The sequence below is a fragment of the Bemisia tabaci genome, chromosome 1, assembly GCF_918797505.1.
Source record: "Bemisia tabaci chromosome 1, PGI_BMITA_v3".
In the NCBI taxonomy this organism is placed as follows: domain Eukaryota; kingdom Metazoa; phylum Arthropoda; class Insecta; order Hemiptera; family Aleyrodidae; genus Bemisia; species Bemisia tabaci.
The window spans coordinates 52221564-52499510 of NC_092793.1; the positions used below are offsets into that span (position 1 = coordinate 52221564).

The 277947-nt window shown below is 40.0% G+C and overlaps 6 protein-coding genes across 9 annotated transcripts; 2 read left to right on the forward strand and 4 right to left on the reverse strand.

The window, feature by feature from the left end:
- Positions 1-600: 600 nt before the first annotated feature.
- Positions 601-89846, reverse strand: LOC109039710 (uncharacterized). Its single transcript, XM_019055326.2, has 5 exons — positions 89603-89846; positions 10942-12213; positions 4270-4355; positions 2531-2655; positions 601-2178 (listed from the first exon to the last, which is right to left on the reverse strand). The coding sequence occupies exons 2-5, from the start codon at positions 11679-11681 to the stop codon at positions 2020-2022; spliced, it is 1110 nt and encodes a 369-aa protein (XP_018910871.1). The 5' UTR covers positions 11682-12213; positions 89603-89846; the 3' UTR covers positions 601-2019.
- A 142-nt stretch (positions 89847-89988) lies between these two features.
- LOC109039718 (mitochondrial outer membrane protein SLC25A46) lies at positions 89989-99513 on the forward strand. Its single transcript, XM_019055338.2, has 7 exons — positions 89989-90403; positions 91166-91266; positions 91971-92149; positions 92597-92653; positions 93601-93883; positions 95040-95161; positions 95623-99513. The coding sequence occupies exons 1-7, from the start codon at positions 90223-90225 to the stop codon at positions 96002-96004; spliced, it is 1305 nt and encodes a 434-aa protein (XP_018910883.2). The 5' UTR covers positions 89989-90222; the 3' UTR covers positions 96005-99513.
- Positions 98650-149531, reverse strand: ATP8B (ATPase phospholipid transporting 8B). 2 transcript variants are annotated; one of them, XM_019055335.2, is made up of 26 exons: positions 149142-149531; positions 139367-139468; positions 120704-120762; positions 119301-119513; positions 117504-117709; positions 116901-117047; positions 116282-116456; positions 115459-115670; positions 114725-114887; positions 114060-114122; positions 113050-113154; positions 112012-112201; positions 111278-111387; positions 110207-110395; positions 109376-109547; positions 108759-108863; positions 108021-108183; positions 107237-107367; positions 106475-106603; positions 106113-106336; positions 105406-105631; positions 104285-104388; positions 103642-103773; positions 103053-103201; positions 102576-102751; positions 98650-101607 (listed from the first exon to the last, which is right to left on the reverse strand). In XM_019055335.2, exons 2-25 carry the CDS (start codon positions 139395-139397, stop codon positions 102580-102582), a joined length of 3570 nt encoding a protein of 1189 aa, XP_018910880.2. In that variant the 5' UTR covers positions 139398-139468; positions 149142-149531; the 3' UTR covers positions 98650-101607; positions 102576-102579. The 2 variants fall into 2 exon arrangements, with proteins under 2 accessions (XP_018910880.2, XP_018910882.2); XM_019055337.2 differs by lacking the exon at positions 113050-113154.
- Positions 149532-149673: 142 nt separating this feature from the next.
- Psf2 (DNA replication complex GINS protein PSF2-like protein) lies at positions 149674-165090 on the forward strand. 2 transcript variants are annotated; one of them, XM_019055333.2, is made up of 5 exons: positions 149674-149805; positions 161104-161361; positions 161818-161926; positions 163146-163307; positions 164387-165090. In XM_019055333.2, the coding sequence occupies exons 2-5, from the start codon at positions 161114-161116 to the stop codon at positions 164453-164455; spliced, it is 588 nt and encodes a 195-aa protein (XP_018910878.1). In that variant the 5' UTR covers positions 149674-149805; positions 161104-161113; the 3' UTR covers positions 164456-165090. The 2 variants fall into 2 exon arrangements, with proteins under 2 accessions (XP_018910878.1, XP_018910877.1); XM_019055332.2 differs by lacking the exon at positions 149674-149805 and adding an exon at positions 159309-159553.
- Positions 152982-159054, reverse strand: LOC109039713 (uncharacterized). The gene is made up of 5 exons (XM_019055329.2): positions 158897-159054; positions 158106-158201; positions 157481-157642; positions 156710-156778; positions 152982-154741 (listed from the first exon to the last, which is right to left on the reverse strand). Exons 2-5 carry the CDS (start codon positions 158136-158138, stop codon positions 153077-153079), a joined length of 1929 nt encoding a protein of 642 aa, XP_018910874.2. The 5' UTR covers positions 158139-158201; positions 158897-159054; the 3' UTR covers positions 152982-153076.
- Positions 165091-165162: 72 nt separating the features above from the next.
- On the reverse strand, positions 165163-202938 carry Traf4 (TNF receptor associated factor 4). Of its 2 annotated transcripts, none has more exons than XM_019055330.2 (6): positions 202426-202938; positions 171806-171904; positions 169429-169908; positions 168320-168464; positions 167661-167926; positions 165163-166778 (listed from the first exon to the last, which is right to left on the reverse strand). In XM_019055330.2, exons 1-6 carry the CDS (start codon positions 202579-202581, stop codon positions 166581-166583), a joined length of 1344 nt encoding a protein of 447 aa, XP_018910875.1. In that variant the 5' UTR covers positions 202582-202938; the 3' UTR covers positions 165163-166580. The 2 variants fall into 2 exon arrangements, with proteins under 2 accessions (XP_018910875.1, XP_018910876.1); XM_019055331.2 differs by lacking the exon at positions 202426-202938 and adding an exon at positions 175100-176573.
- Positions 202939-277947: the final 75009 nt, after the last annotated feature.

Below are 277947 nucleotides of genomic sequence, written 5' to 3' on the forward strand. Positions count from 1 at the left end.
CAATTGCACTGAAAAAAAAACTCATATGAACAGAGTTTAATAGGAACGCACCGAGTCAAATTTGAGAAATATTAATAAGGAGAGGTTTTGAATCCGAAGTTGGGGAAAATATATGTTGAACATGAAAACAGTCCTTAAAATTTGTCTTCAACATTAAGTCTCATGTCGGAATAAAATTTCAGACCTATTTTACCTCGGATGAAACTTAATGCAACTGGTGCATTACTGTTAAACTTTGTCTTTGTCCAACTGATAGAATAATGCTAGGTTATTCATCCTATTCTGAGGGGAAATAAAGGCCAGAGAAACCAAAAATTAGAATTTGAGTCACAATGCACGCCAATGAGTATCAGTGTTTATTATACACTGTGTTATATTTTTGTAAAAACAAATTGATGGGTTCTGTTTTACTCCCTAAAAATGTAAGGTGCTAGATAACTCATAACATCCTAATTTTTTTTCTAGTTTTGGTATTAAACTGCAGAATCAAAGAAAAAATTGATGTACCTAGAAAGTTTTTCCCTCAAATAAAAATAGTCTAGATTTAGGAGGAGGGAAGGGAATCTTTAACTCCCACAAATAATCCAAAATTCAATAAGGTTCGGTAGTTTAAAACATCTTATATTGAAAATATTTTGTAAAAGTAATCGAAATTTTATAACAAACAGTATGTATATCTATATTTACAAATGTATAATTTTTACAAGTAAATTACACTTACTTACAACACCTAAAAGGCACTAGAGGCGAGAACAAGGATTCCTAGGGTAAATTTTTAAGTTAAGTATGAGGTTTGTAGATATGTCAGTGACAGACAATTTTTTTGGGTTGCTTCAGAAAATTTGAACTTGAAAAATATATGAAAATATCTCATGCCTGTATTATCACTCAATTTACAGTGATCAAGATAAAACAACAGGATGTACTTATCAGTCTTCAAAAGGTTTTTAACTTTAAAATAAAATAAATAGTGATTTCTTTTCCGCTACAAATGATGTGGATAATAGTTCTTGAATAATTCCAGAAAACTAACTTTAAATTTCTTTTCAATAGATTTCGAGCAACCTATAAAAGTGAACATAAAAGTTTATCTTCTCTTTTTTGAGTAAAAATCAAATAACTCATAAAAAAGATTGAAAATACTTGAGGACTGTACATCTAAGTTCTTCAGAAGAAAAAGTATCCTAACTCTGTGAAAAGTGCAACATTTCACTTTATAGAAGGCACTTAAAATTTAAAATGTACAATAATGAAAAAAGTAAGTATTTCTGGAGATCTTGTTGTACTTAAATTCTTAAGGAAATTTTTAGTTATGCCTTTCCAACTTGGAGATGCAGTTGAACAAAAGCCTTTTGAAATTGTTTACCTACTCATACCTAAAACATCTCATAGTTTTCAGGGGATTCAACTGCAATAGTCAATTGCTCTCAGGGTCGAAATATAGCGTGCAATTCATTGTACCAGTTAGATTAAACACTTCAGCAAATGTTGTTTATAATTGATAAAAACAAACAAAAAATAAAATACAGATGATAAGCCAGAGCTATTAACTGTGCAAATGTTTATGAATTTCATGGCTATGCCTGCCTTTGTTTTTTGAGAATAAAAATAGTACTTTCTAAATTTTTTTGTTTTTTTTTTAAAAAAAATTGTTTTTTAAAATTTTAAAATTTAATTGTTGCAATTAATTGAACACTAGTTTGACACCAACAGCTAACTGACGGTAGATCCACCATACGGAAAGAAAAATCAGGTACCTACAATAGCTTTTTATCTGAAAGAGGCTAGGTGGCACTTTAAGTGCCTGAGAACCTACCCACTCTAGAGACTATCAAATAAGTCCCAGTGAGATATATTCTAAATAAGGTTGTTTTCTGACACTCTCTTCTACCTTCTTGAATGATAAAAATTCAAGGGCCAAACTCGGCATATATACAGACAGGAATGTTCCTTTCTTTCTCCTAAAAGAAATCTTAGTTATTCTAGCACTAGAGAGCTAGGTTCCTGGGAGCAACAGACTTAGACTAGAGTGGAGAGTTCATGGGGTGTAGTGGTGACAGAACTCAGATCCAAAGTCGCATTGGGTAAAGGTCGCAACTTGGCTGATGATATCACACTAATTCCTCGCTGACTGGCTATTTTTTCTGCAGTCAACTCCTTTACAGCATTCGTCTTTTCCTGCACAAGAGAAAAGAAAAAGGTCAGTTATCAGTGATTTTGCTGAAACCCGAAGTCCATCAGCCTAACATGCAATGTTTTTTTTTATCTTCACTTTTTTGCTCCCCATAGTTGTGCTCTCTTCAATTCAAAGTTACAAACTGAGGTAGGTACACTGGGAAAAATTAGACATCAACGTAGCGTGATAAAAGAAAAAATTGTATTTTTTAGATTCCCTTCGGTGCGATACTTTAATTTTTTTATCGTGAATAATTGAGAGTATTTGTCGATCAAATTCGCCTACTTTAATGTCGTTGGTAGAGTCTCGACATTATAATATTTCTGAATGGACAGTTGACTCTGCTGACCTCACCTTCTGCCATATAAAGACGTTGTGTACCATGGCGCAGCCGCAAAAGACGATGCCCAGCCCAATGAGAGCACTCGTGATGATGGCCGGGGTCGAATGAAACTGAATGAGCGTGTACAAGATGATCCCTGCAGCAAAAAACAAAAAAGACATCTTAGAGAAGGAAGTGGAAAGGAGTTAAGAAATGAAACAATACACAGAAATTAGCATCCAAACTATTGACACTTCATAACAACGCGTTTCAATCAGCGAGAGAAGTACCTTCGCAAATTAAAACGTACGGGAAACAACGAGAGCTACTCAGGTGTTGAAATGGCAGACTTTCGATTTTGAAGGCGCTACACGATGTTATCGATAAAGATAATATGAGAAATAAAATTATTGTTAGCTTAAACTATACATTGAATCAATGCGGTCTCATTTTCATTAAGAAATGATTACGTAGACAGACGTGCCAAAAAGTTGAGATCCCAGAAACTATAGTTTCCTTCAGAACGTGAATGAATAAATATTTAAAAAACACTGGAAAAAAAACTCCGGCCGTGGGAGCCGCAATTACGGGCTATATAGACATACCGTCCGTTCCGGGCTCAAAGGCCGAAAATTCCGGCTGCTGGAGCCGTAGCTTCGGCCTCTGAACCCGGAGCAATCGAAGCTACGCCTCCAGCAGCCGGAATTTTCGGCCTTTGAGTCCGTAACGGACGGTATGTCTATATAGCCCGTAATTGCGGCTTCCTCGGCCGGAGTTTTTTAATCAGTGAAATATACTTGAAAATATGATGCTCCTAAGAGATGTAGTTCCTTCATATCGATTTTTTTATTTATTAATTCTTTATATTTCATCTTGCACCGAAATAGGAATATTTTAGCAAATAAAATATCAGTTTACTCTGCTAACGTGGAGACTATCAGTGATAATTGAAAGTGGGTGAAAAACGCACTCGGAGTTGGGACGATGCAGGTGGAGTGAATTGGCGCGAGCGAGAACAAGCGTGCGCTCGCGCTAGCGTAGCGTCACGCAGTTCGTGACTCACTTGCGCGCGCTCGTCCGATGATGTCACTGTCACACCGTGCTCGTCTCCTGTCCTGTCTCGTCATCAAATCCGTCATTGAGTTTTCAAGTCAAGTTGGAATAGGATCGCTGGAAAATTTGCGCAACAGGCATCCTCAAAGAAAAGCTTAGTCATAATTTGAACTAAATGACCCGAAAACGAAGGAACGTATACACGATGCACAGTGGATCGAGTCAATTAGAGACGTCAGACATGAAATATTTGACTAAAACCGCGAATTTTGATGTTTACTTCGTCACATTTGAAATTTTAAAGAGTGCCTCTGAAGGAAAATTTTACGAGGAAACCAATGGAACCACTTTTAGAACCTCAAAATTGTGTATAAACGGAGTTATCAGCTTTGAAAGTTTCCAAATTATGTCCAGCCTCTCCTATTGACTCGATCCACTGTGCGACGTCGGAAAGTTATTAAATTGATGCAAGAGTACTAAGATGAGGATCCTGTTAATTCTCTCTCGCGTAAGACAGAATCTTATTTGTGAATCGTTAAAAGGAGGGAATGAAATGAGGCATTGCACTATACTGTGGACTAGTTTGAGGATTTTCAAAAATGAATTTCTCACATGTGATGAAAGTAAGTTAGAACATAGGAAAGTTACTGGGTTTCTCTCTTCTACACTCGATCTAAATGTAATTCAAGCTGAGCAGGGAGACTTAAAATTTACTGACCTGTCAGAAAAACCGGAATCGAAATGAAGAAACCTCCGATTGCGCACACCCTCGTTATCGAAGACTTCTGCAGAAAAATGTTACTCCTGAAAAAGAAGAAAAACTGCGTATTAATCTATATGCGAGCGATAAAAACAAAACTAAAATCTAGAGCAATACATCAATATGAGGGCAAGCGATCGATATCCTATTAAATACCTTAATTCGGTCGAAAAGTGCACAAACCAGCCTTCACAGTCAAGTAACCAAATGTTGAGAAAATCGTTTCAATTTTAACGATGTGGGATTTCCTTCCGACCTCCTACTTTGAACATCTCAGTTCACTCAGAAGGTATTGCAAGGATTTTCTATCGATGGTCAACGATTCCAAAAAAAGTCAAACTTCTTTAACGGTAAAAAAGTTATGACCACTTAACGACTGATTATATAAGATCAAGGATTTGGCCTCTTCGACGCAGGCATAAAACAACTGAGAGGCTTGGAGGTAAAGGCGCAGAAGTGCAGTTTTTGAAGAAATTGAGCTATTAATGATTTCAAGTAAAACTATAGTCTTCATGCATATTCTTTTAAAATTCGCTCCCAAATTCCAATTTTTAAGCATCAAAAAGTCAGTTTGAACTTTCATTCCACCATAAGGATCCATATAATTTCGAAACTTCAAACACGCATCTCTCGAAATCGCAGAAACTGTACTTATGGCGCCTTGTCCTCCAAGCCACTCAATTCTTCAAAACTTTTCCGCTGTAATCCTTCTGATAAATCTTGGAAATGTTTTTCGGACATCCTTAATTTTATTAGTTGGAAAAACTTTATAGGTAAAACCTTGCACGTCCATTTTGGTTTTGAAAGCGTTGCCATGGATCACATTAATTTGTTCACGCTTGTTACATACTTTCCACCCACTCAACATTTTTGAAAACCCCGACCGACACACGTGACATTCAATTTCAACGCGCACAAGCTATATGTATTGCCGTGCTAAGGAAAAACGCCATGTGAACATTTGAGAGTTGCCAAATGTCCTCCGATTAAATGATTATTTTTGAGGAAAGTCATGAATATGTTTCCTTGAAATTTGCAGGAACTTCAGGTAAAATTGCGAAGATAATTATCTGAAAAATTAGAAGAAAAATATGCATAAATTTACTGGGAAGTTCGAGTTTTATGAAAAGAAATTTGGCAACGCCTGGAGGTTCATACGGCGTTTTTCCTCAGCACGGCAATATACATCGGCCGTCAAACGTGGAAAATAACGGTTTCCTTTGAAGCGTCGAAATGAAAAACCGTAGTTACGACCCTCTGGCGTTCAATAGGACATTTAAATTATCGATCAGCTAATCTGCCAACAACGGATGCGAACACATCTCCTGTCCCTGCGCCAAGCGCCGCATGCTGTATATATAAAACTCAAGCCCACCAGTGGCGAGGCGTGAATGATCGATTATCGATTTCTCCATTGGAAGCCACGGTAAAGAATCGATTTATAAGGTGTTCGTTGCCAACACCTTTTTCATCGATCCAATTCCATAGACTTAGATGGCATATTAATCGATATATTCCAAAGTGCGCCACGCCATTGAAGCCCACTCGTTACCGGCTTGATATGAGCTTGACTCGACTCCCTGCCCTTTGCATGCCTATGGTCTAAGGCGGGGTTGCCTAAGTGTCCAGGCTAGGAGAAAACCGCCCCGCATCTAGCAGTTGAAACAGTTTTAACTCAATGGGCTCGGTCGCACAATCTGGCAGCCTTGGCTGGAAACAATGGGAGTTCCATACCGGAGCGACGATCCCGCGGGAGAGAGCTTTTGACCGACTGGAGAAATGGTGTATAAGTATTGAGCCGGAATTATGCCTTTCTTGGGAAGAAATAATGTAAATTAGATAATGCACGCTCCAAAACCCGAGAGAAAATTCTACCGAGCAGATGAATTAGGAGAGGAAATGCATAGTATCCTGAGAGCCAAAAAGTGTTGCTAAGTTGGTGCATGATATGTTTCCCTTTGAAAATGACTCGTCTACATGCCAAAGTTTATAGGCGGAGGGGCGTAGGGGGCGTAAAAAAGGAGAAATTAAAATGGGAGAAAGAAAGAAGGGAGGAAGGAGGGAGGGGAGAAGGAAGGAACGGAGGAAAGAAGGAAGGCTGCTAATATTTGGTAATTATTCATGACGTAAAGGACTCAAACTGTACATTAGATGCTTTGAATTTTCGAAAATTTTCTGGGAGAGCCCCTGGACCCCCCCCCCCCCCTTCTGCCCCCTGCTTTCGAATTGTCCGGATCCGCATATGGAGAAGTTTTCTGTAAATTTTTGTCCGATTTTAGATCTATAGAATCGCTGTTTTTAACCACTTTATTCCCGCTGAGTGAAAAAACTGGAGTAAAATCTTCAGAGTACCTGTGTTGGTGCTTGAGTTATTTTCAATTTTCACTTTTCCTATATAGGATGTTACAGGGAGAGGAAAGGCTGAACACTTTGCCACGAAAAGTTTAAAAGTAATTAAAACATTGAGAAGTTAAACGCTTTTTTACGGAGACTTGAACGCATGGGATGTCAGTGCGCCGTGAGGCGAAATGACTGAAGTTTGAATTTTTCATAAACTCCTCCCGACTCTTTTATCTGTGCTATTCTTCAAACAAGAAAATTGTAATATTAATTTCCTTTCAATCAACCATTGTAAGTGTAGGAAGCAGTGCTTCCCTGCCAATATGGACGCCACACTGGATCCAGCTGGACTCTTAAAAAATTGACAAGAAAAATACTCTTGATTCAAACGGATTTTTGCTTGAATTTTTGAGTTGAATTTTGCTTGAGTTTTAAGCTTTTGAAAGTTCCAAATTTTGTCCGATCTCTCCTATTGACTCGGTCCACTGTGCGATGGACTAGCATTTAAAATTGACACAAAATTGAGGAATGTGTGCTACGGGCTGGACATAGGGGGGGGGGGATGACTTGCAGGCGCCGTTGGTGTGCCGAATGTCCTGACGAACTCAAAAAAATGTTGGATGCACTCTCAAGTTGACATACCACCGGTCGAGGTCAGGCAACACCACAGGGCACAGGGCCTTTTTACGCAGAACAAATTAAATCCACCTTCTGAGACAATCGGTGGAATTCGATCATCACCTCGGAGTACAGTTTAAAAACTGAAGGTTGTGGGGAGGTGGTGTAGAGGAGCGGGGGCGGCTAGGAATGCATTGCGGTGCGGGATAAGGGCACAAATTTGATGAAAGGGAAAGGATGGAAAAGGTGAGACAGGAGGGAATAGCACAGGTAGGTGCAATGAAAACAAAACCTGGATCACGGCTTGCGTCGAGGCGTTGCCAATAATACACAGAGATCCAGATAAAGAGCTAGGGGCAGAGTTAAGAAATTTCGTGAAAGATTATAAGAAGAAATTTCATCAGGAAATTTCATGGAGAATCTTAAATTTCATGAAATTTAAGAAATTTCATGGGGAAAAAAGAAATTTGAATTTCTTGTGAAATTTCACGAAATTTCATTCGATGAAATTTTTTTTAACAACTCTGGCTAGGGGCGAAAGCACTGCAACTTTTCTGTGGGCCTTACGTGGAGAAGCGACAAACTAATCAAAAAATTCACTGTCCATACAATGCATTCTGCGCTCGCTGCATCAGGGACCACTATTGCCGTGCTAAGGAAAAACGCCGTAAAAATATTCAGATGTTGCCAAATTTACTTTCAGAAAAGACGATTTTTAAAGAAAGTTGGGAATAATTTTTTTTTTTTAATCGAGACACTTCAGATCAAATACGAGTAAAATTCTCTGGAAATTTTCCCGAAAAATTGTGATTTATCAAAGGAACTTTGGCAATGGCAACGTCTAAAGGCTCTTACGGCGTTTTTCCTTAGCACGACAGACTAGAGCTAGATGAGGGTGTCTACTAAAACAGGCTGACCAAAAATCAGTACTCTTACAGTTCTTTTTCAGTACATTCCCAAAAAATTCAGTACCTCCTCAACAGAAAAATTCAGTACTTTGTCAGTACCTCCTATTGACAAAATTCAAAAAATTTCAAAGATTTGAATTTTGCTCAAATTGAGACGAAAATGACGAAAAAATTAGAAAGATTCCGGACCTCCTGCGGAATTTCCGCACTATTTCAGTACTTCCGGACCGCCATTAAAAAATCAGTACTATTTCCGGAGTTTTAGACACCCTGTAGATGATTCATTTTTTAATTAGTCGCTAGGTTTGCAAATCGGAGTAGGTATTCTCCGCGGCGTATTTCTTGAAATCTGCACATTTTTTGTCTTTTCTTTTCTTTTTTTCAATTCATTTATTTTATTTCATTTTAGGAGAAAATTGTTATTATCACATGTAAAGATCTGATTAAGACGTTAGCAGGCTAAAAATTATTCGAGACCCGCTTGAATTGTCCTTTTTATGATTCTCTGGTAAAGGACCTCCGCGTGAACCTCCTTTAATCGGGATTTGAAGCATACGGGACCTCATACGGAAAAGCGCTGTTTAAGGTGCGACTTTGAATACGGCCCTGCTACGTACGTAAGACTCGAGTTGGGTCATTGATACGGTATCGACAATCAAACATCGCAACGGAGCGGAGCAATGAACCTGCACTTATTGTTGGTGCCAAGCATCAGTTTTAACGCGTAATTAAACCTCATCAAAACGATCGGCGACCATTTCCCAATGCCACAGCCCAATCTTCGGCGAGGAGGGTTTTGTTCGTGACAAACGCGCATGAAAAAAAGAAAGAAAAGTAATAACTTCACAGCGAACGAGGCGATCCACGGCGACAAGCGTAACAATTAGAGAGTGGCAAAGACAGGACTCGCAAAAAGCGAGCAGGGACAATAGACGAACGAGCAAATATCGACTCCATTCCCAGACGGGAGGGGCCGGCAAGTAATATAAACATTATAAATGAATTTAAACCATAATGTTTACGCGCTGATCACAGGGCTCGGGCAAATCAGTTCCGCTTGGATAGATGGGAGTCTATCGAGCGTTTCGTCACAGAGAGATAAGTGGGAGGTAATGAGCGACATTCGGTTTGAAGACTGAAGAAGTGAAGACTTCATAACAAAGCTTGCGATGTATATTCTTTTGTTTTTGAGTATGACAGTCGTTTGAAGTTTATTTTCCTTTTTTTTTCTTCCTTTTGACGTTTCTATTCAAATGAGCTATATGAATGGGCCCTCATGGATTAAACTAGCATTAACTGATATCATTTTTACAGAATATTTTGTAGGAATATTAAAAACATCGCACGAGAGTTCATGAATGTAAATGAAATTTTCCATCAAAGGAATTAAATGTGACGTAAAATTTGCAGGCTAAGGTCTGCGCAATGGAGATGTTGAATGTGAGAGGAATTTTCGATTTGACTGTTGATTCTTATGCAAAAGTTCGCGAGAAACACGACGGTGCCACTAGTTTTCTCTGGAATCAACTTCCAAGCTCAAAAAAAGCTCTCAGTTGAAGCCAAAATGGAGAGGATATCCTACGCTATCCTGAGAGTCCACCTCTACATCAAGACAAACTCTCCATGCAAAGATATAAGGAGCAAATACATTAGCAGGGTTGCCGTGTTTTCAGTTTTGGAGTTCCCAAATAAAGTGGCAGCCCTATCAATGTATTTGCTCCCTATCTTTGCATGGAGAGTTTGTCTTGATGTAGAGGTGGACTCTCAGGATAGCGTGGGATATCCCCTCCATTTAGGCCTCAACTTAAGAGTTTTTTATGAGCTTGGGAGTTGATTTCAGAGAAAACCAGTGGCACCATCGTGTTTCTCGCGAGCTTTTACGTAGGAATTAATTGTCAAATCGCAAATTCCTCACACATGCAACATCTCCATTCTATGTTCATCTTCTTACGGTATTGCACGAGGAGGCGAACAATCAAAACAACACGCAAGGCCGCAAATTATCCTGTTTAAAATTTGGGGGAGCCGTAATTTTCTCGTCATTTTGAGAAGCGATAGAACTTGCAAAGTGAGGGGTTCTACGTCAAGTGCGGTGACAACATAAATCGTCAAGGTTATTCTAGTTCCGCTAAGGTGACACAAATAAATCGCGAGACATATTTTACACGACCTACGTCCAGACACCAAGTACGAGGGACTAACTTTTACATAAAGTGATCGATTTTTTTCTCAAAACTCAAACCTTACGACCAAAACCTACTTCTTTTCAATGGATAATTATTCGACATCATACTTAGATTTTTTCTACTAATTTGTTTCATTGAGTAAAACATTTTGTGAAGTTTTAATAATAAGGAGGATAGCCTGTTCTCTCTTCGAAAAAAAAGAAAAGAAAAACCGAACATTTGGACACGCAGCTATTGAGATAAATGTTTTCCTAGTTCCATAATCGATATATTGAAAAGATCGACACATACGAGGAGTTGAATTCTCGCGATAGGCGGGATTCACACGCGGCCTAGATAATCCGGGCGGATGAACAGGCTTCAACAGCATACCTGAACATTCTCAGTTATAGTATTTGAAGGCCCTGCAGAATCTGATCTTGTCGGTGCGTATGATCAATGAAACCTGACAACCGGTGGATCGTCATCTAAACACGCATCACGTAGTTCCTCGCGTCCCTGAGAAATTGGTGCGAGGCGGATCAATTACACGCCCAACAAGCCATTAAGCCTAGCAATAAAAACAGAACGTGGCTTACCTTTCACCGTTGGGCCAAGTGCGAACCAATTTGACGGCGAAGAGAAACTGGACAGAACAGACTAGAAGACAGCACAGGTTGAGCGATAAGGAGAGCGCGCACAGGGCCAGCGTCACCTCGTAGACGGTGATATACTCGTCGGGCGAGATGACCGTCAGCTGCTCGTTCCTCATCAGGTCCCTCACGTCGGCCGGGGTGACCGGCGAGATCTTGAGCAGGAATATCAGCGCCAGCATGGCCACCATGAGCGACGTCAGACACAGGAGCCCGAGCGACGTGAGCTGCTCCTTCACGCCGTCGCCCTGCTTGAGGCTCTGGGCGCGCTCGGGGAGGCGCCGGGCCGGGGTGGCCGGCGCCCCGGGCGAGACCGGCGAGACGGGGACGTGCGTTCGGGAGATGTTCAAGCCCCCGTTGGCCATTTTCGGGCCGTGGTGGGAATGAACGCTCGGGGCGTGAGTCATGCCCAGGGGGCTCACCGAGGAGGAATTACCCCCGAGGGAGTGCTTGGAGGTGGAGAGCGTGGAGATATTGAGCCCGTGCGAGTGGTTGAGGCGCGGATGACTCTGGTTCATGTAGCGGTGGCCGTGGCCGATGTGGTGGCCGATCCCGCCGTTGAGGGTCGCCGACGGCGAGAGGGTGCCCCCGTTGCCGAGGACGCCGGAGCCGCCCCGCTCGGGCCCCCCGGCTCCCCGCTCCATCGTCACGTTGCCGCCGTTGGGCGAAAGCATATGTTTCAACATCCTCGATCACGCCGCGCTGCAATGGCATCTAGACCACGCTGCATCACTCCCGCAACTTGTTCCACACCGCGCGCCGTGACACTAGCACATTGCCGACCGCGAAGCTGAAAGGCTTTCAGCCCACTATGCACACCGTTGAAACCGCGTTCATTCCGAGCGACACTTGAGCGAAATCACAGAGGTTCAAACGTGAGGAGGGGCACTTCGGTATCGCTCCATAGCAAGACGAGGGACGCGAGAGTCACAGCGTGCCGGGGCTGAGGTTGTTGCAGCAGAGGAGCAGCATTTCGGCGGTGGCACTCTTCTGGCGACAAAACGCACGACGCCTCGCCTCGGGTCCGGGTGCAGTTCACTGGGCCTGGTAATTGCTCATGCGCCTTGCGGGGGCCCCGGCCGCCGACGGCATTCCGCTTTCCGCGGACTAAACGCGGGCCCCGAATCGGGCCCGACGCTCGGCGATAATTGACTCCAATCGCGCTCCCGCTCGGCCAGCCTCGTGCATGTCAGAGATGACGCGCCCAGCTCCGGCTCCCTGAAACAGACAAACAGCCACGGTGAGGATGACGATGACGGCTAACAAGAATGGAAAGGCGAAAAAGACAAACGCAAACAAACACACACGCTCATCCCTTGGGTTCTGTGACGCCCAACAATGGGTACTTAAGGGGCGCCGATCCGCCGGAGGCGTAACTCGGGCCCATTTCTAGTGGGTGGAATCTTCCTGGTTGGTAATTAAAGCCACCCATGCCGAGCTTCGCACAAAAATCTTCCTTTTCATTCTACAGAGAAGGGCATACTCAGAAACAACGAGTGGGTCGTCTCCATTATGCGAACTTTTGGAAGATCGTTCGGATTTATGAAGATCGACCTTTTTTCCTGAAGAAAATGCTTAGCTTTAACTGAACGTTGACGATAAAAAATTGACACTCGAGCATTCGAGATTCGTGCGAATGTGGAGCTCTAGTAAAGCGTGATTCCTCCCCGGATCCACTTTTTCGGGCGCACAGTGTGACCGCTCTCGTCGAGCTTCCGGAGTCAGTAGTTATGCGTCCTTTCGAGCGATTCTGATAGATGATACAATGATACATGGATGCCCGGTGGTTTTTAACGAGGAATCTGACATATTAATTTTCATGATATTACAAATTATTTTTCTAGAGATAAGGGGACAGCATGGCGGGGGGGGGGGGGGGGTTTAGCATTGGCGGATCCAGCAAATTGGCAACATTGTTGTTTCCCTATTTAAACCTATGAAAATATATCGATTCTTGGAGGGGCCAGGTGCTCCGACAAGAATCGATTATTCAACATAGGTTTAAATGGAGGAGATTCGATGTTGCCAAATTGCTGGATCCGCCTCTGGGGGTTAGTGGCAATCATAGGGCCCGGACCTTAAAACTGATATCAGAGCCTGAAATGAGGTGTGGCGGGCCTGGTTATTTGATGGAAGAATATGATCACAAAGTGCAGGCAGAAACCGAATGCCTACATGCGAGTTCAAGGGGGAGGAGGGGGAGTGTTGGTAAGGTTTGAAGAGAGGTCGTTGCTCTTCAGTCGCAGACTGAAGCGCCACGGAGTGCGACAAAATGCCGCGCTTGCGGACTCCCTCAAAAGGCGGTGACAGGTTCATGCCCACGCAAAAGCTCTCAAGAGCTTTTTGTCCTCGCTTCGCGTGGCAGTAAAGAGCTTCTACTCTACGAAAACAATGAAATTCTGTCCTCAGTAGCCGCCGTGAATTTTTGAGCGCGTCATACAATAAAGAGTTCATAGGGAAGTTCACCAGTGGTGTGAAGTACTCCATTTTATCACCCACGATGGGAGCTTTGCAAGCTTGATTAATTCTACTTGCAGAATAGACGCGAATTAACAATTTCAAATTAAATGTGTCGCCTCTCATCGCCCTCACCTTCTTTATCGAGAAAATCGACTGTAACAACAATTTCTGAGCATTTGAATAGAAAAATCAATCTTTCTGTTTAGAATACATCTGTTGTGTGGTGCTTATAAAAGAGCAGAGCCGGATTAAGGGGGTGACCACATGGGCCGTGGCCTATGGCGGCAAATCTAAGGGGCGGCAAAAATTTGCAATTTTTGAAAAAGTAGGTATAAAAAAAAAAATCGGATTTATAAAAATAAAATTACAAACGAGAAAAGGCGACAAAATCTCTCATTTCCTGAGAGTATAGTAATTTCTAATTTTGTCGTCTCTTAGAGATACAAGAGACAGCACCCTCAATAAGTCGAGTTACGAGAGAAACCGAACACGCAATTTGGTCTAGAACGGCGCGACTGAGAGAGAAATGATAACGAGGACTTGAGATGAAAAGGAGAAGCCCTCGGCGCGGCGATCGGCATGTATGTAACACACATTAGCGCCTACAAGACTGCACGAATACTTCACGCATTGCATCAAACACAGTGTGGTCATTGCGGTCAGCAAACTGATAGCGCCTACAAGAATGCATGAATACTTCACGCATTGCGTCAAGCACAGTGCGGTCGGCGTCAAACGCATAGCGCCTACAAGACGGCGCAGTTCCGCAGCGGCGGAAGTTAAAATCATTGAACCACATTTATGTTTGTTCTTTCATAATTTTTTCGTTCATTTCTTATGAATGGAAGGCCTTGTCCACACAGAGATAGGTTTACGGAACTTAACTTTCGCGCAAGTTTCGTGAACTTTGGCTAGTGGTGTTGACAGGGCTTTCCCAAAAAATGTGTTCAACGCGAGTAATTGCGTCTTATGCACCCCTCCCCCGCTGGCACGTTCATTTGATGGTTTTTATCGAGTTTCAAGACGAATGAGAAGGGGGCGGCAAAATATAGGCGGCCCATGGCCATGGGTGGCAAATAGGTGAATCCGGCCCTGTAAAAGAGTACCTCAATCTTTGGAAAATGGACGGATGAGTCTTACTACTTAATAAATTAATGAACAAGAACGTGGAAAATCGCCATAGAAATTCTAAAAATTAGAATGTTAAACTCCGAATCAGACCCAGTATTCTGCCGTGCTAAGGAAGAGCGCCGTATTAACATTCAAGGGCTGCCAAAGTTCCTTCGATAAAATGTTCATTTTATAGTAAAATTATGAATATTTTTCCTTCAAATTTTCAGAAGTTTTGGGTCAAATTACACACAAAATTATCTAAGAAATTCGTAGACAAATATTCAAAAATTTTCCTGAAAATTAGCGATTTGCCAGGGGAAATTTGGCAACGCCTGAAGGCTCATAATGCGTGTTTCCTGAGCATGGCAGTATTACTTTGACCTTCCACACGAAAGACACTCGCGAGTGACCGGTCGAGAAATATACGAGGTCCGAGGATTCTGTATGGACTTGCAGTGAGTGACTCATGAGGGCAGTGGTCAGGAACGAAACACTGCGTTCTTCCGCCTTTTTTTTTCAACCATTCCTGCAGCTCTTCTCCTTCCAATTCCAATAGAAAGCAAGCGGTGATTTTAAAGGGGATAATCGTCCATCGACCACGGCCGTTGGTAGGTTGGAAGATGAGCTATGAGCAGGAAGCTACGTGAGGTACTTCCCCCGACCATGTTGCCACGCTTAGTGGAAACGTCTTCTCTACCGGTATTAGATTAAAACAATTACAACATACTGAATAGAAGGATGAACATGGGATCGTAGTGCCAGGGACAAGTCAAGGAGACTCCCCTTAAAAACGTAAAAGTAGAGTTAGTGCATAATTAAGTACCTCGTCGACAATCAGAACAAGACAGATGATCTGAAGTATTTTCAGTGGCGTGGCGTGAATTGCGATACATCGATTGTTATGCCATTTAAACCTATGGTAAAGAATCAATTATTAAGATATTCGCTGCGAACACCCTGTTTATCGATCCTTTTCCACAGGTTTAAATGACATAATAATCGATGTATCGCAATTCACGCCACGCCACTGAGTATTTTATATGATTGATACTACCCTAGTGGTAAAATAACAACTGAATTTGGGGAGAAGCTGCGAAAGGGGGTGCGAATCAAAAGAAAACCCCGGAACGTTTCGAAAATTCGAAATAGTGGGAATACCCTAGTAAGAGAGCTTCTTCAAAAGTATTGAACAATAAATGAAATATGTGTGAAGTTTGATTTGTTAAAAGGTTTGTTAAAAGGAAATAATATCTACACGATATTTAATTAAAGTTGCGAATTCAATTGATAGGTACTTGATTTTTTTCCAAGCTTCATATTGTGCATTTTGAACTTCTGTACAAACAAAGATTTATAGAGAAAGTAATATCTATACTGTTTTTCGGATTAAAAATTCTGATTTTTACATTCTTTTAAATTATATTAATTGATTTATTCCTTTATGATCTGTAAAACATGCACATATTTTACACACACGTTTTGACATATTATACACACTTGCGACTCTCGGTTACATTCGATTACCTATGTGACAGGGTGTCCCAAATTTGATCTATTGGACTTCAGGTATGGCGCAGGTAAAAATGAGACTTTTTTCTGAAATATGGGTCTTAAAGTTGAACCCCAAGAAGCTACAGTCTCCCAAAGTTTCAAAAATAGATAGCACTTTTGCCTCCAAATTTTGCCTGGGGGCACAATTTTGGAGCAATGGTCATTAGAGTCTAGTAGCTAGTAGAGTCCCTTTATACTGAGAGTCGAGACAACACCCCCTCATCGAGTCACAAACGGGAATAAAGATCACAGAAATAGAACGTTTTTTGTCATCTTTGATCGGCCCATTCTCAAATTCCTTTCTCTGTTCCTTCTCTCATTCCGTTTGTTCCTTGCCGAACCCGTAATTCCCCGGTCCATTCCAGATTATAATCTTTGCAATCGGTGAAAATGTAATCTTTATTCCCGTTCGTGACACTGTGAAGGCCTAAAATACGGGAACCAATCAGAAATGGATTCACATTGTCTTGACTCTCAGTATAAAGGGACTCTAGTAGCTAGGAGTCATTTTAATGCTGAATCCAAAATTGAAGTGATAAATTATAACGTTCTAGTTTCTGAGGGGCTTATCTCTCATTTTCCACGGATGAGTTTTAATGGCACATTACTGGGAGGTTTGGCATCGGTTATCTGGATCGGGAGTTTTCCTTTAGCGGAGCCGGGGCTTGGAACGTGAGCCGTACAAAAGCAGTTGAAATTCTTTTTACGTTCGCTCCGTCCTGACGAACCGTTGCGTTAATCCCGTCCAGGAATTCAATCCACAGCTTCACCGGCAGCTTCCACTGGCCCCCGTTGCCGCCGTACAAACCACTCCGACGCATCAAAATATTTGGGGGGGGGGGGGGGGTGCGTTATGTTGTAGGACGAGGAAGGAAACAAACAAACTCACCGACTTTCCAAAAATTCAAAACTTCACGCAAGTGCGTTACAAAAGGGGTTAAAATGCGCATGAAATGGATGGTAAGGAGTGATATCGTCACCTTCCGGCCAATTGGATTACATTTTGCAATAAGGAACCACTATCTCTGGCACTCCCATAAAAGCACATATCTGCATAAGGAAAGTTATGTCATGTATGTTGTTTCTAAAATGGGCCAGAAATAGTGGTTCCTTATTGCAAAATGTAATCCAATGAAGTATCACAAGCGCCATGCGACGTTTCAAAATTCCCGCCGCCATTTTATTTTTTTCCACAGGAATTGTTGATTGAATCTGTTTGAAAATTTCGCTGAAATTTATCGACGGCGCGGAGAAAATTCACCGGAAAAAAAGTCGCTTGGATCTAGAGTCCAGACTCTTAATAACATTGACAAGAAAAATACTCTTGATTCAACCCGATTTTGCCTTGAATCGAAGAGCCAAGCCTCTTGATTCAGGCGGATTTCCTCTTGATTCGAGCAAAAAGTCCGATTGAATCAAGAGTATTTTTGCTTGTCAATGTTTTTAGGAATCTGAACTCTAAATCCAAGCGACTTTTTTTTCCAGTGTTCGGTGAAATTTTTGGACAGCCTCGTTGAAAAATTTCTTTGTAAAAAAATAAAATAGCGACGGAAATTTTTTAATGCCGCATGGCACTTGTGGTACTTCGGCTGGAAGGGGACGGAATTCGTCCGAAATTTGACTGAAGCTCACTGCAAACACTTGAAAATAGCTCCAGGGTTCATCTCTGAACTTCCTCTATAAACAAGATTGTTTTCACACGAAATTATGAGGCGAAAACCAGAAAATGAGAGCCCGACTGAGTCATACCTCGTTTCCTGCCTCGGTGTACTGCCGAGTGGTTTTTTGACCCCCTCTCTACCCAGGACTCCCAGGACTGTGAAATTGGAGAGATGTGATCGGCACGATTAGATTGAAATCGGATGGATTGGTTACGGGCCCGAGGGATCAAATATCAGCGACGGCGCACGTGCTAGACAAGGCTTCGCCGTAGAATCGAGTACCCTTTGACTCAACACTTGCTGATTTGATCCCGAGTACATGTGCCACAATTCGGGCAGCCGTTATAGAAGGTGGCTACTAACCTGTTCGTCAAATCGTTCGTTGACTGGAGAGTAAAAAATAATAACGAAACCGGAAATAAGGAGTAGGGTGGTTAAAGCCGTTACGAAGGGAGCGAATGCAAGGTGGCGATGAGGGGTGCGGGGGCGTAATTGTGAGAGATCGTAGTTTGTATCCGTAAAGCCAGTGGCTCGTCGTTACTTCCGCTCTCTTCGACTTAGCCAGATCCGTCGGGCAAATTCCCGGCTTTCAGAAACCACTGTTCTCGATCTTACATTCTCGTATAACTTTAACTAGAACTAGGGAAAGAAAAGAAGAGACGAAAGTCACATCAGTCTGGATGCATCAATCATCAGTTGGCCCATTGGTTAGCATGTAAATATCTGTTGAATGGTGCAATTTTCGGATGTGACATTTGTCTCTTCTTTTTTTGCCCCAGTTCTTCCTACATACATGAAAGTTGCTCCTGCAACAGACTCCGGCGTTTTGGGACACCCAAACGCCACATCTGCCTCACGGAGAAAATAAAACTGCTGATTTGACAATTTTTTCGTTAAAAAAGTGTCCGACATGTTTCAATGTAGATTTTGCGATAAAAAAAATGCGAATATAACAACCCCCGTGATAAAATTAGCTTCCCACTATTATAAAATGTACATTTGAAACAAGTCGGGCATATTTTTAAACAATTTAATTGTTAAGTAAATCAGCAATCCATTTTCCCCCGTGTATGTTCCCGAAGGTTACATCGGACAACTCACAACGCAACATCCCTCCGTCGACGCCCTGTCGTCATCCCTCCATGGAACGTCCCCGTCACCTTTTCTCAGGTGGTGCCCGCAGTGCAAAACTTGTTCGGGCAACCTATCCACCGACATAACTGTAACTACATAATTTTCCAATTTTGAAGAGTGCATAACGAATTTCTCCGTTTTTCAAGTCGGATCAGATAGTTTTTGTAACATTTTTGATTACGGTATGAAATTTTTCCATGGTAGTTAACTAACAACACGCGTTTAACTTGAATTTAATTTTTTTCTCATTTTTGGGAAATTTTACCTCTAAAAACCCCCTCAAAATTTTGAATTTCCGAAAAACCCTGATGTGTTGGATTTTTTTTATATTTTCCCAAATTCAGCAAAATACACAGGAAACAATGAAGAAGCTTCCCACTATATGACACAACCAAACATTTGCAGGACTGTGCAATAAATTCTACGAGAGGAAAAATTTAAGAAAAATGAAAAATCCAGGAACAATCAGGCGTAAATTAAAGTCACGGCCGTTGTCGATAAAAATAACTTTCGGCGGCGGAAAGTGGTGAATCTGGCACGAAGAAGTGGTGCAAAGCGGTGGTTTGCAGACCGGTCTGGAGGAGTCCGTGAGTAGATTCAAGATCGAGGGGACCGAGGAGCCCCGGGGACAGGACATACTGCGCGGCGTGGCCGTTGCACTTTCCCGTAACTGTTACGTGGCCGCTACTTGGCTCATGGCCTCTTCCTGACTTCCAATTCCGGCGTCCTTTGTCCGTTCCCTATCGCTATCTGCACCGATTCCATCCATCTTCATTTTCAATTGCTAAGTTTCTGTCTCGCCCACCGCAGCGCGCGGCGCGGCTTTCTCCCACTTTCCTCGCGGACTATCGCGCTCTATTCGCCGCACTGCGGATCCACCTATCCTCGATTTTCCACTTCTCTACTCGCCTACTTCCCGTTTTCGCCAAACGATTCATGATCGGTCGGCGATTGATCGCCAATCAAATTTCGAAGTAAATCACTAGTAATCAATGTAAACGAAATTGGTTTGTCACCAGCACACTGAAAAAAACTCCGGCCGTGGAAGCCGCACCTACGGGCTGTAAAGACTTACCGTCAGCGTTCCGGGCTCAGAGGCTGTAAGTTCCGGGCGTAGGACCCGGAGCAATCGAAGCCATACGGCTACAGCACCCGGAACTTTCGGCTTCTGAGCCCGGAACGGACGGTATGTCCATATAGCCCGTAACTTTTTTTTTAGTGCAGCAGCATCCTCATGAGCAATAAGTGCGGCCGAGCTGGGGCCGGAGCCATTCTGAATGACGAACGCTAAAAATCCGACTGATCATTTTGAAAGAAATTTTCAAAAATCAAACCCTTTTAAAAGCTGCATCGGGGCGACCGAAACGTAGGATAAGCCATCATTTCGACCGAAATGAGATTGAATGATTGTTACCAAAGGCGCATGGGATGACTGATCCAGTGCTCCAGGCTAGAAAGGTATAGGTAAAATGAACGATAGGCACACTTGGTTTCAGCAAAATAAAAATAAATATTTGAGACAGGGCCAGATTAAGGGGGTGGCCACATGGGTCGCGGCCCATGGCTGCAAATCTGGGGGGCGGCAAATTCTGCAATTTTTTTAAATGTAGGTATAAAAAAAATCGGATTTAGAAAAAAAAATACAAACGAGAAAAGGTACAAAATCTCTCATTTCCTTTCCTGAGAGTATGGTAATTTCTAATTTTGTCGTCTTTCAGTGATTTAAGAGACAACACCTTTAATTACCCGAGTTAAGAGAGAAACCAAACACACAATTTGACCTGGAACGGTGCAACTTAGGGAAAAATGATGACGAGTACTTGAGATGAAAAGGAAAAGCCCTCGGCGCGGCAATTGGCATGTAACACATATTAGCACCTACAAGACTGCACGAATACTTCACGCATTGCATCAAACACAGTGCGGTTATTGTGGTCAGCGTGAAACGGCTAGCGCCTACAAGAATGCATGAATACTTCACGCATTGCGCCAAACACAGTGCGGTCAGCGTGAAACGCATAGCGCCTACAAGACTGCGTGAATACTTCACGCATTGCGCCAAACACGGTGCGGTCGGCGCGGCGGCGGAAGTTAAAATTATTAAACCAAATTTTGTGTTTGTTCTTTCATAAGTTTTTCGTTCATTTCTTATGAATGGAAGGCCTTGTCCATTAGAGATAGGTTTACGAAACTTGACTTTCGCGTTAAGTTCGGTGACCTTTTGCTAGTAGTGTTGACAGGGCTTTCCTAAAAAATATGGTCAACACGAGTGAACACGTCTTATGCACCCCTCCTCCGCTGGCACGTTCACTTGATGGTTTTTATTGATGTTCCAAAACAAATGAGAAGGGGGCGGCAAAATACAGGCGACCCATGGGCGGCAAGTAGGAAAATCCGGCCCTGATTTGAGAACATTACTAAATCTTTCAAAATCCTCTCTTAAAAAGTTAAAGAAATTCATAGAAGTCGCCTAGCTAAAATAGAGGAACTTGTAGAAGGATTAGTAAGCCTGTAAATTATGAGAGACAAAGATCCTTTGATGGAGGCTGAAAGATTACCCAAATTCCCGATTCAAATAATTTGGTATTTCCTCATTTAGATGTTATTTGCGCAAGTCCTTCGACGTGGAGTCTCGAGTAAGACCATAGCACATCTCGGAGCTCCATTTTTGGGTGGTACTCGGCTTTGACCGATAAAGAGATCACTATGCAAACAACCTGTCTCTTCTCACGCTTATGTCCCCAGCGAGCGCAACTGAAGAGATTCATTAACGAAGAGACAAGTCCCAGATTCCTTCCGCTTTGACACCCCCTCTCCTCTCTCCGAGAAGCTAACAGGATTTTTTTGTCACGCAGGTCTGATTAAATTACGGCCAGGCGTTCCGATTCGTAACAAGCATTTTTGAGCGCTTTGCCCGCTAAATGACCTCAAAATTCATTAGTATTCTTTCGGATTCTGAGAAAAATCCTTCAATTTAATTTCCTCCCCAGACCGTAGGTGGGATAACGAACTTCGACATCTGTTCGGAAAATGTGCATTAGCAACTTTAGATGTAAGCCAAGTTGTGCGGATATTGAAAAAAGATGCTATCTCGCGAACAAAATAAAGTGCGGGTAAATAGATCGATCAACACAGAAACGAAGCTCTAAGCACTCACGATGGACCACTGGATAGGGTGAAAGTTAAAGCACCGCAAAGCAAAATAAACATATGTAGAGTACGTGCAGCATATTGAGAGCATCCGAAATCGACACATGAGACATGCGTTCAAGGTGGGATGGGTATTTGAGCACGCCGTCATCAGTGTTCATCACGATTTGAATAGCTAGTCGTGGCGCTGTCACCGTCACAATATGTATAGGACTTTTGGACTCACCTGAAACAAAAAAAATGACACAGATTAGTAAAAATTGAAACTACATCGTACAATCACGGAAAAAGCTTAATTATTTGTTAAATAACAGAGCCGGATTTCCAATCGCATCATATGCAAAATTAGCTCGACAGATATACGTGTAAGAGAGAAGAGGATACGTAATCTTTCAGCAGCTTTTCACCTCTCCTTTAAGAAATGCCCAGACATATCACATTCCAGATCCACGTGGGCAAATTCATACGAAAGATCAGTCATTGAATTGCACACGTTTTCAAACTGACGAGTGGATCTGCAGAAACAGATTCTACTCGACCTTAATCCCTGAAAATTTGAAAGCCGGAGCTATGGAGCATGAATGTTCTAAAAGTCCCCCTGATGCCCGTTGACAATCAAATAATTTCTTTGTAAAAACTCGTGTCTATAGCTAGCTTTGGCTTCCTGAGCAACAAAAAAAAACAGGAAGAAAAGCCAAATAAACTGCAAGAAAAATTTAAAAAAATAAAAAATTAAAAAAAAAATAAAAATAATTGAAAAAACTATATTGTGCGCGATGAAATTATGCTCTACGGGTGTAATCAGATTTTTTCGCACATTTTGGCAACTTTGCATCAAGTAGGCTTCAGCCCTGCCGGATCTATCCTTGGAGCCTTCTGTTTCTGTGCCTACGCGCTGCCAGATCTGTTTCTGAACGTCACGGGTCATCTAGCGTGGAACGCAAGCGCGAGGTAGGCTTCAGCACTACCTTGGCTTACGACTGCGAAATCAGGTACCGCGCGGTAGTGTTGAAGGGCAGAAACTAGTCCTCAACCCTAACTCATTTTTTTCCGTGAATTTTTGAATAATCCTCCTATTTTTCTAACCCACATTTCCTCCATCACAAATTTACGCAATCTTTTTGGACACCTAACGATCGGGCATACCTACTGCTCTGCTAAGGAAAAACGCCGTATGAGCCTTCAGACGTGGCCAAGTTCCCTCCGATTAAAACCGATTTTACTGGATAAAATGTGGATATTATTTTACAAAATTGTCAGAAAATTGTGTACGCAATTTAATCTAAAATATCTGAAAATTTCAAGGAAAAATATGCATGAATGTTATCAAAAATACATGTTTTATCAAAGGAAATTTGACAACTCTCGAATTTTCGTACGGCGTCCTTCCTTAGCACGGCAGGAGCCGGAGATCTGAAAGAAGAGAGTGATTTTGCACGGGCAAAGTTCCTATATTGATATAAATTAGATCCACGCCTTCTTGACGCAAAACGCCTTTGCGGATCCGCGCTGCTCATCTTGCAGCGGCCACGGAATGTTGCGGAGCTACCGGTTACACACTTTGAGCCCGAGCAGAGCCGCTGAGCGGCATTTGATCGTATGACCGTTTACCTGCGCCATTAAGATGTACGCGGAATTATTTTCATTTAACAAGCCGCGTGCACCAATCAGGACGCTGCGACGCACACTCCTAACGCCACGCTTCTGGAATTGCGTGGGCAAGAGGCTCCAATATGGTTCAGTATGCTGCCTTACTGAAAAAGGGCGTTGTGCGACCAATCGGACGTTGCCAACAATGGTATGGCGTACTTTGCGATATATCTATTAATCTGCCATTTAAACCCATCGAAGAGGAGTGCACGAAGGATCGAGTGTTCGCAACGAACACCTTAATAGTCGATTCTCCACCACAGCTTCAAATGGGGAGATATCGATAATCGATCATTCACGCCTTGCCACTGGTTGCCAAATACTCCCCTGTAAGATTTTTATCTTAGACAAATGAGGAGAGTGCTTCTTCTTGAAATTTTTAGGGACGCTAGAGCAAATCGTGAGTACAATTCACAAAAAAGTACTTTTTCATGTATAAAAGCGCAACATAAACCAATCCTAGCAGCTGAGGTGTCGATGCCATCCTCTCACGAGAAGCTACCGCCAAGAGCGTTATTATTTGGAAATTAGCGGTGCCATGCTATGGGAAGTATCTGATAACGCTTGATTGGCCCTCAAAAAGAGGACCAATCACCCCCAATATGGTAATCTCCCCATTACTATTAATTATCTGGACGTATTTATTTATACTAAATGGAACTATGTACAAGTGAAAAGATGGGATGTGCTCGTTAGTCGAGGGCCATAAGAATGACTGGGAATTTAAAAGCGCCAGTGACGTCAGCGGTGACGACACGACCGACGAGTTCGACGTCGGGGCGCTTTAACTCATAAGCCCTTTCCACAAGGCTCTTGTCACATGCCCACGGCTCACGAGTTAGCACTCAGTTCCTTTTGATTTAATTGAAAATCCCGCTTTTTCATTTCCTCAAAAGGAAATATATCCACTGACAATGTTCGCAACTCACAGGCGCCAACGCGCCAAATGCGCCTAAGAAATCGGCCATGGCGCCTAAAAAATGAAGACTGTGCGCCAACGTGGCCCCTAAAAATTACTCCCCCCTTCCCCCAAAAAAATGAATCCTAATTTTTCTGTAGGGTGATTTTTCGACATTTCCTCCAAATTACAGCTACTAATTCTGTAATTAAAACATCTTACGTCTAACTTTTCACGAAATGCGAGGCAAAAAGTGAATTTGGCCCCTAAAAAATCTTCAATGGCCCCTAAAAATCAAGCTTGATGCGCCACACGGCTCCTGAAACTAGAAGGTGAGTTTCGAACACTGTCCACTGGCCACATTCTTTCTTATCCAGCTCACCACGAGCACACCCCATCTTCCCATTTGCACATAGTTCCTTTTAGCATAAATACGTCCAAATGGGCAATTTTCAGCACCATCGCACGCGTCGAGGAAAACGCGACCTTGACGCGGGTCTCAGAAAGTGTAAAAAGATTCGTAGAAACGCACTTTAATCAAATGCACTGGGAGCCGGCTTGCTCGGAGCGCTGAAGAGACGCGTTGCATTCTGCGAGCTCTGCTGCTTGGCGAGAAGGTGGAGGGAGCGGAGTGGAACCGTTTATTATTGTTTATCTTGCACTTGGAGCTTTGACGTTGGCTCAGGTTGGAAGGCAAGAGGCAGGCGAACGCACTTTGTGGTAATGACCTTAGCACGGATCTTGCGTGCTACGCGCACTTGCACATGGAGTGAGCCTAGACCTAGGTGGAGCCGGGGCTGCCAGAGTAGGCTCGTCTCCGAGTGCCTCCAGCCGTAAAGGAACTCTTCCATTATCTAGCCAAATGACGTATTTGTGGGCGATTCCACAGTGACTTACGGGCTTTGTCTTCGTTCACTGTATGTTTCAGTATGTAATTTTACGGGGTGGCGAGCACCTCCTTAAAAGAATGGAAGACGGGAACGGAAGAAGAATGGTATCTTGTGAGGGAATGTTAATGAAGTGATCACGATGACAGGAAAGGGAAAGATATTGCATCAAACGCAAAAATGGATAAAATCGTAATTTTATGAATCCTTCAGACAACCATATGCGCCTTGCTTTGATAAGGTGGGCAATAGCACGTCAAAATAGTGGTATCAAGATAGCATATTCTGAATGGAAAGCTTCATTGAAAAAAAAAAGGGTTGGATGATTTCGACTCGGCTAACCCAATAAATTAATATTGTGCGTCAACTTATAAGTATTGTTCAACTGACTCATAGAAGTTGTACTCAAACTCACCAGAGCAGCTCCTATCTACTCAGAGCACACAGCAAGCCAGAGTGCAGTTCCGATGAGTATATAGTACAAATAAGTTGGTGCACGACACTAATATGGGTTAGCTGTGTAGGTATCATTCAACCCTTTTATTTCGATGTTATGAGAAACGCTCCCGATGTGTTTATGGTAAAGTTTCTATTCCAAACCTTTATTTCCTTCGGACTTCTAGGATTAATCAAACTATGGTGCCTAAACCAAACCATCTCCTCAGCACATGATTATTTCGTTTTTTGGTGAATAATGCTGAGAATGTGCAAGAAGAACTAATTTGCTTACTAAGCATGCAGTGCAGTTATCCTGCCTGTGATTAAACTTTCGACTTGTTTTCATCTCTTTGCTTGTTAAATGCAGAATAATGCCGGTATAAATGCATAATAAAGTTGTTAGGATCATTTTCCCGGAGAATGGCTGATATCGCTACAGAATTTCACACGGTAAAGTTGGGTACAGTGCGGTGCTGATCAGTTTGAGAAGCGCACTGCCAGGTTGCCCTGATATTATGCACTCCTATTTTCGCACAAGACGACAGCGGGAGCACGGTGTGGCACGGTGGGATTGTATAAATTGAAAAGGGACTTCGACGCTGCTCGATTATGTTGGTGGAAAATCCTTCGAAGCAAATTTGTAGCACACATAGTAACTTCGTAGCACACCATCTACCTGTAAGTATCTCGGTTTCAAGAACAACAACGCGGGACTTTGTCTTGGGAACTATGAAGCTACCACCTTGGATACGTCAAACGGGATTAAGAAACAGGACCAGACAAGGTACGAATAAAAACACTTCGTTACACATTTTCTCTTCAGAACTCTACGTAGAAAATTATTCACACGATGTAAAGATCAGGAATCAACTTTTAAAAATATTTCAAAATTAATCAAATGGAAAAGGCTCAAAAGGCGTAATTTTTTTGAATTTTTACTTTCTCGCTACCCTAGGGTAGAGGAAGTATTGTATTTCTTATTTGATCAGTGTTATGGATGCACATCATCATATTTCGTTTGTGGGTGGATTGACTAACATCCCGTTGCGTAAATAGCTTGCTCTTTCAAATTTTAAGGTTGTTTTACTTGTGTTGCCATACCGCCTCCTCTCCAGAAAATTGGTACATTTTATTATGATGAAACTCCGTGCTAGCAATTTAGAAGTGTTCTATAGCTTGTGTGGCATTAGTCACTGGAATTTTAAAGCGAAAACATGATTGTGACAGGGTTCCGGACATAGACGATTCCAGCTCATTTTAGGAACAACACGTACGTCTAACTATATTCTCTATGTAGATAGGTGCTTTCATGGATGAGCGAGAAATAAATAATATTTCCTCTCTTCAAAAAGGAGCCTACTTTGTACATTGGCTAGCGGCCCAATTCACATATTGTGGGAATTCGGATAGGAAGCGATCGACCTCATCAGTATTGGAATGTGATTGAAATGTGAAGACTTCAAAAATATTACAATACAATGGCTGTGTATTTCGAAATGCGTTATGTATTTGATTCAGAATTCACATTTTAACCTGTCTAATGGTTGCGGCACACGATCACAGTGCGAAGGGAACAAATTGTTTGGTTTATGCATGCATGGCCTTCCGCGGGAAGCGACGATTAAGTACCTCGTGATGCATTTAGTATAATGAGCCTAAAAAGTTCCTCAAACGCACCCTGTTCATGTTACAGCGATGCATCGCGCAGGTTATCGCTATGGACGTTTGGCTCTGACTGATACGTTTGTCTTAGTTTCATATAAAAATTAATGACCTTATATTTTTCATAAGTACCTACTTAAAGGAATCACGTATTATCCTTTTGATCGCTTTCCGTTTCACGAAGCACCGAGTTTTCCCCATTAATCCAAAACCAAGGTAATCACCGGGGGTGCAGAAAACTCCCGATCACGCACCCGGTCGGGCGCGTAAAAATGTGGAAACGCACCCTAAATGTGGAAGGAGGGAATATTTTGAAGGGTCACCAGTTGAAAGTTGACGAAAAACAGAAAAAAAGGTCATCTTTTCTATGAGCTGGTGGGAAATTTGGCGGAAAACCGAAGAAAAAAAGAAGGAAAACCCGCGGGCGAGCGCGTGAAAATGTGGAAGCAAGGAAGATTCTGCACCCTTGGTAATCACGTGACGAAAATGTGATGAGGGGCCGTTCAAATAATACGGGACGCACTTTTTCCGATTTGTTGACTCCCCCTCCCCTCGTAACGCATCCGTAACGCAGCCCTGCACCCCCATTATGAATTGGATAACGCTGGTTTGCCGCCCCGCCCCCAATTTTAATAAAATCAAGAAAACGCCGAGAAAACAGCTTGAAAAAAAGATGAAATTTACAATTTTCTGCACTTTTTTTCAATTTTTTTTCCGGACAATTTCGGCTTTATTACGTAACGCTGGACTTGACCCCCCCCCCCTCTTGTAACGCACCGTATGACACTGGCTCAACCCCCCCCCCCCTCCCCTTTTATGGCGTTACGTATACCCAAACTAAAATTCGTGGAAAACCATCCGAGTCCGAGCAAAAGCTCGTCCCTTCGGTCTAATCCTGCATACGTCATTTTGTAATTGTGAATGGACACAGATAAATATTCAAATATTTTATTCTGTGCTGAAAAAGCACGCGTTTATATCGGTGGCGTTTTCGATATTTCTCCATTTGAAGTCATGGTAAAGAATCGATTATTAAAGTGTTCGTTGCGAGCACCCTGTTTATCGATCCTTTTCCAAAGGTTCAAATGACAGGTCAATCGATATATCGCAAAGCACGCCACGCCACTGGTTTATATCTATGCTTGGACGAGGCAACCGAAGTCCGACAGGCGGGCAACGCAAGACTATTAAATTAAATCGGCATTAATTTGATCGAGTAACAAGGCAAGGATTTGGTGTGGAGACCAAAAAATCTGACTGGGATTATTGGATCAGCGCTCACTGCGAGGGCGCTTATTTCGTAGATCTCCCGACGCGAAGCGCGACGCACGGGCGTGCATGCCCAACTATATCTTGAGATGAGCCCTCGTGTTGCCTATATCTATGATTTTCAGGGCTCACGTAAAAATGGAGATATGTCGCTTCGTCAAAGCAGCAACGATTCAAGAGACAAGATTAAAGACCGACTTCAATATAAGCATGAACAGCTTTCGGGCTTCGACTTTTAAATGGATTTGTCTCGTTGACCAAAGCACCACACCGCGCTGAACTTCCAAAGCGTGAGGTCGGAACTTCGACGGATGCCATGGTTGCTACATGGTCCCTATCAATCATCAATTGATTCGATGAAATGATTTTCCTCCCTTTTCTTTTACTCGATAATGTATTTTATTCTTAATATCCAGACTCGTTGACGTTTATAATTAGTACGTATTTTTGGAACATTGCGATCGAAGATAGCAGGAAAGGAAATTTTCGCGGACAAAGCATTTTCACACAAGTCAAATTGGTGGTGAATTCGCTCGACGTCTTACATTATTCATTACTCCGTGTTAAGTGCGCGTTTTTGATAATAGATTTGAAGTACTTCAAGTTAGGTTCGAACATTTTGTGAGTTACCTTATGCTGGTGCTTTGAGAGTACAGGCGTAACCGCCAATAATAAAGTTTTCAGGAAACAGAACTGTACTTTGTTGGCATGGAGAGATACAGAATCGTAAAAGTAAAAAAAAAATGATTTTCGTTTTCTGAAAACTTGATTCTTTGTGGTTACAACCTCCCTAATTTCGACGATTTTCTGACCAGTAAATGGTTCCCTTCATGATGTTTAACTGTCATTCAGGATATTTTCAAGTATTTATCATGAGGTTAGAAAAAAATGAGAGAGGAAGCCTAAGTTTGGGCTCTCCTTTCATCGGTGTGCTTGCAGCGGTATTCGTTACAAGTAGGTAAAGAAAAAGAGGAAATCGTGGGAGACGGCATACAATAAATATACATTTTGCTTAACATTCGCATTTCAGTTGCTATTCTTTCGATGACCGAGCGAGAACTGAACCTCGTACAAATATTTTTTAGTAGAGGAGTAATTATTTTAAAAATAAGGTTTGTTAATTAATATGTCGACGAGTGATTTGTTGCGGTAGTGTATTCAACGGATCAAAAGAAGAATAGTTGCCTTTTCAAAGCCCGATCAAAAGTCTGATGAATACATTCAAACTTTAATGCGCAGAGTCTGTCGACCTCAAATCTGTCGATCATTTGACATTAATAAACTGAATTCAGCGTACAAAATGACATCAATGCTGACCGTGTGTCTCTAGGCTTCGAGAGACGAATCGAATATTGACGGACGGTAATCCATGGCGGTTAATTGAGGCCGAATTCGAATTTGTTTGGAGAACGAATCCGAATTCTGATTATGAAGGTTAATTTGGCTATAAATTGCCTCGAACTGGATTACAATTCAGCAAAAAGCGTCGTAAAGCAGAACACATAATGACCGGGGAGGTTTGACACCGACGCGTGGAGGGGGACCCGGCAGTTTTATATCGGGTGACGGCTTTTGTGAGTATTCGGTCATCACTCTGATTCACTCACGTTTGGTTGGGTTACTTTCTATGACGCGGAAGACGTGAGCAACGCATCAAAAGCGAGCTAATACACCAACGCAACGTTCAAGGCCGCAGTATTTTTGTAGCTCTAAATGGTCAAGTTTGAAGGACTTGAATACCTTGGAAATAGATTTTATTTAAAATTAACTCGTTTTCGTTGATTTTCTGAGTATCCCCGCCAAAAAGCGGTCAAGTTTAAAGGACTCGAAATCGAAACCTGAAATCCGATTTTACTTAAAACTGACTCTTTTTGTGTTGGTTGTCTAAGTGTCCTCACCAAAGAGCGGTCAATTTTGAAGGACTCAAATACCTTGAAATTCGATTTCATTTAAAATTGACCTTTTTTCGTCGATTTTCTGAGTATCCCCGCCAAAGAGCCTTCCAAAAACATACCAAAAGCTTGGCAGCAACTCACAAAGAGAAATCATCGTAACTTTAATTATAATTTTTTTTTTCGGGGTTTGATTTCCTTTCAGAACAGGGTAAACCCAACACTAATCTATAGCTTACATTATTCAGTTTACAGGATTTTTAGAAGGGTTCTAATTCTTGGTGTATATAACTCAGAATCTTTAATTCTGCTTTTTTTTAGAAAAAGCTAAAGCGATCAATATAAAAATTGTGAATGGAGAATGGATTAACAGGGTGAGTTGAGCGATTTCACGTTAAAAATTTTAGAGGCACAGGCTGTACCTAGAAGCGAAGTCACCACAACAAAGGGAAGACAAGTCATTCGTGCTGAAGCGGTAGCCCATAAAATGGATGCATTCCACTTCTAATTCAGAACACGACAAACCAGAGGGAATCATCAATGTTGGCGGAGATAACTCAATTACAGTCAGTTAATTGACTCATAAAGCGAACTGTTGGCCGTCGGTGACGGATGGAAGTTCGTAAAAACCCGTTTTATTTGCACATCGTCTAATTAAATTAATCCAATAATGTGCAAAGTTGGACGGCTGCTACCTGGCTGAGAGGAAGCGGGGCTACGAACGAAGCAAGAACATTAGGTACGCTACGACTATCTTGCAGCCTCATCTGTTAAGCAAAATATCACTGGAAGCTGCAGGTCGTTAAAAATACCACTATAAATGTCAAGAATGCCCGTGAATTTGCGAAAAAGTTATAGTGGATCATTAGCGGAGAGGCTTAAAGTGACGGAACAGGGCCCTTAAACGACTGCAGAAAAAAAAGAGAGAAAAAAAATGAAAAAAAAACCCACTACTGACACAGCGAGCTCCTCGATTTCGTTGCAGTCCACCAACGTATACCAAGGTGCGCCACTCCTTGGAAGTTGCTGCGGGTTCATCACCTGAGGCTGGATCCGAAACTATGGGCCTAGAACAAGTTGGATGTGTACGGCGAATATTTCGCTCGTTTTCTTCGTAAGACACGAAGGATCCAGCATTAGAATGTGTAAAATCCCGCACTAGAGATAATTTAATTGAATTAGTTCCCAAACAAAATCAAGCATTTCGGAGGGTGAAAAAAAACTCCAAGAAGTTTTGAGGAGTTCTTGAAGCTGCCTGAACCACGTGCCCAAAAAATAAAGCGTTGACGAAGACGCGGCCTCTCGGAGAAGGGATATGGATGAGTAATTCGAAATACTGGTTACATTTGATACCTATGCCCTCATAATGTACAGATATGTTGAGTGTTTACGGTTGAGATATGACAGGAAAAAATGACGCCATTCAAAAATTCCAAGTGTCCACGAGGGGTAATTTGCATCTCAGTACGTACTCTTCATCACTGGAACTGGTGTTTAAAAATCCATACGCCGAGACATCACCGACAAAGAATAGGTAGCTATTTACCACCCACAGCGGTAAATCGATCAAACAAAGAAGACGACGACTAAGTATAACGCGGGATGGAAAATGACGGGAGGGGGGAGGGTACTTTTCATTCATAGTCTCGACGGTGGCGCGTAAAAAACACCTATTTTGAGGCCGGTGCGATGGATGGAGTCTCCCATAAAATGTGAACATAGAGCGGCACGGGGCGCGGTAGCCACTAGGCCAATAGCGGTTTGCATAATGATAAGGTGATGGGAGTCTCTTCTCCCGGGATATCGAACATCTCAGCTCAATGGGAGGCTGTGTTGTCACAGTGACGACAACAACACCCTTTGTTACTAATAGTCCCTCAGAGGCTACTTCAGACCGATGCCACAGGAGGTGCACAGATTTAAGTCGATCGGTATAGCACTGAAAGGGTTTAGATCATTTTTGTTCGGATCCAAATACCTGGATATGCTTTCGATCCTTGTTCTTCTAAAGACGTTTTATGATGACATCACATCTACGTCAATCTATGAAAGCTCAAGGGGAAATTACGGAAGGAGACAAAAAATCCTCACGACTTAAGATTTCAGGGCGGAATGTCCCACCAGGACGCTGGGACTTGTTTCGGTACGCGCTCGCTCATATGTGAACTCTTCACCATCAGAACAACCCCCCCCCCCCCCCCCCCGCCCAACCCTTTTAATGGGCCTCCCACGGACGTCCCTGTCACGTGCCCTCTCGAAGAGCCGATCCGCCCCTGACTCACTGGAAAAAAAAATACATTGGATCTAGAGTTCAGACTCTTGAAAATATTGACAAGAAAAAAGACTCTTGATTCATGCAGATTTAAGCTTAAATCAAAAAGAAATCCGCTCAAATTAAGAGGCTTCGTTCTTGATTTAAGCTTAAATCTGATTGAATCAAAAGTATTTTTTCTTGTCGATGTTGTTTTCAAGAGTCTGGACTCTAGATCCAATGTGTTTTTTTTTTTCCAGTGCTAGGTTAGATGAGTAGCCATGGACCAATAGAATAAATAAGGACTCCCAACTCCCTATACTACCCTGTGTTTAAAAACCGTTAACGCGCGCTCGCAGCGAACCTGGCAGAGGGTGCGGTGAACTAACGCCGCAGCGGTCCACGATCGTACCTCTATAGTATGTTATTCCATGCAATGTTCTTTGTTTATCTATGATTTATTTATTTGTGTAGATACTTTAATACATTTTACTTTCGCAAACTAATGAAATTGTATAGATACATACCTTCGGCAGAGGTCAATGCGAAAGACTTTGATTTGAAGTATCTTATCAAAACACGAGCAAAGATGATTCAGTCAACTTCTGACGCAGAATCAAAGAGACTTGCTAATAATCAAATTAAAGGTAATGCTTGAAGTCAAGTATCTTTGATTTTGTGACACTCAGTTGATTTTTATCAGTACAACACTATTTCTCACTAAAAAGATTTCACTTAACAGAGCGGCGCCTTCGGCTAAAAGTACAATCCTGATTCCTGCTGCACACTACATACACACTTCCTTTGGCTTTCTCAACAGCAGTTGCTGCTGAGTAAAACGGTTAGAAATAACACTTCACATTAATACCAGTTTATGTACACGAAGACTGACGAAGATTGAAATGAAAATGGGAAACTTTTCACACTAAACTCTTCAAAACTGCAGGGCGACCACGAGGATACGAGGATCTAGAAACTTCTATGAGCACTACTGAGTGATAAGCCTAAATAGGTGGTGCATGGAAATATAAACAGGAAGACCCAATCATCGGTTTAGTTCACTACACCCTCTGCCAGGGAGCGCTGATGTCAGCGCTAACCGGAGTTGGGGGTCCTTATTTATTCTCTTGGTCCATGGAGTAGCTTTCAACGCTACAAGGATTCTCGGAAATATCAACACTGATTTTCCCCTTTGTGACGTACTTGGCAATATAATCGGGATGAAAACATCTTGTTTGACAAAATGCTGAGTTTGACATCCATTGCTGATGTTCGATGTTCTAGAAATATTTCTGCTCATGAGGTTAGGTACTGTTGATATTCCGAAAGTAACTTCGCCCTGACTCGTTGAGGAAACGCGATGACTTTAAAAAAAAACCCCCGCTTTACTGTTCATAGAGGTCTCTTCCAAATATTATGACCAAAATGTCCTTCTACTATTGACGGCTAAGCAACGAGTTGAGGAATCCGTTCGGCGGAGGTGGCTCAGTTTGACAACCGCTTTGGTGAAAAGACTCCTTAATTCGTTATTCATCAGCCCTCATCTGGCCTATAAAGCTCAGAGTTGTTGACTTACAATCTAATTTTAGTTACGAAAGTTTTCTGGAGGATACGTCCAACCATTCATCAACACTAAATTTAGTCGTTGACAAGTTCGAGGACCATCGATACATTTTCTACCCGTGCCTTAAACATAGAGTACATAGAGTCGTAATGTAATTGGGAGAGCTGGCGCCACTTTTAAGCATTTTCCATGTCCCGAATTCCGAGACTCCTGTGTGACGCCGGGTCACTTTTTCGATACATAATCGATTGTTTGCGATACACGGGTACCCGGTCATCCGATGACAACAACAACAACAACAACAACGGAGATAGGAATTACCATGTATTCCACACCGCCATTTTGGATCGAAAATGTATCGAAAAAGCGACCCGAACTCGGCGCACACCGGGCTCGGAATTCGTCGAGCAGAACATGGCGCCAGCTCTCCCATTTACATTACGACTCTATGTACTCTATGGCCTTAAAACACCTCATTAGGCGGTTTGAAAACAACCGATCACGAATCGATTGGTTGTTGTGTACATGGATAGTTGGTGGTGTGCGTTGGTGTGGCAACCGCGTATGGAGCCTCCTGGAGGAATACAGAGTGCAGAATACACCCCTTTAGCCTACTTACACGGCGGCGCACGGTGGATCGAATCAATTAGAGAAATCGGACATGGAATTTAGACTAAATCTGCAAATTTTGATGTTTATTTCGTCACGTTTGAAATTTCAAGGGATTTTTCTAGTTGAAAATTTTACGAGGAAACCAATGAACCCACGTTTAGAACCTCAAATGTTTGTGCGAACAGTGTTATGAGCGTTTAAAGTTTCCAAAATCCGACCTCTCCTATTGGCTCGATCCACTGTGCGGCGCGGTGTTCCCGCCACTTGCTCTAACGGCGGCTGTCTTCTCACCTAATTATACATTTCGGATCGTAAGCTTCTTCTTCAGCCACCGGGAGCCGCGCGGCATGGGACGTGGGACTGACACCGGCAAAAAACCGTTTAACCGTTGCGTTCACCGGCTTTATTCATTAAGGACTCCCTCCCCTCTCCTCCCCCTTTCATAACTCCATGATATCCTTCCTGTCAACAACCGAACGGAAGCTCCTCCAGGCCGGAGCATTGATTGTTGAGGTACTAAGTCTTCGTGGGCGATTCTAACATGAGATCGGTTCAATCCCTTCGTGTAAGGTGATTCGATGGCCGCAACGTTTTGTGTCAGAACGACATGGGATATATCGGATCGATAGATCGGATTCGACAGGAGTTCGGTGTATCGTTTGGTTCAAAACAATAGAACATAACCTCAAATAAAATTTTATGATTTAAATAGGGAAACCTAAAAATGAGAAAATTCCTGGCAATTTTACTTTCCATTAATATTGAACACGCATAAGAATGAAGAAACTATCTCTAGAAACTCGTTCCTTCAGATCACTTAATTGACTCTATAATTCCATGTTGAACCAATCGATATGGATGTAACTTCGCACCTGTTTGATGTATCAAATACGATCCATTAGTTCTATGTTTTTAGCTACTTGTCATTTTTATAGAATTTTGAGATCGCATTTCTGTTCTCACGAAACAGAAGAATTCGCTTACCAATTTGACAAAAAAAATTTAGCGTGATAAAAGAAGCTTTTTTTTTTAAAGAGGAGAAATATAGCATTCCGTACTGATATCGAAACTGCACTCGAATGCGATATTTTTCCTGTGATAAAAATGCTGCCTTTATTACTATGGATTTTTTTTTGTCGGTAAGTGAATTCTTTAGTCTCGTGACAACAGAAATGCTATCTCAAAATTCGATAGAAACGACAAGTAGCTGAAAACATGGAACTGATCGATGCGATCTGGCATGTTGTTCATACAAGAAAAAGGTGGCCGTCGAATTACCTTAATGAATTCTGTTCTACCGTGTAATTTGAGTAAAATGTATATCACGTGAGATAATGAAATAATAAACCAATATCGTTCTGTACTGAAATAAATTAATTGGTTAGTTGTATATGTCTCGCATAGCATATGTTTCTAAAATCGATCTCGTGAAAAATACGTGAATAAATAATAACTGGTATCGGCCCGAACACAAAGTTTTCAAATTCAATTTAACGAAAATACTTAGTGGCGTGCTTGCACGGATCTTTTACCGCATCCCCTCCCCCAAATTAAACCCCATAATTCTGTACAACACTCGCGCGTAACTGACCGGTTAAGATAAGTGATAGAGAATTATGATTATTTATACTTTTTTGTGTTGTCTTTAAAGGCCTGTTCTGAGCGCAAAAATGCGTGGCGTAAGGAGGTTCAGAGCAATATTTCAAACTAACGGAACATCGAAGAGTGGTGAGATTTCCCTGGGGCATTCATTAAACAAAGCTTAATTTGGAAGAAAAACTCATGCATACCATTTTAATTAATTTACAGAGCGTTAGAAGCGGTGCTTAACTTGATGTGATAAATTCTCAGGACTGCTACATAGGCAAGAGGCTGAATACACCATTAGGCAAGGAGAAAGTGTGACCAATTTTCTCATGGAAAGAGCTACTTATCGAAATTGATCCGAATACAGGCTTGATTTTCATTACACCGTGCCTTCACTTCAAGCGCCCGAGTAGGAACAAACAGTTCGCCATCGATCAAGTTTCGGCGTCTTCGGTTGATGTAAAATTAATAGCGACCGGCAGGAAATTGTGACAGTCGTAGGAGAAGCATTAATAATTTCGGAGAGCCAAGGCGTCCACTTAATAAAATGACAAGCGGCTTCCATTGGAGGCAAAAAATATGCTTTGATGGAATCGACGGATTATATTTTTACGGCCTCTGGGAGTGGAAGATGTTTTGGTGGGTCGTCAAAAATAACAGAGACAAACAAGAACTAGATTCTCCACTTATGCCCGCCTCAACGGGACTTCGTCAATTTTGAGATATAGGCAGTTGACTCTCGAAAAGGTATTATGGGATTTTTTTTTTTTTTTTGGTGGATATTTTAAGACTAGTGAAAAATTGAGGATCTAGGGTTAAGCCGACATTATGATGTTATCGAGACTCATTCGCTGCACTTCGATTAATAGATTCTTAGGTCAAATTATGATACTTCCTCTCCTTATATACTTCAATTTACAATGCTGGGAGACTTTGCGTCTCATGGAAGTCAAATGGGCAGTTTTCGATCCAAGAGATTGTTCAGACTGAACATGGCATTCATAAACGACTTTTAATCAATACAGGGTGTCTCAAAGTTATCGGACAATACTGTAGGCTGTCGGGTGCGATTACTCGCGGTCGGTACATATTTTTTCTGTCTCCTCTCGGTATTTCCCCTTCAAAATTTTTGAAAAATCATTTATTCCATCTCCACTTGTGCCTCGCCTCCCTAGATTTTTTTCCGGACAATGCTTGCAAACTTTTTTTAGCAGATAAAATTAATACATTTGCATCCATAATAGATACATCTTTATTATTATTATTTTGTTGTATTTTAAACTGCAGATGGAGATGAAAGAGGATGTGTGTTGTGTAATTTACAGGTTATGTTAATATATGTATTATGTGTGTGTTGTTGTGTTGTGTTGGAGGCTTCTTACGTAAAGAGTTCTTTCAAGAAAATGTTATTTTCATCAAGTACGCAGAGACGCTCCAAGAACGTACATCTATTCTACCGTTAAAAGTTAAGCTGAGGCACATTCACTTAAACATAGATCGACCGACCTCAAAATTCGGGGAGCTAATCCGGAATTCCAAAAACGTTTCAACGCACACCGATTGGTGGTCCTGAGCGCATGCGTCTTATACCACAGAGCCTCCACAGTTGCCGAACGTGGGCTAAAAAGCCGTCAAAAACATCAAGATTAATCGGTGCGAGGCACTTGTTGGCAACCGCACCCTTACGTGACCGTCCCGAAAACTGTGGAATCTTTGGCGGCGAGATAAATACGTGTTGATGTGACGATGGGAGAGGCGAGACAAGCAATCCGGGAGAGAGGATGTTGGCTGCCTGCGATTGGACAGATAGAGGGGGGAGAGGGTTCAGATTTTCACGAAACTCATGCTGCCGGACGCTAAATGGACGCTGGTCTGTGTAATTTGTAAAGTTTGACAGCATAATAGAGGAGGCTCCAAAGTTTGCATGTCAGTGACCGAGTGGGAAACGCAAGCATGGGAGCGGAACGGAAGGCCGCCGATGCCAGCGCCATCTCGACGCCGAACAATAAAAATCCATCGTACAGAGTGGTGTAAGGAACAGATTATTCTAAAGGCCAGGAAAAAATCCGAGGTCCTCCGACGAGGTATTTGCCAACTTTGAGCGCAAATTTCCCTGCTATCTCCAGGTCTCGACTACATTTTTTTAGCACAGCTCATAAAAGTTATTCCAATTGTACCTCTGCGTAGAGGTCCAGAGACGAAGGTCATTTATTAAAAACCCTCACTTAAAAATTCACCCCTAGGCGATGAGTATCGACAGACATCATCGAATACAAAAACACAAAAGATACATTCCATGTGCTTAGAGTGATCTAAAAGACCGCTGGTTTCTTGTTCCTGAACAGAATGATCGTTGATCGCCCTACAATTTTGGGGCTTCCAAAAGCAGGTTACTTTGAGCTAGGAGCACTCATAAATTTTCAAAAAGCACTAAGTCTATACATCCATTTGTTCATATGTTACAGGGGTGATATAGCTGGTGCTGGTGCGAGACTTATGGATCATCCTGTGTATCATTTTTAAGGAAACCTCAAAGCTGACGAAATCGAGTTTCTTGACACGGTCCCCCCACACGTTTCTGACCCCAGTGGTGAGGTGGCAAATGCCACCCGGGCCTTGAAGCCTGCTTCTTGGATCCAAATGAAAATAAGGATGGATACTCGTATGTGAAAAAATAGAGGAGAGGAGAGTGACAAACAAGAGCACTGGAATCTCAGTGAATCTCATTCTGAGTAAAAATTATTACTTCCGTGGAGGACCCAGGCCCAACTGAGGGACAATAAGGGGCCCAGCCCTATTTTCCGGGGGGAGGGGGGGAGAGAAAACCTGCATGCTAATCAGGAGTGTGTTCCGTGTGTGATATTAATGATGGGGAGGATTTTGGGCCCCAAGCTCCTCCATGGGGCCTAGTGGCCATACTCTCCGTATGACGGTACACTAGCTATCATTGCCAAGATGGCAACTGTCTCTGGTTAAACCAGGGCCGGATTCACCTACTTGCCGCCCATGGACCGCTAGTATTTTGCCGCCCCCTTCTCATTCGTTTTGAAACATCAATGAAAACCATCAAATGAACGTGCCAGCGGGGGAGGGGTGCATAAGACGCGTTTACTGGTGTTGAACACATTTTTTGGGACAGCCCTGTCAACACTACTAGCAAAAGTTCACGGAACTTTGCACGAAAGTTAAGTTTCGTAAACCTATCTCTGTGTGGACAAGGCCTTCCATTCATAAGAAATAAACGAAAAAATTATGAAAGAACAAACATAAATGTGGATTAATGATTTTAACTTCCGCCGCCGCGCCGCGCAGACCGCACCGTGTTGGGCGCAATGCGTGAAGTATTCACGCAGTCTTGTAGGCGCTATGCGTCTCCCGCTGATCGCACTGTGTTTGCCGCAATACGTGAGGTATTCATGCATTCTTGTAGGCGCTATCCGTTTCACGGTGTCCGCAATGACCGCACCGTGTTTGATGCAATGCGTGAAGTATTCGTGCAGTCTTGTAGGCGCTAATATGTGTTGCATGCCGATCGCCGCGCCGAAGGCCTACTCCTATTCATCTCAAGTCCTCGTCATCATTTCTCCCTAGGTAAGTAGCGCCGTTCCAGGCCAAATTGCGTGTTTGGTTTCTCTCTTAACTCGACTAATTAAAGGTGCTGCCTCTTGTATCACTGAAAGACGACAAAAGTAGAAATTACTATACTCTCAGAAAATTAGAGATTTTTTCGCCTTTTCTCGTTTGTAATTTTTTTTCTAAATCCGAATTTTTTTTATACCTACATTTAAAAAAAATGCCGCCCCCTATAGATTTGCCGCCATGGGCCGCGGTCCATGTGGCCACCCCCTTAATCCGGCCCTGGGTTAAACGTCATAGAGCACATAGAGTCGTAATGTAAATGAGAGAGCTGGCGCCACGTTCTGGTCGACGAGTTCCGAGCCCGGTGTGCGCCGAGCTCCGGTCACTTTTTCGCAACATGCTCGATCCAAAATAGCGGTGTAAAATACGTAATAATTCCTATCTTCTTTATGGCCGGGTCCCCGTGTATCGAAAACAATCGATTATGTATCGCAGAAGTGACCCGGCGTCACACAAAAGTCTCGGAATTCGGGACCTGGAAAATGCTTAAAAGTGGCGCCAGCTCTCCCACTTACATTACGACTCTATGTACTCTATAGACTCTATTAGTGCCACGTCACAGTCGGTATCGATTGTATCGAACTGGATCCAAACAATCAAACATAACCTTACTATTCAATATGAAACTAAAGAATTTCAGAGATAATTCGCCCAGTTTGAGAAAAGAGTTGTGTTAGAGACAGCTCTTTTAATCGCAGAACGTTCCCGCATTGTTAAGTTGACGGGATAAAGCAGTTTCAGAAAGGTGAAAATACCCACGAGGGCCACCATGATTTAGGCCACTCCTATGCCACTCCAGTTTCTCGGCTTTTGACAGTGAAATTCTGGGAGGGAGGTGTCAAGATGAGGTTATGTTTGATTGTTTGGATCCAGTTCGATACAATCGATACCGACTGTGACGTGGCACTAATAGCGTCTATGTTAAACGCGAATATTGGAACGGATGTTGATGCTGAACGTAACAAGAATAACGGGGATCGGGATTGTACGTTAGGAAGTTCCGAGTCGTGGCCGGAGTGCACCGGAACTACGGCCCCCGCCCCCGCATCGCACGATCCCATTCACCGTCGGGGGCGTCGGGCACTCTGCGCGGTGTCCAAACCAGCGTTCGCGGATGCTCCTGCTCCACCGGTGGACTTTCTAACGAGTCACTCAGTCGCTCTTTTGTGCCCGCGTGCATTGTGCATCCGACCCGTTCGCAACAATAACTCAAGCAGCTCATCTACCTCTCGACGATGCCTCCATGAGTTCCGACCAAGAATCAGATCCAATCCAACGGAAACGGATCCAGATACATCTCATCAGGTCATGGTGGAAGGAAAACATGAAAACTGCCATAAGGTCTCGATACACGATCAAATTCAGGGCCGGATTTACCTACTTGCCGCCCATGGTCCGCCTGTATTTTGCCGCCTCCTTCTCATTCGTATTGAATCATCAATAAAAACCATCAAGTGTACAAGCCAGCGGGGGAGGGGTGCATAAGACGCGTTTACTCGTGTTGGACACATGTTTTGGGAATGCCCTGTCGACACTGCTAGCAAAAGTTAAGTTTCGTAAACCTATCCCTGTGTAGACAAGGCCTTTCATTCATAAGAAATGAACAAAAAAAATTATGAAAGAACAAACATGAATGTGGTTTAATGATTTTAACTTCCGCCGCCGCCGCGCCGCGCAGACCGTACCGTGTTTGGCGCAATGCGTGAAGGATTCACACAGTCTTGTAGGCGCTATCCGTTTCACGCTATGACCGCAATGACCGCACTGTGTTTGGCGCAATGCGTAAAGTATTCGTGCAGTCTTGAAGGCGCTAATATGTGTTACATGCCGATCGCCGCGCCGAGGGCTTCTCCTTATCATCTCAAGTCCTCGTCATCATTGCTCTCAGCGCCGCGCCGTTTCAGGCCAAATTGCGTGTTTGGTTTCACTCTTAACTCGACTACTTAAAGGTGCTGTCTCTTGTATCACTAAAAGACGAAAAAATTAAAAATTACTATACCCTCAGGAAATGAGAGATTTTGTTTGTAATTTGTTCCTAAATCCGATTTTTTTATACCTACATTTAAAAAAATTGCAAAATTTGCCGCCATGGGCCGCGGCCCATGTGGCCACCCCCTTAATCCGGCCCTGATCAAATTCCGAACCATTTCTGATCAAAGTGGACCAGTTGACTGATTGTCACCATTCAACAGGTCTCTTTGATCAAAATTGGACGGCCGTCAAATTTTGATCTGAATGGAGTGCAACTATTCATCATTTCTTGCCACATGAAACGTTTTCAGCCAGGTTTTCATTTGAAAATCAGGCGAGGTAACGATTTTAAGACTGATGACTCCCGGCACTTTGATGGTGATTGGTTCGAGAATTTGATCGTGTATCGAGGCCTTAATGAGATAAATTTCTGCAATTAGTGGATTAAGGCAAGAATCGGTGGCTATTCGGACCTCCTCCGTGCTAGAGACTGAATGCTCCTTCATTCTGACGTTTGTGAACAACAGGCTAAAGAGAGGTCAAAATGAACTACGCGGATGGAAAATACTTATGAATAATTATGAGATTTGAGATTTTGAGTGCATACAAGTTCCTCCTTTGCGAGGTGAGGTTCCTTGTTCGCCTCTGTGAACTCCAGTTCAAAACACTAGACCCCACGTAACAAGGAAAAGTTTATAGGACAAAGACGATGAAACTCAAACTAAACTGCACTTTACTTACGAGGTCGGGTGCTTCCGAAGCTAGTCGAGGAAAATTGAAAAAATCGGGGCATCAAAGCAGACAAGACGACGTCTTACCTGGAACAAAAAATATCGGAGAAAAAAAATTAGTTTTGACGATAGTTTCAGAGCAGAAGTGTTAGATAGGAGCTGCTCGTTAAAAGATACAGTCGGATTATTTTCGATAAGGGTGCATGCAACATACATATTTTTTCAGTGAGTTAATGCCAGCATTGATTGATAACGATTGGATGAGATTACTAATCTGTGCTTATTGCATCCTATTAACATGTGAAAATTAAGGCGAGACTGGAAATTTAGCGATAGGTCCTGATGACATTTTTCGTTATACAGCTGCCGTTACCTATAGGTGCCAGCAAAAAAATAATAACAAACTTTAATCCCTCATTCGTTTGGACCCTATAATATAGATCTTGCTTCAAAATTTCAATTTTTTCAAGACTGAAAAGATTAGGGGAAAAATTCCACTCAATTCAATCACTGGTTGCAACCACGAGAGAACAATAGTTATTTAGTTCAGACTTTTGCTGACTTTTTAGGACTAAGATTTTTCTAAAACCGCTGCTGGGGCCAGTTCCATCCTGAACTATTGAAGTCGCAGGAACAGATCATGCCTGGTTGTAGAATTTCTATCGAAGTTTTGTGTGTTTATTTTAATACCCCACCCCCGTCCCTCTTTATTCCAACCTTTACGATTCGATGCTTAGTTTGTCTGTAACTTCAATATATCAGGTTATCATCCGAGAATTTGGATCAGTACCTTCAGAAGATGGCAAGGTGAGAAAAATCCTGACTGCTACAACAATGCTCGACAGGCTATGCATGGTCGGCTGAATTGCTGACGGCGACGGCGCGGAGCGGCGGCTAAAACCGGCCCATGCGCGATGATTTGCCAAAAAGACTCACGCTGAACTTGACCAGTGTGAGGGTCTAATTACTTTACATAACTCAGCGGTAACGTTAAGCGCCAAATATTACAACGAATTCCGCCTCATTGCGAGAATGCTGAATTTACCTGTTGACCATGCGTGGACGGAGAGTGGCCTTGAAACTTAGCTCCACTTGAGAACATGCAATATGCTGGGACGTTTCAGTCCAGCCCTGTACCTTTACTGTGGCGGTCCAGAATGAGTTGGAGGAGGGGGGTGGGGGAGCATTTGCTTATGTCGATTGGCGGTTCTGTGGGGGATACCCTCCCGCCGAGTAAGGGGTGGGGAGGTCTCTCCCTAAAATGTTTTAAAGAAAATAGCCCCTCCCAGATTAAAAAGCAGTTTTAGCAGTCGATGAAAATCCTTGCGCTAAATTCTTCGGCACATTTTCTTTTCAAAATTTCACACGAAAAAACATCAAAAGTACACCGAAAAATATAAAAATCTCCTGAAGCGAGATAAAGTGTCAAAATTTAAAAAAAAAGAAAAAAAAGAAGAAGTTGCGAGCAAAGCAACGCAAAGAACAATTAATTGAAAGGATAATCAGTTTAAGAGATGATTCTTTAACTCTTCACGGAGTTTATTTCTTTCTACGTGAAAATCTGAAGAGAACATACTTTATTAACTTTAACAGAATCTATTTTACCCGGAAAAGTTACAGATTTGGATGGTATTTGTTTTGGACGTCCCAGGAGGGAAACTTCCGTTCAACATCCTCCCTCACTGATAAGTCCACGATGGGACCACTCGATTTTTTGCACACTTTTCTTCATTTACCGTAAGCGTTCCGAAAATTTCTAAATACCATTTCCTCAAATAGTTGCTCCAAATGTTAACCTTTGCCCGCGAGGAGATCCAATTGATTCTAATGATTCATCCATCTAAGTACGAGTAAATATTTCAATGTTGAAAATTCATCAGTCACCGGAAAAAATACTGCATGATGCTTCTAAAATCAGGAGATAACCTGACTGCTGAATTAGGATCTGAATTAAGCTTTCATTAAAATAAAATTGTGCTGCGCTGCGCCGCGACGCAGCACTCTAATGAAGCGGCGCGCCAGTAGTGCCATCGACAAACTCGTCCACAGAAATGTGTCACTAAACAGAGGCATTATCATATTTTTTCACGCTCTACTAATTCCTCAATCGTTCTAGCTAATTGCTCTGACGCGACGGGGTCGGACAAACTCCGGAGAGAACGAATATTGTGGGGGGGGGGGGGGCGGAGACGACTCCTAAAACAGAAAATGAAAGTGAAGACCGAGGAAGGAATTTTCCTATTTCTACTCGTAGTTGGTGACTTGGCGGCGGCGGCTCTCTGTGGCGCCCGGAACACTGTGGCGATTTCCTGATACTGGGACAGCCGCTGTCCGACACAGAGGTCCGACAGCGGGAGCGTTAAATTGCGGTCCTCCAATAATAACTCTCACTGGAAAAAAAAAACCACACATTTGATCTAGAGTCCAGACTCTTGAAAACGTTGACGGGAAAATGGACTCTTGACTCAATCAGATTTAAGCTTAAATCAAAAGGAAATCCGCTCAAATTAAGAGGCTTGGTTCTTGATTTGAGCTTAAATCTGATTGAATCAAGAGTCCTTTTTCTTGTCGATATTTTTAAGGACTCTAGATCCAATGTGTTTTTTTTTTTTCAGTGCTGCGTTTCTTGGCCGAAGGAACGTAACTCCATTCCAAGGTAGCAAAATCGACTCAGGGAGTTCACTTTTACCTGTACCTGTGCAATTTTTGTCTGAAATTTGTCGGATGTTTTTGCATGAAGTCTGAGGAAAAATCGGTGGAATTTTCCGTTAAAAATGTCCAATTTGGTGAAAAAGCAATTCGCGAGTAAAAATTACGAAACATTGAAATGAGGTTACGTTATTTTGTGTGGGACACGACAAACTGTTCAGCGAATTAGTTTTGCGGCCTCTAGCGTCGTGTTTCGATGGTTGAATCTATTGACATATTTGAAAAATATTCAGATCATTCCAAATGCCAGGTTTATAGGTTCGGAAAAAAGGCCAAATATTGTCGCTTCCAGAACGAATGAACGTAACTCCATTCCAATGTTGCAAAATTGACTCAAACGATTCAATTTTTTACAAGAATGTACCAGTGAAGTTTGTGTCCAAAATTTTCCTGATTTTTGCGAGAGGTCAGATGAAAAATACGTGAAATTTTCAGTTGGAAATGCCCTTGATTCTCTTTGTAAAAATGCAATTTGCGAGGGGGCCTTTGGCAATATTGAAATGTGGTTACGTTCTTTTGTGGAGAGAACCACGACGATGTCTGTGGTAACCTACTGCACTGGAAAAAATAACACATTGGATCGACAGTCCAGACTCTTGAAAACATTGACAAGAAAAAGGACTCTTGATTCAATCAGATTTAAGCTTAAATCAAAAGGAAATCCGCTCCAATTAAGAGGCTTGGTTCCTGATTTAAGCTTTTAAATCTGATTGAATCAAGAGTATTTTTTCTTGTCGATGTTTTTAAGAGTCTGGACTCTAGATCCAATGTGTTTTTTTTTTTTTTTTTTTTTTTTTTTTTCCCAGTAAGGGCTGATGAAACCAAGCGAAGTTACGTATTCGTGTAGCTCTTCGCGACCGACGCGACTCATCCGATAATAAAAGGTCTAGTAGGCGCGGCTGCGGAGGCCAGGTCGCGGCGGAACGTAGGAGGTGGCGGGCCTAAACAAACTAAAACAAAAACCAAAAACAAACAGTTTAAAGCGGTGAATCGGTGACGCAACGGGACGGTCACGGTGAGCGGTCGGCCGCGGATCGGAACCGGGAAATAATCGGATCCGACACGGATCTAACAAAGAGATGCGCCGTGGCAACTAATCGCTACTGATTTGGAGCCGCCCGCCCGTTCGCTCAACGGAGCCTACTGGCCGATGCGCTGGATGCTGCGCACCAGAAGCCACACGCGGTTCTTCCTCGGCGGTATCCGGCACGGGAAGAAGTATCGAAGTTCGATCCATCGATTTTAGACTATGCTGGGCATGTTCATGACCAGGGTTGCCTGAAGAGAGAAGGACATATGGGATTAAAGAGAAAATTCATTTCGATAAATTCAGAGTTGCCACAAAATTTAGAAAATGACGTGCCCTGACATTTCACTGATTTCCAGACACATTTGAGTGAAATTCCTAGCAGCCTGGTTGTTGAAATTGTGTTTGTCGGGTAGACATAGATGACATAGACTAAAAGGCTGAGCGTGATTGGTGATCGGCTATGTCTTATAGCTGCATCATTGTGTCTCTGTCAGGTGGAATGGACGACATACGACTGGTTGAAACTTAAGAGGTGCCTTTAGCTCGTCGTTCGTGAGTTCCACCCGACATATAGGCACGACAAAGCTGCGATAAGACATAGCCGACCAATCACGCTCCGCCTTTTAACCTATGTCATCTGCTATGTCTACCCGACAAACACAAAATTTCAACAATCAGGTTGCAGACAGTTAAAGATATGTGAAATGGTGAAAAAGACATAATTTGAAATAGTGTTCACGCAAAATTTGTTGTTCCAGATGTCAAATCCGTCGTAGAAAGGAAATAACAGCGAATTAAAAATTTTTCCCTGACACTTTCATCATTTTCCCTGACACGTATTCAAGGTTTTCCCTGACTTCTTAAAATTCCCTGACGTTTCCCGGTATTCCCTGACTGTGGCAACCGTGTGAGTTTAAATTTGTGCGCGTGTACGTGTTAGACGGGAATAAATTAGAATTTGACAACCTTTGGCTGTATACTGATCTAATGGCTACGTCATTCGATACATCGCAATGCGTCAACAAGGTCCCATTATTTCTGGCTCATATGCGCCAGCAATACTCTATGTTTCACCACCTGGCAATACTGGTAATCGTGCGAAGAGCGGATGCGCGGCGTATGCTGCCCTACTAAGGAAGAACGCCGTATGAACCTTCAGGCGTTGCCAAATCGCCTTTGACAAAACACGAATTTCCTGGTAAAGTCATGAACATTTTTCTTCCAATTTTTCGGATGATTCTGCTCACAATTCTACCGAAAATTTCTGAAAATTTCAAGAGAGAATATGCATATCTTCCCTAAAAAATGAATATTTTATCGAAGGAAATTAGGCAACTCTGGGATGTTCGCGCGGCTTTCTTCCTTAGCACGGCAGTTTGATGATATGCTTGAAAATCGCCATTTATTGGCGGAAAATTGAGAAATCTGGAGGGTTCCGCTCCGACCGGATAAGAATTGGCGCACGTCTTTGAGATGCCCGCTTTCATCGCGGGTCGAGATCTGTAAGCGCTGATCACTTTACGCAAGCTTGAGTGTTAATTTTAGGATTTCAAGGGATTTTTAATTTTCGGTGGTAGGTTCCTCAGCTGGGAAAAAGGAGATACCTACTTTTCATGTAAGGACTACTTGCTTCGGGTCCAAGTTGATTGAAAATATACGATATTAGACATACGTGTAGATTACACGATATCACACAAATGCAGTGGCGATTCTTGAAAGTTGGCAACACTGTTTTACCTCCATTTAAATGTATATTAATCGATTGTTGGTGAGGCAACTTGCCTCATCTAAAATCGATATTTTTCATAAATTTAAATGGAGGAAAACAAATGTTGCCAGCTAACCAGCTTACAAAATCGCCACTGCACAAATGGTGCGGAGACTTTAACGCACATTAAGAAAAGTAGGCTGGAATGCATATGCTCTTGTTTTTTCACCGTTCATTCATCTTTCTAAATTGCAATACAAATTGTAAAAATGGGTATAGTAATTTCAAAACTCAGTGAATACAGATCACGACGATGAACTAATTGTATCATCGAGCAGTTTCTTCAATAGATTTGAAGCATTTGTGTGATTGCAATGTTATGGATTAATCGGATCTATTTCCGTTGCCGCCAAGAAAACTTTTCCTTAAATGTCTTGAATTCATCTTTTTCTCATCATTTATAGTAATCTTGTGAATGAAAATTATACTCGAGTAAGTGCCTCAGTGAGATTCTGAAAGCTGTAGTCGATGAAACTTCGACTCGAACTTATAGTATGTACACGAGGAGGCATTGTGAATGAAAGAGAAATGCGACAAACTTGGTCAATGCAACTTGGCAGCCACTTGTATTGTATCTTGCATGTAAGTAAGCGATTTAGGGGTTTGAGCGGCGATGATCAATACTCTGCTATTACGAATCATTTTCTTTGAATCAATATGTATCGATCCGGACTCCCTCGTGCTCACAGTCTGAGTCCACACTGTAACACAATACAATGTCGGGGCGCGCTGCGATTGCGACATCGGCTACACCTCTGCTCGTTTTATCAGACAGCCGTCTCGATTCGTAAAGTATCGAATGATAATTCGCAAAAAAAGGAATGCAGCAAAGAGCTAGAGAGAGAATGGTCTGGTCGCATTCATGCTTGAAACGGTGTTGCCGAAGCACCGGCGCAAAACCCCGCTGCGTCCCACGGCGCGGCCCGCGTTGGTCAAGTGGTTCTGCTCAAAAGTTGGCAACTCCTTCCCAAGTTGAAGATGAGCCGCTGGGCCGGCGAAACAGGCCGTCCTTGATGGGCTCAAAGCTACGCACAAGGTGCCCCTCAAGCTAGCCCATCCCACCTTTGTCGTTTGTTGGGAGGTCTATATTTTCTTTTCTATGAACGGAAGGAACTGCAGCACCGACCCCCAATGAATGAAACGCTCCAAGTTGGCATGTTTTTGAGTCTTTCATTTACCGAGCTTTCCGCGGTCCCTAAGCGACTCACGAAAAAGCAACTGAATCCTTGATTCATTTATTAGAACACAGTATGTATCAAAACACACACAACGTACACTACACACAATGCAGCAATACGTATTGGCCACGGAGCGTTCATAGTTTGAATAACGCTCTATAGGGGGAGAGGGGGATGAGCTTGCATTACGCTGCGTTAGAAGGGGGTAGAAGGGGCAGGACCAGCGTTACGTAGCCCGCTCTGTTAGATAAAAAACAACAAATCCAAAATGAATGTCACCATCATTTCTTCGACGTTATTTGTTTTTCAAACTATTTCAAACTTTGTCCGGCTATAAATCCAATGGAACGTATTTCTAAACAGAACTCTGTGCAGGTGAGGAAGATGGGGTGTGCTCGTTAGTGTTCGGGCCATAAGAATGAATGGGAAATATAAAGCGCCAGTGACGAAGCCGGCGTGGGCGTGGTGGGCATTAACTCATGAGCCCTGGCCAAAACGCTCTAGACACATGCCCATGGCTCATGGATACCACATTCAGTTGGCTCACGACACCGTTTGCTGAATTGGAAAAGCGGGATTTTACATTCTGTCAAACGGAACTTTGTGCAAAGTGTATGAGCCATGGGCATGTGTCTAGAGCGTTGTATACAGGGGTCATGAGTTTATGCCCACCGCGCCGAGCCACGGCGGCAGCTTCGTCACTGGGGATTTACGTTCCCCATTCATTCTTATAGCCCGAATACTAACGAGCACACCCCATCTTTCCCACCTGCACATAGTTCCGTTTGACAGAAATACGTACGTCCAATAGTTCCCCACAATGTTTGGGATCTTAAGGGTAAGAGTCCGTCAAGCGCTACGTAATTATTAGGGGAGTGTCCGAGGTTGCGCTACAGAGTGTTACAGAGGGGAGCGGAGGTCAAAAATGCCAGAGAAAAGTGTTACGTAAAATATGAACGCTCCCTAATATAAAATCTGGGACCTCCATGGGGCAAAGAGCAAAAATTAGGCTGCATCGTCTAAAAATTTCGAGGGAGGAGGACAGGGAAAAGGTGGGTGTGAAAACTATTCACTCGGTATTTTCAAACCAATGGTGCTGACATAAGGTGCTCAAACAAACATATTGTTGATGGAGCACCATCGGAGGTCGGTAGAAATCTTCGGTGACTTTAACGCAAGGTAAGGAAAACTAGCGAACTAAAGGGGTCAAATCTTACGGATGATATCACATCAGCCTCACGCGCATGGATTTCATGAAATTTAGATCCTACTCGTCTTCTAAGCGCATGCTACCAAACTCGTGAGCGATCAAAGGAAACGTCGAATGTTTTATCGTGAATGCTGAAGAAAAGCAATTTAAGGCTTTCAAATGAAATTCAAATTGAATCCTACTTCTGCTCAGTTCGCCTCCTGCCCTGCCATATACCAAAGCATAAGTACAAATGGATTGCATTTTACAAAAAGGAACCACTAGCGTTGCAATGTTGCTAAGATTGTGCAACTTCTTTTGTCTTGGAGGAAAACCCCGATTATCCATTAATAGTTTCTATTTTACTCGCTAAAAACTGTAAATTTAAGACAAAAATTACCATCTAAATTTCATAGTTTTTCACGAATTCCGCAATTGTATTGCAAAAGATGAAGTTGCACAATCTTAGCATCATTGCAATGCTAGTGGTTCCTTTTTGCAAAATGCAATCCAAATATACTATCCTCTTTCGGGTAAGGGATCTTGAGGGAGGCGGGGGTGGTCCGTTAAGCGTTACGTAATTATCTAGGGGGATCTGGGGTTGCGTTACGAAACGTTAAAAGGGGGGAAGGGGGCTCAAAAATGCCGAAAAGTGCTTAACGTACGTAATGAGGGCTTCCTCGGCGCGGAGTCTGTACTTAAAATTTGAAAATTAGCGAAGCAAGTTGCGAAACAGGCGGTGTCGGTGGAGCACGCGGACGCGGAGCGAGCACCTTGCTTAACGGCCGTTGGAGGTTCGACTCGTCAGCGCCAGCGCCTTTATTCCTCCAAGCCAAAGCCCTTGGCTCCCCCCCCCCCCCCCCCCAACCTCCACGGAGTTCCACTGAGAGCCCAGATTCCCGCTTTTATTTCCCCCTGTTGCCGCCAACGTCCATTCCGCAGATTCTTAACCGTCGCTAAAAGTGAGGGCCGTATTCAAAGTCGTTTCTTAATCGGCTCCTTTCCAGGGAGAGGTCCCATACGGTTTCGATTCTGACTCGTGGAGCTTTGAGGAAGCCTTCGGAATAGCATCATGCGAAGGACGATTACTTAAAGCGAACCATCACTGGTAAAAAAAAACCTCTTGGTTCAAGAGTGCAGTTTCTTGTCGCCGGATTTAAGAGTCTTGAACTCTTGTTTCAAGCAGATTTTGCATTGATTCAATTCACGTTTGAATTGAATCAATGCAAAATCCGCTTGAAACAAGAGTTCGAGACTCTTAAATCCGGCGACAAGGAACTGCACTCTTAAGTCAATGCACCGCGGCATTGGTCCAAGAGGTTTTTTTTACCAGTGATGAGTGAGGTCCAGTGGTATAACTTTGTAATTGAAGTCTTACAAGAGATTGCAATTATTTGCTGATAGGAAAACTCCAGAATAAAAGGGAAAAGATTATACGATTTCGACGAAACTACAGGAATGTAGAGGCTGACATTAAAATTTGCAAAATGTGCAATATATTTTTTCCTGCATTTTCACTGGCGGGAATTCACGATAATTGCTTGTGGTACAGTTTATGGAGGGGGAGGGGGGGCTGTGTTATACCCCACGGGTGGTGTCAAAATGAGTTCGCTCATACTGCAATCTTCAAAGTCAGAATCCCGCTCTGATAAAAGTGAGTCAGTCTGACGTCAGGCTATGTTTCCTAAACTACCCTGAGTCTCACTGATTCAGGCTGACATCAGTCTGACATTAGCCTGAATCAGTCTGACTCAGGGTAGTTTATGAAACATAGCCTGACGTCAGGCTGATTCACTTTTACTAGGGCGTCTTCCTAGCTAATACGAAAGAGGAAGCGAATGATATCGATACCTACTGATGACGGGAATGATACCCTGAGCAGAGATGATGATCACTAGTTTAATGATGAAGATAAATTTTAAAATCTGGTGGATACATAGTTAAAGAAAACATCAGAGGACAGCGGGGGCCACTTTAAAATTTGAGGTTACGTCCCGCTCGACCGGAGAGGAAATTATTTCATTCCTGTCACGGCTCAAGTTTTCGTAAGCGGTTACGCAAGTGTAATCTTAGAAATGAAAAAGAATTATCGAGGGAACAATTGCACGATCCGAGACATGAATGAAACCCGGCCCCATTCACCACTGGTATATAACATCGTTGCCGCGCTAAGATGAATAGCTTCTTTTGAAAAGTGCCTACCTCTGAAAGGAAAAATCCCCCCAAAAACGGCAAAAACTTTAGTAAGTTGAGAATTTTGACAAAAGCTATTCAGTTCCCAAGGACAGCCTGTGAATGGTACAATAAGAACGTATTCCAACCTTGCAATTGGTCGCTTCTCGGGACGAACCAATTGTTGTCTGTCAATGAAAAAGGACAATTTGCTTTTTTTTCTTTGAAAATTCACGAATTAACCTTCGAAAATTTCGCAACGGACATGATTTCCCGGGCAAAATTTTGGTTCTTGATCAAACGGTGATCTCAATCAAGTTCTAATCTCCAGCATGTACTCTTCTCGCAGTAATGGAACTCTAAGTGCCATGGGATCAACAATTTAAGTACTTCACTTTACAGATTTCGCAAGAAATGGATTTTGCTGGAATATCGACGCTATGTTATACTGACCTTCGTTACAGGGTTAACAATCCTGAAGATGCACACTGAAAAAAAATTCTCGGCGTTTTTACCAAGGTCCGTTGGTTCCTTTACCATCTCACTTTTTTACCAATTATTGGTAATTTTACCACGACAGACTGGTAAGCTTACCTATAGACCGGTATTTTTACTGTTTTTTTCAGGTAAGAATACCACTCTTATTGATAATCAATTCCCGGTAACTTCGCCATTTTATCTCGGTAATTTTACCACAGTCGATAAAAAATATTGGTGTTTTTACCAGGGATCAGTAAAATTACCGAGGAAGTCAATAATTTTACCGAGATTTCTCGGTAAAATTACCAATTCCATAAATGGTAATTTTGCCAAGAAAAAACTGGGATCAAATAGAACCCTGAATTCTTGGTAATTTTACCCTTTTCTTGGTAAATACTCCGAGATTTTTTTTTCAGTGCAAATACCTCCTTTTTTTCTCTGTGCGGTTTTTGAACGGAGGCGTGACAACGCTGACAACGAGCTGCATCGATGCTGCACCGCGGCGAGCGGTCGATGAATGATGAATGAATGATTACATTCCGCTTAACCCGAGACCGAGACCCGGGAACGTTGCGCCGAGGTAACCGCAGGTTAAGCGCGATTTGATTTGAGGCAGACCCCCGATCCCACCCCAACTTGGACGAGAGCTTTGAGAATGCCTGTTTCCTGAAAAATAAGTTGTACACGCCCGATGATGACGGACACACGGGAACCGGATGGCACATACCACCGGGAGAGGCGCTGACACGGAAACGAACCGCCCGCTTGAAGGAAAAATAATTATATGCACCGGTGCAGGAAAACAAATTGTTGCTTATGGGCGACTGTTAGAACATCAATATCATAACGTCGATTGTAACAGGCATGTATTTAACGACGAACCGATTTGGAGAGTTTGCCAGAAAAAATCTCTGATAACGATACGAGGATTGTCTTAAAAATTTAAATATCATTTCACTATATTATATGACTCCGTAAAATTAAAATCGACGAAGAAGCGCCTTGAATTTAAACTTCACGCTTTTTGCGGAGCTACATTTCGGACAGACTTTAGGAGAAGGAGCTGTAAACTGAATTGAAACGGGGCATTTTCTAATAAATTAAGGCGGCTATTAAGGAAAAGAAGTATTCATAAAAACAGGCAACTACGATTTGTTTACAGGAGACGCGCAGGCGTGTGTACGCTACACTCGCTAACATCCAATATATACAAAGAGGGAGGCAAGAGAGCACGCTGAAAATCGTTAAAATTAACAGAAAACAGCGCTGTACAACATAAACATTCCGGCGCCGATTTACTGGCAGACAAAGCCCTTGAACTGGGTATGAAGTTCTCTTTCTCCCAGCGGCTTGATTTTTCCAGCCGGCAACCTTGACCAAGAATTTTAGTTTCAGGGTTGCCGCGGTATTCATTAATAACAGTCTAATGGGCACTGATTTGAACGTGGAGAAAATTACATCGTCGTCAATTTTTTTTCTTTTATCTTTTAAAACCACCCGGCGATAAGGACATTTTATTATTCAAAGAGCAAAAACCGAGCTACTTCATCTTTCCTCAGTTTTCAGGAATTCTCCCGTTCTATTCTAGGTCGGGATTCCGAAAAAAAACCTCAAAGATTTCATGACTTGGCAGCGTGCGCTCTGGCGCTAAAGATGAAAAGAGCAGAGGCATTTGAAAGAGAAACAAACAGGTACGAATGAATGCATCATATTCAACTGCGCAGTCACGGTTCCGGCAAGTCGTCTGAGGGAAACAATCGTCTTCTCCCAAGCGAAATTGCCGAGTCATTATCATAATTTGGATTTTCCGACGGTCGACAATGTAAAAATGGTTCATTTCACGTGCAATTCGGCGACCGTGATCCAGAGGCGGTCGAAATTACAAGCCCAGGCGCCGCGGGACGGCGACCTGAAGGCTGCCATTTACCTTACAAAGGCTGTCTTCTCAACACTAGTGAACTGCTTTTTAGGTTCCGACGTGGGAATCGTTTCATTAGACACGAAAAAGTGAAGAACTGAGAGGATTTTTCGAATGTCTGTAAGGTGTACCGGCATCTACCGATGGTTAAAGTCAGTCACTCCTTTTAACATGTGCTTTCTCCTCGTTATGCTATCTATCGCCCTTTCCGATTGATGCTTGAAACAATCTTTGAATGATTTTCTGAAGCTGATAAACTTCAGCAGGGAAGTTAAAGCTAAGGCACTTGATAGACAAATAAGGAATAGGTGTGGGTCTGGTTGGATAATCTTCTTTGTAAATTGATCAACGCTATAAAATGGGCCAGTAGCAAAGGTTAGAGCAAAAAAAGGAGGTTTTTTTGGTAGGAAATGGCTCAAAAATCACGAAGAGTGCCTCGGGAAAGTCTGAAATTCACTCCCAACTTCACAATCTGTTTAAAAATGTGCGTTTTAATCTTCCCGCTTCAGAACCGATGCTACAGCACAGGTGAACATTTCGTAAGAGGAGTCGTTCCGTACAATTAACCCTTGCGCACTAGGATGCTACACAATATTCAACATGGCTGACGCTTCCGCATGCAAATGGTGAAGAGCCTAATGGTGGTGTATTATGAGATGAGCCTTGCGACAAATAAGAGCATGTGCTGAACGTGACTCATACAGGTATACACTTACTGTTCTCTTCCGTAACACGACAGAAGAAAGATGATTTCCTCGGCGTAATTTTTGTCTCATCACTTTTCTTAAGAGGGGTCGATTTAAGATTTTTTTCTCTGCAGGAGCAGGAGCAGTTAAGTTGCTGCGGTGTCTTTTACAGTTGCCGTTTGGAAAATGGAAATGTTTTGCAGCTATTTTTCTCACGTCTCGATGGTTCCTCTGTTCATTCTCAGCAAGGAAGCACGATTTTGGAAGAGGCGGGGAATAAAATTGTTATTTTCCTGTCATAAAAGAGCAATTTATTTGCACGAAATAACTCGACAAGAATCTTCACACGACTCGTTTGTTCGGACGCGGTCATTAGCGGCAATTCATTTGTAGCTTTTATTGGCGCAATACGCCGACACGCAGTCTGCAGCAATGGGGAAAGCCACCGGACATTACAACTGGAAGCACTTGCACACAGCTTTCGGGGATTTCTGGAAAGAGATGGAAGGGGGGGGGGGGGCAGCGCCAAAGACAGAAGAAAATCCGGAAAACAACGAACATGAAACTTCACGGTACAAGGTGAGTTCGAATCCGCGAATCGTCAACTAGGTAAATGTAGTTGTATGAAAAATTATTCAAAGCAATGAACGCCTTCATTGCACGAGTAGGTTCTACATAAGACTCATGTTGAAGGGTTGAGGGATTGGGCCGCGTAGCGGCCAGGGAGCACAGCCCCGCCAGTACGTGATATATTTCCCAGCACGAAGCGGTAAGTGCACCAATTTTCACTATGTCCCCTCCTCCTGTTTTACTTTCTCTCCTCGAAGCTCCTGAATGAGCGGTCAGCCGTGCCACAACTGACTGATTGAGGGCGCTGATCTATCAACGAACTTATTGTGTTTTGTTGATGATGCTCGGCGACTTCTTTGAGAATTCGTCGCTCCTCTGACGTGGGCCGTACCGCAATTTCCACGTGAGCCCTATCTTCTTACAAACCCATGCTTTCTGGGACTCATAGGATAATGAGATACGCCTTTACGTCAGAGGAGCGTCGAATTGAGGCGTCGACGTCGAAGCCGGACCCAGATTCGATGCAATTCAGTTTCAATGAAGTCCGAGAGTGCTGGCTCTTAAATCGAAGACTTGAACAATTTTCTCCAGTGTCATGGTATGGACGGCATTTCGGTATCGACTCTATTTTGACTATAATGTCCCCGCCAAAAGTAAAAATTGATTTCCCACTCATGAACTGAATAACTGTTCACAAAAAAATAACCAAAAATGGTAAAAAAAAAACCCCTCAGATACAAGATACAAATACGCTTTCCTTACAACGCGATTATTTGGCACCTGACCATTTCGTTGATTAGCTCCTTGATTAGAGCTACTTTCCGAGGTTTGGCCGAGAGAAAAAATTCTCGTCAAATTAACAAGGATCCTTGTTAAATAATGTCGCGACAGGAAGTTCTCGTTGATACGAAAGGAAGTCTCCTTGTTTTAAACATATTTTTATAATTTTCAGAGCGATTCCATATGGAATTCCTGTTCTGGCACATTTAACAGGAAGAGGAAGTTTTTCTGCCAGTGTTCTGCGACGAGTGACTGGATCCTCGAAATGAACTCTCCTCCAAAGAACAGTGGCGGCTCTTGTAGTTGGCAACGCTATTTTTCCTCAATTTAACTGTATGTAAAACAATCGATTCTTGCTGAGGCGACTTGCCTCACCTAAAATCGATATTTTTAATGCATTTAAATGGAGGAAAACAAGTGTTGCCAACTTTCAAGAATCGTCACGGCCAAAGACTGGTGTAAAGGAATCCATTTCGAAGAATTTGTTAATGGCTCTGTTTTTTCCTCGTACACGTGAAAAGACTGGATGGCAGGTTTCGTGGAATCACGTCACGCTCATCTTGAACAAGCTTTTCAACAGGAAAATCTGACCTGCGTAGAAGCATCAAGTGATTAAAATTGACCATTATTACCACTTTTGGTGGCAGAACCTCCTAAACCTGGAGCTCGTCCTCCTGGAGTATACGGTTACATCAAGCAGGTTCGTCAAGTCTGGAAGAGAGCAATGGCGAGGCGTGAATGGTCGATTATCGATATTTCCCCATTTGAAACTATTGTGAAGAATCGATTAGTAAGGTGTTCGTTGCAACTACCCTGTTAATCGATCATTTTCCATAGGTTTAAACGGCAGATCAATCGATAAATCGCAAAGTACGCCACGCCACCGGCGCACACTGGACCGAGTCAATAGAGGAGGTCTGCCAAAATCTGGAAACTTTGAAAGTTTATATTTTCGAAAATATGAAACAAAAAGGTTTAAGAGTGGTTTCATTGGTCTTTTCGAGAAATTTCTTATCAGGAACACTCCTTGAAATGGAATTTATGACGAAATAAACATCAAAATTTGAAATTAAAGCCAAAAATTGTACGTCCGGACTCTTTCTATCAGCTTATTCCACTTTGCGACGCCAATGGACTCCGCGGATCAGTCCGACCGGTTGCGTAGCTGTCGTGGTCAGGGGCAGCCCTCATCAGGACGGGGGGCGGGGGATGGTCCTGTTCAAGGCTGCATGCCGCGCAGGGCCGTTTGGCGCGAACCAGCACCGGTCATCGCCTCGCAGTTGCCACGCCGGCCGCGCCGCTCGGACGATCGGGCCATCAAAATCGGACGAGAGACAGATGAATATATTAAGAGGCGGCAGAGGACTGCTCAATTGATCAGTTTACTTCTGCAGGCAAGCTGAGAAGATGGACAGAAAATCTCGTCGGAAAGGGGTTTCTTAGTCTTACGTTCCATGCCAGTTTGATGGCAGCAGGAGTGTATAGAGGATGAAAACAAAACAAGTCGCATTTGTTTAACACATTCCATTAATGGCATCGAATGAGACTTTGAGTTCGTCACTGAACCCCTTGCACTGGGTAGAAAAATAAAATCTCGAAGTGAATATCTCCACTTTACAAAAAAAGAAAAAAAATCCCGTTGGTTTTTCAGCACTTCACACAGAAAAAGGGCACGGGGTTGTTGGATGATATGGACATTTTCAATTAATATTGGTAGTGCCCTGATAAATTAGGTTACTGACCCGAATGTTGCGGTACTACCACAATGAATTGGAAATGCCCATATCATCCAAAATTGTGGTGGTACCACCATTTTAGGGGATAACCTGTAACAAATTTTTTCCGTGCAGCTGCAGTAAATGGTTGTGCGAAACGTGCCAAGATCATTTCGATCAATGCATCCTCCGTTTCAGGAAAGAATTAATATATTTTTATGGTTCAGGTCATTTATTTTCCAGCGCTGCATCAAATCATTGGGGAGGGGGGGGGGGGAGCTAGAGGGCGTTGAAGTCTCCTCCACCCCAAATATTTTAGTCTCCCTCGACCTTGAGACAATGACGAACTTCAAAGCCTCTGGATCAATTTTGCCAACAGCTTCAGGCGTAATCTAAATGAACACAACTTCTGAAAATGTTTGTATTCGTATAATATACATAGAGGGAAATTACACCGCTGGGTACCATGCGATCTTATTTCAAGAGACACGCACTGACAAAAAATTCTCGGCGTTCTTACCAAGGTCCGTTGGTACCTTTACCATCTCACTTTTTTACCAATTATTGGTAATTTTACCAAGACAGACTGGTAAGCTTACCTAAAAACCGATATTTTTACTGTTTTTTTCAGGTAAGAATACCACTTTTATGGTTAATCAATTCCCGGTAGCTTTGCCATTTTACCTCGGTAATTCTACCACAGTCGATAAAAAATATTGGCGTTTTTACCAAGGTCCAGTAAAATTACCGAGAAAGTTCAATAATTTTACCGAGATTTCTCGGTAAAACTACCAATTCCATAAATGGTAATTTTACCGATAAAAAACTGGGATCAAATAGAACCCTGAATTCTTAGTAATTTTACCCTTTTCTTAGTAAATACACCGAGATTTTTTTTTCAGTGCGGAGTTTCCGGTTGGATCGGCAAGCCTGGACACCGTTGACCACCGTGGCATCGGCACGGCACTCGCCACGTAATGGCGATGCCGAGTCCGCAACCCGCGAACCCGCGCCAAACCAGTTTATCTACTTTCCATCAAAAATACGTCAGCCCTTCCCCGGCGCCCTCCGTCCACTGTTCTAGGTTAATAAACTTGCCGTATTCTTATTCCATTGCGAAATGTATCCAGCTCCGGATTCAGGGTGCTTCAGGTGGCTCCCATCCGATGTCCCGACCAGAAGATCCTTGCCTAATCCACAAGAAAATAACTTCGTCGACCCTGCCTTGGAACTACGTCCGCGCGCGCGGGAAAAGACGCTTCCCATTGTCGATAGCCGAGAAATTAATATAAATACGTGTCAGGTGTGAATTGTACGGTTAGGGACCGCTCATAAATTACGTAACGCTCAAAGAGGGAGGGGGGCAAAGAGAACGTTACGCTATTGTGTTTTCACGTGTTGAAGGATAGGGACGTACGTCACAAAAGCGTTACAAAGGGAGGGGGGGGGGTCAAAAATTCCGAATGAGTGCGTTACGGCACCTCATGGACCTTATGGACGGGACCTTATGGGCGAGCTCAATCTCGGAACTAAAGAGAGTCAGGCTCATTGTCACAAGGAAACTGTTTCCTCGAGTGTCAGGGCCGGATTAAGGGGGTGGCCACATAGGCCGCGGCCCATGTCGGCAAATCTAAGGGGCGGCAAAAATTTGCAATTTTTTAAAGTGTAGGTATAAAAAGAATCGGATTTATAAAAACAAAATTACAAACGAGAAAAGGTGACAAAATCTCTCATTTCCTGAGAGTAAAGTAATTTCTAATTTTATCGTCTCTTAATGATACAAGAGACAGCACCCTCAATAAGTCGAGTTACGAGAGAAACCAAACACGCAATTTGGCTTGGAACGGCGCGACTTGGAGAGAAATGAAAACGAGGACTTGAGATGAAAAGGAGAAGTCCTCGGCGCGGCGATCGGCATGTAACACATATTAACGCCTACAAGACTGCACGAATACTTCACGCATTGCATCAAACAGTGCGGTCATTGCGGTCAGCGTGAAACGGATAGCGCCTACAAGAATGCATGAATACTTCACGCATTGCGCCAAACACAGTGCGGTCAGCGTGAAACGCATAGCGCCTACAAGACTGCGTGAATACTTCACGCGTTGCGTCCAACAAGACTGTCGGAATACTTCACGCATTGCGCCAAACACGGTACGGTCTGCGCGGCGCGGCGGCGGAAGTTAAAATCATTGATCCACATTTATGTTTGTTCTTTCATAAATTTTTCGTTCATTTCTTATGAATGGAAGGCCTCGTCCACACAGAGATAGGTTTACGGAACTTAACTTTCGCGCAAAGTTCCGTGAACTTTCGCTAGTAGTGTTGACAGGGCTTTCCCAAAAAATGTGTTCAACACGAGTAAATGCGTCTTATGCGCCCCTCTCCCGCTGACACGTTCATTTGATGGTTTTTATCGAGTTTCAAAACCAATGAAAAGGGGGCGGCAAAATACAGGCGGCCCATGGGCGGCAAGTAGGTGAATCCGGCCATGTTGAGTGTTTCTGTTTGGGTCTAGGTTCTAGGAATATACTTGTGGTGAAGGGGGAGCGATTACGAGGCACTTAACCAGGATTTTATAACCGGGGGGGGGGGGGGGGGGCTAGGCCAAAACAGGCTAGAACAAAAGGGGTCCGCGGGTCCTCTTTCGTAAAATTGCTGAAAAACACCCTTTTTCGGTTTGCAGGGGCTGGGTATGTTTGCTTACTTCCGGTTCCCTCGGCCAACAAAAAAGAAGATTTTGAAGAAGAGGAGGAGGAGGAAGAAGAAGAAGAAGAAGAAGAATAAGAAGAAGAAGAAGAAGCAGGAAAAAGTAGAGAGGAAGGAAAAAGAAGAGAGGGAGGAAGAAGGAGGAGAGGATAAAAGTGGAGGGAGAAAAAAGAGAGGACGAAGAAGGGAATGATAAGGAAAAAAGAGGAGGAAGTAAGGTAAAAAGAGGAAAAATAAACACGGGAATCAACAAGAAATGCGAGAAATTTTGGCGCCCCCACGATTGGCGCCCCACGCGATCGTGTATGTATGTGTAGTTTCTGGGCCCTGGCGACGAGCCTGGTTTCACCGGAGCGCGACGCCTACACCGTCTTTATAACGCGCTGTTGTCGACGCGGATCCGATGTCATCGATGACGCGTGCGCCCGTGCATGCCGACGACTGATTGTGAGCAGCAACGTCCAACCACACTTACATAATTTGAAACCGAGCCGGCTCCACATCAAACCTAACTTTTCCACGGATTAAACGCCGAATGACACGGGATACCTCCTGCACAATCCAAGCTTTGATCTCTCCTCCGATACTCATGCTACCACGCTGTAACGTCATTTCACCAAAAACTGAAAGACTGGGGGACTGAGAGACTGGGGGGACTGAAAGACTGTACTAGGGGGGGGGGGGGGGGGCAAGTGACCCGTCATGACCCCTAATATGATACCGAAATACAGTGCTTCCATTTCCTGGAACTAGTACAGAATTTTTTCCAGAACTTTTGAAATTCCTGAAATGCTCCGGATCTTTTGCATTTCCGGGACTTTCTCGGAACTTCTGAAAAAATCTAATTGCAAGAAGAATCCCACAGCTTTTGAGGTGTGATAGAATTTTTTTCACATCCAACTTTTGACGAATTGAGTTCTGATCGACCTTTAATGGATACTTTCCCGAAAAATAAGCTTTGAGTGTGATTATCATTTATTTCTCAGCCGATAATAAGTATTCATCTAGGTCGGGTTTGTTTACATCGGGCCAATTTTGGAGCTCCATGAAAGCCTAAGACTGATTAACCAATCAGAGAGCGGCACACAGATGGCAATACTCTCCCGTATTCAGGTGCTCTGACTATAAACACGGGCATTTTCAACTGGATTGCATTTTGCAAAAAGGAACCACTAGCAATGTTGCTAAGATTGTGCAACTTCTTTTGTCTTGGGGGAAAAACCCGATTATCCATTAATAGTTTCTATTTTACTCGCTAAAAAATGTAAATTTAAGACAAAAATTACCATTTAAATTTCATAGTTTTTCACGATTTCCGCAATTTTATCGCAAAAGATGAAGTTGCGCAATCTTAGCATCATTGCAAAGCTAGTGGTTCCTTCTTGCAAAATGCAATCCAACTATGTACGGAGAATAGGAGTGCGGGGTCTGAAATTTTTTGCCGGCTTCGAACGGTAGATATGGAAATTAGGTTAATACGGAGCCTGTTCCTTTCGGTGGTGTTTGATGCTTGTAGAGAGGTAGGGCGAGTGAAGCGACGCGACGAAGCGGAAAAGTAACCGCGGAATGCGGTGGCGGCGGTGGGATCGCGGGGAGTTGGAAACAGGAAACGCAGGTTGCGAGCAAATGCCGCGGCCGCGGCGAAGAGGGAACGAGCTTACTACAAGTGAGTCAATGGCAGGTGACCGCGGCCGCCGCGGCTCTGCCGAAGCTGATGCCGCGCCGGTGCAGGAGACGATCATCGCAGATCGGAGACCGGAGAGCCCTCGGGCCCGGGGCAAAGTCCTGCTCTGCAGCTGACGCCTTCCTCCTCTGGTCGCGTGGACCTCCTCTCTGTTGCCGAACCCACCCCTAACGCCAAATATCAGAAACACCACTGTCCACCAGGTCTCCCGCAAATCAAAACTAAATTCTCCGGGGGAAATAACCGTAGTCTTCCGGAAAAATCCGCGATTTGAAAGTCTTCCGGAAAAATTCTTGATTTGCAAATCTTCCGGTAGAATATCCGGGGAAGGAGAAATCTCCCGATTCCAGATAATGGAGATGTTGCATGTGTGAGGAATTTGCGATTTGACTGTTGTTTCTCATGTAAAAGTTCGTGAGAAACACGATGATGCCACTGGTTTTCTCTGAAATCATCTCCCAAGCTCAAAAAAAGCTCTCAAATTGAGGCCAAAATGGAGGGGATATCCCGCCCTATACCCTGAGAGTCCACCTCTACATCAAAACAAACTCTCCATGCAAAGATAGGGAGCAAATACATTAGCAGGGTTGCTGTGTTTTCAGTTTTTGAGTCCCCAAATGAAGTGGCAGCAGGCAGCCCTGTCAATGTATTTGCTCCCTATCTTTGCATGGAGTGTTTGTTCTGATGTAGAGGTGGACTCTCAGGGTAGGGCGGGATATCCCCTCCATTTTGGCCTCACTTTGAGTGCTTTTTTTTGAGTTTGGGAGATGATTTCAGAGAAAACCAGTGGCACCATCGTGTTTCTCGCGAACTTTTAAGTAAGAAACAACAGTCAAATCGCAAATCCCTCACACATGCAACATCTTCATTATCCGGAAAACAAGAGGCCTGCTGCAGCTGTCCACACCCGAGAGGCACATCTTTACAAAATGAATAGTTGAGAAAACTCAGTGGACCACTGGCCAGAGTACGACATTGAGGACCTTGATATCTGTTTTCTTGCTGATACTTTGCGCACAGCGACGGATGCACTAAAACTTTCCGAATGAACTCATAAGGGAGGAACGATTCGGTAGAGATTAGACGAGTTGACAACGATGAGCTGCAAATTACCGAAGTCAACGGTTTCGTGTGCAACGGCTTTTTTCAGAGGCGGACCCAAAGAGGAAGAAAGTGGGGGAGATTAAAGGATTACCGGCATTCAACCTGCTGTTTTGGTCAAAGGCCCGTTACGAATATCGTAGCATGCAGTCGAAATCGCGCTGGAATAGGTCAGGATACATTTCAGTGGCATTAAGGCCCGCTGAGGGCAAAAAAGGAATTTTGCCACTAAAAACGCTAGAAATGAGGGGTCAGAATCAAAATTCCACCTGACGGCAAGCAATACCTGCGATTCAAACTATTTTTTTTTAATTCCTTTTTATTCTTTTCTTTTATTATACAATGCAACTGACAGCTCCATATCTTAAAAATCAAAAACACGAATTGTTTACCCCGCCTTCCATCTCGCGGATATTGAAATCTAGTTGAGACAACTACTGTCTCCAGCCCAGCAGCGACCACCACCGGTCCTGATTAGCGTAACTAATCGAAACCGCCCGCGGGAAACCGAGGTTTGGGCGCCAATGCTGCCGTGCTAAGGAGGAACGCCGTATGAACCTTCAGGCGTTGCCAAATTTCCTTTGATAAATCACGAATTCTCTGGAAAATTTGTCAATATTTTTCTTCCAATTTTTCACATCATTTCGTTCACAATATCACCCGAAGTCTCTACAAATTTCGAGGAGAAATATTCATAAAATTCCTCAAATATAAACATTTTATCGAGGGTTTGGCGACTCTCGAATGTTCATACGGCGTTTTTCCTTGACAAGGCAGAATGGGTTCGGACCCTGACTCCTCGACTCGTCACTGAATATTCGTCATCACTAACGAGATTCGAACCTTGAAAGTATGGATATGATTCACAGCAGTGGCGTAGCGTGCTTTGCGATATATCCATTGATCTGCCATTTAAACCTATGGAAAAGGATCGATTAACAGGGTGTTCGCAGCGAACACCTTAATAATCGATTCTTTACTACGGATTCAAATGGGGAAATATCGATAGTCGATCATTCACGCCACGCCACACAGTCAGACGCGTTGACCACTGGACCATTCAAATCCTTCCACCGAGATGGGAGAGGAGATATTTAAAAAAGTATGAAGATTTAACAATCAACCCTCGAGTTGGTAAAATCCCCTACTAAAGAGCGCTTCTCATCTCGTCTCTAAAGTGAGTAGCCAGTCACGTTCTTTTTCACTTCAGAACTTCGTCCCAGCGTGCGCTGAGCACTACTACAGAAGCGCCTCCGAACTGTTCAAAAGGCACCCAGTGAATTGGTCAATTAGTGCCTCGTTTGATAGTTGCTGATTTCTGAGAAACTACTCGAATTTCTCTAAATAAACCTATATAAAATGTTAATTTAAGCACCCGAAGTGGCATCATTATCGATCGCGTGATTGCTATTTCCTTGAGCATTATCAACGATCGACAATTACTGGGAACTGGACTGCTGGCGCGGAATTACTCGCTTTTTTCCCCTTTTCCTTTTTCGACTGCACCGAGCGCGGCCGCCGCGGCACGCGCGATCACGATTGTTTTCGGGAGAAGCTCCCGACCGCAACGGTTACGAAACATCGCCGACATCTGGTGGAACGTGATGGCATCATCGACTGCAAACCAAATGAAAACGGAGGTTTCTTAGGACTCTGAAGTCCATCCGAAATGCTATCAAAGACAAATCCAAATCTTGTAGTAGACCTTGTAAGCTCTGGCTCCATCCTGATTTTTCTCCGTAGAGGAGTTAAAAGATTTGACTCCAGCCAGAAAATGCTTCTGGAATTGTTCCTGCGGGACATTTTAATTCTCTCTTAGGAGATGAAGCTCAAAAGGTAAAGGTGTTTTTGAAAGAAATGCCCCACTCTCAGATGAGGTGCGTACTTATCACATTAATTTACCGTCGACTAGGATTTTTCTGGGGGAAAAAGAGCTACCGAACTTGGATTTAGTCCATTTTATTGTCCCTTCTATTAAATCATTACAACGGCACGATGCTACACCCGCAAGCAGTGGCGCGGCTAGGAATTCTTTAAAGGGAAGGGGGTCCATTAAAAAACGTGATGGTAAATTTACTTTATTTTGTGTACGTCCCTGATAATATTTTATTTCTGCTCTCCAAAAGTAAAAAAAGGGCACAATTGACGAGGCTAAGGGGGGGGGGGGAGGTCCAAACGACGGACAACCCCCCCCCCCCCACCCCTCTACACCACTGCCCGTGAGTTGGCACGGAAGCGACGCGACGGTTAATCATGAATGTTGAGTTAGACACATGGATCGCCACGAACAACCCCGGCGTTGAAGTCTCCTGATTTTAACAGACATGAGAACAGCAGTGGCGAGGCGGAAACGATCGATTATCGATATCTCTGTATTTGAAGCTGTAGTAAAGAATCGATTTATAAGGTGTCCGTTGCGCACACCCTGTTTATTGATCCTTTCCCGTATAGGTTTAAATGGCAGATCAATCGATATATCGCAAAGCACGCCACGCCACTACTGATGAGCAGGGGTACAGTTTACCGGTTTACCTAGAGGAAAAAACTGTTCCGGAGCAAATATTTTCGAGGGTATTGAAAGCATTCCTACTTTTTGGCGAATACATTATATTTCGCTCCGTGCAATCCGACCCTTATATTAGAATTCAAGTCTGGAGGTCCACGTCACGCTAGCGAAATATTCCCTTCTCAATTAATCTACTTAGAAAAAAATGGCATACCCACTATCGACATGTGGTCATCATTACACCACTAACGGAGAATCCATGATGTATTAAACAGCCAGGAGTCTTACCTGAAACAAAAAGAAAATAATATAATGATGAGTGACGGTAAAGGTTGAAAACAATTTCAGACGATACAAAGAAGGAATACTAAAATGAAATTTCGATTTCTGGACTTAGCATCGTGTCTCGATGATTGTGTAACAAAATATAATCTTTTTACTGAACCACTTTTTTGTTTTCTTGGTTTTAATAGTAAGTTAGAACAAGTGAAGCCATCTGTAAACATTAATACCTACGATCCCTTTCCTTCACTTCCGATAAATTCTGCTTAGGTACAATAATAAGTGTAACAAGAGGTCCCATCTTGGTAAAGCAGTCTCCCTGCAACTTTCCGAACATGTCTAGCAGGTTTTATTTTTTCCAAGATAGTACAAATTTCTTCTTGATTATATTCTCCAATTTTACGATTACTCGTACATAAGAGGACATCTAGTAATTCTCGTGTTGAAAATAAATTGGCGATCTTAGAATGCATACGTCGATGAGTATATCTATCATCGTGGTTGACGTTCGACTTATTTACTGCCTTTGGTGCTATCAAATGCTGATGGAAAACGATGAAAAAGTCTTCGATTCGTTCCATGCTAAAGCTTTTGCGGATTGTCAGCTTGAACACAGAAGTGAAATCCTCAAAACTATAATCCCTTGTTAACAAAAATAAATGCGGGTGGAAATTATGAAAGATGTTTGGTGTGTTGAGGTTAGCTAATGCCGTACAATTAGTTAATGGTAGCCTGGGTCAGATCTCCGAGATGACCGAAGAATTCGAGGCTGAAGGAGTCACTTGAAAAATCGAGCGCGGAGCATCTATCTCTCGAAGATCATGTTGAGTAGAGCTAGAGGGCCCCGCCCAACAGCTCAGGAGCCCCCAAATTTGGTCGAGCATAAATCATACTTTAAAGCCCTCTCAGCAGCGGCGTAAACACGATGACACGTGCGCAACCGCATCGGCTCCCTTGATTTACCTGCCGGAGGGATCTGATACCGTCATCACCAGTGGCGTGGCGTGCTTTGCGATACATCGATTGTTATGCCATTTAAACCTATGGAAAAGGATCGATGAACAGGGTGTTCGCAGCGAATACCTATATAATCGATTCTATGCCATAGGTTTAAATGTCACAACAATCGATTAATCGCAAAGCACGCCACGCCACTGGTCATCACCCGCGGACTCCGCGGCGCGGAGGCGGTAGGCCACAACTCTTTAAGGTTTGGATTTCAATGTTTGTAGTTTGCATATTCTTGAGTTCGAAAAGTGGCGGAAAGGAGTGCCGCACATTATTCTCCAGGGATTGATTGAGCAACAGCTTAATCAATTATTTATTATTAATCAACAATTATTTTTTTACGGGGTAAACCATTTATAATGGTCTTTCACCTCTATAGTGCTCTTGGTCTCCAACCAAGACTTCATGTAGTTTTTCGAGAACTTCCCTGAATTTTCTTCTCGCAGTGATGTCAAGAAAATTCTTCTCGCAGTGGTGACAAGAATATTCTGCGTGGATATTTTGAAACGCATCAGACGAGATACGCGTTTTTGCAGCTTTACCATCGATATGCTTAATTATTCATCGAAATAATTCGTAGTTTTCTATACGAGGAAATGCGCAAAACTAAATTTCAACGCTGCAATTTCCGTTAGCAAATTTTATTTTTTACTAGGAAATCGTTTGACATTTCAGATTGAAAATGTCCGTGATTTTTCTTATGATTACACGTAAAAATCAGAGAAAATGTTGAAAAAAAAAGGCGCGATCAAATTCTTCTAACAAATTGAGCTAAGTCAATTTTGCAATCCTCGGACGGAGGTATCACGGAGGTACTTCGTTTAGGAGAGGGGCCGTTCATAAAATATACGTAACGCTGAACTCACAGACCCCCAGTCGCCCCTCGTAAGGCTTTTGTGACATAGGTCCTTGTCCTTGACCACGTGAAAACAAAATGCCGTAACGCTCTCCTCACCCGCACTCTCCCCCCTCCCTTCCTAGAGCGTTACGTGCGTTACGTATTCTAGGAACGGTTCGAAACGACGGATTCTGTTGAGCGCATGCACTATAGGCAACTGGACTATTAAGAGAAAGTGTCCTCCGAAACGCCCGTTAGTCTGGCCTTTCGGCGATTTTTATTGTCGGCTTAACTTTTCCAAGGCCCGATCAATGAATGTTTACGGGGGTATTAAGAGCGGGTTTAGGCCTAGGTGAGGCTCAAGCTTATTCGGATCTTTATGACTCTGGAGACGGAACTGGAAGGCTTCGGACAGACTACTCGCCCCCTTGGGATTTCACTAAATTCATGCTCCACTCGTTTTTAAATGTCGCGTCGTCCGCCTTGAACTCGAATTTAGGGGCTGGGCCCCTCTCGCTTTAGTGGACAGACCTTGTCAACTGATAACCAGGAGGCTCGGGCTTGAATATCACTCGGAGATACGTAATAACGTCTCTCTGCTAACGTAAAAGCGTAACTGCATGTTGAAAAGAGCCATGTCGTCCGTATAACTTGATGCTTTTCGGGGCTTACATGGAAATTAAGATACGTTAAAGGATAGAGGATAATGAATGGGTGCATAGTGCACAGCGACGCGCGACGTCCCACAAAATATGCTCCATCTTCTTCGGCTTTAAAATGCCCAACGCCCCGCCGCACAGTGGATCGAGGCGATGGGGGAGGTCGGACGAAATTTGGAAATTTTAAAAGCCGGCAACTCCGTTCATATATAATACTCTAAGGTTTTAAAAGTGGTTCCAATGGTTTCCTCGCAAATTTCTGTTTCAGAAGCACCCCTTAGAATTTAAAATTTGACGAAATAAACATCAAAATTTGCGTCAAAAATTTCAGGTCCGACTTCTTCCAAGGACTCGTTCCACTGTACGCCGTTCCGATGTTTCATGGTTTGCGTTTGCCCGGTCCGAGTGCAGCTTTACCGAGTGTTCTAACTAGAGTTAAATGGCTTGACTGATGAGGAATGTTTCCATGGCTCAAACTTTGTTTCCTCGATGAAGTTTAATCCGAGAGAAAATCCAGTCGGAGCTGTACGACCTCCCATATTTTCGGGAGAGGATGGTACTTCGGTGACAGTATAATGGTTTAAAACTCGTAAAAAATAGCTATCCTGGATAAAGGTACCTAAGGACTCAGTTTTTTAAGGGTCTCGAAAGTATACAAATCTCATATGTTAAAGGGGGATTAAAAGCAGGGGCTCGTGGATTTTTCAGGGTGAAAATACTTGGGTTTCTTCCTCTAAGACCCGTTGAAATGTGCCTTTAACTTCAGATTTCGATATTTTTGGGGTCATAGAAGAATTCAGCACATGGAATATAGCCACTTCTCACGAGCTCTGGTAAATGCCATCAAAATTTAGAAAAACCGATAAGCTCTCAAAAAAATTGAGAGGGCCACAGCTCCAACTAGAGGCACTCGAGGGGAGAGGTGATTTTTTGGGGAGGAAAAATTTCTCTGACCGCACGAAGGAGATGTTTTCATCCATTAATTTCAAAATAATTACTTTGATATTTTTTTGGTTTTAATCAGGAGACATTCGATTCTTCAAAAGTGAGTGTAAAGGCTTATTTTTAAGTATTGGACCACAAAAACTTTCGGCAGATTTCATCAATGACATGGTAAATTGATATAATTATGTTCGAGTTAAATTTAAGTCTTTTATAACCCGAATTATAAAAGATGAAATTCTAAGGAAATTTGGAGACGCCGGAATAAAGTTTTAAGGTCGTTTTTTCCGCGTAGTAAGGCTCAATTAGTTGAAGCAGAAATCGTTATCTTTATCTCCCGACTAAAACGAGACATTTCAATTGGGCGGACAGATCGGTTCGACATAAAACCACAAGCTCGCCACTGAAAGCACAAAATTCCAGTCCAAGAGTTATGGAGTCGATAAACGGAGACTTACGTTGAAAATGATTGGGTTAAGTAAATGGATGAAAACAAATTACGGCATTCAATATGGGTGCAGTTCAACTTAATTCCCAGGTGATTAATAAATTCTCATTCGAAAAGCAGTCATTTAAAGAGAATACTCATATTTATAGGATGAGAAAGTTAGACAGCGGGAGATTGAGATCAGGAATCTATGATAAAAGTCGCATTCATTTTCAACATTGCGATCTTTCATAAATCCTACACAGAATTCGAGTAGGAAAGCATTTTAATGGGGCCTATACTTTTCATCACCGATTAGCTTCAATTATACAAAGATCGTTTCCATTACCTTAAATTTCTGATTCCTACACCCAAAAACTCTATCAAATTAATATTAAAAAGGAGAATTTCAGGTGAATTCACCTTAGGCTAAAACACACGCTTGGACCGAATTTCTGAGACACATTTTTTCTACGCAATTCGGTAAAATTTTCAACATTACTTTCATTTGTTATTTAATTGGTAATTTTAAGATTACACATGACACAGATTACAAATAAGCTCGTATGAGTGACATACTTTACTCCTTCCATCTTTTTTTCTTTTTGTTCCTCTTTTTACGCCCCGATTTGGTTGGTTTTCAATAAGACGGAATCTAATTGTGAACTGTTAACTAATAAACGGTGGCAACCGAATTCTCCAAGAAGTTTCACGCATCAACGCAGCAGCAGCCCGTGAATTTCGAGATCGCACCGACTGGTAGCGTCCCTCGTGCGTGAAAACTGACATTGGCGTGAGCGACTGCATCGTTACTATACGATACTGAGAGGCGCATTATCAATTTAGTAACGCCGTAATTACACATGACCGCTACCTCGCGATATCGATGCGCAAGTTCGGATAAATCTCTTTATTTCTTTAGGATTTCTTGCGGCTGCGGTACGTACATCCTTGAAAGTTACTCAAGACAGTCAAGTGTGTGAGGCAAGATAGTGATACCTCAATGCCCACGTGAAAAGAATTTTGGATGCAGAAACAGGAAACGTGTAAAAACCGCGTGCTAAGAGATTATTATGGGTGCGAAAAAGATCTTGATTTGTCACCTTGATCTTCATTATTTTTTTTAGTGAGGAACGTCTTGAATTTTATTAAAGAAATCTATTTGTTTGGTCGCATGACTATTGACTATACTGCCGTGCTAAGGAAGAACGCCGTATGAACATTCGCGAGTTGCCAAATTTCCTTCGATTAAATGTTTATTTTTTAAGAAAATTAAGAATATTTTTCTTTTAAAGTTTCAGGGAGTTTACGTGAAATTGGGAATAGAAGAAGAAAATTAATCAGATCGTTCGTAATGTCTACATGCATAATAAGAAGAATTTCATTCATCGGGGAAAACTGCTACATACGCACCTACTATGAATGAGCATGGAGTTTCTTGGAATTTGACACGCGAGACCTGACACCGTTTTCAGTCGAAATTCTGATTATCTCGCAGAAAGAACTTGAAAAGAGGAAAAGGACAAAATGAGCGTGCTTAGATGTCGTCATCACTTCTGGTAAGGGATGGATTTTGCTGCGTATTACGTTGCTCGGTTAATTTGATGGCACCCTTTCCCCCTTGATGTGAAACTAGAGGAATAATAAGTCAGGGAAGACGTTGCAATTAGTGTACAGTGAGAGTAATATTGCATGCAGGGCACATGCAGAAAACACACGGATTCAAGGGATTGCACAGCACCGGATTTTAACTTGCATGTGTTCGACCTTATCGGGACTATGACCATCATTAAGTACGTGCAACTATTTGAACTCCTTAGCCACCCATATTGCCATCACAGATATTGAAGGCGTATTTGACGGAATGAGAGATATAGCGTATTATTTTACAGACAATTAGGTACTGCCCATTGGGGGGAGGGAGGGCTGCTTGACCAACCTTTTAGAAGAAAGGAGGGGGAGGAAAGGGCCTAAAATGAGAGAAAGAGGGACGGACGGAGGGAGGACGGGGTCAGAAAATCGGAAAAATTGCCAGACGTCATTTCTGACGTGCGAATCCCTATCCTTGCCGATTCACTTGCAAGATTCGATAGTGCACATGACGAGGAATTCGAAGCGATGAATTGCCGTCAAACGGCGAGTGTTTGGTGTTGGCACGCAACGAACGCGTCTTTATGGCACGGTGCTCGCGTAAAGCAAGGCCTCATTTCGACGGATAAGCGAGTTGCAGGGTTCGAGGCTAACCGCGCCATCCATTAAATCCAATTACAGCAGGTGCACGCTCTTTAAACAACCCCGTCCTCGTCTCCCACCGTCGGGGTGAGAGGGGGGTCGGGGGGCGGCGGAAAATGTGACGTTGCATTGCATCACCGAAGAGACTCGAGCTGACCCGAAAGTAAACGAATTGGAGGAAGGCGACGCAAATGCAAGCGTGCTCGACGAGTGAGTCGGTAATTAATTTGCTATTTTGCCTAGTAATTGGTCCAACGACGTCGTTGTCAAATTGCTCGAAAAAATGACGCCGCACAGCTAGATTAATTCATTTGAAAAAAAGAGGAAAAAACATGGTCCAGGTCCCGGGTGTGACATTATGAGGAAGTGCAATCTTTGCGAAGCAAGGGCAACATAAAAACCCGATTTGAATTTTCCTGTTTTCCGGAGTTTGGCTGATGAGCTCAATGGTTGAGCTTTTGACAAGCCCCTGCTGTTTCGTCAATGGAAAATGGAAATAATTTAGAATACATGCGTTTCATTGAATACGAAACACATTTTCGGATCTAACTGTGGTGAAGGAAACTCGAGGAAACGCCAATGCTAGTTGGTACTAATAGTTTATTAGTTAAAAGTGTGTCATAAGTGTCCTTAATCGATTTGGATTTGTATGTACACAATTAAAAACTTAATAATCTTTACTACCTTCATTTTTTTAAGTATTGTTTTTTCTTCGCTTTGGTTTCAAAGAGTCAATTTATTAAAGGACCGTCCGTCGATATTACACCACACGATTAGGGAAGGAGGTATTAGATGTATAAAACGGAGAAAGCGGGGGTATCGAGTACGTAATGATTGATGAAAGGCTTGAAAAAGTTAACAATCTGGGGAGTCACCAAGAAAAAAAAAGAAAAAAAAGCTTTTAAAACTTTTTATCTTTTTTTTTTACAAAAATTAGGAGGAAAAAACTTCATACGTCGCCTGCCATCATTTTTTATTTTTACTATTTTAGGGCTGGGAGAGGGAGAAGTCCACTAGAATCTGGTAGAGGAAAAGAGGATGGGAAAAATCAAAAGGCGGAAAATTCGTCGCTTGGCTGACAAAAGGGCGTAACTATTTGAGATGAGCCCGAGGAAGCACTGAGTTATATGGACAACAGGGCTAATCGTAGAGTGTAGCTACGCCCTTATGTCAGGAAGGCGACGAATTAATGCCAGAAGTAATTTTTGGAAGGCGCCTTACCTGAGAGTATACTATTAGATATTCTTCGTGCTGCAAAGTGCAAGATGCTTAAAATTCAAAGTGTTAACACTGAAAATCTCTAGCGAGAAAACTGAAGAGTCAATTTTCATCGTCCCCTCCCAGCTTATTGTGTGCATAAAAATTGACCTTCCATCCCGGAGTTGTGCCCCAACTGCTGCAGAGCGGATAACAAATTGCTCAACCTGGGTTCTATGCGAAGCTCGTTGCATTGTAGAGGATGGCGGTTACATCAAACTCTTTTCATTTAAGTCCGTATAATTTCTCGAGAGCCTCGCCGACACGCTGCTGCACCGCACCGGCTGCGCAGCCGGAACTCTCTGTCAATCCGATTGCTCTGCGATTAAACCGCTAATTGTAAGACGACCATTAACGGTAATTCTGCCCGTGAACACCAAACAGCCCTTTGAATAGACTTTTTTCAAGGGGAGTCTGTACAGTCGTATAAACCGCGGTAGCTAGAGAGAACAGGGTTGAAAAAAAAGACCCGAAATAAGCAAGAAAGCCATACAAACCCCTCGAGTTTCGACTTTTGCTGACAAAGCGCCTTTACAGTTGAATATCGATGGCCAAAAGAAGAAAAGTGGGTATCTCAGATTGCGACGTCAACTTAAAATAAATACACAGCATTGCAAGGAAACTATATGATTTGGTTTTCCTGAAAGAAAACGTCCTGTCTCCGTTCCCTCTCTCATTCCATTTGTTCCTTGCCGTACCCCCAATTCTCCGGTCCATTCCAGGTTATAATCTTTGCAATCAGTGAAAATGTAATCTTTAGGTATCCCCGTTTGTGACACTGTGAAGGCCTAAAATACGGGAACCGATCAGAAATGAATTCACATTGTTGTCTTTACACTCAGTATAAAGGGACTCTACTCTCGACTATCAAAGAACTTGGTATTTTTTTCGCGGGAAACGGAGGGAGGAAAGGGGAGTTGATCCCGTCTCTCAAGGCCGCGCCACCTTCTGGTTCCGCAGAAGAAAAGTGCGGCACGTGGCACGACCTTGCGCGGCAAATTGAAGCGCGGGCGACGAATGGGGAGCGGGTGATGGGCACTAGGTCGACGGGAGTCGGGGAGTGACCGCGGGGGGAGGTGGGGGAGAGGATGTCGGGGGGCACGGAGGAATAGCGGATCGGGCGGCCGCGGACCCTGCGGCCGATCGCCGCGCCGAGCCGGGACCACAACCACAACCGACCGCTAGGCTCCGATAGCGCGGGCACGGCCTCCACGTCCCGGGACGACTGGACTCCCGGGATCATAAGATCGGCATCTCGACCGAGCCCCGCACGCTGCCAATTCCTCCCGAGAATTTCCACGAGGTCCTTCAATAGCACCTTCTAGACCTTAAGTTTTCATCCGGTAGGCTCATACGATGAATATCCGTAGGAAATGACGTGACAAACAGTCCATCAGTTTTATGAAGGCGCTAAACATTAACGGAAACGCCTTGGTCGTGTCGTCATTTTCAGCGTGACCTTGAGATATTCGCAAAAATATTGACAGTGTGACCACGGCTTTGGAGTTCAGCCGGGTGGAACTCATTCTCGGATTGGCTCCTTGAGCCCAGCATGCTGCCAATTCCTCCCGAGAATTTCCACGAGGTCCTTGAATAGCACCTTCTAGATCTTAGGTTTTCATCCGATAGGTTCATTCGATAAGTATCCATAGGAAATGACGTAACAAACAGTCCATCAGTATAGGACGGCGCTAAATTAACGGAAACGCTCTGTTCGTGTCTTCATTTCCTATATATTCACTGCGTGACCTTGAGATATTGGCAAAAATATTGACAGTGTGACCACGGCTTTGGAGTTCAACCGGGTGGAACTCATATCGTATATGTTCTGACTTCTTGGATTGGCTCCTGAAGCCCCACACACTCGGAAATTTTGATGGTTGTGATGGTCCGTGTTCGCGAGAAAACGTCAGTCTTCGACACTGATATTGAGTCGATGCTGGTAAACGCGTCTGACTCTAGGTCAAAGTCTCTGGTTCAAATCGCGGTGGTGGTAAATTTTCAAAGACTGAACTAGCGAGTAGATCTGCAGAAACAGGTTTACGGGGGAAAAAGTCTCTTGGATCCTGAGTCTAGACTCTTTAAAAATTTGACAAGAAAAAATACTCTTGATTCAATCGAACTGTTGCTTGAATCATGAGGAATTCCGCTTGGATTAAGAGTCCTGGCTCTTGGTTCAGGCAAACATCTGATTGAGTCAAGAGTATTTTTTCTTGAAATTTTTTTAAAGAGTCTGGACTATATAGACGCAGGAGACTTTTTTTTCCAGTGTTCCACTCGGCATAATCCCTGCAAATTACAGAAGCCGAGAGAATGGATGCAACCGTTCCTTGATGTCCAAGGGCACTACGTAGAAAGCTGGAGGTTGCTGATGGAATGTACCATTGTGCCATTGAACCAGCAGAAAAAAAAGCACGGAGGGTCAGTGTTGTTTGTACACGGCTCAATTCATACTCCGCGAGATCCAAGCTGGATTTTGATCACGGAAATTCGATCAGAGCCTGCGGGTGCGCAGATGTCATTCAACTGGGCTGTCGGTAGTAGTCACGTGCAGGCATGCGCAGAAGGATGCTGCGGTCCAACGTCGCGTTCATGAGGGCTGTTGCCGGATCTCCGGTAGTTTATACGCCGCCGAAGAAGGTGCGTGAATTTTCAGTAAGGTTGGCAACATTGTCCGCACGAGTGGACGATCCGCAAGCGGGCCGCAGCCCACGCTCGGCAAATCTGCATCGCATTCGCCTCTCGCCCTAATGCCAACATGAGGAGGATAAAAATTCCGACTTGGGATGGAGCATTTCCGAGTAAGTCTCTCGGGGACGAAGTTGTCTCTCCGAGGAATGGTCCTGGTTTGAAATTTTCGGGGCTTATGAAGTGAGCGACTCGATACGTGGAAAGATGGGTTTGGCAGTCGAGCTGTCGGGGACATGGAGGAATGCGAGAAGGAGAGAAGGCGTGGGCGGCTGGTGACACGGTTGGAATGTCAGTTGGTGTGGCGCGGCGCGGTATGGAAAACTCGGGAATAGGCGCCTGCAGAGGTTCGTGAGCTCTGTAAATCAAAATATCATCTGTGATATTGGAAATAGCATTGCTCCCTCGCAAAGCGTGGAGTGAACATGGTATGAAAATGAGGTGAATCATTGAGTCTCTACGTCAAGACAACGGATTCACAGAGACTGCTCTCACGTTGATTTGATATTGAACATAGCGCATGTCTGCAATTCTGCATCCACGGTCGCAATTTGAAATCAATTTTGATTCAATGAGGATGAGAGCGTGACAATATGTCTAAATTGGTTCAATGTTGAAGGTGGATCATTGATCTACGGTCAACGTGAATGGAATCCAGCTTTGAAGGTGAAAGGTAGAATAGTTCATATGATTCCACATTTCCACATTCATTGGAATGCGCGGTGCTCTTGAGGATAAGTGTACTTCAGTAGGAAAAGTCGAACAGAAATGTTCATTTTCACAGAAATAGTCGTACTGACTGTTCCGATAGTAATGCTGGTCAGAAATTTAAAAATGGAGCTTAAGTTCCGATTTAAATACTTATTTCGGGTACGCAACCTTTCAAAATCCACGAATCTTGAGGATACAACTTCCGCTCAACTACATCGAGATACGCATGTTTTACAACCATTTTTATCACCTAGACACAGAAAAGTGAGCAGTGGCGTGGCGTGCTTCGCGATATATCGATTGATCTGCCGTTTAAACATATGGATAGGATCGATAGATTAGGTGTTCGCAGCGAGCACCTTAATAATCGATTCTTTACCATAGCTTCTAACGGGGAAATATCGATAATCGATCATTCACGCCTCGCCACTGAAAGTGAGCACTCACAGTCGCACGAGATGCTAACTTCTTTTTTCGAGGAAATGCCCGCCGGTCAAGGAAGGTGTTCAAAATGCAATGGACTACGTGCACGAAGATTCTCCTTCATTTTAAGAAGTAGGCAAAACGAGCTCCCACACGCAGCAATAGTGGTATCATAAAATATAGACATATCTATTCAAAACTTCCACCCCCACGGTGGTGTTAAGATAGGCGTGCTCATATTTCGATACGCAGGGGCGCGTATTTACTGTAGCCGCGTCGAATGATCTTTTTACACGTAGTATATGCATTTTATGTATACAGTTTTTAATCTTAATTTCTCTTCAACGATTCTGACATCAGTCACTTTCTATATAGGGATTCGCGTACCCCTGGCACCCGTGAAACTACCCACGGCTTCTCTGCTTGGACAATGGTGTGCAATTAATTGAGAAGCAAGTGGCGCGAAACTTGTCCCATTCAAACTTGTGCACGCGCCTGGAAATCCTTCACGAGCGTGAAGGAACTCATACACATACGTGTTGCGACAATGTCTCAACTTATTACACAAGTCGCTCATTCATATCACACTTTTGAAGAAGTACTTTCCATTTTTTCGCCACACAGTGGGGCCGGGCCCGAGTATACTGGAACAGGCCCGTGGCATTTCCTTCATCCCTCTGAGTAATGACAATATGGTTATTACCGTTCCATTGCTCGGCAATGATTGATGTGGGCAGTACAAGAAGAGAAGTTTCAGGGTTGACAGAATGTTCATTTCGAACATGAAAAAACATTCATGTTACAGGGTACAGACGGAATTATTCATATTCTGAGGATCAAAGACATTTCTCAGGATTCACCAAAACTACGACCCAGCCTTACGCCTAACTATGAGCTGACATGCTCTTTTTAATTTATTTTTTATTTTACCTCTTCGGTGAATAAACGATAGTAGTAACATCTAAGTTTTTGAAAAATCTCCATTGAATTCGATGAAGACTATGAGGATATTATTTTCCATAGATTTAATTTTTTATTTCAGGTCAAGTTTCGCTCAGAATATTAAAGTGACACATTTGAAACTCTCTCCTATTTTGTATTTTCTCCTTACACACTCCTTCGTCTTTCCGACACTTGAAAGGCTCATTGGAAGAGACATTAGTGAAAAAATAATTCCCAAGACGCTTAGTATACTATTCTTCTTTTTTTCTTATTTTTCTCGAAAAAGCAGTTCACTTCTGTTACCTATTCTTGACTCGTCGAGCAGCACAAGCGAAATAACAATGTACCGAGAGCCATGCATTTTAAGAGTTGGCGGCAGCCTTGCCGAATTGAGTTAGAAATCATCATTTTACTTCACCACAGTCGTGGGCGTGGTCCTCGGTTGTTTAAGTTACAGGCGAGACATCCACTTTGGCAACAAAGCAACGCGACATGAGTGCACTCATTAATTACGCGCTGACAAAACAGACCCTGGATGATGCCAAGTGATATGCAGGACGGTATGGCTATTACCATTTTAAAAAAAAAAAAAAAAAAAAAAAAAAAAAAAACTAGCGTGAAAAAAGTCTCTTATTTTAGCAAGAAAAAGAAAACCGTTTGATGGTGTTGTTTTCAATGAAACGTTTACTCATTCAAAATGAAACAAAAGAACACTTCTCTTTGCCCTCTTTCAAAAAATCAAGTTTTTATCCTCTACAAGAAATGAAAGTATGAACAGGAATCGCTGAATATCCATTGATCGACTGGCGCGGCCGCAAAAGAACGTATCTCGTGAGTACAGATGCACAATAGTATCGCACTGTGTTGGACACTTAAAAATCGCAAACGTTCCGTAAAAAGGAGAGAAAAATTGAGCAGATATTACAATACTTTCGATCGTCAGAATTTCCCGTAAAAATATACTTAAACGACGCAGATTTTAAAAAGAGAATGTGACATCTTGAGGATTTTAGGATTTCGATGAGGTTGCTTAAGGATGAATGCTAATGGGAACAACTCTCGATTAGTTTCGACCTGAACCTACCGTGTAATCACGAGGACGTGATTGGTTAGCTGCTGGAATCAATGTTCCGTAAAATTTCAAACATACTTGGGTTTCAAAGCGAATCTGCGGTCGAATCCGATCAATTTGTGTATCCATAATCGAGGAGGGGAGAGGGGGTTGCGGGGAGGGTAATCGTGACGCGATCACCGGAGCAAGTAATCACAGGTCGTGAAAAGCAGTCAACGCCCGAATTTTCCTAGTGAGCACATTTTCGGAGGTATAATTATTCACCTCTCTGTGGTTGTTCGCGACCAGAGGATCGGTGAGGTCGACCAACTCTGGATATTTTGATCGGTAAACAGTATCAGTCATATTGACCCAGACTATGCACTACAGTTTCCATTTTTCTTTCTGAACGCTTCCAATAATTACTGAGATTTGTTGTCATTTTTATTTGAAAGCTCCCCTCAGAATTTCGTTTCCCCGCTCCAATTTTTCCGTACACCTGGGATATTTTGTACACAAATACAGGTATTTATTGAAGGGGTTGGAGGGCAAGGTGCATAAGTGCAGTTTTTACTATTTAGAGGGATACGTGTTAAAAGTTTCGAAATTACATGAATGCATATAACGGAAAGAAAGTTCAAACTGCCCTTTTGATGCTTAAAAATTGGAATTTGGGAGCCAATTTTTCACAGGATATGCGTTAAGACTAGTTTTACTGGAAATCCTCAGTACCTACCTAATTTTTTTCAAAAACTGCACTTATGCGCCTTGTCCTCCAAACTCCTCAATTTAGATACAGAAATCAACTGAGTATTTGATTTCAAACAGTCACATAATCTCTCAGGGTAGGATTTAGCTACTTGCCGCCCATGGGCCGCCTGTATTTTGCCGCCCCCTTCTCATTCGTTTTGGAACATCAATAACAACCATCAAGTGAACGTGCCAGCGGGGGAAGGATGCAGAAGACGCGTTTACTCGTGTTGAACACATTTTTTGGAAAAGCCCTGTCAACACTACTAGCAAAAGTTCACGGAACTTTGCGCGAAAGTTAAGATTTGTAAACCTATCTCTGGGTGGACAAGGCCTTCCATTCATAAGAAATGAACGAGAAAATTATGAAAGAACAAACGTAAATGTAGTTTAATGATTTTAACTTCCGCCGCCGCGCCGACTGCACTGTTTGGCGCAATGCGTGAAGTATTCCGACAGTCTTGTAGGCGCTAAGCGTTTCACGCTGACCGCACTGTCTTTGACGCAATGCGTGAAGTATTCATGCATTCTTGTAGGCGCTATCCATTTCACGCCGACTGCAGTGACTGCAGTGACCGCACTGTGTTTGATGCAATGCGTGAGGTATTCGTTCAGTCTTGTAGGCGCTAATATGTGTTACATGCCGACCGCCGCGCCGAGGGCTTCTCCTTTTCATCTCAAGTCCTCGTCATCATTTCTCTCTAAGTCGCGCCGTTCCAGGCCAAATTGCGTGTTTGGTTTCTCTCTTAACTCGACTGATTAAAGGTGCTGTCTCTTGTATCATTGAAAGACGACAAAATTAGAAATTACTATACTCTCAGGAAATGAGAGATTTTGTTGCCTTTTCTCGGTTGTAATTTATTTCCTAAATTCGATTTTTTTTAGACCTACGTTTAAAAAATTTGCAAAATTTGCCGCACCCTAGATTTGCCACCATGGGCCGCGGCCCATGTGGCCATCCCCTTAATCCGGCCCTAGGATCTCTTTACTGATGTAAATAACTCGATTTATGAAAACCCTCTGTGCGTCGACGCGACGTATGAACTACGGAATTAATTATGAAATCTAAGGGCCAGGATGAAATGAGGGGCTTGGATGAATTTAGGACAAGGCGCATAGGATAGGTGCAGTTTTTGCTATTTCGAGAAATACGTGTTTCAAGTTTTCAAAATTACATGGATCCTCATAACGAAGAGATAGTTCAAACTGACTTTTTGATACTTGAAAATTGGAGTTTGGGAGCGAAATTTAGACAGAATCAGGCTCGGACTGGCCATAAGGCCAATCTGCCATTGGCAGATACGCCCCTTTTGCGCGCCGAGAACGCGCCCCGCTTACAGATAGCAAAATAAGAAGAAAAAAAATTACGACCGAGAATATGCGAGAAGAGTTTCTTAAATGAACGGAGGAAGAGAGGGTTAGGAGTAAAGAAAGGTGCTTTAACTCATGATAGTGGTGAACAGAGGTCCAAGAACTACTTTCTGAAGAGTAAACAATTTTTTGTAAAATTTTCACCTTCCTCTTGACATACAGGCGCTTTATCATCCCCCTCCTTCATTCGCTATGTGTAACTCCCTTACAAGCGATGGTCGGTTCGATTTTTAGACATACGCATCCTTCATAGACCTCTTAAGAGACCTTTAAACATATTTCCTCCTTTTCAAATGACTATTGACCTGGACATACCATAGCATATATCGGGCGAACTTAACTTTAATTTATCTCGAAATTAAAAAATAAGGGACATCTAAAATGTAAACGCGATACAAGTATTCGCGCAAGATGGATGTCCGCATTGCATATGAAAAATGTAAGACGCGATGCCGTGAGTCGTGAACTCGCAATGCTCTGCTCTAGTTTGAACCAACATTACAAATAAGACAAACGAAAACAAACACAATATGGAAATAAAGCGAGGGAAAGGATGCACGTTAACGACGGCGCAGAGATACAACTATTCGTACTTGATGGATGTCCGTGCTGCATCTGAAAAATTGAAGGCGCGATGACGCGAACCGTGAGCTCTCAATGCTCTGCTTTATGCTGTCAATGAAAGCGTCGCTCAGAATGCTCAGTTTCGAGAGAAAAGTTTAAAAAAGAAGCCCGAATACATCTCTCCTACCCTCGGCTGTGTTACTCACGTAGTGCTTGAAACACCATTAGGAATAAGACAAACGCAAACAAACACACTATGGAAACAAGGCGAGGGAAAGGATGCGCTTTTACGACGGTGCAGAGATACAACTATTCGTACTTGATGGACGTCCGTGATGCATCTGAAAAATTGAAGGCGCGATGACGCGAAGCGTGAACTCTCAATGCTCTGCCATATGCTGTCAATGAGGTGTCGCTCTGATTCGGGAGAAAAGTTTAAAAAAGGCCTGAGGACATCTCTCCTACCTTCGGCTGTGTTACTCACGTAGTACTTGAAACACCATTACGAATAAGACAAACGCAAACAAACACACTATGGAAACAAGGCGAGGGAAAGGATGCGCGTTTACGACGGCGCAGAGATACAACTATTCGTACTTGATGGACGTCCGTGATGCATCTGAAAAATTGAAGGCGCGATGACGCGAAACGTGAGCCCTCAATGATGTGCTTCACGTTCAATTTTGCAATTTGTACTCCGTGACAACTAACCAATCAATGAACTAACGTAACTAACTTATCAATAAACTTTGAACCAGAAAATAGCGTAAACTTGTGCTAATTTGCCAAAATTTTCTGAACCCCTCTCCACGTAGGGAATGCCCTACCAGGAAATATCACATTACGCCCCTTTAACCAGCCAAGGGTCTACGCCCTCAGATGCGAGCCAGTCCGACCCTGGACAGAATATGCATTAAGTAAGACTAGTTTTACTCGGAATCATTATAATCGTATCTCAATTTTTTCGAAAACTGCACTCATGCGCTTTTCCCTCCAAGCCCCTCAAAGGGACTCATTAGTTCTGCAGCAACTTATATTTTGCTTACTTTAGAAATGACTTATCCACCATTAATTTGCCTATTTTTATTGATGTTTTTATAAATGCGTCTATTGGTTCCTGTCTGCAATGAGCGATTGGCAAGGAGGGTTGAAATTCATCAAAGCAACGTCCGTGCTGATTGATGCAATATCGATGAATTTCGGATATCGGACCCGCTTTCGTCGGGTTGACTCAATACTTTTCCTCTGCTGCTGTATCGAACGTCCAGAGACCACGTACTATAACAGGACCTGTCTTATGCCGCCGATGACACCACTAACCAAAATTAAATGTGAATCTTTCAAGAACAAGTTCACGGAGTTGTTTCGAGGTAAAAAAAAAAAAACTAATCCTACACAATTATGTAAAGTTGCGGCGAAAAAAGTTGTTTCGAGCTGGTTTGTGAGTCATAACGGGACATCTATACGCGACCGTCGTCGGGAGATGGTATTAATTGGATTAAAACAGGACGTCGAAGAGACGAGAAAGACGCAGATTCCTCATTGCGTTTCCGCTGAGGCTCCTTTACGCCGGGCTCAGAGGTTTTTTTCATTTGGGGGTAGGCATCATGAAACTCCCACCCTTACGAAAGTTCCGCAGGCTCGTCGAATTGGCGGCAGAATTGCACTGGAAAAAAGTCGCTTGGATCTAGAGTCCGCGCAGACTCTTAAAAACATTGATAAGGGAAAATACTCTTCATTCAATCGGATTTATGCTTGAATTGAGAGCAAATAAGCCTCTCTCAATCAAGAGTATTTCATCTTGTCAATGTTTTTAAGGGTCTGCGCAGACTTTAGATCCAAGCTACTTTTACTACGCCAGTATTTGACTCCTTTTTCAGATCGAAAGACCGGCCATTTCACACTGAAAACGAAGTCTCTCGGACCCAGAGTACAGCCACTCTTGATAAATATGACAAGAGACATGCCCCATGCTCTTGATTCAATCGGATGTTTCAAAATTTTAAGAGTATGAACTCTAGATCCAAGAGACTTTTTTTTCAGTGCACCTTGTGCAATTTTTTTTTTTTTTTTTTTTTTTTTTTTTTTTCAATCGAAGTGAGCATTTATGAGAAACTAGGGGGCCCTGCCTCCTGGCCGCTACGCGGCCCAACCCCGGGGCGCGGCAGGCCACCAAAGGCCGCTTCGCGGCCAGCGAAATCGTCAAAACCGCCCGTTGGCGCTTACTGCATGAGCAAATAATTTTAATTAAAAAACAAAACGATGTTTCAAAGAATTTCCCGCCAAACAATATTTTTAATGACTTTCTCTTACTCTGAATTTTGATTCCTTTTTTGGAGGTCGATCTTGACAGGGCCACATATAGCTGCCCATGACTAAACAAATGCCTCTAAAAGTGAAGACCCACTCTATTAAAACTCTGACCTTTGAACTCTCCTTCCTCACTCTTGCCCATCGACCATCTTTTACTCTCCTTCCTCACCGCGTCCATCGAGCGTCTTAAAAATGATTTTATTAGAGTAGAGAGGATAGTTAAGGTGATTCGATGGACGCCATATTTTGTGTCAGAACGGCATGCGATACATCGCATCGATTGGCTCCATTATTTCAGGTACTCGTAATTTTTCTCGAATTTTGAGATCGCAATTCTGTTGTCAGGAGACTTAAGCACTCACTTTCCAATTTTAACAAAGAAATTCAACGTAATAAAGGCGTGGTTTTCTCAGAGAAAAAACATCACATTCGATACTGATATCGAAACTGCTTTCGAATGCGATATTTCTCTCTAAAAAAACCACGTCTCTATTTCGTTGAATTTCTTTGTTAAAATTGGTAAGTGAGTGCTTAAGCCTACTTACAACAGAATTGCGATCTCCAAATTCGAGAAAAATGACGAGTAGCTGAAAAAATGGAACCAATTGATGCGATATATCGCATGCCGTTCTGACACAAAATATGGCGTCCATCGAATCACCTTAATGAGCTTTTTCTACGTGGCAGCAAGGCGAGGTGCCTTGACACTATGAGCTGGAAAGGACCGCGGCTCAAATCGAGGAAAAATGCCGGGGGAACACAAACGGGACCTAATAAAACTCGCCCGAGCCTCGGTCACGTTTCCGACTCAATGTAATGAGCTTCATGGCTATTCACTGATACAAAAACCTCAAATTCCAGACTCCAACGCCTTTCTCTACTTTCCTTTTCCACGTCGCGTCGGCGACAATGCGGTTGCTCATCGGTGACATCGAATGCCACTGTCGTACCTGACTCAAGGATTATAAAAGGGTGAAAGAAGAAGGGGGAGGGTGCGGCAGGTAACCGTGTTCTCAACCCCTATACTGTCGTGCTAAGGAAGAACGCCGTATACACCTTCAAACGTAGCTGTATTTCCTTACCCATGTAAAAAAATAAACCGGGAAAGTTGTGAATGTTTTTCTTTAAAATTTTCAGACGATTCTGTTCGCGATTTAATCTGGAATATCTGAAAATGTCAAGAAGAATATATGCATAACTCTCCTTAAAAATACACGGTTTTTTTACGAGGAAATTTGGCAACGCTCGAATGTTGGTGTTTCTTTAGCCTATGGGAGTCCAGGCTCAAATCTTTGTTGCCTGCCTTGAATTCGTTAAAACTCTTTTAACAGACCTAGGAGACAACGAAAAGCCGTAGAAACAGATAATTTGCTTAAAATTCCGTTTTGAAATTTTTGGAAATTAAGATTTTTATGATGCAAGCTGAACTTTAGAGTTCCTTATCGGATTGCGGGTTGGATACTCCGTCCCTAAAAATTGCATGAAACACTACATTTCGGTGACATTTTCAGTCAAAACTAAATTTTACTAGGTAAAATTTTCTTTCGTATCTATACAGCTTTTGGCAACAAGATTCAGGAAACTCGTTGCATAGCACACGAATCACATTCTTATTTTTGGGAGTAGGGATGGTTGTTTAAGTTAAAGGATTTAATCTTTCATAACCTTAAACGGTAAATATGTCTGCGTTTAACGTCTCGAGGTTGTCAGAAGTGCTATCTCAACGTCATTAGTCCCAATTTTTACAAATAGTTACTTTATTTTTCTGATATCAACGTGCCCTACGCTTAACTAGGGTAATATATAAGACTTGATTGAGTTAATACGAAGTGATTGAAGAAATAGACCACAAAAAACGGAATTTTAAGACGTCCATTTGACTTAGGGTGTACTTTTCATCCTAAGCGAGGCGAGTTCAAGATACACGAGGTAGTGAAGTACGCTTCGGCGGATAAAAAGTCAAGGAAGTTTCAAGTTGTATCTTAAAATTCCGACCCAAAAATTGGCAACCCAGATTGACGGTGTTGCAACGTGTGCGGTAAAAATAACGTGTTACAGAATATTAGTTTGATGATTTCCTCTTTCTTTTCTAGTGCCAACAAGAACCGACAAGCGACCCCTATCTTGCGTAATTACCGCCCTCCGAGGACTTCTGGCTACCCTCAAATCACACTTACAACAGAGAAGGAAGAAAGGCAAGGGGGGGGGGGGGGGAGGCGCCACGCTGCGAACAACGCAGCTCTGGGGAGGGCCATAAACGGGGGAAGAAAACAAGGATGACTCATCATTTGAGGAGCTTGGACGAGTCCATGGAATCGAACATCCCTTCACCACGGGTTCACAAATGCGTATGTGTGAATGAATGTGGAGAACAGGAGAACATCACCTGTTACCTGCCGTTACTCCGAGAGATGGGACTCGTTGACAGTTCGCCTATTGGCGGACAGGTTTTTGACCAGGTCAAGGATTCTTCTAGCCTTACCTAGGAATTTAGACAACCTGAGCTGTCTTGTGCACACCCACCTCAACCGATCCTATGTGTAGTCGAAAAAGTCGACTTTAAGAATAAAAGTGCAGTCGTTCAGATGTGTAGATGCCGGTATGTTTCTCGACTATTCTACAATTTTTCAATCGATTTTCTCTGGAAGTCTTTCCCTCACTCCCACTGTGCTCTTCCTTACGGGATAGTATACTTAAAAACATGGACACATTTTCTGTTCTGACGTCTTACATCCACTGTATTAAAAAAAAAAAAAAAAAAAAAATTTAAGGAGTCAATTAATTTAGAAATTTTTTAGATGGTTTTGCTGCTTGGATTGGCGGATGTAAAATGCGTAAGTTTGCGAACGTCTCTGCATGCCACTCTTAAAGGGAGCGGGAAATATGCCCAGTGCGCCTTCATCCGTGAGATTATGCAATACGCAGAGCAACAGTCGCCGATTGGCAATTGCATCCTGATTTCGCGATCAACATCGTTACCTTTTTGCATACTTCCGTCGACAATTGTTTTGACACTTGACGAGGGCGCAATCCTGGAAACTGATACAGGTGCTGTGCAGTATAATTTTGATACTTGAGAACATCATTAATCATAATGAAACAATTATCAAAGAGCCAGTCTCTTAATGTAATGCTGAAAGAATCATAATACCACTGAAGGATTTTTCCTGACGAGAGGGGGCCCTCAAAAAAATAGATTAAAGCCATTCAAGATTAGACCTAAGTAATAGACCCTAATTTGATCCTTTCCTCCTCCTCCCCGACTCCCCCCCCCCCCCATTTTTTTGCTGATGATGTCATACTGATATCAGCATCATGTCAGGGTGCTATCGGGTCATAGGTACTGTTGCCTGGCAGCATGATGCCAGATACTGAAATCAGCATGAATGATATCCTGTTGAGTCAGAATACTTATTCCTGCTGATTGACTCTGCCTGGGTCTAGTGGGATGCAACTTCTTTATCTGAAAATTCATGTGGCATTGGTAACTTTTTCATTACTTCCTGTCTCCCTCTGCAGATATTTTCCCTCTGTACACTACTTACATGACATAAGTACCTAAATATGGGTGTCATTCGAATTTGTAGGCATGATTTCATGGAATTTTGATTCATTTGTAAAAGCCATGAAAAGTAGTAATGGGTAAGGACTTCCAATGAGAACGCGATGGTACCTTAATAACACAACCAAATTGATAAAACAATCCGTTCTACGTTTCAAAAGGCGCCGACACGTAAAGAATAAAGTGGCAAACAAAAAAGGAAAATAAAAAGCGTAAAGGGACTTATCAGTAAAACATGCATTTATATGTTAATGCAAGGAGCACCTTACCTTTGCTTGGTTTCAATCTCCGAGAATAATCCAAATATGCACACTTTTAACACACACAATAGAGAATAGCTAGTCGCAATCGCGAAATCTTCTCTTGAAAGGTAATTTTTCGGACGCGGAAAGTAGACGGATCTAAACGAAAGTCAAAACCTCGAATAAACACCACACCGGCTTGTTAGGTAAAAAACAGCCGCGTGACAACCTTCGGCCTCGGAACAACCTGTTTGCTCGGACGTTCAAATCAACTGAAAATATGCAGCTGTTTGATGAGAGAGGAACTATTCAAAAAGCGCCATAATAATGTTGTGGTGTTTTACGCTAGAGAGCAGCACTCTCTGATTGCGCCGTCTTGGTTCGGAAAATTACTGTAGAGCGCGTTGTGATAGAACTGATTAGAAAGAAAACATTGAAAAATCCATCAGCTGATTATTGTGATTATGTTACATCATGTGTGACTGAAAAAGTCCCTAAGTTTTGGTATTTAGTGTAATTTTTCAGTGCAATCATTTATCATACGCTCTGATTGAGGCTCCCATAGTGTACACTAATTACATTTATATCCTTTGTGCCCTCTGAAATGAGGAAATGAGTGACCCCTGATCTGAAATTCTAACCTCAACATGGCAGGTATGAGTGGCATGGGACCTGAAGTGTATTTTGGTCCAAGATATCCAAAAGGATGGGAGGGAGTCGAAGTAACATACAGCCAGCAAGCAGGGGCACCTCCACGCTCTTGCCCTCCATTCGCTTCATTCCCTACCTCAAGAAGAATCAATCAGTTGTCATCGCCGATCGATGAAGGTTAGATATTCATACCGTTCTCTTCTGATATCTTAAGCGTTCCCTTAATCTGCCCATCCTAGCTCAAGCCTGTCCTGCGCAATTTTGGGTTAATTAGTGTATTTTTCCTATTACTCACTGACTTGGAAGGCTACAAGATCACGTAGTGTCCCTCATGTACACCAAGCTGTTTCAGAAGAGGAGATTTGCCTCCACAATTTTGAAATCTGTTTTACAGGTTCATTACTATCACTGTTAGCAAAGACAATTGAATTTCCTCTCTATTAGCTTGTGGATGTGACTGAACAATTATTGCATGGGCAACTGCTAAGTAAGTCATTATGACTCGGCACTAAGTTCAGTGGCAAGTGAGCCTACCTCACTCGTCATGCAGGAACCATTTATAAGTTAAGCGAGGGGGTAGAATTTAAATAAAAGTGTAGAAAACGCATATTTTCTCGGAGACAATCATTTGTCATCACCACAGTACTGAACAGCATTGCTGCCTGTCCAAGTTTGCACCCTGTTGAAGTGCGACCAATAATCAGCTGTCTCCAGTTCAGCATTGAAAGTAAGTGTAAAATTTTAATGATGGTGGATCTTCTCTCTCACTATGAGAAGAGCTTAATCTTATATAACATAGACTCTACCGGCTTCTCAGCAACTTAATGCCTTAAATTTGGAAATTCATCCCTTCTTTTTTAGTCATCCATATAGACCATGTGTGTTTGTGTTGTAGACCATGTGAAGCCGTTGAATAAATGTTTTATTTGAATTTCCTAGGTAATACAAAGAAGTACATCAGTGCTGGATTAAGATTTGTCTCCGTTGCAGCAGAACATTTATTAACATATCCATTTGTAGTCCTCAGACGCCAGTGCCAAGTAAGTACCTAGCTTAGTATGAATCATGAAACCAACATTGATTGTGAATCCAAAAAGATTTGAATCAAAGAATGTTAAAGGTATGGCCAGAAGATAGTACATGTTGATGTTATAAAATTTTCCTTGCCGACCTGGGTTCTCCCATGGTTAAATAGGCAGATCTAGATTCTTTCAGACAAAGGCGCAAAAATCTTCCAAATTTCACCAGGGCAGGTCTGTACCTGGCAAACATTTTTTTTGGCGGATTCAAAAAACATTTTAGACAGAGATCTGTTCATACTCAACTAAGTAAATTCTAGAGAATAGGATTAGCCAGTTAGTGGCATTGTTGAATATTATGAAGAAACCAGCCTTGCTGAGCTCATTTCCTTGCTCAGCAAAATAGTTTAAGTAAATTTTTTTATCTGTCATATATATCGCAGACTTTCAGTAAGTACAATAGAAGCATCGGAGTGTTCGAAATTTTCTTGGCTGTTGCTAATCGATTATTTATTCTTCAGAGTAGGGCTTGCGTATAGTATGTTGAGACAAACATAAATCTCTGCTTAGCTCTGATTTAGCACCACTGAACAGGTGAATACATGCAGTCAGATAGCACCACTGATGAGTGGTGGCATAAACAATACTTTGACGTTTGCCTCAACATACAATGAGTGAGCTCTACCCAAATATAACCTATTTCATTGAAATTTTTTTTCCAATAGGTCCACCATTGTTCCCGATACTACCACTTACTACCGTTCTCATTTGTGCCAGTTATCGTACGGCTACACCAGAGACAAGGGATATCCTGTCTGTGGAAGGGCATTGGCAGTGTATTAATTGTTCGAGGCATAACACTGTTTGTGGAAGATGTCTTGTCCAAGCTTACTCCACTACCAAAGTGAGTCCAGGGCTAGTATTGAAATATTTTTACTAAAATTGAGAATATTTTTAGCTTTTTCCTGCCATGAAGAAGCAGAAATTTTGGCAATTGAATATCAGAGAACAAATCTAATTGCTACGGTAGGATACTGTAGGAATCATTAGAGTTATATCGATAGAATCTTGTCGAAAGTGTATTACATAACTCTCCTCTGGATTTGCAAATTTTTGAGTGAGCATCAAGCAAAATTATTTATTTGACTATCTTGTGGAGTACTTTAAACAATCAATTTGTTACATTGATAATACCATAAATGTTAAAATTCTCGAAATTTGATTAATTTAGCAGCATTATTGTATTTCAAATTAAAAAATAATTTTCCTTTTATTTTCATCCAATTTAATTGGTCCGTAAATGAATCTCCATGCTCCTCTCCCTTTTCTTAAAGTATATTCTATGTTGTAGGGAAGTTACTTGGAATAGCTCACTCAAAACTTGGGGTCAACACATCTTATTAAAATGGTAAGTTTTCATTTTATGTGACATAATTTTCCCTCTCCTTATCATTTTCATCTCAATTAAATAGGAAAATTGTAGTGAGTGAATATGTGCATAGAAAAGGTGATTTCGGATTTGTAAGCTGGCGAACAGAATTCCGTTTACATATGCTAGGATTAGTAAGTATGAAATGCAGAATTCTATGTCACCACTACCTCAGCTTATGCTTCAAGAATCATTTACCCAATTATGCTGGAGTGCAACCTTCATTTCTTTCCATGAAAACTCTCATTTATTCATTCTGTTTTTTAAATTTATTTGCATGAAATGAAGCTCCAATCTCTGATCAATTAAGTCATTAGATTCAAGGAAACAGAAAATGCTCGAGTGAGTGAAATCTGGCTTGCAAATAATGTACGAATATTTCTTGACAATTTTTTTCTCCTTTTATGAGGGGAACTTTACTACCACTAATCATTGTCTCACAATCAGTTTCAAAATTTTCTGATCAGTTATGCTCTTAGATCTTCTTTTTTTTGTAGATAAGAGCATTCTAAGATAAAAAAAAGCGGTCAAATATCTAATACATTTATGGAGGCTCCTTGAAATAGATTTATGGAATGGTGCAAAAGTTCAACTGAAAAATACATTAAAGTATTTGACTGTGACAAACAATCCTCATTAAACTGACTTACTGACTATGGTTGATCTAAATATATTTGAATAATATTTGAATGCTGCAGTGTCACCGTGTATCCTTTAACGAGCATAATCCCTTTTTGACAAAAATTTAAGTGTATTCCAAAGAAAAAGAAACCCAGAAGTTTCATCTTTTGAAAAATGGTTTGATTAAAAGTGCACTAAAAAAAGTACCTAACTCTAGAAAAGCGTGCAGACTTTGTAATTTCAAGGAATTCGAACCGATTTTTTGCTAATTTCATCTTTTAATTAATCCATTGTTTCTCTTACAGCATCAGCTTAGCGATCGTAACCCCACTTTACTCTGCAAGCTTAGTTGAAACAGTCCAAAGCAAAATTGCAAGTGATGATCCCAGTCCGCTGGCTCTTTTTGTTGAAGCCTTTGATCGGTTTCTTGCATGGGGTTGCCCTTACAAGGGCCGTATGCTGCCTTTCTGGGCATTGGTTGTACCAACAGTGTTGTTCGGAGCAATTAAACACTACTTCAGTATGGTGGTTCGGGAAGTAGCCATAAGAATAATACATTTAAATCAGAAGATAGAGCAGAGAAAACGGGTAAGCTTACAGGCCTGTATCTAAATCTCTAGGTTCAGAACTGAAATATATTTTAATTATCCTCTAGTAGATGTAGGTTTCCGAAGCGGCTTAACTTATATGCAGAATTGGTTGCTAGGCCAAGATTTCACTTGCCTCTACTATGAGTAGCTCCCAATTCCTGGGTAGAATATTCCCCTATTGAGAGCAAAGCATGACCATTTGTCAGCTGCTTCTTTATTAGCTACAAAAAATAATCTGATATGTGGCTCTTATGGCCAAACTTAAGTCCTTTTTAGATATTTGTTTTATTTATTTTTACATCTGTTGAGTTATAATAGGCAGATTTAAATTAACCCAATTCCAACTCCCAGTTGGGCTAATCTGGATCTTACTATTTCTTGCCGAGCTGATCTACATGTGCTCGGAACTGGCATCTGCCCAGTTTTGTTCAAGATTTTTTTCTTTTTTACATGCCTAACTATGAAAGACTCATCAGTACAATTGAACGCACTTGAAGTTTTTTTTTCTCTCTCCCTCTCTGTTCTGTAGAATTTCTCCAGTAGAAAAGTGAAAGCCAGAAGGACCTAAGTGTACTGTAATGTTTCTAAATTCCTTTTGATGATTTATCCATTTGCCCACAAGCAATTACAAACTTTTTGCCAGTTTTTTTTTTTTTTTTTTTTTTTTTTTTTTTTAAATTTCCTTTGCGATTTCACTGGAATTCCCTTTACTTTTTTAAGTAAAGCATACGTCCCTTATTAAAGAGTAATTTGCCAGGTGAAATTTTTAAACACTCGGAGTAATTAGAAACCCCTCTCCTTTCTCCCCTTTAATTTACACTTCTTGTTAAAAACCAAAATTAGTGTTGAGCTATGTGTTAAGAATTTTCTGCGATACTTTCTCTAATTCAATTATGTTCGTTTCAGCACTCTCTGAAAAAAAAGTTGCCCGTGTTTGATGTTCACCGTGACAAATGTAGGACTTAAAAAATTTGTCACCTTTGATTTTTCTTCACTATTATTACTCTTTTTATGAATAATTTCTCAACTAAAAAAGTTGGTCAATGATTCACAAAGCAGTCTCCATTACGTCTATAGTTTTTCTTTTGTATTTTTCTGTCTCTCTTTCCTTCCGCATCTCTTGGTAACACTTTTGTCCTGCTCTTGTTTTCCAGAGTTCTTTGTCCAACGAGTTACCTGCAGAGCAATCAGTTCAAGACATAGAAGTCACTGCATCTGTGATTGCTTTAATTTCTTCTGATGCAGTATTTTATCCACTTGAAACTATTATTCACAGGTGAGCTGCCTTTTAAGAATTAAGTATCCTTGTTTATTTAAAACTCAGGTACCAAAACAAAAAGATACAAACCAACTGGGGAAACTGGGGAGTCTGAATGTAAGACCACCCCTGTGAGGAATACCTTTGACCGCCAGGACACCAGTGTCAAAAGACACTCAAGGAAATTGTTTTTCTTAATAAGAAATGATGTTTCTAGAAATTTAGGAAATTGACAGTTTAGACAGACAGTTAGAGACCCCTGAAAGTTATCAACTTGACATTATTTATGAAGTAATGGATTTGTATTTTCATTCCCAAGTCAGAGTAAGCCAAACAGTCACAAACGGTGAATGAGCTCCTTTCAACAATTAAAAAAATGTATGAAACTCATGTAATGAAGGAATAACCAAGGATGTATCATTTATGCATTCACAGAAGTCCTGATCGCCCTAACTTATCATGCTCCGTTTTGTTTGCAGAATTCACCTTCAAGGCACTCGTACGATCATAGACAATTTAGATAATGGCTTTGCAGTCATACCTATTCTGACGAACTATGGAGGCGTATTTGACTGTTATGCTACCACTGTTTCAGAGGAAGGAACACTAGGTCTGTACAAAGGTTTTGGAGCACTCATCTTTCAATTTATGACTCACTGGGCAATATTGAAAGTTTCTAAATTTGTCATGATTAACATTGCTGATGCATTTGCCCCTCCTTTGCCCCCATTACCGTTAAAAACTCCCTCAAAACAGCCCCCTGCACCTTGCGGCGATTTTGAGCCAGTACCAAGCACTTCAGGCTGTCAAAGCTTGCGACCGCCAAGAAGCACCACCGAAGGTTATAGGTTACTTAGTTAATTTTTTTTATTTTATCTATTACAAACTTCTCCTTGAAGAAAAAAAAAAAGAATTTATTACATCTGATGAGGTTTAGCCATTTAGAAAGATGTATGCTTTAAATGCCATGTCAGCTCCATAGGCCTGACACCAGAGTGTCTCTGTGGCGCTACGTCGAGCTCATGAGGCTGACACTGTTCATACTGATCTTAGACAATGATATCAACAAATGATGACCGCAAGTGAACTCTGAGCTAAAAATTTGTTTGACCCTGGCTTTATAGTACTTTCAATTGTTCAGCAATTTTACGGTGTGTTTGTCTGGCGTCACAGAAAGAAACATGAAAACTTATCAGCAAGCAAAGTGTTAAGATGAGCTGACTGTTTCTTCCTATCATGAGTTGCTTTTTTCTAAGCTTGTTTTATGATGACAAAATTTTCGAGCCATCATCATGCATTCTCATACTCAGTCCAGTAGAATTGGCTTTTGAAGAATATGATGATGACTGCTAGCTCTAGTGTCTTGTTTTGACTTACAACACAATCATTTGCAACGTAAACATGAGGTCTAAGAAAGTGATACATTTTTTATCTCTTCAATTTCATCTTTTTTCTCTTAAGAATCATTGAAACAGTGAAACAAAAATGCTCTCCCATGAAAATCGCTGAACTGGAAGTATCACATGTCAAAGATAATGAAATTAACTGATGATACTTATCTGAATACCTTCGTCCAAGAATCAGTTTTACCTGAGGGCAAAGCCGAACATCTGTGAGATTCAATTTGTAAAGAATCATCGCAAAATGCATTTAAGTGGAATGCAAAAAATGTCTCTTTTATCATTACCTTCATTGAATTATAATTGCTAAAAATATCACATAGACTGTGTTGTCTCTCAGGTTTTTGGCTTTCAATATTGCAGTCCATGTTGTCCTCATGACTGATATCATTTCCAAGAAAAGTTTTTTTAATAATCTAAAGTCAACATTAAATTATCTTTACCGGTGACAGAAGAGAGTGTAAGTTGTATGCCCTATAAATCTTTAATAACTTCACTGATTTTCTATAATTATTGATTTTCATGTGGAGCAGAACATTTAAGTTTTAACATTATGAGGAAGCAGGCCACTTTAAAAATTTCTATTTCTTTTTGAAACTACTCTTCTCATTGAGATAGCAATTACACAGATTTTCAAGAAATGGCTTCACATTTCAATTTAAGATGATAGTGTGATTGGAAATTATCAGATTGAGAAACAAGTATGTATGTCTCTAGAATTTAGTCACGATTGCACCGTGATTTATCATTATGGAATAATTTTACCAACTCTCCAATACGTAAAGGGAATTCATTTGCTAGAATAATTCAGTCTTAGTCAACAGACTAATTTTTTAGAAATCAGCATTTTTAATGGAAACCACTATTGTACTCAATGAGAAACCTTAGAATTTTTCCAAGTTTCCTATTCAGCTTCAACATAACAAATTCATCAGTCGGTTCTCTGTAATTCATGGAATATTGTTAGATTTTTACTAAAAAAATGTTACTTTCTTTTTTCTCCAAATCTAAAGATATCCCATGTAAAAAAGTAATTTTCTGCATACATAGATACAATCTGATCAGCTGTATTTGAGCTGTTATAAATTAAAAATGGTGGAATATTCCTCCCTATTAGGAGGTAACAGACCATCCATCAAAGGAAGTAACCTCGCTTTTTTAAATTTTTGATTTTCTACTTGTAAGTTAAAGATTCAGTTTTTTCCTATAGAGTACTTGACTGTGTTTCTGAAGCGGAGCAGTCAAAAATATTGTATCATTTAGTGAAATAGGCTAATGAATAACAGCATTACTTATGGTTGGCGTGGACTGGACAAAAGAATAATGAATAATTTACAACTTTATTGCACTTTTAAACATCAAATAGTATACAAATGATTGATTTAAATTTAACTAAATTATCGCAAAAGTATATATTTTTAATTTGTGAACAGTCAAATCCTTTTTTATTTTCATTATCAAACAATGTATCTGAAATCTCCAGTAAATGTTTAGTCATTGATAGTAAAGTAAGTCAGAAAGTTCATATGTGTGCGCTGCTAAATTCAAAGTTTTTTTCAAAAGCAGCTGCCTAATAAATATGAGTAGCTCTGGGAGGTAGATAAGATTATTATTATTATTTCTTTTTTAAAATACATATTCAAACATGTACATTTTCCATATTTTTTACCTAAAAACCAATTCTCTTTTAATATATAATTGATGTTGCTCATCTCTTAGCTCCCTGTGATCCTTGGGTACGTTTTTAGTAAGTATGAATGTACTCACCAAATTATCATAGGGTTTAAACAACATGGACCCGAAACCTTTTTTAAAAAGCACCTCTGTATAGAATTTAATGAAATTAAAGTATGTTCCTCTCTTAATCATCCTCAACTCAAGACTTGCCAGGCTCTTGCAAATTCGATGTTCTATTTTTGCAACACTCTTCTCTAAAAATTGGTGAAAATTAAGTCACTCTCTGCCCAAGTTGATGGAAAAACGTTTCAACTAAGGCAAAATTATTGAGGTTTGTTGTTACACTACCATTAAGTACCTCCTTTCACTATGTCACGCATCACATCTTTATTGGCAAATATTCCTCTCAGAAAATTTAGTTTTTACCTGTTAATTTTGCATTTCTTTATTTTTTCACTCACAGCGACTTGCTGTCATCTATTGTACATTGTTTAAAACAATGATTTTTTTCTCCTTTCCCCCCTTTTATCTAGTCACACCCTGTCCTTTTGCCTTTTGTGTATCTCAGCTCTAAGTCTAAGGCCAGTCAAGGTTGATCTACAGGTGATGCATTGCCAAATTTTTCTTGCTAGTGCGCTGCTAATATATTAAAGAAAAATGACAATTTAAAGCTCACTTTGTTGGGTTTAAATTGATAAAAGAAAATACTTAAATCTCATCAAATCCTGCCAGAGACTTCAACCCATACGCTGTCTGCACTCCCTTTAGAATTCAAAAATTCTTCAATTTTTTACTGTCGTTGTCTCTTTCTTTTCTAAAATTCTGAGTTGTTAAACGTATAGGAATTTCTCCTGGAAACAGACTGCAAGTTTCAAATAAGATAAGGTTTGCCATTGTTTAAATAACACAACACCAAAATCAAACAAAAAATTGAACAATACCAACAATTTTTTTGGTTCATGAAAACAAACAAAAAATTGAATTATTTGGTGAAAGAAGAGGATATAACAAATGCACACTACTATATATGTATCAAAGGAATTTATATCACAGGGAGTCACGTTGATGATGCTTTTTTAATATCTAAGTTGAATTTGAAGCATATGTTCTCATGATTGTTAAAAAATAAAAAAATGTACGCAAATAATTTGCTAGTCAAATAACATAAATGTAAATTTCCAATATCCTGAAGGTACCATAGCAAAGCGAAGTACCTCTCAGATAGTTTTTTTACTGTATAAAAACCAAACAGAGAATGTAAATAAATGTAAATGAAAGATTTCTACATTTCAATGTGACAATATTTTTTCTTTTGTTCTATCTTGCAACCTCAATACTTTGACAAACATAAGATTTGCACGAACTTATTTTTAAGTTGTGAGAAATGAGCATCTCGTGTTCATAATAACCATAGTTAGGATAGAATACTGCTGCGTTACGGAAGAGAGCCTCAAGTGCATTTCTATATGAGCCATTGTTAACACATCTACTGTCCTAAGGAAAAACGCTGTAGGAACATTCGAGATTTGCTAAGTTTCCTCTGATAAAATGTTTATTTTTGAAGAGAGTTATGAATGTGATCTTTTGAAATTTTCAAATAATTTAGATCTGGTGGCAAATAAGTTTCCGTAAAATATTAAAAAAAAGTTTTCACAGAATTTCCTAAAAATTCTAATTTTATCAAAGGAAATTTGGCAACGTCTGAAGGCTCATCTGACGTCTTCCTTAGCACGACAGACATACTCTCAAGTGCCTTGAAGCTAATCCCAGACTGCTCTCATAGCTCTCTTCTGTGACACAGCATAATAAGACAGAAATAATACATGGTTTTTTTGTTGCTAGACAAGCAATGACAACTGAAAGGAATAGTAAATTAATTTACAATTGTTACACAGAGCTACATGAACTTCTAGAAAATCCAATCATCACTCTTGGACCGACTCCTTTCGATGGAGTAGAATTTTTGATCATTGCCCAAGAGGTGCTGGCAATTAATACATCTTCTCAAGTATGATTGTGCAATACCTAGTATTAACACCAAAATTTCTCCGAGACAAAGATGTTGACGTTACATACAATTTGATGCCATTCAAAAAATTTGGGTCCGAATTTCCAGATCTCTACAGTTAAAAGCGGAATCTTAAACATCCGCTTAACAAGCGGATGATTTATGAGAGCGCCCAACTCTTGCAAAGGAAATCACATGTGAAAATTGACATGTTGTGTCCCCATCCAAATCATGAGGCTGACATCAGCAAAATGATGGCAACTACTTGTATGTAAACTTCAGGCTGAAATTTTTCTGACCCTGGTTTTAGAGTTCATTTAAATAATTTACCAAAACTAAACCTTTTCTTTAGGTGTTTTTCAGCACTGCGGGGAAAATGTGTAAGAACATAAATGTAGGGTAGGCAGTTAGGCACATGATATATTAAGATAAGAGTCTGAAAGCAAATTTGAACTACACAGGTGTTCCATCTCATTTAGAGCATTTCATGGCTCAAAATGATTTGCAAATGAGATTAGCATAGCAAAGGCATCAAAGATTAAAGCAAGTTAATTGAAATGTGCCATTTGCTCTGCCAGATCACATGAGCATGCTATCGTTTCAGAGTCTTTCATGCCTTAGGGTCCCTGTCTAGGCAGCCTAGATGCAAGATTCAAACAAGCATCTCTACAATTCATATTCATTATTCACATTGAGAATTTAAAATCGAAAAAATAAAGTCAGAATATTAAAGGTATTCATGTGGCTAAAATTTGGTTGCAAAAAAATTGCACACATGGTTGGCAACTCAGACTACAGAAAATGATTAATAAAGATTAATGTCCTTGTTTCTTAATGACCAGCTAGAGGATACATTTTTCCCAGTTTTATTAAAAAACAAAAAATGGAGCCTATATTTGGAGAATGAAATACTTCTACCAAAAACATTTACCTGAAGGCAAGATTTAACATGATAATTACCTAACTCCTAATTTATACTGGTTAATTAGTGCTACATAGGCATTTCACAACATTTTTCAAAAAAGTAGTAAATATGCACTGAAACATTCCATCATTTTCATGGCCGTCTCTATTATGTACACTTATTTAATCATGTTGCTCTTTGAGAGATAAAAATTAAGTTAAAAAGATCTAAGTATGCACAAATGGATGAAGCATTCTCTAATTGTGAGTCGATTCTCTTCTTCAGTTATATTCTTTTTAGCATAAGAAAATATGAGCTTTGACTTTAAATGACAATAAAAATATACTTCTTGTGATTCTAAGGATTGCCAGTGTGTAGGTAATTTACCAGGAAACGTTGAAATTTTAAGAACTGCTTGGCAAACGAGGTCTTGTAATTGTTGTAATTCCATTCCTTCGTTTGGCCAAGCTGGCCTCTGGAAATAAGATTAGTTGTTTTTAAAAAGAAAGTTGGTTTTAAGCATAAAAATGTTCACATAATTCATAATGTTTCATTCTTATTCTTATCTTCAGCTGGGATTTTATGGTTTGAGCACAACTGAATCATACATTTTCCTACATCTTAATTCCACCTCAAAGTTCAGAGGATGCCCTTAAATATAGGCATGATCAATAGGATAGGGACCATAACAAGTCTTTTCATTTGACATTAAATTGGCAGAAACCTGGTGAAGACGATATCACCAGAGATGATGATGGGTACAGCACAAACTACTCAGAGTACTGGCATAGTTAGTGTTACCTACTTTAAGTTTTAGAGCTATTGTGATTTTTTTTGCTAGGTACCACCGGCTGTGCTTTAAATATCAACCATCATGCAGTCCGCACAACAGGTACTTAAATTATAATGGGCGAATTCACAGCTGACAAAAGTTGAAGAAAAGTAACTGTTGTTCACTGATTTTTGGTCGATGATTGGATAAACTCGATTTTGATTTCACTTTTAAAGGCAAATTCAGAGATTGAGAATAAATATGTATGAACTGCTGCGGTTAGATCAGAACTACCTTCAATGGAAATCTCGTCCAAAAGCAAGGTTTCCCCGCATACAAACCATTGATATTGTACACTATATCCGATCGCAAAAATTCACCTTTTTTCACATTTAAATTTTGGGCTCTAGGGATTTTTACATAAAACTCTAAAAAAAATTATAACCATTCATACAAAAAGGGGCCTTTGTATGCAGAGGCAAATTTCTTAGCCTCTTTGTCAAGGGGCTAAAAATTAACATTTTCGTTTTGAACAGAAAACACACTGTGAAACCCAAAGGAATATTACACTTTGACCGACTCAAGTCGTTTATTTGCAAAAGTAAGGGTTCAATTTTGAGTTTAAAGCTTTAAAGGACTTTAAAGCGAAGAGAGAATAATTTATTTCTCACCATGTCAGGATTTTTCTGGAGCACTGCTTGGTTTTTCTGGTTCCTCTCTAGTCATCTTGCCACTGGTAATTAGCCTCCCAAAACCTTCTTGGTGAGAAAAGGCATAACCAGATCTCATTGAAGGCCTGTACTGCAGGTGGTGTGGTTCCAAATTGGATGGGCGCCTCATTTCATCACTGCAATAGGAAAAAACATGGAATATGTATTAAAGAAAATAGTTTGGTTTTTTCCCAACATAGTGGTACGGCAAAATAATTTAATGTGTTTTTATTCAAGAGCCCAGACAAATAATATTGAAATCTGGGTGTGCTGATTGGAGTCTGCAGACTGGTTCTAGGCCTATCTGGTTGAATGATGGAATTTTAAAAAAAAATGGTTTTCATTGCACTCCCAAACAAATCAAGAGTTGATAAAAGTTATCATGCAGGCAGAGGAAATTAATATAGCCTCTACGTAAACTTCCATGAATGATTTTACCTTGATCCAAGTAGTCGTTGCCGCAAACGCAGACGATCTGAGAGTGACGGAAATAAATCTTGCATGATGAATCTAAAGATCATGTGTGGAGCACATGCTAAAACTAACGCCAACAACAGACTGAGCCAGAATTTTGGTTCTACCATCAACTGAAAAAATAAATTCACAATACATTTTTGAGCCTTGATCAAACTAAGACACGTGAAAATCAAATCATGAGGATTTAAAATAAGCCTAGTAACTGAATGATTTAGTATAAACATACCAAACTTCATTTAAAGTGTCACAAAATATTACATGAACTGATGGTATCAGTGTGAGATTTTACAGCATAGATAAATTCAATGATTATGTAATTTACTAAAGGTACTGATGTGTACTGAAATGTACTGACAGAAAGAGGAAATTAAAATCTTGGTCCACAATTCCTGGCAGGGTAAAGTTTTTCAAAAAAATTTGATGAAGCAGTCAATGAAGATTTTTCTGTAAAAGCAAAAGTACTTTCATGACATCAATCAATAAATATTTCATTGTTCCAAAGTTACGTTATGACATAGCTGCAATTTGAAAGAATGAAGAAAAAACTTACAAAAAATGTATCATACAGAGAGTGGATGCCAAAAACCCAATTGAAAACAGCATAGAACAAAAAGTAGCCTCCAATGGATAAAATTATGGCCAAAACATTGAAAATGGTCCAATATGAAGTGTCAAAACCAGCCTAGAGGGTGGAAAAAATTAAACGGGTCATTTGAAGGAGATCCAAAAGGTACTAAAAATCGATTGGTATAAATTAAACACACAACAAGTTTATGGGCATGCTGTGCACAACTTAAACATTTCAGGTCAACTTAACTAAAGAATCTAACACATTTCTACAGTTCCTGCAACTCATGCGACATACCATGATGAAGATACAGAAACATATCTTTGTACAGTGTTTCAAGAATTCTGCTCCTATTTCATTTCTCCAAAAGCTGTTGTTTTACAATAATTTTTTTATTTTTTTTTTTTTTTTATTTTTGAACACATAAAAATGTTCCTTGCCCTCTTCATCTACCTAAGCCTCATTTATATTTTTCCTTCATAGAATTAGAAGGGAAAGTAAACACTTTTGACACTGTAGAGGGGCTTCCCTGGAGAAAATGTCTACGATGTCCTGGGGTATTTTTCTTTTTAAGAATTACAGTTTATGGGCGATTATGAAAATATGAAATGAACAACATAATTACCTGCACAGTCACAACAATGAGTAAAATGATACCAATCGCGTGTCCTAATATAGCGGTGCTGGAATAGTCTAGGCCAGTATTGGTAATCTCCATGTAATAAGATTCTGAAAAACAAAATTATGTTTCTGAAACTTAAAACTATTCAGCAAGAGGTAATGAACAGCACATGAATACACAGATACTGAAATATTGTAAAATATAATAAAAATCACACTTTCTGGTAATTCCCATGTCTGGCAATTGACAATTCTCAGGAACTTTAATCCCAAATCCCACCTGAGGGCTGAGATCGAAACAACCCTAGATTTTTGCAGCTTCATTTTTTTACCAGAGATGGTCTATTTTTAACGAGAGTAATTTGTTTTAGCTATCACTGAATTCCTTCAGTGAGATAAATTGCGGTGAATGTGGGTCTCAAAGCCAAAACTGACTGTTTTGCATGGGTTTGTCGAATGTAATGTCATTTTCTGACCAGGACGCGAGCAGACACACTAGATTGGAGTTTCAATAATATTTTTTTGTAACATAAGAGAAGTCGATCAACGCAAAAATGATCCTGGTGCTCTTTTATGCTTTGGTAAAAAAAACAGTGTTAAACATAAGAAAACCCTGAAAAACAGTTATATTTAGCTTTCAGACCAGACCCATGGTTTACAGCAATGTATCTCCCTAAAGAGATGTGACATATACTTAAGCAAACTATTACCGATAAGCAAAGACCTCCTACTGTCACAGACCGCTGGAGTTAGATGTCCAGGATGGGTCTCAGATTTCGACCTTACGGTGGGGTTACACACCTTCTTTAGCAAGAGCAAACTACAGAAATCCTAAAGGCCAAATAAATTGAGCTAGCACTCTTTAAAGTTAAGAACAAGTTTTTGGTGTTTCCTAAAAAACGATCAGCCTGAACAAGAGATCAAATAAATTATCGAAGATTAGATCAGTAGTTGCAGATTTTCATTCGTATAGAAGTTATAAAAGTGATGAGAGTGTTCTGATTATGAGTCACTTCAAATTCCTGGGACCTAAAAATCGTCCTAAGAGAGGAGACTGCCAGCTTTCAAAGATAAATATATGGACTGAACATTGAGAAAACTGAACATTTGCAGTACGATACATACCATAGCAAACAAGTAATATGACAGATGCGGAGAGAAGGCCATGAAGAGCACAATGCCAGAATTCGCCGAGGTTGAAGTTGAGATTCAGCATCCCATTGGTATACAGAAGAGGATACCTTAGGCTGTAGTATTCATTCACATCTTGGTCCATCACACCAATGGCCAAACACGGTAGTGCTGTGCTGATGACATTAAAACCTATGATGTAGGCAGAGTCAAAAAGTGACTGAAACCAGACATAATGCATAGGTCAGTATTTTTTACCAAGACAACTGAAATTCTTGAGGGAGAGAGAAGAATTGTGAAAAATTTGAGGCAGTGTAATGAAATGCTTTGTATTAGAGCTATTATATTTCAAAAATGGATTAGTTGAAAGACACTTTCAGGTATTTTGACAGCAAGAATATTAATATCCTTACCCTGTTAATAGCTATGCTGGTCCCATGGGACTAGAACTTGCAGAGGCCACTCTTAAATCATTTCTGCCGAGTGCAGAGAGCTTTTTACTAACACGTATCTGAACCTAACTCTATATTCGCGTCTAAGAGATAACACTACCATTGCCTCAGAGTGATATTAGTCATACTTGCAAGTTTTTCAACCTCTCAACTTGCCGTGGGGCAGACCGTGGTAGTTATCGTTTTCCAACATTGACTACGAGCAAAAGACACAAACATAATGACAAGTATGATAAATTGAGGAAATACCTGAGCACTGAAACCGTTGAGAAATGCAATCCAGAAGTGGCACATTGAAAAAGTGAAATTTTTGTAAAAGAAGTAACGAAGAAATTTACAGACGCGGAAATAGGACCATCTACCATGAATCAAGAGAAGTCTCTCCAGAAACCGAAACTGAGCTATTGCGTAGTCAGAGGATAACATTGCTTGATTTCCTTCCTTACCAGAGATCCCAACGCCCACATTGGCAGCTGAAAAGAATGATAAACTCATTATGAACGGACACATTCAATTCTCAAAAAGCAACAGAAAAATTTGCATGGCATTTGAATAATCGAACACATTGAAAAATTAAGAGAGAGGATGAAGTAAGCAAAAAAGATAAACACCTTTAATCATTGGCACATCATTAGCTCCATCTCCAATTGCTAGGACAACAACTTCCTTGTACTTTTTCACCAGCTGAACAACATTGGCTTTCTGCAGAGGAGTAACTCGACAGCAAATTACAGATCTACCTGTAAATTGAAAAGACTCTTAGGAAGCTATTACAATTTATTGAGTTTAATTTCATATGTTTTAATGAAACCTGAACATCACCAAACTTCACTTCTTTAATTGAGATGGTTGTCCTTGAAATGGATTGCATCTTTAGTTGCGAGACTAAAGACGACTTAACTATATTTCAATCAATACATAGAGGGTAAAAAATTACAGCTTTTAGAAATTTATCATGTAAGTTGAGGATAGAATTGTTAAAAGACAAAAGATGGTTCTAGCTTTACACTACTCTGAGTGAAGATCAAAGTCATGATTCCTCTTTCTTGCAGCACTCGTGCAACTTTTCAGTGCTTTTTTCCCCTCTACTGGAGTTAATGAATTGACATTAAAAAAACCAGAAATTTATGTGTTCCAAAATCGAAAAAGATTTTCTACCTTGATTAACACTAAGATTGATTTCTCATTTAAAAATGTTAAGAGACCAATGATGTTAAATTCGTACAAACACGTTCAAATGAGTTAAAGGAGAAGATTCTATCTTTACAGATGAGTATTGAGTAGCAAAGTGAATAATATTTTGCTACAACCTCAAAGTATATTCATTATGAACCGTTACCTATTGACAAACTGAGCAGAAAAACTGAACTTACATTTTGTGCTAACGATCAAAAATAGTTTTTCTAAAGTTGGGTGGAGCGCATGAATCAATGAGTGTCCATGAATGACCAGGGCTATATTTGAGGTGTCGATGACTGGTTTGCACTCAACTGGTAATCCATTCCTATAGGAAAAATGGGAGAGGATGAGATGACTAAATAATGATGTTGAAATTTTTATAAATAAATTCACACGAAATACTAGCGACTATTCTATTTATAAAGAAGAGCTATATAAGGCATGATTTCTGCCACTCCACTCAACAGTTTTAATGCTCACAAAGGTTATTCAGTTCAACTAATATTACAGATGCAAAAAAGAGAATGCACTTTCTTCCAGAGGAGAGCTCCTGACGGTCTCCTCCATTCAAAAACAAGGTCCTCGATCAAAAATATTTTTTCAATCACAGCCATCAATTGTGGAGACATAGACTGACTCTGAATTTTCAAGTATGTAAACATAAAATGTAAATATTTCAATCAAAGTGCACCCCATGGACATTGGTTGTGTTCGCTTGATGCATTTTGGGGTCCTTGCGGCTCCTCCCTTAAACACACTATGAGGGATGTTACTACGGAAGGTATAGCAAAGACCACAAAACCCATCTAGTCTACTTAACAAGTTTTTGTAAAGGGCATTTAAACGAATTTAAATTTTAAGCTTGAATCTATTTTCTCAACTTTTGACAGTTAATGAAACAATTGATTAATAAATTAATTAATAAATATACAGGTAAAAAATGAGTCGAAAAAAATTGATTGCCATTGAAAAACTTACACAAGAGCATCAGGCACATTCATTGTGGGCATCTGATTATGAATCAGCGAGAGACAATGCTTTAGTTGATTTGATACTTCTTCCATTGTTGTGCCATCCACTACCAATACTTCCATATCATCATTCAAAAGGTGACAAGAATAGCCAATATTAATTGCGGTTTCTGAAATCAGAAGCAGAGGGAATAATTACTATTTGCCATCTTCGATTACTTGTAAGAAACTGAGAGACTACAGTTTATCAGAGAAATTTTGGGGGAGAATTTGAACTTATCAGATCATTTATTGGACCATCAAACAATATGTATCAAGGACCAACAAATGCAAGCAATGTGAATTATGACCAAGGTAATTATACAGATTCAATACGTTTACTGCCAACATATTTTTGCATAATTGTTCGTGACAGGTCAGAAAAACAAGCAAAAAAATAGTGAAATACCAACACTTCAAACCATTGTTATCACCTATTGTTGCAACACTATTGCTTCCCTCTTGTTACACATAAAACTAGTATTCTGATAGGTTTTGTGAAAGACCTGCAGACAGCACTTTTATCGTTCAGCAGCACCATGAAAACACACTTAACAAAAAGCCACTTACTACGACTTTTATAGCCTGGCACAAGCAAAAAATAAATGATCACTATAAACGACCTGACAGTGAACATGATTAAATTTATTTGTAGGAAAAAAACCCATAAACTAAGCTTCTTGTGACATTCCTTTTGAAAACGTACCTTGCTTGTCGCCGGTAAGGACCCAAATGTGTATACCCGCTGATCCTAAATTTCTAAGAACTTCTGGAACCCCATCTTGGAGCTTATCCTCAATGCCAGTAGCACCTAATAATGCAAGACACAAAAAAAATACGAATTGTGATAAAAGAGCTAGCACCTTACTACATATTCAATTCAAGTATAAAAGCTCACATCGACAGTGTAATTTCAAAGATATGCATATCAATTAAAAACATTAAAAATAACCATTCATATCATTTATATTAAATTGACTAATCTTCATATTTCTTACTATCAGGTAATTATTTTGTTATTATGAAGCGATTATTTTTCAATAATTTCGAGGACCTTTTTACTGGCCACCTGAATAATACAGAGAGTCATCATCTAGCGATAAAGTAAACATAGTTTGACTTCTGAACTATAAATTGTAAATGACAGCTGTAAAATAAAGTTTTCACTCTTTTCAGTGCATTTCAGATTTGATAAGGCAATTATTACATATTTAAACTGACGATTAAAAATTTACTGCATTCATTTTAAAAAACCAATTCTTTTGTTATTTCTCAAAAACAATGGAAGAAAACTCAACGCATCAAACATAGTCTTTATCTTACCAAGTAGTTCCAAGTCCGTTTCAATTTCATCATAAATTTCATCCAACCTCTTAGCCTGATTTTCAGTCGAAGATACAACAGCTTGGTGTCTTTCTTTCCATTCATTATACTCAGGTTGACTAATTGTTCTTGAAGCAATACAGAGTGTGCGAAGACCATCTGATGCAAACATCTGAAATAATTATGAAAAAATATTGAACGGTGGTTTGAGATCATAAATAATAATTTTCTTGCTATCACATGAACTTAAGGCAAAATATAAAATAGCAGGCACACAATCTTTCTCCCTTTTTTCTGGAAAAAACTATTCATGGGGACAAACTGATAAGGGTTGATAATATGGTGGCAAATCGACCAGATAACATGATTTGACGTAAGATACTATGATAAGGAGTATTATGGTTGACAGTTAAGCGCAACAAAAAACAATAAACATGGTCAGTGCGGAATGCATATTTTGCCTTAAGAAATGTGCCAAACTTTAAGGTCAGTATGAAAAGAGTATTGTGATTGGAAGTTAAGTGCTAAAAGAGAAGTGCATAATCAGTACATATCCTCCACAGAAATGTGTTGACTATTAAGGTCAGTATCTTTTAATACCACATACCTGATTTGAGTACATCACTGTGGTTTAATAACTTTACTAAGTATGTCTAGATATTTCTCAGCTTAATTTTTTGTTGCATTATAGTTAAAAAACAGGTTTTTCAATCATTAAGTATTTATTCAGTGGCGATGAAAATTTGTTCACTTTCATTACAGCTGGAGTGAATTATATAAGAGTCCAACCTTCTTGGCCACAATTTTTATCCGTGACTTCAATTTACTTACAAATAGATGCTCACGCGTAGTTTCTGCCAACTTGTCGATATGTTTCAGCCGTTCATAAATCACATTATCACTACCTTTACAGTAAAGAGTGATTTGATTCTTGTACTTGAGGATTACGGACATCCGCTTGCGTTCATTATTGAAGTCAAGAATTACCAGTAGCTCATGAACTTCGACTCTACCCATTACCTGTAAAAATTGTATGGTTTTTTGTCAAAAATTGAATTAATCTATTCACACAGAATTATTTTACATGACAGTTGGTACATTGAATTTGGTTTCCTCAGAACAGATTTTTTTTTTTTTTTTTTTTTTTTTCTGCACGGTTTCTAAGTTGCCATCAGGGAAAATATCCGGTTTTGTACCTGAATTGCATCAGTATTTCCGATAAAACATCCATCTTTCTCAAGTTTGAACAGCGGATGAGCTGGTAAAATCTTTTCATTTGCTGTTTGAAATGGGTCAAATAATTAGAGCTAAGCTTGGCTAATGATTATTGAAATCATCTTGTTTCGATCTTGAAAACGGATCTTAGAGCAATAGAAAAGATTTAGAGGGAGAATGACGTTTAGCTGATAGATTGATAGCAGAAAATGTATTATTTGATTGGAAACACTCAGCAAATCCTTGAGAACAAGGTACCTCCAGATTTAGTTTGTATTTGAGACTAGAAATGACAGCGAATGATTTAAGATGAGCTCCTACTAACATTCTGATAATACGGCATAGCATTCTCTGATCCTATAGCAAATTATTTTCAAAAACAAACATTTCCTGGATTTTGATCCTCTAAGTACCTGCTCGATCAATTTTTCAGCAGAGAGGTTTACTTAAATCAAAATATTCATACCAGTCTCCGCACTTGTTGGCTCCAATGACTCAATTTTTTCATAAGTATATTGTTATACTTGTATATTGATTCTCTTGGCATAATTTGAAAAATATTCTGGACAAGCAGCAAAATTCTGTTTCTCATGCTAAAGTCTAAATGTTCGAAACTACAAAGAGAATTAAAGATGCTGTAGGTACTGGGATCAAATACGATATAAAGTATAAAATTATTCGATTTACCTCAATTGTAATAGAATGTGGAGTGCGATCAAGGAAGACAAATCCCAAGTTTCGGGCTGCGTGAACTAATGTCTCCTCATCCGGTGACTGAGCTTGATATTTTAGTTTATCTGCCAAAAAATAAACTTATTGATTCGGATAAACAATGGAAATGGCTAGAAATCTTGAGACACGTAACTACTGGGAAGATTTACACCATTATGAATAATACTGATGATGAAACCTGATTATACCTCTAAAGGTGGGAAAAATTTAATTTTCCAAGGCAAAAAACTTTTCTGTAGTTATTCCAAGTTCATCTTCCTTTCTTGATATACAACGTTTGCTGCAAGTTTCGCATATATTATGGATGACCCGAAAAATTAAAATAAAATGAGGTATTAGGAGTTCAAGAAGCAAACCTGGTTAATTTTTTCAAACTAATGCCAGCTTGTTTGCCATCAAATTCATAAAAATATTTAGACATGGCCTATATTTTGTTCATAATTCACCTTAATTTCAATTTTGACGACTTATTTCCAATTAGAACCTGATAGTTATAGAATTATTTGCGTTAACATAACTGGTAGAATGTTTTGGGATGCTGTTCCATCACCTGGGTTTTTTTTTTTCCAACACACAACTCATCAGCAAAACTAATCATTTTTCCACAATGCTTATGATTGAATTTTGTATTAACTAGATACGCTCCCTAAAATTAAACCGTTCTAAATCATATCGCAACAACTTTGTACCTTCAGTGTTTTCTGCCATGACAGTGTGGCACAACGCAAGGCAATGGAAGAACTTTGTGACTTCGGGATTGAGTTTCCGCACCTCTTTCATTAATTTAGCATCACTGAATTTGAAATCAGATTCATAGTACTGATTCCAAGCAAGATTTTCATAAACGATTTTTCCAGGCGATCCAGTGGTGTCAGTGCGCTAGAAATGAATTAAAAAGTGAAAAATGGAGGGTAAGAACTAAAAAATGGTCAATTATAAAAATTTAAAAAAAAGTTATTAAAGAAAGTGGTAGACCTTCAATTATTTAAGTTACAACTTTTGTTGTTCATCACATAGACAGCAAAATGTCAGAAGCTCATTCAATTTGAGCATTGAATGAGGATGCACATTTGTGACCGTTCTCGTGGAAAAAGACTTTAATCCACAACAGAAAAAATTTCAGTTAAGTAATTTGTGTCAAATATGAAGAGTTATTATCAACTTTTATGATAACTAACAATAAAGAATAATGACAATAATATAAAAAGAGGCAATAAAGAAAACTTAATTCATTCAGTCTTTTCATGCCCAGTATTAAAGTTTAGGGTGAAAAAACTCTCGGAACTAGATTTCTCAACAGATTAATTTCCAGAATTTAAGCCATGATTCTTGCAAGATAATTAATTCTATAAGTATGAAACATTTTTGTCTTTTCAACAAATAGCTGGAAAAATACCACCCACAGTTGCAAGAAATTGTTACGTATTAAGTTCCTAGAATGCCTAACACTAAATTTCGGATTTTTCGACCACTTTATCCTCATAATGCTTTTTGGATGTAGGTCTCTTCCTTTAACATGTAAAAACAAAATGTTTTGACGCTCTCCTTGACCATCCTCACGCCTAGAGCATTACATATTTTATGAATGGCACCTAACTGAGATAAGGTAGCGAAGAAAAGGATGATGTCAGCAAATTAAAGTAAAGTGAAAACTTTCATCCAAAGAGGAAAAATAAAAGAGAGAGAAATTTGGAAATATAAAATTAAATTTAAGCCTGATAAATTACTTTACCACTGAAGAAACATTTTAGAAGAGTCGGGAGGGAAAAATACGACCAAAGAGGAAAATTTGTGACTTCATTCACTTCTTTTTTGCACTTCTTTTCTTTCGGCTGAAGACAAACGACAATAAATTACGGCATGAACACAAAAACATCATATTACAAGCACAGACAAAAAACAAAGAATTGTGAGGAACTAGATTCTATTCTAAATAACTAATGTCACAACATTGGTGCAGAAATCGTCACCTTACAGCCAAAGCATCGCAAGCGTCATTGTTTACAAATTGGTATAGTTTTAGAATGATTTTTTGGGGTTTGGGACTCCTAAGTATAAGTTGTAACTTTTCAAAAAAACATCTGTCTCCATGGTTTCATCTAAATTGAAAATAAAAAAATAAAGGAAAAAAAAGTTTCACAGGCACCATGAGGTCTCAAACTACGGTATCACAAGCGCCAAAATAAACACTTAACTTGACTTTTCTCCTCAAATTATGTCTAAACCAGATGGTAGGAGTGATTTTGAACATGTATTCAAAATTTCAAGTCTATGATATGTTTATAACAGCCTTTATTATCTATTTCCTTGTGCATAATTCTTACAAAGATTGGCGCTCAATTAATGCTTGAGATACTTTGGCCGAAAGGTAACAAAATGGGCAAGAAAATAAAATGATCCATTTTCGATATACTGTTGCCAATCTATCTCCATACCATATTATTTTTTCAAGAATTGAGCTTTCAAGTTGGCCCTTTGGGTTTGCCCTTATATGCTGGTGCATGTATCTTGACAATATTGTGAAGGTGCAACATAGATGTCACATAACAGTAAGAACAACACTTTATTTATAGATTTTGCACTTGTGATTTTCCCTAAAAATTTGAAAGTCATCAAAACTAGAGGCTCTATTCACCTAAAAAGTCAGATATTTTACGATTGAACATACTATAAGTGAAGGCTAAAGTTAGTGATGATTTACACAGCATAACGTTATAGATTAGGAATTCCTTCTTACCTGGGGAGCTTTCTCTCCATAAACTACACCGGCAATTGAGCATTTATTAAATGTCATAACATTCTGCAGAGTGAGCAAAAAAAGACAAAAAATTAATGAAAAGAGAGCTTTGGTCACTTCACAAAATTAGACGCTCTAGGATACAATTTTATGTAACTACCAGTAGGGTTAATTTACTAATGTGTGCAGACAATTTCAAAATTAAGTTGTAAAAACAAGTTTCATACAGAGGCAAAACAAGGGTTGACAACATTAATGAAGGTAGTACATCTATCTTTCTGATCGTTTTCATATGTGCAATCAAAACTTAGTGCGACTGTCTGCATGGCATTTCTGCGGTTCAACTACCGTTCAAACACGAATCCTTTGGGGTCAATGATGGTTGTCATTATTATTTCTAAGTTTACTTTAAATCTCGACTGCCTCAAATTTTCATGTCAGTGGCCCCCTTCAGTTCAGTTCAGGCTCTTTTGCAATTTCTATAGCTTGCATCATATTAATTTTACACAATCCTAGTATCTCAGGCTGATATTTTTAACAACGAAATTCCCTGCTGTCTCTGGGTTTATTTTATCTCCTGGAGAGATTCTTATGCAACACGTTGGCAACTATTAAAAAAAGGAGATGAGAGAAAAAACTAAAGAATTGAGGAAAAAAGTACAAACTTGTGTAAGAGTTCCCGTTTTGTCCGAAAAAATGTAGCTGATCTGACCCAAATCCTCATTAAGAGTAGTTGTTCGAGCTTTGGCATACATCTTGTTGATTGGGCAGTACATTTTCTCATCATTATTAATTAGTAAACTTTGGACCAGTCTAACCATTTCTACACTGAAAACAAAAACTTCTATTAATAAAGCACAAAACAAAAAGTTGCTTTTGATGAGGAAAACCCTCATTATAATTGAAAGCTTATCTACTAATAACCATGTAAATAAGAAATGGAGAAAAACAATTCTATAAAGCATCATTGAGGACCCGGCCAGGGATTAACTACTGTAGTTCTTGTGATCGACTTTATTCATTCTACTCGTTCTTGATCTCTTTATATAATTCCATTTTTTATATTAATTTTTTTACTCTATTTTAGATTTTACATTGTGCTTTTATTTTGTATCTTCCTTTGTTGTTTTATCACTTGGTAATTATTGCAAATGGGATCTCCCATTGAAAACAAAATTAATCGTGCAATCTTTTTCAAAAACTTGAGAGACTTGGAGAATAGAGAGCTCCATTTGTGATTCAGACTGACTGTTCAGAAGTCTCACATCTTTCGACTCCAGAGAATTTTCAAACTAGAAGGTTCCTGTGAATAATTCCTTTCTACTCAGTTCTCTCTTCATACTGATTATCTTTAAAACTATGAGAACAACTAAGCAATGATAAAAAAAAAAATATTTACCTTACATATAGAGAGATAGGAACAACATTGCTTAAAATTATTATGTAGGAAAAATAGGACACGATTGCAATGACAAGAGAGCCAGTGACAGGATCAGATGGTATGACAGAATCCCAGGGTATGTACATGCGGAAGTAAATTCCAATGTTATGCTCCCAGTACAGACAAGCGCAGGCGCAAAAAAAGCACAGTGTAAGCAGGAATATTACTATCTGAAAAAAAATCAATAAAATTATTTACTAACAGAACAATTTGACTTGACTCATTTTAAATTGATGTGTCAAGTATAAATACGAAAAAGAATTGCCATAGGTCATTGCTAAATCCCTTGGAAAAAGTTGGGGCTCTGATACTGCATAAGAGAGTGTGAGGAGAAAAGGTTGACACTCAACAGCAAAAATATACAATTTGGGTTTTACATGACCGCAGAGGAGGATCTGCACGGTAGAGAGGGTGCAGTACAAAATATGTGCTTGAATACTTACTTCCTTAAAGCAATTCACTGAGAAGAATAGAAAATAAATTTTAGTTTACCTTTCACCGAGAACCATTTCAACTGTTTGAAGTTTACCATTCCAACATTCTGAGACTATCAAGTCTAATCGTATCATTCTTCATTTTTCTGAGTTCACAATTCCTGTACATTTTCATGGAGCTTGTCCTAGTTTGAAACAATCATTTAGTCTGTGTCATAAAACTAACTTATGATGCTTGATAGAGGGGATTGAAATTACCCCATAAAGACTGATGCAATTAGAGTAGAAGGAAGAAAATTAAGTTGCAGATGTCAAATTTGAAGACGAAAATATAAAATAGTGCTTACCCCAAATATGATATTGTTTAAAAAGCAATCTAAATATGTGCGCTTGAACAAAGTCTTCCCTGAATTCTGCATGAGTTTGCTATCTTTGCCGGCAAAAATAACAACACCATAGCACCACCCAGTATTCCTGAGAACGCAGCCTCGCAGGACAATTCTGTCATTATTTAAGGAGTACCTAAAAAGAAAAAGAAAAAGTCATGATTTAGCGCAAGAAAAATATGAACATGTTACCAACATTAGGATGCTTTCAGTCACAGTTTAACTTTGAAAAGCAAAGCATTTATTTTATGCATAGAAAATCCAAAACAAAAATATTTTAAGACACAACTTTAATTTCTCACAATTTTTAAAAAAATGCAAAATTCAGAATTTGTGTGAAGCTATTCTTCGCAAATTCAACAAGTTACATAAAATGAATTAATGCTTCTTCATGACAAGCTTGGAATATAGATCTTGAAAGTGAAGTCATAAAAACTTTGAGGGGCTAGATAGCCTCTCAGAGTGTGCAGGACAGGAAAAAAAGGTAGGAAATATGATTGTTAAGTTCCCAACCAGTGAAATTACACTACTCAAAGAAAAATCAATTAAATAAAAAGATAAAAGAAAAAAGTTGCCTTACTGTTTTCCTTGCCAATGGAGCACTCCAACAAATTTGTTCAATAAATTGTTTGGCTGTTCACAGACAATTTCACCATCGAAGTTTCCTACATCATGCTGCAGACGATGAGTTTCTGGAAGACACTGCCGACATTTTAAATTTGTCTCCCTGAAAACAAACAAACCAAAATCAGAAAAACATAAAAGTTTCTCGAAATTACCACTGAAACTAAAAAAGAAACTAAAACTAAATTTAGAAACCGAATGTAAACAAAGAAAGAAGAAAAACTATTAAGAATCTTAAAAAAGGATGGTAGGATATAAAACTATCTCAGAGAGACTCTGCATAATAGAATTTCAAGTTGTAAACCGAACAAAAGCAGTCCGAATCATTTTTTATTTTTTTTATTTCAAAGAAAATATTTTCATTCGGTGTATGATTTTTGATGAGATACCACCTGTCTAACAATATAAAGAGAGATGAAAAATTGAGTCATTTGACCGTGGCGGGCCATGATTGGTCTTTTTTGATCTGTACTACCGTTGATATAATAAGTTTGTTATGTTTTAAGTAGCACATTTCTAAGGAAAACGATGAAGTCTCCATCGGAATAAAAACGTTTACCCATCAAGTTCTGCAGTTTCAATAAAGCATAAGCCATGCGATTCACTTGTTGATAGAATCAATATGTCAGCTGCAACAAATTGGTTGTTCCTCAGACAGATAATATCGCCAACACAAACATTGGACCAAACTTCTTCAATTAGTTTTCCTTTTGAAAAAATCTCCACTTTCCTTTGATTCACAAGTTTATCATTCAAATGCCTGAACTGAAAAAAAAGAAAAAAAAGTAAACAATCAGGTGGAATTACAAAGGTAGAGTTATGGAATGGTGCAAACACTGCATGGAAATGCTCTCTCTTTTCAAAACTCTTGAGCTACTTGCTTCTGCATGCATTACACTCTTTTTGTAAAATGGATGTTTTCGATCTTTGAGTAAAAATTAAGTTCCCTTAAAAAGTTCACTTTAGGGCAATTATCTGCTATTTTTAACGTACACAGAAAAAATTGATAAAATTCTATTTATAAAACACAACTGCATCATGCTAGAAAGAAAGTTGATTGATTTTTTAGCTTATGCCTTACAATGTGTCATTCAACTACTGATAAGAGCAAGTGGGACACATGTGAGATATTACATTGTCTAGTACAAGATACCATGCATTTCAAAACCATTGAAACAAACTAATTATCAGAGTAAAGGGTAAATATTTTCTAGTTGGAGAAAATGCAATCTAGAACACTTGTATTTCTTGAGTTTCAATATGATTTTGGTTTTAAAACTGAGTCTTTGATGAGAAACTAAAAACATGTAAGAAGCCAAGATAAGTTGTTTATATAGGTTAAGAGGAAGTTCCCCCAAGATAGGTGCAATCAGGGCCGGATTTACGTATTTGCCGCACATGGGCCGCCTGTATGTTGCCGCCCCCTTCTCATTACTCGTGTTGGACACTTTTTTTTACGAAAGCCCTGTCAACACTACTAGCAAAAGTTCACGGAACTTTGCGCGAAAGTTGAGTTCCGTAAACCTATCTCTGTATTGACAAGGCCTTCCATTTATAAGCAATGAACGAAAAAATTATAATAAAACAAACATAAATTTGGTTTAATAATTTTAACTTCCGCCGCCGCGCCGCGTCGCGTCGTGCTGCCATGCCGCACTGTGTTTGACGCAATGCGTGAAGTATTCATTCAGTCTTGTAGGCGCTATGCGTTTCACGCCGACCGCTGCTGCGAGCTGCTGACCTCACTGTGTTTGATGCAATGCATGAAGTATTCATGCAGTCTTGTAGGCGCTAACATGTGTTAAATGCCGACTGCCGCGCCGAGGGCTTCTCCTTTTCATCTCAAGTTCTCGTCATCATTTCTCTCTGCGCCGCCAAATTGCGTGTTTGGTTTCTCTCTTACCTCGACTAATTAGAGATGCTGCCTCTTGTATATCACCGATAGACGACAAAATTAGAATCTAGTATACTCTCAGGAAATGAGAGGTTTTGTCGCCTTTTCTCGTTCGTAATATTTTTTCTGAATCCGATTTTTTTTTATACCTACAATTAAAAAAATTGCAAAATTTACCGCCACGGGCCGCGGCCCATATGGCCACTCCCTAAATCCGGCCCTAGGTGCAATATAGCTTAATTAGCTTGGGTACTTGAGATGAGACTTGATAATTTTTAGTTTAGAAAGTAATTCAACTCCAGCTAAAAAAATCGAAGACACTCAGTAAAATATTAAAAATTCTACACCATTGGTCTGCTAGTCCGCAAAAGTAAGCTGTGCTGTTAAAATGTTGTAGGTAGGTATGTGATTTGAAGTAGATTAAACAATTCTGAAAAGAATAAATGTAATTTGATAACTTACGATGTCATCATAACCATCTTTCACAGCAGTTACGAGAAGAACTGTAAATAGTGGGATTGCAGTTGTGACAGGTGATAGGGTCGAAATCAAAGGCAAACTTTGCAGAATCATGAGGCATAAAAAATAAAAATTTGCAAGCCTTTGAAATTGCTCAAATATGTTGAGCGGAAGAAAAGTCAGCAGTGAATATTTTGATGTTTTGATGAAGTTATTCTGAAAAAGGTGAAAAAAATAAATAAAGGCAGAAATTTAAGAAAACTCTCGGTGAAAGGATCTACATGATTAGATGTTGATTTAATATTTAAACAACAAGACACACACTAACAAGTGACTCTCAGAAATTAAAACTAAAAGGCAAGGGGAGAAAATTAGTTCATGTTGAAGCCCTGAGCACCCATTACTATCACAGTTAACAAATAGAATGGAAGGTATGAGGAAAAATTAGTGGTGTTGCTATTTCTCGGGCTGCCATGGTGTACATTTATCTATATTTAAATATCTATTACAGTGGCGTGGCGTGAATTGCGACGTATCGATTGTTATGCCATTTAAACCTATGGTAAAGAATCGATTATTAAGGTGTTCGCAGCGAACACCCTGTTTATCGATCCTTTTCCATAGGTTTAAATGGCATAACAATCGATGTATCGCAAAGCACGCCACGCCACTGATCTATTATTAAGTACTTGAATTTCTTCATAAAGTAGAAACTTTCCGTTTATTCAGGGCTTTTCATTCTTAAACCCGGCAAATTCTTCAGAAATTACCCATTTGAAAAAAGGAAATGTGAAAGATTGTTTGAGGAATACAAATCTTCCAATGGAGAATTTGCAAGGGTCTGAATTTGATGAATTTCCTGTTTAAGTGGAATCCTCTGAGTGAACTGAACACGAAGATACCCTTGATTCATAAATTGAGCAATTATTAGAGGAGATATGACAAAATAACCGATTCTGCTAAAATACATGTGTTTAAATGGGAAATGCCGCCAGATGACGTCACAAGGCGGCACATTTTCTCACTTTTAAATCAATTTTTCTCCAATTTGCCATGTCAGAAAAAAATTATGAAAAATATTGCGAACTCAGCTCATTAGGCACTTTCAGATGAAGCAATAAAAAAATTGCATTTGTGCTCATATCTCTACGAATTTAGTCAACTTCTTCGCCACCAAACTTAGTATCCAAGCTCTTTAATTTATTCTTATCATTTCAGCCAGCTGCGAAGGTCTAGCAAAACACTATTGAAAATACGTCATTAAGAGAAAAATCAAAGGACCGAGTAACTCAAAAGACTGGATCAGGACTTGTGGAAAAATTGATCGTGCTTTAGAAGAATAACAAATAATAAGTAATAACTCAATTTTTTTTATAATGGAAGCAAAGTAGATTAAAATAACTTACTGCATATTTAAACTGAGCATTAAAAAATCTATCATTCGCTTTTATGATACGTTCAGGTCCTGAAAAAAGAGCAAAACAAATATTGAAGCTGATTACACTATATTTGATAAGTATCTGTATGAGTTCCGCTGGGGAAAGAGGGGAGTGGGAACGGTGTTGTGTTCAAACTTGTGTTAGAAAATTTCGCTGATGAGTTCATGAACTGGATATCAACTTTGGAATTTCAATATGGATCAACTGATTGCGAGTGAAAAATCGAAAAAATTTGTTTCTTTTGGTATTTTGCGTTTGAGGAATATTGTAAAAAAAAATTAAACCTAGATTGAGAGTTCCATTTTTCTGTTAGATGCTCTGTTTCTAATGAAAATTCTTTGAACGACAGTATTGTATAACAGATTTAGCTGTCTTCGTCCACTAGTCTTATTTGGCATTCTGGATGACTTACTCACTCGATCAAAATTTTGTGTGATAACAGGTGTAAGTAGATAACAAACTTTTCGTTGGGGCAAAAATGCGGAATTTAAAGAGACCAAAAGTTGCAGACTCGACGAAGAACGAACAGCGAACGACTGCAGCTCACAGCTCACAGACGTAGACTCCACTTGTTTGAAGCGCCTTCAAATGCACTTGATACTGTGCAACACATCCGAGGCGGTATATTTGTATCACACATTTTCGTGTTGAATGAACAAGACCGCTGGATGAATTTCCATTGCTGCATTTTAAAATTACCTCTCATACTTAAAGTCATCCAGACGGATATGATTAGAATCGGATTAACTAAATCAGATGTTGCCAGATTGATTCTCGTGTTTCATTTTTTTGACAGATCACAAATCTGCCGTGCTAAGGAAAAACGCCGTATGAACCTTCAGGCGTTGCCAAATTTCCTCTGGCAAAACACTCATTTTCAGGAAAATTTTTGAATATTTTTCTTCCAATTTCTCAGATAATTTTGTTGGTAATTTTATCTACGGTGTCTGAAAATTTCAAGGAAAAATATTCACAATTTTCCTAAAAAATACACATTTTATCGTAGGAGATTTGGCAACTCTCGAATTTTCATACGGCATTCTTCCTTGGCACGGCAGAAATGAGAACATTTTAACTTGATATTTTACGAGTATCTTCTTCATAACTACTTGGGCAGAAATTCACATGAGGTAAAGTTTTCAGGGCGTATATTGTCCAGTTTTTCTGACGAAATAAGACGTGAAAGGAAATCAGGTGACCAGAAACGCTATCGAGCTGATTCTGGTGAAATTCGTTCAATTCGTCGTTCCTCTGGTGTAAGGGCGCAACTCAATTTCCACGTGAGTCCCGTTCTCTCGTGGCGTGAATTGCGATGTATCGATTGTTCTGCCATTTCAACCTATGGAAAAGAATCGATTATGAAGGTGTTCGCTGCGAACACCCTGTTTATCGACCCTTTTCCATAGGTTTAAATGGCCGATCAATCGAAGTAGAGTGGAAATGCCGATTTAAAAACACCTGAGATGTCGAAATGTAACCTAACCTAAAATCAGCGTTGCCGTGTGACCTGACCTAAGTATAGCGTTGCCGTGTGACCTAACCTAACCTAACCTAACCCAACCCAACCTAACCTAACCTAACCTAACCAAACCTAACCAAACCTAACCTAACCTAACCTAAGAGGGGAAATGGCGACTTGCGCACACCTGAGGTATCGAAATGTAACCTAACCTAAGTTCAGTGTTGCCGTGTGACCTAACCCAAGTACAGCGTTGCCGTGTGACCTAACCTAACCTAACCTAACCTAACCTAGCCTAACCTAACCTAACCTAACCAAACCTAACCTAACCTAACCTAAGTCCATTTCAGTCGCGGGTTGCGTGCCTCGCCGACCTAAGGTGCAGATATGCGGGTTGCATACCTTACGGACGGGAGGCGTCCTATGTTGGTCGCGCACCTCGCCGACGATCAGCGATAATTTGTGATGTGCATTCCTCACGAACCCATGAAATGCGGGTTGCATACCTTACGGACTGGAGGCGTTCTCATGTTGGTCGCGCACCTCGCCGGTGGTCAGGGATAATTTGTGAATCGCATTCCTTACGATCCTCCTGAAATGCGGGTTGCATACCTTACGGGAGTAAGGCGTTAACATGCGGGTTGCATACCTTACGGAAGTAAGGCGCTAATACGCGGGTTGCATACCTTACGAGAGTACGGCGTTTACCTAGCCTAACCTCTACACCCCCCTCAAATGGATGACGTCATCCCACCCGCACTTTGATGTTCCCGCGCCGATTCAGGTGATCCTCTGTCAACTCCTCCTCCGGCCGCCGTTCAGGGTGCGACCAAGTTTAAACCGGCGTGGCCCGCTTCGCGATTTATCGATTGATCTGTCATTTAAACCTATGAAAAAAGATCGATTATCAGGGTGCTCGCAGCGAACACCTTAATAATCGATTCTTTACCATAGCTTCAAATGGCGAGATATCGACAATCGATCATTCACGCCACGCCACCGGTTTAAACCTGCATCAAAGGCGCAGAGTGAGATATTTAGATAAGGAGCTTCACTCTTTATCTAAATTGCGCTCATTATTTTTTTTGATAAACGTCAAACTCTCACGCTCATTTTTATCGAGATTCATTCTATTCCTGCCGGGAGCCTCGGCCTGGCGGGATCCTCCTACTGCTCTTGCTCTCTCTCTGGATTTTCAACCCTGGCCACTTTTGGACTTCATTTCGGTGAATCGTCAAAAAACTTTTCTTATTCTTTGATAGCTTGTCATATCAGACGTTTTCAAATTTCTTTTGTTCAAAATTCGTAATTCTTCATTTTTTCAAAATTCGTAACTTTTCAAATTTTCTCAAAATTTTTAAGTAATAAATCTTTGTAAAACGCCAATATTCTTGTGTTATTCAATTAGAAAGAAATCCCGATCGTAATACCCGTAAAAAGCATGAATGTTGAATTTTTAAATTTCCATTTTCAATCAGTTTTCTGAAATTGCTCTCCCACACTGTTTCAGCATTTGTATTTGTCAAAATACTTTATTTTTCACTTCAAGGGTGAATCTCGAAGTATTTCGTCAAATACATCTTATTAGCCGCTCCTCCAGTGATCGACTTGATTTTTATAAGAGTAAATATTAAATTTTTATAGAATTACGTCTTATAGAAATCGAGTCCATCTTTGAAGGAAGGATGACCTTTCCCTTATAGGGGTGGCCATCACAAGTGGTGCCGAAACCCGTCTCTTAAACCAGCAATTTTTTAAATTTTTCAGTAATTAGTTTCGCATCTTCACAAGTGGTGCCGAAACCTCGGTCTTCATTTTGTCTGTTGAAGAACCTTTAATTTTTCTTTTATTTTCAGCTTTTTGAATTTTATTTTTGTTAAACATGCTTTAATTTTTCACACGATCGAAGGGATTTAAAGGCGTTATAATTTTTGAGATATGACAATTAGAATTTCATTCTGAATTTTTGTTCCATTGATTTTTGATTTGCGATTAATCTTGTTAATTTGTCAGTGATTCAGTGCCCTCACAGGAATTTTTTTTTCTTTTTGTTGAGTGTTTAAACTTTTTTTAATTAAATTTTTAAACCACTACAGTTTGTGGGCATTGCTGTGTCTCTGGGCAGCCATTGCAACATCCACGAGGTGTAGTTTAACAACTTTTTTTTGGCTAAAATTCACTTGCGTCGATTTTTTTTATTCTTGTGTGCTCATGGTTTCTAGTGTTTTTTCTAAAAGTTCCCCCCACTTTATTTAATGAGTTCCGATTCGGAAAATGAAATTTTTGGAAAGAATTTAAGTTCTTCACAAACTTCCACTCCGTCACATAGTAGAAATCCGAGTGATTCTACAAATTTTCCTCCATATAACTTGCCAAATCATACTCATTAAAAGCTTAATGTAATTTTGATTCGCTTTTTCTCAGTACACAATTTGCAAATTCAACTTTTTTTATCCACAAATGCTCACGCCGGAAGCTACAAAAATAGTTTGCATTCGGAAATAATTGTTTTAACTTCAGATTTTGAGTTTTAAGACCTTTTAGATTCTTTGACTATAGACGGAATCATGGCCACACACGCCCTTCTTAAGAGAAACTGCCAATTATTGGGCTTAAAAATGTAGTAGTGAATCCTCGTGTATACTACCAAAACTTTTTTTTCAGTATTAAACTGTAAATGATTTATATAATTCGAAGTTCTAATATGAGCCAGCAATTCTTTGATGAATCAAAAATGATTCATTTGATTCCTTGCCTTTTGCAGGAACATATAATTTATGGAAAAAACCTGTCCCATATTTTTATTAGTATTCTTAGAAATACAGTAATGGGTTTTCTTTGAAGGAAAATTTTCACCTGATGAAGTAACCGTATCAGAATGCTAAGTGCACGGCAGAAAATTTAAATTCCGTTCAGATCCCATAATTAGAGTGAGCGCTCCATCTTAATAATTCCTCTAGCATTTACACTAGTAGTTCACTGAGTGAGAATAGTGATAAATTGCTTAAATTTAAAGAGGCAAATGATTTATTTAATCAACTTTTCGAAGTTGAAAGCGAAAGTAGTTCACTGAGTGAGAATTTCGCAATAAATCTTAATAATTCATGCAGGGTTCAGGTAGTTCACTGAGTGAGAACTGTCCCATAAATGCATAATAATCCCATGAGTTCAGGTAGTTCACTGAGTGAGAACTGCTCTAAGGATTATATTTAAATTAAACTCCAGTAAAACTAGTAATTCACTGAGTGACAATAGTGTGGAGAATAATAAGATACCTTCAGGTAATTCACTGAGTGACAACTGTCGGTATTCTTTTCTTGTAAGTGGCGGTAAATCAAGTAATTCACTGAGTGACAATTGTACGCCACAAGGGACTTTTATTAAAGGTTTTAATTGTATTTCCATAAAGGCTTTTAATGCCATTTAATTGGATTCAGCTGCTTAAGTACAGACTGATTTCCAGAAATTATTAGACACCCTAAGTGGTGATATTTTTTGTAAGAATAAGGACCAATTTTTCAATGAAAATTTTACTTTCATGCCTTTAAATAAATGTATTTCATTAAATTCAAGATTCTCAGTGCCTGAAACTATTGTTGTAATGTTTCTAGGTCAAATTTCTTTGAAAATTCCGAAATTAGATTTAATATTGATGTGATTTTGAATCCTGCTATCCATAGTATTTCTTGCTAGCGAAATATTATGCAATGCCGAGTCTGTTTTTGCCTCTAATAAAGCTGAAATTGTTACAGTAAATTCAAAAAATTCTATCGGTCGTCTTCCCTATAATTTGCCAATTAACTATAAAATAATCTGCGTAGCATAGTGAATAATTTGAGGGACGCTTCAATGATATTTTCAGTGACTATGCATTTCCAACTTTTTTTCTTAGTTACAAAGGGAGACGCACATTGAAAAACCGTTAGCACAGTTAACCGCTAAAGATAAAAGAATAGTAGTAGATTTCAGAAAAATAAATAAAGTAATTGCCCCAGATCGATTCCCTTTACCAAGGATCGATAATATTATTTCTGAATTATAAGAGAATACTTACTGTCATACTTTAGACTTTCTTAGCGAATATTTTATCAGCAAAATTTTATCAGCAAAATTTAAGCAAACGCTAGTGATGCTAATGTGCTTTTACGTGTCTATTCGGTTTCTTTTAAAAATTCACCCGGTGCTTTCAGTAAAAGCTTTACAGAGAACATTTTCAGACTTGTTGTATCATGGATTCATCATTTCCATCAATGATTTAATTATTTATTCAAAAAATTATTTAAAATTACTTATGAACGAATAATTTTCTTGGTTATTTTATTAATAAAAAAGGCTTAGCTCCTTTACAGTACAATATAGATGCTATTTTAAAGCATAAACTCCCAAATGTTAAAAAGACGTTCGTTCTTTTCTGGGTAGTGTAAATTTTAAACGGTCCTTCATTCATAGTTTTCTATTTTAATTTTTTTCTAATATTGCTGCGCCTCTGATAGAGCTTACGAATAAGAAATATGAGAAATATAACTTTTTTTAGACAAAGCCGATGAAGCTTTTGAAATTTTGAGACAATTAATCTTTTACTTTTCCTGTTTTACTAAATTTCTTTGATGATTTAGATATCTATCTTTTGAAAGATATATCAAAATCAGTTACAGGAAACTTTGAATTATGATTCGTTTGTATTTAGTAAAATTCCCCCCCCCCCTCTTGGTCTGCAACATGTCTAGAATTACAAGGTATTTTAGAGCACATTTTGACAATTTTCTTGCCTCATTACGAAATTCAATCATCATAAATTCACTCTCTTGTCTGATCATTTCAGTTTGGAATATTTTTAGATTTCAAAAATGAGAACAGTCGTTCAAGTAAATTGACGAAAAGATTGTTTCCATGTGATTTGATTATCAAATGTAAGACTTATGCAAGTAATAAGATGAAAATCTTTCGAAACTACGCTGTTTTCAATTCAAAATTGATCAGTAATCCTGATAGAGAGATTTTTAAACGGTCAAATGCTCTAAATAAAATTAACTTAATGATTTTAGGCTTACAGCAAAGGAAATACCCTGAGATAAAGGAGTTACGTATTTTTCTAACGAATGATAACGCTATGGTCTCATAGGCAATAAAGTACTTAGGCCTATCATAATCTAAAACGGTTATTAAAACGTTTCTTGCTACCTTATGCTTCAACCATTACATAATATTTCATACTTGCTTTTTTCGTTCATGTTTCCTTTGAAAAAGACGGAAATTTTAAAGTCATACTTCGTTCTACGTGGACTTATTCTCAAATAAGGATTGTGATAACACAATACGCAAGCTGATTTACGATTTCCGCTTTTCAATCTCCGCTTTCATTCACTTTTTTTAAAATTTACTTATAATTTTTTAATGAACCTTTTGATTTTTTTTTTTTTAAACAATTTTAGCTTCACGTGGACTTGTTTTTGTTTTTTATTTTTTTTTAACAAGGGTCGTGAGAACACGACGCTAAAATTAAAACCTTTTCAAAATTTCTTTCTCAATTTCGTTTGGCAAATAATTCGCTTTCCCTTTTTGAATCGGCAACTTTTGTTGCGTTCCATCGTTTTGTGATGACTCTTAAGGGTTTTGTTAAGTCAGTAACCCTGCCTCTGGGCTAGTCGGTCACCCAAAAAGGAAGAATTTGGCCGATTCTTTTGATTTGGAAGGTACTTTCTCAGAGTAAAGACTGTGGTGTTACGTTGATTTCTCTGCCTGAGTCACATCTATCGTTTGGTTCCACTCGCTTATTAGGCGTTTTAAAGTTTTGCAACTTTTACTGTAGGAATAAAGATGAGCATCTTTTTCAGAGAACAGCGCAAAATATTACTACAGTAAATTGCAATAACTTTAAGGTGATGAAATTATTTGTTAAACCAAGTGGATCTGTTCACTATTTTTGTGAAGAGGGATAGTAAAAGCATCCCCTGGAGCACAGACGCAAATGCATATCAACATGGCACCCGATTTCAAGGGCTAGCGCGAACGACTGCATTTGTGATCTTCCACGCAAAAATAATGTCAATGGTGAAACTTTTAAAGCCTTAGTAATTCGCAATTTAAAAATATAAATATCTATGACCTCGTCTTTTACACGCATGGTGTCAGATTTATTTTTAAATTGTTAGCATGCCTTGCAAACCCAGAGACCAATTTATTTTCTTTTTACCAGCTTTAGATACTCAGAAAATTTCTCATATTTCTCAATTTTTAAAGTAAATTTTTTTTTTATCTCTCTCTCTTTGTAAATTGGTTCTTTTTATACTCGGCATTTTGTAATTAACTTACCTTGTTATTTTGCATTAATGATGTTTGTCCTATGCGATACAACATCAACCCCCTGTATTTACTTCTTTTTCCAGATCAAAAACAAAAAATTCGGAGCGATATTCTTTATGAAAGATATTTTCTTTTTTGTCAAAAAATTTAAAATTCAAAATTTGCATTTTGTAATTTCTCTTTCAATAGTTCAACTTTTTTTTGTAACTTTTTTTTTTATATTTTGAATCGTCTAATTTGAAATTTTTCCATTTGATGTTCTTTTTGTTCCAGATTTTTCAATTTATACTTTTCTTTTCAAGATGTAACTTTTTTTTTGGCGTTCTAACTTTTCTTTAAATTAATTTTTCTTTTTGCCCCTCCCCTTCAACTATTTTGCAATTGTTTTCATTTTTTAAGGCCTTCAGCCAAAACTCACCACCCTTCTTTTGATTGTTTTTAATGTATCTTTCTTTTTACGACGACGTGGGCGCCGTCTTTTTCGGTAAGGGTGAGATGAGATATTTAGATAAGGAGCTTCACTCTTTATCTAAATTGCGCTCATTATTTTTTTTGATAAACGTCAAACTCTCACGCTCATTTTTATCGAGATTCATTCTATTCCTGCCGGGAGCCTCGGCCTGGCGGGATCCTCCTACTGCTCTTGCTCTCTCTCTGGATTTTCAACCCTGGCCACTTTTGGACTTCATTTCGGTGAATCGTCAAAAAACTTTTCTTATTCTTTGATAGCTTGTCATATCAGACGTTTTCAAATTTCTTTTGTTCAAAATTCGTAATTCTTCATTTTTTCAAAATTCGTAACTTTTCAAATTTTCTCAAAATTTTTAAGTAATAAATCTTTGTAAAACGCCAATATTCTTGTGTTATTCAATTAGAAAGAAATCCCGATCGTAATACCCGTAAAAAGCATGAATGTTGAATTTTTAAATTTCCATTTTCAATCAGTTTTCTGATATTGCTCTCCCACACTGTTTCAGCATTTGTATTTGTCAAAATACTTTATTTTTCACTTCAAGGGTGAATCTCGAAGTATTTCGTCAAATACATCTTATTAGCCGCTCCTCCAGTGATCGACTTGATTTTTATAAGAGTAAATATTAAATTTTTATAGAATTACGTCTTATAGAAATCGAGTCCATCTTTGAAGGAAGGATGACCTTTCCCTTATAGGGGTGGCCATCACAAGAGCCGCGCTCGGATCGAACGCTGTCCGAACGAGTCTGAGCCTGCCGGGACAAGTCTGAACCGGTTCGGGTCTCTTCTCCTTCGAGCGACCGGGAACAAGTTCCGAACCTGCCCGACGTTGCCACCTCGTGACTCCTTCATCTCTGCGACGTTGCCGGCCGCTCCGTTCAGCCCCCCGGGTGTAATTTCACGGTTTTCCTAAATAAATAAAAATGAAGAAAATAAGAAATGAATAAAAAATAAATACAAATAATAAACAAGCAGAAAAATCCAACATGAATATGTTGGAAAAGCGTGCCGAATATAAATGTTGGACACAAACCTACTATTTTCACGTTTTGTCATTTGCATCAATTGGTACTTTTTGCTAAATTTGGGAGAAAATATTGATTCATGAACGTTGAATGTAAATTGATTTTAAAGATTCCGTCCAATTATCTTGATTTTAAGCTGATATGCGGCATTTCGCACGACCGTGATTTGGGCGAACTGCCGTGCATCGAAATCGCGTTGAGTTAATCTCTTTGGATTTCGAACTGTAACTTCTCTCCTATTCGGCCGATTTTTACAAATGAGGTCTCTTTTTATTTGTACTTTAACGGAAAGTAAGGAAAAACTCGCTAAATAGACGGAAAACAATTTTTGTGAAAATTTGGTGGATCCTGGCGTCACGGTGAATGGTTAATCGGGCGTGGAAGATAATAGGTTCGACGAGGCGACCCTCTCCTCGCCGTCTTTTATTGCCTTGCTCGAAACCTGACACCCAAAGCTATATCGGGAGATAACTGCAGTGGTTTGAGTGGATTTCTGCAGGGGCCACGGTTAGTACATGGTATAAAGAGTCACGAGGCTCATCACAGATTGCACTTGCAGTGCAAGACGCTCATTGGCTAAACAGTTTTGGCGGGAAAGAAGGTTCTAGAGTTGAGTCCTCCGAGCGTAAGAAAGCTTCTATGAGGTTTTTGTCAAATGAAATAATACGGTTTTGACAGGAAAATGTTCTCAAGGGTTCCCAATTAGCAGTTCATTCGGTTTTTTGGTAAGAGACCATCAAGGCTTGACAGTATAATGGTTCGAAGACAAGAAAACGGGTCCGAGGAAAAAAATATTTGGACGGCCCGTTGAATAGCATTGGTTGATCGGTGTGCTGTACCATGGTACATCCGAGTGATTTCAAAAAGCGAGCCCTACTGGCACGCTTGATAGATAAAATGAAAAAAAAGAGAAAATAAACTTTTGTGTCTTAATGGACGAGACGCCGTTAAAATTCATGAATAAAATTTCAAAAACTTAAAGATAGACTCGCCCGTCTTAAGAATCGAACCCGGACCGTTCTGATAAGAACTCGATTAGAAATCCGGGCTTCTACCGACCGAGCAAGTCTATCTTCGGAAACGTAACGGTGAAAATACTCCTACAAATAATTTCCTACCCACCGGTGTTGGAGCTTTAGACACCACCCCTAACCTTATATCGACCCAGTTGAACAGATAAATAAACGTAAAAACAAAGTGTTCCGTTTGCAATTTTTATTTCTAAAACAAAAAAGATTACATGGATTTAGCTAAAAGTAAATAATAAACATTTTAAATTCTTGAAAATTATAAACTTACATTCGTTAACGTATTGAAGTCGTGAAATTATAAACTTACATTCATTAACTTATTAAAGTCTCGAAAATTATAAATTTACATTCATTAACGTATTAAAATGATAGGTACAATTGAAGATGTTATAGGTTACACGAATCCAAATAATAGTCTTTACATCAGATCTGGGAGGGATGAGAGTGACAGAGAGAGCGGTGGAGTGGAACAGCATCGTCCTACAGGAGGCTCGCGGTATAATTGTTCAGCAGCCGGTCAAATTTTACATGAATCGGGAAACCCAAGTTTAAAACCACTGAAACCAGGTTTAAAACCAATGAAACCAGGTTTTAAACCACAAAACACATTTAGGAACCACCATATTTCAGTTTAAAACCCCAAAAACTGAGTCTAAAACCGATATAACCACATTCCAAACCGGAGAATCTCTGTTCAGAACCAGGAAACTCGAGGTTAAAACCATTAAACACAATTGTCATCTCCGGAACCTTGTTAAAAACCAAACCGGGAAACCCAAGTTTAAAACCACTGAAACCAGGTTTAAAACCACTGAAACCAGGTTTAAAACCAATGAAACCAGGTTTTAAACCACAAAACACATTTAGGAACCACCATATTTCAGTTTAAAACCCCAAAAACTGAGTCTAAAACCGATATAACCACATTCCAAACCGGAGAATCTCTGTTCAGAACCAGGAAACTCGAGGTTAAAACCATTAAACACAATTGTCATCTCCGGAACCTTGTTAAAAACCAAACCGGGAAACCCAAGTTTAAAACCACTGAAACCAGGTTTAAAACCAATGAAACCAGGTTTTAAACCATAAAACACATTTAGGAACCACCATATTTCAGTTTAAAACCCCAAAAACTGAGTCTAAAACCGATATAACCACATTCCAAACCGGAGAATCTCTGTTCAGAACCAGGAAACTCGAGGGTAAAACCCTTAAACACAATTGTCATCTCCGGAACCTTGTTAAAAACCAGAATAACCACATTGAAAATAACCAAATTTGAAACCGAAGGAACCCTGTTTCAAACCAGGAAAACCACATTGAAAACCGGGAAACCCAAGTTTAAAACCACTGAAACCAAGTTTAAAAACCACTGAAACCAGGTTTAAAACCAATGAAACCAGGTTTAAACCACAAAACACATTTAGGAACCATATTTCGTTTAAAACCAAACTGAGTTTCTGTTTTGAACAAAGTTCTCTGGTTTAAATGTGGTTTTTCTGGTTTGAACAGTGGTTCTTCGGTTTCAAATGTGGTTATTTTGCCTCCTTGACCGGTTTTCAGTGGTTTTAAAACTTGGGTTTCCCGGTTTTCAATGTGGTTTTCCTGGTTTGAAACAGGGTTCCTTCGGTTTCAAATTTGGTTATTTTCAATGTGGTTATTCTGGTTTTTAACAAGGTTCCGGAGATGACAATTGTGTTTAAGGGTTTTACCCTCGAGTTTCCTGGTTCTGAACAGAGATTCTCCGGTTTGGAATGTGGTTATATCGGTTTTAGACTCAGTTTTTGGGGTTTTAAACTGAAATATGGTGGTTCCTAAATGTGTTTTATGGTTTAAAACCTGGTTTCATTGGTTTTAAACCTGGTTTCAGTGGTTTTAAACTTGGGTTTCCCGGTTTGGTTTTTAACAAGGTTCCGGAGATGACAATTGTGTTTAATGGTTTTAACCTCGAGTTTCCTGGTTCTGAACAGAGATTCTCCGGTTTGGAATGTGGTTATATCGGTTTTAGACTCAGTTTTTGGGGTTTTAAACTGAAATATGGTGGTTCCTAAATGTGTTTTGTGGTTTAAAACCTGGTTTCATTGGTTTTAAACCTGGTTTCAGTGGTTTTAAACCTGGTTTCAGTGGTTTTAAACTTGGGTTTCCCGGTTTGGTTTTTAACAAGGTTCCGGAGATGACAATTGTGTTTAATGGTTTTAACCTCGAGTTTCCTGGTTCTGAACAGAGATTCTCCGGTTTGGAATGTGGTTATATCGGTTTTAGACTCAGTTTTTGGGGTTTTAAACTGAAATATGGTGGTTCCTAAATGTGTTTTGTGGTTTAAAACCTGGTTTCATTGGTTTTAAACCTGGTTTCAGTGGTTTTAAACTTGGGTTTCCCGATTCATGTAAAATTTGACCGGCTGCTGAACAATTATACCGCGAGCCTCCTGTAGGACGATGCTGTTCCACTCCACCGCTCTCTCTGTCACTCTCATCCCTCCCAGATCTGATGTAAAGACTATTATTTGGATTCGTGTAACCTATAACATCTTCAATTGTACCTATCATTTTAATACGTTAATGAATGTAAATTTATAATTTTCGAGACTTTAATAAGTTAATGAATGTAAGTTTATAATTTCACGACTTCAATACGTTAACGAATGTAAGTTTATAATTTTCAAGAATTTAAAATGTTTATTATTTACTTTTAGCTAAATCCATGTAATCTTTTTTGTTTTAGAAATAAAAATTGCAAACGGAACACTTTGTTTTTACGTTTATTTATCTGTTCAACTGGGTCGATATAAGGTTAGGGGTGGTGTCTAAAGCTCCAACACCGGTGGGTAGGAAATTATTTGTAGGAGTATTTTCACCGTTACGTTTCCGAAGATAGACTTGCTCGGTCGGTAGAAGCCCGGATTTCTAATCGAGTTCTTATCAGAACGGTCCGGGTTCGATTCTTAAGACGGGCGAGTCTATCTTTAAGTTTTTGAAATTTTATTCATGAATTTTAACGGCGTCTCGTCCATTAAGACACAAAAGTTTATTTTCTCTTTTTTTTCATTTTATCTATCAAGCGTGCCAGTAGGGCTCGCTTTTTGAAATCACTCGGATGTACCATGGTACAGCACACCGATCAACCAATGCTATTCAACGGGCCGTCCAAATATTTTTTTCCTCGGACCCGTTTTCTTGTCTTCGAACCATTATACTGTCAAGCCTTGATGGTCTCTTACCAAAAAACCGAATGAACTGCTAATTGGGAACCCTTGAGAACATTTTCCTGTCAAAACCGTATTATTTCATTTGACAAAAACCTCATAGAAGCTTTCTTACGCTCGGAGGACTCAACTCTAGAACCTTCTTTCCCGCCAAAACTGTTTAGCCAATGAGCGTCTTGCACTGCAAGTGCAATCTGTGATGAGCCTCGTGACTCTTTATACCATGTACTAACCGTGGCCCCTGCAGAAATCCACTCAAACCACTGCAGTTATCTCCCGATATAGCTTTGGGTGTCAGGTTTCGAGCAAGGCAATAAAAGACGGCGAGGAGAGGGTCGCCTCGTCGAACCTATTATCTTCCACGCCCGATTAACCATTCACCGTGACGCCAGGATCCACCAAATTTTCACAAAAATTGTTTTCCGTCTATTTAGCGAGTTTTTCCTTACTTTCCGTTAAAGTACAAATAAAAAGAGACCTCATTTGTAAAAATCGGCCGAATAGGAGAGAAGTTACAGTTCGAAATCCAAAGAGATTAACTCAACGCGATTTCGATGCACGGCAGTTCGCCCAAATCACGGTCGTGCGAAATGCCGCATATCAGCTTAAAATCAAGATAATTGGACGGAATCTTTAAAATCAATTTACATTCAACGTTCATGAATCAATATTTTCTCCCAAATTTAGCAAAAAGTACCAATTGATGCAAATGACAAAACGTGAAAATAGTAGGTTTGTGTCCAACATTTAGTTATTCGGCACGCTTTTCCAACATATTCATGTTGGATTTTTCTGCTTGTTTATTATTTGTATTTATTTTTTATTCATTTCTTATTTTCTTCATTTTTATTTATTTAGGAAAACCGTGAAATTACACCCGGGGGGCTGAACGGAGCGGCAACGTCGCAGAGATGAAGGAGTCACGAGGTGGCAACGTCGGGCAGGTTCGGAACTTGTTCCCGGTCGCTCGAAGGAAAAGAGACCCGAACCGGTTCAGACTTGTCCCGGCAGGCTCAGACTCGTTCGGACAGCGTTCGATCCGAGCGCGGCTCTGCGCCTTTGATGCAGGTTTAAACCGGTGGCGTGGCGTGAATGATCGATTGTCGATATCTCGCCATTTGAAGCTATGGTAAAGAATCGATTAGTAAGGTGTTCGCTGCGAGCACCCTGATAATCGATCTTTTTTCATAGGTTTAAATGACAGATCAATCGATAAATCGCGAAGCGGGCCACGCCGGTTTAAACTTGGTCGCACCCTGAACGGCGGCCGGAGGAGGAGTTGACAGAGGATCACCTGAATCGGCGCGGGAACATCAAAGTGCGGGTGGGATGACGTCATCCATTTGAGGGGGGTGTAGAGGTTAGGCTAGGTAAACGCCGTACTCTCGTAAGGTATGCAACCCGCGTATTAGCGCCTTACTTCCGTAAGGTATGCAACCCGCATGTTAACGCCTTACTCCCGTAAGGTATGCAACCCGCATTTCAGGAGGATCGTAAGGAATGCGATTCACAAATTATCCCTGACCACCGGCGAGGTGCGCGACCAACATGAGAACGCCTCCAGTCCGTAAGGTATGCAACCCGCATTTCATGGGTTCGTGAGGAATGCACATCACAAATTATCGCTGATCGTCGGCGAGGTGCGCGACCAACATAGGACGCCTCCCGTCCGTAAGGTATGCAACCCGCATATCTGCACCTTGCGTCGGCGAGGCACGCAACCCGCGACTGAAATGGACTTAGGTTAGGTTAGGTTAGGTTTGGTTAGGTTAGGTTAGGTTAGGTCGGGTTGGGTTAGGTTAGGTTAGGTCACACGGCAACGCTGTACTTGGGTTAGGTCACACGGCAACACTGAACTTAGGTTAGGTTACATTTCGACATCTCAGGTGTTTGCAAATCGGCATTTCCCCTGATCCCCTCTCCCTAGCCCCGCACAACGGAGCTCCGCGAGCCCTCACTCGAATTTACAGTGGAAGCCCGCGTGATTAATCGAACGGCTAATTCTTCCTTCTCGTCGACGGTAAAAAATGCTGGAATCTCTCCAGTGTCACTAGGTGTTTGAAAATTCGTGGTGTTGACCACAGTAACGTCTCTTTCAAGACGGTCAGCTTCGTTGATCATGGAATGCCACGCGCGTGTTGACTCCTAACATAAGTGAGGTATGCAACCCGCATTTCATAGGAGTCGTGAGGGCTGCATTTCACAAATTATCGCTGAGCACCGGCGAGGTGAGCGACCAACATAGGACGCCTCCCGTCCGTAAGGTATGCAACCCGCATATCTGCACCTTAGGTCGGCGAGGCACGCAACCCGCAACTGAAATGGACTTAGGTTAGGTTAGGTTAGGTTTAGGTTAGGTTAGGTTTGGTGAGGTTAGGTTAGGTTAGGTCACACGGCAACGCTGTACTTGAGTTAGGTCACACGGCAACACTGAACTTAGGTTAGGTTACATTTCGACATCTCAGGTGTTTTTAAATCGGCATTTCCACTCTACTAATCGATACATCGCAAAGCACGCCACGCCACTGCTATTTGACTCGGGGCTTTCTGGGGCTCACTTGGAAATAGAGATACGCTCTCAGGTCAGATGAGCAACAAATCGTCTATTGCCCTTATCAAAAATTTGACGCGTCCGAGGGAAGACTCCAAGGAAACTCTAGACTCCCAAGGAAAGCGAAAATCGATGAACAGATTCAACCGGTCTGTCCCGTGTCTGAATTTAGTACATTGGTTTTAAGCTCAAAATTTCATTTTTATTGTTGTCAACTTTATGAATTCACTCTTTTCCTTTGTGTCTACAGACGAGAAAAAGCTTTATGCGAGGGTTGCGTTTTCATGCAAAAGATTTACGGGGAGGTGTGAGTTGAACAGTGTTCGAAACTCACAGGCACCAACGCGCCAAATCCGCCTAAGAAATCGGTCATGGAACCTAAAAACGGCATGCTCTGCGCCAACGTGGCCCCTAAAAATTGCCCCCCCCCCCCTTCAAAAGAATCCTACTTTTTCTGTTTGGAGATTATTTGAAATTTCGACGCACGGCACCGGATTCTAACTTTTCACTAAGTGCGACGGATATACAATGGGCAAAAAGTCAATTTGGCCCCTAAAACATCTGCAATGGCTCCTAAAAATCGAGCTTAATGGGCCACATGGCTTCTGAAACTCAAAGGTGAGTTTCGAACACCGGAGTTGAAGTCTCCCGAGTCCCGAATCTCCGATTTAAGTCCCCTTTGACGAGTGAATGGTGGAGGAAGGAAGATGACACCTTGGATTCTGTGTGATATTAATATTCCCATGATTCATATCAAGGCGGATCTACGGCACTTGCGAGAAAGATTTGATGGTTGAACCAAGGTTTCGATATGACTACCTTTTTCCCCCTAACTTTTCCTGACTCTATTGCTCTTTCTCGAGTCCTCCTGACTCCAAAATTTACGCATTCCCTGATTTTTCACCGCACACTACTCGTCCAACTTTCACCTCTTTCTTTTCTTTTTTTTCTTACAAAAATTCAACCTTTCCAAAGGGTGTCAAAAATGCAGATAAATCAATAATTCCGAGTACGTCAGTTCTGATTCTCCGGCTCTGAGCTAAAGCTGCGCAACTTCATTCTCCCTTCAGAAGCGCCTAAGGCAAAACTGTGGGGAGCTAATTCGGCACGTGCACAGATTCCGCATTGAACAATCAAGTGTTGGATTTCACATTGCGTTACAAGTTCAAAATGGCTCTCCCTTGGAGCCACGGCAACGGGGTGCAAAAGGCGCCTCCATTGTTGGTAAATAGTGCTGGATTCCAGCACGTTCCCTCAATTAAAACCTAAAAAAATATCCACATATACTCACACAACTTGGCGACCTTGGGTGCCCCACACGAGCTTATCAAAAATTGACAAGTTGGAGAGAGTGGACGCTAGAACCCCGTCCGATAATAATACACACTGTCCACAGAGGTAGGGTAAACTCCCTAACCCTTGACCTAGATCCAGCGATTGACGCATCGATAGGAAAATTCCCCACGGTTTTCGCGTGCTTCGATTAAAATTCTCAGAATTTCCCCAGAGCTGACAACCCTGGTCACATTCCGACGAGAACTCTTCTCCAGTGCTAGACACTCGAGGGGATATGAGTAAGCTTTTCAACCGTTGATCAAGAAAAACAGACGCTACCGAGGAAATATTGTTTGGTGACACTTGATAAATCGTTTTTCTTTTATTCAACACTTTTTGGGGAAAAACCGCAAGGAGACTCAACTTCGCTCACCGGACGATACAACGCTCATAATGCGGTACAACTTTAAAACTAAATCAGGGTCACTAGATGACGACATTAAAAAGCGTAATTTGCCACGTCACGTCGAATCTTTTTTAAAAGCCATTCTAGTGAGAAAAAAAAAAAATTCAAATTATAAGGTAAAAAAGGCTTTTATGGGCACCCGGCCTTTCCCGCTTTATCAAGCTAATTCCATACTTGGACGTACTTAGTATACATACTGCGAGTTTTTCTTTTTCAATTTCCGAAGTAACGGGACCGCGTTTGGCAGAAAGGAACCAAATCACATCAGCTATTGTCGAAAACTGGACAGTTTAATTTTTTTTACAAGAGCACGTTTGTGTGGATTTTTTTGAAAGTTTTAAGGAATTTACTTCGTACTATGCAGAAAATTTACCGAAATGTGCACAAAAATTCGCACAACCGTTTTTGTGTAAAATATTAGATTGCCCAATTAAATTTGGAAATGGCTGACGTAGCTCGTTTCCTTTCTGCTTGACGCGGTCCAACTTTTTATCCATGAGAGACAAACTTGGACGTGCGGATTTTCGATCTAAACAGAGGCGGATCCAGCGATTTGGCAAAACCGGATTACCTCCATTTAAACCTATGATAAATAATCGATTCTTGTCGGAGCACCTGACCCCTCCACGAATCGATACATTTCCATAGATTTAAATGGAGAAAAGACACTGTTGCCAATTTGCTGGATCCGCCGATGGATTTAAATTGTTGGTATAACAATAGCGATGTTATTCTTCGCCTTCATTTGATTTTTATAATTCTTAGAACACGGTTGTCGAAGGCTATCAGAGTTTAAGGGATGGGAGAATCAGGAACAGTAGATTTTAACGTGGAAACTTACCCACTTTCTTCCGACTAAAGTTGGTCCACATATCCGAGAGAAGAAAGAGGTAATGCGGGTACTGTAGTTATCCATGGAGGGAGAAATCGTCACGATTCAAACCTGTGGACCGGATCAAAGAAATAGTAAGTCAATGGGTTTAATTTAGACGGAGGCTTAGGTGCGTACACCATACACGGAGAAAAAAACTTCGTGCGTGGGACCCAAAGTTAAGGACATATGGATCTCTGAGGTTTTCGGATTGAGCATCCGAACACTTAAGGTCCAGCTGCTGAGGTTTGGATCACACATCTGAAACTTCAGTTCTTACATCTGAAGTACTCCAGTTTTCACATCGGAAGAACTTCGGTTCTCACATCTGAAGTGCTTCTGATGTAAGAACTGAAGTTTCATATGTGTGATCCGAACCTCGACAGCTAGACCTTAAGCGTTCAGATGCTCAATCTGAAAACTTCAGAGATCCATATGACCTAAACTTCGGGTCTCACGGACGAGGTTTTTTCTCCGTGTACGGGGTGTCTGGAAGTTAACGTAGGTAGTTAACTATCAGGATCGATTTTTTGGCTCAAACTATGACTATTGTTTCCTATACACATATGCCTGGAAACGCTTCATAAGTGAGCTATGCGCTTCCAAAGTTGCCATTTTTTCTTTCAAATTGATGTACCCCCTCTTCATTTTGTCGTAAGCAGCTGAAACTTTAGGTAGCAGGGTATTTTTTAGCGTACTGTTTGTTTTTCGTGTTTTCAAGGAAGAACGTCTTCGAGAAATGACGTTACGAGCGTTCCCGAATTATAAAATTGCGATAACTTTTTTTGGTAAATGATAATTGGAAAAACTGATTACGGTACGTAAAAGAGCGCGAAAATCAAGGCCATCAGGTATTTCTCAAAATTTTCAAGAAGCGCGTCATTTCGACGCGACAGAGCTTTAAAAAAAGTTTCAGATTTTCGAAGCTCCTTGCTGGGCAGGCAATTTTTACTGCAGGGACTGTGAGAAAAATTGCCTACGGAGCAAAAGGCTTCGATAATCCGAAGAGCCGTCGCGATAGATTCGGTATTTTTGGTCGCAGAATCTGAATTTAATGGTTCCCACCAAATCCGCCTGGTGCGTTCTCCGGGAAAGCCGGAAAATTGCCGAAAAAGACGTTTTCACAAGCTTTTCAGGCATAAATAGCTTAATAATCGTTAGAACGGAAAATTAAGTTCTCACCAAAATTGTAGCGAAGTAAAATTCCGACAAAATTAAAGAGATCTCGTTTTTTACTCATGGTTTTTACTTCACTTTTGGCAGTTTTTCGGCTTTTCCGGAGGACTCGCGCATAAGACGGATTTGATGGGAAACATCAACTTCGGATTCAGCGACCAAAAATACATAAGAATCAACTTCAACTCCTTCCGACCTCAATCTTGCAATAATACACTTCTATTGGTACCTACTAGACTATAGGTACAGAAATAAATAGCTTCATCGCCTACGTATGATGAAGCTTTCCTACGTATAAATATGTGAACACGGATAACTTGCAACGTTTGAAGTTCCTTTCCAGTCTGATTTGAAGAGTGGCTTACTTCAGTGCATTGCGAGTCACGAGTGCATTGATTTCAGTAAGAATGGTAGTTAGAGAGACGAGGTAGAAAAGGGCGTTCCGTAAATTTGAAAACCTTTCTGTATTCCGAAGTGTCGCAAATTAACGGAATACATCGACAGTGAACCTTGCTGTCCTTGGCCTGCTTTTTGCAACCGAACTAAGTAATTTCATAGTTCCCCACCTCTTCTCGATGCGCGGATCAAAGGGAGCGAACATTCAAAAGCCAGCGAAATGGCACGACGTATATTCACAGAAAATATATTAAGCTACTTAGATAGATTAGAGGCTTATCATATGCGGGTTCGTACTTGTATTTTGGCGCTGAAATATGTTCTGTCAGTTTTTTCCTCCTCGATGCGACAGCCCATAATTTCTAACTTTTTTTTGCTAAAGCAGACGCATACATTCACGTTAAAATATAAATACGAGGGGGGACCCAAAAAAAAACCGGAATTTCGCTGTAACTTGGCAACAATGGAAAATATTCGGGTTCCACCGCTAGGAGGTGTAACTAGGAGCTATGAAGAGTCACTAGGCCAAATTTCAACATCGTAGTACATTTTCTTTCCATTTTGGCGAGACTTGGCTTCAGGGGTGTTTGGCGACTTCGTAGTTTTTTAAGATTGGTCAATTTCAGTAACAACACTTAGAGCTCAAATTTTTCTCCCTTGCTCGATAAAAATACGGTTTTCTCTGTTAACCTTTTAAAGTGCTGCTTCCAAAGGACAAGCCTTATCAAAAAGTTCAGTGTAATTACGGTTTTTCAGTTTCAAAATGGTCTGTATCGCCCGAAACCCCTGTATGGCTCTAAACCGCTATCGCCATCGGCTAGAACCGCTGAAAACATGAAATAAATCGCGTTTTTGTGAATGAACATGGTTAAATATCGTTTCGTTTACTAGCAGATATCACTTGGATGTAATACAGAAATATTCAGAACATTGCTGTGAAAAATTTTGGCATAAAACGCGTTGTTGCCGAATTGATTCCCTATTTTGCGCTCTAGCCGGTGACGACCGCTTGGCGTTCAGCCTACGTTCGAACAATAAATCACACTTTAAAACGAAGAAAAACATTTGTTCACTTATGTTATAGGTAAATCATGTTCTCTGCAACATTCACTTCAAAAATTGACAGAGTTTAGCCGCACACAGCCTATGAAAATCACCTATTTTAAAAAACTACGAAGTCGCCAAACACTCCTGAAGCCAAGTCTCGCCAAAATGGAAAGAAAATGTGCTACGATGTTGAAATTTGGCCTAGTGACTCTTCAAAGCTCCTAGTTACACCTCCTAGCGGTGGAACCCGAATATTTTCCATTGTTGCCAAGTTACAGCGAAATTCCGGTTTTTTTTGGGTCCCCCCTCGTACAGCTACATTTCAAGGAGTTTTCAGTTTTGGGTTTTAATTTCGGTACTATACTGATGAGACCCGATTGTTTCCGAGTTTATTTACATACGTATTGTATTAAAAAATTGGACCGATGAGAAACAGAAATGTAGGAGGCAATTAGCCATCGCCGGCAGTGGACCACTAGACAAAGTGCAAATTTAAGCACTCTACTACATGTTTCATAACATCTTGATGACCGATGAAGTTAATAAAAGAAGTGACATGTTTCTTAATCAGAGCCTCACGTAGGGCACGATTCTTGCAGTGAAAATCACTGAAATTAACTCCTTGCTAAGATATTGGCGTTTTTATTTTACATTGGTTACGGGAAATTTGAATTGCCCGATCACAAGAAACACAATACTCTACGTGAGTCCAATTACGTACTACAACGGTTTCGGCGGGCCTCTCGATCGAGTATTGTTCCTTTCCATCCTTTATCTAACTAATAATTGTTTAAAAAGTAAACAATTGTCACAGCTGAGCCAAGGCGTCGATATTGAGGCTCCCGTAATTTCATATCGTAGACTGCTACGGTTACGTTTGGTGTGCGATTTGACTCACGTACACCTTTGAGTTTTTATGAGCAGGAGGTTTGAATTCACGAGTCAAGAAACATTAAATATTTTACTTAGGAGTTAATTTTAGTAATTTTCGTTGCGCGAATCGTGTTTTACGTGAAATTTTGGTTAAGAGACATGTATCAAAACGCTTAACTTTGTACATTGTCTAGGAGTCCATTTGCGAGCCGATTCTAACAGCCTGCGACAGGCACATCGAAAGCTATAGGCGAGAACTCTCAATGCGTTAGAACAATCTCTCAAATTTGGTACACGGATAGTTTGTGTATGTTCTACTTAAGTGTGAGATGTATGGTGATACCACTAATCATGAGAGAGCTCGGAGTGCCTTAGTGCCTGCACTAAAAGTTGAAGGCGCATTGACACGGCGTTAAAGTCACTTCTCCTGTCCGGTAAAAAGCTATATTGTTTGAGTGTGTCCTGAGTTATTCATTTATTTTATTTTAGTTTTCATATTGATACATGAAGAGTTGAAAAAAAATTTGACAGTGTTACAGGTCATAGTGATACAAATAGGAATATAAATTTGAACAGGACAATTAGAGTTAGCGTGCCAAATCTCCATGATACCACTATTCGACCACGGGGGAGCTCGTTTTGCCTACACTAAAAATTGAAGGCGAACTGACTGCCGTTAGTACCACTTTTCCACGCTTAAAAGGATATTATTTGTGTGTGTTCCGAGTGAGCGTCGTGTCATGATTTATTAATAAGAGCCGATGATTTTGACATAGGCTGTGTGAATGCTCTCAATCAAGAGTAGCGAGACTACATGGTGCCCCGAACAAGCAACGAAAAAAACAGGAGGGATTACGGTGCTACGGTCGCGCTGCCGGAAAAACAGTCGGAACAATCAAAGGTATCCCAATTCCCCCAGGATAAACTGTTCATTTCATGGGAAAATAGGCATTTTCCCTTGAGCCAGAGTTGCCACAGAATTTAGAAAATGAAATTCCGAGACATTTCCCCGATTTCCCTAACGCATTTGGGTGGAATCCCCTGACAATTGAAGATATGACAAGTGGTTAAGAAGACACAATTGAAAATAATTTTCAGGCAAAATTTATAATTTGAAACCTCAACCGCCATTCTAGATAGCAAATAAATATGATTTAACAAATTTTCCGTGACATTTTCGTCATTTTTCCTGACTTTCGAACATTCCCCGGTTTTGAACAGTCACGGTCTACAGAAGAAAAAAATCCTTCCAAAAACTCGAGTGAAGAAATTTAAAAGTTAACTTACGTGTAAAATTTGCGTTTTGTCACAGGAAATTTGATAAGAACCGAAGGTCGTACGGGTTTTTTTCTCACCGAGTGCGGCTGCGACCTTTCGGCGCGGCAGCTTGGAAAACGGATCGCGCGGCTCGGAAGAATCGCCTATCGAATATCGATTGATGGGTAAATACAACTGGAAGCACGAAAGTTATCGGGGCGGCCAGCCGTAAATTTAACTAACTCATATACATGCATTATGAATCAGGCGGGTCCTTTGCCCGCACGGTTCTCACGGATTCCCGCCGGCTCCCATCAACACGCATTACGCTTTTCCCCCAGTGGCGAGTCGTGCTTTGCGATAGATCGATTTATCTGCCATGTAAACCTATGAGAAAAGATCGAATATCAGGGTTTACCTTAATAATCGATTCTTTACCACGACTTCGAATGGGAAACTACCGAGAGTCGATTATTCACTCATCCCCGAACGCGAGCCACGATTCCAATGATCCTCCAATTGCGTGTCGCGCGGATCAAGCGAAAACGTTGTTATAAACGCCACAAACAAAAGCATAGTAATGTATTACGTATCGATGGTGAAAGTGGAGAAACACTTTTCTCCCTTGCGCTGTTTCAAAGTATTTGGTCTTACTTTAGAAAAATTATGCGTATCGCTATTGTAACGTTTACAAATCTCTGACAGCAGTGGTTTCTGTCTTTAAAAGAAAGCGGAGAACTTGGTTTGATATTTTTGAATGAGTGAAGAAAATTTCTGGGAAATTTCTAGAAAAACCGTTGGTTTGTTTTCCCCCTTTCTTTTTAATTATAATGAACGGAGGACCCTTACAATGTCGCGTTGATGCAATCAGAGATTTTTCGGCATTATTTAACCATTGATATTTTTTAGAGAACTATGTTAGAGAATGTTAAGTTTAAACTTGATTCAATTTTGCGGCATATTATTTGTACGAAATTAAAATTATTTCTTTACGAGGGCTGACTAAAATCACGCAAGATTTTGAGCTTAAACAGTAGTAATTTATTGTCCTTCAAAAAAAAAATTGAATTACAACGGGAAATCTGCAAATTGAGTAATTTTCTGCAAAAAAAAAATTGCTATCTGCAAAATGAGTATTTTTCTAAAGACACTGACAAAGATGATCAAGGGATTGCATAGATTACATGACTCGAATATTTATGAAAACGACGTGATGAAAACTAAGAATGTGAGTAAAGGAAGATCAAATTAAATATAAAAATCACCAAAAAGGCAGGACGTTCCGAGCCGTTCTGGACTCATCTTCAACTGCAAAAAACAATAAAGATTAATAAAAAATTGAGTGCCGACCTGATCAAAGTTTACATCACGCAACCGAAATCCAGCGATAGCGTGATAACAACTGGGATTAGGTTGGCACTCAATTTCTTTCTCATTTTAGTTGTTTTTTTGCGGCTAAAAATGAGCCTGTGACGACTCGAAACGTTCTACCTGTTTGGTGATTTTAATACTTTAGTCTTGTTTCACCCAAATTTTTAGTTATCATACTTTCGTATCATCGCGTAGCTAACGCGAATAAACGGGCGCTTTTGAACACATTCATAAATTTGAAGCCGTTGAAACCGATTTAGTTTAATTAATCCACGCCAGACACACACTGTCGATCAGTTGGTTTCAGATTTTTGTACTTCCACTGTTTGAAAACGATCAATGCTCGATGTAATGATTAACGTCTTCTTTGCAAGACGAAACGTTTCAGCCTTTTTATCAGGGCCGGATTTACCTACTTGCCGCCCATGGGCCGCCTGAATTTTGCCGCCCCCTTTTCATTCGTTTTGAAACATCACTAAAAACCATCAAGTGCAAATGCCAAAGTGGGAAGGGTGCATAAGACGCGTTTATCTGTGTTGGACAAATTTTGTTGCAAAAGCCCTGTCAACACTACTGGCAAGTGTTCATGGAACTTTGAGCGAAAGTTAAGTTCCGTAAACCTATCTCTGGAAAACGCCTTCCATTTATAAGGAATGAAGGAATACATTATGAGAGAACAAACATAAATGTGGTTTAATAATCTTAACCTCCGCCGCGACGCGCCGACCGCACTGTATTTGGCGCAATGCGTGAAGTATTCCTACAGTCTTGTAGGCGCTATGAGTTTCACGCCGACCGCTGCGGAACACATGGTGTTTGACGCAACGCATGAAGTATTCGTGCAGTCTTGTAGGCGCTAATATGAGTAACATGCCGACTGCCGCGCCGAGGACTTCTTTTCATCTCAAGTCCTCGTCATCATTGCTCTGTGCGCCGCGCCGTTCCAGGCCAAATTGCTTGTTTGGTTTCTCTCTAAACTCGACTAATTAAAGGTGATGTTTCTTGTAACACCGAAAGACGACAAAATTAGAAATTACAATACCTCTACTTTCAGAAAATGAGAGACTTAGTGGCCTTTTCTCGTTTATAATTTTTTTTCTGAATCCGATTTTTTTAAATACCTACACTTGAAAAATTTCAAAATTTGCCGCCCCCTAAATTTGCCGAGATGGGCCGCGGCGCCGCGGCCCACGTGGCCACCCCCTAAATCCGGCCCTGCTTTTTTTATAACTTAGCGCGAAGAGCGATGCTCCTGCCCCAGGGACTGAAAATCGTAGGGAGGAATTCATTTCTGACTCATCCCTCATCTAAATTCGAATAGTGAATTAAATTTTTCATCGAAAATAGAAGTACGGTTATACAGTCAACTCCGCTTAATTGGGACACTGGTTAGTCTGGAGAACCACTTCATTGGGACAAAATCGTCCGGACCGGAATCTCTTACATAGCATTGTAAGGAAAAAAAGAAAAAAAAAACTCCGCTTCATTGGAACAAGACTATGGTTTAGAGGGACAAGTTTCTGCCAAAAAACCTTCAAATCACGTCAAAATTCATTTTAAAATACGCAAACAGAGCCCGGCCAGTAAAAACATGAAGATTCTAGCGACGACGAACCACAGCTTCACATGTCATCACATTCCAGCCAAAGTAGCACAAGCGTATGCGACGTTTGAAAATTTCCGCCGCCATTTTATTTTTTTATAGAGTTTTTGGTTGAATCCATTAGGAAATTTCACTGAATTTTATCAGCAGCACAAAGAAAATTCAGTGAAATTTTCGGACGGATTCAACCAAAAATTTCTCTGTAAAAAAAATACAATGGCGGCGGAAATTTTTAAATGTCGCATGACGGTTGTGATACTTTGGCCGGAAGGTGACGATGTCTCACTAGCCAGTGCGAAAAAAATACGCTTTAATTCCTTGTCGGAGAAGAGAATGAAGTCGCCCCTACATGAATGCTCGACCAATCTCAAGATCGACCATTTCCTCGCTATTTACGCAAAACTTCGTTGTATCGGGACATGCTTATAATTGGGATAGAATTGTATAAGAAGCGATGATATTTAGGACAAAGTTGTACTCTTCGACAAGTTTCTAATTTTCTTGGTATTCCCGAGGAAATCACTATCGACAATATTAACGCAATTTGGCGATTTATCCTTTCGAGGAATTCATGGTAAACGGTATCGTATTGAACATGAGAAACCCCTTGAAGACTGCGACGATCGCAGCCAAACGTTTTGTCCCAAAGAAAACCAGAGCGCCTGCAATTTTTTGGGTATGCAATACGGACATCCGGAGAACACGAATAGTTGCATCCGGACCTAGCCATTGAAAATGCCGGAGTGCCTTCAATTTTTGGATTCATACGTCGTCGATGTGCGAAGATGAGGTGGTTTGAGTATTTGATCAGATTGGAAAAAGAAATCAGTAAATAATAAGAAATATGTAAATAAAATTGTCCCCAGGGAGGACTCATAAAGTTCTCATTGTGATGAAGGGAGATATAAGGAGGTCTTTGACTTAGTATCATAAAAAGGAGCATTTTTCTGAACCTGCAGTAAAATTTTACTGAATAGTTTTGGGGAAGGAACCCTTGAAGGAATTGGAATGATTTGCCATTGTGAAAACTAAAAAACGTGAAGAAAAAAAAAATACCTGGGAAAAAATAACAGGTAAAAAGTAAAAAATTAAAGGAAAAAATCATCACTTTGGGAATTGGAGGGAAAAGAGCCGACAAGAAAACTGTTGAAAGCCGGCGGGTGGGCGTGTGAAAATGTGGAAGCCTGGAAGATCCTGCGCTCCTGGTTGCCTGTTCCAAAGTTTTTGGTGTGGAAAATCATTTTATTCTCTTACATCTATTTCAGAAGTTAGATTACTCTTGAATTTTACTCAAGGCGCATAAAAACTGTCTCCTTTAAGAGACTACGTCAAAGGCCTTACACAAAATAGGGACTTCAACCCTCATATTTTAACCTCTAATCAAAATGTATACCATATCGATAGTGATACTGTAAAAATGCTTGACTCATTTGTGGTGTTTCGACATCTCCGCTCGTAGTTCATTTTTTAAAAGGAGACCGAACCCACATCATGGCTCGAAGTTTTTACAGAATATTCTTCATAAGGAGAAGAAAAATCACTGGAGTTTTCAAAAAAAGGCGTCCTGTAGTTTTCCATGTAGAAAGTAAAGTATAGACATAACTTTTGTACTACATTGTGCCATTAACGGGGTGATGCTGATATAGATGTGTGCGAGATGCTGGAAAAGTTCTGGATCCTTGCTCTCTTGAATGGGAGAACTGCCCAAATTTTTGCGATCGGTAGCTCGAACTTATTTGAAGTATTGTATTTTAGCAATGTTTATAAAAGCATGTGTGACCGATTACTTAACCAAACAGGCAGGCTTTCCAACTTTCGCTTAGAACTTTGGGGACAGGTTGGTTATCAATTTACCAGAGAATTCTTATGAAAATGACCGAGAGACCAGCCAATTTTAATGGTAGGATCATCACCTGATAGCAAAGATAATAAGCAGTTTTTCAAAGTCTTAAATACTCAGTGTGTTTGAGCAGAGATTTTTGAACCGTGTAGGAATTGGAATAAAAACCATTTTCAACTTACGTCAGATGCGGTTGACTGTAATGTGGGGTGCAAACAGCTCCGGAGACGATCACCACTAAATCCATACATTGATTCATAAGATTTAAGATGAATAAAATTTACAAGCCGGATCACGAAAACTTCGGAGGAGAAGGTATGAACCTCCGGGTTTGGGAGATTCTTCTTGGAACTCGCGAGGTAAATAGATATGTATTTGGGAAAAAATTAATCACGATCCTGTAAACAAAAGTTCCGATTATCGTGCATTAATCGTTGAGAAAGGAGAGTTTCACCATCTACTTTAAGCTCAAAATCGAAACAGCTTTCCGACTCGCGGCTTCACGGAGCTTTCGGATTCTTCTGATAAAATAAAGTAAACTTTTCAGCACCATGCATGGTTTTGTCGCAGGGGTCGGGAGGGGAGGTAGGAAAAATAGAGTGCGCTAGCGTTTGTTTACATAAAACAGGCGGGTATTTTCAAAGATTACGCAATCCTCAACCACGAGGTTATTATTTCGTGCCGTCGCATTCGCTTTATCAGTCAGTTATCAGCGTTGGTTATCAGCGTTTAGTACCACAATTCGGTTCGGTGTACTGATAAGAGATAAAGTGATAAGGATCAGATTTTCGTTTGACAAATTAACTATCATCCGTTCATATCTGAGGTGCGGCAGATATTCAAAAGGTAAATTAGTATGTTTCCTTTATTCTCTTCAATACTCTGAAGTATACCTTGGGTTGGTTTTTTTTTTTTTTATTTATTTCAGCAATTTTTCCACGCGTTGATTTTGAACTACCAATTTGTAGGCTTTTCGTGGAATTTGAGTCTTTCTCTCTCCTCCATAATCGTGGATTAAGTTGCCTATACATATTTTGCATTTTCCTACTGGCATAACTCAGCAATTCACAAGAGGATGAGAAAATTCATTTCTCCAAATTTCCAATGAGAAGATCAGAACTGAAGTCCAGGAAAAATAGCTGTTGACAACTCTCCCTGAGGACTTTACCTTTAAAGGCGGCAGGCAACCATGAGGCTGATGAGGCTACCAAACCAAATATTAATTTCAATTACGGTGTCTAAAGACTTTTGCCTTTATTTTATGTTTCAAGGAAATGCTGTTTGGGTTTTCTGTGCAAAATTTTTAGAGAATTTTGTTGAAAGAACGCAGATAACCAAACAAAGTCTATGCAATAACCATGATTTTAGGCCTTCTTTAGGTATTTAAGTAAAATTTAATTGGAGATTTGCAACGTTGCTAACTGAAAAACGTGGTTTGGTTCTTTCACCACTGACAGATTGAACTTTAAAAAATCAGGCTAGATCGAGTCTCTTGGAGGGATACTTTGAATTCATAGCAGTGGATTCTGCAGATGTACGACCTGAGTTCTTCAAGAATTAGAACTTTACAGAGAACTTGAATCCCACTTAATCAATACCTAACCAAATCTCATGCTAAAGTACTTACCTCTTTACTAAGCGGTGGCTGTTTGTCTAACACGACTAAGGTCACAAGTCTAGTCCCACATCCAGAGTGCGCAAGCTCTTATAAAAAAAAAAAAAAAAAAAGAAGTTTTCGTTGGTACTCTCCTCAATAATATTGCATGTGATCATAGAGTTGCATGTGGGAGATCCATAGTGCATCCGTAAAACACTTCTGAGCTTTGGATGTAATTTGAACGTATTACTAAGTCCACAATTTGGTATTAAACTTTTATAGAATCGACTTGCACTTAAATAGATATTTCAGAGAACATACTTTCCATAAAGGGTGGAAGGGAGGGTGAAGCACTTTACCCGTCCGAAGGATTTGAACCCACATGTCCGATTCCCACAGAGCATGTTTAATGAATTAACGCAGGTATTTGTAGCAAAAGAACTGTCTTGAAAGGGGGGCATGGGGCCGCCTGCCCCAAAATTGACAGCTTTGAAGTGTCTGTCGCCAGTTTTTCAAACATCTCTGTACATCTTCAGCAGGATAATCTCAAATCACTCGTAAATTTCTGGTGTCAATTTTTTTCCCCCCACTGTCATGTCCATCTTTCTGAACAATACTTTTATCAACAAACCTGGAAATAACTTTTATTTGACTGTTAGAAAGACTTAAATGCTATTTTATGCTTTTTTGAAAGTTTGAGCATTTAAATGCATATATTTTTTCACAGTCATCAAATTTTCAGTTCTTTCTCAATCAGGAAAGTTAAGTTGGCTCTTATTTTGATACTTTAAAAATGAGTTCTACTATAGATACATACTGTGACATGAAAATACTTTCTTGTTGATTCGTTTTTTTTTTTTTTTTATTTCCAGGATTACTAATTTGATAATGATATTGTTGAAATCTTTAACAAGCCGTACTGCAACGAGACAACTCGAACCTATCGTTTCATGAGGACTGGGATCTGAATCTTGGTGGTCTTTAATGAGAGTTTATCAAAATCAGTCCATTATCTTTTGAATTTCAATAAGTAATTAATTTCACTCAAAAGCTATCATTAAAAATGCTCTCTCTCAATGATGAGTTAAAAAAGATTAGGCCTGAAGTTTTAAATAGCATCGAAATATGCAAGGAGGTCAACCATGATAATTTAAACTCAAATTTTACTCTTGATGAGGATGTTGAAAATTTTTTATTGCGGGGTAACTATGTTATTTCCAAATGTGTCAATGGAGATAAAAGCGAAAAAGAACGAGTACGTCACTATCATTGTAAATCAGAATTCAATATAGGAAACATATTATTAAATAAGGATGCCCCGAATATAGAAGATCTAATAAAATTGCTGATTTATTTCACCTACAATGCCCCACCTGTCAAAAGCACTGGAAAGGTTCAAATGCGAGGTGGTACTATTTGCCCAACAAAAGAAATCATATGTGAAGTTGAGAATAAACAGTTCATTTTGTATGGAAGATATATTTTTGGCTACGACGATCCCTACGTTCTTTTCAAATCTGAAGGAACCACAATTAAATTAAAACAAATCAAACGTAAAGAAAGGGTGCGTGATTATAACTATTCTTTTGCCATAATTGATAAAAATACCAACACATTGGATGCCTTTGGTCTTTATTGTTAATTCCTCCCCCTCATTGTCAGTGAACACTTATTGAAGAATTTACTTTGTTTTAACTGAGAAATAATGTTTGCTTGTCCACCTAAAACTCAGAACTTCTATGAATGCTTCAAATAATGGGTAGATAATTGTCAAAGCTTTCCAGTTCCTTATTTGTATTAGAGACCAACGATTAATTGTTTCTTACTAGATTTTTTTTCGAATATGTTTGTATTACTTTACTAATGGTTAAATTGGCCCATTTTTGATAACTTTTTGTTTGCCTTGAAATAATTATAGTAAAAAAAAAACAAAAAAAAAAGGTGAATTGTTTATTTCAATCTCATTATCTATATTACCAACCAAACGTAATGAAACCTTAATTGTAGTTTTTTGTTTTTTTTCCACTGTACTCTAATAATTCTTTCTTGAGGGATAAGCTCAAATTACAGGACAGGATATACTATATTTATTCTTGAGAACCTGATTAAAATCTCCCCCTCTCCCCTTTGATTCACATTACTTTATGGCATCTTTCATTTTAATGTTTCATTCAGCCAAAAAGAAGCAACTAACTTTTACATGAAGTTTTGCGTACGCATATCATGTAGATAACAAGATTAGCATAATTTTATTACAATAATATAAAACATATTTCAACTATTCCTCTAAGTTCATCAGAACCTTTTTCTATTTGCCGCAAGCAGATAGACATACTGCATAATAGGCAAAATTGTTTTTTAAAATTTTATGAAAGAATTAGAAATGTAATGATTTGAGAGACACGTTAAAAAAAAAAAAAGAATATTTAAAAAAAAGAAGGAACATTTATTTAATTTCAAATAAATCTGCTCAACAATTACAGGTAAAAATCACAGCGGTATCTCTACAAATAGTGGTTTCTAATCATTGAACACAGTTTTAATACCCTGGAAAGGGGCAAGTGTTGACATTTTTTTCTTGGCTTCCCAGGATGGATGCAAGTGGTCACTATTTCCAGAGCTTTGCCTGTTAGAGTCAAACTTTGGCCCTTGCTTCTGGCTGTTAAATCTATCTTTTGAATTAAAGTTGCTGCCAGGCCCACTCTTTCTATCATTGTAATTGTAAGGTTTTCCTCTATTGTTACCGTTAAAACTCCTACCATCATTCTTATTGAATGAGTTCCTCCTGTCATTATAATTTGAGAAATTTCCCTTTCTACTACCGTCAAAATTTTCATATTTATTATTATTATTGAAAGAATTTCTCCTATCATTAACATTCGAAAAGTTTCCTCTATTGTTATGACTGAAGTTTCCTCTGTTATTCTTGTTAAACGACTTTCTATCATTTTTAAAGAATGCATCTCTTCTGTCCCCATTATCACCAAAGTCTCTCTGATTATTTCTATCATTGTTTCTATTTTGATAACTTCCAAAGCGACCTCGATTATTTCCGTCATTGAAATTCCTGTGAGGAGCATGGGAGGGAGTAATTTTTTTACCTTTTCGATAAATTTCCTTTGGAGCTGAATTATTCTGAGGAAAATTACTTGGATAAGGTTTCTCTTCAGTTTTTGGGGCTGGAGCACTGCTGATGTATTCCTTGCCATCAGTTGTGATAAAGAATGGATCAACAGATTCTTCTATAGAATCCTTGTTATTGGAGTTGGATTTACTCATTTTACCCTTTTTAAGTCGGCGTTCTACATCATCAAGTTCTTCATTTAATTTGGATTTTGTAGTTTTTTCAAGCAAAGTAGCACTATCTTTGGATTCATCCTTCTTCGAAAATGTACTAGACAAGCCTGAAATTTTGGTAGCACCAGTTTTGTTTCCCTTCAGTGGATTCTTCAAAGATTGTCCTCCAATACTTCCATTTTCATTATCTGAATCACTCTCCTCTTCATAACTTTCTTCGTCACTGTTTCCTTCATCACTATCTTCTGCGACACCTCCCCCATTCTCTCCCATACTGTCCTCACTACTTTCTTCCTCTTCACCACTTTCTTCACTATCCTCACTTTCGTCTTCAGATTTTTGCCGCTTGAAAGCTTTCTGAAATGTCTCTCGATCAAATTCATCACTATTCCCACTCTCTAGATCTTCATCAGAGGAGGAATCCATAAAACTTTTACGTTTACTAGTTTCCTTACCGCTGGAATTGGGTAGATTTGCAGGTTTCAGGGAGCTGTCAACACTGCTCATCTTTGAAGGAATTTTTCCCTTGCCACTTTCTTTGAATTTCGGGTTCACTTGATCTGTCAAAACACTTTTTTTAGCTTTAGTAGAAATTGGTGTGCTTTGCTTATTTTTTGGGGACTGATTATGATGGGAATTATCACTTGCAATGTGCTTCACAGGGGTGACAGAGAAAATGTTGTTCCCTGGGGTCCTTACTACACTACACTTGACAGAAGTGTTCTGAGCAGAGATGGTCTGTTTTGGTCTACTCACAACCTTCTGGACCAGATCCTCCATGACTTCTTTCCATGTTGGATGTTCGGAACGAAATTTGTCAATGACAGAAACCAGGATTTTATGAGTACCAAATCTAGCCAGAACTTTGGTTTCAAGGGGTATATTTGGCTGTAAACAAAGAGAAAAAATCGATAGAATCAGTAAGGAGTAGGCTGATAATAAGAAGTAGTAACCACAAATATCAAGCAAATTCTGAAATGTCATGATGAGATTAGAAGGATTTTTAAAATCAACACAAACTCAAAGAAATACATGACAGATTTCCGTAGCCTCTATTTAGAGGGCAATTTCCATAACTAAATACGATTTGCAATATTATTTTAGTATTATTTCTGTAATTATACTGATTACTGAGAAGGCTGATTTCAAACCATCTCGGATTCAATTTGCTGTCAGTCTTGGTTCTGCATTTTGGATTTTGCTTCGATGTTTGATTGATACACGTCTCAAACTTTTATAATCATTGCCATCATACATATGGTCCTTCTCTGACATAAAGATATTATTTAATTTTGACATGAGCCCTGCCAAGTACTGATTTACTTTTACTTATAAACATGGACGCACCAAGTCATATTTCAGAATAAAATGAGTTAGGAGTAGTTTTAATTCACCGTATCACAAATTTTCTTCAGTCAAAACTTCAATTGTGAGCAAAAATATTTATGACATAGAAATAGACATCAAGATAGATGTCAGGAATTTGCTCTGTCTATGACATAGAGTCTTGTGGAGGAATAAAACTTCAAACCTCTTTTTCTCAGTTTAAACTTGATGCTGCTTTTCTATTAAACTCGGTCAATCGTATAGTGACCTCATTATTATTTTTAAAAATTTAAAATGCTTAAAAATACAGGAAAAATGTTTCTGATAACCTCCACCTTGTTTTTCTAACTTTTGCTGACAGTTAATACACACCGTTAGGAACACTCATCTATTATTCTCAAGCCACACTCAAGAATGTTAATTTTTGGAGGAAAAAAAAATAAATTAAATATTTTAGTTCAAAGGTCAGTTCCATTGGGTGTGATTGCTGAAAGAAATCAACCTACAAATTCTGCAATTTAGGAAAAATACAATTTTGGACCCTAGAGTTTCATTTCCGGAATTTCCAAGAATTATGTCAACCAGGTGCCTGCTGACACTAGCTGGCAAAAAATTATTCTAGGTGGCACTAGCCACCCCGGCCCAATCCTAAAAAACTCCCCCTAAAAATTTGACGACCAAAAAAAAAAAAAAAACCGACGGGTGGCTGCTGCCTAACTAGTTATACATGAAGAAACTCGATCGGGCTTTTCTGCACATATCTTTTACAGCACTTTCCCAAAAATTCGGTTCCTCCTAAATTAAAAATTCAATACTTTTTCAGTACCTTCATATGGTGAAATTCGAAAAATATTAAAAATATTAATAATTCAAAATCCACGCACAAATCGTGCCAAAAGTGGCATAGCATCAACTGGCTGCACACTTGTGATACAGTTGGCAAATACTGCACTTTGAATTAATAAGCAAGGGATTGCGTACTTTCCAGTTTATCTTTAGAAACATGCATAGCACGAGATGAAAAATTTTGGACCTTCTTACAGAGTTTCCATACCTTTTCAGTACTTCCAGACGGCCCTCAAAAATTTAGTAGATAATATTACTTTACAGACTAGTAGAGAGCCTGCTGACAAATCTCAATATAAATCTCATCCCTCCAAAGAATAAGTTCTGCTTTGCTGAACACTACTCCACTGAGCTCTTTAGACTCATAATATTTGAAATGCTTAGATGCAGATTTTGAGACACAATTCCTGAAATACAATAAGTGATACATTCCTACTAGTCTACAAACCTGAACTTTCGACCTGTTTTCGTTAACATACGGTTTTTTTGTAAATTGCCCACCTCTAGAAATTTCTTAAATTTCAAAAATCATCCCATGCCTTCCACTAATTTTAAGTTTTAAATAGAAAGCTTCTCGCCTTTGTGAGGATCAATTAATTTTTTTGACAAAGTTATAACTAACTGTGCTGATGGAGGAAAATATTTATCAATACCTGTAGAGAATGTAGCTTTAAATATGCTTACCTTACTGATAACACTTTCACAATTTTCTGTTTTCAAAACAAATTTTGAGACATCATCTGGTAAAATTTTCTGTAACAAAACAGAATATTATAGCATACTACAAGAGACAGAAATATACAAAAATGCCAGAGGAATTGAGTTTATATATTGAACAACGTTACTACCTTGGTTAAGACGTTCTCTCAATGATTTTAGTTGCACAAAGCATGTTTCGCATGATATTTTGATGAGAAAATATGTATTATAATGCTATCCTTTGCACCTTGTCTAGTGGCCTATCAGTAAGATTCTGCATCCTTGAATATAAAAAATATCGATATGAAACTCCCGGACCGGGTGTCTTGTTTGCACTTTTTAAATATTTCTGCTCCCATTTTACTTTTTTGAAGGAGAACAAATCAACATCATGCCTTGAAGTTTTCATAAAATTTTCTTCACACAGAGAAGAAAAATCACGGAAATTTTAAAAGATTGATGTTGAGCTATTTTCCATTTCAAAAATAAAGTATGGTAGGAAGACTGCAACATTGCAAATCGAGATAAAAGGTTTGGGAGTTTCACTGTTGATATTAAACGCTATGGTTTTACATGAGGGGGATATAAATTTATTCCTCAGAGAAACTGGTTATAACCAGACATAGCTTTAATTTACGACAGCACAACATGGTGCCTCTTTCGTTCAAGCTTGAGAAGTTAAATTCATTAGAAAAGAGAAACATTAGTCTGTGTCAGTAGGTACCCTGGTACATTTCTTTAGTGGAGGTTAGTTACCTTCATAAGCATGACTTCTTCGATGAAACGATCTGCCTTCTTTTGATTCTGTTTTTTTTGCTCCTCTGTTCCTTTCTTCTCGCGCAATTTCTTGGCTTCACGAGTCAACTTGTTTATCAAATGAGTTTTGACTTGCTTTACAGAGCCTCTCATTGATGAGATCTGAAATGTCAACAGAAAGAATCACTTACATTTCAGTTAAAAACTCTGAGCAGACATACAATTGTTAAGTTGCAAAAGGCGGTTGAACTAATCTAAATCAGAGGATCGTAAGTTGAGAACGAAAATATTTTGGGAATCCCGGTATTTTTCATTATAAACTCAAAAATAATGCAGAAAATAAATTAAAATTAAAATCTGATTTCAGAGAGCTACTTTTCATTTTTTCCCCCTTCGCTCAGTCTTAACTGAGTCATTTTTCTCTACCGGATTTGGTACCTGTTGTTTCCTCATTGCAGAGACGAAGTAAATCAGCTGAGAGGAGCTAGTAGAAAAAATATCACAAGTTTCAGCGTATATACTGAAGAGAAAAAATCTATTTTGAACTCTTTTCAAAAGTTAGTTGTTGCTGATGTGAGTGTACTAGGTACCAAAGAAAAGTGGCTTTGTGAAGAATAATACTTACTTGTCCATTTAGGGTTTCTAAGTCGAGCGCCATTTCCAATGATTGACTGATGTATCTTTATCGGTGGAAATTTAATCAAATAAGTAGAAACTCTGGCTGAAAAATGGAATATATTGTCGATTAGTGGATGAGCTAAAAATATGAATGGCTCAAAATGTGGCGGACCTCAGTTTATTGGCTATTCAAACAAATTATAAGAAAAGTCAATCCCCTTGCATTAGAAATGATGTTGATTCAATATGCTCTAGAGGTCCTACAAAAAGAGCAGATTAGCCTGCAAAAAGTCTTCAATTAATTTTTCGTTTGCTTAATTTGAGAGACTGTGAAGAGAAACTTTCAATATTAAAATTTGCTCTTTTTGCAAATCCGTAGTTACTAAAGAGTGATAAGGTGAGTTTCCTTCCTCTCATGGTAATGCTCGTACGATTTCCAGTCATCTTGCCAACTTCCGGAATCTTTCGATAGTAATGGTTCCATATACGTTTGGCTATCAATGTTGCTTATTTTGATATTTCCTTGGACAAATCGGCAGATTTCCAGCTGAAGGATCAGCATTATGAAAACTAGTGTAAGAGCAAATCACGACATACCCGTCTTTCTGTACAGATAGATTAAATACAAATATAAAAAATATGAAGCTGGAACAGGAGTATGGAAATTGAGAGAAAAGAGTAGACGGCATCTCATCGACAGATAGCGATCCTCATGCGACCACTGACATGTACCAATTTTGCAAAGTGGTACGCGTTGAATATAAATATAATTACGTGCACGAGTTCGCAATGACTTACCAACGAGAATTCCTTGCAGATGAATCAAAAAAACTTATTTGTGTAAAGAGGGAGGCAAAGCATTCAGCAAGAGCAAAACCACATTGTCTTCGTAAACAAACTGTAATCATCCATTATCAACGTGGAAAACCGCTATCTAGAGGAAACCTTTTGAACTAATTTCAAGCACACCAACTCAAATCGAGTCCACTGTAGGAGAAGAATCGACGTAAATTTCAATATTTAAGAGATAAGATCCCGAAAATTCTTGTCCACAAGTTTTTTAAATATCAATTTTTTTTTTTACTGTGAGACTACAAGGAGAATTTTTTTAAATTGATTTTTTTATTTGACAAAAATGTAGCGAGTTGGTGCTTTCTTCAAAAGTACAAATAACAAACTTGCGCCTTATCAGTTCGCGCCAAATGTAAACAATCACAGCAAAGTGAGGTTATAATCATTGTCCTAAAGGCATGGTTTTCAATATAACTCCTCTTTGAAATTGGGGCAAAATTGTTCAAATGTGTATGTACGCAGAAAATTATTATTAATTAATTGTGAGTTAGCCTGTTTACCCTCTGCATTTTAACTGAACTCATTCTTTTTTGCAACATTAATTGCTCCTATCTTGCATGTTGAACATAGCTGTTAGAATCAAACATCTCTAGGTCTTCAAAGGTAAGTAAATAATATCAATTTTTTTGTAAATTTTGTAAAATCCATCTTTGCAATTCCAATAGAATCACAACAGTTATAGTTTGGCTTGTTGTCCTCCTTTACTCCAGCTGAGATGGGAAACTACAGCTACAACACGATTGAAGCTGAAGATGTCAGAGGGAGAAAGAGAAGATGGAGTGACAAATTGTAGCAAAAGTAAGGAATGAATATACAGAGGTAGCCCCGAATTGCAGTATTTAGATCAGCCTTGAACATGCTGTAGGGTAAAACCTGGTCTGATGCTGACTTACAAAACAATGCTAAACTAAGCGAGCCTCCGTTAGGAAGAGGAGAGGTCTGGGCGAAACTGAGTGTGAATAGTTTCTAGTACTAGTGCAATAATGATAGAAGCTCTAAGTGCAGTTGTACAAAGTCTAAAATTTACATTTATTGAAATGACTTGGAAGGCAAGCCCAATGAAATCCAAATTCTATATAGAATAACTAGAGGCGCTCATTTCTAAATGTAGACTACGCAATCACCTCTGCCTCAACTTTGAGAATTTTTTTTCTTTTGGTTTGTTTATATCACTAAAATTTACATCAATACAAGAGACGCTTCACAATGTAAAGAGCGATAAAACAAGAAAGACAAGATTGCACTTCAAGCAGGAAAGAAAGGGGGCTTCTTGAGAGAGAACGACAACCTCATAAAGATTAAGCCAGGAACACGTCAGGGCCAGGAATCTCAAGACACGTTAATTGACTCAGGAATTTGCCTGTTAGCATCCATCGGAATAGTTTTAAGAATAGTCACTTATGTCCCACAATTGTCACTTTTGACTTGCTCACAGATCCTGCTTCTTTTGTCTACTGATTAAGGTCAAAGATATTTCGTCATGTAAGGAAATGAAACTCTTGAGTGAGCTTGAATTTCGAAATCTTGATAGGTCAGTCATCTAAAAAGCGGTAAACCCAGAGACTTGGCCTCAAATAAATTTTGTAATTATTTGATATGATGATGTTCTTCACAAACCTTTTGAGCAGGATGTGCACTTGGAATCAAAAGTTTTGTGTGCTCATATCCGGTAAGCATCGCTGATTAGTGATATTTATGGAATTTCTACACACGTCTTCTCAATCAAGACAACTTGGCACTGTTGTCCAGTTGCATGCGCAGAGCTTTTTGCTCTGAAGTAGGGGACAAGACAGAAGCTATGCATTCGTCTATTTTCCTGTCCTTATTTCCACAGCAAGGGAGAAGGAGCTTTCTTTCCTCTTTAACATTACTACCACATAATGCTCATAGTAAAATTAAAAAATTCACTTTTCAGCCTTGCTTCTCTTAAAATTGGCTCATGAAATTTTGATTTTACAAGCTTATCATGCTCAAATGGTCTTAAAGATCACCACATAAAATAATAAGGGAATTTAGCTGGCGCTGAATCCTTTGATTTTCACTTTATGGTCTTTTATTGGCACTTTACTATTGAGTAGAAAAATAGATTCTGAAAAGCATTTCAGTCTTATTGATTGGTTGTACCTAACAAATAATTTGTATAAAAATTACAGTTGAATCAAAATGGATCCTGCTGAAATAGAATTCCTCGCTGAAAAGCAACTTATATCGATCATTCCCAAATTCAACCTGAATCACACCATTCATTTAATATCTGGAGACATCGGTCCATTTCGGTCAGGCATCCCTGTTCGAGTTCCTATTTGGTTGGCCATCAACTTGAAACAGCGGCAAAAATGCAACATCGTTGTACCAGAGTGGATGAATGTGGAGACTTTGGAGGAGAGGAAAGAAAATGAAAAACAAAGCGAGTAAGTATTGCCCTTGTGGGTATAAGCTCCATTCTTTTCTTTTCCATTTGTAGGTAGGCTAAACCTCTTGTGTACAAAATGATAGGTTAGTCCTGTGTTAAATCTGATTCAATGATATTTGAAGACACCGAAGCATGGTGACTGGATGAGTTCCATCTCCAAAAGAGCTGTGTTTTTCCATACCTATTATTTGCATTCAAAGTTTCTGGACCAGTGATTGTATAGAAGAGTGGGATTGTACTTCTCCATGAGTTCAATGATTTTCATGGGCAAGCTCAGGCAAAGTGGCTAGCCGTATAGCATTGGGCTATAAGGTTGTTGAGAGCAGCAGGTTTCTTATCTCAAAGGTAAGAGAGTTGTGTTGAAAGTATTAACTCACAATTTTTATTTATTTTTTCTCTCCCTCTGGAGTCTGGATTTACTTATTTGTTTAAACATTGGTCTTCTTCTTTGCAGATTTTTCACAAAGATGCCAAATGAACATTACATGGAAGTTTCAAGAATGCTATTTGAGACAGCTGGTGATGAAATCCAAAAGATAGATGAGATTCGCACAGTTCTAAAAGTAAGTACAACGTTAATCTTATCCATTATCATCTTTTACTCCTTTCAAGTATATTAGAAAGGATTTTTATCAATTTTCACTGTTTTAATGGTTTTTTCAATCTCAAAACCTATTTTAATGATTCGTTTAGGGTGCTGTGAAAATGCAGGTTGCAAAATTTTTTTCTCTTATCTGTAAAATACACTACAAACTAAACCCCATCCCAAATTAACCAAAGGGAAGACAGGAGTTAGAGCAAACCCAATGCCAAAGGAAATATTCTGTATCTTCAAATTTCCTTCACTTTTGGTTTGATTTTAGCGTTTAACACTAGTGAAAAGTTTTGAAAGTTCTCGTTCTTGTAGTGACATTATGATGGAAAATCAGGTTTTTTTTAGAAATGAGTGAGTCACTGAGAATTATTAATTTTTAGCAGTGTAAAAGTGTATCATTATGAAGATAATCTTGAATTTCATGTAATAATAATTGATCCCTCTTACTAATGAACGGATTTGAAAACTTTGAAAATTAAATATCCAACTGAATGATACCAAAAATGGATATCTGAAATCGGTTAAAATTATCCTTTAATACTTACTATAAATTTTACCAATTCCTGCAAAAATAAAAATTGATGATGGAATTCTCGCACACATCAAGGATTTTTTATTTAACTAATAATTAAAAATTATGTAAAATTTTGCAAGAATGATGATGCAGTGGTGCCACTAGTTTTTTTTTTACAAAAAAATTGTTGAAGCTAAAAAAAACCAAAGGTTAAAATTGTATGAGTGGAACGAACATGCTCTGTCCATCTCTATCCATCAAAATTTCTGTGGAGACATCAGGTTGAGTACATCAGCAGAGTTGTGATGACTGTAGGCTATAAATTATCATTTTGGAACTTGGTGGGTACCCTAATGCTCCGCAACAGATTCAGCTCTTTATCTGATCAGCGCACGAAGAGTTATTTTGAGGAGAGAGACTAATCACCTCACAAAACAAGCTAACTTTTCCATTAGAGCCATAACTTTACTGCCGTTTGCGAGGGAATGGACTTTCGACAATGAATGGCACCAGTATGTTTTCTTAAAAATTTACGCAGAAGTATATCGTCAAATTAAAAATCCCCATCACATGCAAGAACTCTATTCGTGAGGGAGGAAAATTCAAAATAACAAAATGACCTCAATTTTTAACATTTCCTGAAACCTTTGAAATATCATCTCTTTGCCAACAGGACATCTGGGACTTGAGAATGTCCAAACTGAAGGCCTCCATCAACAAATTTATCAAGAGTGATACTGGAATTGCCCAGTTAGATCATCTAACACAATTAGAAATCAATTCCGTGAGACCGCTGCTGCCTGATTCGCTCAACATCATTTCCAGTTTAGAAAAAGTAAGAGGGAACATTTAAAGTTTCATGTCTAAGTTAACAGCAAGGGGTATCAATTCTCAGTCATGGATTGAAAAATGTAAAAGTTTGCTTCATGCTATTGGCTGCAGAGATTCTTATAAATATGTATGCAGACGGGGCAGTATGCAGAAGGGAAGCAACTCTCGATGAGATCATGTTGCAACAGAAAATAGGGGGTTTGATGTATCGGTGCGTATGACTTATTGCAATAAGTAAATGTCAGCTCCTCTTTTTACAAACTTAATATTATTTTGTGACATGGAATTTTTATAAGTATTTTTGCTGAAAGATTCTATCAGCTCAATTTAACACCTTGACCACTCAGCTCCCTAGGTATTTCAAGTTCTGGATCAATATTTTTCGAATTTAAAATCTTTATTGACCCTTGTATCTGAGAACCTAGATAAGGGAAGAAATCAAATTCAAATAGACTTCTTTAAGCTTGAACTCTCAGTTTGCAGTGATAGATATATAGGCACTGAATTCGGTCTATTTTCTTGATTCCCTCTACCAGAGGTAATATCATTAAATGTTCTGTGAAGCCTCTAACATTGCTTTAAATAATGGAATAATTGAATGGTGTCGTGCAAAAACTGCTAATGTTCATTTTTCTAGTTTTGAGTTGTTTTGGGTTGATAATACATTTCAGAGTTAAATGCAACTGTTAACGTGGTTATAACACGCTTTTTAAGGTTATGCTAATACTTAAACGAGTCCTTGCACCCCTTTTATGATCGTATCAACTATTGAAAAGTATGATTAACACCAAAAAAAATTCATCTGGAAAAATGGACTTTAAAGTTTTTGGCAAAACAATATTTAATGGTAAAGCCGAGCAATAATTGAATTGAGCGAACTGAGCTTTAATGATATTTAGATGCAAACACAGAACAAATAGTTAGTATGGATTTTGTTCATCTTACTCCTGTGTAAGGATTGGCTCCTCTATCTTCAAAGCCATGGTACTGTAAAAGTTTTTACAGAGGGAAAGACATCATTGAAATGACTTCTGTAAGTTTCATTTGGCCTTTGGAGATTTTAATCTTAATTATGTTTTTCAGGATCAAGACTCAGATGGTGAAGACAACTCCCAATCTCAGAATCGTGCCTCCTCTTCGTTTGCTCAATGAATTCAGAGACAATATCTTTCAACTAGGAAAATATGGAACGCCTCTTTAAATGGCCAGTATTAAAGAAACAAATGTGGCGTTATTGGAGGTGGGTGTCTGTGCTGCTGAAGTATCATGATTGAAATGAACAGATGTAGCATTTTCAAACATGATAGAAAGTGTATTGATTGTCAAAGTCCCAAACCACTTCAGTCGTTTGCGATGTTTAAAAATCTCCTTTTCTACTCTATTTTTTTTAATAAGAGCAAATCAGTGTGATTTCTTGAAGTTTTTTCGGAATTTCTTTGAACAGAGAAGACAAACCGTGGAAGTTTTCAAGAATTGACATGGAGTAGTTCTCCACTTAAATAATGAAGTATGACAAGAAGTCTACAATATTGCAAACCAAGCTGCGTTGTTTGGGAATTTCACCATCGATATTTTATCAAAAAGTGATACTAAACTTATGTGTTGTGCCTGATATGAAAGTGTGATACCATCTTATTTTACTGGATTGTTTGGCGACCCTTCATTTCTCTGGGGGTTTTCAATCCAACAATTCTCAATCATTCCTTTTTCATGAATAGTTTACCCTGTATATGTCTTTATATTTTTAAACAAACTTGTTGAATAAATGTTTTTAAAAAATGGTAGAATTATTGCACAACTTTCATCTTACCAACTTAAGGAAGGTATTCATGTTTAGATTAAAAACTGAAAGACCTGAATAAATTTTTATCACATTTATTAATTTGAACAATTCAAAAGGAATATTTACAAACTTGAACTTAGCCAAACAACTATTTAAAAGAGTGATCACTAACCCTGACAATCAATAGAGCAATTCTTCTCATGAAAAGTAAACAAATACTTGTCAGAAATGGAGTGATATAATTGCATCGGAGAAATTATTGTGAAAGGGAGTAATTTTATATTCATTTACAATTGATTAATCAAAAATTAACAGATTCTTTGGTTTGTAGAGGGGAGGTCATTTCAAGGAGAGAGGACTGGGGAGAGATTGGTCAGTTCTTACCTCTCAACCCTACACTCAAAAGATGGTTTATTTCAATAGGTACATGTATCTCCAGATACATTTTTAACGGAGAATGATAATAACTGGGATCTAGTGTTACCCCTTGTATGAAGTTTCTCTATTAATTTTTCCACAAGTTCTGCCAATGTATTCATAAGAGGTTGACACAAAATATTACAATGGTTTGTTTAATATTTGATCTAAAAACAAATGAACGTGGTTTCTGCTCATACAGAGGTATACATGGTACCCATTAAGTTTGGAGACACAGTTTTAAATTTTTTAGAATTCTTTGTGGGAAACTAGAGAATCAAGAAGAGGTAATCATGAATAGCTGAAAATAGAAGAAAAGTGACAAACGGTTTTACAATCAAGATTCTTCAGTTCTGTTAGAATTTAATTGTCTTTAAACTGCTCTCTTCAGGTATATGTTTCAGTCGTGGAAATGCCTATACTTTCTGGACTCCGTAAGGGTCTCAGAAAAACAAAAACTGCAGAGAAAGGGGCCTTACAATAACTTTACAAACATCTTATTCTAAAATCGGTATGATAACATAACTAGGTAATGAAAGACATGATTGTACAAAAGATTCAACGCCTTAAATATCAGGACCTTCAGCTAAATTTTTGCTAATTTAATGCCTGGCTAGAATAAATTATAAAATAAATTCATTGCATCTAATGTTTTCAGATTATAAATCTTATTGACAGAGCAATTAAAATGACCCGAGTTTTGAAAAAAAAATTCAGAGTTCGTATGGGCCTTTGAATCATGAATTGATATTTATTGGCGCCGAATTTTTGTGGAGAAGATAATAATCTAATGTTTGAAAAATTTCGGTATCAAGGCTCCAAATCTTATTTGAACATTTTATCATAGGCATACTATATCAAAAGTTCTTTTTACTTATCCTTATTTCATTAAGTAATTCTGGAATTGAAGTAAGATAAAATGTTTCCCTGTTTAAATAAGGGTTATTCGAGGATAACAAATTGATTGGAGCCGTTCATTATGCTTTTTCAGCAGAAACACACATAAAAATTCACATTGGTAGGAGAGCATGACAAAATGTCTGAGATCAGAATATACAGCAGAAGAAAATGAAGATTCTAAACAGCAACAATTTTACTTGGATCAACTTTGATACGAACGTACATCGTGTCATCTTTGATGTATTGTCGTTTTTTGAGAGTTTCGTGGGAAACGAATCTTGGGAAACCAAATCCTAAGGAGTCAGGTTCCTTACTTGGCCTTTGGAAATTTTCCCATGTTGGATCCGGCACAAAGCTTTCAACTATGTTGCATGCCTGAAACAAATAGAAAAGTCTGGTCAGCTTCTGTTGCTTTAATCTTTTAATTTTTGCAAATTTATCGCTAAAACACTGAACAACACCTCAAGTGAATAAACTTCTCCTTTTTTCAGTAGATAAAGTAGGATTAAAATTATGTATAGAGATTAGAAGCCGACAGTCACATATGTAATTGTAAGGGCATATCAGCAAAATATTCAGTACTGCAATGCTTTTGCACATTCTCATTTCACCTGCAATGTTTCGTTCAATAATTATTTTTAAACCTACATGCATGTCGCAAAAATAGAACTCAGTAAAAGAAACCATACAAAAGAATATTTTTAAAGGAAGTGAAAAAGGCAAATAAAATGTTGATCAAATTATGAGGAACATCAACTTTGCAGCTTTAGCTCATCTAAATTTATTTGTGAGTTTTGGTGATTAAATTCAGACAATTTAATTTATATATAGATCAAGCCGCTACCGTAGCACTCTAGAGCGCTCTGCAACTACCAATTGCCATTGGAATTGATCTTCCCATAGATTATCCAGCAAATGATACCTTCTGATCTCCTCCTCCATTCCTTGCACCAACCTCACCAAATTTACTTCTCATTTAATTTACTTCAAATGTCCTCTCCTCATTTTGATTTTACTTTCTGAATTAGAATCAAAACTATTCAAAATTAATTTTTTAGTCTGGTAATTTTCATCCAATTTCTAGGTCATTTTCCTCCATCCAATTTCCATTACAAAATCTTGAATTCCTATCACAAACTCTTGTCATCTCTGTATTCTTGAAACTTTGCGAATTTGGTGGATGAAAGAGTCCAATAACCGAATACTTATGCATACAGTAAAAAAGTTCACTTTTAATTCATGTTCTATTAAACTTACTTTTTCTGATTGATCAAACAGTGTGAATGCAACGGAGTGAGCAAATGGCCACCTTAAAAGGGCGTCGTAGTCCCCAGGGAGGATTTTGATGTAGATGGAAACATGACTGTTTTCTCCAGTTCCATTTCCATTCAGGAATAATGATGCCTGCAATTTGTAGCCGAATTGACTTGTGTAAAATGGTGGGCTTATTAATTCCATGCCATCCTTACTACGAGCTTCTGCTAATTTGGCAGTAAAATCAGTTACTTTCCAAATTAAAGTTCCTGTAATAACAGAGAAAAAATAAAATTAAATTTTTGAATTTGAGCAGGCAAATCAAATAAATTATTATTATAAAAAGTGGTATGTACGCCTTGATCAAATCTGCTCCTGAAACTTAAGAAATTAAGAAAAAATAACCAAACTCCATGGAGCTCTTGGAATTCTCTCGTCACATTAAAAAGAGCCTTGAGTAATTCTTAATTGTAGTTTTCTGTGCTCGCTATAACAAAAATCTGAGGATATCAATAAATGAGTTAGAGGGTAAAGCTGGATGCTCCTTTCATCCACAAGCTTTTTTCCCTTTTTCTTTTACAAATATTGTATTACAGTGAGTTAAATCTCAATTTTAACAATGACTGTTAAACATGTTTATGAAAATAATTCAAGACACACACCTGAGTAATTGATAGACATTTTGATGAGAGCATTTTTGAGGGAAGTAATTTGGTTCTGCTGCCTGGACACAACTGTGCACATCAAGACCAGGTGTTGTTGACTGCTTTCCTCCAGATGCCTCTCCAAACTAGCACCTCTCAGTCCCTGAAAGAGAGGAAAACATAATTGTAAAATCGGAACTAATAAAAGGCAGGAAGGTGATGAAAATTCAGATCACAAATTATGAAAAAAACGCCCGACAGACATTCTTGCCTCTTTTGAAAGACAACAAATTTGAGCTCAGAGAAAGCTAAGTTTTATGTAGGTAGCTGAAAGATATTCTGAAATTTGCTTGCCCAATCTCTCTTCTTCTTCTGACTCTTTTCTTGCTTAGAAGAGACATCCTCTGGCAACATTGTATGAGCTCACCGCCCCACTTTAAGAGAAGGAACGTTGCTGTACGGTGGATTTACCCTGGGCACGCTGCGGCTAGGAGGGGGGGAGGGGGTAACTCAACTTTTTGAGCGATTTCGGAATTAGACCTTAGTCGGTGGATTAATTCGAGGAATGGCTGCAAAATAGAAAATCAAGAGTCGTGAAGCATATAGCCGGTAAGTTTCATGAGCTCTGAGTGAGAACTCATGAAAGATGTCTACTTGAAATCCTCTGAGGTAGACGTGTTGCCGCATAATAAAAGTGAGTCAGCCTGACGTCAGGCCATGTTTCATAAAACTACCCTGAATCAGTCTGACTCGGGGTAGTTAATGAAACATGTCTACTTGAAATCCTCTGAGATAGACGTGTTGCCGCATTACTCGACGACGTAAGTCGGCAATCACATAACTCGTTTGCGGTGTCTGAAAATCTCCGCCTCTATGTTATTTTTTAAAGGAGAAAAAATTGACATCACTCCTTGAAGTTTTTGCAGAATTTACTTCGCACAGTGAAGAAAAATCACGGCAGTTTTGAAGAATTTCCGTTGATTAGTTTTCAGTTTAAAAAATAAAGTATGACAGGAAGTCTGCGACGTCGCAAACCGAGTTATGTGATTGCCGACTTACATCGTCGTACTGCGTTTTAGTGTGTAGGTTTTGTCTAAAGAAGGGGAAAGGCGGGGTAGAAGCCTTACCTTAAATCTGCAGCCGGCTTCCTTGAAGGGGCAGGCGTTGAGCATGGAGCCGCAGTGATCCTTGAGGTGGGACTCGAGCTCCTCCCGAGGGAGGCTGGTGAGCTCGCACCTGTTGGGGCAGGGCACGGGGGCGCGGGAGCACTTGGCCTGGTGGGTAGGCAGCGTGTCGGCCACGTACTGGAGGAGACAGTAGCGGCAAGAGACGAGCCGCTTGGTGCACTCGTTGGTCTTGTGCTTGGCCAGCTGCCGCCGCTGGAGCTTGTGCCCGCACTTGTTCTCGCAGTAGATGGGCTCCAGTGGACAGCACCCGGAGTGGCTCTCCATGTCCGAGCCGGAGAGGTCCTGCCCGCAGAACTCGCACCGCGTCCGCCGCAGCGGGCACGTGTACTTGAGGTGGTCCTCCATCAGCACCCGCGGGATCTGCGCCCCGCAGAGGTTCGTGCACGGCGTTGCGTCATGCTTGCATGTTTGCAGGTGTCCCTGAAAAAATAACAACCAACGCGTTAACATACTTTCAAATTTCAGCCACATTTCAACTTGAAATCTTTTAAAAAAAACCCTCGAAGGCACTGTTGTCAAGGCCCCTAAATGATGAATAATCGAGGTTGTACTTGCGATAAATTGGACGTGTTTCTGTCAAACGGACCTAAGCGCCATAGGGTGAGGACGGTAGAGGGAGGGCTTGGATTGGCGGCGGAACCGGGCGTCGGGATCATTCCGTCCTAGGCTCTCAATGCTTTTCCATGGCGCTTAGTTCCGTTTGACAGAACGCGCTATCCGGCATTCTAAATTCCTCAAAAGGAACTCAAATTGGCGCCTAGAAATACGTTCAATTATTTCTCATCAAAAGTTTTGACGGTTTAGGTTTACAGAGGGGAGCGTTCATAAACTACGTAACGCTCCATGGAGGGGAGAGAGGGGGTATGAGCCAGCGTTACGCTGCGTCATAGAAGGGAGCGAGGCCAGTGGCAGCGTTACGTAACCCCATAACATAACCCTCTTTATTGGTAAAAAATCCTAAATGCATCATCCTAATACCTTTGAAGTTATTTGTCACATAATTATTAAAACCACGTCAAATTTTATCCAGTAATGTAGTCAACAGTTTGCCCCAATTTTCGGGATCTTAACGGGGAGGGTCTGACAAGCGTTGGCCAATTATTAAGGGGAAATTCAGATTTGCGTCACAGAGCGTTAAAAAGAGGGAGGGGGGTCGGAAAAGTGCGTTACGAAATTTATGAACGCTCCCAAATATGAAACCGGGGACCATCATGAGTCAATTAGCAAAAATTAGGCTGGTTTCATAATTTCAATAGAAGAGGAGGGGAAGAGGGTGTGGAGAGCATGTTTATCTATGTTTAAAACCAATGGTGTTGGCATACGAGCTCAAAAAACATACTGATGGTGCAGCACCATCGGAAGTCAGTAGAAATCTTCGGTGACTTTAACGCAGGGTACGGAAAACTAGCGAACTGGCGGGGCCAAAAACTAAGAATGATATCACATAAGCCTCGCGCAGAATTTTGTCAAATTCAGATCCGAGTCGCCTCCTACGTGCAGGCTATGGGAACTGTTAGCAATTGAAGGAAGTATTGGATATTTTATCGTGAATGTTAAAGAAAAGCAAATGAGGGCTTTCAAATTGAATCCTAGCTCTGCTCTGTTCGCCTCTTGCTGAATATCAAATCGTAATGATACTCCCTTCTTTCGGGTAAGATAGAAGATTCGAAAGAGGTTAAGAGGAATGAAAGAGGACGTACGGTGTGTACGCGAGTTCAAATGGAGGCGGAGGCAATCAGACCTCTCGCATGTTTTCCACTGGGCGGTTAGGCAACTATTCGACCACTTTGGTCGGGAAATTGCATAAGCAAAAGTTGAAGGCGCTTTTGAGCGATTCCAAATTGCAGCCTCTACAAGTCGGATAAAATGGTCAATTTTAATCGTTTCCACGATGTTGAACATTTGAATCTGCTGCCAGTAATTACTGACAATGGGAGTGCAACAATAATAGCTGAGCTTTTTTACTCTCATTTTTGTCAAACACCTAATAAAGTGATTACTTTTTTTCCGGAAATCCTCAGTGCGTAATACAAAGCTAGGTGTTTCCTATTCAGCCGTTCCTTTAGTTTATCAATTACCTAATTAATATTATTTGATGCTGGAAAAGTTGATTGAGGTATCCTTTCGCCTTATTACAAAATTACCTCAAGGAAAGCTGTCAGTTTGTGTGGAAAGAAAGATCTGGAAATTAAAATGATGAGATACAACGTGAGTTAAGAGAGATCTCATGCTGCCAAAATGCATATAGCATGACCGCACATAGTTAGTTTCTCTTTTTACTCATTTAAAATGTAAAGGGAATAGAATTGTAACACACCTTCAGTCTTCGTAGTTGGTCACTCCATTTGCATCCCTCTTTATGATGTATGCAAAAGACAATTGAGCTCATGATATCATTTTCTGTAGCTTCTGGGATCTAAAACAAAACAAAAAAAACACTTTCATTAGTTTATGGCGGTAATTTTAAGAAGTTATTGCACTCAACATGCACTGAGTCATTATACTTTCCTACAAACAGAAAATTCAGATTAGTGAAAGTTTGCTCAGAAAAAAAAAAAAAAAAAAAAAAAAAAAAAAAAAAAAAAACTTAATAATTTGTCAGGCAAGAGATCAGCGGAAAAAAGCTTCCAAACTTTCGAAAAATATTTCCTCTCTTTTTCGTGACAAATCATGTATCTTTTGGGGATAATCTTGCAATCTTTCTGTGATCAAACCATAACGATGACTTATGAAATAATTAAAAACGCGACATTAGCAACAAAAGCGAGACTGATTGTCGTTCTTTGACGTATTCAGACATTTTACCATAAGCTGAAAGAGAGTTTAAGTGGATACGTAGCAGCTGTATTATTTGATGTTACGAAACTTCCTTAGAAGTATTCACAACCCCGAATGTCCGGTTAATGATGTACCTAAATTACTAGTTCGACAAACGGCTGAACGCTAAGTAATTAGTTAATATTAGTAAATGATCCACGTCCGTTATCCTATGAGACTTAAGTTACCTCTTTAGTTCTCCGACGAGAAACGTAGCTTTTAATGCTCCCGATGGCGTCGCCCTCGGGGGCGCACTCAGGGGCGGATCCAGCAATTTGGCAACAATGGATTCTCTCCATTTAAACTTATGTTAAATAATCGATTCTTGGAGGGGCCAGATGCCCCTCCGAGAATCGATTATTTAACATAGGTTTAAATGGATAAGAACAGTGTTGCCAATTTGCTGGATCCGCCAATGGGCGCAGTCAGTTAGAAATTCCGTCCGTGTGTGCATAGCTATCATTGCGTTGATTTTTTAATTTCATCAGTTTGAATGAGACTGACACGGATATGCTCGCAGTCTTTCACGTCGCTCAACTCGTACCAAACAAACGGATTGCGACCGGGCGTCATGGAAATCACGGCAGAGTTCCCTACTTCCAACACGCGGTATCCGCGAGTGCAAGCGTGAATCCTCCGTCGGAACGGATTTCCGACGAGGAATGTGTGTTACGAGGGGGTGGACCGGAATTTGCGGAATTTTAATTGGTGTGAACTTCTCACAGTTAAAAATCTTGCATCGGAAGATGGGCCACAGAGTCGCGGGAGGCCTCGCCACATTTTTTTGCTGTGCGTGTGAATGAGTGATAAGGCTCGCTGCTCGGCGAGGGGGAGGTGGAAGGGACCGGGGGCTTGCAGCGAACAGGAATTAACAAACCATGAATTAATTACTGGCAGAGTGGTGCGCGTTAGCTCTGCGAATACAACTCTTTATTTCCAATTGTGTGGTGCGCCGTTTCGGTGTTGCCGTAGATCCAGACGTGGTCTCCAAATCCCCCAGGGATCAAGTGCAATGATTGCTACCGGATCAACTCAATCGAATCATATTTTCAGAAAATTAAACGAGGGATTCATTCGTGAAATTCAAGGCGGAAAAAGGTTTTTTTGTGGTGGGGGGGGGGGTTGAAGGGGGCATACTGGGCTCTCAAACTTAAAAATTGATCGAGATATGCGCAGTGTGAAATTTTCCGAGAGTTGGAAGCCCCTAATTTTCAAAAAAAAAAAACTGCAAATTAAACTAGATTTGAGAGGTCTCTCACTGCTGACAAGCTCTCAAAAAAAGCACCAAAATTTCTTGATAGGGACAGAGATAGCCTGAAACAGAGCATCTTGTTTTCTCGGACTGTCGAAATTCTTATTCCCCAACATGATAAAAATACGGCTCATTTTCTTGAATTTGAATTTTGAGGAGAGGAAGAGGAAGAAAAAGTAAAGGGCATGGTTTTTCCGGTCTCCATTATTCAATAACTAATTTTTTATTTTATTGAACAGTCTTCTAGTTCCACACCATTGCAGAGGAGAGGTATCCTGGCGTTTTACAACAACATACTATCATGAATTAGCGAGAAGGGAGCTGTGACATTTGGCAACCGTGAACTTCCTCCCAGAGGTAATGCTGGTGTGAGTTCGTTCATTTTCCGCAACGGCCTAATGCGCGATATAATATCCGTTTTTGCGCGATTACAATCAGCAGCGTGAGTCCAAATTCCTCCTCCGCCCCCATCGCAGCAACGGCGCTTCGAAACGTATACGTCCACAACGATAGATAGCACTGTTCGCGGGGAAAGTATCGCAGTTCGAGGCGCGATCCATCGCTCCGGTTCAAACTCAAGGTCAAAGCTGTGAGCTCGCAATTTTTCTACCAGCTCGATTTGCATAAGAGTGAACACGTGTGCCATTTCACGCGTAAGATGGGGAGGTGGGTTGGAATTCCGAACACCCTCCCCTTACAATACCGGGAATCACGGACCGTGCCCCTTGCAATCGGTCAATTGCACTAGCACTTAATAAAATAGCGTTTTGGTGATTAAAAGTAGTGGAGCAGCAAACAATATTAAGATCTGTCAAACGCTTGGTCCCTGCGCCTAATTTTAATGGACGTACGCTGGAAAAAAAGAACACATTGGATCTACAGTCCAGACTCTTAAAAACATCGATAAGAAAAAATACTCTTGATTCAATCGGATTTTTGCTTAAATCAAGAAACAAGCTTCTTAATTTGAGCGGATTTCCTTTTGATTTAAGCTTAAATGGACGGGGTTAAACAGAAAGGAACCAAGCCACATCGGGATCGAACCGAGAAAAAGAGGTTTAAAGTTTGACTCCTGCATAAGACTCAATGTAAAAGATAAACTTCAAGTTCAATTTCTGCAAAATTTGCTCCAACAAAAACTTTGAATTTTTGGCGATAGATGGTAGAGCAGTGGTTGAGTTCAAAACCTTTCATAACTCAATTTTTTCCAGAATGTGGGTTGGTTCCTTTCTGCTTAACTCAGTCCAAATCTGATTGAATCAAGAGTATTTTTTCTTGTCAATGTTTTCTAGAGTTTGGACTCTAGATCCAATGTTTTTTTTTTTTTTTTTTTCCAGTGAATACAGCTTTGTCTATGGATTTCTATAATCAGCCGTCAGGGCCTGAGTCGGGGAAGACGAGGGACTCCGGGACCCGGACACGACTGTACGAGAGCAAGCGCGGCGCGTCCCACGGCGGGGACGGACGGGGACGCGGCCCGGCGCACTCGTGAGAACTGGGCGATGCAGGAGCCGATAAATCCGAAAGTAAAGTAACGGTTACCTTGCCGTTTGCAGTTTTGCTCATCCTAATTGAGTTGTTAGCGGTGATGCTCTTTATTCGCGACATGAGCTCCATCTGTAATATATCCTCCGCCGACCAAGCCAAAGCCGCAGCGCCACCCGGCCCGCTGCCAAACGCCGTCCACTTTTCCAGCTAATCCAGCTCGATCGCCCGAAACTTTCACGCCGCTCACGCACCGACTACGAGGATTCCCGCGTACCGACGACTCATCGCCTTCGCCGGGAAACACTCCAACTCAGTGCTCGGATCACCGATTTCAAGTATCGCACTCGCACTTAAATCGCCGCACTGATTGTAAACGGAGCCGACACAAAAGAGGGTGGTTTAGCAGTGAAGACAAACTTTTAAAAGCTCAGCTCGGTTGCGATTTCCAGGTGTTTCAAACTGATTTTCCACTCGTATAAAACCGATGTCAAAGTGTACAAATTGGAAACGAAAATAAATTCTCTATAGCCGCACTTGAATTTAAATTCCAGCACAAAGAGAGTGGTCTAGAGAAAAAGACTTTAACGCACGGTTATATGAGATTTGCAATCAAACTTAAGGGAACGCACACTTAATCTCAGTTAATTGTATGTACTGAAATTAGCGTATATTTTATTGGAAGACTTTGATCAACTCTCACGACAGGTTGATGTACTTTACACTAACTATTGACTAGATAAACACAAAAAAGCGTTATAAAAGCACTAAACGCGTAATATTTTTTTTTTTTTTGGATCGTGACTTGAAACTGAGGTACGAAGACGTATACAATCGATTGCTTTTCGATTAGCAAAATCACTATATGAAACCGGGAACCAACACTGTTATCCTTAGGATGCTCCTTCAAAACTTTCGAGTCAGTTTCAGTTTAAAAGCTCGACACTCGAATTCGTGCAAGTATTACAAGCACTCCGAAAGAAAGGCAAAAAGCGGAACCGCACCCAGACTTTATCTCGGACCGTAGTGTTTGACAATTCAAACGTAGTCAAATGACAGCTGCATGGAAAATTTTCACTTATTTATCAGTTATTGCGCGATAATTTTATCGATTAGTAAACTTTACAGCCGCGATAAGGGCGCACACCGACCTCAAAACATCTTGCAGCAAGCGACAACGAAAAAATTGTAGCTCAACAATTTTGTGAAACTTGGCCTCGAAAATTTTGCCTGAAATGCCACCAAATTTTCAGCCAGTTGCGAAGCTGGCTTGAAGAGACTAGAAACGACGTAGAATAAACTTCACTAGAGGTCTGCGGGACGTTAGACGGAAGACGGCGCCGAAAACTCGCACTTGGATACACTTGAGAGTGGAGCAGCACTCGAGGGATGAGACCGAGGATGAAAGAGCAGACCCTGGGGGACGTCGACGCAACACTGACGCGACCCACGAGAGGAAAGGCGAAGGGGCGAGCACAGCCGCGCGGATCGACAGCTGTTTACAGACTGACACTCAACAACAGAGCCGTCTGCAGCGACCTCCTCCGAGCAGCAGCTCACCAGTGTCGCACCCGCGGTTGTAAAATTTCTACCCGACATGCAATTTCTACCCAACAATATATGACAAGCGTATATACACGGAAAAAATGGATTGCTGATTTTACAATTAGATTGTTAAAAAAATGTGTCTGGCACGTTTCGATGTAGATTTTACAATTAAAAAATGTTAATTTAACAACCCTCGTAGCTAAATTAGCTTTCCACTATTGTAAAATGTACTTTTGAAACATGTCGGACATATTTTTTAAACAATTTAATTTTAAATCAGCAATCCATTTTTTTTCCGTGTAGACTTAAAAATCAATATTGGCAGGGACATACTTTCGAAAGGATCGGTCATATCGGTCCCTTCAAAGACTTGAAAATCTCTGTGAAACAATGTTGGTTAAGGTCTCACTAGGTTTGTTGAAATTTAGCCCCTTTACCCTTCTTAAGAAAATTTGACCCCCCCCCCCCCCCCCACATTCTCTCATTTCAGGTTGGAACCTGGGAGCACCCGGGAAGCACCGCGGAAGGGAACGACCCAGGTTTAGCTGGGACACCATGGAAGAAAATTGTGTGGTGCCTAGTATGGGCCTAGTATGCTTCTGGTAAATCCGACCCTGGGGATGAAGAGGAGAAGGGCAATTTTCCCCTGGAACATCTTCCTGCGCCCATGGCTTCCTACGAGGTAATGCTTTTGGTGAGATGGTTTCAGGAAATTCTAAAATGCCCTGAGCTCAAGAGCGGGTCCGGGTTTAATACGGTTTCGTATAATATTCTGAGTGAGAAAATGATAGTTGGTAGCCCTTTCTTCGTTCGAATAGCGTGATCAATTTTCATTTAACTTTTCTGGATGAGATCATTCCAGATTTTTCTTTCAGTAAATGTCTTTCCGCCTACTTAAAATTTCACCGGGATGAAATCATGCCAAAGTAGCTTTTCGCTCAAACTATGTGCAGGTAAGCTTAGTATCTTATGTGGCAATAAACTTGTAAGTCTTATGGTCAATACACTTATAAATGATGTTTTGGGGTTTTGTTCGATACAACATAGCGTTCACTCTCATAAACATGAAATCGCACAACTCTGGGCCGACAAGATTGTGCCCGGCTGGTTGCCAGCGTGTGACGCTCGGCTACACACACACACACTCACACACCCACATCGAGACTCATACGGACACAGTTTTTAAGAATATGCAATCAAATAATATGCACGACCACCATCGCAAGTTCCGGTGTTATCAGTCCTGGAATCGAGGAGCACGCGTCCACCGTCCAACATCCACCTTCCATCAACTTAATAATCATTAACAGGATATATGGTCTGTGGGCCTGACCCCCTCCCCTCCTCTCCCACCGCCCCCCGGCGAGGAGTCCTGGCCTCCCGTATGTCTCTTAGAATTCAAGCACGAAAGTACGCGAAGTTTAGGTTCCGATTGGGTAGGGACGATTTGTATTGTTGCTTTGTTTAACTTTAATATGCCTTTTGAGACACGTGTAAAAGGCTCTGCATATCTACCGGCCAGTAGCGCGTGACTGAAGAAATGTCTAAAAAAGAACATGGTACGAAGTCTATCCACATCTGCGGTTCAAAAATAGACACCGAACGATTTCAGAAGAACGAAAGGGTGGAAAATGGGTTGCAGATGCAGAGCTCACCACCCGGAAAATGAGTATGCCTGGTTGTGGCCAAATGTTCAGTTGAGTTACGTCACCCTTATTTTTTCTTATTTTTGTCTCTTGTGGACAAAAAAGAAGAAGAAAAAAACAGGCTATGGGCACGAGCATTCAGGGACATTGCGATTACGAGTTTTTATTTACCAGCCAAAAGTGAGCGATAAACGAGAGCTTGAAACAGCTTTTGCCCCATGTTAAGTGACCTAAAAGTCGACATTCCTCCTTCCACTTTTTCCCGCGTTAACGCAACCTCATCGAAAATGGACTTGAGCTTTACACGGCCGGATTACAGCGCGCACTTAAATTCAGGACAGCAGCATGCATGTTTAAGCGATCTGTGGGTCACAGCCTTATTCGTCTTCGCGGCTCAATGTCACTGCATGAGCGGTCGCGGGCCCGACCACTCGCATTCCATTGTGTACAGGTGGACACCGCAGCCGAAAATTATTCCGATCAGCGTCTGGCCGTATTGTGGCCGGTCCAGCTGCCGGCTGGCGCCCTAACACTTCTCGGGGGCCACCCCCTCCCCATCCTCCTCCCCAGCCTCGGGCCTTTTGATTGCGGGGTAGGACACTTCAGCATCTGCCGGCTGGTCGCTTTCATCCGCGCACATGCCGTTCGGGGATCGGGGCTGGTTTGAGGGCAGCGTTGCGATGAATTTCTATCAGAAACTAGAAGCAAATCAGGATAAGGGCTGATCTAGGGGCGGATCTGGGTAGCTTCAACAGCGCTGCCAAAGAGCATAGGCAATAAGAAAATCTTCTGATCGTGTTTTGTCGAACAATTCATTACCATAAACTGAAGTAAAACTATCAAACTCGAAGTAGTATCACTTCGGCGTCATTTTAGGTACCTGCCCTTCCAAACAAAAAACCTCGACAAAATGTTTAAGAGAAACAATTTACGGTCTCGAAACATTATGAAAGAGTTTTTCTGGCGAGAGACTTCGGGGCAACGTTTGTCGTTCTGTGCAAGAAACCGAAGGTGTCACTTACCGCCTTGGGTAACGTCATTAAACGCATTTTTCAAAGCACAATATCTCGATTAATATTAGACGTAGAGTTGCTGTTTGGATGAATCTTATTATTTTTGGCCGATCCACAAGAATCATACGTCAAAACACAATTCTATGATCAGCGCAACTGAACCATTACAGCTGCACGATTTGAGGTACACTGGGATTTTCCCCCAAAAATCATCCGTATTTTTACTCACATTTTCACTAAAATGAGTAGCATGTCCATAAATTGACATCACTGCGCATGATAAGAGGTAGAGGTGCAGCAGGGCTCATCTCTCTCACTTTATCGTTTTTAGAAACACGCGCAGGTGAGAAAAAGACACCCATAGGATCTCGGCGACCGATCATTCATCCTTTTTCACCTATCGTCTGGAGCGGGGGAGGGCAGAGGGCGGAGCTCTGGTAAGAACCCGCGTTGCGAAGCCTTTTGTTTGCCGAGGAAAAACGTTTTTTTGATGATTGTCAGGGAAGATAATATCGTTATACTCGAAAAATAGATCACTTCTCGAGTGCAAAGCGAAGAACCGTGATAATTAGGCTCTCGCCGCCCTTCTGCGGTTTTGACAGAGGTGGGCGGATGCGGAAATAATCCCTTCCGGAGTTCCCTCCACCCAGATTTCAGGAGTCTAGATCTGCGTTGAATCTGGTGGTTCTTTGTTTACGTAAGAAGAGTTGTCTCATCGTGATCAAGAATGAATGAGTCGATTCTCAAGAGGATTCAAAGGATTGAACGAGGAACCATCTTACATTAGAGTCGCGAGGTATCTTACATTAACGTTAATTGCTCATGGATTTGATCGCAGATATGTGAGTCGCAAGGTGATAACTGATAAGTAAAATTTTCAAAAAGAATTCCGGACTTTTCAGTGTTTTTACGAATGGTGCTTAAGTGATTATTCACTTTATGATTTTTTAGAGATCTTTACTCGGCTAGATCAATGGACTGGATAATGCGGAAAAAAACGAAGGGAAACAGGCATGACTTACTGGGTGGGTCTTTGTTTCTGATGAATGAATCACGGATGGATGGAGGATGGAGCCACGAGACAAAAGCATTTCTAGAATTGTTCATAAAAATATTTTGCTCGGATATAGTCGGGCTTGCTCGATCCGCGACTCGTGTAGGTCCACCAAGCAAAGATGTGCGACATTAAAGAGGCCAATTACAGCCGCCTACCCGCCTGCGCCCGCAAATTCACTACCGGACACATCGCCCAACGGCCACCGTGGTTGTCTCACTTTCAACCGTTTCCGAAGGGGCCAACCATTGAACGATTTTCGTCAGCTGTTTCAGAATTTTCTTGACATCCAACACTTTCAACACAGAGGCAAATACAAAAGACTGTCAAAACGCTACGTTTCCTTGTGTAGTTTACACCGAGGCAACGTTCTTTGAAAAATACGATTGTATTGACTTATTGATTGTAGCGACGTAGTAAAGGTTTCTTTGGTAAAGAACTTCGAAAGCCTGCCCACGGCTTGGAGCGCCTTCAAATCCTGGCGATACCTTCCGCCTTGTCACGCAGTTAGTTTAGTTGCCTATCCCAACCAAACCCAATTAAGGGTACTGATTTCACTACACGCACCTGCGATTGTGCTGGCTAGTAACTCCTGGCGTGTGAGGAGCAACCAAAGCATCTTTTATCCATCAATAATTGATCCTTCCAAGGAAGGTGGAGGAGAACATGGTGTGCACCAACGTGTTGGGTGACGGCACCTATTTCTTCCGGAAGATAATACCTAGGTATGAAACTTTGATACATACATATTACATATAGGTCGCTTTATAGCACTCCCTGGCGCTCCACGACACCTAACCTCCACTGCCCTCTGTCGAACCACAACCCTTGGGGCATCGAGCACCCACCCGAAAAACTTTGATACTTGAAACAGTAATAAATTACCAAAATTTTCATTCCATTACGCGGAATGTTGGAATTTTTTTGAGGAATTTTTCATTTCCGTCAGCCGCGGCAACCGTGGCGCCGCCTGGCGCTCATTCCGCGAACCGGTGCGCGGCGTTGTGACACGCGGCGGCGCGGCGCAGGAGTAGCCGAAGAAAATGCGAGTAATTCAAACGACAAATATCTCATAAGTTACAGTTAGTTTACATAGAGCGACACCGATGCGAAGCATATTCCATTCCTCGTCCTCTCTCCAGAGTGCTTAGCCCCGCACATATTCAACTCATCTCCGGGATTATTGTTCCCCGGTTGCCAGCCTCCATCGCTCACTGCCAGATGGCTCCAGCCTCGAAACGCAATGCAGATCGCGTGCGTTTTTCCTCTGCACTATTCGCCGAGGAATTCGCATTTCTGCCGTGATAGCGAAGAGAGCAGTAAGTGCATTTCTGTATGAGCCATGAGGAGCACATGCTTTTATGGGTCCCGAGGTTTATCCCAGCATGCACTTACTGCTCTCTTCGCTGTCACGGCAGATTTGCCCGAGATTTTGAGGGATGCGAGGAATTGCTTCCAACGCGCAACGGTTCGTCAAGGTCTTTGATCCGTTTTTTATTCTAGAGTTTCCTCTCCTCGCTAACCTCCACAGCGTAGGTCACGACCGGTCTTTAGGAGGGGAGGGGGGGATCTATGAGAGAGAAACGCTCGAACGTCTAAAAGTTTTTTTTTTTTTCAGAATAAAATGTACCACAGTTTTTCGAAGACTGAATTTGTTTGCAATTAAAACCATTGAAGAAGAAAAAAAAAACCGCCAAATGAGGGGCTTGGAAGACAAGGCGCAAAAGTTCAGGTTTGAAAAAATTGAGATATTCATGAACTAAACTATAACTAGTTTGAAAGTATATTTTGTGAAAAATTCACAACAAAAATTCATCTTTAAGGCATCAAAAAGTAAGTTTTAGATTCCAGCGGCCTAAGGCTCCGTGAAACTTTTAGAATTTGAAACACGTACCTCTTGAAATAGCAAAAGCTGCACTTGTGCGTCTTGTCCTCCAAGTCTCTCAAATATACTTCCCTCAAATGGTGTGGGAGGACATTTCAGAATTTTTGGAGAATAGAACTACCTCCGTTTCTTACTTATTTGCATTGAATTGAATTGGAAATTCGAATAGACTTGAGTTTTACTTGAAATGGAAGGTTCAAATTTCGGTTTTAATTAATTTAATATGTCACTTATCCAAAGTAGGGAGTAATTTTTGCAATTTTGGGAAAAAAATCTACAAACGGAAATACACACGGTTTTTTTTTCTTTTGGCGATAAATTTCTGTCAAGTTCCCGATGTCTGTCGATGCACTTTGGCATCCTCCACGGTGAAGATTTTTAATCGATCATTTTAGGCCGATGACAGTGATCTTAATCAGAATGAGCTCAGAATGGTTTCCATTGATCATTTTTAAGTGAACAAATTGCGAGTGGCTCATTTCCACCCGTAATGAACAGAATGATACGCATTGTTTGCTCGACTTGCAATCAATTTAAAATTAGCCTTGCCTCAGATGTGCGATATCGTATCAGCCTCAGTGCGGAAGTGCAGAGGGGGACCAAGTCGATAAGCAGACGAGGCTGTCTCTTGGGACTCGCAGGAAGGGCTCTACCATCACATCACTTTGCGAGCCGTTCAGTTAAGAAATAGAGAAGGATAAAGGGAAAAAAGTCACAAATATAGGATCTCTGTCCCTGTTTATTTTTAGCACAGAGCAACGATCTTGCACGAGAGGGGGAAGTACGAGGCCGCGACATTGATGCCATTGATGCTCGTCATTCTTCTGTGGGTACCTATTTACTTCTCAGTTCCAAAATTTTGAAAATAATCGATACCTTGTTCCAACAGGGTGTAAATCCTGACTTCTGACAATATTATTTAAGGCATAGAAAAAAATCAAATCTATCAGTTTAGTTTATTTCTGTAATGACTTATTCGCAGGTCATTACCTACCATGCCATCATAAATTTTCTCAAAAAGACAAAAATTGAAAAAAAATTATTCGCAGAATTTTTTCTGAGCATGTTCCTGGAAAGAAACTACCATGGTAGTTTTTTACGCCAACATGCGAGGACCCGGTTTAGGAAGGACGCGACGAATCTCCTGCCAGCAACCAGTGAAATCTTTTATACAGAAAATTTTTTCCAAGGAGTCAATTTTCAATTTTTGATTTTGTTCCCACACAGAAATGACTGCTTCCTGTGAGCACGACTACATTGAAACTGACGAGAAACTCGCAGAAAGTAACCATTGACAAAAGGATGTGCAAAATATAGGACATTTGGTGACACATGTTGAGCATCGGTTAATTGATGAATAGCAAGGCAAGAGGGTGGAGACCGTCGAAAATCAAACGAATCTGCCTTTAAAACCCTCTCATCGGCAAGAAAATAAAGACACGAGAAGACAGCTGATTACCATTTTTTTGGTCCCCAGCAGGGTGGGCGGAGGTCTCAAAATTTCAACCCCAACATCTGGTGTAAAACGATCCGTTTCCATTGTTTGCTACTTATTACTTTTGGTCATGTCTTTTTTCATTGTCTCGGACACTATTGGAGAGCTGAGAGCCGAGAGCTGTACGTGATTTTAGCCCAGTTTTCCATGTTTTACGCCTCTTTTCGGAAACAAAGACGAGTGTTTTTCCCCCTTAGGAAGAATATCTAATAAAGACCGCCTATCACTTTGAGTGTCATGGTATATCCTTCTCGAACTGGTTTTTTCCCTTTTCTCCTCTTTTCTTTGTTTCCTCTTTTTTGTTACGAGAGACTGACAAACTGCTGACGGGTGTCTCGCACAAACCTGTTTTATAAAAATAGCAGAATCGAGTCATCACATTATCATTGTAATTAGCTTATTTGTGAGCGCCGGCATACACTTGACCGTGTTTGAAGTGACTCCCCCATCCTGTCGAGTTTTTTACATTATTGTTTCGAATAAATTGCCTCGAATCACGTCTATAATGTGAGACTGTCAATGAGTTCCGAGAATGTTATCGAAATCGGCTTCCACTTCCTGTGAAACACAACGCAGTTTCATAGTGTGAGTCATGAAAAACTTTGATTCTGCGCAGCGGAGATCACTTCATCTGTGTTGATGATGGTTTGAAAAATAATTGCTGAACATGATTATAGTAAAGAGGAGCAGGCATCCATTCTTTTTAGGTAGGTGTACCTTAATCGAAACCATCAATGAAGGTCGTATTACCAGAAGCGTAAAAAATCCTAATTCTGCGTTCTCGCAGATGTTGTGATAGTTCCTCATATGAATGTTTCGAAGCCGCCAAATATTCGCAATAAAGCATTGGGATTCGTATTAAGATTGTAAAATTCGAAAATTTTCCTCTCTGGAAATGACGTAGTACCCGCTAGGTATTTGACCATCCACCCGATTAAAAGAGATTTCCAAATTTTTTTCAAATCGATTTGAACATTCATTTTTACAAACTTTAACTGGATGAAATTTGGCAACTTTCGAATGTATATACTTAGTTTTTTCTTAGCACGACAGTATTCCGCAGTGCTCATCTTTTAAAAAAATAATGCTTGGATCTAAAAAACTTGTTTTTTTAAAGAGAACACACACTGGCGAATTGTTGTAAAAAATAAAAGGCAGTTACATTTTCACTGTGAAAAACGATTTCCTCGCGTGGAACATCAATTTCTAATTTAGAGATTCATTTTTCTTGGAGGAAAAATTGTAGACTTGGACCCTGACGAAGAATTGACGGGGGGTTACAGAGAAAACCCCGAGGGGACGGAGAGGGATGGTGCGGGCACGTGGAAGCAAATCAAGGACACGGCAAGGCACGTGCGATCTACAAAAGAATTTACTAATAACAAAAGTATTAATTACGGATATTATAAAGGTTTTACTGTGTCTTTGAGTTCGCTTTCGAGGGTGTGTTAGTGTGAGTAGAAAGGATGAGGATCTTAGCTCGGCTGAGCATGAATGAGACGACCGAGACGGGAGGGCCTCGCGATCCAAAGCCCCCCCCCCCCCTTTCTTTATTGGGCTCCACCATTGTCGCCAGAGGTACTTTGAAATTGAAACAAAATACCATAGGTACCCGCATAAAAAGCTCTTTGGAGTATCAAAGGTGCTTTTGAAAATTGACACTAATTTCAAGTTAATAACACTAATAGAGACGCGTTCGATAGTTTATCGTTTTGTAAGTCTCCATGGTTCAATTTAGGGAGGTCAAAATGAAAAATCGAGTTTTGTCCATCAAAATAGAGAAATCTCTTTTGCGAACAACATACCTATCGCCAACAGATTTATCGAATTCATGTCTTATGATACTCTGTTGATAACTAATGTCGATAGTAAAACAGATAAGCCTCTTTGCGTTGATGGGCACCACTTGACAGTCGCATCGATGTCCCATTTTGATCGCGGGAACAGAAATTTTAACTATCGCTCCCGAGAAAACGAATTTAAAAAAAAATCACACCTGTAACGAAAAATTTAGATGCCTGGGGATGTTCAACCAAAAAATTCAGTAAGAAATATTTTGAAGGTGTGAAATGGCTCTGTTATATTAATCATTATCGATGTTATTCTTTTTCCCAAATTAGCAATAACCGCGACAAACGGATCTTCAAGTAACTTGTCCTTTCATTATAGAAACAGGTTTTATTTAATTTTTATTTATTATTACTTCTTTAAAATCAGGAAACGTGGCAATTAGTTTCAGCACTTCTAAATTTAGAATTAGATGCACTTCATTTGCCAGAACGAAAAATGCAACTTCAAAATTTCTTCGAGGAAAGGATCATTTTCTATACCTGGGTGCGACATATCTAGAAAACAAAACAGAAGCTCGAAGTTCCTCTGAACTTCGCCGTTGCATGGGCGCCCTTGAGTAAGGTGATCTGCTAATCTGGCAAAGAGGTGAGAAGGCTACTTGTATCATATCCCACATATATTGTGGTATGCGAGCATGGGGAAGTGGAGCACCTTTTCCTTTCCTGTGGAGCATATGTTCGTTATAGTGGTCCGGGGGGGGGGGGGGGTGATAGGGGGGTTAGGGTCGCGCTGCGCGCTTAACACCCGCAACAGCTGCCTCTGGCCGGGTCTCCTGGATAACCGGACCGACATCACCCCTATGAGTTGACTGAACTTTTAACTTTCGGAAGTTGTCATCCCGTAACTCCCGTAATGCGTTACTATTCAGTTTTTAGAAATGACTAATATGTATCTTTCTCCTCAGACAGAGACTGAAATTATGGTTTAATTACATCCGTCAAAAATTCTGAAATAGCTAGTAAATCAAGGCCCCAACTGGAAAAAAAGAAAAAAAGGATCTGACGTGTTTCATTCTTACAATATCATCTACAGTTTTAACAAACCACAAGAAGTATAATTGTCATCTATCTGTAAGTTATAGTAAAATATACTTACAGCAACATACAAACGTACCTGTGCATTTTTTTCTAAGCAAAGCATAAAAAACGAAATGAAAAATAGGCAAGAATAGTTAAATGAAATCGATACTTTTCCTAAATTGTAGCCATTTTTTACAGATTTCTGCTTATCGGTAGAAACATATTTTGAAAGATACGGTGCAAAAAACTTGGGTGTTGTGTGGATTTTCAATAAATTTATTCCTAGATCGAAAATACCTAGAAAGGATTCAAGAGTACCAAAGATTCAGCAGTCGACCAGCAGGCGCCATATGCATCGGCGAGTTGCTGCCGAGAGGTGGCATCGTTTCCCCGCGCCTTTCATATTTCAGAGCTGTACTTTTTTAATTACTCTGTTTAAAAATGCCCGGCGATGGGCGCCAATTAAGACCCATGCGGGAAACGCCGCCGCCGCGCCGCGACGGACGCGACGCCGCCAATGCGTGCGGCGCGTGCATGCCAAGGATGCGTGACAAGCCACGCTGCCAATCCGACGTCTTACCTAAATTGTGTACCTTTTAGTTGACAGGGTGTCTACCAGTTATAAAAAACCAAAATCGGGGATTTTTGGGGACCGTTAGACACCCTGATTGAGTAGCCATTCCTGCGATGAAAATTTGGGCTTTCACACCCTCTAAACTCAGGTGCTTGTTCTCCTCTAGCCGAAGTCACGTAGAAGCAACATTACTTACACAGATAAGCACATAAACATTGATTTTTGATTTAGAATGAAATCTCATACCTATTTAGAATGTACATTATTTGGACTGCACTTTGCAATGAGGAACCACAATTTTTGGCTCAGTTCAGGAACAACGTATGGCTCCGTTTAGGAACAACGTAACGTAGTTTCCCTATTCGCATACATGTTTGTGCGGATGGGCCAGAAATTGTAGTTCCCAATCGCAAAATGTAGTCCACTTAAGCTACACCATCCCCGAATCTGAGTCTCCTTAAAATAAGCTATACAGATTTTTCGCACAATATTGCAACCGTAATAATGAGTATTCTTGCACCGAAAATTGAAGTATGTACCGACATTGCCAAATTTTACAGGAAACCAACCGTTATCACCGTTCAGTAAAAAATCGGATGATCATCCTGGCATTCCCGGCGTATTGGCAACGGCGAGCATGCGCATCCACGCCTCTTGCACCCATACGGCATAGTTTGAGGCTTTAATCACTGCGATCGTTGACGAACTTGTTCCAGCCAGTGAGCAATTAACACACCAAAAATGGGTTACCCCCGTCCTCTCTCCGTATTAATTCGCCCTTTCTCTTAATATTCTCCCCGCATGAAAGCTCGGACGTCGCCGTGAGCAAGTAGTTCATGAGCGCATCGACGTATCGAGAGATAACGCTTATCTCACTCTAGCACATCTAAAGTGATATATCAACAAAGTCGACTTGAAAGAAGACAGGGTCGCTTTTACCTTTTGAACACTGAAAAAAAACTCCGGCCGTGGAAAGCCGTGCGCACGGGCTATATAGACGCGTTCTGGGCTCAGAGGCCGAAAGTTCTGGGCGTAGCACCCGGAGCACTCAGAGCTACGGCTCCAGCACCCGAAACTTCCGGCCTCTGAGCCCGGGACAGACGATATGCCCAAGTAGCCCGTAACATCTTTTTTTCTTTTTCTTTTAGGCCCTAACAAATGTATTATCCTCAAAAGGTGGTTAGAATCAATTAAAATATTTTTCTTTCCATGGTTCGTTGTAAAATGCTCAATTTTCTAGGCTTTGATGCTCCGTTTCTGCCGTAGGCGTCTGAAATTATGCGAATTTCGAGGCGAAAAAACCAGGTACAAAATATCCCCTATCATCAAACTTTGCCATTTCGACATGAGGCTAAGTTAAGTAAAATATTCCAGTAACTTGGAGGTGTAGCCACTGTGCGTTAAAATCCAGAAAATTGGAAACCTCAATACAGAGGGGAAAAAAGCCCATTCGAACACAATTCTCCCTCAAAGAGATACGCTGTTTGGTGCAACACTAGTTACGATCATTCAGGAGGGTAACTGCAGACGCGTTCGGGACATCTTTTCAGCGGAACTTCATCTTTTCACCCATTTCTCGGAACTGTTGAGATTTTCCTGAATTTTTCCAGGAACTTTCGAAGTTCCCACAACGTTCCGGATCTTTTGCATTTCCGGAAATTTCTCGGAACTTTTGAGAAAATCTAAAAGAAATCCTGGAACTTTTGACGGTCACGGAGTGGGAGAAGTTGGAACGAACAATTTCCAAATCCCGGGACTTAGAACGGACACGGAATGGGAGCATTGCATCTTATATATACGACTCGTTCGTCTGTTTGGTAAAACATCCCATGAAAATTTCTGGAAAAATTTGGAGACAAAATTGTTCCGAAGTCCCTTTAATCAGCGATCGGAGTCAGAGCATATATCATGTGCAACCCTCAAGTCGACCGTTTTATCACATTTCACCCAAACATCCTCCAGGAGCGAGAACCACCCAGCAGATGCGATTTAACACCACAAAATCCGATAATGGACCAGGAGGGGCACCAGACAAACGCTCTCTGCAAACAGCAACAGACCCCGTCTGGTAGGTATCCATACCCGCGGCACCGCCCATTCTCAAAACATGATAATTCGGCCAGACCCGTTAAAAATTTACGGCCAGAACAGGATAAAAGTGCCATTCACAGACACAATCGAACGGACGCGGGCCGGCTGGAATGTACACATGCCGATCCGAGAGGAGGCCCCGAAAACTGGTCACAATGAAAAATTCGTTCCCGAGTCGAGAGGTTGTGGAAATTGAGAAATGAATCTATCGGACCAACTTTCCTCCCACTCTTTTCGGCAAGGCCACGCTCTTCTCTCTCTCTCTTTTAGTAATATCGAAAGCGGGGTTCGAAAAAAGAGGCGAATGGAGAAGCGCAGACCACGCGCGGCCCTTTTACTCTCTTTCTCCAAATCGCTGACAGAGAGAGAGGCCGTAGAAAACGCGGGCCGTTTGGCCCTTTCATCTCTCTCATTACATAGAAGAACATGCAGAATCGCCGCTCGGGTTATCTCCGTTTCTCTCCTGCCCTATGTTAACGCATGCGGTAGAAAAGGACCATGACCTTTTTTTTGGCCCTCGTTTTCGACGGGAGGAAGGGAGACACGCGGGTGCATGCGCCGAATTCGGTCTCCCGCGGGGTCGTCAATGGCTGACTATAAAAACATTGGTCCTTTATGCTGGCCACATCTGTATCGGCTAATGTGTTTGATATGGCTTAATGTTTTCAGGACGGAGGAAGCCGGGCCACCCAGGTGGATTTCTAATAGCCGAGCCGTTCACGGAACAGCCCTCGCCCGCGGCTGGGGGTTGAAACGACGATAATTCCTCCGATCGATTGATTCCTTCGCCAAACCCTCGGCTGGGATCTCCTGCTCCTGTCACGGGATAATTTGGATCGTCTCTAGTGTAATTATCTGGTTAGTTCAGACACCAGAGATGGCTCGCGGAGAGAGATCTGCCCGCCTACGATTATGTGGTAAAATATTGCTTTGACAGGCAAACAACTCAACTCGAGAATCGGCGAATACCGAACGTTGGGATTTCAGGCACGGAATTCCATGCCTGGAGCGACTGTTTTGACTTTGATTCCATTTATGACTCTTATGCTCAGCTTCACATGTGCCTGATTACATTTCATGGCTTTTCAGCCTTGATTATGTGAGAGAAACAGCTTTGCTACGGTCACACTTTCGTTGCTCAACGATTAAGCGTATCCGGACATGTTGCCCAACACAATGGATCTTTGATCATTGGTGTTGAGATTAGAGGCATAATATTTGAAGGTAAGTGATAATGTAATATTTATTGATTTCGTGAAGATAAAAGGTCAGTGTTTCACTAGGATACGAGAAAGGCAGGTGCAAAAAACTTGACTGCGGGAGAATTTCGACTTGTATTGAATTTAAATTTGCTTTTTTTATTTGTAGAAAAGAAAAAAAGTGGAGCAAAGAAGATAAAATAGAAGCACCACAGCCTCAAAGCTAGCCACGGGTTTTCTGCGAGTCGGTGGCCATCGCCGGGAATGTGAAATCTATTATTGTTGTATTAAAAAATGTAAAAATTCATGAGTAAAGCATACGGGATAATGGAGTCTAATTATTATGCTTGGAATTCAAAACGTTTAATTTTTTTTATTCTTAAGTGCACGACACCAGCTAGCGTACTCGCATGCGCGTGCAGTGAAAAAGTGACATTAGTTGGGTTTGGTTCGGAAATGCAACTAAACCAGCTCTCTGGCAATGCAGAGAGTATCACCAGGGTTTGAAGGCGCTCCAAGCCTAATTCATTTTTCTAAGTTCTTTGCCAATGAAACCTTTATAATCTTTGTGTGACTTATTCAAATTAAACGAGTTTAAACGCATACCGCTTGCAAACTATCGACAATTGCTAACTGCCTGTGACGTATGAATTTCAATATATGTAAATAATTCAAACATTTAATAACGTAAAAAATGAGAGAACAAAAAGGATAAAAACACAATATGATACGATTTCTTTACAATGCGTAATGATGCAATTTAAATACTAGTTTCTCAAAGTAAATGAGCAAGTATTCTAGATCCGAGTCTGTGTCCTTGATTAGGTATCGCACGAACCGAGTCATACGAAAATTGGAGGTACTTCTGTGGATCACGAGTTAAGGCTACTGATACAACCTCAAGATTAGAGACGGTTTAGGGGCTTAGCGTTAAAGAGTTGGAGAACGGCTTAAAAAGTAAGTCAAGTGTCAAAAGGCTTAAAGGGATCGAGTGGACTTCTGCTGAGAGCGAACGACCACGCAGGGACGAATTCGCACGCATCGGATTACGCTTACGCAAGCAAATAACTCCTAATGCGACTCCTGTTGGTGAAATTTGTGACCCGTGCGATACTCCTCGTCGCCGATGCCTTTGACTTTGAGGCTGGGAAAACGCTTGACCTGCTCGAATTCCGCGAGGCCATGACCGCTTTGAATGGTGGGTGAGAAAATGAAATGTTGGAAATTGTTAACTGTAGCATTTATGAGCAGCAACTTTCCGAGAAAAGTCTTAGCGGTGACATTATTGAATAGCTATGCCGTCGCAAAAGATTCTTTCAATACAAACATACGAAGAATTATCTCATATATTCTCACTCATAATTGGATTACATTTTGCAATACGGAACCACAATTTTTGGCCCATTTTAGAAACAACATACATGCCATTGTTTTCCCTATGCAGATGTGTGCTTCTATGGAAGAGCCAGAGATAGTGGTTCCTAATTGCAAAATGTAATCCAATTATAGTTACACTAAAAAAAAACTTCGGCCTTGGAGGCCGTACTGACGGGCTATATAGACTTACCGTCCGCGTTCCGGACTCAGTGGCTGGAAGTTCTGGGCGTAGCTCCCGGAGCAATCAAAGCAACGGCTTCAGCACCCGAAATTTTCGACCTCTGATTCCGGAACGGACGGTATGTTTGTATAACCCGTAATTTTTTTTTCAAGGTACACTACTGAAAGTGAAAATGATTTTTAAAGATTGAAAAAGTAAAGAAAATGTTGGTAGTGCTATTGCGTCACAGCGTGGTGCATAGTCTTTGTTATGGAAGTAATACATGGATGCGGGAAATTGAACAATCGTGATTTATCCGAACCGCTTAATTAATACGTTGCAAGTTTGCAACCCACATGATCCTAGGTTGCAGACATCTAGCTTTAGAAGTTTTTTCTCGAGAAGGAGCCATCGGTATCGTTCATCAGAATCCAAACCGGATTTAAAAGGCGAAATATTATTACACCTACGAAACTGGGTGGTAAAATGCGTTGAATAAGTTAGTTAATTGCCAAGAATGGACGCGGCGGCAGGTCAATTGGTGATTGTGATCGGGGATTAAGATATCGTGACTACCTGAGGGCAGAACGAGTGCCAACCATATGCTCATATGCTGAGCTGGGACTCATTGGAGTACTTACAGCCTCAGCCTCAGCCCTCCTCAATGGAATACAAATCATCAGAGAAGATGATAAAGATAAAAACGCCTGCAATCCTCGAGAATACAATTTTACATACGCGCGCGTGATAGCTGAAGAAAAACAGGGTTTCGGTCGTCGTCGTTGGCGAGTACGTCTCTGCCGTCTGCCCCTGTCTGGTTCTTTTAATCCTCGTCAATCATAACCGTTACGCAGGATTTTTGCAACACGTTTTTCAATGCTATCCTTTTTAAGCCAAGCGTGCAAAATCGTTTTGTGGTATAAATCTAATGAAAATTTCCTACTAAATTAAGCGAGTGCGTCATTATCTTGGTTGCAATAGAAAACTTAAGGTTTTTCACTCGACATTTTCGAATAAGTTAGAGTAATTTATCTGGACTAATTTGATAAATGGCATTCGTGGGATTTCTTACGATGATGTACATAATCAAATCTAATTCCGCAATATGATTGAATGTTCGGCCGATGACGATACTCGTGATATGAGTTGGCCACACTGTTTTTCTACAGCATAGAACTTCATGACAAATCGACTCTAGGCGAAGCAGCCTGCTTAAAAAATATTCATTGTTTTATAAATGTTCATATTAATGGAATTATAGTATTACGCAATTTACGAGAAAGGCCTCTGTCTAACGGCAAGTGGCGCTTTTCCTTGAACTAATTAGAGTGATTAAACATATTTGAGCTGGTGGCATCCTGTATCTAATTAGGAGAGGGGACTAAACAACAGGATAACACGCATTTTTTTCCGCGTTAATTCAAAGATACAGTATATATACCCAAGTGGCTCAGCGCAGTTTGTAAGTTTAGGTTTTTACCTTTTTTCGCCGTAAAACTGCGTAAGGCTCCTGTTTTTAATCCTTCCTCTCCAATGAAAGAAAAGTGACTTCCTATCGTGAAGTGGCTCATCTGCATGGTCAACCCGCTGTCACAATACTATCAGCGTGGGAACTCGTAGCTAGATGTTAGACAATTCGGAGACCCCCTCGAACCGATTGTAAACAAATCGCGAAGCGCTCACCTACGTAAACAAACGACAAAGGCCACACCGTTGCTGTTGACAATACAATCTCGTCCGTTTCCGAACTACCTTTCACTCCTGGCCACCACGGTTAGCCAAAGGTAGCCAAAAGGACAGGTAAATAACTGCCCCTTCTTTCCCTACTCGAGCTCACTAGTGAGAAGAGGACACACTCATCCTTGTATCTTTCCCCCACCCGTGGAGAAACCCTACGGAAAAGGGTGATAAATCAGTCGCGTATCAAACCATCTACAGTCACTATAAAAGAAAGCTATCTCTGCGTTTCGGCACGGGCCTCCGTAATGACGTACTCAAATACAAATGCCGGCTCACGGCTCAAAAAGGTAGCATACTTTTTCTTTCCTCTCTCTGTCCTATTCGTGTTTGTATCGGTTTTTCTCTTGCATCCTCGAGGATATCGTTTGAAATATCCTTCTCCGCACGCATCTTGACCGCCTTTCAACGATAATTAAACAATCGTCGCACCAAATCGATGCAACATCGGACAAAACCAAGAAGCCCGGATGAGCCTTGCATGGTTTTTAAGGCTCACTCTGCTATTGTTACCAGAGTTCGTCTCCACACACGCTATTGTCTCAGTAGCCGACCCCCTCTGATCCTGGGTGATATTCCCACGTTAATTAGCTATTATACGCAGCACAGATTGAATGGTCCAGGCCAGCTATATCGGCGTGGTGGGTGAGGCGGCGTAGTTTAGTGCAATTTAGGGACCAATTTGAGATGACTACTTCGGCTCCGATGCGGCTTAAGAGAGCACTTTTAAGATAATTAAAAATGTGTTGACAAAATCTCAATTTTGAAAAAAAAAAAAAGAAACTCTTGAGTTTCGTTTCAAATTATTTCGTTTTATGCGGAAAAAACCGAGTCAATAACTTACACTCGTCCCATGATTAGAAAAACGTTGAAGCTATTGTAAAGCAATGTAAACACTCCTGAAAAATATCCAGAAAGCTCCACTGAAACAAACTAATTTTTCTTCCGCAACTTTTTAATTTTTGTTGCGCCCCTTCCCTCCCCGGACGAATTTTCCTAATTTCAATCTCAGTTTGTTCGCTCTAATCTGCTACTTGGCTGGAAGTACGGTGGAGAACCGGTTAGTTGTTCCGAGATTCTATAAGCGATGGCGACCCAGCAAAAAGACAACAGAGCACAGAGCTACTCGAGCTTTTCTTAAGCAACATGGATCCGATCCAACCTGATCACGACGCATCATGGCACAGCGCCCTCACTCAATCTTCAGTCCTCTGTTCATGGTTGTCAAACTTGTCATCCGTTACACTTAAAAGTATCGATGGATCACCCGGAAGTAAGAAACCAGGCTAAATACTTAGTTTAATGTCGATCTTGATTAATGAACTGATTAAACGAACTGTGATGCAGCTTACTGCAAAATTGCTCGAAAATGTGCAAGTGCAATGCATGTGAGAGAACATACGTATTGAAGAGACGTTTGGAGAGATGCGAAGTTTTTATGTCTAAGACATTTTCAGGACCAGAATTTCGATTTCCTCAAGAGGAAGGACTGTTTTTTTGTTTTTTTTTCTTAAATTTAAAATTTCTCCTGCACCCTTTCTCAAGTTTTAAAATGTGCGGTTCGATCATTCCTCCAAGTATTGAAACTTACTGTCGATAAAATAAGATATTTTTATTTGAGTGGGGAGGGGTCCTTTAAAACAGTTTCGTAATTCATAACTGAGAATTTCAGAGAAATCTGCTTTAGGTTTTCGTCTCAACAAGTAAGTCAGGAAAAATTCGCCCCTAAAATTAAAGGCCGATGTCAAATAGATCACCGATCATTTGAGGTATTTTTAGAGAAATTTGGTCGGCAGAAATTCCCTCATTCCCTTCATTTTAAACAATCAGAAAGGGATTCATGAGAAAACGTTGAATACAAAAAAGGTATTTTTAGCTATTCGGTCTGCAGAAATCCTCTATCTTGTTTTATCTATAGAATTAGAAAGGGATTGACTAGAAAACGTTGAACACTAAAAGATATATCAGTTGTCCTTGGAGAAATACAATTTCTGATCATGAAAATATTAAACTTAATGCCCGGCAACAGAGTTGGAGCTGCAGCAGTGACTCAGCAGCTTGATAATCAGTTGCAGGCAGCGCGCAGCGGCCCAGAGTTCGACTCCCAGGACAACCGGTCCCACCGCGGCGACTCCTGGCATCTTAACTTAAGCTCTCATGCCATGCTCCGCCCGCGCCCTCTTTCGGTTTATTGACAAATTAATTAATTAAATCCAAACCTCTCTCATTTTCCAACTCTATTTCGCTCTCAGCTTTGCTACTCAAGAGCCGAAGTTTTTGACTGGACGTTTTTCCGCACTATTTCGTTGTCTATTTTTTAATTAGGGCGTTGACTCCAATTATAACAGAGGAAGATAGAATTTAAACCGAGAGAAGCGTTTTGATTCCTACAAAAGCGTCTCGGTGATTCCTTGGATAGCTAAAAAAATTTGCTTCGATATAGGGGTATAAAAGAGAAGTTGTAAGTATCTTTGGTTCTATTTTGATGGCTCTCAAATAAAACATTGGCCACATTTAATCCATTTCGGTTAGATTTACTAGCCAAGGTGTCAAAACTCATGTGCTTATCACTGAGTATGTTAATGACACCCGCGTTGATTCGAAACTATGACGCTTTAAAAATTATTTAGATTAGGAAAATATGCATTTGTCGGTGGGTACTATATAGGCATCTTCCGGTATACATAAATTGTTCTTCTCTAGCCAGTAGAGAAAAAATTACGAGATGCAGATACCGGACAAACCGGAGTGTGGCCAGAAGAAATTATGAGTTATTTTATTTGTCTTCACGCGTGATAGTTTCCATGCACAGCTTATTTACAGCGTATATTTCACAGCAAAACTATCAGAAAAGTAAGACGCAGCGTAATATTTCTGAGCATGGGAATCATTTTTCTCACAATCTATATAGTTCGATTGATTAACAGTGACCGCATTAGTGGTGCAGCAGGTTACGTCCACATGAAGTAACACGCATGCAATAGAAAATGGGGACTTCTGAATGATTTTAGTATATGTAGGCTCTTAAATGAAGAATAATCAGGAATACTTGCGATGAATGATTTCTCACCGAAAGTTTTAAAGTTTCAAGCTTGCATGATATGAAATCTAGGACCGGCATGAGTCAAAGCGCAAAAATTAGACTGGTCTCAAAATTTCAAGGGGAGGAGGGGGAGGGGAGGTTGTGAAAAAATATTCACCTGCTACTTTGAAGCCAATGGTGGTGACTTACAGTGCTAAAACACATAATATTGGTGAAGCGCCATCAGAAGTCAATAGAAATTCTCGGTGACTTTAACGCAAGGTTAGAAAAACTAGCGAACTGAAGGGGCCAAAAATTATAGAGATCACATAAGCTTCGCGCGAAATTTTATCAAAATTTGATTCAGAGTCCCCTCTACGTGCAAGCTATGAAAAATGTAAGCGATCGAAGGAAACGTTGAATGTTTCGTCGCGAATGTTAAAGAAAAGAAAATGAAGGCTTTCCATTTGAATTCTACTTCTGCTCAAGTTTGCCTCCTAACAAAAACCAAAGGGTGACTATCCTCTTCGGGTAATACGAGGACAGGTAAAGGTACTCGGCACCATTGGGTAAGATTGCGGTTGGATGAGCTTACTACGAAATCCGTACGTTGCGCGCACGGCACGGCTTAAGTTTGACATTTTGCAAGATGTTGCCGATTCCCCGATGAGGTCGGCCAACCGTGACAAAGCACGCAAAGAAACATACATTAACACGTTGTTGCCGTATATACTATTTCTATTACTATTGCTACATTACTATTTGTTGCGGCGTCATCTCACGCCGCTATCTTCAATGCGCTGGGTCAAATATTCAATAATTCTGTAATCCCGCGAATGGCACAGGTTTCGGGGTTTCAATACGTCTCGGTAAGAATGGGATCGTATCCATCAGAGGGGAATCAGCTCGATTATAGTGCTTTAAAAATCGTACATATTTGTCTTTTCATAATAAAATGCCTGGAATAGTCGATGATTTTTTATTCTCCATCAACATGTATACATTTTAAAGGGGGGAAAAATCATGTTTTGCTACTGTACATATATTAATTATTTTATACAGCAAAAAAGAAGTTGCACTATTTTCAAAACATGTACCTAATCGAGCTGGTTTCCTTCTGTTTAAAAGGCAGTGAACACTGAACAGTAGGTAACACGAAAGCATCTATAAGAAATTCCGAATTTCGTTTATTCGCTGGCGGACACAAGTTAGCTGTGCGGAACTATCATTGTATGATATTATAGGTATAAGAATTTTACGAGAATACATTCAGTACCTTTCACGAAAAGGCTTGACCGTATCTTAAGTGCAGCGATCAAAATTTATAGATAATTTACTGCGAAACCCTAACACTTGGGTGATTGTGGGTGTAAGGGTCAGGTCTATTATTTTAAGGGTTTATTCTTCTTCATACTTTTCTCTTTATATTATTTAGAAGAGGTCCTATAGCATATATTCTCTTAAGTCCGCTCCGCGTTGGGTATAGCCCTGAGATTGGGGGAATAACCTCATAACCCTCCCTCTTTCCCATCCGCGCGTTGGGATACTGATACTTACACTTAAATATGTGTATCTTAGGCGACGGAGTAAACATAAACAAGAACCCGGGTTAAAGCCCTGCTCAGAGTCGGAAGCGCGCGAGAACTATTATTTTGTTACGAGCACCTAAATGTTGGTCATTTTCACACCTGGCCGAGCTTCGGACTTGGCGTTTAGTTGGATACACCGCGGAACACCAATCATCCTATTATATCATGCTCATCCGCTCGGCTAAAGTATACGGATCAGCAGTCTATTTACACCTCGCAAACGAATCTCTGTTCCTCGTAACGACTGTTATTTCAGTACGGCAGGAACGACGCTGGTTATTATCGATCGCTGCCATCCAACTGAGGAGCACTTGCGAGGTGTCGTGTACATAGGGTCATGGATAGGTAAATACCCCCGTCTACTTTACTGCGAAATATCATACCAGGACCGCAGCGTTGAAGTAGTCTGACGCTTTGCCTGAGCCCCAAGTCTCTGGCAAAAGGAAGATGATGGATGGAAAATGAACAACTAATTTTCATAGGGAGGATTTGGTGTTACAATACACTGGAAAAAGTAGCTTGGATCTAGAGTCCCAGACTCTTAAAAACACTGACAAGAAAAAGTACTCTTGATTCAATCAGATTTTTTCTTGAATCGAGGAGCCAGCCTCTTGATTTAAGCGGATATCCTTTTGATTCCAGCAAAAATCCGATTAAATCAAAAGTATTTTTTCTTCTCAATGTTTTTAAGAGTCTGGACTCTAGATCTGAGCGACTTTTTTTTCCAGTATACTTGTCTCAGCGGCTGGGCGGGTTCATATCGCAAAATTTCGAGTGACCACATTCAGCTGCTTTCAAGCAGAATCTTGTTTGGAAAAAAACCTCGCATTCGGTACAGCAGGTACTGATTTCTGTATTGAATGCAAGGTTTTTTTCCCCTAACATGACTCTGCTTTCATTTTACTAGATTTTGCCAGTTTTTGGTTTTAGAATGATTCTTTAGGCTCATGCGCAGGAGTTATCGTCTTTTCTTTGGCTTAACTCAAAATCTGCCGAGATTTTTGACATTGTCGATGCGATGTATCGCACGCCATTCGACCACGCCAGAAACCGTGACGAATCGCCTTAAAAAGCTCAATTCAGCTGCAAATGGCAACGCCGATGTCTCATCCACTCGTGCATTGACATCATTGGCAGCATGACTAGTGCGACTGCCCGAGTGGGAAGCGGCATTTACCTACTTAGAGGTGCACTGCGCAGGCGCAGAAGGCTGCAACCAGTGCTGCCAATCATTCAGTGTAACCCAACGTATCCACGGGACTCAATGACACGAAATCGGAGGATTCCACGTAAAACGCTAACGCTGGCCCCGAGGGAGCTTCAGGTCTTTGCAGATTCTAGCTATTTCATCATCGGCTAGCAGTTCAGCCCCCCCCCCTCCCCCCCCCAACAATTATTTGCACGTTTTGCGCCTCGAAGCGGAGCCGCGGACGGCCGACGCTACACATATGAAAGTATTCGTGCTAAAAGGAACTATGCGCATAGGGTTTGCGCGTAACATAGTTCCTTTTAGCACGAATACGTCCATATGCTGGGTCTAATTAAGTCGCGACACCCATTCCACGGTTCCACTGCACTCGTGCACGTGCAAGGCTTTGCGTAATTGTGGGGAACAAAAAAAGAAAAAGAAAGGAAGAGTTCGGAGAAAGGATTGTTAAGGAATAATGTAAGCAGTGTAATCGCGAGAATTCTGGTGCGGCAATTGTCTTCGCGCTAATAGAGAGAAAAATCGCTGATTACAGCGCAGTGAAGAGACACAGGAAGCTAGAGTATCGGTGCGTTTGTAACTGTTTCGTGCAGTGTTTTGACCCTGCTATTTGACTCCCGTATAGAATTTTTGTTTTGTTTTTTTGAGTTTTCTCAGCGGGCATGGAGTCTCAGGGGAAAATAGAGGAGATCGCTTTTTCATTCTTTAAATCTGACGTGAGGGCGTAAGTCTAGGACAGCACGGTGTTATGTGGACAATATTGTCGTGCTAAGGAAAAACGCCGCATAAACATTCGAGAGTTGCCAAATTTCCCCGGATGAAACACGTATTTTCTAGGAAAGTTATTCATATTTGGACCGCGTTAAACAGAAAGGAACCAAGCCACATCAGCAATTGCCAAATTTAACAGGGGAATTTGATTTTTTACGAGAGAACGTTTGTGCGGATTCCTTTGAAAATTTTAAGGAATTTGCTTTGTTTTATGGAGAAAATTCATAGAAATTTGCACAAAAATCCGCACAACCGTTTTCATGTAAAAAATTAAATTGCCCGATTAAATTTGGCAATAGCTGATGTGGCTTGGTTCCTTTCTGTTTAACGCGGTCCATTTCTCCTTAAAATTTTCAGATATTTTAGTCAAAATTTTCTGAAAAATTTGAAGAAAAATATGCGAATTTCTTCTAATGAATGCAATTACTATTGAAGGAGATCTGGCAACGTCTGAGGGCTCATGCGACGTTTTTCCTTTGCACGGCAGAACAGGGCTTATGTCAAAATGCAGTGTTTTTTAATCAACTTGTTGTACATATCATATTCGTAAAAAAACATTCATACAGAACATGTCACCATTACTTTACGATTTATAGTATGCTGAGGGATTACAGCATCAATGCTATGTCCAGTGAATAATCAGTAACTTTACAAAGCTACTTTCAAAACCAACCAGCCAACTTTTTCACGTCTTATCGGAAGAAATAAACCGTAAAAGCGGAGGTACTGCAACGTGCTATATTCAATATCGTTGAAAACTTTGAGCTGAAAATTTACACCGGTTATTACATCATGCGGACTTTGTTTACAAGTTGTGTGCGGAATGTTGCGTTGTTGGTAAATGAAGGCGTTTCAACGAGGCGGGTACTGTTCACTCGAATGTAACAGCAGCACTTCCAGGGTTTCGCGACAGGAAGTGACTTGGATTAGCAAGTATGTAAAGCCGCTTTTGCTGCGACGGAAATCCGCCTTATTAGAGTATTAAGTTCATTACGCACATCGGAGCAGGTGTTTAGGATATGAATCTTCCGGAGTCGAACTTCTCATCTTCAAAGAAATCAATGTAGATACAGTGTAGATCTTTTATCTTATAGTTTATTCATTTCTAAGACTTTCTACGAGTAATAACTCGTGCGTCCTATCCCCTCTCTTTGCTCAATACTAAACTAAAAAAGGATATATAAAACGGTAGGAGGAGGCAGTATAATCAGCTAGACTTAATCGCAATTTACGAAGTATGTACAACTAGATTATTCTGTCGCGTCTACTACAGACAATAATAAATTTTGTAATCGAACCAACAATCCGTTTCATAAGTCAACATTCTGATAAAAGATTAAGACAGTCCAAAAATTATGCACAAGAGAAGAGAAAGTACCCGTTCTCGTATACACAATCAAGCAAGTAAACTATTTGTGAAAAAAGGTCGTAAAGTAGGTTATGCAAGCAACAAGATGAATGCAGAATGGGCTCAACAGAGAAAAGAATAAGCCTGTAATAAATCCCCAAAATTGAACTAACATAACATAGGATTCACTTCAATCAGTATGAAACGTGAGTTCCTTTGGATGGAAAACCTGAATTTCCATGATACGTTCAGGACTAGACACGAGAGGTTGGGAGGATAAGGCGCATAAATGCAGTTTTTTATAAAAATTGAGGTATTTCAAGTAAAACTAGTTTTAATACATATTCTGTGAAAATTTTCTCCCAAAATCCAATTTTTAAGCATAAAAAGTTAGTTTGAACTTTCTTTCCGCCATCAGGAACCATGTAATTTCGAAGCTTCAAATACGTGTTTCTCGAAATAGCAAAAACTGCACTTATGCGCCTTGTACTCAGAGCCCAATAAGAAGCGTAAGTAAAACAGAAATCGTACAGATCTCTTGCGAGAACAGATGCGTTTTCGAATCAGTTACGTTTTACAAACGATTGGAAAATTAGCTTGATGATTTAGCCGGGAGAAACAAATTTGTTATCCCATCACACATGAAAGGTGTTTGATTGTTTTTTTTTTTTGTGTTTTTTTTCTTTTGTAAAACGTTGACAAACTCTTCTCTGGAGTTACAGACATGCAATTTCATTCCTGCTTCTAAGAAACTCTTCAATCCAAATGCAATGATGCAAGAAAAAACCAGTACTTACATCAGGTGTGGTCGAGATGGGAGTTGATCTGTCCTTGCTCGGGGTCGGTGTCATGTTGTTGCTGATAACCGAGGGTGAAGATCCGGGATGCTTCTGCGGCGAGAGTCTGGACGGAAAACTCAAAGTTTTCGTCCACTGAGAAAAGCTGCGCACCATTTTAGTTCACAGCTTCGGAGAACAAGTCAAAAAAACAATAGCACAGTTTATACGGAGTACAAAAGACAACACGCGTCACAAAATAACACACAACACTCAAAGACACAGTTTGCATAGAATTCACAGAAAAATTCCGCGCGTAACCGCACCGCCTACAGAGCGGGAAAAGGGTGTTGCGGAGGAAGTCGCGCACTGATAAGCAACGGAAGCGAAGTGATCGTGGGAAAAACTGATCGGAAACGGCTGATAGGCGGACGTGGTGTCCACTCTGCTGATCGGGAAAGAATAAGTCAGCAGGGGCAGAGGTGAACAGGTTCCAGTTGGAGAGGAGATAGGTGCTCAGCTGCTCCGGCCGAAGCTTGAACGCGATTGGGCGAATCTCCGATCGGGCCCAGCCGAGCGAGCGCCCCCCTCTCACTTTTACCTTCTTCATAACGGCCGCGGCCTCATACGACCTTGCCCGATCACTCCCCTCCCGTACCCTCACACTCCCCCACCGCCGCCACCTGCAATTCCACCTTTGCCACATTGAAAGTTCATTCGTAAATATATAAGTGAAACATGCAATCAAGTAAATAGATTATTGGTTATTGGCATTAAGCATCGAAACTGAATCGTTCAAGTTTGATTCATAGTGAAAATCACGGTTTAAAAGCTGTTGGCCTTTGGGAACTTTCCAACGTATATGATTCAATGATTGGAATTTAGCATTTTTTCACATCCTATTTTTTTTTCTTTTAGAAGACCGCTGATTTTTAATTTCTATGAGAGAAATGCCTATTGAGACAGTACGAACGGAAGTAAACGCAAGTTTATGAATAAAGCAGAATAATTTTTTGTATTGCGACAATATAGCACTTATATGTATCGAGCTATGTATTTCTTCAGTGTTTCGTATAAGATCGTTGAATATAATAGATTTAGATCCAAAAAAAAAAAAAAAAAAAAAAAAAAAAAAAAAAAAAAAATGAATTCCTTCTTGAGAGGTTGGTAACGTTGCATGTGATCATGATGTCGACAAACCCAAAATCTAATCATGGAGTCAACGATTGTTGATGTCGTGCTCAGGAAGTGAAATTCAAAAATGGTCTCTGAGCATGGTGTCAACGATCACGGTGTCAACAAACAGGAAATGTCATCCTTATAAAAAATTAAGTCTACAGGAGATGTTTGGGTCACGTATGGCTAGATTAGGTTCATTTAGGTTCGGGCATGTACGGTTAGATTGGGTATAAGGTTAAAGTTAGGTAAGGAAAGGATAGGTTAGGTAAGGTTGGGATAGGTTAGGTTAGAATAAATAACGCAAGAAAAACAAGACTTGAAATTTAAGAGATGTTATACATATAGAAGGAAGTTTTAAGTTTCGTTGACGCCGTGATCGTTGACACCGAGATCATCTCTCATAAGAGTCGGAATTTTTTATTTTTGGATGATCATGGTGTCAACAGAAATTTAGAAAAACTGTTCGTTGACACCATGATCGTTGACACCATGCTTAGATATACGACTCTAAGCAAGACTACAGAGAACACGAAAGTCAACAATTAAGATGAAATCATAACAAATCTAATCTACATGCAAATGTCAGAAAGTGGCAGGCACTCAGTCATAGTTTTAAAAAAAATCTGTAATTTTTTTAAAACAATTTAAAATAAAGCGGTCCATTAATCGCAACGACATGAAAATGTATGAAATCAAAAGGAACTGTGTGCATATACCATAGGGTTTGCGTGCAACAGCTCCTTCCGATTATATTCATTTACACATAATCCTTCGTGACATGAATACGTCCAATTATTGTTTTAAACTAATCCAACCCCCATTGAAAGAGAAAAAAGGAGGGAAAAGCAGAAAGAGAACGAGAGAGAGGGTGAGCCGCAGAGAAACACCCACGGAAATAAAATATTTGAATTGAGCTGCGAGAAACAGAGACTAAATTAATGATGGTGAATCGCTTCATAGGGTTATGTCGAGAGACTTGAACGCATGGGTAGAAAAATTGCCGGCTCGTATGATCGCATATTTGTTGCACCATGTCGCGGCGCGCCGTCGTGAAATGATACCACGTTCGAATGGGCAGGGAAATGGTTTTAAAGGTTTCAAAAAATAATAATTATAAACCAATGAACGCATGAATTGTGCTCTCCGCGAGTGCGCAACACATATGAATTGAGCTCAATTTTAACAGTAAAAATAAAACAGCAGAGAGCGTGACCTGCGAAATGAGCTCTGTCTACATTTTCTGTACCACTCGAGCGCTTGAGAGCCTATGTCACATGGCGAACCGTTATACCGACTAATTGACTATGAAGTGTGCTTTATCAAGGTGTCGCAAATTTCCTTTGATACCGAGAGTTGGGAGTCTGCTAATGAGTCGACCTTTCGAGGCAAACATTCTAACCAGAGGCCGCCAAGTTCTGCTCCTCGTAGAAATTTGCCTCATTTTGAACAGGCATATATGCGAATTTCGAATTTTTTTAACATTTCGGCAGCGTTGATTTTAAGTCACGACAATCCAAACAATCCATAAGCGTGGAGAGTCTCTTGAGGGAGAGTAATTGGTACTTTTTGCCGTGCGCATGAACTTTTCTGATGGCGTCCAGAAGTTCTGAATTTTCTAGGCCTCTTTATTGGTTGTTGGAATATATTCCCCCTCCAATGGAGAATTATTATTTGATGATTGAAAACAGATTAGGTACGTCTTTAATTTGAGCTGCAATCTGCTTACAATTTGAAATATTAGTCAAAGGTTTTCTTTCGTAGCATTTTTTGACAACAATTAAATTGCTTCAATCAAAAAGTGTTTCGTCAGCGCCTTTTTGAGCGACGAAGAAAATAATTTACCTTGTGCGTAGACATTAATAGCTTAATAGCGTGACGGTGGTTTGACATGAAGGAGTATTTTCTTCTTCATTTTCTCTTTCCTAAAACGAGGTAGGAATTTGAAGATTCCAAGACAAGACTTTCAGAAATGAAAAAATTAAGAAAAAAGAAACACGTGGTTTGCAAGTTATCTAGGCTCATTATATACTCGGAAAAGTTTGAGAAACAGGAATTCAACGAGGAGTTATGAACCTCAAAGCCTTTTCAAACGCTCTTTCACTTTCATGGCTGACTATGTAATCCAATTTATTTCATCATGCAAAAAATCGGAGGGATCTTTTTTTTCAATAGTCTTTTTTTTCATTCTTGCGTAGATGCCAGGGTGGTCACTGAAAGAGAGAATTTTCTTGAGCGGGTGTGAGAGGGGACGCAGACCAGACAGGTCGATGTTTGCAACCCAGGGTTTGTCGAAGTGCTGGTGATTTTCCAAATCCTTTGACGAAGTCCATTGTAAAATAGATAAATAATTTACAACTTGGCGTCTCTGCTGAGGACAAGTTGGAACACGTTATGCCCTCAGATGCTGCACTGGCGGTCTATTGTCCGTATGCATTGTGATCTGTTTGTCTTGGATCGGACCTTGATCATCCGGTCAATGGCTTCAAAAACGGGGCAGTATTTATGCCTTTATGCATTCCGTTTGTCCGGCCATTGTGGTATCGAGAAGTCGGGGTGAAAAAGTAATTGGACTTTAATATCGGGGTATTGACGGGCATCATTTAAATCAAACTCAGTGGTTTTATATTTTTTGAGAGGGCAGAAAGTGAGCCCTTCATTTTAATGGACCAAGCAGGTCCAAAGGTTCTCTTTTAATTCAGGTCTCTCCCTCAGTTCTTCATGATGAAACTTGTTTGGATTTATGTATCAGATGTTTAATGAATACCCTCAGATTCTACCGTTTACTTCTAGACGATGGTTTTCGAATTCCAGTTCCAGATAATATGAGCCCTTTCTTCTGTTTTACTATTTACAGAAAAAACCCACCCTGAGATGTGAGACGATCAACTTCTCTGGAAATAACTGAAACAATCTCAAGTTGAAACAATAATATAAGTGATTGATATTTGAGTGGTCCTTTTACATATAAAATTAATTTTCAACAAGATGGCCTGGTCATCTCCATGATTTATTTTTTTCTCCCTTTTTTCTTGCTTCCTCTTTTTCTTTAAGGAAGTTTACCTCATGTTGCAGAAAAATGTGCTAAAATTTCCAACAAAAGAACTTTACTAGAAGAGGTCTTTTTACACAGGTTTTTTTTTTTTTTTTTTTTTTTTTGCACATGGACAATCAATGAATCAAACATCGAGGGAAATTCAGATACGATCTAATGAAGATAAATCACCTATGTTTCATTGTATTAATGTGCGAGGATCGTATGCGTGGTTTGTTCCTTTACAAACATTTCCTTCGGAACCTCTTATTCATGTATCATAATTGTAGGTGGACCTGCGAAAATGTAAGAAAAACATTTAGTAACACCTGAATAATTATAATAATAGATAATAGAAACCCATTGCCCTGCGATGATCCCAATGTCACAACCAATATTTTGAAATTGTTAGCTTCCATTAAGTTAAGAATCTAAATTTTTGCATATGCTCTCATTTTTCATACCTTTTAGACCTTAATAGCCTGAGATGCTGAATGTCTCTAATAAAATTAACTAACAACTAACGAACTAACATTCCTTCTATGAAGGCACACAGATGTGCGCTGGCTGCATCTCAGTGGTCTTCACTGCCTCAGATTATGGAGGGTGATCTGTCCAGAAAAGGGTCACGAAGGCAATATTATTTTGTGTACATATTTCACTTTTGAAAAACAAAACGAATGCCTGGACAAAAAAAATTTGTCGCACCATTTTACACGAATCGGATGGAGGAGGGCAACTCAGCATTCGTGCAAGTATTATGAAAAATACCACACCACCCCTACAAACACTGCATTCTTCATTAGAGTGTTGACTTAGTCTTTTATCCCACACCAAAGGGATACATTTTACACGCAATGCCAGGCTTAAGCCAGCTAGGAAGAATCTCGGCTCGTAATTATGATAAGTGGTGTAAAGAAAGCGGTTCCCGTCTATTCGTCTCGTGAGGAATCCATTCACGTTTATAGTGTGCCATACGTACGACTGTATCTCATCCCATTTCCTTTATTTTTTTGAGACGATCGCTCGATCAAAGATTACTGGAGGTATCCAAGGTATGCCGGGCGAGACATATTTTTGATAATGCGTGTCATTTGATACTTCACTCTTTGAATCTTTGACAGCGCCAACATAACACAGGAACATGGGTTCAAAGGGAGTGCAAGCATTGCGAGCCAGCATTCTTCGCTCCCGATATCCGTCGTTGCTACATCGCGGCTTAAGTCGCTCGAGCACACTAGCAATGACTTTCAAAATTTTCAGAAAACCTATAAGGAAACGCACGAGAATTCCAGAAGGTGTCCCCCTCGAATCGAACACGTTAAAACGCGTTGAAATTGCGGTTTTATGTAAGCCACTCTCGACAAAGTTAGCAGGTGTTTGAATGGAAAAATGTCGAGCAAAGACCCAATTTTTGTATTTTTACTCGACGAATTTTTAAAAGCAGGAAATATTTAAATTTCAAAGACCCCTCGAAATTAGATTAAATTGACAAGAAAAGATGTGAAAAAATTATTACTCAACCATATGACATATTGATTGCTAAAGTGCAACACCGCACGTATCTCCATTGCGATGCTTCCATATTTCTGCTCCTAATTTTTTTTTTTTTTGAGGAGAAAAAAGTCAACTTTACAGCTATACATGTATAAAAAATATTCTGCTGACAGAGAAAAAAATCAAGGCAGTTTTTAAGAAATTACATTGCCTACTTTATCGAAGGAAAGATCAAGTATGACAGGAAGTGTGCAATGTCGCAAACAGAGGTACGTGGTTTCGTACTTTAGCCATCGATATGCCACTAATTTATCTTACCGGAGAAAGCTGTCTATTATGTAACGTTTCTCACCCATGCAAATTGAAAACCAAATGATTCATAAATCAGTTATGAAGTATGTTATGAAAAAAGTCAGCGCGTAATATTTCCTTTAGGAAGAGTAAATAAATTGCGTTTGCATTAAACAAATTTTGTAAATAAATCTGAAATAAAAAAGGATTCTTTGAAAGTTCTCAGGGATCCACCGAAGCAATGAGGCACTTCAGATGTGAGATCCCAAACTTCGGCAGCTGGATTTCAAGCTTCCGCATGCACCATCCGATGTTTTCAGAGATCCTTATGACATGAACTTCAAATCCCACGCACGAAATGTTATTCTCCATGACCAGAGAGTACTCTCCGTTGGAGAATCTAAAACAAATTCTTCGACTCCTAACCAAAATCACCCCCTGAATTTCTTACCTCCAACCTCCAAGGACAAAGGTCTCATTGCCCGTCTTGATGGTTAAATTTTTCAGTTGACAATACACAACCGGCGCACTCTCGCAAATAATGAATTTAACTCAGTGTGGAACAGGGCCTTACGAAAATAGGCGGATCTAGCGCTCCCCCCCCCCCCCCCCCCCGTTTGCTTGGTTTTGCCTCACCTCCATTCTAAATTTCTGAATCCGCGTATGCTCACGAATTCGAAATCGTGAGATTTGACAATTATGCGTGGCTGCGTGAGTGTTGCGGCGGTCACTGAGTTCTCGCATTTCTAATCGAAGCCGTTCGTACAGCGCACCCTCAACGCTTAACAATGCGGGTTGCATAATCGCTAGCGCGGGGCTGGGAAAAAAAGCGCGGAGGAATGCGTGCCTTTTTTCTGACGTTCCGGATCAAGGGTTTCGCTCAAGGTTGCCGATGCAGCTAGAATAGAAGCTTCACAGGAGATCTCCCGCATCGGAGGCAAGGATTACAAATTATTTTTCGTCAAGAATAGACTGTGCTGACTGTGAGCACTACAGTAACGAATTAGACAAGAAAAAGAAGCGTCCGTCCAAGCCTAGAGGAATTGTACCTAACAGGACTTGTTCTAAATATCCAAAAGACCGAAAAAACTTCGGAGAATTCAATGCTTGTTTTCTCATTTTTAAAAACAGTTAATATAATTATTGAGACTGGCTAGGAATGAATGTAACATTGATCAGTTTGGCAACGACTGCGCAACAATTAACGTCTGAGGATTTGTGTTGAAATACTTGAAAATAAAATAAACATTATTGGGGGATTTTTATGCGAATTTTCTACCCCATTGTAGAAAATGTCGCACAAAAGTAATAATAAATCCTGTGTAAGGAGATTTGTTTCTAATGGGTTATAGAAGCTCCTATTGGAACTTAGTAGAATTACATTAAACTTCTGATGAATTTGCAGGCACGTGAAAAAAAAAGAAAAATAGTCGCAGAAGCTGAACGTCGCTATTAAAGTAACTGATAAATTACTACAGGCTGGAAGATCATAAAAATGGGAACATGAGAGTCAAAGTTCACTCCTTTGTTCAAAGGTCCGAGGGTCACGGAACATAGTTATTGTCAGTAAATCGGTGGAAAATAAACAACTATTCTGATTTATAAGGACGACTTGTTTGCATTTGTAAACAAGGGTTATGAGGGCTTTTTGCAACAATGGCCTCTGCCACGACAACTTATCTTTTGATACTCCAAAACTTTTGTGAGAGGAACGAGTGAGAAAAACAATCGAAAACTTACAATCGTGTTACTACTGCATGTTCACGTATAGCCCGAAATATCACATGAGGTTTTTATAACAAAAAAAAAAAAAAAAGAACCAGAATTCTAGCATTGCTGGCTACCGGTCCTATTGGACACTAAGAATACAGAAAATACTAAGTTTTTGACATCAGTTAAGAATGGATCGACTAGGCATCGAAATTTACTTTGTGGCAAGGCGTAGAGTACGATGTGAAAAATGAAGGCACTCAAAATCGAAATCATGCGTTCAGAGCCCGCTACCAACAAAACTTCGCAGTACATTCATCGTGGAATATCCGTACTTTTGCTCACATCACTTTCTCTTAAAAATCCTCAATGCTACTGACATGTTAGTTTTGAGACGCAGCCGATGACGCCCTTACTAGAAAAAATACGAATTTTTTTAGTACCCCATCGACAAGGCCTCGAAGGGCTTTGGAACCGCCATATTCGGATTCCTTTATCCACGTAAAACGTCAATTTAGTGACCCAGCATTTTACTATGGGGATGCCCATGGTCCCCGATTTTAAAAGTCAAGATTTCTGACAGGGATGGGCCTAATTTTTTATTTTGTTTTAAAGCCAACATTTTTCGTACCTTCGATCTGATCTTGGGAAAATAATTTGAAAATGGTGATAGGATTCCCGATTTTCAAAGTCAGGACCCTCCTTTCATGTCTCAAGGGGAATCGGAGAGGCTTCGCGGTCTTAAAATTTGGATTCTTCGGGTCCATTCATCATTCGTCCAACCAAAAAGGGTAGAGAAAAAAGCCCGGTGCCAATGCTGTCGTGCTTAGGAAGAACGCCGTATGAGCATTCGAGAGTTGCCAAATTTCTTTCGATAAAATGTTTATTTTTTAGAAGAGCTATGAATATTTTCCCTTGAAATTTTCAGGAGCTTTAGGTGAAATTGCGGACAAAATTATCTAAAAAATTGGAGGGTAAATATTTACAAATTTTTCCTGAAATTCGTGATGTACCAGAAGAAATTTGGCACGCTTGAATTTTCACACGGCGTTTTTCCTTAGAACGGCAGAATGGTCCGAAATACTCTAAATATGTATGCCTACTGCGAAGCAACACTAATAGCGTCTATAAACATATTCAGCACCCTCAAATCCATTCCCCGGACCTCATCAACCCACTGAATAGTTCAAGCAGCACTCAGGTTAGTCATTCTCATGCGATATTTTTTCACAGCGTAAATGATGTTGACGAAAGTGCAACTACCCTCCAATTCCCTCACACTTCAGCCGGGACTTGGCAAGGAACAAAATAAACAAAGAAGATGGGAGTAACGCACGGCGGTATCTGTATCAATGGAGGCGGCGGAAACCGTGGATCCTCCGATTCCACCCTCCTCACTCATTTAGGGATGCTTCATATTCCGAGTCTGTCGCGTTCCTCGTGTTTGTTTCAGGGCCCTCGATGTCACCTCAAATTTCGAGTGCTTCCGGGGGCTGCTGCGGCTGCCGCGCCCGCCACGACGCTGGGTGGCGGGGTTGCATTGGCGTCTGCGGGACACGTGTTCCACCCGGATGCAGTGAATCCTATCAGCGCGCGCCGCGCAGCATTGCCAACCGGGTGGCAATAATTATCCGAAACCCCAACATTGAAATTCTGGAGACGCCTTGTCAAATCACGGGTTTGTTGGCAGTGAGCACGGCACGGACTCAGGAGGACATACGTCCGTTTCACGGATAATTGAGTATCACTTCCTCCTCAATAACCAAAGAGATCTTCGTCAATGATTTAGCGTATACTTCAACGTAAACATCTCGTGTTGTAGACAACAACATCCTTTCCAAAGGTGAGCGCTTTGATAGTCCTTTATTCTTTTCGTTTTTGATTGAGGGTACTCTCAAAAGGGTTCCGTTTCAAGGAGAGGTAAATTATAATCATTACGATGAGACGGATATCGACGTTCGAATTATAAAAATCTAGAGGAGTGGATCATGATGGTGCCATCATCCACATTAATTTTTTTAGAGATTCAGAATACCAGCTGGTGTGTGATTTCAGGAAACAAAATGAAATGCACTGTGCCCAGAAATAGAAATGTTTTACATTTATGCGCGAATCATGAAATTTTCTCCACGAACTTTCAGCTGCCATGGTAAAATTTCTAAAAATATATGCAACCTGGAGCCAGAAGTATTATGCAGTGGTTTTCAATCATATTTCAATATTTTTAGCTCAGTATTTGACAGTGGATACTGATCAGCTTAACTGGTGAATACTGGTTGCAAGCAAGGCAGCAAGCAGGCTAAGTACCAACCCCTCTGCACGGAGAAAAAAACTTCGTGCATGGGACCCGAAGTTGGGGTCATATGGATCTCTGAAGTTTTCGGATCACGCAGCCGAAAACTTGAGGTCCAACTGCCGAAGTTCGGGTCAGACGGCTGAAGCTCTCGGTATGTACCGGAGTACTTCAGATGTATGACCTGAACCCTTCGGTCTGACCCGAACTTCGGCAGCTAGACCTCAAATTTTCGGATGCGTGATCCTAAAACATCAGAGATCCATATGACCTCAACTTCGGGTCCCATGCACGAAGTTTCTTTCTCCGTGTGGCCAATGTAGATTAAAATCAATTTCTGCAAATATATTTTTTAGTTAGTTGAACATCGAATTTACCGGATAAGAGTGTGGCTACGAAAAGTTTCCTTTGCTTGAAACGCTGTAATGGGTATCATACCCGCATCCATTTGCTTTCACAAAAGCCCACACATCGAAAGTAAAATACTGGAGAGAGATATTGCATCGCCAACTGCAACACCGAAGAGCCGCGCGGTCATTCAAAGATCACCCCCCTCCCATCCCTCTTCAACTCCCCCCCCCCCACCGAGCTAGCGTTTCCACTGTGACCAACTCCAAACGACATCTTCAAAGCAGCTCGCCTGAGATAGCCGCTGCGAGCAGAGACTGCATCCAGCTCGATTTGGCTCGCGAAATCCCGTTTCGACCCGCACAGCAGAGGAAGAGTGGAGTTGGCGGGAGCAGGGGGTCTGAGAGAGAGGCCTGCGATGCAGCGATAGGAATGGCAGGGCACCGCGACCCCCTCCACAACTGTGTCAAGGTCGCTGGAAGGTCCGCGCTGCCTGGACAGGTTATGGACCGTCGCCAGGGTTGGTTTATAAGGCTCGGACTGTGGACAGGTAAAAACTTGCAGACGCGAAGGAGTTTGCCCGCCCATTCAAGAGGATCTCTTGTGGTTTTCTTTTGCGTCGGCGTGGGTCGTTGGCCCTTCACGAGAGGCCCTCAATCGGGTGAAAATTGGGGTTGCTGATTTATATTCGTCTCTGGACCGCAACCTCTCCAGAATCTCCCGAAAGAATCGAATCTAATCTAACGAAGATGCTACATGAATTTTTAAAACTATAGAGTTCATCTTGTTACCAGTAAAAGAAGGGAAGGCCTCGCTTACGGATCTAAAAGCTGTTTTCATGACTCTGAATTTGTGTTACTGAAACCATTCGAATTTCGTCGACAGTTGCACTTCATAATAACCGTAAGTGTTATTCTCTTGTTGATGGTTTCCCTCTATACAGTCTCCAATTTTCAAGCATAATATAACATTCTCAATTAGTTCAAATGCGATACAATGTCCCTTGTCAGGAAATGAATCAGCTCAACTTACGAAGGAAAGCAAGAAAAAGAAAGAAAAAAAAACTGTAGCAGACCATTACGTTATTTTCCGAGCGCCGTTAACAATAAATCAAACAGAGCAACAATACCCAACATCTTATGAGTGTGATCGTTGGGTCTTTGGTGAGTTCTTGCACCTCCGTCATCTCTCATGACATTGCCAGACCTCACGAAAAACTATCGAATCAGACTTGTGAAGTATTATTTGATGAGAGATATTTTCCTAAGAGTGGTACATTTATAGAGGTATTCCCTGAAACTCCGTGCGCCTGAAAAAAAGGATAGATTCTCTCCATCGAGCCATGCACTCGCGGCCTTTAATTCTGAACTTACGGGACCTGCAAACCAGAACTCACTCAGGGGCGGACTGGTCATGGGGGCGGGGAGGCAATCGCCTCCTAACATTACGCCCTGAGGGCTCCGCGGTTATTTGTTTTCGAGTCATCGTTTTCCCCCCGTAATGTTGTAATTTTCGAATTTTTTTCAGTCACTACAAGACCCCAAGATCCTTCAAATTTAGCGTAAAAGGTCACCTAAAGCGTATAATAATATATAATATATACGGGGAAATGTAGTGGGCTCCTGGGGCCCCAGACATGATGAAAGGGCCCACGAAGAGTCCTGAGAATGAGGGGCCCCCAAATGTAAGTCGCCTCTGCCAGTCCGTCCCTGATACTCACAATCATATTTCCGCCATATCTGGCGATACTGCCGAACCATTTGTTGATACGCGTCCTAATGATTGTGGATAGTCATAAGTCGAACAATAAACGAGCTCCATTGTTACACTGGAAGTCTCGGATCCGAGCTGCGTCCGCAGTATCTTATCTGGCTTCATCTCTATTCACGCATGTCTGTTGTGTATGTTCGGAGCCGGTTGTTGGTGGCCGAGTTAGACGCTCATGCTGAGGCGCGCCGGTACACGCGCCGCCGAAAGCCCAAAGGTGAGGCTATCGGAAGATGGAGCATGAGACATGAGGTATGAGGTTTTAAGCGCGAGGCATAGCATGAGCCACCCGAGGCATGAACCGTGATAATCGCACTGTATTGTCCGAGTGGTGTGGTGGACGGTACTTTGGAGGGACGGCGGGTGATGAGTCACCCCGCGAATTGACAAGCCACTCTCCTGCATCATTTACTAAACGACACCACGTCTTAGAGTAAGCGCCGTCGTCGAGCGATATAAATGCTCTGACCGGAATGGAATGCACGGTCTTCTACAATTCAAAATCATTTCCTGCTCTCTTATTGTTTGCGCTCTTTATCAAAAGGCAAGTGGGGGTGCTAAACTTAACGAGTACACTGAGAAAAAAAAGTTCGGCCGTATGAACCGAATATACGGTGTTCAATATCGGCTGTATTTTTCGGTTCATGAACCCGCTCTCTCGGTTTTGGCGACCGTATCCTCGATTCGTGCAACCGAGCTTTTTCGTTAGTTCTGCTCGGTTTGAATATTCGGTTACATGAACGGAGTATACGGTTCCAAGAACCGAGAAAGCGGTTACACGAACCGAACAATGCGGCCGATATTGAACACCGTGCATTCGGTTCATAAGACCGAAATTTTTTATCAGTGTACGGTGCATTTTAGAAATGCATAGCTAGTAATCCATATAGGTCTGCAAAAAAATGTGCAGAACTGCAGAGCACTAAGAGTGCGCCAATTTTTGCGTGTTGTCTTATAATTTTTCTGTAATAATGCTCCTATCGAAGCTCATTATATCCATTACTGTGTACCGTAAGAGTCTTAAAATTTTTTAGGTTTCGAGCTTCATCCCACTTTTTTCGAGTAAAAATATCGAGAGAATTTTCGCCAAATAGGAAAAAAAATTAAACATATCGAATTAAAAGGAAACCTAGAAATTCTTAGTTGCTTTGCATCCAATTGTTGTGGAAAAAAAATCTCGGAAACTTAATAAGAGAAATGAAACAAATTCTATATTATAATTTAAAAAAAAATGTAAAAATAGCTACATGTTTTCTAGCAATAAAGCACGAAATAGGAGTATACACCTCTAACATTATACTAATTCTTACACAATTTTTTCTGTCGACAATGCATTTCTGCTCAACTGACACGAATACATCAATACTTGCCCATAAAATAATGCACGCCGACAAAGACGAGGAAAAACAAAGACCAGCCCCGAGTGCGAAGTCAATAAACTGATGCTCACAATCAAACATAATTTGGCAACATTTACGTCCATTGTATTATTGTTTTGTCGAATTGTTTTCGTTTCCTGCGCGTGGAAGTGTGAAGTTTAAACGGCCCTTTACATTGTAAATAAATACATCGCGTGGAAAACCAACATAATTACTTTTCAAAGCCACTTGCAGAAAGGTTAGATGAAATCTCTCAGAGATTTCAACAACTCATTCATCCGTAAAATCCGAAAAGATCCCCATTGTGATCGCGAGCGCGGTCTTTTTAAGCTGTTTAGGTTACAATGACCCAGCTCCTTTGTGAAGGTGCTGAGCGGACTGCCGGTGCCGGTAAAAAATAAAATGAGTTCTATCAAAAGTGGAGGTGAGTGTGGTGAAAAATAATATACGCGCAAACAAGCTCTTGAGACCTGGATCCTTGTGGGGAATATGCCTCGGTGGCTCATCACGTTTTTGAATTTAAAGTGTTTATTTATTTCCACTCATCTTTGCGGGAGTATCGTACCGATGGATTTAAGTGCGCAGTAATTTCAAGGGAATAGAATTCCATTCCCGGTGCATTTTTTGTGCCTGAACGGCATCAAAAAGTTTTGTAAAAGCAGGTTATCTTTTGATCCGTCTAACTGTTAAACTTGACACCATTGAGATATCTGAAAATAAAATCGTATGATTGCAATTAAGATAAGTATTCCTCCATGAAGGGGGGGGGGTGGCTGTTTATGCATTTTAGCTGGATATTCTGATCAATTGAAACGACATAAGAAAGCTAAAAGCCAAGTCAATTCGATGGCTAAACCGTTCGCTTTCAGATTGACAATTCCATAAAACCCTCATCAGAAATTCTAGCATCAATTTATCTTCTTTACGATTAGTAAGGCGTATATGCTCTGCTTAGGTTTTTTTTTTGTATTATATTATATTAGAAAGTAAGCAATCATTATTGATTTGATTGTAACCGGGATTGCAGAAATTTAGCCGCACCTTACGCGCCGTGGACAGAGCAAGAAGAGACTTTAATGGAGACTTTAACGAAAGGATAGAAAAGTAGAGATACATTAAAACGCGGATCATGGGCCAGGAACGCATTGAATCGCACATGAAGGAGGGCGACACTCATAAACCTGAGGGCAAGGGTGTATGAAAGGCACGCGCCACACCCCATTCCAACCGAGGAAAGAGGGTGAGGCGGAAACATATTAACACCAAGGCGGAAACCATATTAACATCGGGATGGAAAAATCTCTGAGATATCGACCATTCCAATGCAGAACAAAAATAACTTGAAGTTAATGATAATGAATTTATAAAGTTCTTGGAACGGAAACAGCTCAATTTCTTACCCCACGGTGTCCGGGGTTGGTCTCGATTGGAGCCTTTCGGCCTGGAGAATATTTCCGAAGCCTAGTAGCAGAGTTATATAAAAAATTTGTTTTTAAAAGTATAAACCGTAAATAACCACAAGCTAAAGAATATTCATTGTTTATGTAATGGATGTAAAGTTTTTTAGTTAAAAGTTTACTAAAAAACTTATTTTATTATGTAACCCTTAGTATAAAAGTTATATAACCAAATTCAAAGAGTGTATAAAATGAATTTTCATTATTCTTCCTGGCTGGTAGCGCACTCTAGTTATGAAGTGTGCAAGTTTTCATATGCGTTACTACCAGGTGGTGGATCATCGTAGAGTTGTGACTTACCTTAAATCCGCGCCGTCCTAGTCGGGATTAGAACCCACGCTTCGGGATGGAGTTGCAATCCGAAGTCCAGTACTTTACCACCAGACCAGCCAGGCTTGATATGAATGGGCCCCTAAATTCAATCTCTTAACTATCGCAGGCCTCTGAGTCCGTAATATTTTGTTTATTGACGGATTCTTATGATATTTTACCAGACTTTATTATTTATTATTTATTTATTTATTGTTTTTTATTTCATGATGTAATTTTTTCATTTTCATTTTTTTTAACTCTCTCTCATTTTTTTAGCTCTCTCTTTTTTTTAACTATCATGATTTTTAACTATCATTTTTTCTAACTCTCTCTATTTTTTTTAACTCTCATTTTTTTAACTCTCTCTCTCTCTCTCTATTTTTTAACTTTATAATTGCGTCTTTTTCCAGTTTTAATTATTTGGGCCTTTTTCTAGTTTGAATTTATGTCGATGTATTTATGTTATTTATTTATTATTATTATCATTTCCTTTTTTCTTTTAAATTTTTATAATATTAATTTAAACATTTTAAAAAAAATCAAAATTTTTAAAATAATATTTAATAATATTTTTAAAATATTAACAAAAATAATTATGATATACTTTAAAAATATTATAAAATATTATTTTAAAAATTTTAATTTTTTATATTTTTAATATATTTTTAAAATGTTTTAAAACTATTCATTGATTGTATTTCAAAAGTACTTTTGAAAATATTTTAAAAATACATGAAAAACATTTTAAAAATATATTAAATTTCAATATTTTTAAAATATTGCTGTCTAACTGGGCAGGGTTATGAGCCAGACACGCTACCAACTGAGGTAACAGGGCTCCTCGGATTGTGTGCCGAGATATCCCCTTTTAACTCGTCTCGGAGCCATTAGTACCTCTAATAATACCTATCCCACGCAGTCTGAGAGTCGAGGGTGTTCATTGAAATGAGATCATCATCATCATTCATGAAAATGAGATAGGTTTACGTTAAAGTCATTCAGGTCATTTATATAACAGTTATAATAAGCAAATTAAGCAAAAGGATACTATGCGTATAAAGAAAATTTATAAAAACCCTTCCTCAATTATATAAATTTTATATAAACGTTATCTTCTGAAAATATGAATAATTATTTTCATGGGCATTTTATATAAAACTTATATACACGATATATAAACTTTAGTTAAAATGGTGATTATATAACCGGTATTAATTCCTTATACGTTTGTTAGGAAGGGGAAAGTGAATCATGCTACTAGGGAGTCGCCGTGGAATGCTCGGGACCCAAGGGAAATGATGGCTATAAGAGGGGACATTTATGGGCCGTGTACTCAGATGAGGTGTGGTGACAGGTTCGGGTTGGAAATTATTTCACGCCTCGAGTATCCTGGCGGCTCCTTCAGATAGGGGAGGAATCGCATCGGGCGGACAGGACTTCCTGTCGCTCTGCGTTGCCTCACTGGTCACCGGGAATCCACGTTCAAACTCCTCCTTGTATATTACTACCGACTACAATGAAGACAAAAAATAAAATTCTGCGGGATGACATTAATTGGGGCATAATTAAATATATTTTAAGAGATCTTGAATGAGAGAAAATTAATTTGACGTTTGTAAAAATGCACGCTCAATCGAAAATTTTAGAAAAACTGAATGCTCAGAATGTTAAATTGAATTTATATGTCTTTTAAGTGAGTCCCTCAAAAGGCTCTTTTGAACTCACTTTATTTTGTTTTTTAATGAGGCGAGCCATAACTAGAAAAGTCTCCGGTATTGATGTGTATATTTGAAGTTCATATACTTACGTTTCCTATTCAGCACGCAAGCCATTGCTTGCAAATTCAGATTTATTTATGCTATAATTGAGGTGTTGGGTGCAGAAAGGTCATTTCATAGTCGCGGTGTTTCAGAATCTCCACTGCGAATTTATATTTTAGAGAGAAAACTATAATGTAAATTTTCTGCAATTTTTAATTTTTAGCATTAAAGAATCATTTAAAACAAATTCAGTAAAAGTGTTAATGAATTCCATGCATTTGCTTTAATTATAAAGGGATGCAACGTTAGCAAAGTTTTTGAAACACCGCAACCAAGAAAAGCCCTTTTTGCACCCAACGCTTCAATTTCCCATAAAAATGGCAGCTGCGTTCACTATTTTGTCCAAGTCTTTATTTTTACTTATTCTTTAAGTTTTCAAAATTGACTATAGGGGATGAGGACGTTTTCCGCCCTGTTTAGCGACGGGTCGAGAGGGTGGGGGGGACTGTATCGATGACGGGGGTTGTCGGGGGCCTGGAAAAGGAACGGGCGATTTAAGCGTGAGCTTTGATCGGAGTCTTGGTCGGATGGTATGGTAGCCGGCCGTGGCGAAGGTCGGTGTCGGTGCCGGTGCTGGTGCAGGCGAAGGAATGCGTCACTTTCCGGTCCCGGTCTCCGGTCTCCGGTCTCAACCGAGTCACACTATCTTTCCTTCTTTCCTGTTTAGTCCTCTTGCTCTCGCTCCTGCTCTTTCCCATATCCATTACGCTTCTTTCGCATTTGCCGTTGCTCGGCCGTTGCCAAGTCCTGCTCCGCACCGTCAGCTCCGGTTGACGTGCAGAGAAAACCTTTTCCTCGCACTGCATTGCGAATTTTTAGAGAAAATTCAGGCCTCTCTCCTCGTACTTAGACTACGCCCCTTTTTCATTAGTCACGAGAGCCAGGCTGATAAGGTGTTTTCACGGCCCTGAGTGAATGAACAAAATGGCGACGCCACGCAGCCGTTGACTTCCCTCGGAAAGAAATTAGTGCAAGGATGATCAGGTATCTGATAAAAAATGAAATAATTCAAGAGGGAAAATTTTTTAGACTAGCTGTAGGTCTTAATTACACAACGTTTAAAAGCTTTCGAGGCCTATCGAAACGTAGGCGTTAGAAACGTTTATATTACCTAGAAACGTATATATTACGTTAGAAACGTTACGTAGAAACGTTTATATTACCTGCCATGCCAAGGAAGAACGGCGTATGAGCATTCGAAAGTTGCCAAATTTCCCTTGATAAAATGTTTATTTTTGAGGAAAGTTATGGATATTTTTCCTTGAAAGTTTCAGAAACTTCAGATGAAATTGTAAACAAAATTGTCTGAAAAATTAGAAGGAAAATATTCATAAGTTAATTGGGAAATTCGAGATTTCTCGAAGGAAATTTGGCAACGCCTGAAGGTTCATATGGCGTTCTTCCTTAGCACGGCAGTATCGTCGTCCAGGTGAGCCTTGAATTGCATAAAAGCAAGAGGAATTTGGAGCCCATTACAAAATGGACTCGTTTTCTTCCAAGAAAATATGGTTGCATTTACCTGAGCAGTTTTGCTTGAGGTGTAGAAGCATTTTGAAGGTTGGAAACGTGATACACAGACATGCAGCAGAGCCGGGAGTTTTTTGGTCCCTTTCCCCATTTTTCGCTTCCTGTAACATTAGACTATTGTGTTCATTGAATATTATTAAGAGGTCGTTTACGACTGATTAAAGTATGAAGCGGGCGGTCTCATGACCCCGGAGACTGTCTCTCATCTTTCTGAACAGGCGGAATATGTAAGAAAATAAACATGTTTAGTTATTATTTATTGGATACTTTTAGCAATTTGGGCTATTAACATGTTTACAGAAGTTTTGAAAAGGTGACTGCAAATACAAGAAAATTAGATTTTTAATTTAATGGATGTGGAAATGTCAAAATTTTAGTTGCAATGCATGGATCGTTGGAGATTGGTTTACGACACTCAAATCCTTCAACCAATCAGGGCGGAGGGGAAAAAGATACTGACGCACGGCATACTTACATCAGTGCCGTGCCAAGGAAAAACGCCGTATGAGCTTCCAGGCGTTGCCAAATTTCCTTCAACAAATAGCGAATTTGCTGGAAATCTTGTGGATATTTTTCTCCCAATTTTTCACAGAAAATCATTCGCAGCTTAATCTATAGCTCCTGAAAATATGAAGAAAAAATATGCGTGTAACTCTCCTTAAAAATTGACATTTTATCGGAGGAAATTTGGTAAATCGGGTTGCTTTTAGTTGATGTTTGGAGACGTTTTTGATCATTCTTTACTGAGCGTATTTTTGCAACTTTCCGGCAGCGGCTGCAAGCGAAATCGGTCGGAGAAAAAAAGAGACGACCTTCACCGTGTCGGCGTCGGGTCGGTCATTGGACTGCTCGCCGTGCGTCCATTTGCATTCTGATGCGGATTGAGACATTCTTTGCTCCATCTGCATCTGCAAGCTCTTTGTATGTCCCCGCATCCTTTCTTCGTCTGCAGCTCCTCCACAGTGGCGTGGCGTGCTTTGCGATAAATCGATTTATCTGCCATTTAAGCCTATGGCAAAGGATCGATAAACAGGGTGTCCGCAACGAACACCTTAATAATCGATTCTTTACCATAGCTTCAAATGGAGATACATCGATAGTCGATCATTCACAATTGCCACTGCCATCTTTGCGTCTGATCCAAGACCTAAGTTCTTCCATATCTTTGTCATTAGCGAATCGCTTGGAAATTTTGCTTAAAAGCCTCGCAAAAAAAATTGAACGTGTTTTCATTTGAGTGTTTTCAATATTTCAGAGAAGTTTCAATAAAAGAGTGTCTATCCGTGAAGATGGTGCACCACGACAAGTAAACTCCGGCTGGAAGCGCACATTTCTATCGAGTTTTTGCAGAAGTATCTGTGCAAATTTTCAATTCAAGTTGCTGAGGGAAATCTCATACGCCAACCATGAATTTTTTGCGCCGCGCTAGTCGTTTTTCAGTTCAATGATTCCGGAATGGATGTTTGCCCTTCAACACTTTTAGACCAGAGAAATTGTTTTTTGGTGAATATCGTCATTTATATTATTTTTGTTTTTGTTATTTGGTTTTTTACACAGGCATACTGCAATGCAATAAATTTATATGGAACACCTCAAGCAGAAATTAACCAAGCCACATCAGCTATTGCCAAATTTAATTGGGCAATTCATTATTTCACAAGAAAATCGTTGCACGGATTTTCGTGCAAATTTCAGTGAATTTTCTTGATAGCACGAAGCAAATTCCTTAAAATTTTAACAGGAATCCGCACCGTCGTTCTCCTCAAAATTAAATCGCCCCGTTAAATTTGGCAATAGCTGGTATGGCTTGGTTCCTTTCTACTAAACGCGGTCTCTATATAGCACAATACTGCCTTGCTAAGGCAGTATCCCGTATGAACCTTTAGGCGTTGTCAACTTTCCCTTGATAAAACACGCGAATTTCTTGGTTAACTTATAAATATTTTTCTTCCAATTTTTCAGATATCTTCGCTTGCAATTCCACCGAGAAGTCCTAAAAATTTCAGGGGAAAATATCCTTAAGATTCCTCGGAAATGAACATTTTATCGAAGGAAATTTGACAACTCTCCAATGTTCATACGGCGTTCTTCCTCAGCACGGCAGAATACCATGGTCGCATGATTGCATATAGATTCTGGGTTTGACCGGTTCCCGCAATTCTTCTTAGAGTACGCAGATGATGTAGACCGTCGAGATTAAGAATCTACTGCGTAATTACAATTTTATTGAAAAAAAAAAATTAAGTGAACAGAGGAATGTTCCGATAGTTTTTTGACACGCAATTAAAGTTCAGAATTAGGTTTCAATTTATTCATGCCTCATGATGCGGAACTTTCCTAGATTCCATTCGGAATATATTCTTCAGGTAGTTAAAGCCTCATAGACAATGGTGAGGGAATGAGAAATGGCCCAATTTCCCGAGAGTAACCCCTGTTTATTGTCTCATCAAGCGCCCCGCGGAGCGTGGAGACGTCACAGTAAGTTGTGATAACCGGAATCTGCCTCAATAACCCCGGCGTCGTCGTCGACGCATATCGTTTATTATCCCTTCCTCAGCAGACTCTTGAGTCTTGACCCACAACATCTTAGAACTGCATGTATCGCTCGGTTGGTTAATTCACAGTAATAGCTCAGCGCAGCTATTAGGTAATTTGATTTTAATTTTGATGCTTGTCTGTGCATCTAACCTCCATCCCTCATCTCTCCCCGTACACCGATATATCTCCTTCCCGACAAAGCTCTACATCTCTCTCTCTCTCTCTCTGTCTTTTTCTATTCTTCATGGCTTCCTCGCTTGTCTCTCTATCTCTATCTCTGTCTCCGTCTGTTTTTCCTCTTCCGCCTGTCTGGTTTCGCCAGTATCTTTCTCTCTCCCTCTGCCTCACAGTCTGCTGTACCCGACTCTATCTCTCCATAGTCTTTCTCTTTTCACTCTTTCTATCCTTTCATCTGTGTGCGTGTGTGTGTCTCTCCCCTCCTCCTCTCCTCTAGACTGCGTGTACGTGCCCCTTTGTCTCAGCTTCTTTTTAAAAACGTCAGGAACTCATTAATTATAAACAATCAAGGCGATTAAGAGTCTCTTACCAATCTTCAGGCTTCACCTATCACTTTGAGCTGATCTGAGAGGCCGTTGTTAATGCCCCTGGATATGATTGTATCAAACAGCAATATGGATCCTTCTTTCTTAATTGGACAATTTCCTAATCCTGAAGTCCATTCGAAAGTTCAAAGGTCACTCTAGATTTCAGAGGAAACAGGTGAATTTATTCTTGATGGCTCTGTAAAGTCGATCTGTTTAACGACTGAATTATCGTTGAGGAAAATGAGGTTAGGAATGGGCATTAATCAATTTAAACATGATGCCAGTGGTTAGCTCAAATGCTTGATGTCGAAATAATAATAATATCGCGTACGGAAGCATCCATACCTTAAGACGGTTCGGTGCATTGACCTTACACAGTTGATCAATTTTTTCAGCTATTCAGGTGAGTCCTTTAGAAAAATACGTTTTTGTGAAAATTTTAAAAAGTATTTGGCAAAAAACATTGAATTGCCAAATAGTGCATTTAGCAGACCCACCCACGTCGCTGAAGAGACGTTACAGGTTACAGGGCGAGGGGACGACGAATTAGGGTAATTGCATCAACTTGAAGCGCGGGGGTTTGAGGACAGCTGTAGAACGTGAGAAAAAATGAGAGGAATGCAGATCCATTGTTGCTAGACCGGAAACATGGAGAAGGATAAAAACATATCCTGTCTCATGATAGTCGTTACCAACAGCGTTAACAGAGCACCGCACTGTAGGCTCATTTTCCGCGCTTTGATCCTAGAGCTCACCGCTGAAGACGAGTTTTGAGTCTAGTCTTGCTCGAGCTTTATTTCTACCACTAGAGGACACTCTTGATTATGTCATCTTGAAACTCTCAAAGAGGATGTTTTCTTTCAAATGTATCAATAAACATATTATTAATTTGTAGAGGGCAATGAAAAGTCGAAGTATCTGTATATTTAGCGCGTTGGAAGCAGAATTTTTCCCTGTCCACGCATGTCATAATTAGTCAGTAAAACTTACTTTTTTAAGAATCCCTCTGTCCTCACAAAAACAGAACATATGGATCCTCTTTGGAAATATTAGTTCATTATAGGTATAGAGATTCTCCGCCGCTCCATGAGGGAAAACTAAGGGCGTTTTGAGCTAATGAGTCGGATGCGGTGGAAAAATCGATTGTCATCGTCAAGAACAATTTCAACTGTTGAAAACAAAGCAATTAAATGTCATTCAACCCAATTATAATCTAGGAGAAAGCCGAAATTATCCGAGTTAATTTTAAATCATCAAAAGCCGCAAAAAATCTGGAAAATTGAAAGAAGCTCAATGTCGAAAGTCCGCGACAACATCAACAATTTGGAATTCAAACCTATTCAACGAAATAAAATTAGCTTATCCCAGTCGAAAGACGCATGTCGGAGGAAGAAAGTTCAGACTTTCCTCCTTTCTCCCAAGGACGGCACCCGGTAAGTGCAAGACTTACGATTTCCTCTTCCTTTCACCAATTAGCAAAATTTGACTTCCCAATCGATCAGATACAAGCTTTCAAGTTTTGAGCTCCAAGTCTCCTAAGCCGACCCATGGTGCGGTGAGGCATCGCGCCAGGTCGGCCCACCGGTTACCAGTTATGGGCCGCAGTCAGTAACCCGATCGATTATGGAAGGCATTCGACATTGAAAGGAATGCCACTCGCGGTTTGATTTGAATCATTTTTCACACAAATACTCCTTCGACTAAGAGAGGGGGGCAGTGAAGATAGGACAGAGGGGGGCGCTGTCCAGTCCTAGCCCGGGTGGGCGGGGGGCTTAGGTCCAAATTAATCGGCCCCACTCCGTCTAAATTTCACTTTTCCTCCAACCGCAGACCTTGAACGGGCGAAGACAAATATTCCCGGTATTAGGTGTTCTTTTAGTCCCCCGATCAGGCGCCTTAGGAGGCTTAAGAGTTGAGTGAACTACTATCTACCATTTAACACGGGTCTCTATAAGCGTGTACTCCGATTCGATTGAGGGCTCATGTCAATTGAGCGCGTAACATTAGTTTGTTTGGTGGTATCTAAATATTTGATTGAACGGCTTGACATTTTACGGGCATACTATTCGAAGCAGCGCGCGAAGCCGACGACTCCTAAACGACCGGGGCGATTTTCCGATTAGGCCGTCAATAAATTAGAATCGTGTCCAGTTGAATTAGGGTGTGCCGACTCTTCACCCGGGCGACGCGGGTGACACGAGTCTCAAATTATTAGATAGGTTGCTGGATGACAAATTTGAACATCAAAGGACGGCCCTCGCAAATGGAGGATCCGAGTATTTGGATACAGTAGTTGAAATCTTGAAAAATCAGTTTTATTTATCACCTATGTCTTCCCGATGAATGACTAATTCGTGCTTGGTCTTTTCGTGGTCAAAGGGAGAAAAACAGTCCGGGTTAAGCAGATTTGGAAGCTGCCGGAAAGACACAGGTCTGAAAAAAGGAGAAGACTGAGGTTTTGAAAATGTGTTCCTCAGTAATTTTTAGCGCTGAATCCAAAAATGACCTTAGTTTTTCCCCATGCCTATCAAATCCTTGGAAATTCGAGATTTCTCTCAATGAGAGATCTCATCGAGAAGAAGAAAAAAATCAATTTTTCGAGTAGATGGTGCTTGATGAAGAGGAACCGATGCCATATTAAATTAGACAGCATATAAAATTCAATAATATAATATAAATTATACAACGTATTTTCTGGCACTCAGCGTTTTGCAATGAATCGATATCAAAGAGTAGCTGACATTGAATCGGATGAATTTTTCTTTCAATTTTTTGGAGCCTATTCTTTTGTTGACCCATTATTAAGAAAATCACTACGGATGTAGCGTAGCAACAAGTAGATACAATTATTGAGGAAAAAACGTCAGTTCCGAGTAACTCGGGGCGTAAGTAGAACCTTCCGCGGCTCCTTAAAAGTGATGGAGAAATTTAGGAACACTGAAATTAATTCTGATTGAGCGCGTGGTGCGATTTATGCCTCCCAGAATAGAATTAATTATCGTCGATGAGGTGCAAAATCACTCGTGGAAAGGAACATTAAAATTATCCTTTCGATCATTAAAAGAGGAAAAATACGTTGAAATAAGAAAACATGTGCGTTGAACACCTAAAATATTCAAGTAAAAATCTTAGTTATAATTCGGTTCCATTTCCGGCAAACGTGAGGTTCCTGTATGTTTTTTTTCTTTCTTTCTTTCTTTCTTCTTCTTTCCACGGTGTCATAGAGGACCTGACTTCCACTTTACCATGTCAGTTGTATGTAATCGTCAAAAAATGGTAGACATCTTGCTTTACTTCGAAAAATTTCAAGCAAATGCTCTAAGAAAATCAGTGATCAGTGACGAATTACGAAATAAACCCAGATAAGACAGGAATATTTAGCCAATATTTAAACAATATTGTTTTGGTATTTATGCAAACATTGGGCCAATATTGGTTAAATATTGAGCCAATGTTAAAATCGTACACCATCTTTCCTTTTGGCATAAATACTGTGCCAATACTTTGGCTGAGAATACTGTGCCAGTACTTCAAAGGGAAAGTATTTGGATATCAATATTGAGACAATACTACACCAATATTGAATCAATTTAGGGGTTCGCAGCTAGGGGATGGTGGAAAAGGGTTAATTGTGGAAATAATTTTAGAAACCATGAAAAATAAAAATAATGAAACCACTGAGATGTTATTGAATCGATTTTGCAGATTAGAAATTTTTCATCCACCTTGGGGATTGAACCCGGCACCTGGGTGAGTTCAAATAAGCGTCTAATCTGGTGTCCCGAGCTGTTTTAATCGTCATTATCTGAGAAACATGGGCAAATCAATTTTTTTTCTCATTTTCCACACTATTGTTGACTATTACATGCTATTTCCCACTTTATTTGGACTGAAATAAAAATTTAGGAGAACTTTGAATGTGCAAATTGCCTATATTTGTCCCAAATTTGCGTGTCCCCCGTGCCTGGTTCTTGACTTTAAATCGATGTTGCAGCATAACCAGAGTGATTATTTGAGAAAACTTTATCGGAGATGATAGGTAATGCTTTTGAATTTGAGAAAAAAAATATGTCAATTTTTTTTTTGCTCCATCAATAACTTTTTCACGCCCTAGAATCATTGTCCCGAGCAACAGTCAGCAACAGTCAGGAGAGACATGGCAACGATGTAATAAGCTCTAAATGATTGCCGCAACGTTGAGGTTTTTCTAAAAACGACTTTTTTTGTTTTGATTGAATAGTTCACACGTCGTAGATGGCAAAAATTCTGAAATTCGCAAATTTTTGTGCAAGATAAACGCCATTAACGATGCCAAACAGAATTCTATACACGATAACTAACAGGGCGTCAAGCATAAACACACACACTAATATCAGTTCGTAAAATACTTTCGAAGTGTGCGTTAGGAAAAATTTTCTCTTATTCCGATCCTCTAGGATGTGCTACTAAATATTCCGTGAAAAAAAACACCAAAATTATCTTTACTGTTAGAGATAAGCTTAAAAAACAGCTTATTCCATCCTGTCCCGTTCCATCCTGTCCCATATGTTTCCATCCTGTCCCATGTCCCAGTTAAGTGGGACAGTGTGGAAAACTGTTACAACTGAGACTTGCTTGTTTCAGCCCTGTAGGCGCTCTTTTCTACCGATTTAAGTGAAATTTGGTAACCGGGGGTATTTTTCAACGGGGAACTCGAATTTTTAGTCGAATTTTGAAAATTCGAAAATCCAAGATGGCGGACATGACCTAAAATGCTATCGCAGCGCCTAATCAACTTAGACTTGTTTGTTTAAGCCCTGTAGGCGCTCTTTTCGACCGATTTAAGTGAAACTTGGTACACGGGGGTATTTTTTCACGAGGAACTTGAATTTTTAGTCGAATTTTCAAAATTCGAAAATCCAAGATGGCGGACATGACCTAAAATGCTATCTCAGCGCCTAATTAATCGATTTACGCGAAACTTGGTACCCGGGGGTATTTTGAAATGGGAAACTTGAATTTTTAGTCGAATTTTCAAAATTCAAAAATCCAAGATGGCGGACATGGCCTAAAATTCTACCTCAGCGCCTAATCAAGCGATTTACGCGAAACTTGATACCCGCGGGTATATTTGAATGGGGAACTCGAATTTTAGTCAAATTTCCAAGATTCGAAAATCTAAGATGGTGGCCGTGGCTTAAAACACTATCTCGGTGACTAACTAATTGATTTTAATGAAACTGGACCGGAAAACCTTGGTATTAGGAAAAGAAAGGAAATTTTAATAGGGGTGCAATAATATAGGGTTTCTTATGTATCTTAAGCTACGAAATAGAAAAATTCCTGGGTTTTTTCCATCGTGCATAGATTCTTCCGAAAAATTGACTCTACTGAAAAAGCTAGATTTTTAAGGAAAATTCCGATTTCTCCGGAAAAATTCCGAACTTTCCCAGGATAAATCACACTGATACAGTTAAATGGAGGTGTTCTTCAGAATCAGCGCCAAAAATCTACTCCAAAAACATTGGCAAATCTTCGGAAAATCAAAAAAAAAAAAAAAAAAAAAAAGTTGACCGGTGTTAGTCCTCAAACTTTTCCTGGCTTTATCTCCACTTCAGCGGGTACACGCCCACTCGAAGTTTTAAAATTCGGTGTTTTTTATCCATTTTGTATTGCAATATTCCAAGAAATGAAAGCTTCTTCTCGTGTTAAAGGAAAACAGTGCGCATTTTGATAAGCAGACGGAACTGTCTAAAAGACAAGCAGAATAAGCTCCAGATATCTTTCATGACGGATGATTTTTCCTCAATTCTTTTGGTTCTGCAAGATATGAAAGGGTTACATGTTTTCAATTATGCTTTAATTTAGTGCTCGATGATGCTTTTATGACAATTGTGTTCAATTTTCAATTAAAAGTATCATATGTCACCTCTGGGACGAAAATTTGGGAAATCAGGCAAAATTAGAGCAAATTTTGGGAAGTGATACACTTGACGGTGGAAATTCGGGTTTAAGCCCAACTATTAAGCTCGACGAGCTCTATTTCCTAAGTCTACACCTAATGATAGTCAAAATAAAGTTTGGTTTGCCCAAAAATTCACAAAAAAATTTTGGGAGGAAATAGAACCTGGAATTTGACCCTTATTTGAATTCACCCACCTACCTAACACTAACCGACGACCCTACCGATTGAGCTTCACTAGACGATGTATTTTAGTGACTTAAAACCGGTATTTAACGTCGAGTTGGATGGGCAACTAGGATATTTTCCATCTGCCTGGATTTGTCCGTGTATTTATTTTACTTTTTACTTTACTATATTTTTTAAATTTATTTTATCGTTTTACTTTGTTTTATTTCCTTGCTGACTCTATTTTTTTCTTCACTCTATTTTTTTTTTTTTTCAAGCACTTCATTTTTTTTCTTTAATTATTTACTTCTTATTCCTTTACTTTGTTTTGTTTTACTGTAATTTATTTTAATACTTCATCATAATTTTTTTGACTTCAGTTAATTCTTTAAATTCATTCTATTCTTTAACCTCATTTAGTTTTTTCCCTTATACTTTATTTTTTTCTTCATCTCAGTTTTTTTACTTCATCTCCTTGCTCCCTCTAATGTTTTACTTCAGTTTAGTCTTTGACTTCATTTTATCATTAATTTGATTTACTTCATTTTATTTCTCTTCTTTTGTCTCTGTTATTCTATTATTTCCACCATTCTATTATTTTATTTATTTTTTTTCTCTTTAAATTTTTCATCGACATTCTGAGATTCATTTTGCATTTGATTGCAGTTTGATGTCTTCCTCATAAAGACTATGCAGGTGCGATTGCCATAATCTCACAGCTGCACAGCTACTAAGTGCAAGTTCTACAGGAGACCAATAAGCACACGAGATCAAGAATTTCTTCTTCAGTTGAATTTAAATGTTTCATTTGAAATTTGAAAAATAAAAAATAAACAACCAGATGTGAATGAATGATAACATTCTCATTCAATGATAATATTCACAACAGTACATGAACTACAAACGAAACAAAAAAAGAAATAAACTGAGATCACGCGCAAATACATTGAAAATGACCTCAAGGAGGTGGAAATTCAGCAATTTCTTGGGAGGCAAAAAAATATATATTATATTATATTATATTAAATTTGACAACAACTGCAATAACCTTTATGAATAATAAGGTTGAAAATAATGGATAATTGTTCAGAAGGAACACATTTGAGCTACGTCTTAAATCTAAGCCTTATTATGTTTAATACTTTTCGTTATGGGCAGGCATTTAGTATGATGACTTATACCGATTAGGATATCGAAAATATTTTAAAAATATTTTGAATAGCAGTATTATTGTTTAAAATATTTTCAAAATATTTTGAAAATACTTACCAATGCATTACTGTCTTTTAAAATGTTTTTAAAATGTATAATAAATATTTTGAATATAAATATTATATGTACTGATATTTTAAAAATACTCTCACGATATAAATTTTTACAGTATTGAAATACAAATATTTTGAAAATATTTTGATGATGTTTTGGGTAAACATATTATTTTTAAAAATACTAAATGATGATTCTTTAAATATTTTCTAAAAAAATAATTTTGATTATAATATTATCAAAATATTGTCAGTATTGTGTAAATATTGCGACAGTACTGACAATATTTGCCCAATATTGTAAAAATATTATGTCTTATCTGGGAAGAGTAAGTCACCCTGAATTTTCGACTAAAGCAGCAATTGAATACATGGAATGGACCTCAAAGGATTAATTTAATTTTTGTATCACACAAGGAGTTGCTTCGTTGGTAGCAAATGATGTCTATGGTTGAAAGTGACGATGTGGTTTCCACTCCGTTCTTAATTAATAAAAGAGATGAAGTACGAGGGGCGCATCTGAAATTAGTATTGTAATGGAGGCGGGTGGCCAATCCTTAAAAATAAGAGCGAGCTCTGACAGTTTCGATCACTCCGGGTGCTGTGACTACGACGCCAGGCAATCCTCTAATCAACCAATTCTCACCAAAACAATAGCCGAGACTCACGAATCAAAGCAAACCCTCTTAACAGGTCCGTCTATTAAGTGCAGTGACCTAGTTGAACCGTGCACACACTAGCGTGACCCAGGCTGATGCCGTGCACGAGGGAAGAAAAAAATCAAAACCGTTCGAGAGATGCGGTTACCGCGCGGGAGGGGAGGCGGTGGTGATGGTAAGTGTTGGAAATGATTAGTCAGATTTGTAGAAGAAACAAGAGGAGGCTCCCAAAGGCGGCTACCGGTTTTACTAATCCTTCTCAGTTCCAGCTATGAGGCTTCGATGACGTTGCCACGAATCACATGAAAATTACGAAATTCTTCAGAAAGAGTTACGAAAATACCATTATTGTAAAGGTTTCTTTGAAGTTTTTTAGTTAAAGTTAAAACGTTACGTAAGAGTATGGGTTCTTTTGGGCTAATAACTGGTACTAGGCAAAATACCATTTATTCAACTTCTTTTCTATCCTTTCGTTTAAGTCTCCAAAAATGCCCATGCGCATAAAGTCACCAATGTGATTTGTGTTTTCAAAGCTAATGTTTCAAATAAGAGCAATATAACAGGAGAGGTTATTAAAAGTAACGCAACCTCATGTTGAAAACAGAACTCAAAGCACACTCATCTTAATTATATGCATTCAAATTGGTCCTTTCTATTTTACTAACAACTTATACATGGTAAAGAATTTTCATTTTTCAATGATGACTCCAAAATATCGGAAAATTTTGAGGGAGCACAACCGAAATAATTTAATGAATACGATATATGGAACTCAAAGTTTCCAGAAGCGCGAAATTTTGGGAAGAATAAGAAAAAATCGATATAATTAACTTTTAGTTTTTCCAACGCTGCTAATGGCAAAAATCTTGAAATTTTTACAAGCTAATGATTATTACCAAAATACTATACTTATTATCGATGACTCGTTATAGTTAAAGCGCAGGAGGTAAAATAACTCACCTCGGTCTTTATTACAATCCCTCTGCTAGTCGGTATCGTCGGTTTATGACTAATTACCATCCCTCCGTGAATAATTTGTGACAATTGTCTTTCGCAAGTAAAATAAGAAAAAAGGCTGGAAAAGTTCCTAGTTTGGATGCATATTTTATTTACTTGTCAGAATCTGAGGTGTCAATTTGAGGATGGTAGACATGGTGCTTCGGCCAAAGCATCGAGGCAACAATGCTTTCAGCAAGCTCTGATTCGGAGTTCTCACCAAGCTAGCAAGCCTCCGGTTCCCAACGAGGCATGATTGGGCTCTGGGCAACGTAATTACAGTAATCGATTCAATAAACGATAACCTCTTTCCCCCACATTTGATTAGCATCCTTTGCTGCGTTTTGACTCTGTCTCACGACTGTCTGTCTAACTGCACGTCAAAAAACTACTTCATATATGATGGCTATTGAGACTGCGGAGCTTCCATGCACAAGGGAGATGCTCACCGCAAACCTAGGTCTCTGGGCATTTCTGGTTGGCTGATGGTGATGCAATGCATTTGAGATCGACCAATCACAACGGCACCGTGTCATATAGAGAAGAATCGAGTCGTAATAAATCGGAAGCAAGATAAATAATTTTTGACTATTTATTATTCATATGTTAACGTTCAGCATCTATTTCCGCGTTCGAAGTCTTATTCTCTCTTGACTCAAATGAAAGACAGAACAAAAATTAGCACTACGTAGTGACGCTTGAATGCACTTTTGACGCCGTCTTTTCCCTGGATGTGAAATCGTTCCGTTTTGTCTTATACATGGTGTACCAGATATGTAGAGTGTGATACCTTCTTTATTGTCACAAATTACAAGATGTAGCAACGTGTAACACAGAGCTTCATTAGAGTCTGCGAGGTATCTTGATGCGTGTTAAATTCATAGAATACAAAAATTGCGATTTTCGCTCGGAAGCTCATTTAAAAATATGCATTTTTGGAACACTTTAACATGAGTACCCTCTTTCAAATTTATTTTTTAAACGGGAAACTACTCAACGGCAATTCTTTAAAACTGCCGTGATTTTTCTTCTCTGCAAGAAGAAAATTCTGCATAAACTTCAGGGAATGATGTCAATTTGTTTTCTTTTCAAAAAAATAACATAGAGGCGGAGATTTTCAGACATCGCAAACGAGTTATGTGATTGCGGACTTACGACGTCGATATCTACATGAAGCATGTAAAAATCGCACCCATACAATTTTAATATTGGTAATTGTTGGTGAAAAGATAGGATTTAACATGTAAAGGCGCCTGATATATTCTGAGAAAATTGACGTTGAGTCAGTTTTTCTTTTTGCTCCCCATTGACTCACGCATGAGTGTTAAAACCAACTCTTTATTTTTACTGATCTCGATCACGAGCGGGGCTGAGTGAGTTGTGGCTCAATACCTGTTGATGGGCTCCTTATTTATCGTGGCTGGAGGCTATATAGAAGTTGTAATTTAAGGTGGTTATTACATCATAACATTCTCATTACCTTGGTGTATTTGCGTATGTACAAGATTATCCGGAGAAAAAATGATGGAAAAGTGGCGTGAACCTAATTATCTGGATGTGCCGTGTTTGTAATTGTAACGTGAAGAGTTAAACTGTGCACAGAATCCTCTAACACTCCTCCAAGAGCACTGGAAGTGCCGATGATTTAGAAAACTCAAAATAGATTACAAAAAATTTTCAAACATTTTCAATGTCAGAAAAGTTAGGTAAGTGCACGAATTTATGTCAGCTAATAACCAAAATCAGGCAAAATACTATTTGTTCAACTTCTTTCCTATCCTTTCGTTAAAGTCTCCAAAGATCGTGCTCATATAGTCACCAATGTGATTTGCTTTTTCAAAGCCAATGCTGCAATTTTTTTCTCCGAAACTACTTTTCTATCCTTTCGTTAAAGTCTCCAAAGATCGTGCATAAAGTCATCGATGAGATTTGTGTTTTCAATGCCAATTTTTTGAATTTGAACAATATGACACGAGAGTTTATGGAGTAGCCTCATGTTTACCATGGTTACCGTGGTTTCAAAATGGCCCATTTCATTTCCCTCACGACGAATAGACTTTACATTTATAAATGATAATTTCGGCATATCCGCACCTAGGTTTTCACTTAATCTTTTTGTCCGGGGGTGAAGGTAAACGCGGCAACATTGTGCCCATTTGAATTGACAATCCCTTGAGTCCGCTCGTAATAGGATCAATTAAACCCAGAGCTAAGAGTAAATTACTGTTTTTGAGAATAATTTATTCGGTTCGAAGCAATGAAGCCAACCATCACGAAAATGCTACGATTTTCCTGAATTAGACATGACTGTATGGAGTGAGAAAGCCCCGAGACTTTTCATGCAGCTTGCAACCCTGAGTTGGGCGCAACATCGGAGAAGGACCAGTGGAAGTACCGTCCATGAATACAAGTCTCTCGAGCCGTTAAAGTACGAACAGATTCCCCCTACCACTCCTTTTTCCATGCGCAACACGGATGCTCCATTTATTAGTGTACCGATATTAAACACAGCTTTTTTATTAGTCCCCAACGATAAGAGATCGGGTTGCTCGTCTTTTGCCCTGCGGGTGGACTTTCTATCCATCCGAGAGTTTTAAGCTTGTTTCTTAAGTTATTAATTGCATTTAAGAGGCGGTGCCCTATTTGTATCGTCGCGCGCTACGATGGATGTGTCTCTTAGCCGGCATTTAGTTAAATAATTATATTACTCTGTTCGGCTACTTGGTTTAAGTTGTTCCTAGAGTTACACGTCTGAAGGAGTGACACGTTGATGCAAATGGATTCGAACCTAGCGCGGCTTGCTCCATCGAGGACGGCAGAGGAAGCTTCGAGGTCGTTGCCCGATCAAAATACGATCATATTCCCGTCAAATTAAAAGATGCAGTTCGAGCGTGGTCGAGTTCGGTGCCAGAGGGTTAGGCCGCTATTACCCACTATTTTGCAAATTATTTCAGAAATATGTAAGAGATAGGTCTTTATAAAATGGCCACAATATAGAGACTGTGTTGAATTTACTACCCTTATCGATAAATTACGAAGCCACTACGTTCCAGTGTTCAATAGCTGCAACATTAGCTCATTTATACATATTTCTCTTGTGGCTTAAATTTTGTCATTAAAAAATAAGGAGATTTAGAACATCCTTTCACTTCAGATTCCTATTGTTTCGTCTGAAAAGATTCAAAGATGTGATGATAAGGAGATAATAATCATCGAAAGTAATAAATCTCGCGAGGTCCGTCAAGGCAACAAAAAGTGATTCCGAACAAGTTTTAACTTGTACGACGGCGAGTGAACACGGGGAAAGGTTCGATTCAACCTCAGCATCAGAGGTCCAGCACAGGTGTGAGCCTCGCAAGCAGAATCAAAACCTGTCTGTATATTATCGAATGCTCCTCTTTGAAGATACAACGAAGGTCTTCAAGGTGATCCTCTCGTCTTCTCGCGGGTTTTCTCTCACGATCCTATTTTCGTATTGTCTTTCGAGTGCTGATCGTTAGAAGTTTTACCATTTTTATTCGAGCACCAGCACAGAGAACACAATGATTGGAAATGAGTCCGTGTATCGGGGGAATAGGTCAGCGGTTCAGGAATGTGTGTTTCGAATCCATTATCTAAATGCTATTCGCAAAAGTTGAAAAAAATAAAAGCATAGAACTAAAAATGACGTCTCTAGAAGTCAGCAGACTTTTTTATCTACGAAAAACTTGGATGCGCCTTTGCATGAAATAACGTCAAATCGTTTTGAGGCCTATCAGAAAGTAAATAGTTCTTTTTAAAAAATATATTCTACATATTTCTCCCGTCAGAGAGAGAGAGAGGGAGAGATATGCAGAAATATTAAGTTGTCGCATTGGATGATAATCACACAGCTAAATTTCATACCAGCATTGAAAAATTAACAATTTCTACATCACAAAACGTAAGTATATATTCAGAATTGCTTCATTCGAAATGCTTACCCGGCATATCATTCCCAAAACAGAGAAGAGAATTCGGCTTCATTTCGCAATCTATAGATTCCGAAAAAAGTTGTACGCGGGCCATATAGGGATACCTGTAGGTATGCATTTTTTCGCGGTAACATACGATCCACTTTAAGAATTAATGCCTGAGAATTTGTGATTGAGTCGAGCACTTGCTTGCCTCATACTGATTATTTAATTTACACCTTAAAAGTTTCGTCCTTGCCCGGATTGGCTCTTTTAGAGTAAAATCTTGCCATAAAACTTAGCTCTAAATTTTTAGCTTTACCAATCCCCAGAATAGATTTGATGTCAGCATTGTGTGATTTGGGAGAGGGGCAGGGGGGATGCAGACAGAGTTTAGTATAGTAATTCTTCGATTCTACAGAAAAATCACAAACAGGGCCAGATGGCGGGGTAAAAATTTAAGCGCAATGGTATGCTATCTCCTAAAATATGGGACTGTAAATATTGAAGAAAGTTTGGAAGTATATTTCTACATTGCACGTTTAAAAATTTTCGGCGATTAAGTGTACGGTAGAAATCTAATACAATAAGTAATAAAATATATTAAAATTAACGTTTAACTACTTGAACTTTTCATAGGAAAAAGGGGTGGGAATGTGGGATGTTGTAAAAATATTAAACATTCTGATTCCATACACACACATACACACCCTCACACACACAAGATAATTGCGTAGAGTATCTTAATTTTAGATGTTTGATTTTTACTTAAGTTGAGGGTTTGCCAACTTTCTGAAGGGCTTTGGGAGGATAGGGGACTTTGGTGGCTAGGTGTCGCAGAGCGCCAGAGAGCGCTATAAAAGAGGCTTTATGCATACATACATTTTTACTTAAGTTACCGAGCAGAAAATGTGGAATTCAAATCACAAAGATCCTTTTCGCGCAATACAGCTACTGCAACATTCGGCCCAGCAGCCTGTTTTCAACTACCTATCAAAATCCGCCTTTCGAATTTTATCGCGACCCTTGAGGTTTCGTCGCCGCAAGTCCTTTCCAATTTCGATCATGTCACCACGGAGAAAGGAAACGAAACTCGCCGGATAAAAAAAAACAACAAAACTCCAAATGGGTCATCGAACCTTTCCTCCTGGTACAGGCGCTTTGCTATATCGTCTTCTAAATCCTGAGCGGTATGCGATTACTTCAGATACTATAAGTCTCAACCACCTGCCGAAATAGAGAGTTAAACTCTCCATTGTGGTGAGAAAATCAGGGCCCGATCAGTAAATAGCACTTGCCTCGCCGATTGAGCGTATAATAATATGGGTAACATCGCCTGTGACCTCCAGGTCTTTCAACACTCAACCCTAAGAGGTTTACGGAAGAAAATACAAGAGATTTATGGGCTTAATAAAATAAGGTAAAAGTAGAAAAGAAAAGGCTAGTATTTAAGCGAATACGAGGGACGGCTGACAGGGCTTTAACATGCCAAGAAATATAGGACAGTAAGGGTTTATTTGTAAAAGCTCCAAGACGTGAAATACGGGATCAGGGTAATCAGAAGCGCTGCTGTTGCCAAGTGAAGTTAAATAATCTGCAGAAAAATGTGTGTACATAAGTTCCTTGTTTACTAAATGGACGCATCCAAAGGTTTAATCTATCACAGCCCCCCACCCTCCCACCCCAGTGTCATTGTGATCGAATGGTCCCCTTCCACCCTCAACTTTAACCAATTATTCTACAAATTGTCACCATAAACCCCATGAAATAATTTTACCCATCATCGGTTCCCGTTTTCCCGCGGTTGTCCCTTCCCCCATATTTCATCATATATCGGTTGCTCCATCTCGCAGTTTACGAACTACTACAGCTCTTCCTCCTCAGTTAATCCACTTTCTGATGTGCCTCGCACATTCAAGCACTAACTACCACTGATCCTCCCAAAATCAGGTAAAAACTAAAATCAGCTGAATACGAAAATCTGCTGATTCTCAACTGCGGTTTTGCCGAATAGCGCCTTCCCCATTCTCCAAAGATACGCAACCCGTCTTTTGAATTTCAACGAAATCGGCTGATGACTGTGTCCGAAAAGAGTGTATTTTTCAATCAGGGTCCCATAGATTTGCGTGTATTCCTCTATTAAAAGAAGGAGGAGGAGAAGAAGAAGAAGAAAAAATAAGAAGGAGAGAAGAAGAAGGTGGAGGAGGAGAGGGAGGAGAGGAAGAAGAAGAAGGAGGAGGAGGAGGAGGAGGAGGAGGAGGAGAAGGAGGAGAAGGAGGAGAAGGAGGAGGAGGAGAAGGAGGAGGAGGAGAAGAAAGAGAAGGATGAGGAGAAGAAGGATAAGAAAGAGAATAAGAAGAAGAAAAGAAAGAATAGGAAGAAGAATAATAAGTAGATGAGAAAAAAACAAGTATGAGACCGGGCAACTCCGACGGGTGGAAAGAGAGGACCAGGGGACAGATGAGCGGGTGGGGGTCGAAGGAGACCCGTAAGGTTAAGCCGATCAAACTTAGACACGACACGTTTTTGGAAAATGTAAAGAAGGAAGAAGATATACGGCGTTGAACGGGGAAGAACAAAAAGGGAAATAATGATAGGTAGAAAAGCACGGGGGACGAGAGGGTGGGGGGAGGAGGCGTTCGCGCTCGGATGCTGCGTTCTAGTACTACGTCTCGGGTGGATTCGAAAAAAATTAGACGAGCACCACGCTCCCATTATTAATATTCACAGTGTTGCCGTTATGTCGGATTAATCAGCTTTTTCTCGCATACTATAGGATAAAATGTGCGATTTTTCTCACGATGAACAGCAACGATGTATAAATCTCAGTGATAGTGAACGTTGACCGGGCAAGTTCGCATTGATGCCAAACAGACGAGAAAAGGCTATCACGTATATTCGAAAAGCTCTATTTTGTCCCTTAAGGTTGTAATGATGAAGTCATTTTGTACTTCTACATCTCATGCAGACATAGCTGGAGCCATTTTCTGAACGTTCTCTTTTCTAGAAAGGTCTAGGTCCTTCCGGTACAAAAAGAGAGTTTAGAGAGGTTCATCTCGGCAATTTTTGGGAAAATTGAATTCTCTAAGTTGCATTTATACTCTATTCTCACGCAAAATTTAATCGTGTGCAAACTTAAGGAATACCTCTACCAATATTTCTCGAAAAACATCTCAAGCATTCCTTTTTTCCTATCGCATTAGTCAATGAAGCGATGCAATGTATCAGTTCTAAAGGTTAATATTTCTTTTGTGTAGATTTGTTTTTTTTTGGGGGGGGGGGGCGGAGGGAGTACATGGTTTGAAATTCTAGGGTGGTTAAACCCATACACCCTGGTCCCTTTAGATCTGCGCTCATGGGCAGATCCCTCACCGTAACTGATCACGAAGTGCAGAGGAACAAATAGATTGAATGTTATTGAATGATTGAATGTGTGTGTCGATTTGAAAATGATATCAAAAACAATTATAAAATCAGCTTACATTACGCGGGAAGTCGGTCCTCGGTGGTCACGATGAGTTTCCTTTGGAGTTGTTACATTTTATTAATCAATTATGATTATTCGTGTCAATGTGACAACTGAGAGGCGCCTTTTCCCGGAGCTTTTTAGCTCCCGCTTCGGCTCCGGCCGTGTAGGCCTCCCGTTCCACACTCCGTGACTCCGCTCCACAAGTTGGTCCACCTGCGGTTATTTATCGTGCGTAATTATCGTAACCACTCTCGCTTCTAGATCCACCGTGGTGCTCGGGGAAAACAATCAATAACCGGGACTCGGATTCAGTTATAGTCCGTTCGTACCAGAAATCGCCGCTTGATTCGTCAGCTCCGACTTGCAGGACTCATTTTTAAACGGCCTGGGATGAAATCAAAATTTATGACTTTTCACGCTTGTCCGTGTACCCCTTCGGGCAATTTTCACGCCCTATAGGATCTCGCGCTCATACGAGGGTGGCCGAACTTGGACTGAATTTTTGGGGTAATATTTCAGGTTTGTTTACACTCTGACAGGTGGTACTTAATTTTACGAGAACGAAACTCACGTGACTAATGAAAGTACACATTCAGGGTAATTATGCCCTTTTACATATTTCCATTTTGAATAAGCTTTTCAGGTAATGGTATGTAAAGAAGTGTATTCAACACGGGGAAAAAATGCCGAAATAACATTCCGGATGTTAAAAATCTGTGCGAAAACTCTTAAATGTTGATATGAACGCTACGGTTGTTAATTCAACGTAGCTAAGATGTTACCTCAACAGCCGGAGTGTCCATAACAACATTCAAGAGTTATCGTACAGATTTTTAAGATCCGGGATGTTACTTCAGCAACTTTTTTCCCCTTAATACAACAAGAGAGAAGACTGTTAAAATACTCATGCGTTCACGTGTTGTTAGAAAATTACCTAGTATTAACTTCTGAAAGGTCGATTTAATGTCGCCTGAATGCGTTAATTTCCGGATTTTAGCAATTTTATTCGATGCCTTTAATATGATTTACTCACACCCTAACACTACGCTTTAGGCCAAATTACACGTTGATCCGAGATTGTAAAATAATCTTTGTCTCTCATTTTCCTGATGAGTTATTTTACTTAAGCTGAGCAAAATCATTGAGGCAAGAATTAGAAGAGACGTGTAAGCCTTAGAATTTGGACGTTATTTGACCCCAGCGGACTTTGTCGGTCGGTAAAAACACTAAAAACCACTCGATGTTCGAAGTTTTTTCTTTTTATGTTAGAGAATATCAAAGAGGATCCATTGGCGGGTCACAGAAATCATTATTCGTGCCAAAACAACAAGCATTTTACTTTCACCTCATTAGCCAGTTTCGTGATGTTCGCAAATTTTACGGTAATATATCCTAACCTTCAATCAAGTGCCGATTTAATCAGTGAAAAAATTTCTGCTTAGTTCAGTTGCTTATCAGACGTCAGACTCGAAGTGTCTGAATTGCTAATCGACTCTAAAACTGCGGTGTTTTACTAAACCATCTCGTAGAAAGTAAACAATTAAGATAAAACACTACTTACTGAATAATCTTGAGTTAAAATAATTTTTGTAAATATGATAACAGAAGAGATTGAGAGCTTCTCTCACCTCTTCAAAAATGCATGGGAATTGCCGTCAGCTGTAACAGCCAAGTAATAAAGTGCCTCTGTTTCGGGAAGTCAGGTATTGCATCTCAATCCTTTTACTAAAAAAAGAAAATGCCTCTCTGTGATTGTCCGACGAATTAAAGGTTTTCATAGATTTTCTTCAGTATTTATCTCTCATTTTATATTTTCCTCCTTTTATCGTAGTGTAGTCTTATGGAGCTCATGTAACCCCATGTTAGCCGGTTATATCTTTTTTAAGCCTCATGATGGGCAAGAAGAGACATGCTTTCCGAATTTTGATAATTATTGATAGGCACTCAGAAATCCATTGAAGGAGGGATTCTTAATCTTAACCCAACATTGTCCTGTTTTCGCTTCCAATCACGTTCTAGTGCAGGAATTTGTGAGTTGTGACAGTGTAATTGTGTGCTCATCGACTTTACTCACTCACAATCAATGAACAAAAAATGATTTTTTTTTCCTATAACAAATTGTCATTTTCTTTATTAAGATTTGTTCTTAACTGATTATGTGAAGTCACCGATGACGTTGAACGCGCACTATAATTAATTTTGTGATCTATACGTACTTTTGTCGTAGATGTATTCCATTATTAATTTTCAAATAGGCATTCGTATTCATTAGAAGACTTGAACGCTTGATTAAGAAAATAGTTGGCCAGTCATATTGTTGGCAGCTAGCCTCTTGATACCTAATAAGCACAAATGGACATCATTATTGAATATTAGCGCTGAAAAAACCGAAAAGGTATGATGAGGGATAGCTATCGGGAGAAACCGTTACAAAATATAGGATTTTCCTCTCTGTAAATGATGTAGATTCTTTACTTGCGTAAGATTGCAGAATCGATTGAGATACGACTAATCCGTCGTGTTTTGCAGCTTCTTTCCCGCTATCAGCTCCTCCCTCAATTAACCTTTTTAATAATTTGTCGTCATTTTTTTATGGTTGGGAGGGAGGAAGGAAGTGGGTGTGAAATAATGTTGTCGAATCAATGAGAGAGAGTGCCACAATATCAGAGCTCATGAATTTTTGATAAGCTAAAGACAACAGAAAGTAGCCTGATTTTTTCGCCGTTTTCTTCAATTTTTTTACTAAGTTCCAAGTCAGACCCTGCTAAAAATGTTCCATGTGGATTCACGTGGAAATGACCCGATTTCCATGTGATTTCATGGAAATCGTCTGACTTCCATGTCCTTCGACATGGAAATCATAACGTTTCCATGAAACTCACATGGAAACCAAGTCATTTCCATCAAGCCGTCATGGAAATGAAAACATTTCCTTGTGAGCTCGACATGGAAATCATAACGTTTCCATGCAACTCACACGGAAACCAAGTCATTTCCATCAAGTCTTCATGGAAATGAAAATATTTCCTTGTGAGCTCGACATGGAACTCATGACACTTCCATGCAACTCACACGGAAACCAAGTCATTTCCATCAAGCCTTCATGGAATTAAAAATCCCCTTCTCAGTTCGGCATGGAAATAAAAATTGCGGATTTAAACATGAATTTCGCGGCTTTAAAATCTTTCAATTTTTGGGCAATTCTAAACTGGACATACGCTCCGACATGCGCAACATGCGAAAATTACACATCGGAGCGTGAGTGTCGCGTTTGAAGCATAACTACGATGTTGAAGGCGCTCCGCAAGGTGCGCGCCAAGGAATTATACTCGGTATACGGTTCAAACCAGAGATGCAAGATTTTATATGTAACTTCATAAAATGAAATTTCGTGAATTCCAATCATTTTTGAAAACTTCTGTGCTATGGGCTCATTATGACATGAAAAGGAAGAATCTTAAGTTTTGGAAGGGGGGGGGGGAGATGAAGGGAAAAAGGAAAAAACCGAAAGAAGAGCTATACGATCATTGTTGCGGGTTGCATTAGCAGTCAAATTTTTTCTTCTCAGGCGTATGTTTAGAAAGGAGGTGAAGAAGATCCCCATATCAGGGTGATCGAAAAAAGTCTCAATTTTGGTCATCACTTAAGTACTTTTTCATCAGAAGGTAGTGTTTAGCATGTTATGTTTTTATCTTCAGTTATTAAATCCTCTAAATTTTTTTGTAAAGAATTTGAAAAGAATTGCTGGAACCAATTTTTTTTAATGATATGATTTCGATCTCAGCCCCTGAAAATCAAGTACCTGAAATTTTATGAAGCTCAATAATTAAAGAAATGTGCGAAAATGTATGATGGATAAAAGCTTAGTGTGTACTTACATCTACACTCAAGTGAAAGCAATATAATAAGCACAATAATTTTAAAAAGTACATGGTGTACTCAAAGCTCCTTGATGAAAATTAGGGCCACCCTTTCAGACATACTTTGTGGGCAGGCCATCTATGACGGCCATGGGAACTTGTTTGACGGGTATATGTCAGTATGTAATTAATATCAGCGCATAGACCTTCTTGGACTTGTAGGATTTTCTATATCATAGCAGCGTAGTTTTTCAAAGTTCGCATATTAGCAGTTCTAAACACACATGTATCTTCCACTAGGCATGTGTAAAGAGAATCTTTCAGCTAAAGATGCATCATGCAAAGTAATAATGGATGACATCTGTCATGCAGACATACTCAATAAAATAGAAAATGAACAAACAACACTCACCAACTTGTTCAAATCTGTAATCCACTGGGTCAGAAAAATCCACTTGAAGACAATAAATCCAAATTTCCGATTAGAACTGGTGCAGGTACGAAGGAACTTTTGAAAACACGATGAGTGCATTGTAAAAATATCTAAAGCACTCTTTAACGTAAGAGAAAAATTAGCACCATGATTTAACAGCTGATCAATACAGAACACCACTCTCAGAAAAGCACTGACACAACACGATTCTTCAGTTTAGTTTTAGAGGAGAAAGCATTTTTCAAAAGATGCGACATCATAGATCCACAGCTTAAATAATTTCACAATTTACTCCGATCATTGATGATATTAAGGTAGCCATCGATTCTCTACCCGACGTTCCTTCCACACATGACAGGAAACATCTACAGGCATAGAGCAAATGGCACTAAGCAGCAATGTACATCTGATAAGGCAAGCTCCTGGAAGTGTCGATCTGCAAAAATACAAAGCGGGAGACAGATCATCAAATTGATCTACCTATCGTTAATGGCCGTCCTTGGAGACAGACAATAAACTACGTAACAATATATCAACCACCTTTTGATAACAGAACGAATTTAAAATGAGAGCAAGACCCTTCCTTATGGAGGGAGGGCCAAGAAACATTTAAAAACGGAACATTTTACTAATTACAGGTCTGAGCCACTGAATAAAATACATTCCACCAGTCAATAAAATTTTAAATTTTGAATGTTGATGGATAACCTGATTGCCAGTATACATCGAGTTGAAACATCTGATACTTAGAGCGGTTCATTTTTGTATAAGCTCTTGAGGTATTTTAAAATTATACGACTTTTAGGTACATGCACAAACTGATGATTTGACTGTGGGTACCTTGAAGGGATAAAATTAGGGCAACATCCGCAGCACTGCAGATGTGCGATTGGTAAAATGTCTAAGGATGATGCGTTTTTAGTTCTCGCTAATGCATTAGCCACCCAATTCATGAGTGAGGCAGAGGATAAGCAGTGTGGATGCCTTGCTTTAAGTCAGTATTAAATTGACGGGTGAATGAGCTCTCGTACCTCAGTAGGTAACAGTCGGCAAGCTATTTGGGCGCTCAATTTATAACTTGAATATTTGGAATCGATAAATGCCATCAGGCTGAATTGAAGTAAGGAAAGGTGTGAAAGTGAAAAATTATTCATTAAGTTACTTACTTGAACTACTTGAAGTGATGTGAGAGATAAATATAACCTAACTTTTGTGAAGAAGATGTTCCTAGTTCCTGGAATAATCGTTCCTTGCCGATACTTCCAGGGTTGTATTTATTATCAAAATAATTATCAGGCAAATGTTTTCAAAAGGATTAAAATACAAAAACTGGCTCTCTTAAATCAATATAGCGGCTGATTTTCACTCATTTTCATACGCAACCTCGATAAAAAGGCAAAAGGCGGAACCGCGGAATGGTCCCTCGTCCAACTGTTCGATGTCCAAGTCGGACTCGGAACTCCGGAGTCCGGACCATTGTTCAATTCAATCCACCCAGCCAGCCAAGCCATGCCTGATGCCATGCCGTTAATTTGAAAATGAAAACTTAATTTGATCTACTTTTCATGATTCTTAACGAAGAATCGATTGTATTATCGGTGTCTACTTGACTATACTCAGTTTCATCGAACACAGGTAAATTATCTCTCTTTCACCTGACGACGGACAAGCCTAAGTATGAGCCTGTCACCTTGTACTTACATTACACATTATTTGTCATGTCAAGCTATACTGATCAAGTAACTCGAGTTTAATTTTCTTTGCCGATTTACTATTCAGTCGATATTTTCTAACGAGCAAGGTAATCGTGAATTCTATTCTCTTGGTTTGCGAATGCATTTACTACCATGTGCTATTCCTAACCGTGGTTACGAAGTTGATCGAAGAGTCTACGTCTAATAAATCTATCCACTCCTTCCGTGGGAAGGGAGATAATCTTTCATCCATTTCGCATTGAAGGGAAAGACCAGAATCAAGATGGTGGATGTTCTGTTGCACTCTCTAAGTGCAAATCTTATTATCCGCGGACTTTATCACAAGTCGAAACTTCCCAACTCTTGCAGGCGAGTGCTATAGATAGTCTGTTGAAACATCCTCATACTGCCTGCATTTTCCTTGTGTCTTCAAAAGAATCAAGGACAATTAAAGTTTTGTTGCACCCATTTCCTCTCTTGTACTACATTTGACCGGTGTCTAATTTTAAAGTACCTATCTGAAACTACTTACGAAAGCTTCTATAAGAATGAACCGCTCTACGTATCAGATGTTTCAACTCAATGTATACTGGCAATCAGGTTATCCATCAACATTCAAAATTTAAAATTTTATTGACTGGTGGAATGTATTTTATTCAGTGGCTCAGACCTGTAATTAGTAAAATGTTCCGTTTTTAAATGTTTCTTGGCCCTCCCTCCATAAGGAAGGGTCTTGCTCTCATTTTAAATTCGTTCTGTTATCAAAAGGTGGTTGATATATTGTTACGTAGTTTATTGTCTGTCTCCAAGGACGGCCATTAACGATAGGTAGATCAATTTGATGATCTGTCTCCCGCTTTGTATTTTTGCAGATCGACACTTCCAGGAGCTTGCCTTATCAGATGTACATTGCTGCTTAGTGCCATTTGCTCTATGCCTGTAGATGTTTCCTGTCATGTGTGGAAGGAACGTCGGGTAGAGAATCGATGGCTACCTTAATATCATCAATGATCGGAGTAAATTGTGAAATTATTTAAGCTGTGGATCTATGATGTCGCATCTTTTGAAAAATGCTTTCTCCTCTAAAACTAAACTGAAGAATCGTGTTGTGTCAGTGCTTTTCTGAGAGTGGTGTTCTGTATTGATCAGCTGTTAAATCATGGTGCTAATTTTTCTCTTACGTTAAAGAGTGCTTTAGATATTTTTACAATGCACTCATCGTGTTTTCAAAAGTTCCTTCGTACCTGCACCAGTTCTAATCGGAAATTTGGATTTATTGTCTTCAAGTGGATTTTTCTGACCCAGTGGATTACAGATTTGAACAAGTTGGTGAGTGTTGTTTGTTCATTTTCTATTTTACTGAGCATGTCTGCATGGTCCAAATATCATGTGCTCCCATTGGGACGCTTGTCTCCTTTGTCTTGATTCTAAGATTTATTTAATTTCCATGAGCAATTTGGATGGTACTGAAACCATCTTGTGATCATTTTTATGCAAATGGTTTTGTTTCCATGAAAAATTGTCACGGAAATGATTTCGTTTCCATGACAAATTTTCATGGAAATGATTTCGTTTCCATGAAAAATTTTCATGGAAATAAGCCACATGGAAATCAGCCACACGGAAATCAGCCACATGGAAATATTTCCTGTTCCATTTTTCCGTGTCATTTTTTCATGGAAATCAACTTCATGGAAATCATCCACACGGAACATTTTTAGCAGGGGACAGTCATAAGTCTCCTATTGTTAAAAAGTTCCGACAGGCGAGTCCTCGATGGTCAAAGATCAACATCATAGCCTTAACCTTTACCATGAAGTCGGAGCAAAGCGATGAACTTATGAGCTGAGTATGATGGAAAGCGAATAGTAAACTCAGAAGCCCCCCGTGCCCCGTGCCCCCTGCAGGTCCGGAGACGGTAAGGACTTCCACATAATAGGGTCGCTCACTCTGAATTTGAATGTCAGAGTGTCTGACGGTTCTGGATGCCCATTTGAATAATCCGGTTGCAATTGATTACATTAACCGGCCGGCATGCGCATCTTGAAGGAAAAAAGAAGAAAAAAAGTTCACTCTGCGTGCTGGGTCGATACCTCAAGTGGTGAACAAAAGGATGTATGTAAATGGGCAGGGAGATGTACGTCGGTTGATAACCTTACATTTTACTTATGACAGCCGGCCGTGGGGCAGCGATCGGTTTTCGGTTTTTGTTCGTTTGTCAACTTCGGTGACTGATGAGCGATGAGCAACGAGCTGACATCAAAACCGACGAACCGAATTACATCCACGAGAGATCTCGACCGTAGATAAGGGCCCTTTTCGATGGTGTCATTAGTGCAGTGAGTTATCTGGGAACCGCGCGTCAGGAGCTGTCTTCGGGACCGCTTCGAAAATCCGTTTTTCCGAGTTTGATGGCCCCGAAATATTTTCGACTCATATTGTGACAACCGACTTCACGGCACCTACTCTCACCCCGTCGGGAGCAGAATCGGAATAAATTCAACCAAGATAGCTAGTTGTGTGAATCATTAGCATGTGATTAATAGCAGCTTTATACATTGTAGCCTTGTTAATGCCCCGGAGATTCTATCTCATGGCATTAAACAACTGATTGACAGAACCGTCTCTCACTTGTCGTCTGGTTTGATCAATTCGTTTTTCAGACTCACTTTTAAATATTTTGAGTTGGGTTTCGTTTTGAGTGGGTAACTGTCACAGCAGCACACAAGAATTGTAAACATTTGTGTCTGTTAAAAAATTAAACTCGCAATGCGTTTGTTTGAAGTGAATTGCTTCGGTGGATACAAACAAAAACAAATCTGGAAAGATAACAGAGGTCATGTGATCAGAATATATTCTGATTTTTCTCGGTGAAATGCTGCATTTTCAATGCATCAATATATCAAAATATACCGGAGCCGAATCATTGCGTAAAGACCTGCATGACCGCGTAAAAAGATTCTAGGTGTCTCATAGTTTATGGAACGCTCATAAATTACGTAGCGCTCAAGGGGGGGGGGGAGGTTAGGAGGTATGCATGCGCCTGCGTTACCCTGCGTTAAAAAGGGGATGGCGACAACGCTAGCATCAAGCAACCTTCAACTATCGTCAAAAAACACACAAAATCCGAAATGTTTCATCCTCATTTCTTCGACATCATTTGTCACACTATCATTGAGAATACTTCAAATCCGGTTGTATATTCAACAATTTCCCGCTATTTTTGGGATCTCAAGAGGGAGGGTCCGTCAAACGTCACGTAATCATTCCCGTCAGTATTGCGTTACAAAACGTCACTCGGGTGATGGAAGGGGGGAGGGTCAAAAATGCCGAAAAAGTGTGTTATGTATTTTATAAACGTTTCAGAAATTATATGGGGACCATCATGAGGAGCAAAGATAAGGCTGGTCTCAAAATTTTGAGGGGAGGGGGGAGAGGGTGTGAAAAAATGTTTACCTAACACTTTGAAAAGAATGCTGTTGATACAGTGGTCAAAAAAAACCTGTTGTTAAAGAGGCTCCATCGGAACAGCAGAAATCTTCGGTGACTTAAACGCGGGGTGAGGAAAAATAGCGTACTGAGGGGGCCAAAAATTACGTAATTCATGTTCATTTTTAAGACACAGACGACAGATGGTTTGAATTCACTCATCAAGTTTGAGTGACAGGTGTCAATTGAAAATCCGATTTTTACCTCCAGACTTGAAATTCAGACGCCATACTGGACACAGACTTTCCGATAAGCCTATAGCTAGTATCAAATTCCGGCGTCATTTTCAAATGATAAACGCAACCAAACTTTTTTTTAGTATTTAACAACAAAATTGTTCCGCTTGTTGATGCAATTAGGTAATACAGTTCACATCTATTTTAAATATCTACATTATCATGATACGCTGGTAAAACATAACGTCGCACGTCTGTTGAAAGTTCTCACAGTATTTGCAAGTTTTGCGTTAAATCCTCAGGAAATCTAAAATTCATCAAGTCCTCTCATATTACGATCTAACTAAGAGAGGCTGAAAATTCCAGTTCCAGTAACAGGGTAAGCTGGAAAAACAGAATAAATTTAAAAATGGGAAGAGAAGGACGGTTTCATCCTACAATTAATTGGACATATTTATAAAAGGAACTATGTTACATGCGAACACATGAGTATAGTTCTTTTTATCATAAATGCGTCAAATTTGTCGACGATGGCCAACAAAAATGAACTTTGAACGCCATGAAATTTTCTATGATTGAGCTTTCCGTTGCAGAAAACAATTCTTAAAGCTAAATTTGAAATTTTCAAACAAATTTTCCTTAACAATGAGAAAGAAATCTCATCGATTGAGGAAAATAAATTATCAGTAGAAACTGATTGGATATTTTAATTATGTCTTTTTAGAAAGCCGTGAAATGCCAACCTCTCCTTCTTTATTTTCCCCAGACGTTTCCGAGTACGTTTAAGCATCGACTTACCTTTTGAAACAACGTAAGACATCATTTTTCGTCAGAGAACTCAATTCGACCAATTCAACTCCCTTCGTGTAGAAAACAGGCTCCTTTGAAAATGTCCTTGTTTGGAAGAAAAAATCACGTTTCACGTTTATCAATTTGTGTTTTTCTGTAGCGTCTCCGTCCATGTTTTGGTCGATGCGCGAGACTCGAGAACGGCAAATTGGACGCCAGTCAATATTTTTATGATTATCCCTGAAATCGTAATCGTGGCGCTGTGGGTTATTAGTAATGATTGTAATCGGATTCAAGATGCAAGATGCAAGAGGCAAGAGGCAAGAGGCAAGAGGCAAGAGGTAGCTCGTGCAAGGCGTCTCATCTCGGGCGCCCCGGGATCCGAGCTTCGAACTTGGGTCCCGCCCACCGGCCACCGCACCGTCCGTCACTCTGTCTGCGCCACTCCGTGCCCGTCTGTGTCCGACTGTCCGTGTCCGTCCAGTTGCACTTGCACCCTGTCCACTGTTGAACGAGGACATCTTAATACAAATATTTTTTTTTTTTTTTGCAGGCCAAATATAAAACAACTGGTATGGTCATGTTCAACACTGGAAAAAAAAACACATTGGATGTAGAGTCCAGACTCTTGAAAACATTGACAATAGGATTTTTGCTTGAATCAAAACGAAATCCGCTTAAATTAAGAGGCTTGGTTCTTGATTTAAGCTAGATTCTAATTGAATCAAGAGTACTTTTTCTTGTCGATGTTTTTAAGAGTCTGGACTCTAGATCCAATGGGTTTTTTTTTCCCCGTGAACGAATGGTGGATGACAGATTGCCTAAGAAGATACTAGATTGGGTTCCTCCTGGAAGGAGACGTAGGGGACGTCCAGCAAAATCTTGCATGGGTGGCATTCAAGATGATATTAAAAGATGTCATTTACGAGATGACCTCTGGATCGATAGACAAGAATGGCGATCAGGTGTCGCAGAGCGCCCGGGCGCGTTGTAAAAGCAACTTGAATGTATGTATGTACATGAAACTAGCGGGAAAACTCTACCACCTTCGTATCAGAGAAGCGCGCAGCTATTTCCTATGTAGGCGCGTTTTTAAGTTCCCTGAGGAGGAAGAGCATCGTTGAGACGAAAGAACGCGCTCACTAAAATTTCAACTGTCAATTTTGAGAAAACTACACTACCGCAAAAAAAAAAATAAATTATGGAAAAACCATTATCGTCCTCCGTGCTTTGATAATCAGAGATACTAAATTAAGGTATCACAAACTAATCTATTCTAAATATGTCAGGCTCTCTGCACCATTCGAACGCATTGCCACTAGTATACAGGATTGCTAGGTGGTAATTTACAGGGCGTTTGATCGACTTTACCAGAAGGGCAAAAGCCTCATAAAGTTTACAATCTTCGATACGGGTACCGGATTGAGAACTTGCGAGCAGTGCTTACACGGAAAAAATGGTTTGCTGATTTAACAATTGAATTGTTTAAAAATATGTCTGACATGTTTCAAATGTACACTTTACAATAATGAAGAGCTAATTTAACCGCAAGGGTGGTTAAATTAGCATTTTTTTTTTTTTTTTTTTTTTTTTTTTTTTTTTGTAAAATCTACTTTGAAACATGTCGAACCCTTTTTTAACTACGAAATTGTTAAATCAGCAATTTAATTTTTTGCTTGTACCATGTAAAAAATAATGTTTGATTAGCAGGATCGCCGTGAGACATTTTCACTAGCCTCTGCGAATAATTATTCCATTAATTTTTGAATGAAAGCGCACGACTTTCCTCAAGTTTTTCTGCAAGTGCGTCGCATACACAAACACAAGTGAAATGAGATATGCTTACCTCTCACGTCAATATTTTGATGTGAAAATAGGTCAATCTGGCATCGATGTGATGTCCGTGGTCCGTGATCCGGTCAGCCTCTTGTTTATATTCTACGATGCACTCCAGCGCTCATCGCTCACCGCTCTATCCTGCACCTCAGCCACCAAATTGCATCGGGGTCGGGTGTTCCCTCGTCAAACTGAACATGGGAACTCCATGTTTTTTGAATGACTCGACAACATTACCAAGCGCCTGATCTGTAACACAGAAGCCGGTAAGTCAGGAGCCAGTCGCATTATGCCCACGATTTCCACTAACTTGAGCTGTTAAATTTGTTCGCTGGGAATGGCAGATTAGGTTGGTGAACATCTAACATCTTATTTCGAGCTTGATGTTCACGGCTCACTAATTTTTGAAATAGTTTAAAATCGAGGGAAATCAAATGAATTATTTCCTACAGGTCTATTCTGGTCACATATTTGTATTTTGATGGTTGCAGCTTAAAGATTCTCAAAATAGAAGATCTATCCTCTCACCAAGTTTCCGCGGGGAATTTGAATAAAATCTGTGATTGTTTTTTTCTTTAAAAAAAGGATAGATGGCAGATGAAGCCATCTACCGCGGAAGTGCGGATTTTAATTTATAATATCTGTCATAACTTTTTATCCGTGATGGAGGGAGTGCAATGAGCGAATGTGTGAATTGATGATTGATGAGAGCAATCTGCAAGAAACCAAGATTTGTTTTTTTCCAATACCTAGGTGGATGACGTCATCCTCTGTTTTCTTGAAGGGACATATATCTGTTGATACTGAAACTTGGCTTTTGTACAGTTCTCTTTATTCTTTACTACTACTAACATGTCGCTTTTACAGCGTTAATTGGCGCTCTGCGACATCCAACCGCCACTGATGGCGATCCTACCAGAGCTCCTCCGGCAAATCGCATCTTTTCATTTCCTGCCTTATTCTTGTACTCTTATTCTATCTGCAACCATAAAAATACCGCCTACTCCGTGACCATCGACCATCGCAACTGACCCACCGAGGAGAGAAAGATTTGATCATGCCCTGACTGTTCCGCGCACTGTAAATACTGTCGATTTTTAATTCGAGTGAGGATTGATTTCGGATCATGGGGTTCGTATCCGGAATCGATGCCTACCGGGACCCAGCGGTTGACCCCGAAGAGGGAACGAGTAACGGGAGCTCGGGGCGCAAGCCTCCTTTTCGGGGCTCACCGCACCGGTCAACAGTCAACAGCGAGGAGCCTGGATCAGGGTGCATGGACCGGAGCGAGAGTGCTGCAGGATACAGGATGAGGACCAGTTTCCACGGGTCAAGTCCGAATCCACGTGTGCTACCATCATCGACACACGTGCATCCAGGTGGAGCGTAGTAAACTCCCGCCGTGGGCCACTTGTAGTAAAACTACAATTACTTCTTCTTCTTCCTCTTAGCCCTCCCCCTTCCCGCTGCATTATTACCTATTCTTTTTTTTACGCTCGGACTTTTTATTTTACAACACGTCTCACCGGTGCATCGCCCTGATCCAGCGTTGTCAGTTTAAGTAAGTTTTCCTTTTCATCGAGGAGTTGGAAAAGTTGTCTACTTTTCAAATGCAGAATTTGAATCACATAATTTACTTTAGAAGAGTGGGCAGACAACCAATAAATTCAAATAATATTTATCCTTGGTGTTATGTACACCATAGTGTTAGGTCTCCATCACTAACGGCGCAATTAAATGTGTATAGGTTGAATATGGCGGAATCACTATGGCATCCTCGTGAATTTGGGTAATTAATAGGACATGATCAGTGATGTAATATTTCTTGATTTCACAGACTGAAGTATCAAACTAGTTAAATGCATGGTTTTAAGAATTCTTGTTTGTCGTCTGTGTCAAAAGTTGTAACGGTGGAAAAAGATCTCGTCGTATGAAGCACTTTGAGACATCATGGACTTGCCAGTAATAATTTGATGCCCTAGAATTTTGACCACATGAGCTATAATAGACGTTCTCGAGTGAAGTATTTTTTTTCCAACGATTCCTTTGAGCGATTTACCAAAATCATAACAGTGAGATGTAATTGTACCAAATTGTCGATTTTTAAAATCAACTGATTTCATAATAGTTTACCTAACCTTAGAGCTATGATATGCCCCGAGCAGACCAGAGACCAGAGATGACAGACCAGAGACCAGATGCATTGACCAGAGATGTATCAAAATTAAGGGAACACCTATCGATAATGACCTTTTGTCTGCTCAGCGTTTAATAAGTAAGACAATGATTATTTTTGATGAGAAGATTTTTATCGTAATGCTTTAAAGTCTACTGGAGGAATATGTGACATCTGCTCTAAAATTTGCATCGTTGTATTTGTGTATCAGCTTATTCGATTCTAGGGACAACGTGTTTGCGTTTTCACCTGCAATCGTTACATAGAAAAACGATCGAGGTGGTTTTTGTTATATCTACGACGCAGTAGCAAAGTGAGTTGACATGAAACTACAATCTACTAACATTTGGCAACACCGGATCACTCCCGAAGAATACAATTTATCGAGCCTTCTAAGGGCTTAGAGCGGGGGGGGGGGGAAGTCGAGGAGGTGGTGGAGGGAGGGCAGAGGTTTGATGCTGAGGAGCAAAGCTTGAAAATCAGAGCTAAAGTGCATGGCGCTGCACAGCTCAGCGCGCTCGGTGTCTTCAGCTCGGGTTAATGACAATTTGATTAATGACCCCTGGTTGCACTGTCTATCAGCGATTAAACTTTTTTGAACGTCGCATTTTCAAATGTTCCTTATTTGATACTAATACCAATGCTGCCAAAGTGAGGAACTCTTTTAAATGCTTCGGTGAAAAGAGCTGCGATGCACACGTTACTGTCAGTTTTTTGTGTCTGAATTTTTAGCATCTTAACAATTGAGACATTTGTTAAAAGTTTCCTATGTTGTCAAATTCAAAACTGCGGCTCTCAATCTCACTGGTGGCGTTTGAAGCGTGCTGTTACAACCATCGAATACAATATAAGATTCTCCTGCTGTAATGGTGACGTGAAATCTAAGCGCGTCATGGGGTCGAACTTAAAGATTCTTTGAGAAATCAGAATATCGAGCTGACAAACTTCAGCATGTATAGTCCATATTTGTGCGTCCATGCCTTACGTAAGCGCTTCAAAAAAGAGACCGATGACATAGAATTACGGTGATATATCTTTTATGATTAAGGCTCAAGTGTTCACTATACCATTATTCTAGGGGAAAAAAGGATCATCCTGTCCGTAAATAGAGTTAAGGTTAAGGTTAAGGTTTGCACCGTTAAGGCACCGTTAAGGTTTGGACCAAAGCTAACTGCGAAGCTGCCAACTTCAGATTGAGAGGATGCAGTATTGCGGGGGACTTGAACGCAGCGTTAGGAAAAAAAACCTCTCGAGGTCAAAGCTTGATATACCATTCGTGCCATACAATCATAACACATTTTGATTCTTTAAAGGCCAATCACCGGAATGCTTGAATTTTAGAAATTTCAATCAAATACCGAATAATTGACTTAAAATGAAATATGTGTTAAAATTAGGCAGTGGTCTCAAAAGTACCAAAATTTGCTCTGTTTTGCACAAACGATCTATCAAGCTTTGGCCTCGTGAAGCTTTTTTTCTTAACGCTGCGTTTAAGTCTCCCGGAATACTGCAGCCTTTCAACCTGAACTTGGCTGCTTTGCCGTCTGCGTTTGTTCCAAACCTCAATGGTGGTGCGTTAAACTTTATTCACAGGCATAATAATATCCTTTTTTTGGTGCCTTGAGTAATGGTTGTGGAAACTTGAGCCTAAATCATATAAGACATCACTGCAGTTTTGTGTCGTTATTCTCTTTTTTAAGGAGTTTACGTAAAGCACTGAGGCCCAATGTATACCACACGTGCTGAGGTTTGTCAAATCCTTTCAAATCCTTTTAACCAAATTTTCAAAACATGAAAAAAATCACCCACATGGCAATTACGGTTAAGAAAAAAATCCCGGTGGTTGCCTTAAAATCTAAATAGGTTTTTTTAAAAAAAAAACTTTTTAGACATGTTGGAACGTTAGAGCCCTTGGCACTTCTTTTTCTTTATCAATCTTGACAATTTTTTTTTAAATCCTTCAATTTCCTGAAAATTTTGTTACTCAGTTTCATTTTCCTATTCTTTAGTTTCAACGCGGTCTCATAGTAATCCATCCCCTGAATTCTGTTCCAAAAAGTTATGCCACACCTAGCGAGCAGGTTGAAAAAAAGTCCAATCCCCTAATCAATTCCGCTCTCTATACAATATCTACAATTTCCTGAAACGCGGAACAATCATTCTCATAAAATCACGTGAGAAAATGAGAAAAAGTTCAAGTTTTAACGCGAGGATACAAACTCAATCACGGTCTTCAATAATATGCATCCTCAGCTTTCGGCTCCCATCAACCCTCCTCCATTTCTTCTCCGTTCGACACGCTTACTACATATTCATACAAGGCTGTCACTTCCTTTATGTTTTCAAAATGATTCCATGAAAATAACAGTAAAATTAACACGTTTTCTCCTCGAAAGTGGCAACGTGGGAAATGGGCAATTTTCCAAGAGGAAACTTCGTTGCGACTGTCGACTAATTTGCCCAGCCTAGAATTAGACACGTGTTAAAACAGCCGCGGACTCAGGGTCAAGATTGGCAGATGGTCTATGATAAATTTTGATTGCGGTCGGATGGGAACCTAAAGCGAAGGGTTTCAGCGCTGATCTGTCAGAGCTGGGAGCTGGCTCATCTCTGCCTGACGAAGGAAACACGTCTCGAGTGAAAACGGCCCAAGTGTTGGCATATTGGCCACTGCTTGCAGCTGCAGGCGTCACGACAGAAGCGAGAGTAATGCATTTTGAATCCTTCCGAGATGATGATCTGCAGATTGCAGTGTTTGTTTAGAGAGGTCAATAATCATATTCCGATGGTCTAAGGTACCAACTACATCAGAAAGCAAAGGGTCTGTCCCTCAGTGTTTTTACGTTGCATGCTATATTTACACCGAGAAAAGAAACGGGATGGTTATTCTATACAGTTACCCCGGTATTTTGAAGTTGGATTTTAGTTGTGAATTTTTCACAGAATACACTCCAAACTAGTTTTAGTTGAGTTCATGAATATCTCAATTTTTTCAAAAACTGCACGTATGCGCCTTGTCCTCCGAGCTCCTGACATATTCTAGGGACTCCGCGCTCATTCTATGGTGTAAAAGATACTTTCAGATTCACCCAATGATGACTGATGACCAAAGAGTTGAACAATTTGTTTAGTATACGTAACCTATTTTGCAAGAACTCGCCCAGTCAATTGCTCACCCCGACATTCATCAGTCATCACCGGCGTACGGTATGCTCATAAGTATCTCCTCATCCAAGTGTTGACCTCCGCACTTAACTTTTGCCTCGCCCGATTACATTATATAGATTATCAATATAGGGCCTTTAAAACATAATGTCTTGGAACTTGTCCCCTTTCTTACATTCCAAATTTGTCCGACTTAATGAGCGAATTTTCTTTAGAGGCGCACTGGAAAAAAAACACATTGGATCTTGAGTCCAGACTCTTAAAAACATCGACAAGAAAAAATACTCTTGATTCAATCAGATTTAAGCTTAAATCAAGAACCTAGCCTCTTAATTGGAGTGGATTTCCTTTTGATTTAAGCTTCAATCTGATTGAATCAAGAATATTTTTTCTTGTCAATGTTTTCAAGAGGCCGGACTCTAGATCCAATGTGTTTTTTTTCCAGTGCGGCATCGCGGGGGAGGTGGCGGTATTTAAGCGGTGCAGTCGACAGACAACGGGCATCAAAATGAAAACCGGGTAAATTATTCCGAGTTTATTCCCGCTCTGAGCGTGAGCGGTGGAGAAGGGTGCAAGCCCCGTCGCGACGGGGGGCAGTCGGTCGCGGGATGCCCTCGGATTTATACTTAAACACATACTTTTTTCGGTCACGCTCGCGTTATTGTTTGAAAGTCAAATAAAAAAATGGGCGCTTATTGAAACTCTCGCGAGGCAGAGCTCGAGTCGAGAAAATTAGACGTCCATACCTTCGATTAGTCGACAGATTAGGTGATCCCGAGGCTCGAAAACAGAGCTGCTCGAAATAAGAAAGGATTATTGATGACAAGGTTCATTTGGCCCCGAATTGTGACTCAGTATTTCCTCTTTCCTAGAGTCTAGGTTCTTCTTTATCAACTTTTATTAAATGTTGTGAGCAAACAGAGGTCATGGGTTTTTTTTCTTTCTTTTTTTCTCAAACAATGTGTCCGTTTTGTGTTAATAGTTGCGATTAGCGGAGCTCATCGTAAAAAGTAAACTTCCTCGAACTACACTTCCACTGAATTCGGAAAAAGGGAAGACCTCACCAAATGCACACATTGACTCGCCCCTCTTAGAAAAATTCATATTAGTTTCATAGTTTCTTTTATCGTATTGTGAAACGCATTGCTCTCTCAATCGAATGTTTCCTTTTTGATATGTAATTTTCACTTCTTAAAAGTCGGCCAAAATTTCTTCTTTGAATATATAGATTTAATTTAAAAGTTTAACTGTTTTAGTACTAGACTATGGTTTTTTTTTCTTCAAACAGGCGATTTTACCCTTAAAGCGTATGGTTAAACGGTGGAGGGGGGTAAATGTACTCCGTAGGTACCTGTATCATGGGCTTTGGAAAGGAGCGCATGACGTGTTGTACAAAAGAAAAGAAATGAAGGCGTCGATTACTCTCATGAACTTTGTAACCTTCATCTTCCCCTGCCACGCCCTCACTTTCATGCATGGTTGCCTAACTTTTATAAGGAATCGAAATTATATTGTTTTACTAGTTTTATCTTTTCTGCTTTATATACGAATGAAGGAAAGTGCAACAACTTGCGTGAACTTTTATTAGTATTATAATATCGATTGGGAATTAAATCAACGTAAATATAAATTAACCCCTTAAGATTGATAAGTTTGAAAAAATAAAAGTGTTGAAGGGTCTTACGGAATCATAGTACCTCCGCACTGGAAAAAAAACACATTGGATCTAGAGTCCGGACTCTTGAAAACATTGACAAGAAAAAGGACTCTTGATTCAATCAGATTTAAGCTTAAATCAAAAGGAAATCCGCTCAAATTGAGAGGCTTGGTTCTAGATTTAAGCTTAAATCTGATTGAATCAAGAGTATTTTTTCTTGTAGATGTTTTTAAGAGTCTGAACTCTAGATCCAATGTGTTTATATTTCCAGTGCGTCCTGTAATGTTACTGTTAATTGCAGAACCTCATATACATATTCTGCAGCAGCTGAACCTCCTTGACTCATTGCAAATATACTCAAAGGTCGATGTTCGACCATATTTTAATCACATTTGCAACTATGTAATGAGTTTTTGGGAGATGCGGCTCTTTCCACAATTTTAATCCGTCGTATATTCTGAGTATTTACCGGCAATATTTGACGACCATGCTTGGGTTCAACCGTAGCCATAATCTAGCTTCAAATGAGGATCAAAGAAAACTAACACCTGTTGCCTCGATCTTGAGGATGTGGACTGTGGACCCCCATCCGAGATGCAGTCGCCAGGCGCGGGGAATTTGGGATGCACTCGGCTGCGAACGGACACTCGGACAGTCAACCACAGCCTGTCCGTAGTTTCCGTTATTCTGTATTTGTTATTCGAGTAATCATAACAGCCGATAAATGTTATTAAAGCTCACTTTAAGCACCATTTTTCTCTATAAATTCCGTGCGCCCTCAACACTGACAATGAGTCGAGCGTTGAGAGAGCATTTTAGAATTCGAGTCGTCACTCGATTTTAGAACGGGTAGACGAATAGGTACCTACTAATTTGAACATTATGAGAATGGTAGGTTTAAGTGGGATGTCACACGCACATTAGTCAAATCAAGAAAGAACGTTTTGTCGCATTACGCCTTTAATGTTTCAACCTTTCTAACGTTTGAAATATACAAACATGATAATTTAATAAATTTATACACGCTCAAAAGCACAGCACAGAATACCTTGATTGGTTAGGGCGTATGATATTGAACATCGTATCAAGGAAAGAGCATCATCAAAAGAAAAGTAAAAGTTTTAGGAAGTCTGTAAACAAAAGGAGAGAAACGTGAGGAAGAGAGGAGTAGATATCACAGCGGTCTATTCTTTTCAAAGCTTCTCTACCCTGAGGGATATCACTCGTAAGTCCTGTGTCTGCTCGGGCAGGCGGTAATTATAAATAAGGCTGCGAGCCCTGGAGCTGCTCAGATTAATTTCACCGCGTCCCGTTAACCGAGTGTTTTGATCAGGTAACTATGTTCAGCCTCTTCAGAAGCTGCACAGTAGCTGTTAATTTGATTTAGACAATTTATTCCTACCCTATGATAATTTACCTCGGCATATAGGTGCATCTAACACGGTGGTCGTGGGAGGAACGTTTTAATTTCAAAATGTACTTATGGAAATTTTAGTGTTTCTGCTCTCATAATAACAGAAAGTCTCAGGGTCAGCTATGGTCTCAGCAAGACCTGAATTCATCGTTAATCCAAGTTGGACTGTTATATAATATTGTGACACGCGTGATAAAAGGTAAATTAATAGAAAGGATCGGTTAATGGTAAGTAGCGCCACAGGAGAGATCGCTAAAACGGCAAATTGCAAAAATCATCTTAGAGACTTTAACGCAGGTTCAGGAAAGTAGACATAGCAACATACGCGGTATTTGCTTGAAGCATGGAGACATTATTCTTTAAACATGTTCTCATTTTAAACTGCACGAGTTACCGCCAAGACGGCGAAATTTAAGAATCACTTCAGAGACTTTAACGCGGCGCAGGACAGTAGGCGTATATCAAAAAACGCGAGTTGCTTGATACATGGAGACTTCATTACTCGGACCACGTTAAGCAGAGAGGAACCAAGCCTTATCAGCTATTGCCACGTTTAATCGAGCAATTTAGTTTTTTTAGCGGCTCTGGGGCTTGCACTAGAGCTGCTATTCCGGACGGTCCCAGCTGGGGAGTATCAATGCAGCATGTTACATTGTAGAGACCGCGCGTTGGTTGATGGGAATCGGCGCCATTTTCGGCTATGTTCCTTGTCATGACTTTATTTTATTGCATACTGTTTTATTGTTAGTCAATGCTATGTTGTGTATTGTATTTTTGGAATCATGGTGATACAGTCAACAATTCAAAACTTGTTTGTGCTTTTATCTCGTGATGGAAAAAATGTACTTTACGTTCAAAATTTGAAAATTTGAATTTTAAAGTTTTCGCGGTTAAGGAAGCTTTAACCACTGGGTTGGAGCTTCCTAGTCATATTACTTGATATCAGCTGATAGCAAACAAAAGGTTACCAGGGAAACCGTAAACGTCTAACAACTATCGTGGCCATTGGGGCGATTCGACAGTTTGAATCGTTTTCGTTGATTGAATCGACAGTTGTCGGATTGTACATCAATGACAAAATGTGTCTAGGCCCTCATTCTTGACTACAACTACTGCCCCCAGAGCCGCTCTCCGACGCCAATGCGTTGGAGCTTCCTGCTTGTTTAACATAAAAACGGCTGTGTGGATTTACTTTGCAAATTTCAGTGAAAATTCTGCATAGTGCGACGCAAATTCCTTAACATTTTCAACAAAATCCGCATACAAACATTCTCTTGTAAAAATTTAAATTTCTCAGTTAAATTTGGCAATAGCTGATGTGGCTTGGTTCTTTTCCCCTAAACGCGGTCCATTTAAAGGTCTCGTAAATCTCGATGCTAACTATATATGACCACCCTAAGAAGAGAAGTTGTGGAGAAACGACTGTGAATACGGCTTCAAATTAAGTTCATATCACCTCACTGAAAAAAAAATCTCGGTGTATTTACTAAAAAAAGGGTAAAATTACTTTAAGAATTCAGGGTTCTATTTGATCCCAGTTTTTTCTTGGTAAAATTACCATTTATGGAATTGGTAATTTTACCGAGAAATCTCGGTAAAATTATTGACTTTCTCGGTATTTTTACTGGACCCCGGTAAAAACGCCAATATTTTTTATCGACTGTGGTAGAATTACCGAGATAGAATGGCAAAGTTACCGGGAATTGATTACCAATAAAAGTGGTATTCTTACCTGAAAAAAAACAGTAAAAATACCGGTTTTTATGTAAGCTTACCGGTCTGTCTTTGTAAAATTACCAATAATTGGTAAAAAAAAGTGAGATGGTAAAGGTACCAACGGACCTTGGTAAAAACGCCGAGAATTTTTTTTCAGTGCTTGATAGCTTTAGGACCGTAAAGGCTAACTGGATGGAAACTTATGGTTACTTGTAATTTGGCAACAGGTGGTAGAGAAGATACCTCCTCGATCCTCGGTGGGCGCGATTCCCATATTTTTGCCGCATTCCATTCAATGTCATCGCTCGGACGCGAGACGCGGCTCCAGGATGCGTGACGCCGGCCGCGCCGCGTCGACGCAAGTCACGGTCAAAGTCGCGCCGCGGCCGCGGCGCGTATCACTGCAATAAGATACGCTGTCCGTCCGTTGCTGCGGTGCGGGTGATGTCGTCCGTAACTGTCTTGGAATGTGCTGATTCCTGCGGCCCAATGGGTCAGTCGAATACGGGAATCTGTCCTGAATCGTTGTTTTCAGAAGAAACAGGTACTCTGGCAAATCATTGGTGAATCCTCATGATGGAATGGTGGCGTTCATCCGATAGCGATAAATGCAGCCATTCGCAACTCACTTTAGAAGCTGGCTCTATTTATACGATAAATACAAGAGTATCAGTCCAAATCCCTGCTTCTTGTCAAGTAACGGCTGCCTCTTCTTTAGACAGTTTGTCGTTTCTCGCGCGAAAAAATGTGACTACATTTCAATGTTACCAAATTTCCCCTCGCAAGCTGCATATTAATCAGGAGAATCTTGGGCTTTTCTGACAGAAAATTTCACTGATTATCTCTCGGATTTCACACAAAAATCAAGACAATCGCGGATAAAAATTGCACAGGTATATTCAGAGGGTATATTCCTGTAACATAAATATAATTTTAAGAGCTTTGACAACCTTGGAATATAGTTACGTTCCTTCATCCCGGACGAGGGAACGTAGATATATACTCGTACGTATGTCGTTTATACGTATAACTAGTTATTTCTAATTGTATGAACGTTTATCTCATTGAAAGTTGAAATTTCCGCAAACTTTGATTTCAACTTTCCATTTTATGACTTATGATGTTATAGAGCAGCCGATTTTACCCATTAAAATCAGGCGAAGCATATTATGTACGATGCACTCATGATCGTTGTCGTGAATAATCTGTGAAACGTTTTGCTTAGAAAGAGCGAAAAGGGAGGGGAGTCAAGGTCAAGAAAAACCTCTGAGTCATGGCAAAAACAGGTATCCGCTGGGGAGGGGGCATGTGAGGGGAAATGGAACTCGAGATGAATGAAATCGGCCGCCAGCAGCGGACTCAAGAACGTATACCACTGTAATAAAAAGAGGTAATGAATTCATTGAAAAACGCGGCGAAAAAAGAATGTCAATAACCATTCTCGCAATTTTTCAGTTTGCCGCTCAGTGGCATAAAATTGAGTTTCGTCGTCAAAGCATTTTCTCTCTTTGACTCTTTCCAGGCAGTAACATTGCCTGGAATGAATTTATTTTTTTCAAAAAATGATAGCCTCTACAATGAAACGAAAAAGAAATTGAGAAATTATAAACTCATGTGTGTGACCACTGACCAGACCTTCGAAAAGGATGATTTGCGCATTTTCCAATTCAACTCGAACCATCCAAAATTGTATAAGGGAGCGATTTTAAAAAGTCTAATCAATATGATGAAGGTTTAGTTTTTTCATGAATAGCACCTTCTTAAATGCCCAAGAGAGGCAAAAAAATAGTATCTTATGATACCCAGTAAAGTGATTTAACAGTGACTGATGCCGGTTGCGTATTTCCAGTCTTTGTTGATTTATACTTATCACATGATCAATGTTTTCAGCAATAGTTTGACAAAGTTTGTCTTCCAATTAATATTTGCAGGAAATTCTATCGTAAAACTTTAATAATAATGCAAAACGCTTTTTAAATTTATAGGAAAGTATTTTTGAAGAAAAATGAGACCATTCTCACTTAAAAAAACACGAGAAACCCTTCAAATTTTGTAGTAATAACAAGATTGACTCGTTTTCTAGGGGCCATCTCTGAATTACGTAACTCACTTTTTCGGCATTTTTGACCCCCCCCCCCCCCCACCCCCCTTGAATGGCTTTTATGACGTAGGTCCCTATCCTTTAAGACGTAAAAACAAAATGGCGTAACGCTCTCCTCGACCCCCTCCCCCCTAGAGCGTTACGTAATGTAGCAACGCCCCCCACCCAGTAATTTGCAATTGTTTCAACACCTGAAGCATTATTTTTTATAACTATAGCCCATCGGTTAAAGTCTAGGTAAATATAACACATTTTTATATACGTTCAAATCGATACAACGAAGCGTCTTGAAACTTGAAATTCCTAATTCTTCGGACTGCTTGACACACTGTGTTAAAATACAATGAATTTAGTTTAATCTGACCGCCTTCGTTTGGTGAACCCCGCTGCCCGCCGCGCCGCACAGTGGATCGAGTCCATACGAGAGATCGGACACAATTTGGAAACGTTAAGAGCTTTTAACTCCGTTTTATGAAATTTTGAGGTTCTGAAAGTGGCTCCATTGGCTTCCTTGTAAAATTTACCTACAGAAACACCCCTCAATATTTGAAATGTGACAAAATAAACAGAAAAATGTGCAGTTTCCGTTAAAAATTTCATGTCCGACCTCTCTATTTGACTCGATCCATTGTGCGCCGTCTCTCTGTCCTTTTCTCAGTTTCCTCTCCGCCCCTACTCACCGGGGTCCCGGGCGAAAACCCCGGGACAAGGGTGGAGGCCCCGCGACCGCTCGCAGGAATGTCGTTGACAATGAAGTGAGAACCGAGTTCTGCTCCAGCGAGCAAATAAAATCATATTTTTGTGTCGAGATGTCTTCGGGGAAATCACAATCCACGTGCGTCGGGATTTGAGACATGCCTGAATCGAGAGGAGCCGTGAGCTGTGGTGGCAAGCTGATTTCACGGAGCTTGGTCGTAACGTAATAAATTGTATCAAGTGCCGAACCTGAGGTCTTATCTCTTCCTTTTTTCGGGATATTATGCAATTCTCAAGCATACGGATTTTGTTGCTGGGGACAAGATTATTTTCCGCAAAGCAAATTGATTGATTAGGTATATATTTGCATCAACGCCCTCCGACGAGAGTCGCCGCCAATTTTTTAAATCCAAAAAGGTTCCCCATGGGACGCAGTATACATTCTCCCTCTTTGAGGGTACTCTAATATCAACAAGTTAACTTAAGTGAAAGACCGAAATTTCACAAATCTCATATAGTATCTCACGCTCGTCATTGTCAGTATCACTCAGGACATTTCTTTCAAAATCGGGCAACAAAGTCGGAGGAAAAAGGGCTGCTACCACTCTTTCAAGGCCTCTCCAAGGCCGAGGATCTCCAGCATGTGCGGGCTCCAGCCAGATGATTCTGGGGATGCACAAGTGGAGGGGGGGGGGGGGGCGGGCGAAGATGGGCCACGCGCCAGAGGCCGCCCGGCGCGCGACAGATGTTGCTGAAACAGAATTCTTCAATGAAGGTGCCCGCCACCATCCGCCCGGTTCTCATCACCTGGTACTGCGGAATTTGTCTGCCAGGCGCCAGCCCCGCACAAAGGAATGGGTTACGGAAAATTCGTGCTCTTGCCCAGGCACACACATCGTCGTCTCCCGAACGAAGGAACGTAACTCCATTCCAAGGTTGCCAAATTTCCTGAGACAATCAATTGAATTTATCAATTTTTTTAGCGTGAATTAAATTTAAGGAAAAATCGGTGCAATCTGGTAAGAAATGCCGAAGATATTACCTAAGAGAAATGCAATTTGTAGGGGGAGAATTGGCAGCATTGAAATGTAGTTACGTTCTATCGTGAGGGAAACGGCGACAAGATTAAATCATTGAATAGCTGTCTTTTGGCCGCAGTGAGAGAACAGTGCTGCTATTTTATTTTACCAAAAGATTCCGAAATAATTCCGATTTCCGGAAACATATTCCAATTTGCCAAAGTTCCGAAAAAAATTACCGTTAATCATTCTGAAATACGCCCAAATTTAGCTCTGAAGATCGTCTTTGATCAAAAAGTCCCTAAATTTGATCAAATAAATGGTCAATCTGGCGAAAACCTGCAAACTTCGAGGAAGTCCCGAAAATAGCTGAAAATTCCAGGGATTCAGAAGATTCCGGGAAAAGCTCCGATTATTTGAAAAGTTCCAAATTTCGAAATTAATTTCGGGAGATGGCAGCACTGTAGAGAGAACTCCGTTGAAAGAATAATTCAAAAATGTTGATCAAAGTTACAAACTTTTAGAGTATACTTAAGATGGAGCACGGCAAGAGGATAAGACTGGAGAGAGGGATGAGTGAGCAATGCCTCGGCTTTGAGGGGTTAATTCCGCATCATCGAGCGTGAGAAGCATCCAAATATTTTAAAAATGCATCCCTTTGTGAAGTTCGGACCATCAATGTTTTCTCCGACTTTAAGCGCATTTTGTGTGTCCAGAATATCTTGAGCTCCGTTCCTCTGTGCTCCGGAAGGAATGCTCGAGTCGTCCGAAGCTCAGCTGCCCCAACAGTCGTTATGGTGGTCATTACGATGAAAATTTTTGAGGATTCGGTCGCTCGTTACATAATTTTTTCATCGCCATCGAGGAGCTTTTCTCAGAATCCAAAGGCAGAGGGATGAAGAAATGATTTTCGCTTTGTGGACATCGGCTGGTGTTATTTTATTGCGGAATATTTTTCTTCGATTTGCATAAGCGTTATTTTACAGTTATTAAAAAGACTGGTTTTGAAAAAACCTCTTTTTTCTGCAGCCTGTGGCCAACGGAAATGTTTTGCTCGAGCTATTTTGTGCAGTTATTTTTGAGGGAATCAAATCGGATCAATACGAGGAGATGCTGAGCGATCTAGCTTGGGCTAAGTTTTATTTAGAGTGAGTGACACAAATAAATGCGTTGACATGAACTAATGTTGCATGTAGAATTAGAGATACTAAAGAAAACTCGCGGTGAAAGAGTCATTGACATGTTCTCCGTCATGTCGATCATCTTTTTCTATGTGCAAACCAGAAAATTGAAGTTCAATAACAGCATTAAAATATGAAAATCTTATATGCGAAAATTCTTATGGGTGATTCGACTTCATTATTACTTCCTGTGAAATTTTTAGACGAAATGTTTGTTCAATGTTGAGAAGTACCTATTCTGGCGCTAACGTTATATGGTTTTTTTTCTTTTCCATTTTCTGATTATTTCCGCGTCCGTTTTAGCATAGAGCCCTTTTTTGTAGTTATCTGTGCAATTTAAAATTGTTTTTAATTATGTACGTTCTGAATATGAAAAGAGGTAGTACGTAAAGTTGTTGCTCATGTGCTCATATCATTCATGAAAAATCAAGAATATTTGATGATACTACTGACATTTGGTATTTATGCTAAAAGGAACTATGTTACACAGAAGGTGCCAATTGCCTGATGATTTCTGGGAGGATAGGGGGCAATGGCGTTTGGGCGTCGCAGAGCGCGAGGCGGCGCTATAAAAGCGGCTTTATGTATGTAACTATGTTACACGCAATCCCTATGCTCATAGTTCCTTTTAGCATGAATATGTCCATTTTGGTATCATAAAGTACCCGTCCATTAATGATATAGAGCACTTGTTTGTTGTTGTGAGGGAAGGAGGGTCTTTGAGCTGCCAGGAACCCCTTTAAAAGAAGTTTGGATAGGCAAGAGAGGCTTGACAGGAGAAGGACGATGGAAAAAGTTCAAAAATTAGGAAAAGTACCAGACGTCATTCTTGGGTGGCCCCTAATTTTACAGAGATTGTGCGTAAAGGCACGAAAGAACCCCTCTTTTTACAGGATTTTTCTTCATTTTACACAACCTTTTGACCATTCTAAGTCGATGTCTAGCAGTTGCCGTCAGTGCAATCAATTCGCAGTCTCCCTGCTAAGAAACACCCCTCAGCTATGGTAATTATCGTTATCATGTAACCTGATTACGCATGCGGCAATATTGCAATTGCGTTATATGTGCGATGGGCTCATTTCAAATTTCTCTCCACATTAGATACTGATTTAAAAGTGTTGGGATTTATCCCAAAATTTATTTCTTTTGTGATGCTCGTAGGATCACAGATGCTCCAGGCTCCTACTGTGAATATAAAATGAAATATAATAGCCCCTTCTAATTTTTTGACCGTGAGTAATGGTGGCCGAATATATGTTTTTGGTGTTTATTCTATAATAAGCGATGTCGCACTTCAACAATATGGTCCTATGAAAAGTTCAACACGGTCGTTAATTTAGTGTGACTGTCCGTACCTGGGTGAAAGGAAAGGGATTATGGTAACAGAGAAATAGAAATGAATTATACAGGGGGTGAAAAGAGCTTGCCACCGACACGATCATTCATGAGTATGCAGTTGATGATGAATCCACCCCAAAATAAATAAAAAAAGAACACGTATCAGAAACCTCTTGGATTGTTAATGGTCTTTCATTATTTTCCTTCTTTACTTTCGAATGAATACCTTCGGTATGAATGGCGCTATGGAGCGCTTAAATTCTTGGATAAAAGAGTGATCTAATCCGTATCATCTTATGTATGAGCATAGTAATAAACTGGTGCTACTGGTAGTGTAAAAAACTGTAAGGTTCATACATTATGACAATATATGATATACTACCTTTCAAGGATACATATAGAGTACATAAGAAGCAAAGCATAATAGAACAATTTATTCATTCTCTCTAGGTATTTGGGTCTTTAAATCATTTTAATGATAGGATTTTGAGTTTTGACACAATTGTTGACACAATTTTGCGATAGTGCAGTGCAATTTTGAAATAACGCTCAAGCCTAAAAAAATTGAAAAATTGCAGGTAGGAAGGGCACTTCTCCGTTGCGGTTCCAGCTGTTGATTCAACTTTTATAGAGGACACTAATCGGTAATTTTTCTGGAATTTGTGTTGTAATTATTTGCAATCAAATATAATATTCAGGAAAAAATTAACCGAATTGTATGAATTTGCCTGTAATGATGTCATAGGTGTCACGTGTTTATATGGATTCTGATAAATCACAACCGAGAAATACCCTTCTTGCACCCGTTCGGTCTTGCAGCTAGTTCTCGCCTTCCAAAAATTGCATCCTAAAAAGAGGGAAATTTTAAAAATTAGATGACAATTATTTTTGGCGCGTATACGTAGTATACCGCCTTTGCGATCGTTTCGAACCTTGCTCGATACAATAACCGAGTCCCTTAGTTCCTTACCGAAAAGTGACTACCGCGAACTTCTGAGATTTTCCAAAGCGTGTAAAAAGTTTATTTATCCGTCAATAATTATGATTTAAAGTTGTTTCTCATTCTGGGGCTCTCTAGTTTATGTGCAGTGAATACCAAGAGTCTACGTTACTTGGTTTTCTTAAAAAAAGCCTAAGAGTACGACGCGCTGATTTAAAATATGCATATATAAGCAGAATCAAGCGAATTGATTCGAGGATGGCTGAGCAGGTCGGCACTCTCGGAATGAGAATTTAACTCCTCCGCTTTGTTCAGAACGTTGCTTTGACAGATCTCCAAACCTCTGTTATACTTTTCAAAAGTTGGTACCCGTGCTCTGATAGTGCTGTTCATCTGACAACAATGTCAGTGTCAGCTGATAATAATATTTTTATCATATGAGGTTAATAAAAAGTTTTCAGGCAGTCTTTGACATCCTGAATAATTGTCTTGGTATTTATTCACTAATTTTACAGAATTATATTTTATTTCTTATTAAAACTAAGAAATACAGTGCAATCTGTGTAAGTGCAATCTGTGATGAGCCTCGAGACTCATTAGACCATTAGCTAAACGTGGCTCATACAGGAATCCACTTACCCCTCTCTTCCCCACGCTCCTGATCACTGCGTCGGCGCGGCGTCTCGACGAACAATAGCTAATGACGGTCGCCAAGCTAGGCCGGGATCCTCAGCTCCTCGCCCAATTACTTACGCTTCATTAACCATTTCACCGTCACGCTAGGATTCGCCCAATTTTCGAAAAAATTATTTCGCGAGTTTTTAGCAATTTTTTCCTTACTCTCCGTTGAAACACGAATTAAAAGAGGTCTCATTCATAAAAATCGGCCAAATAGAAGAGAAGTTACAGTATTCGAAATCCGAAGAAATCAACAAAACTTCTCCAAACAAAAAATAAAATGAAGGGGAAAAAAAAGAAATGTATAAATTACAATTTAATATGATTGACCTCAATGTGACAAGCAATTCAATTATAAAAAGGAGAAAAAATTGAGTGAAATTACAAAAAATTAGCCTCTTGCAAGGGGCTTCCTTGTATGAGTTTTGACCTGAAGACAAGTAAATCCCGTTACATTATTAAAACGAAATTGACTCCATAGTTTAATGCCTTAGTTTCTTGAATACGATTATTTTAAGCTCTCGAAAATTTATACCAGCAATTTTACCCATGGGGTGATTTCCTGAGAGCTGATAATATCACGAATTTCTCATAGAGCCCTTCAAAAATGGCTTGCTTTTTGGGCAGCCGATTCGGCCATCAAACCGGGGTTTAAATGGAAGCTGATAATAACACAAAGCTCTGAGAAAAATTTTGAGATGAGTATAGGAACGGTTTGTAAATTACGAGGAGAGGCGGGCATTCTGTTCAGCATATCGATACATAAGTATTTTCACACGTAGAATTTAATTTTCACGTCAGGGAGTCGACATATTTTGATTTTTTCGATTTTATACGGAAAATGTATGGTTTTTCGGGATTGAAATTACTTACAATTGTTTCATGAAAAATGAATGCACCCAAAATGACTATAGCATTTTGACTTTCACATACGTGCACTCACTAAATCGATTGGTAAATTCAAAGAGTGGGTACATCGACCTGATATATCAAGTTTCTGCAATTTTTCACGGCAAATCGGTAGATTTACGGGATGTGGATTGCTTACTTTCAATTCATGAATGAATAAAGCATGGACATGGTTAAGCTTCTTTGCATGAAAAGACGTTTAAAATAAAAAAATCAAGACATATTTAATACAATTGCATTTATATCGAGTATAAATCCCTTTTCAATAATATAACGGGATTTATAATACCGGTGATTTGGGTATTTTAGCCCAAAAATACCTTTAAATCGACTTTATCTTCTAGGAGTTCGACAGAATTTTTCCTTTCTTCGCTTAAATTTTTCCGTAGCACTTTTCTTCAAGAATCTGATAAGATTTTGCTTGAGGCAGATCAAAAAACTTAAATTTGTTCGAATAGCTTTCTAGATTTACAATACACGGTCTCGTCAAGGTGCCTCGTTGACCTTGCACTGTTGGATCGTTAATTCTCTTGTTGTGCTGCTTGCCTTTTTTGAAATCTCTGTAAACGAAAACTAAAGGGGTTGATATGTGCGAGTTAATGACGCGCCTTATCAACACATTGTGTTGGAGTTCACGCTGTTAAAGTAGTACTGGACCAACAACAAGGTTTAACCTGTCCTGAATCCGACGAGATTTTAGGATGAGAAATTCAAGTGAAAATTTATCGTTACACACAACATGCATATAAATTCAAACTTTCGAAGTCTTCAGCGGTGCCAATATAAGTCACTTATAATGCTATGGCAACAGTCCCTGGTTTTGACTTTTTTGTGAGGATTTAGCTTTTGCAGACTTCGTAAAGGCGATGGCATGGAGTCAAAACGAAGTAAGGTACAGAGTTTTTTTTTTTTGTTTTTTGTTTTTTGTTTTTTTTTTCAGGGAAAGCAGGTGGCTCCACTGTTGCATAGCTCTGGGTCAGGGCTGGAGTGAGGAGGGCCAAGGGCCAGGAACCCAGATGTGAAGGAGGATGCTTACCCTTCCGTAACTTCCGACATTCATTTATCAAAGGTCATGTCACGTACCCTCATTTGACTGCCATCGTTGCCAGATTGTGCCATTACACCGCGCAATTACGACATCGCTCTGAGTAAATCAATAGTATATTCAAGGGCCGAGTTATAACCAGAGGTCATACTACATATATATGAATATCATGTTTTTTCCCCCATATTTCCATCTATCTTCCCTACAAAGATGCGCTAATATAAAGTCAAAAATTTAACCACGGGGGTGGTTAAAGTAGCATTTTTGTGATGTGAAATCTACGTTGAAATATTGCGGTCACTTCTTTTAGCAATTTATTTGTTAAATCAGGAATTTAATTTTTTCTGTGTTGAATTTTAGGGCAAGAAAGATCCTTGTGAGCACTCGTCCTCTCAGAGTACCACTTTTTTATCCACAGATGACTCGTATTTTTAGCGTATGAACTTGGCATCCACTCCTCGCGGTGCCCCGCGCCCTCGAGACGACACGGGCGTAAGCTCATAACTGTGACTGATTGAGGAGGCGCAACTAATACCCATCCGACCTCTCCTCATCCTCGACGAATTAAACCTATTTTCGATCACCTATGCACCTCAGAGGTTGACGAAATTTGTATTTTTATGTAAAAAACGAGTGTTATACACTAAATTTGTTATATAGTTCCTGATATTTGACAAACCAGCGTTGACCCTAAATGCGGTCTTCGTTGGAGGCCTTAACCAGGTGTTAATCTGCTAAGCGCGTGGAAGTCTAGTTTATTGAAAGGTAGGACGAAACGAGGAGGGATTCACACTATTCCTAGCTCTCAAGACTAGATGAGTTTGTTCAACCCCTTTAATTTTCCGGACAGCCCTAATCGAGGAGATCAAAAATCAAATAATGAAAATTTATTCAAAAAAACATTCAAAATTTGTAAAGTTTTCATGCAGGCTTATTCGTCGTTTCCCTTGTGATCATTGGCGGATCCAGCGATTAGGCAACACCGGATTTCCTCCATTTAAACGTATGAAAATGTATCGATTCTTGGTGGGGCCAGGTGCTCCGACAAGAATCGATTATTTAGCATAGGTTTAAATGAAGCCAATCCGGTGTTGCCAAATTGCTGGATCCGCCTTTGCTTGTGATAGAACGTAGCTTCATTTCAATATTACCAAATTTTCCCTCGCAAACGGCATTTTTGCCGGGTGAATGTTCGGCATTTCTTGCCGGAAATGTCACTGATTTCACTGACCTTCTTAAAAAATTAGAACAATTTTAGACAAAAATTGCAAGGGAACACTGTCGTAAAAAATTAACTTTTTGAGTCAATTTTGCAGCATTGGGACGGTGTTACGTTCTTTCGTCCAGGAAACGACGAATTCGACGGTGAAACTGCAAGAGCATGTTCCTCGTTTGCGGTGTTTCAAAATCTACCATATTAGGTATTCGATCAAAGAACAGCAGACCAATGCCATTGCTTGATTTTCACATATTATTTTTCACACAAAGAAGAAAAATCTGGGAAGTTTTCGAGAAATTACGTTCTGCTTTTTTCCATTGAAAAACAATTTTTTCCTCTCCTAAAAAGAAATGAAGAAAAAATATATTTCTTAGGTTATTAGATAAGTTACAAAAATAGGGGTAACTGACATGTAAAGAAAAGATGCAGATCTCGAGGGAGGATATTGCTTTGAATTGATTAAAACATTTGTTTTGAAAATGTGAAATGGTTAGTCAATTTTAGAAAACAAAAAAGGAGAAAAAGAAGAAACATTCAGCTGATCAAGCTCAAATAATTCATGATTCTCTTTAGGGTGGGGGGGGGGGGGGGGGTTGAATGGATGCTACAGTGCATGAGAAACTTTTCAATGTGTTAAAAAATAATTAGGCTCTGCTTTTTGGAATGAAACCTTGTCCATTTAAAATAAGTTTCATTGCTTAGAACCATCGGGGTGCGCGGCGTGGCATGGAATGGTGAATCACTATTGGATAATTGGATAGTGAGCTAAGAGGTGGAATTTATGAATCGTCGGCAGGCAGACACTGATCACTGACGACCTTGAATAAAATGTGAACTGTCATGGCAGCCCATAACTCGGCGTCCAATAAGTGCAATGATCCTACAAGTGAAAACGAGCTCACTTCGCTAATTTGATGACTGGAATGCTCGTTGGTTCGAATGGTTACCATGATCGAAACACAATTTATCGTCCTCAAGAATTTGAGGCTTTGCTTTGTAGAGAATTAGAGATTTCGCTTTGTAGAGAAGAGTTTGCAATCCTGTAGCTGTGTAGATCCATCTAGAATACACATGCAATGTTATTCTTGCAGCCACGGAATTTTGCTTTCTCTAAAACTGTTTTAAATGGTGTATTTTGACGTTTGAGAACATCTAGAATTTTTTGAGACCTAAAACACATGTTTTTGGACATATTCAGGGCCGGATTAAGGGGGTGGCCATGGGCCGCGGCCCATGGCGGCAAATCTTAGGGGCGGCAAAAATTTGCAATTTGACAGGGCTTTCCCAAAAAATGTGTTCTACACGAGTAAAATATGCGTCTTATGCACCCCTCCCCCGCTGACACGTTCACTTGATGGTTTTTATCAAGTTTCAAAACGAATGAGAAGGGGGCGGCAAAATACAGGCGGCCCATGAGCGGCAAGTAGGTGAATCCGGCCATGGACATATTTCTTTTTTTTCATAAGATTCCGACCGTTTCCGTTTCTGGTATGATTGTGCACTGTAAAGCACACGGCGATTGAAATGGTTAACATCGTCTTCCAAACTTAATGTTTTCGAGATTGTAAACCATTAAGTATTATCTCTTGATATTTCTTTTAATGTTTTTTTTTTTAATTTGTCGAAATTAATAAAGTGAAATGATTTGAACAATTTAAACGGGTGGGCTCATAAGATAGTTGCCGTATTTTCTGCAGATTAAAATCGAGGATTCACACACAATGCAAATTTTTGTCTAAAAACCTTTAATATTGGGATGAGAGCGTGCTTCACCACCGCGAATCATTGTGAGCCAACCTCTTAATGTGTCGCCTTGATCAATGCCATTTGAGCTTCATGCTAACGGTTGGTGGTAAAATGCCATTGGCCGCACAATAATTCTGGTCAAGATCCGTATGAGCAGTATGAGCTCAAGGACCCATGGAAAATGGGGGGGGGGGGGTCTGTTTGTTATATAACGGTCCGCAAAATCCCATCTGCGAAATCCCTGTGCGATTCTATACCCACCTGTGCGTGACAAGCGTGCCTCCTGTTTCTATTATATCGAATGCTATATTTTTTTATGAGAAGTCATCGGAGTATAAACATGTCTTTTAATGATGGGCGCGATTTGAGAGGCTCGTATAATGTCGCCTGATCTCTCACTTGTCGGGCTCGCCTATCATCGCATACTGGACCCGATACAGGGTGATTCCTCGAAGACCGTCATTCAAATATGTTTTCACGTTGTATAAGTGCTTGAATGTTTTAAAGGTTATATCCTCAACAAGGATAAATACTGTTCTTTCATGTTTTCACTTCTTTTCCACCTTACTCGATCGATTGTTTTGAAACATGTTCTAGCAAAAGATGTTTCACACTAAAAACTAAACAGTAATATGACACATTCAAATTAAAATAATCTTTTTTTTATAATTTACATTGAGGGGAACAAAATTAATATTTTCCATGCTAGATGTCTACGTATACCTTTCTCAACAAACATCATAACTTTGGGAACATTTTCAGTCTGTGGACTACATAATTATTTACCTCTGATGTTGGACTGCAGCCGACATTCCTATGCTCATTCCTGTGAGAGCGAAAAAGAAAAGTTTAAAACGGTTTGCTATCGGAAAGTAGCGAATACTTACGTACTGGCAGACTTTCTCACTTCAAGAAGAATATAGATTGAAACTTGCATATGTGTAAAAAAGCTAGCATATAAATGTGTAACACTCTCTCATTTCTAGTCTTACTCCATTAACTATTTTAAAACATGGGCCTATTATTTTTAAATATTCTGTGCTCCTCAAGCGATTAGTCGTACAAATGCATGGCATATTTTCTTAGTCGTTCGTTCAAGTCGCCAGAACTCATAGGATTAGAGGTACTGTTGCCAATAGAAATATCGAAAATTCAATGTTCGAATCAAACACCAACCACGAGGGTTTCAGAGCTTAATGCGGAATGCCCCAATTTTTTCAACATTTGTAGGTATGACGTCATTTTTTCCCAAGTATTCTGAATAATAAATTGCAGGCTTCACTTATAAAGCATTGTATTTTGATGATAGAGACGGATCATTCTAAAAATCACAGACAAATATCGTCGTATTATTGAAAGTAAAATCTGCGTAGATCTAATTGTAATTATTTTTTTTTTTTTTTCGATCATGTCATTCAGACGTTTCCATTTCCAGTGAAACACTGCTTCCAATGCTTTCCTGATATTTTAACTTCCTGAACTTACAGTATTTTAGTATTTATCGAAACCCTTGGAAAATCAAAGCCGCAGTGCTAATGCTAAACACGACAACGCAGCTATTATAGAGCCAGAGTGCCAGTTGGGATGAGTAGCATGAAACGATTTTTATGTAAATGATCCAAGCCAATCGTGAGCAGGCCGCCCTGACCGCGGCATATCGCAATTCGATACAATCGATTAGTGAATGTTTTCCTCTCGGGTGAGTGGACTCGAGGAAAATTCGATTAATCGATTTCCCATTTGGACTAGACCGGTGGTCGGAACCTCTCATTGGTAAACGACTTCCTGCTTCAAGGTCACGTAGTTCCCAAAATCCCCGCTATCCACTGAATTCGCACTGCATTCCAGCGGCTCCAATGTTCACCAACTGCTACAGGGAGCGCTGCCGGCCTTCACATATAATCCAAATTTTCACCTTATGTAGGATAGGAATACTTAAATAATGCATCATCAAAGGGAGCACACTTTGATTTTCTTGCATTGTTAAAAAATTTATTTGCCACGCTCCAAAAAATTGTTTATGTATTCAACTCTGATTTCAACATTGTAGTTTAAGCCGGATTTTTTGGATATTTAATATCCCGAGAATGCAATTTTATCCTCCCGGACGTTTGTAAAATTGTTAACTTTTAGAGGTTTGGA

Excerpts from the sequence above, each read along its gene's own strand:
- LOC109039718 (XM_019055338.2), top strand. The coding sequence starts at position 90,223 with ATGGCAGGTATGAGTGGCATGGGACCTGAAGTGTATTTTGGTCCAAGA. Across the intron at positions 91,267-91,970 it reads TCCTCAGACGCCAGTGCCAA|GTCCACCATTGTTCCCGATA; the intron begins GTAAGTACCTAG and ends TTTTTCCAATAG. Across the intron at positions 92,654-93,600 it reads CAACACATCTTATTAAAATG|CATCAGCTTAGCGATCGTAA; the intron begins GTAAGTTTTCAT and ends TTTCTCTTACAG.
- LOC109039710 (XM_019055326.2), bottom strand. The coding sequence starts at position 11,681 with ATGTTGAAACATATGCTTTCGCCCAACGGCGGCAACGTGACGATGGAG. Across the intron at positions 4,356-10,941 it reads ACTTGGCCCAACGGTGAAAG|GAGTAACATTTTTCTGCAGA; the intron begins GTAAGCCACGTT and ends CTTCTTTTTCAG. Across the intron at positions 2,656-4,269 it reads GATTCCGGTTTTTCTGACAG|GGATCATCTTGTACACGCTC; the intron begins GTCAGTAAATTT and ends TTTTTGCTGCAG.
- Psf2 (XM_019055333.2), top strand. The coding sequence starts at position 161,114 with ATGGATCCTGCTGAAATAGAATTCCTCGCTGAAAAGCAACTTATATCG. Across the intron at positions 161,362-161,817 it reads GAAAATGAAAAACAAAGCGA|ATTTTTCACAAAGATGCCAA; the intron begins GTAAGTATTGCC and ends TCTTCTTTGCAG. Across the intron at positions 161,927-163,145 it reads AGATTCGCACAGTTCTAAAA|GACATCTGGGACTTGAGAAT; the intron begins GTAAGTACAACG and ends CTTTGCCAACAG.
- ATP8B (XM_019055335.2), bottom strand. The coding sequence starts at position 139,397 with ATGTGGACCAACTTTAGTCGGAAGAAAGTGG. Across the intron at positions 111,388-112,011 it reads CATGGCAGAAAACACTGAAG|ATAAACTAAAATATCAAGCT; the intron begins GTACAAAGTTGT and ends ATTTTTTGGCAG. Across the intron at positions 105,632-106,112 it reads TCAACGGTTTCAGTGCTCAG|TCACTTTTTGACTCTGCCTA; the intron begins GTATTTCCTCAA and ends GTCTGGTTTCAG.
- LOC109039713 (XM_019055329.2), bottom strand. The coding sequence starts at position 158,138 with ATGGCGCTCGACTTAGAAACCCTAAATGGACAA. Across the intron at positions 157,643-158,105 it reads TAGAAACCCTAAATGGACAA|ATCTCATCAATGAGAGGCTC; the intron begins GTAAGTATTATT and ends TTGACATTTCAG. Across the intron at positions 154,742-156,709 it reads GTGAAAGTGTTATCAGTAAG|CCAAATATACCCCTTGAAAC; the intron begins GTAAGCATATTT and ends CTTTGTTTACAG.
- Traf4 (XM_019055330.2), bottom strand. The coding sequence starts at position 202,581 with ATGGTGCGCAGCTTTTCTCAGTGGACGAAAACTTTGAGTTTTCCGTCC. Across the intron at positions 171,905-202,425 it reads CCATCTCGACCACACCTGAT|ATCCCAGAAGCTACAGAAAA; the intron begins GTAAGTACTGGT and ends GTTTTGTTTTAG. Across the intron at positions 166,779-167,660 it reads TGTTTGATCAATCAGAAAAA|GCATGCAACATAGTTGAAAG; the intron begins GTAAGTTTAATA and ends TATTTGTTTCAG.